Source organism: Schistocerca piceifrons, chromosome 6 (genome assembly GCF_021461385.2).
Source record: "Schistocerca piceifrons isolate TAMUIC-IGC-003096 chromosome 6, iqSchPice1.1, whole genome shotgun sequence".
In the NCBI taxonomy this organism is placed as follows: Eukaryota; Metazoa; Arthropoda; class Insecta; order Orthoptera; family Acrididae; genus Schistocerca; species Schistocerca piceifrons.
In genome coordinates this window covers 378614775-378858567 of record NC_060143.1, presented here as the reverse complement: position 1 = coordinate 378858567, position 243793 = coordinate 378614775, and the positions used below count along the sequence as shown (strand labels likewise).

Sequence of the window (243793 nt, the reverse complement as noted above, 5' to 3'; positions counted from 1 at the left end):
TTCTGTCAGATCTTGTTATGATTTCAACGCAGTGCAGAGTCTGGCAACTTGCTTTAAATGTTCAGAAATGTAAAATATTTCAAGGAAAAAACTAAAATCTATCAACAAAGTTTCAAGGACTGGCTTTATATGATTACTCTAGGAATACATTACAACCGCCTACGTATGCACCCTAATAACTGGTACAGTGGGACGTACCCTCTGCTATCCAAGTCACAGTGGTTTGCCGAGTACGGTACAGATGTAGATGAAACGCTATCCAGGAGAACAATATGTTTGCGTTACTCCTAAGTTCACAATTGGCCAAATACAAAAGTTTTCTGGCACTCAATCGCGGTTCATACCTGGAATAACAAATAAGTTACAGCAGCACGAAAATACCACACACCGTACATTGACACACAACCACAATTTTACATCCGACTCCATTTGTGTGCGAATGAATGAACTTGCCATTGTACATTATATACTACGACACAAATACCTAGCTTTGTAACGCCTGCACGCTTATCACTTGTATCAATTGCATGACATCAGACGATTAAAAAAAAAATTGTTTCGTACGCACTACTTTTTCAAAATACCGCGCCCGCTCCACCTCGTACATCAGCAATGATAATACGTAAACTCAGCAGTGATCTTTGGCTTTGTTTTGCTTAAAATGTAACTGTCTCTTGTAAGTAAGATGAAACTCTTGTGTTTAATATTGTTCGATAAAATCAGAAAGATTATAAAACCGAGATAAGCTGTAAAATATGTACGAAGGATGTGGAAGGAGCTGAAGACTTGCGCTCGTATCGTTGACATTGGTGGGATATCGCTGGCTTGTGTGGATTACTGTTAACCAGAGAGTTTCATCAGTTGCGGTCTAGCGCTGGTTAGGGGAAGTTGTGTGTGATCGAATGTAGTTAAATCTAAACTGTCAAGTATACAACGGACAATTTATTAAAGATGGTGGCAACTATGTGGACAGTCGTATCGTTCTCTTTTTCTCTTCTTATAACACCATTTCTGATGGTTCTATTAGGAATAATATTTCTGGCCTCAATCGGAAAATCTCTTGGAGTTAGAAGACTTTACGTCAATCTGTTGTTGAAGATTTTCGAGGTAAGTCGTCGTCTGTGTTTCTGCTTCTTTTCTTTACTAAACTTGTCTAATCTCTTGTGTTTCTTTTACTGGTACCATATAATTTAGTGGTAGACTTAACCTAAAACTTGCGGTCATTCTGTGCCACAAAGATTTGTAGGCAATATTTTATTCTGATAACATTTATCCTGTCGCAACCATGAAAAAACAAACAGAATTACTTGAAAGACTAGTCCATGCGGTGTTGAAAGTTCGTTTAAAATGTACCATGTGGATGTGCAGGCCAATGGACAAAGTTGCTCTCGTGGTCCTTATAAGTCTGTAGTTTAACTGAATTATGAAATTAAGTGGGTTTAGTTATAAGTAAACCAGATGCCATTTCAGTATCTGTATTTGCATATTTCCATGTTATGACGGTAGATGGGTATTCATAGTTTTCAGTTTTACCTTTAGTAACCAGCACGTTGTATTCCTTTTATTAAGTGGCATATTGACGAGTTTCTGTAGTGACAATTAACACCCATCAGTTGTTACCCAACTTTTTGGCGACAAGTCGTGGCCTTACATTCACCGGAAATACAATGTTTTGCGTTCGTGGAGAAATGAAATTAGGCACTAGACATATGTGACGAAAGTTTGTAATTTTTTGGGCATTGTACAGGCCGTATCTTTCCACAGATTGCACTCTGTTATTAGTGGTAAGCGATCTTTGATCTCATTTGCCCTTCTGGAGAATGAGACAAGATTTTCCAAACCTTTACAAGATATAACTGTTCAAAATCGAAAGCACTGACACTGTTGTTGCTAAATGGTTACATTCACAGCACTGCACGCAGTATTAAAAACGGTTTTTAAATTCTAGCCACATCAGTTTCCTTTTCGTAAAAAACAGCTCAAAAGCCTGTGAATGTTTACACATGTCATAAACAGGTAGCATTAGTTACTGACACAGACAGGAAGTCTCCGTCACTCGTGTGCACCAAATACGTATTCGAATGATAAGTACAAAGCTCCACAGGACGAATGCATTGAGCAGATATTGGCGTCCAGAAAATTAACGATTTTGTGAGGGAAGTAAGTCCTGTTACCGGTGTACTGAGATTAATATGTTTTACGTGTTTGAAACATATAGGATACTGTCGTAAACATTAGACTCTTAACATATTCATTTCGTAAGAAAGCAAAGAATCTGTTGTAGCTAGAGTGTTATTAGTAGTTGTCGCTCCGGTCAGAGATAGTGTTTCTGTAGTCTTCGAAAGTAGTTCTCGTTTAAGAATTGGTGTATTTTATAACTGAACAAAACTCGTAAGGATATGAGAGTTTAACACTGTGCAATCCAACAAGCTTTGCAGACCATGATAACGCTGTCTTGATAGCTGTACTTAACGTTTTGCGCTACCGTTGTTATAGTTGCGGATCTGCAAGGAGCGACTAGAATTGCTGCCTTCGTTGTAGAAAAGTTAAGCTACCTCCTAACTGCTTCGCCAAGAATTGGCCCGATGTTGATATATATATATATATATATATATATATATATATATATATATATATATATATATTAGCAGAGCCCTCATTAAATATAGTTTACGAGAATGGAGGAAGTAAGTCCAAAAAAAAGTTTAAATTTTTCCTCTGCCCATCTACTTTACAAGCCCAAAATTACATCAGCTGAATGCCGAAATGGTTAATTAAAAAAGACAGTCTTCTTTGTTCAGTTGGTGGTTGTACCTAGTTTAAGACATCTGTAAATATTATTTGCATTGTTTGATACTAGTTTGCATGAAAACAGTCCATGAGCATGTATTTCATATTACTGTCAGCTGAAACCACAAGGCTAAGTTTCTACATGCCGCTTGATTTACGACGGAAAACATTGTGCGACTGACAGCTAAAATAGAAACTTAGTACAGGGTGTATGCGCCCCGGGAAATCCGGAAAAACCCGAGAATTTTTTCATCCGGGACAAAAACCAGCAAATAGCACGGAATTTTGTAGGTTTCTGAATGTTTCATTATTTTTGTGTTCAGATAAATTTCTATACAAGAATTTGACTTTAGCCCGCTACTGCAGATTAATACAGCAGCAATAAATCATAAACGAGAGAATAACATCAAAATAAAACTTCAGTCGCAAAGAAAATGCGCTGTTTACAACAACAAAACACGGTGCACATACAGTCGTCTGCCGACAGCAAAATGTGTCAAAGCCTATAAGACGAAGACAATGCGATACTTCGTACAGCAAAATGCTTTAGATGAGCGCGACGTCACGACTGTTTACGTTCCTAAGAGGGCGCGGAAAAATATTGGGAATTGTGGCTTGAGAAGCGTTGTTACTTAGTAAATTTCCTTTTACGCAAGACGAATTTTTTTACGTGTGAGAATGTGCGATGAATTTCTTAAACTATGTAGCGTCTGACTGTTTCGGAATTTAACGCTTTTAGGACCAGTCACTTAGGAAAATTTCAGGCCCAGAACACTAGCCAATCATGCCATCATGTAAAATTTTACTGGCACATTCGTGTTTGATGTATGTTAAAGGGTAACACGAAAAAAAGATCAATCTTCGAGGTTAGTTTTGATAATTATTCCAGTTCTTTCGTAGATCACAAATTATGCAATAACGATGGCGAAACTGTAATTATCCTTTTAAAAAGTGGTAGGTGAGTTCTTGAGCAATTTGACACCAACTCGGCTTTTTATGGAATAGTTGAAGTGCTCGGCGGAATATATATTCAGCCAGGTAACCCATGAAGTGATTGGTGCACAGTAGTGAAATTTACAATCGTGCCTGTCAGAAGTACTCAGCTTCTGCAAATAAAGCTGTGCTCTTGGGATCCTGCCTAAGCACACGCTCGGAAAAAAAACAGCAAAAAATTTTTGTCGGCTAATGTTGTGTGTGAAACGTAGCCTTTCGTGGTGAAAAATGTCATCTAGTAGTCGTATTTCGCAAAGCAAGAAGACATTATTGCGCCATATTTTTCCGAATTCAAAGTTCACTGCCAGGCCACTCGGAGCGCTAATTTGACCGTTTCAGTATGGTAGCATGGGCATCACATTTACTATACTTCGGTGTTCTGTGTACGGAAGCTACCGTGCTATATTTGGTGAATTCGTGCTTATACTGTCATAAACCAGAGTATGCAGCTTACATGTTGCCGCGCATTAAAGGTCGTTGTAAAACGTATTGTTTTTTGCTGGGAGTGCCGGAAAGTTCAACGCTGGTGTATAAAACATTTACCATTCAAAGAATTTATACGTGTTACAGCTCCGAGGGAAAGTATATTGCCACTTACCGCGGAAAAAATCTACTTCCACACGGGGTAGAGTGTATTTTTAACAGGAAAATTTCGGCATATTTTTTCTTGTCGGCGTATGCACTCTGTGGTATCGTAAGCCAATAATGAAAGAAAAAAAAATGTAGCGCTATAGCCATAAGTAGAGCGTCCATAAGCTGCTTTGTCCCACACAATGGCTCTTGTTTTATTCAATACACCGCCCAATGCACTCGTCGGAAAACCTCGATGAAAGTGATTTTACAGCTCTTCCCACGCCTCGGACTTTGACCACAGTAGACTGTGCTTTGACCTAATTATCTATATAGCCGTTCTGTGGGGAAAGCTGCTTCTGTTTCCAGATTTAATGTATATTAGGCTGTGGCAACATTGCTAAAATCGGCTGTCGACACGATTATCGCGCCGCGATCACAGATATTGATTGTACAGAGTAGATATACAGTGTTTATTATCGAAGGTGTCGAGTTGTAAAGACGGAAGAAAGTAAGTAGAAAGTGGACCGATCTTCTCACCAGTCGAAAAAGATTTGTTGCTGGGAATTGTTTTGCGTCAGTATAAAGACAAAAAGCTGATAGTTACTACGGCCAACAAACGCTAGGCGTGGAAGTAGGTTACTGTTGACGTTACCGCAGAACAGAGGGATAAATTGCGGCTGGAAATGTTTGAAAATGTGTAATGGCAATACTAAGAAAAGGATGAAGGAAGCATACGCACATAAGACACATTTACTTTCATTTCGTCTCATCTCTATGCAATTACATGCGCTGTGTAAACTGGTGCAAAAACAGTGAACACTTTTCAAGGCTGACTGCATAAAACTTGAAGCGGTAATTTCGTCAGGTTAATTATACAGAAAGTGAACAGTAGCAAACTGCAGTTCTGAAGCGATAAGTTTTCCTATTTCAAACCTCTATGGTGACAGTGCAGATTTTCATCCCAAAGTTTTTTGCGGTGCTGTGTGTGTGTTCTGATTAAGCTTAGCGCCTGAGATAGCTCGTACGTTTAACGATAATCGCCTGTGAAGATTCCTAAATATCTCTCTACTTTTGTCACCCCGTGGCAGTCCGATGGAGTGTTTTGGGTTTGGCGAGTGCCTGGAGCACATTACCTGCCATCATGTGTAGTATCAACAGTGAGTTTTGTGTTCAGGATGCGGCCCCCTTATTGCGGTGAAGAAGGAAAACGTTGAATGCAGATTGATATGAACACATTTTGCGGAATTGTGTACTGCGTACAGCATAGGATCAGTTCAGAGACGATGGTTCATGTTAGCGTCCTATCATAGGGTAGCGTCAGTTAGGCAGTGTCCGCCTCCGTAGCGTAGCGGTAGCGTTTCCGCATACTACGCAGGGGGCCTGGGTTCGATTCCCGGCAGGGGACGGTGCTGTGTGTCCTCCATCATTTTCATAATCATTGACCCGCAAGTCGCCGAAGTGGCATCCACTAAAAAGGACTTGCAATACGACGGCCGAATTCCCCCTGCATGGGGCCTCCCGGCCAACAATGCCATACGATCATTTCATTTCAGCGAGGCAGTGATTTATGGACATCGTCTTGTAAACGGACTGGCTTGCCCAGAGTCTCGACCTGATCGCAGTGGAAAGGCTAGCTGTATTATTTATCGGTGACGAGCACTCTTCTAGGACCGACACAAACCTCCGTGTCACACACACACACACACACACACACACACACGAGCGCGCAATGTGTTTCCGCCAGTGAGAGACATGTGATGTCATCGTAGTTTTAACATATGCAATGAGTTAGAACAACATATACTTCGTTCCAAACCGCACTGTCAGACACGAGTACCTTCTCTGGTTTCGGCCCTCAATGAAGAATGGGCTTCCATTCCTTCACTTCAGATAATCTTTCAGACTGTCCCCTGCAGAATTCAAGCCATCATAAAGGTGAACGATGGATACACCCTATATTAATGTCCACTAACAGATGTCCGGATACTTTTGGACCCCCCCCCCCTGCGGGTGCCGCTTCATGTACTATCATCTACGCATCAAATCTGTAACATTCTTCTATAGCATCCTCCCCCTCCCTCCACCCCGTGGGTCCGGGGGTTACAATAGGCCCAAGGTATCCCTGCCTGTCGTAAGAGGCGACTAAAAGGAGTCTCCCACTTTTCGGCCTTGTAAGTTCAGATCCCATTTTATGGTTTGACCTGCCACTTTCCAAATTCTACAGAAGTGCAGGCCATATGGGGAAGGACGCCTTACGTGGTGCAGGAGTTATCCATAGCGCCCTTAGATTCAATCTCCTGAACCTCTTGTCATGGCTTTGCATCTTCACTTGCAATTCAACTATTTGGGTGAGGACACTTTCATCTTCTTCCATTGTCTCCTGTCCTCTTTCGTCCCCAGGACAGTATTGGATTTTTCTGCACCCAATATCAAGCACGGTAGCCAGTCCGTCGTGTGTGTGTGTGTGTGTGTGTGTGTGTGTGTGTGGGGGGGGGGGGGGGTGTGTCATGTACCCATTTATTTTATTGTTATTTTACCCATGTACACTTACAACACAGGGATCGCACTGCTGATACCTGAGCTGTAAACTCCCCACGTATGCCAAGGAGTAGATGCCCATCTTCCTGGGGCATCAGGACTACCAGCAACGGCCATCATGCCAAGTGGCCTTTGCTGTGGCATCAGGGAGGATGACCCAAAATGAAGCGGACTAAGTTGTCCCTTGCTGGTGACCGTATGGCGCCATCAGTCTCTAAGAAGGGCAAGATCGAGTACAATGCTGACAGATATGACCCTAAATCGTTTCCCTCGCTCGCTACACCATGGGAGGAACGTAGGGCTACAGAAAGAAGAGCCATATTCACCTCGGTATTTAGTCTGTAGAAGAATGGACGGGGACTCCTTTCTACCTATGAAGCCTCAATTTTTTGTTGAACATCTTGAGGATAAGGGTTGGGAAGTGAGTGCTGCCCAAGATGAGAATCAGTGCAATCACGATTCAGACAGAATTCCTAGCCCAGTCCCGGGCGTTACTAGTTTGTGACCAGCTGGGTGATATTCCTGTTTTCGTCACTCCCCATAAAAGCCTCAACATGGTCCAGGGGATTATTTCCCATTGCGACCTCCTCTTGCAGTCTGACGACGAGCTCGGCGCCAATCTAGAACAGTGGGGTGTTCATTTCATCCGGCGCGTTTACAGGGGACCCAAAGACAACAGGGTTGCTACTGGTGCCCATCTTGCCCTCTGAGGGTGATTCATTTCCTGAACATGTCAAGGTGATGGTTTACCGCTGTGACATTAAACCATGTGTCCCTCCCCCTATGTGGTGCTTTAAGTGCTGGAAATTACTCCCTGTATGCTTCCTCCCACTTGAATCAGTTGCGGAGAGCAGCACTCCCCCCTGTTCGCCAGACTGCTCAGTACTCCAAAAGAAGCAATCAATCATGGAGTACAATACCCTGGACTGGTTGACTTACCAAGAGGCTAAACGTAAATTTGAACAATCACACCTCGCTCGGTTGACATCCATATATGCTGCAGATATACTACCATCGCCATCACAAGTACCAGTCGTACCACACTCTATGCCACGAACAGTGGGCCCTCGAGGCCTCCAGAATACATCTGCCTCTTGGTGGTAAGGGAAAAATCTCCTTCTGTTGCTCCCAAAGTACCTACTTCAGGAGCAAGCCCCCCCCACCCAGCCTGATAAGCAAGTCTCCTCTGGCTCCTCTCGCGCAGAAGGTGTTCCTTGGGGCCCTCTCTCCCAGGATCTCCACTAATGCCACAGCAGACACTCTCCAGTGGCTAACGGAGCTAAAAGCTGCAGGACGAAGAGCTTCAGTCTTTCTCCGTGCCTAAAGCTACTTTATAGGAGTCCTCCCAGCAAGCCCCTAAAGAGAAGCGAGATGGCAAGCAAAAAAAGAAGCCTGCTAAGAAAAAGCGCCCTCTGGTGGCCCCAACACCACCACTCCCTACCAATTCTTCACCTGCGGATGAGATGGAGATCTCAGCATCCCCTGAGGATCTGGATCTCACTGATGCCTCATCCACAATAGGAATTGATACAAATATTCAATCGGTGGCAGCAAGTGACCCTGAGGCATAGCCTGTCTCCTTGCATGCTTCATGCCTTCCCAGCCTCACGATAACGTCATCCTCCAGTGAAATTGCTGCGGTTTTTTTCCGCCACCTGGCTGAGCTATGACAACTGTTAAGCTTTACACCTGCTTTCTGCATTGCCCTCCAGGAAACCTGCTTCCCAGCAATGCGGATCCCTGCCCTTCGCGGCTATATGGGGTATTACAAGAACCGTAGCGACTGTAATAGTGTCAGGTGGAGTTTGTGTCTATGTCCTGAACTCAGTATTAAGTGAACCTGTGCCCCTTCAAACCCCTCTTGAAGCTGTGGCTGTCAGGATAAGGACGACACAGGAAATAGCTTTCTGCAATGTATATCTTCCTCCAGATGGTGCAGCGCCCCTGAATACATTGGGTGCACTGATTCGTCAACTCCCTAAACCTTTCCTACTTTTGGGAGATTTTAACGCCCATAACCCCTTGTGGGATGACACTGTGCTTACTGGCTGACGTAGAGATGTCGAAACTTCCTTGTCTCAACTCGACCTCTGCCGCCTAAATACAGGTGTCCCCACACATTTCAGTGTGGCTCATATCACTTACTCGGCCACTGATTTATCTCTCTGCAGCCCAGGACTTTCCCCATCTGTCCACTGGGTAGCCCACGATGACTTGTGTGGTAGTGACCACTTTCCCATCTTCGTGTCACTCCCCCAGCACCATTCCCCCTGATGTCTGCCAAGATGGGCTTTAAACAAGGCAGACTGGGAAGCTTTCACCTCTACTGTCACCACTGAATCACCTCTACATGGTACCATTGATGTGGTAGTTGAGCAGGTCACTGGAACGATCGTTTCTGCGGCGGAAAACACGATCCCTTGTTCTTTAGGGTGCCTCTGGCGAAAGTCAGTACCTTGGTGGTCGCCGGAAATCTGAGGCAATTAAGGAGCGTGGGCGAGCTCTATAGCGGCACCCTTCCCTAGCGCACCTAATAGCTTTTAAGCGGCTCCGTGCCCGCGTTCGCCAGTATATAAAAAGACGGAAACAGGCGTGTTGGGAGAGGTACGTCTCGACCATTGGGTGCCATACGTCATCTTCCCAAGTCTGGACGAAGATCAGACGTGTTTGTGGGTACCAGACCCTGACAGGTGTTACTGGCATTAACATCAATGGCGTGTTATCTACCGGCGCAAACGCAATTGCCGAGCACTTTGCTGAGCATTATGTTCGAGCCTCTGCGTCAGAGAATTATCCTCCGGCATTTCGCACCCTCAAACGCCGTATGGAAAGGAAAGCCCTATCGTTCACTGAACGTCACAGTGAGCCCTATAATGCTCCGTTTACAGATTGGGAGCTCCTCAGCGTCCTTGCAGATTGCCCCGACACAGCTCCTGGGCCAGATAGGATCCACAGTCATATGATCAAACATCTCTCGTCCGACTGCAAGCGACATCTCCTCTTTTCCAACTGGATATGGTGCGATGGCGTCTTTCCATCACAATGGCGGAAGAGCGCCATCATTCCAGTGCTCAAACCCGGTAAAAACCCGCTTGATGTGGACAGCTATTGGCCCATCAGCTTCACCAGCGTTCTTTGTAAGCTGTTAGAACGTATGGTAAGTCGACGGTTGTTGGGTCCTGGAGTCACGTGGCCTACTGGCTCCTTGCCAGTGCGGTTTCCGCCGGATGCCTCTACCATTGATAATCTAGTTTCCCTAGAGTCTGCCATCCGAACAGTCTTTTCCAGACGCCAACACCTGGTTACCGTCATTTTTGATTTACGAAAAGTTTAAGACACCACCTGGCGACATATCCTTGCCACATTACATGAGTGGGGTATCTGGGGCCCGCTCCCGATTTTTATCCAAAATTTCCTATCGCTCCGTACTTTCCGTGTCAAAGTTGGTGCCTCCCATAGTTTCCCCATGTCCAGGAGAATTAGGTCCCACAGGGTTCTGTAGTGAGTGTGTCTGTATTTTTAGTGGTCATTAACGGTCTAGCAGCAGCTGTCGGGCCGTCGGTCTCACCTTCTCTATATGCAGACGACTTCTGCATTTCGTACTGCTCCTCCAGTACTGGTGTTACTGAGCGGTGCATACAGGGAGCCAACCACAAGGCGCAGTCATGGGCTGTAGTCTATGGCTTCCAGTTTTCAGCCTCGAAGCCCTGTATCATGTACTTCTGTCGGCGTCGTACCGCCCATCCAGAACCAGAACTTTAACGTAATGACGATCCACTCACTGAAGTGGAGACATATCAATTCTTAGAACAGGTTTTCGACGCCCGATTGGCGTGGCTTTCTTATCTTCGTCACTGAAGTGGAAGTGCTGGCAGCACCTCAATGCCCTCTGCTGCCTGAGCAACACCAACTGGGGTGCAGATCTCTCTACGCTGCTGCAGCTCTACAGAGCCGTTGTTCAATCCCCCCTTGACTGGGAGTCTGGTTTATGGTTCGGCGGCGCCTACAGCGTAGCGTTTACTCGACCCAGTGCACCACTGTGGCGTTCGACTGGCAGCAGGAGCTTTTAGAAAGAGTCCAGTGACCAGCGTCCTGGTGGAGGCTGGAGTCCCTACATTGAAGGTTATACGTGCACAACTGCTCGCCAGTTACGTTGCACACATTCATAGTTCTCCTGAGGATCCAAATTACCGTCTCCTTTTCCCATCCATGGTGGTTCATGTCTCGCATCGGAGGCCCAAGTCAGGGCTTAAGATTGCGGTTCGCGTCCAATCTCTTGTCAGAAGTGGAGATCCATTAACGTAAACCTCCATGGTGTACACCTAGGCTGCAGATTCTTCTGGACATTTCGCATGGCCCTAAGGACTCTGTTAACCCCGTGGCTCTCCACAAGCACTTCCTCTCGACTTTCGACATGTACTGGTGCCATGAAGTAGTTTACACCGACGGTTCGATGGCTGATAGTCATGTAGGGTTTGCGCATGTTCATGGAGGACGTATTGAGCATCACTTCTTGCCAGATGGCTGCAGTGTTTTCACTGTAGAGCTGGCGGCCATATCTTGTGTTCTTGAGCACAACTGCTCATGCCTTGGCGAGTCATTTCTCCTACGTATTGGCTCCTTGAACAGCCTCCAAGCTATCGACCAGTACTACTTTATCATCCTTTGGTAGTGTCCACTCAAGAGACCATCTATGCCCTGGAACGGTCCCCTTCGTTCAGTGGTGTTTGTGTGGACCCCAGGACACGTCGGAATCCCAGGCAATAAACTTGCCGACAGCCTGGCCAAAGAGGCGACATGGAAACCGCTTCTGGAGATGGGCATCTCCGAAACTGACCTGCGTTTTGTCTTACGCCACAGGTTTTTCGGCTTTGGGAGACGGAATGGCATAAGAGTACGCACATCAAACTGCATGTCATTAAGGAGACTACGAATGTGTGGAAGTCTTCCATGCGGTCCTCTCGCAGGGAGTCAGTTGTTCTCTTCCGGCTCCGCTTTGGCCACACGTGGCTAACGCATGGTTACCTCCTCCGTCGCGAGGACCCACCTCGATGTCGCTGTGGCTCACAAATGACGGTCGTCCACCTCTTGCTGGACTGCCCACTTCCCGCCGCCCTGCGGCGGACTTTTAACTTTCCCAGCACCCTACCTTCGGTCTTTGGCGACAATGCCTCAACAGCAGCTTTAGTTTTACGTTTTATTCGTGAGGATGGGTTTTATCATTTGATCTAAGTTTGAGATCATGTCCTTTGTCCCTGTGTCGTCGACCCTAGCGCTTTTAGGGTGTAGGTTTTAATGTGTTGCAGAGTGGCTGGCTTCTCCTTCTTATTCTCATGGTCAGCCAACCATGTATGTCTTGATTATTTTGCTCTCACCCTTGTGGAATTATTTTAATCGGAACGAGGGTCCGATGACGTAGCAGTTTGGTCCCTCCCCCCCCCCCCCCCCTCTCTTTTAAACCAACCAACCATCCACCCAACCAAGTTTTGAACAGATTATGTAGTTCATTCCAACAACAGAGAAAATTACATTGGCGTTGACGGCCTAAGTCGGTAATTAGTGTGATAACGCCGAAAGGAAAATCATTTTGCACACAGTTCATTGAACAGTCAGTGATGTCGCCAGCAGTGCCGAAATGGCTGCCCTTATAAATGTTTTTACTTTTTTTATTTTCGAGGCCTCTCTGAGGCAGTCGCAGCTTTGCAAGTAGTGAGGGAGTTATTTCGTGTTTCACGGCTACAAGACGTCTTATTTGGACCAAAAGCGCCTCGCTGTATTTGAAGTACCTTGAGTGATTACGATAACAACTTTGACTTCGTTTACAATTATCTCGTTAATTCTATTTGTAAATTAAGTAACCACTGAAGATTCTTTAAATAAAGCGAAACGGGTCCAAATGACTTTGTACTCGTAAAGACGGAATAACTCCTATATTGTAAAAACTTTTTGTATGATTAAATTTTTACATTACAGTCGCGGGGACGCTTGTACCTTACACATGCTGTATTTATGATGGCTACACGCGTTTGGAGCGGTAGGAAAGGAAACTCCTTTGTTAGGGACTGTGGACTTGTCAGGTCCTGGGCGTTGGACTGTGAGCAGAGCGTCATAGTCCGAAGGCCGGGCTGCTGCGGCCCTGCTTTGAGCGGCGGTCAGAAGAGGCGGCTGTGATATTTCCGGAATCCGGACGTAACCGGTGTCGCCGACTGCCCCCCGAGAGTACACGGGTATTGCATTGACCTCGCTCGTCCCGTCGCTGCCTTACCTCTGCCTGTTAGACGATCCTGTTCGTCACCGGGGGGGTTAATATTGCTGATAGCTTTACAGTGATTGCACGAGGGTATCTCGAACTGAAGATCTCCACCGTGCCAACCATCATGGATTCCGAAAACTTTGGTTGTGCCAAACCAGCTCCCGATTTTCTCACATGACATCTCGAAACCCGTGGATCAATGAGATCAGTGTATGCAGCATTTCTTGACTTCTGAACAGCTTTTGACTCGTTACCAAACTAACGCTTATCATCAAAACTACCGTCATATAGGGGATCAAACAAAATTTGCCGCTGGGTCGAGCAGTATTGGGTAGGGGCGACGCAGCATGTTACTGTTTATGGAGAGTCGTCGACTGATATGTGAGCAACTTCAGGCGTGTTCCAGGGAAGTGTTAGGTCCCTTGCTCTTGTTTTTTGATAACCCAGCAGACGCTAAACAATCACTTTTCACATATGCAGTTGTCTATAACGAAGTATTACCTCAACAAATGTTCCGAAATGGAAAATTTTGTATTCCATAATTAGGATCTTTCAACTCCTACAGTCACTCTGGTATAACTGTTTTTAGGGACATGATGCGGAATGATCATATAGGTTCAGTCGTAGGTAAAGCAGGTGACACACTTTCGTCAGTGTGCTGGAAGCTGGGAAACTGCAGTCAGTCCGCAAAGCAAATTGCTTACAGAACACACGTGCGACCTAGCGTAGAACATTACTCGAGTATGTGTGAGCTATACCAAAGAGGATGTTGAACGTGTACAAAAAAAGGCAGCGCGAATGATAGGTTTGTTCCACCTACAGACGAGGGTCTCGGAAATGCTGGAAAACCTGAACCAGCATACGCTTAAAAAACTTCAGTTATACCGTAAAAGCCTACTTAGAAAGCTCAAGGAACCAGCTTTGCGTAATCTGTGAATATACTGAAACCCTCTCCGCATCGTCCAGATAAGGACCGCAATAACAGGATTAGACTAACTTCTTCGTTCCGTAGGTCCACACATGTGGAGCTTATTTATTATTTCTTTTTTTCTCCGTAAACAGTTCCGAGAATGTGAACGTTCTAGTTCGTAATTTTAAAACCAGGGTGCAGAACCTTGCAAGGAACCATCCGTGCGTTAGTTCACTAATTTCAATTACGTATTCGGTACTGGAATACTAAAATGCCAGTTGATTCTGTACTGTGTAGTACTCCATGATATATGAACTGCTGAGCAATTAGCTTTTCTTAAAGACAGTGCTGAATTTGATTGGGAAGATGACGAATTCTCGTTCTTGACTGAAGATTGTCTTGCTGGTCTTCATGAGACTGACTGGTGAACAATAAAGACATTAAGATGTCGTGCCAGGAGCTAGGAGAAGAGGATGTCCTTGTATAACAGTTTCCTCTGACAGTGAAGATGTAGATGATGTAGAAAATGTGAATAAAAAGCCAAGAAGAGCTGTGCTGCAACCAGTTTCAGAAATTAGGTTCTGCAATGTTGGCAACTGGCCTTACTGAATCATAAAGTCATTTGCATTTGTCATGCTTGTTTGCTGGAAAATGCCGGCCGCGGTGGTCTCGCGGTTGCGGCGCTCAGTCCGGAACCGCGCGACTGCTACGGTCGCAGGTTCGAATCCTGCCTCGGGCATGGATGTGTATGATGTCCTTAGGTTAGTTAGGTTTAAGTAGTTCTAAGTTCTAGGGGACTGATGACCTCAGAAGTGAAGTCCCATAGTGCTCAGAGCCATTTTTTTGCTGGAAAATTTGAAATGAAAAATTCCTACAATTTTTTTATCTTAGTAGTGAAGAGACTAATCACAGTACGCGCACAGAAGGATTTAAGTTATTCTTTTCCCACTCCATGCACGATTGGTACGGTAAGAAATCACAGTAAGTGGTATAGTTTGCGTAGTAGAGATTTCTGTGTTCCGACAATTTCGTTACGCAGTTTGCTGTGTGCAGCCTTTCCTCCGTCGATATGAGTTATACTCACTAATATTCAATTCTGCCTACGAAATGTTATTCACATTTTTGCCTTCGTCATACTCACGTTTGAATACACAGTATTGAAGCGAAATGTGAGCGATAAACAGGTCACACAAGAGAATAAAATGTTTTGAAATTTGGTGCACCAGAAGAATGCCGAATATTAGAGGATAGATTGGATAGTTAATGAGGAGGTACTTCGAATCGGTCAGAAAATAAATTTATGGCAAAAGTTAAAAAGGAGTAAGTTGATAGTACACATCTTGAGACATAAAGTATAGCTGTTTTGATAGTGGAGGGAAGTGGCAGGGGGTAAACTTGTACTGTTATGAAGGCCTGACCACAATAACATGTTGAAGTGGATGTTGGTTGCATTATTTAAGTACACATTTGCATAGGATAGACTAGCGTGGACGGATGCATGAAACGAACCGACGACGACATAGTCTGAGGTACGATGATTCATTGCTTGACATAGGCCTTTCTAGATTGCAGAGATTTATGTAGCCAGTCATCGAAATATAAAGTTTCGACACGGAAACTTATTTGCTTTGCTAGCAGCGAGTATTCTCTGCGAATTCTGCAGTGGAATCCGTTGAATATTAATATCGAAAACATGCTACATGCAAATTACGAAAACCATATTGTGATGCTATTTGTCTAAAGTCCTCTGTGGCATATTGCAGTCGCAAGCAAAGAGGCTAGTGTGCCGGTACCGGATGACGACATAGTCCACGTCACGCTGCGAGGTCAGGGTAACATATTAGCCGCCTTTGTGACCCACTCTACATGCGGTCATCGATTTCATTAATATATAGATAACGTACAGTTTTCTTTCGGGTTTAAAAAAAGCACATGCGCGAGCCGCCGCGTGTGTTATCGCATTAGTGCGCATAGGTCGCTGGCGTAGGAGAGCCCCACGTGATTGAAAAAAGATCTTTGTAAAGAAAGGTCACAGTACAGATATGCAGTACTACAATCTCGCTGACGTCTAATTGTTATAGAATTATGGAACACATTTTTAACTCGCATACTCGTTGGAGACCCAACAGCTCAGTAGGAATCAACAATTATTACCCAAGCTGCGATCGTCTAAAATACGGGTTCCTCTGTCGGTTCACGATATCCAGAAGACTTCGGAAAACTCAGATTGATATATATACACTAGTCGACGATGCGGAACTGTGTCGAAGCGTACCGGTAGTTACGAAACCCTTCATCAATCTCATATATATATATATATATATATATATATATATATATATATATATATAGGAACAGGAATGCTCCTGGACTGAAGACTCCAGAAAACGAACAACCAGAATTCAGTATGCCGATCTTAAGAGACATCGCTCGAAACAGAGTAGCGTCTGGCAAACATAGAAGAAGTAAAACATCTGTATTACTGACAGTTTAAAGCCCTCAAATGACACGCTTCTGTACAAGTTGGTCACATAGTTAGAAAATGTCTTGGAAGGTCAAGTAGGAAAATTGCAGATGAGAAGCGTTTGGTACAAAGGTAGTTAACTTGCGATTTGGAAAATGTAATGCACTGCGCTTAAATACACGAAAAAAGTGTGGACCACACAGTTGTTGCCCTGTCACGGGAATTAAAGCATTTGTGGTATATCTATCCTGGGTGATTTATAGCCCCATTGGGCAAGGGGGCGGGAGGAGGGATGTAAACGCGGGTTCGTTTAGTCACCTGAGAGCATCACAAAAATGCTCCCGACTCCAGCTGGACACTACAGAAAAAGTGTAGAGCATCTCATAGCTTTACTCTGAATATTCCGGGAACACATGTTTCTATTTGAAACAAATATTTTGCTCCTTCCTGCATAAATGTCTCGAAATGACTAAATTTATAGACACTAGGGATTATGTCAGTTCGTGTTTTGTTTTTATTCCCGCGTACCGTGCCCCAATCGAACAGGAAAGAAGAAAATAATCCTTCTGAGCAATAGCAGATTTTTACAAACTTTACGGTTGATTGCGGGTGCAGATGTTACAGTCAAGTATGGTACTTCTGTATCTTCCAGTCAGGAAGCTAATAAAGATGGTAAACAAAACATGATCATCCATGTAATATGGGACCGGCATTAACGTCCGAAACAGGAACAGTGGAAACGATGCATGTACATCCTGAATACTAGTCCGCACTGTACACCATACCACGCGAAGATACTGTTCCAGTTATTTTAGTGATGGCGAACAGTGTTAGGTCCACAACCGTATTTTTCCATTGAAGTCCACGAAGTCTCATTAATATTGAAAGTCAGCTGTTGTGACCAGGGAGAGTTATTTTCGAGAGCATAGATTCTAAATAGCATTGTGTATTTTCTTCGCGAATGGGGACATTATTTTGTCACCTAAAATATTTTTTGAAGCATTACCACTTATCACCCCAGTGTTACGGTAGTGTCGCTAAATGGTCGCCCAGAGTTGGGCCTGTCTACGCGTTGTCATTAATCAGGAGTCCAGGTTTTCATCACTATGCATATTTTTTCATTCACCCAAATTAAAAATTATTTGACAGTGTCAACTATAAAATGTAAATTTTAGATTATGCCATTACCATCGGACTGACTTCGTTAGTTTCTGCCGTTTTGCAGATTAAAACAAACCAAAAACCAGAGGTTACTTTCGTGCCAAATGTTTACTTGTTAAATGTAACAATCCTAGTTTAAGCACTGCTGTCTTCTACAGTTTTTCTTGAGTTACTGTGTTCAATGATCTTTTTCTAAGTCAGTTTGTAGATACCACTAATAGATATGGGACTTGTAACTGATACAGTGATAAAGTGACCTCCGACAGTTTCGGAGGTATTTTTGTCTATCGCATAAACAGTCAAATAGAATTGTCGTGAGAGTTATGTAACGTTTGCTAGTGAGCTGTGCTAAATTTATTTTATAATCGTTGTGACTACACCTTGTAGATTAGATTCAATAATAAAGGTTGCTTCCTCTTACTTTAGACATATTAATTGGGTTTGAAGTGGCTGCTGAATTTAAGCGCTATCGTGCATCTGAAGCAGTTCCGTATTAGGTGGTTGCAACTTGAAGATAATCGAATCCGCTGACGTTACAAAAAATCTCCAGGTTCAGTTTCCCATTCGACTGAACTAGGCGCAAGATTATTTGGGCATGTTTAAATTTCTAAGATGTTAAAGGTGGTGAAACGTTCACTCATTATTACACGCTAAAAACGAAGTAGTTGTCTTACCTGGATGGAAAAAAAATCCAGTAATGTCATGATTGGCGTTATTTGGGTTTCTTGTGGTGTGGTGCTCAGGCTACCTCCGCAAATTCAACATCCCCAAGAGAACTGCACTAATGAGCAAATTGAAAGATACTGTTCAGGCGAAACGTTCGTCTTGTAAGGAAGAAAGTTATCGCCCATCGTGATAGTGCGACCTTCTCCGCCTCGTCACAACGAATCAGCAGGACACTTCGCGTACGTGCTTACTTTCTTTCCACACTTGGTTTTCACCTTTTTTGTTCATAAACTCGAATTAGTCTTTGAGTGGACGAAGATTGACCGTAAATTGTGTCGAAACTGCGACTGACGCTTATTTCGCACGGTTGGACAAATCATATTTTACTGAAGAAAAATCGCTGGACTAACTGCTACAATTTTCTCATAAATCGTGTTCTTCGTTAGAACGAGAACTATTTGTTCCTTCCCCATAAATGAGTTTGATTTGCTCAACTTATGACTTTTCTTCGCGAAATTCTACCTGATACCCCCAATCTTTTTCCCCGTGACATTAAATATTACAACAGATGTGATTTTATAAATGTGCTGGGCATGCGTTGCAGTGCCTCTTTAGTATTTTTATACGAACACTGAATCACGAATGTACAAAATTTGAATTAAATGCCTGAGTTAAGCTTACATGACACAGCATTTTGCCTTCAACCTTATGAATGGTGGCGGATTCTTTCCCCCACGAAAACATTCAGAGGGTTCGTGCTCAACGGCTCACGAAAGTTTCATCGCCATCAGATGGATGGCATCCGAACGTATAAAAGACGAACAAAGAAATATTCCCTTTTATTATTCACTTTAAGACAAAAAATGACGCACCAAAAAGGAATTATATGAATGGGGCGCAAATCGGTAGGTGTAATGTACACGTACAGACAAACAAATGATCGCGATTTCAGAAAAAAATAGATGAATTATTCGAGACAAAGATCTTGCAAATTGAGCAAGTCAGTAATGCGTGGGCCCACCTCTGACACTTATGCAAGCATTTATATGGCTTGGCGTTGATTGATGGTTGTTGGATGTCATCCTGACGGGTATCGGGCCAAATTGTATCCAACTGGCGTGTTAGATCTTCAAAATCCCGAGCTGGTTGAAGGACCCTGCGTGTAATGCTACAAACGTTCTCAAAAGAGAAGCGATTCGGCGACCTTGCTGGCTAAAGATAGGGTTTACAAAGCACGAAGACAAGCAGTGGAAACTCTCGCCGGATGCGGGCGGGCGTTATCTTGCTGAAATGTAAGCCCAAGATGCCTTGCCATGGAGGGCGACAAGAAGAGGCGTAGTATACGGCTGTGTTGCAAGGGTGCCGTAGGTGACAACAAAGAGATCATGCTATGAAATGAAATGGTACCACAGGCCATACCTCCTGGTTGTCGAACAGTTTGATGGGCGACAGTCAGGTTGTTATTCCACCGCTGTCGGTGGCATCTTCCAGGCACTTCTTCGATGGCCATCGGGGCTCATTTCGAAGCGGGACGCATCACTGAAGACAATTGTGCCACACTCAACGAGACATTGTCCATTTTCTATTTTGGATATCGCAGAGGGTCGTATATTATAGCTTGTACTAGTCACTCGTGGCTCTACATAAAGTGCTGCAACAGATTTAGTGCTGTTGCTCCTAGCAGCGGTACTTGCCAGTAATCAGAGCGTGATACCCGACCGTAACGTGACGTCACGTTGGCGAGTCGTCCCACTCCCACCTGGTCGCGTGCGCGTCGTAAGACGTCGCCGGCGCCCGGTGGAGGACACTGCTCACTTCCCATACAGCTCGCGCCTCCGCCAACTGCTTGTTGACCTCTACACCAGAGCTTTTCACTGTCCTTGATCTCATTTCTGAAACACGTGGCCACAGTTCCTGCACGTCGTCTATGAATGGCTGCATTGACGTTTGTCTGGGAACAAATGCATATTAGCTTACAAACAGGTGTTAAAGGAAGTATACCCGTAATCCCGTTATTTTCGTTTAAACTACAAATCTGCAAAATACGCTGTACATATTATGTTATTCAATATACTTTTTGGCGTTCTCTTCACGTATTATGGAACGGGATTTTATTACTCAACTTTTCTCCTGACAGAGATATAAATTTTTCCCTGGGCGCACGAGTTCCTCGAGCTTATCACACATTCTGCAGAACTACAGGGTAGCGCACGATAAGTCACCTGATAGAATTTTGATCCTGAAAATGTACTATTGGGGCAATAAATTTCAAATTGTACGCTCAACTTCGTGCAGTTCATGGAAAATACGCCAGATGTCGACGGTAGTTCATCGCTTCCGTTGTGAGCCCGCCATTTCAATTCACCGTTGCACAAAAGACGTAGATTGTGTTACTGTCTGTGGCGACGAACAGCGGTACATTGACACAGAGAAGGTTTCGTGCTCATTTCGGCACACAGTGGGCTCCCAGCCCACACACAGTACGCAGATTACATAAAAAATTTGAAGGTATTTGGATCTGTTTTGGAGTGTCAGCGGCCACATGCACGTACCGTGGTTTTGCCGCAAAACATTGAAGCAGTTTGAGTGGCTTTGACTCGTAGTCAGAGTAAATCAACAAGAAGAGCCAATGCCGAGTCGGGAATTTCACGCCGGCCGCTGTGACCGCGCGGTTCTAGGGCTTCAGTCTGGAACCACGCCACCGCTACGGTCGCAGGTACTAATTCTGTTTCGGGCATGGATGTGTGTGATGTCCTTAGGTTAGTTAGGTTTAAGTAGTTCTAAGTCCTGGGGGACTGATGACCTCAGAACTTAAGTCCCATAGTGCTCACAGCCATTTTTGGGAATTTCACGCCGATCTGTACAAATAATTATTCAATCCGACCTTCGCTTGTATCCATACAAGATGACCGTAGCGCATAAGCTTACTGCGAGGGATAAGGATCGAAGACAGCATTTTGCAAAGTGGGCAATCGAGCAATACCAAGATGCGGTGCTACACAACACATGGTTTTCTGATGAAGCTTATTTTTGCGTGAACAGTACTACGAACAAACAGAACATTCGATTCTGGGCACGTGAACCTCCGCAAATAATCCACACGAGACACCTACGGGGAGAAAGTGTGTGTGTGTGTGTGTGTGTGTGTGTGTGTGTGTGTGTGTGTGTGTGTGTGTGTGTGTGGGGGGGGGGGGGGGGGGGGGGGGGGGAGGGTCGCGATGTCAAGCCATGGAATCATCGGTCCGTTCTTCTTCGATGCTACTGTAACCGGTGAACGCTATTTACACATGCTGCGAAACCAGTTGTTTCCTCAACTCATGGCCTCTTGTCTTCCACTGCAGACACAATGGTTCATGCTGGATGGAGCACGCCCCCCGTACTGCCAACGTTTTGCTTGATTTCTGACACGAAAGACTTGACTGTAGGGTATTGTCCAACAGATTTCCAGAACGGTATGCAGGAGGGGAGATGTGGCCGCCCCACAGCCCCTACATTAACCCATGTGACTTCCTTTGGGGGTTCCTTAAAGAAGTGTACTAACACAAAAAACCCGAAAATGCAATGCAACTTACGACCATCATTGTGGAGTTACGACGCGCCATTCCAGAAGATTTGTGTCGGAGAGTCGTCAAAAATGCACGTGTGCGACCTGAAGTCGTAAACCAAAACGGCAGTCATATTAAACATGTGATTCATTAGGCTATATTTCCAAACTGTAGTCTTTACTTCATCAATAAATTACGAATCTTGTCAAAAACAAATGTTATTTATGGAACAAATCAGGTGACTTACCTTGCACCACCCTGTATTTATATTACAGAATTGAATTGAGTGCATATAACTTGGAAGAAAAAGTAGTTGTAGTAATAATAACAATAAAATTATAAATGAAGAACAAAAAGGCTGTTGCAAAGGAGCACGAGGATGTAAAGAGCAACTGATAATAGATGCAGAGGTGACATATCAAGCTAAAATTAAACAAAGGTCGCTACACTATGCATACATTGGTTACCAAAAAGCTTTTGATAGTGTACTCCATTCATGGTTACTACAAATATTGGAAATATACAAAGTAGATCCTAAATTGATACAGTTCCTACACATAGTAATGAAAAATTGGAAAACCACACTTAATATCCAAAAAAATTTAAATATCACGTCACAGCCAAGCGTGGAATATACCAAGGAGACTCATTAAGTCCTTTCTGGATACAATGGATACAATATTACTGGAACATACCCACACAAAATCACACATTTGCTATACAAGGATGATCTAAAACTACTGGCATCAACAACTCAACCAATTACTAAAGATAACAGAAGTATTCAGCAATGATATAAATATGGCTTTTGGAACAGATAAATGTAAGAAAAATAGCACAGTCAAGGGAAAACACACTAAACAAGATGATTACATATTGGATAACCACAGCGACTGCATAGAAGCGATGGAAAAAACAGATGCCTATAAATATCTAGGATACAGACAAAAAATAGGAATAGATAATGCAAATATTAAAAAAGAAATAAAAGAAAAAATATAGACAAAGACTAACAAAAATACTGAAAACAGAATTGACAGCAAGAAACAAGACAAAAGCTATAAATACTTATGCTATTCCAATATTGAGCTACTCATTTGGAGTAGTGAAATTAGTAACACAGACCTAGAAGCACTCAATACACTTACACGATCACAATGCCACAAATATAGAATACATCACATACATTCAGCAACAGAAAGATTCACATTAAGCAGGAAGGAAGGAGGAAGGGGATTTATCGACATAAAAACCTACATTATGGACAGGTAGACAATTTAAGAAAACTCTTTCTAGAACGAGCAGAAACTAGCAAAATACACAAAGCAATCACTCATATAAATACATCGGCTACACCACTGCAATTTCATAACCACTTCTACAACCCTTTGGATCACATAACATCAACAGATACGAAGAAAGTAAATTGGAAAAACACTACATGGCAAGCACCCGTATCATCTAACACAGCCACACATCGATCAAGACGCATCCAACACATGGTTAAGAAAAGGCAATATATACAGTGAGACGGAAGGATTCATGATTGCAATACAGGATCAAACAATAAACACCAGATATTACAGCAAGCATATTATTAAAGATCCCAATACTACAACAGATAAATGTAGACTTTGCAAACAACAAATAGAAACAGATCACATCACAAGCGGATGTACAATACTAGCAAATACAGAATACCCCAGAAGACATGACAATGTAGCAAAAATAATACATCAACAACTTGCCATACAACATAAACTAATAAAACAACACGTTCCCACATACAAGTATGCACCACAAAATGTACTGGAGAATGATGAATACAAATTATACTGGAACAGAACCATAATAGCAGATAAAACAACACCACATAACAAACCTGACATCATACTCACCAATAAAAAGAAGATATTAACACAACTAATCGAAATATCCATACCCAATACAACAAATATACAGAAGAAAACAGGAGAAAGAATTGAAAAATACATCCAACTGGCTGAGGAAGTCAAGGACATGTGGCATCAGGATAAAGTTGACATACCAATTATATTATCAACTACAGGAGTCATACCACACAATATCCACCAATACATCAACACGATACAGCTACATCCAAACGTATATATACAACTACAGAAATCTGTAATTATTGATACATGTTCAGTTACACGAAAGTTCCTAAAGGCAATGTAACATATACCGTACAGTTAAAAGGAAGTCACGCTTGATCAAGGTCCGCGTCACTTTCCATTTTTAACCAGACATAACGTCTGAGAAAGGAAAGAAATGTAATAATAATAATAATAATAATAATACTACGAAGCCCGTGCAATATGTCATAAACTTCGTCTGTTGGCTCTATCTGTAACATGTGGAATGCCATCGGCTCGCTTATGACGATAGTTTCTGTTTATGCACCTTCCTAACTGTTTGTTTTCGAATTGCACTCACAAACACATGGTAGCGAGAAGTCCAAAGGTTGAAACTTGTTTCAAAAGGTGCTTGTTACGTGAATATTATTTCTATTTCATTTTCTGTGATGCTTCTTACTTTTAACTGCACTTTTTAGACCTATATTCAATTAGGAGGAACATGTAAGTGTTGGATGGTCTCTAGACTTCCATGCATGTAGTCAGGGGCACATTAGTCCGCTAATTGTTTCTTGAAAGCACTGCTTTGTTACCTACCAACCAACTGTCTTCTGATGAGTTCATTGGTCTTCAGGATTAGCAATTGTATATCATTCTCGTATTTGTCACTAGAATGAAATACAAAGTGACGTGTGGAGAATGCAGTAATTAATTCTGTACTAGCTTTCGAGAATTAAGTTGCGACTCGTGGTTCTGTACAGGAGATAACAAAAGGGTATGGTCAAACTTTCGGGACACATTCACCATAGAAAGAAAAACAAAAATTACATGAGCATACGTCCGGAAACGCTTTAGTTCCTTGTTACTCATTTTCTTCAACTGTTTGAAACTTCTTAATCCTCGGAAAAACAAAGGAACAGAACACACCAGCATCTGAATTAAAATATTTCGTTTATTAAATATTCAGTAGGTCCCCGGGATACATCCGGTTACATTGCACATCTTAGGTTCAGCGGCAATTTGATTCGGTGATGAACGCATAGGAAGAAGTCGACCAATTAAATTGCCTACAGTTGAGGTGTTAGTAGCTCTTGTGTGTCGAGACCCACTTGAAGATGCAGTGTCTTTGTGCCCCTAATGTGAAGGTTTTCGTGCTCGTCATATGAAGGTTGAGAGATGGCGTACAGATCTCTAGGGATACATTAATGTATGCGGAATTCAGTGCGGCGGCTAGTGACGCACATATCAGTGCTAACGAGGTCATTTTGATCCTTATAATTTTATTCCAAAGAATTGTTGAAAATAAATTCTGTCGTGGAAATAGGTTTCTGGACCCATGTCCATATAAAATGCTTAGTTTTGTCTGAGGAGCGTCCTCAATGTTTAGCCGTACTTTTTTGTTATAACCTGTATATTCCAATGTATTGCGGTAGAGCAATCCACCATTCGTATGGATAATGCGGATGGAAGACGACTGCCGTAGATAAGAGCACACGTACACCTCAAAAAATTCAGCTGACGTTTGAACCCTAGACCACAGCTCAAGGCTTCGCTGATAGATACCTAGCAGCGAAAATACAATGTCGCAACCAGACGTCTGCCATGTAGGCAGCTCTTTCGCATGATCCCCAACTTACAAACAGGCGTGCTCTGGAAGTTAGAGGGGAAAGTCCAGCAAAACTTTTTTGTACGAGTCATGACGTTGGTGCAGCGGACAGAGGTTACAGTTTCACCGGCAAAGTTCTAGCTAGCGCCCTGTCGCGATAAGTCTCCTCGCCGGTAGCATGGCGTCAGTCACATACGTAAACACCACCTTGCCGATAAAAGCGCCTCCTGGAGAACAAGAGCAAACAGAAGGAAGAAACCGGACGTACTGTGTGCAACTGTAGATTAAAACAACTTTTTCCTCTCGAGAGCCACTGACTGAATACTAGCACCAGTTTTCTGAATATAAACATATTCATACAGAAAATTTTTTTTTTAGTTTTGGGAGTAAGTAGTTATTGTTTTCCGTAAAAACCCTATTAAAAGTTGCTTATCCTTCTGAAAAAGGGCGTTTGATACACTGACATTAGTACGTATTATTAGAAAGATGCACCAGAATAGATGCTTTTAATACTTACAACAGACAGTTTCAGCATTTATCGCCATTGTCAAGTACCTGCGAATACAATTTTGGTGAGATTGTGTATAGATGTTAATGTCATTTTTATTAAAGTGACTATATTTTACTTAGGTCTGGAATGAAGTGATGTCCATATTACGCCATTAGTGAACTGTTTCTTTTGATTAGATGGTAAATGACGCGAATATATTGAAAATAATGCGTTAATTATGGTTCGACAGTTCTACTCTTACGACGTGATATGTTTTCGAAGATCATACAAGTGAACAGCGATGGTTATTTTATTAACATATGTCGTGAGAGTAGAACTGTGAGACTAATGTCAAATCATAATTAACGTATTACGAGGGTCATTCGGAAAGAGAAGAACGTTTTGATACGTGACCGCGTTTCCCCACCGCAGACCGATCACTGACCTTGGTATCCGTGAGTTTGTTTGGCTGCAGTCACGATCATATACGGTTGCTTACTGCTTAGCTCTAAGACTTCAAGATTTATGACAAAATTGGCGATTCCGCCATGAAATGCGCCGCGTTATCCGCTTTTTAAAAGCTCAAAAAGTCACTCATCGAAATTTGTAGGCAGATAACTGAGGTTTACGTTGATGTGGTGAACGAAGCGTCGGTTCTGAATTGGTGTATCGTGTTTCATGGCAGACGGAAAAATGTCCACGAAGAAGATCGCTCGGGCCGTCACTTAGCTGTGACTGATGGCCTCAAAGCAAGGATTGAAACAAAAACTCAAAAACGTAGGCGTTTCGTAAATGCAGCGGCCTACAATCGGGCGCTTCAACGACGTCGCCGCGCCATTAAAAACAAACTGTGCGGAATGCTAACCAATGGGGTCATCCTCCTTCACGATGATGCATGTCTGCATGCAGCGGGAGTGAAACAGGAGTTGCTTGAGCGGTTTCAGTGGGAAATCTTTCAACATTCTCCATACAGTACGTACTTAGTCCCCAACTTATCACTGATTCCCCAAATTCAAAGACTTTTTTTGAATGGGCGACGCTACGGAAGTGACGATGAACTTAAAGTAGCCGTTAATCAGTGATTCAACAACTTCGCAGCCACTGAGTACGCAGAGGGAATAGAAAAGCTGGTAAAACGGTACAAGTGCCTAAATTTGAACGGTGACTTGCGTAGAAAAGTTGCTTGGATATCAAATTGTATGTAAAATACAGTTTCGTTTAATTATATTAAATAAAAATTTCTGTAGAAAAATACGCTCTTTACTTTTCGAATCACTCTTGTATTTTCAGCTTATTTAGTAATTTACCATCTAATTCAAACATTGACAGCTACGGCATTTCTTTAACGACGTAATATGGACGTCACATCATTCTAGACATGAGTAAAATATAGTCCCATCAATATGACATTCACATTTATTCAAGGTCTCACCAAAAGCGTGTTTGTAGGTACCAAATTATTGGTGTGTATGTACTTTCTGGTGCGTAATCTGTAAGCTTGCCGTATTGTAGGTAACGTTTTCGTTTGCCGAACCGAGGCAGTCGGCGCAGTGTTAAGCATACTAGATTCGCGGCGGCAGGACGGCACTCGACTTCCCGTCCGGACATCCTATTTTGAGAACTCCGTGGTTTCAGTAAATCGCTTAAGATAAATTTCAGGATGGCTTCTTTGGAAAGGAAACTTCAAATTTCCTTCCCGTCTTGATTACCTCCTGACTGGACGCGGAGTGGGAGGAGTTGCTGCTTCTGGCGGGCGCACTTCCCCAATCCGAGTGCATTTTATATGGAAAATGTGTCCAGTGAAATTCACGGTTGTACAAAAATCTTTGAAATCTGCGCCCAGTATTCAAGGAAACTATCGGTTCACTACGTTACAGGCTATCTGCACCCTTAGTCCTCGTCTTTCACACTGGATGACAGTAAGATCCCAACTTTCGCAGTGTTCAGATCGTGCGTCTTGCTTGTTTTGAGTGCTTATAGGGTCGAGTCATGTGGCCACTATCGAGGTTACGGGGATATCATAAGAAAACTAAAGGAGGCGAGACTGATTTTACTCTGTTCAAAACAGAAATCAGCGAACTGCCGAGGAATACTTAATATCAAAAATTGTAAGCAGCTTAGTTCAAACGAGCCTCATTGTGGAGCCACGGAAGACGCTGACTTAACAATAGATAAAAAATGTGACTCAGGCTAAGAAGAAAGCACGAGTGGAAGGGACTTCACATGAAAGCGCACTTGGACGAGGAGCTGCGGGCGTTATAGCATGGAATTCCACGTTCCAGTTCAATGCGGAGAGTGAAATGAAGAATCTGGCATGTCAGATTTTTGTCTCGTGGAGAGAAGCGTGGCCAAGGAGATGAGATGCGAAATAGTTTCAACGTCACGAGCAGAGCTTATCGAGCTGTCATATTGGGTAGCGTTAGCCTTCGTGTTTGGTGGGTTTTATCTATCATAGAGTACGTGGTATAAATAAAAGCTGTTTCCAAGCATTATCAGATTGAGGATCTCTTGAAATCGTGTCGTTTTAGCTACGATTTGTTATAATAAAATGACGTGAAATTATGTATTAGCAGATAGCGGTTTCATGTATTTGATGTGTTATAACTAGGGTGCTTTGAAAGTATACAGGTTCAATGCTAAGGCATAGTGATGATTTATCAAACGCACGTTGTTTTGATACAGTTTGTCATAGTTAATATCAGATATTGTAATGACATTTCTCGATTGTCTTTGGACAATGTATACCATACAAGGAAGTGTGGCAGCCACAATGTAGTAGTAGCGCCGTTGATAGCGTCGTGAGGAGTGAAGAGAAAGGTGGTAGGTTCGCGTCCGCCTACTCGCAAATTTTTTCAGCTTTTGTCTTCTAAAGGATTATGGAGTGCTCTTACTAATTTAATAGAAGTATTACCTGCGGTAGTTGGTGTTATTTATTATAAATGTGTTCCAGCCATTATTGTTGCAAAGTCCAATGTCTGGAATGTTTTCCAAGGCAGAAACAAGGCAACTGTCAGTCTGTTACACTCTGGAAGTTTTGCTGTTATGAAACTTTGTTTAAAATACAGGGTTATTACAAATGATTGAAGCGATTTCACAGCTCTACAATAACTTTATTATTTGAGATATTTTCACAATGCTTTGCACACACATACAAAAACTCAAAAAGTTTTTTTAGGCATTCACAAATGTTCGATATGTGCCCCTTTAGTGATTCGGCAGACATCAAGCCGATAATCAAGTTCCTCCCACACTCGGCGCAGCATACCCCATCAATGAGTTCTGAAGCATTGTTGATGCGAGCTCGCAGTTCTGGCACGTTTCTTGGTAGAGGAGGTTTAAACACTGAATCTTTCACATCACTATGCGTGAAACTTGCCCGCACGCGTTCAACGGTTTCTTCGCTCACTGCAGGCCGACCCGTTGATTTCCCCTTGCAGAGGCATCCAGAAGCTTTAAACTGCGCATACCATCGCCGAATGGAGTTAGCAGTTGGTGGATCTTTGTTGAACTTCGTCCTGAAGTGTCGTTGCACTGTTATGACTGACTGATGTGAGTGCATTTCAAGCACGACATACGCTTTCTCGGCTCCTGTCGCCATTTTGTCTCACTGCGCTCTCGAGCGCTCTGGCGGCAGAAACCTGAAGTGCGGCTTCAGCCGAACAAAACTTTATTAGTTTTTCTACGTATCTGTAGTGTGTCGTGACCATATGTCAATGAATGGAGCTACAGTGAATTTATGAAATCGCTTCAATCATTTGTAATAGCCCTGTATATATAACTATCACTTCGTTTTATAAACTTTATTTTTGTATCATGGTGGTACATATATTTATCAGTGATACTGAGCAGCTTCGAAACAAATCTCTTCAGTTCAAACGAAATTACTAAACGAATCTGTTTTGAAATCTATGATGAACTACGTGACTTCAGAGTGACGGCGGACAATTCAGCATCGAGAATATGTATATTATACATGCGCAAACTGATATTAGACGCTGTACTTTAACTATGTTCAATTTAAAAGCGAGAATGGAATGAAGATTCAATTGCGTGAACTAACAACTTATACATATCACATCCTTGTACAGCATTATTCGCTGCTCAAGCCATCGACGAGCCCAGAATCATCTTCGCTATTTCCTCCGCTTTTCCTCGACAGTCACCAACAGAGGTATTTTCGTCGCGTCCGTTTTCGTAAAGAAATTGTGCGGTTTACGCCCCAGATGCAGCTGGAGAGCGCTGAGATCGTCCCAGGAGTTCAGTCGTTTCAGAGAGTGCGGCAACCACGACAGACACCTCGTATGACTTGCTTCGCGATGACAAACGTGGCCTATGTGAGGATGGCTTAAGCAAAAATTTTGGCATTGCAGTTCTTGTTAGAGTACCTTCAGTCGTTTCCATCCTTTGTGACCGGAAAGTAAAACCGTACGTCATAGGAATGGGGGCAAGAGGGATGTTTCCAGCTGCTTTAGGCCAGCTCACGTCTTACTTCATTGTTGCATGTGAAAGTTTTTTTCTCCTCTCATCTGCTTTTTACCTGCCTCAGACGGTGCCGCAAAGATTAAATGGGTAGTCCATCCTTTTCTTGTAAATCTTAAACAAAAAAGGGACTAATCACATTAATTTTTAGTAACTTTCAACCCCCTGAAAACTCATTCATTCATTCATTCATTCATTCTAATGACTTTCTAATCGACATAATTTTAAACCCACTGAGTCATTGTTACAAACGGTTCTGAGTGCAGTATGGACAAATTCCTGATAAGAACGGTTGTTAGCTGACTGTCCATACTGGGCGTAGTCATAAAATTTTTGTCTGCAGCATGTTTCCATTACTAATCATATATTGATACAGAGTTAAAACAAAGGAGTATGAACCCGATCTTGTCGCGAGCAGAAGACACACTGTATCATCGTCCGTGGGACAGTCCTATTTCATGGTTGGTTTCACCGTGTGATTTATGGCCTTGTTATTAAACCGTACAATGTTGAAGCACCCGTACTCATTTAATGTCTTCAGGTGTCAGTAAACGTGATAGATGCATGCTTCTTTACTCGTAATGGAGCTTGTGTCGTAGGAATTTTGATAAGATACACAGCGCCCTTCCGATCGCGTCTTCGTGGCGTTTGAGCATTTCGGTGGTTTCGCGCTGACAGGCTACGCTAAATATAAAAGTCATGGGACATCGATATGCACATGTACAGATGACAGTAGTATCGCGAACGCAAGGTATAAAAGGGCAGTACATTGGCGGAGCTATTTGGTAAGAGCTGATGGTAGGTTCAGAGTATGACGCAGACTCCAAGACGCTATGCAGTCAAGTTGTCGACAAGGCTCTGTGGACGCCGGTGTTCGCTCCATAATGATGTGGGATGTGTTTAAATGGAATGGACTGAGTCCTCTGGTCCAACTAGACCGATCATTGACTGGAAATGGTTATGTTCGGCTACTTGGAGAGCATTTACAGCCATTCATGTACTTCATTCCCAAGCAACGAAGCAAATTTTATAGATAATGCACCATGTCACTGGGCCACAGTTGCTCGCTACTCGTCTGAAGAACTTTCTGGACAGTAGGAGCGAATGATTTTGCGCCGATATCATCCGACATGAATCTCATCGAACATTTTGGGATATAGAGACGTCACTTCGTGCACAACATCCCGCACCGGCAACACGTTCGCAACTATCGACGGGTAAGGAGGCAGTAGGGCGAGCGCAGTTAGACGTACGACGTGTACTGTTAGATCGCAGTGTCTACAGCAGTTCAAAGATGATTACTTCAGACATCTACCGGCCAGATACATGACTGCCGTGTGCCGACGAAGGGCAATGGAAGCAGTTTCCGCCGTCGCGGGCAGTACTAATACATTTTTATTTGTACCGGCCATCTGCCGTGGTAGATATTGCACACGTAAGTAAAAACATTTCGTGAAAGCCCGTTACACAGACGTTAGTGTACAAATGTGGTTCTTATTTGTTGCAATGCATATACCAAATGAAACCTTTTATAACAGAATTAAGATAGCAAACATTGGCAGTAATTGCGATTCACATGAAGATTTGCAACCTCTACTGACTTGTACTGATCATAACTACGGTGAAAAGCGTTTATCACAATCGTACTGAATAACGCAGAATTTCCTTGTATTTCTGTAAATTAATTTCATATACATCTCTAAATGTCAAGTTTCACAGTTGTAACTGAAGTAAGCGTAAGATAACAGGCCAGCGCTTCCGACGGCCGGTTATAATAACGAGGCTTTGGGGGTTAAATGTGTAGGGTGGGCGGCAATGTTAAGAACAGGGTAGACCAATGAGAGAAAAGTATCATGTGGCGGGACTTTCAAATTGAAAATATCCAGTTTATCCTAACTTTATATGTACGTTGTTTTTTTTTTTTTTTTTACCGAGTGTGTGATGCTAACCTCTTGGTCCGCAGTGGTACTTGCTTTTGGCCCCACGCAGGCCGCGAGTTGGTTATCCCTGCTCTACGCTATCAACATGGAAAATACATGTGTAAATAGTAAAGGACTGCAGCCGTGCAGACTGAACCTAGGATTTTAGTAGACTTTATGGAGGCTAATTCACATAATTATCTCCCTTTTTTTTTTTTTTTTTTTTTTTTTTTGCAATAACAAACTTCGTCTTCCGTGGCTGTTCTCGTGTCTATTATTTTTTACTTGAAACCACCCCTTTCCCCTCGTCACGCTTAAGAATTGTCGGCGATAGCCACGTCTCAATGGCGTCGACATTTTTGGAAACGTGTTCGTCTGTAGGCTACATCAAGGAAGCGGCTACTCTGGTTATTTCAATGTATGATGCACTTCGCGCCCATAGGGCTCATCTTCAGGTGCTTCGACAGTCTACATCGATTATTTTTCTCGTATTTAGGTTAATTCTGGTCCTAGTGAGAGTACAATGGTATACTACAAAGCTGGCACTTTGTGAATTAACTTTAAATAACTAATACAAATGGAAAAATGACTTACTGTTTCTAGTGGTAGATACATGATTTTGAAGCACAGTATGAGTAAACACATCCAAATAGATGACGATTGTGACTGAAAGCGGTTGTTCTTTATTTTACGAAAGCAGTAAAGATTCGTGCGTCTGTAAAAGATCGGCGCACGAAGCATATAGAAACTACCTCCATCATCCCTTAACTAAAGATCTTTCGCGATTTGTGGTTGATACGCTGAAAAATTCTTCAAAGTTCGTCAGATTTGTTGAATTACTGGAAGGTAATAGCTGCCCATTTCCACATTTGTACAGTTTCCGGTATTTTTAGCATGGACGGAAATACAAAACTGCTAAATTCCGTGTCGTTAGTCGACCGTATCAGTCGGACAGCTCCGGTATGCGGTCTTAAGATGGCTGCAATAACCCGTTTTATATAGGCTGAATTCGCACAAGATCAGCTGTTTTAAATGATGTAAGTTCAGTGCATTACGGATCATTTTAATGTTTCGGATTTCAATTTTTTGTTGAAATGGGTCTTCACTTGTAGTGAAATATTTGCTATTTTTAGTAATGGCATTTCACATTAGCTTACCAGCGATCATACTCGCATAAGTTCCACAGGCTCTCATTTTTATCCCTTCTGATCTTAACGTGTACTTCCAATGTATCGTCTGTGTTTTGTTATCCGGTAGTACAGAGATTTAGATTTTTAATTACCTGAGCACTCGTTACGCACTCTTTAATTTACTGTGGCTTTGTGCGCAAATGGTACTCAGAACGTGTACGGTTCTCGCTGTAAGGGTCGTGCACGGATGGTCCATGGAGAAAAGGTCAAAGTTCAGATGTTAAAACAACGTAGTCATGTAATCGGCTATTTTGATGGAGCTGCCTAAATCTTTGTACGAAGTCTGAAAGCTTCGATAATGCTTGCTGTACGTGACATGTATTGCAGTTTACGCTTTTTTAGCACGTTATGTGTTTATGGTATTTAGTTGTGAACTTGGGTGCAGTTCTGATTAAAATGCTCCGTTAATGCTTATGTTGGTATACATCATATAATTATTGAAAGTTTGTCAAGTATGAAAAAGAATAAATTAGTCACAGCGTATATCTCTCGTAGTCTTTAGTAAAAGCATCAGCGTGATAACTCGTGTGCTGCCGAAGTAACAGGTTAGTAGTTCAGGTAAATTGCTCATTTTCAAAACTAAACTAGCACATAATAACTTCACAATTTACAGGAAGAGTTGTTCTGAACACATTTGCCTGAAACTCACGCAACTCACTCTTGAAATATTCGGCGAACCACCTTTTACGGAACTATTAAATTTGTCTTAGATGGTATATTCCACTTTGTTTCTGAAATCGGTGTCTAAATGGTAGTTTGTGTTTTTCGTCATTGGTAAGTAATTTGTTAAAATATTGCGCCGAAATAAGTTTATCTCGCTTAGTTTTGCTTCCATTTTCATCGGTAAAATACCGACTGGGGACATGTTAACCTTTCGGGCTGAACTTAAGGCTGATAAAAATTCCAGACGTTTTTCGGGGTGCTCTGGGCAGTCCGTTCTAGCTGTTCCTTGTCCGAATTCTGAAACTGCTATCTTTGATCTGGAAAAGGTCTTCCTGTTTCTGTTCGGTTCTGTGTTTATGCGTCTCCTACGTGCCACGATTCTCTTCGTGTGAAAACTTCTAAGGAGCTCCTTGATTCGGATATAAAGTTAAAATTTAACTTTATGCTTTAGCTTGAGAAGAATGAGGTTTACTAGACGGGGGAAGAAAAGGGCCGTACTACTTTGAATGCGCCTGTGGTGTGCAAACGAGCCCGTGGGCTGATGACACCTTTCATCTTGAAATGTGAAAGGACAGAACTCATCGTTTCAGCATTTAATTGCTCAGTCTGATTTTTTTTTTTTTAAATCCGCGAGTTAAGCCAATTCAGATCCCCAGAATTTGTAACAGCTTTAATCTTCGTTGAAGACTGCATGGCTGAAAGGTACGATCTATATTCCTGAGCGACTATCGTGGAAACATGTCCCAGTTGCTGGTTGGGTATCTAACGGCTTCTAAGGCAACAAAAAATTAATTTGCAATATTTTTGTAATTATTGACTGAAGTTAAACAATTTAAAATGTTATAATATACTCATTGAGATGTATAAAGTTACGTTAAAAGTTTAACATAATAAGTACTGCAACTTGGAAGTGTCTATACTGAGGCAACGTAATAACTGACGGCGCACAAATACCTAAACTTTATTCTTTCAGTATTTGACGGTGAGAGCACTCAGCGACTTCCAACAAAATTTACAGAATTTAGAGTCTCAGCGAAAATTTCCTCGCTGGCACCTCCCACAAAAAGATGAACGGAAAAAGTTTCACTTACTACATTTTCACTACTCACGCAGTAAAACTTCAGCATCAGACATGAAGTTTTAATTTTTTACTTGCTTACTACCGACTATATTCGCTACATATACACTCCTGGAAATGGAAAAGAGAACACATTGACACCGGTGTGTCAGACCCACCATACTTGCTCCGGACACTGCGAGAGGGCTGTACAAGCAATGATCACACGCACGGCACAGCGGACACACCAGGAACCGCGGTGTTGGCCGTCGAATGGCGCTAGCTGCGCAGCATTTGTGCACCGCCGCCGTCAGTGTCAGCCAGTTTGCCGTGGCATACGGAGCTCCATCGCAGTCTTTAACACTGGTAGCATGCCGCGACAGCGTGGACGTGAACCGTATGTGCAGTTGACGGACTTTGAGCGAGGGCGTATAGTGGACATGCGGGAGGCCGGGTGGACGTACCGCCGAATTGCTCAACACGTGGGGCGTGAGGTCTCCACAGTACATCGATGTTGTCGCCAGTGGTCGGCGGAAGGTGCACGTGCCCGTCGACCTGGGACCGGATCGCAGCGACGCACGGATGCACGCCAAGACCGTAGGATCCTACGCAGTGCCGTAGGGGACCGCACCGCCACTTCCCAGCAAATTAGGGACACTGTTGCTCCTGGGGTATCGGCGAGGACCATTCGCAACCGTCTCCATGAAGCTGGGCTACGGTCCCGCACACCGTTAGGCCGTCTTCCGCTCACGCCCCAACATCGTGCAGCCCGCCTCCAGTGGTGTCGCGACAGGCGTGAATGGAGGGACGAATGGAGACGTGTCGTCTTCAGCGATGAGAGTCGCTTCTGCCTTGGTGCCAATGATGGTCATATGCGTGTTTGGCGCCGTGCAGGTGAGCGCCACAATCAGGACTGCATACGACCGAGGCACACAGGGCCAACACCCGGCATCATGGTGTGGGGAGCGATCTCCTACACTGGCCGTACACCACTGGTGATCGTCGAGGGGACACTGAATAGTGCACGGTACATCCAAACCGTCATCGAACCCATCGTTCTACCATTCCTAGACCGGCAAGGGAACTTGCTGTTCCAACAGGACAAAGCACGTCCGCATGTATCCCGGATCTGTCCCCCATTGAGCATGTTTGGGACTGGATGAAGCGTCGTCTCACGCGATCTGCACGTCCAGCACGAACGCTGGTCCAACTGAGGCGCCAGGTGGAAATGGCATGGCAAGCCGTTCCACAGGACTACATCCAGCATCTCTACGATCGTCTCCATGGGAGAATAGCAGCCTGCATTGCTGCGAAAGGTGGATATACACTGTACTAGTGCCGACATTGTGCATGCTCTGTTGCCTGTGTCTATGTGCCTGTGGTTCTGTCAGTGTGATCATGTGATGTATCTGACCCCAGGAATGTGTCAATAAAGTTTCCCCTTCCTGGGACAATGAATTCACGGTGTTCTTATTTCAATTTCCAGGAGTGTATCTACACATATCTACATATACCACTGAATGAACCTGCAAAATTGTAGCATTGTATGAAACATAAATGAAATGATCGTATGGCACTGTTGGCCGGGAGGCCCCGTGTGGGGGAAGTAAACATAGTGCAGGAGATATGACGTCATCGATATTTAGATACGTGGAAATCTTGCTTTTGCTCAAAGTTGAGCGCAAATTACCCAGTCCATTCGTCTAGTGTTTCATAATGAGAGCATTTAACGACTTTCATCCAACTTAAACATAATATCGAACCTTTTTCTCGCTTACATGCCTAACATCACATATTTAGCACTAACTCATTTGTAAAGTTATTAGACGTTTGAAGCTGTTTTATACGTGGAGTTAGATTCCTTAAGAACTGGGAATTTACTGGTACGTTTCCATTCAAGCTAAAACCGCGGCCATGCCAGACCGGGTGCTATGGATTAGTTTCACAGTAGACTGTTCCACGGCTATTGACTTTTCTCTCGTATACCAGTAGCAGTGTTCGTTATAAAGCTGCATTGTAAATAGTAATGTTCTGTAAAAAGGACTCAGTATTTACTGAGGTAGCTAAATATTTGTTGAAAAATGGCACTGTAATAAAGTAGTATTATGCTACCAGCAGTTAGTATTCTGCAGCTTTGTATTATAATTGTGGAGGCGGCAGCTTTGTTTCAAAGTAAGAGCTTTCTGTCTAATTAGTTCGATTGAAATGGCCTGACATGGTGCTGAACAGCGTTAGGCAGCCTAGTGGAAGTCTAGCGTAGTATAAAAATTTTCTATAATTTTCTCGTCTTTAGTTAAGGTATGCCTTGACTCGTTCTATATCCCTGAATGTTCTCCTTCATGGAATGACAGGAACCCGATAGATGAATGAATGAGTTGTAAAAGACTCCATATGCTGCGTAGCAATATCGCTGCTTTTTGAACAAGTGGCAAATAACGTCCCGCCCGTAGCGTGGTCTGGGCTTAGAAATATAGACCTACCGCATTCTAAGAGAAAAAGAAGCTAGACGAGATGTTACACAGTGGTCTCAATGAATTTTGTCTCCCGGACCCAGTTTACAGAGTAATTTTTCTCGGAAAGTTCTAAACTTTCTTACCGAACGGCTCCCAACGTGCTCTCCATACGTCAGTCGAGATGGTTCACGTGCTGGTGTCGCATGTGTTAATTTGCGTATTTAATGACCAAGCTGTGTTTTTTGTAGCTAATGACCTGTCGACTTAAGTTTTTTAGTCTGCTGTAAATGTGACGCAAGGTGTGCCCAGAGGGCATGTTGCAAGGTCGGAAAGACACGAACGGCTTTTCTTGCGTTATTGATAACTGACGTACACAAGGACACACTAGACGATATGATTTCGTAACTTCAGCTCACACTTGAGTTAACCATGTTGATAGTAAAAGGGAGTAATTATTTGAAAGGAGGGGTGACATTTACTCAAAACAGCCAAAGTTAAAATAATAGTTCCGCAGTAGCACGAAACAAATAACCCCCTTCCTCGCGTCCGATTCCTTAAAGATTCGAACTCTAGTGTATTAAACAGTTTAAAACGTCTGATTACTTCTCAAATGAGTTATTGTTAAATTTTTTATGTTAAGCTCGAAAGAAAAGGAAGCCTGGAATTATGTTAAAAGTTTGGAGCTCGCTAAGTGTTCTCATTCTCAAATACTGGATGAATAGTGTCTGGGTGATTTGCGCGCCGATGTGTTGCTGTGTCTCAAGACACATAGCACATTGTTTCTAACTGGAATACTTATTTTACATATTAAACCTTTAATATGTACCGCTTAGTGAGTAGAGTATGAAACTGTCTTAAATTTTTAAATTCGGTCAGTAATTATATGAAATACTGAAAATCATTTTTTTTTGGCCCTGGAAGCCAATAGATAGGCAACTTGCAATTGGAATCGTGCACCATGAAGCTAGTAAGCCATTAACTGATACAGATAATCACAGTACGTGACAGAACATTAAACAGTTTTGTGATGAATGTAGTATCACGGTTAGTAACAAATTTGAACCTGCGAAGAAATACCTGAAAGTAAAGGATTGAAAGTAACAGAGAGAGAGAGAGAGAGAGAGAGAGAGAGAGAGAGAGAGAGAGAGAGAGAGAGAGCGATATTGGGGGGGGGGGGGGGGAGACTTTTCAAGAAGGGAAGTTACACGCTAAAATTAGGTCTCTGTAAATAGAAGCAGTGGCAGAATATGTTTTGGGATCTGGGTTGTGGGTTTCATTGCCATAACTTACATCAGAAAGTGTAATGACAAAATACCAGTGTATTAGCTCACTTTTTATTAGCGTGAAATTAATTTGGTAAAAATGTCGCGGTGGAAAACTCTGGCCTAAACAATGAATGATACCTACGGACTAAAAAGTATGAAGACATTGTCAGAATAATATTTGGTATGGTCAGAACCTAACGTTAAAATCAATTTAGATAATCTTTTACACACACATAAACTTGTGGAACATCTGATTTGGTCTAAAGGTCGGTAGCAATGTCGATGTGACTTTTCGTGGAAACTAAGATTACTCATGCTTCAAAGGATATTATTTTGTGTAATATGTAGTTTACAATTTCTTCCTGTCTTCCATCACCAAGACTCGGTTGTTCTTCCATCTTAAATCACTCCAGTCAGCTGCCAACATGAGTAACGTAGAAGTAAATATCCTCAGAGTAGTGAAGCAACTTAAATCACTTAATAAAAGCAAGTCTTCTGGTCAAGACTGTACACCAATTAGGTTCCTTTCGGAGTATGCTGACGCATTAGCTCCATACTTTACAATCATATACAACCGTTCGCTCGAAGAAAGATCCGTACCCAAAGACTCGAAAGTTGCACAGGTCACACCAATATTCAAGAAACGTAGTAGGAGTAATCCACTAAATTACAGGCTCATATAGTTAACGTCGATATGCAGCAGAATTTTAGAATATATATTGTGTTCGAACATAATGAATTACCTCGAAGAAAACTGTCTATTGATACACAGTCAACATGGGTTTAGAAAACATCGTTCTTGTGTAACACAACTAGCCCTTTATTCACATGAAGTGCTTAGTGCTATTGACAAGGGATTTCAGATCGATTCTGTATTCCTCGATTTCCGGAAGGCTTTTGACACTGCCTCACAAGAGGCTCGTAGTGAAATTGCGTGCTTAGGGAATATCGTTTCAGCTATGTGACTGGATCTGTGATTTCCTGTCGGAGAGGTCACAGTTCGTTGTAATTGACGGAAAGTCATCGAGTAAAACAGAAGTGACTTCTGGCGTTCCCCAAGGTAGTGTTATAGGCCCTTTGCTATTCCTTACCTATATAAACGATTTGGGAGACAATCCGAGCAGCCGTCTTCGGTTGTTTGCAGATGACGCTGTCGTTTATCGACTAATAAACTCATCAGAAGAGCAAAACAAACTGCAAAACGATTTAGAAAAAAATATCTGAATGGTGCGAAAAGTGGCAGTTGACCCTACATAACGAAAAGTGTGAGGTCATCCACATGAGTGCTAAAAGGAACGCGTTAAACTACGGTTACACTATAAATCAGTCTAATCTAAAAGCCGTAAATTCAACTAAATACCAAGGTATTGCAATTACGAACAACTTAAATTGGAAGGAACACACAGAAAATGTTGTGGGGAAGGCTAACTAAAGACTGCGTTTTATTGGCAGGACACTTAAAAAATGTAACAGATCTACGCGTGTCCATCCTCTTTTAGAATACTGTTGCGCGGTGTGGGATCCTTACCAGATAAGACTGACGGAGTACATCGGAAAAGTTCAAAGAAAGGCAGCACGTTTTGTATTAGCGCGAAATATGGTAGTGTGTGTCGCAGAAATGATACAGGATTTGGGATGGACATCATTCAAAGATAGGCGGATTTCGTTGCGACGGAATCTTCTCACGAAATTCCAATCACCAACTTTCTCCTCCGATGCGAAAATATTTTGTTGACACCGACCTACATAGGGCGGAACGATCACCCTGATAAAATAAGGGAAATCAGAGCTCTTACGGAAAGATATAGGTGTTCATTCTTTCCGCGCGATACGAGATTGGAATAATAGAGAATTGTGAAGGTGGTTCGATGAACCCTCTGCCAGGCACTTAAATCTGATTTGCAGAGTATCCATGTAGATGTACTCAGATGCTTGAAGCTGTGACTGACAGTCGAACACCATCTGATCTTATTGTCTGTACGCTTTACGATACGTCAGCCAGTCTCAATATAAATTACTCATCTTTGGTTAGTATGTATGCGTTTTATACCAGATTTCCAAAAATCGCGATATGAGCACCAGGGATACACCTATTTTATCTGTTAACGGCCTAGCAGACCTAATTGCTGTTTGGTCGTCTTGATTTAGAGTTCCTGAAATTGCCAGGGACAAATGCCACGATGGTTCCATTAACGAAGACGAAGCCAATTTCCTTGTCGATCGCTTTGTTTTTACGTTCTTTTATTATCAGATCTTCGTGACGCTGAGTTCAGTGAAATCCGCGTTGGCGGCGGTGGAAGGGTAAACTGAACTGTGCTTGCTACTATCAAGCTGTCGGTAGTGTTGAGTCATTAAACGGAGCCTTACGATAACTACCGGAACAGTCCCTTTAAAAAAGCTGTCTAATTTGAGAAGCCATAAAATAATGTCGACTTGACAGAGTATGTATAATCACCAGACGCAAGAGCAGCGGTCTGGCACGACGCACGAAGTCCGCTTGCCAGAGGTATACGGATGCCGTTGGTGGCAGCCACACAACCCACACCCACATACGCACGCGCACAGCCTCGCAATGTCGTGACGACAGCGCAACGGAACGGTGTGACGCGTGGTATGTGGGTCGCGACAACAGCCGCAAGCGTTGAGTGTAGCCGTGGCCTACGCTGTATTTTACCTGAGATGTCCTTCAGCTGAAGCGCCCGCACCGCGCATGCGCTACAGACACCTTTGCGCCTCCTCCGTGCGACTATCCGGGGACACGCTCGTACTCAGTAGCGACGGAGGACCATCTCGAATAGGACGATGTTGGAGAACGAACTTACCCGTGCGCATTGTAAAGGACTCCTCTCGGCGTTCGTATTAAATGACCCAGGTCACCGAGAAAACCTAAATTTGGGCGGATCTTAAAATCGCAGTGCCTTACCCAATGCGATACCTCGAATGGTGGCGAGTGTAGATTTGTCCAGAGAACTTTGCCATAAGATTAACTCCTGTTTCAGTCGAAACGTTTGACATGAACGGATTATGTTATTAAATCTTTTCTGTGTTGTCCGCAGCTCGTGGTCTCCCGGTCACGTTCTCGCTTCCCGAGCACGGGGACCCGGGTTCGATTCCCGGCGGAGTCAGGGATTTTCACCTGCCTCGAGATGACTAGGCGTTTGTGTTGTCCCCATTATTTCATCATCATTCATGAAAGTGGCTTGAGTGGACTGAGCAACGGTTGGGAATTTGTACCGGCGCCGATAACCGCGCAGTTGAGCGCCCCACAAACCAAACCACCATCATTATCACCTTTTCTGTGTTGTTTGAATAGAGAGGAACATTACAAAGAACACTTAAAAATAAATGGAAGATTTCCAGTTTTTGCTAGTTTGGACGTTTGTAATTTGGCTTTGTAAATCGATATATATTGCACAGAATTAAACACTGCTGTAAGTCATCAATAGTATTTGGTTTATACTATTCAGCCCTGCATGTGTCTCTTTAGGTGTAATTTGCTTTACATTATTTGTTAGTCACTTGGATTCATGGAAAAGTGAGTTCAGTTGTGAACGAAATTTTGGAAAACGTGAATAGGAGAAAACGAAAGAGGGGAAAGGGGCAATTAACGATGCTTGAGAATTTAACAAAAAATGAGTATTCCTGAGCTTTATACGAGCAACGAACTGTGTTGAACACTGGACTTCACTGCTACTCTATGCATAGGGTGTGTACCAGGTAACGTTTTTAGGTGTAATCAATTAGTACGTAGTAAGAAGCTATATGGAAATAACGTGCCAATATATTTTCAGTGCAACAAGTATGAAATATAGTGGCCGAAAGGTTTTACAGAGATGACATATTTGTACTCTGCAATTCACTGTCAAATTGCTTCATAGTGTGCAATCTTTCAAAATCTTAAGTTTTCGTTGTCTTGCAACTAAAGGCACTTGTCTGGGTTCCAGGGCCTAACAACGGTTTAACTTTCCGCAGCCGCTGTGTTATACAGTCGTAAAGAACATTTTCTCTCTCTCTCTCTCTCTCTCTCTCTCTCTCTCTCTCTCTCTCTCTCTCTCTCTCTCTCTCTCCCCCCCCCCCCCCCCCCAAAGTGTTGCCCAGGCGGTCAGAAATGTGCGTCTGTATTTCTCCTCCTATCCTCGTCACATATCTACTCATTCAGCTCAGCACATTATTTCGAACATAATTGGGTTCAAAAATGTTAGACCAGTTCTTTTGTGTGCAGTCACACAAAGTATTCCGGAAAAGGAAAGGAATACGTGAGGCAGTACTGGCTAAGACTTAGAAGATAGACTGAAGAAAGGAAAGCCAACATTTATGGTGTTTGTAGATTTAAAAAAAAAAAAGGCATTTGACAGTGGTGACACAAATATAGTCTTTGAAATTCTGGAGATAGCAGGAGTGAAGTACGGTGAGCGAAAGAGTATTCGTAACTTGTGCGACAACCAGACTGCACTGATATTCGAAGGACTTGAAAGGGGGTGTAGTGGTTGAGAAGAGTGTGAGGCAGGCTTGTTGCCTCTTCCCGTTGTTCAGTTTGTACATTGAGCGAACAGTAAAGGAAACCAAGGACATTTTTTAAGAGGAAATTACAGTTCATGGAGGAGAAATAAAAGCTTTCAGACTTGCCTGTTACATAATAATTCAGGCACATAGCTAAGGTCACGGAGGAGCAATTCAATGTATTGGAATAATGTGTTGAAAAGATGTTACATGCTGAACATTAACAAAAGTAAAGCAAGGGTAATGGAGTATAGTCGAATTAAAGCGGATGTTGCTGGAAGGAATTTCGTTCGGAAATAAGGTTCTAAACGTAGTATAGACGAGAGACAAGAATAACTGCTGGCCAAAGAGAATGGCAGTAACAAGAAAAGCATTTGTGAAAGAGAAATTTAACATCACACACAAATTTAAGTGTTAGGACGTTTTTTCTGCAGATATGTCTGCACTGTAGTCTTCTACGGGAGTGAAATGTGGACAGTAAGCAGTTCAGACAAGAGGATAGAAGCTTTCGAAATGTGGTGGTATAAAAGTGCTGAAGATTAGATGGGTAGATAGCGTAACTAATGAGGTACTAAATGGAGTTGGGGGGGGGGGGGGGGAACGAGTATATATGACTACTTGACTAAAAAAAATCTGTTAACAGAACAAGTCTTGGGGCACAAAGGAGTAGTCAATTTGGACAAAAGTTGTTTAAGAAGACTAAGGGACGAATTTAGTAAGTAGGTTCAAATGGTTGTTTCAAGTTGTTAAGAGAAGAGTACTTCACGCGATAGACTGTCGTGGAGAGCTCATGAGACAAGTCTTCGGACAGAAGAAAACATATGTGTACCAAATGGTTTATAGGGTGTCACAAACCAGACGGACGAGGACCCTAAACGCTTTTAAAGTACGGTGCTGCAAGATGTAAATCCGAACAAGTGTACAGAAGCGTCACTATATTTGGAAGAATTTATCGCCCAAATAGAAAGTGAGTGGTCGAGCCACATGAGTTGGCACAGGTTCTACAAACAAATTTGTAATGTAGAATTTGAGAAGTTTCGACAGGTAGCATCCTTCAGTTTGCCGCGAATTCTTCGACAAATACAGTCCGGAGAGTACTACTGGAGTAACAGTTACACCCATTTACTTAACAAGCGTGCGAGCAGTGCGGCCAAATGATTCTGAACCCGCAATTTGTCTCGAAATTTCTGTAGTAGTTGACAGAAGGCGGCTTTTTCAACAATACCTGTGTTTCCAGTGATGAAAATCCTTACGCTACATTAGTCTTAAATCACCAGCAACGATTTCATGTCAGCGTCAGAGCTGGAACTGTCAACGATAAACTAATGTTTTTGCAATTATCTCATTGGATTAGTGCTCGCTAACTGGTTTGCGTTCGAAATATGCTGCCTCAGTTGTTGAACACCTCTTGTCCATTAGAGGGTGTGGATTGTAGACTGCAGTGCACCATCCCACTTAGAGATTGTCAGTTAGTGCCTGAAAAGCAAGTACCCTGTTCGCTAGAGTCGTATGGGAGGTCCTGTCCGTTTTCCAGTGCGTATTTCATATCCAGGACTGTATAAACTTGTTGGCATAAGACACTCCGGTTGAAAATGAATTGTAGATATGGTCATAGCCGCGTGTCTCCTTGTACAAAAGACGATAGTGTTATTTAGAGCATACGGCAGAAATTCAAGCGCCATTCATTGTGTACTTTTTACAGTTTCCATGAGCTTAAGTTGCTAGCTGTAAGTAATTGGATAAAGAACAGTTGCATATTGTTTCCGACCGTTAGTTTCTTATTTAGAAGTGCTATGATTAGTAGCCTTTACCATTTATGTAATTTTGATCCTAAAGTTTTGGGATAGCGTGTGGATAAATTACAGACACAAGTCGCGATAGACTCCACACCCGTGATCGAGGCGGGTGTCATACCCACTATATCGCTTCCGCAGTTTCGTAACGCTATCCCGAGACCATGTAAGCTGGTAGCAGAAATTCTTTCCTTTTGCTGTTGTTTTGCCCTAATTTCCTGTAGGTCTAGCCGTGAGCGTGCAGGACTTTCACTTCATTGAGAGACTATTGCTGAGCATGACTCATCCAGAGCCTTAAGTGAACTCTTCCGCGGAGCGGCTGTCGGTGCACTGATATCAGCTCTTAGGCAAAGATAACGATTGTTCTGCCCCTGGAACTGGAAATGAACTCATGGCTTTAGTCTTGTGGAACCGCTATCTGGACGGTAAAAATCTGGTGTAATCTTTATTTTTGTACCAGAGTAACTCAGATGGTGGCAGATCAGTTAACAAATATCAATGACACACACAAATCAGTGCCATGAGAAGGCGTAGTTGTAGAAAGCTCGAAAGCGCACTCAAATATACGTAAGAATTACCATGTATGACCGTCAAATGTGTTGTCTACGGAAAAGTAACGTCGCACGACGAGTGTACCGAGAGACGCGAAGCCATGGTCAGACTCTGACCTCGCATTAGGGAGAACTACGGCTGAAATCCCTCTCTGGTCACCCAGAGTTAGGTTTTCTCTATTTTGCAAAATGGCTGAGTATAAATGGGGAGACGTTTGCTTTTGAAAGAAAAAACACGGCTAGTTTCATTCCTTATGTCACCAGGTTTGTGCTCTGTATCAAATGACCACGTCGTCGACGGAACATCAATGATTAATCTTTCCCCCTTGTAGCTTATGCGAAAATGTAACACAGATATTCAGGGAAATTAATACATAATTGTTGGAAGAATGGTATCATTTTGATATTGCCTAAAACCGTTAATAAATTTTGTAAACGAGCTTACATTGCATCAGTCATCCGTGCTACATGCTGAGCCCACTAATCTGAATGATTTCACTATTCTTCTGGTAGCTGGCTCTTTATAAGTGTACAACTCGTGTTTGTATCTTCTCCCACATACTCCTCTGTTACAAACTGGACCTATGATTCTTCGAATAATCTTTCTCTCGTGAGGGACCTGAAAGCCAGGACCCAAAAGGCACTGAATATCTTAGTGTCTTAGCCACAGGTCTTAGGAGAGCCAGGGCGCTTGTGCTCCATTTTTAAAGGACTTTCGTGCGACCGCGGCTTGAGAATGGGTGCATATTGTACGGATCAGAGAGGGCGCCTTATCTGAATATCATTGATGCTATCCACCATGAAGGGATTAGGCTGGCCACAGATGCTTAAAGGACCAGATCCGTACCCAGTCTCTGTGGTGAGGCTGGTGAACCACCACTGATCATCTGACCGCTGCTCCTCACGGTGCTTGAGGCACCGCAAATTCACCTGCGTATGATACTGTTGCCCGTCCGTCTCTAGAATGCCCGTTCTCCCATCGTCCACGAGTAACAAAACCGTTTGGGATCCGTGTGCAGCGTATGCTGGAGTCACTTTGTGTGGAGAAAGTTCAACCCAATATCGAGGGTTTTAACAGCCTGCTACCTTGGTTACTGCAGAGGCCCTGCGTAATTATAGACTTAATGCAGTAAAGAAGTGTTTTGACATTTTAACTTAGCACTGCAATTCTGTAGCTCTGTCCGGATGATTATAAACAGGGGCACTCCGTTGGTTGCACTGCTCTTTTCCCTGCTCGTGTACGAAAGATCCCACTGTCTTAAGACATTACCGTCTTCGACGCGGAATTGTACCGATCTTGTGGGCACTGGAGATGATACGTGATTATAGTGCTAACTCCCTTGTCTGTTCAGATTCCGTGAGTGCCCCTTAACTCCCTACTACGCTTGTGCCCAGCGGATAAAATAGTCCATAGCATCCACGGCTCCGTCCTCCAACTAGAAAAGCTTCGGAAGGAGGCGTCTTTCTGTTGGTTGCTAGGGTGCGTGAGTATTAAAGGAGAACGAAAGGGCGGATGTAGCAGCAAAGGAGACGTGTCCCTCTTGCTATCGCCTTCGGTGTTGAGGTTCAGAGTCATGCGTCAATGGGACGAAGAATGACTGTAAGTGACAGACAAAAAGCTGCTCCTAGTAACGTCCACTACGCAGCCGTGGCGTACCTCCTTCCAGCCACGCAGGCGGGATGAGACCCTCGTTTACTCGTCTTTGCACAGGCCGTAACCCAAAGATCCATGGCTTCTTGCGCCGGCGGGAAAATCCTCTGTGTGGTGCTTGTGGCGTACAGTTCGCAGTGTTATATTTTACTAGACTCTTTTTATTTTCAAACCATTTGCCGCCTATTTTGCTGGCAATCTAACGAATTTGATAAGACATTGGAACTTCCGTGAATTGGCCAGTTTGTTCCCTGGTATTTTAGTACGACGTTTGTAACGTGTTATCAGTGTGGCTGTTTCATATTTGTTTTTTAAAGTGATAAGGCAGCCCCATAATCCTGTTCATCTATTTTAGCGTCTTGTTGTAGCGTCTCACTCTAGTTTTACTTAAGTTTTAGAACATCTGAACAATTTTAATGGTATCTTCCGTTATTTGAGCTAGTGCGATGGCGCACGTGATCATTTGTGAGATTGGGTAAAAGTGAGTGCGATTTTATCTGATTGCTTCACACATGCAGTTTCTATAACCCATTTTCTGGAAATTCTCAATGATTCTATCCTCCCTTCTGTTATCGGCCGACCACACCCTCTGCCCTCTTGGATTTCGTTGTAATATCTTTTTGGATACTTCCGCATCACTCGTCCGTGCTACATGGCCAACATATCTCAATCTAAATGATTTAACTATTCTTCTGATAGATGAGTCTTTATAAATATACAAATAATGATTTTGTCTTCTCCTACATATTCCTCTTTTCACTAAGCGGTCCCACGATTCTTCGAGGAATGTTCCTGTTGAATGCCTCCAGCATTTTGATGTCTTTTGCTCTTAGGGTCCAATCGGAGACGTACGTGAGTACTGGTATTCTAAGTGTTTTATGGATGAGTAACTTCGTGGTGCGGGTCAGGACCCTTGATAAGTCTAGTTAGAGCAAAATAGGCTCTGTTGGGTGCTATTAGTTTCCCTCTGTTATTGAGGACAGCACGTTCTCCTTGCATGCCTTTCCGGCAGTCATTTATTTTGTTTTCTGTTGGTTGGTGTTTAATCCCCAGTTCCTTTTGGTCTGTTCAAGGGTGATGTCTCTTCCATTGTCTTTCGGGTTCTTGCCACTATATCTGTCATGCACTTCTTTTAGCTATCGCGGCCAGTACATCCTGTGCAAGCCTATCGTCTCATAACTACGGCTACCTACTTGTGCTTGCTGTAGTCAAGTTTTTCGACTCCCTCTACAGGTTTCAATCTCACGCTATAGCTCAGTACAAATTTTTTTTGATGCGTCAGGATGTGTCCTCTCAAACTTACAAGCTGTGGCATAACGCTCTTGCCTGCCCACATCCATTCTGTGCTTCATTAATTACTCAAGCAACCTGTCGAATTGTCTGCATTCTTCTAACTCCGGACTTCAAAACCAACCGGTTTCTTCTTGTTCGAAGTGTTTATTGTCCACATTTCAGTCGTGTACAAACTTACCTATCGTACAAATATTTTCAGGAAATACTTCATAACATCTAATTTATATTGGGTGTTAGCAAAATTCTTGTTCAGGAATGCTTTCCTTGTCTACGTTTTATATTCACTTCACCCGTGTTGTCATCAGTTATTTTACTGCCCAAAAAGCAAAATTCGTTTACTATTTTAAGAGTTCGTCAGCACACTCCATTACGCTTGTTTCCATTACGCTCTTCATTTGTATTCATCGTATAACTTCTTTTTTATGCCACTATCCGTTCCGTTCAATTGATCTTCAAAGTGCTTTGCCTTCTGTGAGGAATCACAATGGCATTAGCAAACAGTAAAGTTCTTATTTCTCTTCCTTGAACTAAAATTCCGTTTTCCAAATTCATGGGTGTTTGTACTGCATGCTCGATGTATAGACTGAATAACACTCGCCTCTCAATCACTCCGTTTCATGTCCTTAGACTCTTGTAACTCTGGTCTGGTTTCTGTAAAAGTCATCCTTTCACTCTGCCTTACTTCTGATAATCCCAGAATTCTAGAGATTAGAGAGGTGTAAAATCACGTACACCATTTGAAGGCAAGATGGTGCGCAAATTGTTTTGAAAGATTCTTTTGCCACTGTTGAAAGCAGGCATATATAATGAGTCACGAACTCGGGGAAATCTATGCGAAACTCCACCGAAGATATTTGTGAGCCATAGGGGGCTAGGACCTGTAACATTATTTTCAGTTGTCAGGACAAACGTTTGCACGGAGTAAAATATTGCTGCTAATTATCATTGCCAACGATGTTTACTAACGTTTTATTACTGCGTGTAGTCTCTTCAAGGCGTTGAATTCGTTTGAACACGCACATTCGATTAAACAAACATCTGTCATTAGCAGTCGAAAATAAACATATCCGTCTACTCTCTAGTTCTGAAAGTGGCTCGAGTTTTCTCTCTGGTAGCGGTACAAAAGGGAATGGCGTACTGGCTCCAGGTTATAATGAAATGACGAAACTGTAGGAGAAGGAAATAGGTTATGTGAATACGCAGGTTATGCACACTTTAAGCAGAAATTTTTCTATTCCGATTCGTTAGTTTTTCGTGGATAACATTCGAGCAATAGACTGTGTTACGGGATAGGGATGCCTTGAGTGCGAACAATCTGTTAGTGAGGTGTTTGTGTCTGTATTACTTTTTGCCACAACAGCAACATAAGTTTCGCATGGTGTTCACAACATACAGATATGGCAAGCTTGTGCTGTCCTTCGTAGCCTCAGTGGAAACGCATGACCCCTGTCTGTAACCACTTTCCATTTGACTTGGGATAAACACCATTATTACTTACGTTAAGTCGTAAAATCTAGAAAATGGGCATTTGAGCTATAATAGTGGCACCAACATCTGTCAGTGTCACATTCTCCTTTCAGGGTTCTGTATGTAAAATGCGGCCTAGGACATAAAAGGTCCGGGCATCAATCCCCGGTTGCTCGGAATTTCCGTGACAACTTATAAGACTTTCGCTTCTGGCCATTCTTTGTGGGAATATGTTGGGTAGCCATTAAGGTTCCACGTGCAGCTACAGTCCATGTAGTAATTATGTGCGTTAGTTCCTTCTCAAATCGATGGCATTCTGCAGTTAATAGGAAACACGTCTTCTGTAAGGACGCCGTCGTCGACAGAACGTAAAACTCTTCTTTCCTGTGGTAGCCATTCGTCTGGTTTACAGGTTTAACTCCCTCGGCACAGTGAGGTTTTTCTTTCTTGAATTACTGAAGTACAATGCTTTACAGCTTTAATATTTTAGTTCATAGTGAGGCGCTGTGATGAAAAGTCTTCAAAAAAAGACACTTTGTTGAATTTCATTCAACACGACTGGATGCTTATGTGCAGAACATATGTTGTGCTCCTAATGTGATATTACACTCACAGAACCACCTTAGTGAAAGGGGACAGCAGGAAAACTATCAAATAGCTTTAGTTTTTCTCGCAAATTGTTTGAGGGTGGCATTTACCTCGCTCACAATCGGACAAGAAATGGCAATGAGATATGAGCAATGGAATGCACAAGGAAGCTTTCGTGAAACCCCAGTAACTATAAACGCTTAAACAACCTGTACGACAAAATATAAGATAAGAACGCGTGCTCAAAAATATTGCCTCCTAATTTCTTATGTGAAAACACTTAAAGCTTTTTAGATAAAACTACCGTTGTTAACGTTCTACATCTTATCCTGCCGCTGGAGGGCTCCGAATTGTACCGTGTAACATGGTGGTATGTAACCTAAATATGTCGGCGCGTGTGAAACAGCGTGCTGTAATCGAAGAGTTCGTCCATTCTTGGAGCATCTTCTCCTTAAGCATGATAATGCCAGACTACACACAAAGCGCTGCGACAACTGCAACAATCCGACGCCTTGTGTTTGTCATCGATCATTCTCCATTCAGTCCAGACTTGGCCCCATCAGATTTTCATCAGTTTCCAAAACTTCAAGAACTTCGCGTTAATAGTAATGAACAAGTGCAAGCGAGATCACAGGCCAAACATTCCACAGCGATGGTATCAACAAACTGGCCTCTTGTCAGGAGAAATTGTGAAATGAATATGTAGACACGGAGAATAAGGATGTAGAATGTAAAAACCTTTTGATTTATTTAAAAGATTTATCGCATCAAAAAATTGGATGGCATTAATTTTCTGCACGCCCTCGTATTAATGAGCTCAGCACCAGTTAAACTCTTAAGCCATTTTACTTACTGTCGTAAGGGAGAAAGACAAGAGACTCTGTATCTGGCGAATAGCGTGGCTGGCTGAGTTGCGGTATAGTGTGCTGCGCTTCGCAAGAAACGCCTGCGCAAGTTATGCGGGCAAGGCGCCATTTCGCGGAATGCCTCTCGTCACTCTTACCAAACACAGAATGGTACTAATGTGAAGTTTGATGGGAGTGACGAAGCGCCTTGGTGCCCTGTTCTCAATGATTGCGCCACCTTCCAGATTTGCGAACTGCTCACAAAATTATCAAGTGACTCAAACGTACGTACATCACATGCAGTCAGAGATTCGACTGAGTCAGTGTACAATACCAAAGGATGACACATGTATCCCTTGAGATTTCACGTAATTTATTTCGTGTAAGATAAGATTTTTAGCCAATAATTGTTATGAAGCTCAAGAGAAAATCGTTAGATATGGCATATCCACTTTCTCGGATTTTGCCGTAATTTGTTTTAAAGCGGAAACATTGTCTAAACGTGGTCTCATCCAAGAATACTCTGCTGCTGCTGGTAGGAGAGAACAGTTCACCATTCCCTGTCGCAAGCTAAAAGGTAAGGCCCTCCTGAACCCGAAGGTTGGTTCGATTGACGTTGTTCTATTACGATACGTGTGCCTTCCATCGATCTTTGAATTGGCTCACCCACCGTATTATGAAGGGAGAAGGTCAAAGAGTTTAACATGGACCCCGAACAGCGATGAAACTTGTCACCTGTACCCCGTAACTTCTTATCCATTCGCATGCAACCACTTAAAAACGATTAGAGTTCTCCCTCCTTTCTCCCCCTCCCCATGCCGCCTCCCTTGTCTGATATTCAAAGCTGATATACGATGTATTCACATAAACCCAACAAAATGTTTGTTGGAGATTTCTGTTTTTGAGTCATCAGTCTTCACATTGGTTTGATGCGACCTGCTGCAAATTTGCCTTGTGCGAACCTTTTCATCTCGGAGTGCCATTTACAACCTATGTACTCATTTATCGATTGTTTTCCAGCCAATGTCGTCCCTACAGTTTTACCCTCTGTAGCACACTCTATTGCGAGGAATTCTTATAGAACAAATGAAGAGTTTCGATTTCTCGTACATAACGCTGTAGTGCATAAGCCCTCAAGACTATAAGAATGTCATCGGGATGGCTTGATTGTGATAGTACTTGGTTTATGTATTGCGTCGTAGAAAGGACTGTTTTTCCCTGCAAAAGTAACTAGTTAATACAAATTTCATAAGTGATACGGATCACGCTAGTCTCGTCCATTTTTACAAAGATTCACATACGGAGACGGGTGATTTTTGTTGAGGAGCCTATAATATCTGCTCTAGGTTTTCTGTTTATCAGATCTCTTGCTGTAACAGTTTGCACTCTTGTAATCATGTTTCGCGCCAAGAAACATCAGTTTCAGCGTGTGCTGGAGTCTGCCTTGTACGCTCAAAAGGGCGCCAGATCGGGGAGGTGCCTCCAGTGCCCTATTAATAGAAATGTCTTCGTGCCTGGCGAGTCTGAGACGTGCGACAGTTCCAGCGGTAAGGGATGTAGTTTTCGTTGAAGGCGAGATTTTTCTTCTAATACGAATCTGAACAGGAACGTCTAGGCAGTCCAGTTCACGTAGGAGCGACTCGGTTTTGCAACTCTTGGACCAGAACAGTTTGGAGCAAATTAAGCATTTAATAAAGTGAGAATGACATTAATTTCCTTTAAACAATTTATCACTACAAAACGCTTTGAAGTCACAGAATTCTTAAATATTTATTTCTGTTTAACCTTTCTATTCAGCTGAGGAGGAAAGAATTGTGTGCTTGTATATTCTGAATGCCGGACACTTGCGTGTATTGCCTATGCATCGTTACGATCTTCTGGAACCTGGCTTTGCAGAGATCAAACCATGGTCCATTAGAAATATGGCGCTATAAAATAGTAAAGTTGTTAAATATTTGTGATGAATTAGGATGACTTTAGAACTTTGAGGGATTAATGAAACATTTCACTATTTTCGAGGAATTAGGATGTCTGCAGTACTTAGTGACTAACAGTGTATATGGTAGTGACTAACATAAAACGAGTAGAAAAATTGACAGAAATGCAAATGCGCGCGCGCGCGCGCGCGCACACACACACACACACACACACACACACACACACACACACACACACACACACACACACTACAAAGAGTTCTAACAGCGTCAATGAGTACTGTTCATTGCCAGAATTTTTTCTCGGGTCAATGGAGTGAAACGGGCTGTTACAGATCCGGCCCATTAAAGAGTCGCAGATCTGTTCAGCCGATTATCGGACAATGTGATAGTGCATCAGATGGGGATCCCAATTCGTAATAAAGGAGAGAGGCGAATTCGCCTTACAACCGAGGGAAACCCTACGAAAACCTTGGTCTGAACCGGGATATGGAATCTTAGAAATTTATTTCTGGGACATCGTCCTTCGTTGAGGACGTTGTCACAGCCAAAGATTAAAATGTTGTTTATGTGTAAAGTGTATATACTGTGTGTTGTATTGTGTGAATGTGTTACTGAATGGAGTGAAGTTTTAATAAATGTATGCGAGATTAAACTGCATTTTGATTAAATGGACAACTCGACAGCGGGTTTGATGGTGAGATGCAGCCGTCCTTTCCAGGCTATAATGTTGATATAATTCTAAATTCCATTTGACGGATGCGAATCTCTCTACCTTAACAGTAGACAAATGTTAGTAAACACACAGCTTTTTGTACCCGGCAAAACGAGTTGTCTACGTGAAAGAGCAATGGTAAAAGTTGCAACTTCTGGATGTGGAGCATGCTTAGAAACTGCCTTAATTTTGATGTTCCTTTTCTGGGATGACAATAACACAAACTGCAAAATCATATTTTTGCTGTTACATTTGTATCTTGTCATCTTCCATGGGACTGTCTGGGCCAAAACTAGTCAGTCGACAGAACCATTCCCTGCAGCCAAGATTCGCAGAATTTTTTTTAAAAAAAAGCGCAAGAGATTTACGACCATATTTAAAAATTACACCTTACTGTGAAATGCCCAGCTACCACCACGAACTGTTTTGCAAAATAAATCAAGGAAGCCTTTGAACTTAACATTTGAAAGTATGTGGTATATCGCCAACAGTTTTCATGTCTGCTGCTAGCCTAATAGAAGAAAGCCATGCAGAATAGTTCACACCGTACAGAGCAGTCATTAAGGAAATTAATGAAATGGTATCGAAGTGAAAAAACCGAGGAAGACATGGTCAAGACAGGGGGCTCACATTCGTGAGGACGACGGCTCAAACCCCATCCTGCCATCCAAATTTTTGTGTTTTCTGTGATTTCCTTAATCCCAGGATGCTTTCTTTCAGAAGGACATTGCCGTTTTTTCCTCGTTCTTACTCAGACCCGAACTTCTAAAAATACCTCGTCGTCGACAGGGCGCCGAAGCCTGATCTCGGTACCTTCAAAGTATATCAAAAGTAGGAAGTAACAAAATCAGATATAAACTATAGATTTCTTAGCAAGTTGCCAAATTATAGTCTGCAGGTGGCTAAAATTTGTCTATATTCCGCACTTCAGATAGGTATGTTCACACTGTTACTTCTAAGTTCTGTCACTTTATGGAGCTACATTCATTCATTCATTCAGTTATTCAGTTTTTTCTATTTACTTTTGACGCAAAGCTGTAGTTCGTAGTGCTACATAAAAATTGAGAAGCTTTCCTAGTTTTATAACGCTCATGGTTATACAAAATTATAGAAAGACCGGCGCAACCGAATGCCTTTATAAAATCAGTGAGTACCGTCTGTCTGCTGTCTTAAATGCCTCGCATTAAAAAAAGTAGGTTCCGAAAACATTGGCAATGCGAAGCGCCTCTTGCGCTTTTCTCGCGTATCGCGGAAGCCATGGGTCAAGACTAGCAGGTAGCTGCATTTTTTCTTGGCTTCCGGTAAGTATTTGACTCAATATGATACCTAGGCTTATTATCGAAAATACTGTTCGTTGGCATCAAGCGAAATTTGTGACTGGATTCGGGCCTTTTTGGTAGGGAGAGCGCAGCATATTTTAGGCGACATCCAGAGATGTATAAGTAACTTCTGGCGTGCCCCAGGGAAGTGTATTGGGCCCCTTAGTGTTCGTGCTGTAAATTAGACCTTTATATGGTATTAACAGTAACCTCAAACTTCTCGGTGATGTGCAGTTATTTGCAAGGAAGTGCTGTCTAATGGATGCAACACAAATATGTAGTAAAATATTAATATTTGAAGGTGGTCGAAGGATTCATTCAAATGATCAGAAATATAAAATTGCGCACATCGCAAAACGAGAAAGAATGTAGTATGGTATCGTATTACTGCAATATCAGTGAGTCAGAGATGGAGTGAGTCAGCTCATACAGGTACTTGGGTGTAAGATTTTGTAAGGATGTGAAATAGAATGACCAGATAGACTCATGTCGTAGGTGGAGTGAGTAGGTACCGAGATCAGGCTTCGGCGCCCTGTCGACGACGGGGTATTTTAGAAGTTCGGGTCTGAGTAAAAACGAGGATATTAAAAAAATGCAATCAGTCTGCAAAGGAGTTTATTTAGACCCACGTGACCTACCTTGAAATATTGCTCGATTTTGTGGAACCTATGCAAATACTAATGAAAATGGTTTTTGAACGTGTGAGGACAGCACGAATGGTTGAAAGTTCGTTTCACACATGAGGAATCACGTAGTTTGTCAGACGCTTGAAGATGGGCACGGACTATCCCGTGAAAGCACATTTATAAAGTTATAAAAACTGCAGTTAAGTAGGAATGTAGTTCTCTTTTTTTGCATGCAGAAGGTACTTCTGGATTGGAAGAATCAGCCCAATAATCCTTACGGTGCTCTATACGTTAATGGAACGGGAAGGAACCGTAATAAGTGATACAAGGGGAAGCACACTCTCTCACGCATTTCAGTGGTTTGCTTGAGTACAGATGTATAGAAACCTTTTCTGTATTTCGTGTCGATCGTTTCCCGTCTTCTGTACACGACTTGACCTACTTATCTCCGAAGCACAACGCAGTACTGCGCTCGTGTACAGGCTCACAGTTGTATTGTCCGTCCTGTGCTTAAGCAATATGTATCGCTATTGATCCAGGCAATCCTTGTTCCCTGCCGGCTGTCGAGAAACGCTGTCGCAGCGCTGTGGCCATGTTGTGCCCTCGCGGCGGTCGGGAGGCCGTGACTGCGTGATGCGTCAGCCCGGTCCTTTCCGCGTCGCCCTGCCACCTTCACGCCGTCGGATAGCTTTCGCATTCGCGGCCTCTGATGCGCTACTTAAAGTGGGACTGATAATTGATCACTCTTCACGTACCCGCAACGACGCCGTTGGATGCAAGGCGTTCGGAAAAGCACCACATTGGAGCCAAATGGAAAGTTGAAAACAAGTTAGAAGTAGATTTAGTAAGCGCTTTGGACCTATTTTTAGCGATTCGTATAGAAGAACCTTTAGCGTAGGGTTTGGAAGTACGTTTAGCATAGGGTCTGTGGAAGTATCATGTACCCTGTTCACCCGTGAGATCCATAGCACCTTAGACGGAGGCGCTCTGGCTGATGTAGTTTACCTTGACCTTCGGAACGCATTAGAGACAGTTTCATTACGTTTCGGGTGTGCAGCCGCAAGAAATCTCCTAATATTTCGGCTGTATACCGTCCAGCCATCTTCAGAGTGAGTCGCAAGACTGCCGCTCCAGTTTTTTTTTCTTCCTTTATTGTTATTTTGAAACCTGTATTACAGGCAGGCCTGCAGCAGCATACTACGCCGCTCTTTGGCCGCAGAGAAACACAAATATACAAATGAAGACATTTAGAGAAAAAACATGGTGGACATAGAAACGGAGACACATTGTTTAAAATACAGGGTGCCGTTCACGGGCGTAGAGTCCAAGATAAAATTGTTCAGACACTTGGACACAGACAGACGAAAATTGTCACACGTGAACGTAGGTGCACAAAACGAATAACACTTAAGCACTTAAGCACAAAACGACTGCACACACAGAACACGAGGCGTTGATCTCCGGCGCACGAATGTTCACTAACTGGGTACGAGTCCGGGGACCTGCCAAGAGAGGAGGAGGGGGGGGGGGGGTGGGAGAGTGAGAGGGGAGAGCAGATGCCATGGGCAGGGGAGATTGCCGCTCCAGTGCTCGCTTCGTCCCTTTATACTCGTGTACCGCGCGACTGCGCATGCGGCCACAGATGCAAATGCGCCAGAGACGTTCGTCGGCGGCAGAGACGTGCAAAATGCGCGAGTTGTATCTATGACTCCGCAGTTGATGTGTGTTGGCATATCGATGTATCATTGTGAGCTGCACTGTGACGACACCTCCGGTGTTCTGTACACACGATTTTTACAACCTAACAAGTCGGCAGTGGCAGAGCACTGTATTGATAATGGTCACAGTATGTTGTATGACAACGTCGAAATTTTGGCAACTACATCATCCTTTTGGGACTCGATAGTGAAGGAGGGAATTGAAATTCGCTTGACGACGAATTTAATTGAGATAGTGGTTTCAATCTTGATAAATCATGGAATGCGGCACTTGCTGTAATAAACTCACAAAGACGTCGTCACAGTGCAGCTCACAATGATACATCGATATGCCAACACAGATCGACTGCGGAGTCATAGATACAACTCGCGCATTATGCACGTCTCTGCCGCCGATCAACGTCTGTGGCGCATTTGCATCTGTGGCCGCATGCGCAGTCGCGCGTTACACGAGTATAAAGGGACGAAGCGAGCACTGGAGCGGCAGTCCTGCGACTCGGTCTGAAGCTGGCTGGACGGTATACAGCCGAAATATTAGGAGGAGGAGATTTCTTGCGGCTGCATACCCAAAACCTGAAGATTCGCATTAGAGACAGTTCCGCACTGTCATTTAGTGAATGAAATACGGACTTAACAAGTATCGGACCAGGCTCGTGACTGGATACAGGTCTTCCTTGCAGACGAAACTCGACAAGTCGTTCGTAACGGAAAAGAATCGATGAATGTACCTCCGGGAGTATCCCAAAGGAGTGTTACAAGGCTGCTACTATAAGCACGTTATATTAATGATTTAATCGATAGCGTTGGAGACTCCGTGATTCGTGGACAGTAGTGCCGTCTGTGGGAAGGTTGCAACACCGCGAGACTGTAGCGAAATGCAGGAAGACCTGCAGAGGATAGACGATCGATACGTGAACTGGAAGTTAACTCAGAACGGAAACGTGTATAACATGTTCCGCATGAGCACCTACATTTCACTATTTGTCCCAGTCATTGGCAACAGCAATTTCCTTAGAAAATACCTGAGAATAACACAAGTGGAGAGAATTAAAGTGGGATGACGACAAAAACAAATAGTGGAAAATCAAATGCCAACTGACATTCATTGAGAGAATGTTAGTGCAAATGTGGATTTATCCATAAAAGAAGTGGCTCACAAAACATTCGTTGGACCGATTCTTGAGTTTTGTTCAGCAGGCTGGGAGTCTTTCCAACATGCCAGCTCTTACGAAGTTTACCTTTGTACTACAATTTTTCAAAAATAGATTCTGTTTTGCTGTGTCATGATAGGTGCGAGTTAACATTGTTGTGATATTAACTTTACCTAATGCGCTTAGATCCAGATTATTGTTTATATGCTCATGGTTTCCGCTATGTTTTATTAATGCAGTATTATATCCTAGATCTTTCACTCCTTTTGTACCTCACACATCACTGTTTCCGAATAACAAACATGGAGAGCAAGGAAGAGCATTGCGAACAACAGACCACAAGATCCAAGTATCTTTCATGCACTTTTATATTAAATTTCGTCGTATACTAGCTTTTACTGCCACCTGTACCCCTTTGACTTAAGAGGATAGTAATCCTAACTAAATTGAATACATTAGTTTTACGTATATAAATAGAAGTGTTAAATACATTTAAATTTTATAGTGAATAGTTTGACATTGCGAGGAATAAAATTAATTAAAAAAAATGGTGTGAATAGAATCAGTCAACGAACTACCATTCCATGCACTAGACCTCTCAGACACGGCGCCGTTACAAGAAGTCCTCAAAAATTCCTCGTGCTCTACGCTTGCACAGTACTTTAAACGCACTTTCAAAGAAAAAAGCCCGACCTGGTGCTGTGAACAACGAAGCACCATCGGTGCTGGAAGGGATGACGCCACATCAGAGCATGCACAGTCGCAAACACAGCTGTGTCCTCTGAGTTGTTCGTAACGCGGCTGACTATTTCAGCGCTCGACACTACTCTCCATTTATCGCGGAGAGAGCACTACAAAACATGTTTACGTTCGTTTTATTTTCATACCAGTAAGCATTCGAAAAGAGATGGTCTAATTTTAGTGCGATCTCTGACTCGGTGTGTGTACTGTAGCACATTAGCATGTGGTAACCGGCCGCCACTGCTTAACAAGCATGGTAATAGATAGAGAAGATCTAACGAAAAGCGACGCATTTCGTGACGATATCGTTAACTCTGCGAGAGAACGTTGCGGAAATGCACAATAAACTCAGTGGCAGACGCTGTAGAAGTGGCGGTGTGTATGGAGGAGAGGATTTCTGTTGAAATTTTGGAGTGTTTACGTTCCATGAAGTCAGGCAACATATTTCCTACCACATACATCTCGTGGGGCGATCACGACGACAGTCATACTGCCTGCGGTCCATTCGTGAATGGAACAAGAAAGGGATGAAAAGTTAGTGGTACCTGAAGTACCCTCTGCCACACCTGTGGACTACAGATGTAAATGTAACCCGTGTAGGTCTTTAGCAAAGGGTTCAGAGGTACGTCTTGCAAAGGATTAAAAGTGGTTTTAGGAATGTTGTTACATATTAAAGAAAACTGGTTCCTAAATATTATGGTACATTCTTAGACAATATTTAATATTGCTTTCAATTAAATTAAAATACATGAAAGGAGAAAGGAAAGGTGCACTACACTCGCCAACTATTTCACTACAATCCTCGTTGGTATAGGTCGTAACATTTTCTGTGCGGCATCTTGCATAATATTATCTACGTGGTAGACAAGTAAATTATCAACATTATCAAAGAACAGAAACTGATAGGCAGTAAAGCTCAATGGGACGTTGAGGTATTCCTGTTGTCCATCTGAGAAGTGTAAGAAAATGTACGGATATATCAAAAATGGGTCAAATGGCTCAGCACTATGAGACTTAATTTGAGGTCATCGGTCCCCTAGAACTTAGAACTACTTAAACCTAGATAACCTAAGGACATCACACACATCCAAGCCCAAGACAGGATTCGAAACTGCGACGCCGGACTGAAGCGCCTAGAACCGCTCTGTCACAGCGGCCGGCCACGGATATATCACAAATATTATTTCCTATTTTGTTCTGTATTTGTTAATATTAGTTGCAGAGTTTGTAAGGCTACTGCGTCTGATAGCGTTGCAAGTTAGGGAGGTAAAAAGGAGAGAGTTTAACGGCCGTCGGCGTTAACGTTACAGTGGTCGCTGGATCATCAGTTGGACGCAGATTCGTGAAATATTTTTGATATTTTCCTCAGATTAATTAGAAAAGCCGAAAAATGTAGATCAGGATATCCGGACACTTTGAACACCGTTCATTCCGAGTGAGTACATTGTTTCCACCTTTGCGTCATCTCTCGTTTTGTAAAAGGCATTGAGGTTGTTGCTGTTGCTGTCTCCAATTTTATAACGCAGTCAAAAATTTTCATGTTATGACGTAATAAATTTTCTAAAAATGATTCAAATGGCTCTGAGAACTATGGAACTTAACATCTGAGGTCATCAGGCCCCTAGAACTTAGAACTACTTAAACCTAACTAACCGAAGGACACCACACACATCCATGCCAGAGGCAGAATTCGAACCTGCAACCGTAGCAGTCCGCGTTTCCGGACTGAAGCGCCTAGAACCGCTCGGCCACTGTGGCCGGCTACTAAATTTTCTCTAGTAATATTTGCAAAATGAACGTAGCGATTTCGTTGTTACGCTGTGTTCGTTAGTGTACCTTGTTTCCGAGGGGAGGAGAATATCTCCATGCGCATTATATGGAGAATGTTTACCACAATTTTCTCCTTCGTCTTCAGGAGAACAACCAGTGGATGCGATAAGGATCAGTAATTGTTTGGAGTAGAAGTTTTGGTTTGTAGAAAAAGAAAAATGTTTAGATTCCAATTCTCGTATTATGTAGATCTTGGGACGTTAAGTTATGGAATATAAACGACCAAGGACTAGGATTGTTAGCATGTGGAATATTTACATTGCTAATTTGAATAATACTATACAGTCTAAACTTTCCTAGCTGCATTTGCATGAGGTGTGGGTTGCCTCAGAGATTGACGCGGCAAGATACACGTTCTGATGACGGCCTTTAAGACGCGGCTACCTGCTGCTTGCTATTAGAGTGTGAACAGCTGAACAAATATTGAACTGTACGGCGCGTCTGCCGCCGTCTCCACACCTCACTGTTTACGTGGCACGCCGACCTTCCGATGTAATAACATACATCTCGGCAAGCTGCATCGGCTTAGGAATTTGCTGCGGCGCCTCGTTTCACGACAGAAGCATAAATTTGTGGAAGAGGTAGGAAGAAATCAGCCTAACATTTGGTACGTGTTACTAATGAACACACAACCACTCACTTCAATATTCGGCCATTGTCGAATTTCTTTTGAATAAAACTGAAAATAAATGCACGATATTGGAAGTACATAACGTCATGGTGAATGTTTCCAGATATGCAAGGTGGTTCAGGAGGAATATCACATAATTTATCAGGCAGTTCTACATCTGAAAATAAACCGAGGAAGTTCTACGAACGTGTCCGATTTTCGGTCGTTACGGAACTGGAGCAGGTTGAAGATTACACACGTCCATAAAGTATTATGAAGTGTGGATATTAATTACCGAAATGCTGTGTAGGCGCTGTGGTGGACAGAATAATGGTGGGGCAGATGACCGATGTTCCCCATAAAAGGTGTTCAAAAAGTCTCCCGACGTCCCATCTCAGTGCATTTGTCAACGCCTTGGAGGATGTGTTTTGTGTCGCACATCGAACATCTTGGCGGACATTAAAGCGGACGACAGCGGCGGTGATTTGAGCGACAAGTTCCTCACTGGTATCCCCTTCGTAGCGTCCACTCCCCGTTTAACCAGCCCATAAACAGAAGTCTGACTGGGTTATGTCGGGTGATCTGGCAGGCCAACTAATAGTTCCGCCATGGCCAATCTGCCGTCGAGGAAATGTCATTCAGATACTGGGATACTTGTCTGGCACAGTGAATTAGTGATACATCACGTTGCAGATACATTTGCCGTCGTTATAATGTCGCGTTTTCCAAAAATGCGGGTAGGTCTTCTATCAGGAAATGTGTGTTGCTATGACTGTCATGTGATTTGGCAGGAACGCAGGCCTTATCACCAGATTATCAATCATACCACACCAGACGTTCACTGAGAACCTAATGTGTAATCTTGTTTCCCTAGTCTCAGGTGGGTTCTCCATCGCCCATGCATAATTATGAGTGTTTGTGATACCGTTGCGTGTAAATATAACCTCATCTATAAAGTGTATTGCATTACGTCCCCGCGTACAGCCGGCCATTCACGAAATTATTGCCTGCTTACTTAGTCACCTGGATGTAGATGCATAGACTGCACATGGAATGGGCACAAGCTCTCGGAATGTAACGTATGCACAGTCGCGTTTCTGGAATAACTAGCTGACAGCTATTGTGCCGTGTACTGGTGGTGGAACTCCGGTGTAATATTGCAATGATGTTTTCCCTTTCCTCAACTGACTGGACAGCCTCGCGTTCTGATGCTACATGTACTCTGGGTAGTGTTCCGGATTCTTGTAATATCGGAAAAACCCTGGGAAACACCATGGCCGCACAGTTTGTCGATCAGGGAAAAGTCTTGGTATTCCATCACAGCTGTACGGGTACTGCCATTAAACACCCATACACAAAAACCATGTCTGCGTATTCGGCTTGTATGAAGATATGCTGTGTCATGGGATTCATGAACAAAATGGACTTTGTCGGTTAAACAAAACTCGAGCACGATTCATGTACTGCCTCACGACTGCTCACTGGTCCAAACCAGGATTGCACTGTGAGTACGCTTGCAGCTGTTGCCTCGATGCACGTCACAGTGCTGCCATCTCTTGGGACACCCCCGCACCTCTTGTGGATGGATGAGTTGTCTCTCCTACCATTATTCTGTCCATCACAGCGCGTACACAGCATTTCGGTGAGTAATACACCTGATTTCATATTCATACGTGGATGTGTATAGTCTTCAGTACACTCCAGCTCTGTAACAACGGAAAATCGGACACACGTTCAAAGGACATTTTCTGTTTTTTCACATGTAGAATCACCTCACAAATTATGTAACATTCCTCCTGAATCACTCTGTATAATTTCAGGTTTGCAGTGTTCCTGACGTAAAACTACAGATCAGTTAAAAAGTTACGGACGTTAAAGGCGCTAGCAAGTTCTTGTTCAGAATACAAGCATTTAAAACGTTTATTTCTTCCCGGTAAAGCGGCGCGGCACTCGAAGTGAGGGCGCAAGGACAGAAAATACCTCCGATCATCGCACCCCGTTCTAGCGTTGGTGATATTCGAAAGTTAATGTAGAGTACACTCCAGTCACCAATGGACCTGCCACGCAAACTAGGCGGTAAAGAAGTCCCGTTGTACTTAAAGGAACTGGAAAATTCTTGTTCCGGGATTATAAAAGCTATTCTTTTTGAGGAAGGCTGAAAGTCAATCCTTGAGACAGGGAAGAGCGCTGTACAATGAAGCGTATAACGGACAAGTAGCGAGGAAAAGTCGCTCGTTTGTGAAATCAACCGTCGGGAAAAGCTGTACATGGCTAAAAGCTACATTAGTAAAGGCTATGAGTGGCGGGGATGTTTTGTGTTGTAATGCATGGTTCTTGTGTGTCGCAGTGAATGCATTCCTGTGGTGTTTTATACACTATACAGATGAGTAATAGAGATAAATTTCGTCGCGAGAAGACCTGAAGAGAAGACTGGAGACAGAATGACTGTTAAGCCAGAATAAAGCAGAAAAATTGCTGGAACCTCTAAGAACCAGTAGCAACAAAAATAAGAAAACAATGCCAAAGTGGTGTTTCGTTGCCCAGAGATATTTGACTCTCTTTTGATGCATCTTTATTTTAGTCTTATAATTCCCGAATGGCCTATGTGGGATGGACATGGGGTGTTATAAAATAATTGAAATGCTTTAATTTTAGCCACAAGTTTATGATCAGTTATAAAATATCTGCCAGCTTGTGGCTGCCAAACATCAAAACACAGTGCATATCTTCGTTTCGTAGGGGTTAAAAACAACTGAACTGAAAATGTGATGAGCCAGATTGTTTATAGACAAGACTTCCTTGCGGAACTGCACTTCTGTTCTGAACAGCACAACGTCGCAGTGGCTGAAAACCGTATTTGTGTAGACTATTAGGTATGTTTTAATGTATGTTCAGCTTTGACATACAAAATATGCAAAATTCTCTGTTTATCATCTTACTGAAGACCTGATTCTGGTTTTAGAAGAAAAACAAAAGTGATCAGAATAATAAAAAAAACCTACGTGATCCAGACTGTGAAAAAGCTAATAATCATCATCATCATCACTTATCTGCTATATTAGCAGGTCCTTTGCGCCTCCATTTTCTGCGATGCATTGCTTCCATCTTAAGGCTGCTGTATGTTGTACCGTCCATCATGTCATCCAGTATCTGGAATCTCTTCCTTCCTCGCTTCCTTTTCCATGCTACATAACCTTCTAAAACTTTTTTTATCATTCCGTCATTATTTCTTAATATATGCCCAATCCAATTTCTTTTTCTTCTCTTTATTACATCTAGTAACAGTCTTTTCTCTCCCACTCTTCTCAGCACCTCTTCATTTTTTACTCTGTCCATCCAACTTATTCTTTCCATCCGCCGCGCCGGCCGGTGTGGCCGAGCGGTTCTAGGCACTTCGGTCTGGAACTGCGTGACCGCAACAGTCGCAGGTTCGAATCCTGCCTCGGGCATGGATGTGTGTGATTTCCTTAGATTGGTTAGGTTTAAGTAGTTCTAAGTTCTAGGGGACTGATGACCATAGATGTTAAGTCCCATAGTGCTCAGAGCCATTTTTTTCTGTCTTTTTTCCTCATAGTCCGTTTCAGCGCCATATAGAACAACACTCCATACAAGACATTTTATGAGTCTCCTGAGTTCTCTGTCCAGACCGCTGACGAAATATCCTTCTCTTATAAAACGCCTCTTTCGCCATTGTTATCCTTGTTTTAATTTCTGTGGTGCACTTCCAGTCGGTGTCTGTCCTGCTTCCAAGATACTTAAAAATTTGCACCTGTTCTAGTATTTCTCCATTCAGCATAATTTTTATTTCCTTATTTCCTCCTAGTGCCAATACGTTTGTTTTATTTGTGTTAATTTTCATTCAATATTTTTTTCCGTTCTTTGCAATGGTGTCCACCAAATCCTGTAATTCTTTTTCCCCTGTGGCTGGAAGGACCATGTCATCAGCAAACCTCACACCCTACTTTTACCTCTATAAATAAAAATGTTTCGTATGTTCGTCCTAAACCATTCGCCCGTTGCGATGAAACTTGGTTGAGTTGTTTTTCGTACGCTCGTGGAGCGACACACAGAGTGATACGTCAAAAACATTGCCTGAGAAACTGCCGCATCAGGTGTGTGGTTTTCTTCTATTACTGCTTTATTGCTAAAGTTATTCGTAACACATTTCGCAAGCGCGTCAAAGAAAAAAACTTGTAAAACAACGGCTATATTCGAATGCAACATCGCGTCTAAAATTTCATATCAATCGCTCAAAAACTCTGAGATTTGCATTACGAACATTTATAATTTCTATTCGTTTGTTCTTAATAGCAAATCTCGGAAATCTCTTGACCAGTTGATTTGAAATTTTGACACAGCGTTGCATTCTAATACGGGTGTTTTTTTTATGCACCTGTTTTTGTAGCAGTTCCCCCGCGTATTCAAGGATATGTGAAGGGACTTCAATAAAATACTGTAAACAGTACTATTGTAAATTATCAGACAGAATTATTGAATTCACTTGTTTTGCTGGGCGTGCTGAAGCTGTTAATATTTAAAATTGGCGTACCTATCATTATCCTCGGAAATATCCGTCCACCAAGGCTTTGCAACGGTACAAGACTTTCAGTGAAAGGATGAGCAATATCATCGAAGCTACAATATTAACATGAAATTTCCCAATGCTTCTAACAGATGTGCCATTGGAGCTCAAACGCGTGCAGTTTCCGGTGCGACTCGCATTTGCAGTGACCATCAAGAAGGCACAGAGACAATCACAAGTGTCCGGACTAAATTTGGAAAAATCTATGCTTCTCGCACGTGGCTTGTCCACGCGTCGGGAAACCGTCTGACGTACTCGTTTACATGCTTGTCGTGCCGTTGCAGTACATGCCGGATAGAGCTAGTTTATTATAGATTTTAAAACTCGCTGATCCCAGGACATTGTCACAATTTAAAAAAATAAATATTTTTTGAATTTTGCAGACTTTCCAAGGCCCGTGTAACTTTTCTTAAAAGGTCCCAAGGAATGTATAAAACAGCATCGATCTCTGCATTACGTTATTGTTCCAACTGTCACACTATGAAGAGAAAATGGCTGACTGCTCTTGAGTTAAAATCAGAACCAAAATCCCTCTTATAATTTGTGAAGTAGGTCTTTTATATCTAATCCTGCCACTCAGTAGTATACGTATTTTCGTTATATGCACTAGTCCTTTTCGGAGATAAAATAAATGACTTTGTGAAGTTAGCTAGGCTCGTACTTCGATAATGAAGTCAGTTCTCCTTAAAGATAGTTTTCAGTTTTTCACACACAGCAACCTACTTCATATGAGTTTAGACCCTTGTTAAAGGGTTAGTTTCTCATGTAGCGCCTTGATGTCCAATTTTTTCATTAATTTTACTTCTTTTTTCTATTTCGGCTGTTATCTATTCAGTACCTATTTTATGTTTAGGATTTGGTTCTTAAATGTCTATCGATACATTAATTACCTGTCTTACAGTGATTTTATATTGCCACTTGCTTGTGCACTGCCGCGCCTAAAGGCATGAGCGGACTGGCCGACCGCAACCACCTAACGATGGGTGCCATACATCAATGGCGAGGCGCCTTAGCGGCCATTCATTTGTCCGCTGAGCGGTCGCGCGTCTTGAGATTGCCCTTCACTTACAGACAGAAAAACACTGCAGGGGACCGTAATTCATCCTAGTTTAGCCCGTTTGCACCAAATATTTATAAAGTATACACAGAAATCTTCGTCGTGAATCAATGTATTTACGAGGGCAGGCTGAAAGTTAATTTCTCGGAATTTTATGTGAAAACTCTTAAATCTCTTTTAAATGAAACACTGTTTTAAGGTTCTACATCTTTATTCTTCATGTGTACTTACGGTATTTACTTCTTAATTTAGTCAAGCTGGCACCAACTCCTTTGTCTCAACAAAGGAAGAGCGTATTGATGCCGTCATTGGAGAATGTTGCTTTTTTTTTTTTTAATTGATGGAGCCACAACCTCCCAGAACATTTTGAGCATAACATTTTGAGCATAACATTGCCTGCTGACAGCATGTTCTTGAGTTTTTGTGGCGTTGGTGATCCTTCGTGGCGGAACTCCATTGATCCTCTTGTTTTCGGGGTCAAAATGGCAAACTCATATTTTGTTAATTGTCGTAATGTTGTTGAGGAATCCTTCACCGTCATTCTCAAAACGCAATAGAGATTAGATTGTTAACATATGTCCAGTCTCCTCTGTTTCATGTGCAGTGTGAGCATTCGAGGCACCCACCGTGCACACAGTGGTCCGTATCGCAGGTCTGCAATGATGGTGTATACACGCTCTCGTGATATGCTACAGTTACCTGTGAGCGGTGTTAAGCGACGATTTTTTTTCTGATGTGTTCATCAACCCGATTCCGACGAGCTTTATCGGTTTCTGTACGCGGTCGTCCACTGCGAGCTCTTATCACCACGTCGAGGTTAGCATTACTGTTTGATTCGTTATGAGCACAAACAACACATTGTCGCCCTTTACTGATGTCGATATAATCATGCTACACAGCTACCATTCTTCTATGGATTTCAATTGGAGGCACGTTTTCTGCGGTTAGAAACTCGGTTACAGCACGCTGTTTCTCACGTAACGACATGGTTACGTGTAACACCGCCATGTTAACACGCTGCAATTCGGAACCCTCTAACGGCAGAGATTGCAACTTGCGTCTGCGAAGCTGGCAAGTCGACCGAGTGATATGCATGACATGTAATGCGTAAACCATTGTTGAGAGCAGAATAAGAAATTCGGAGGCATTACTTTTCAGCAGGGCCCCATATCAGTGAAAATCTTATCAAAATCCATACAGTAGTTCCTGGGATTAGGCTTCATATGTAGACAGATAAGGGCGACGGATACTTAAATTTATAAAATATATAGAATGAGAATATAAATTTAGGTTCTGGCAATAGTAATTTCGTACGGCTCAGTTTTGTGGTATAAGTCTTTCAATTAGACGTCACTTGGGTGACATGCGTATGCCTAGTCAGTTATCCAATGAGGAAAAGACGACTACGGGTTAACGTGGAATCCGAAACACGATTATTTTTGGCCAATCTACACGTCATTCAGAGATGACTGGCAGGTTTAAAAACATAAAAATCTATGATCCGGCCGCGATTTGACCGTGAAACTTTTACTGACGAAACCCGCTTTACCGCAAGACTACGCCTGGAAAAATGAGACGTGTAGTCTAACACGGAGTCCGAACCACCATTCGCTTCTGGCGAATGTACACGTCATTCAATGCTGAATGCTAGGTTAAGACAGTGAGAAATCCGTATCCCACTGTGGTTTGATACCGCATCCTTCCGGTTTTCAGACACACGCTTTACTACAGACTTAGTAATAAGTACGCCTTCACACGCCTTCGTCCACTGAGAAGTTAAATCATTTGCTTTTTTCCATAGAGATTTGCAATTGTCCTTCAATTGACGTGAGTAGCCAGGCCTAGCAGATGTGTCGTGCAGATTTCTAATTGCACTGAGGAGCCGACAGCTATTTCAATTTTGGCAAGCACTGAGGCGGAGCCACAGTTTCAAGACGTGGTTGTCAGTGTGCAGCTATGTGGCGTCCTGAAGTGTGTGTTTACCGCCCGGCGCCACCGGCTGTCAGCTTTATCAGGTTCCATGGGAACCTATCGCATCTGAAACAGTTCGTTGTACGGTGTGTACGTCTGCAGGAAGTTCGTGCGTTGGCTGGCGCACTCAGCGGTTCTGCTCCATTTCTGTATATTTATTGTTGTTAATTCACTAACAAATACGTCGAAAGTGAAAATCAAACTCGCGCGGAACGGACGAGAACCAACAGAAAATAGGTATTGGTCTCCTATAAAATATAATGGTGGCCAAGGATAACGGAAGAACTATTCTTTGCGAGCACAGGAGATGAATCTCATGGATTGCAAGGTATTGCTGTACACGCAGTACTCAATAGGTGCTGTTTTTGCACGTCTTATAGAGAAACGGAGTGATTTAGGAATTCTTCTTTATTCTTACTTTCGTATATTCTCTTCGGTAAATGTATAATTATACACTGAAGAGCCAAAGAAACTGGTACACTTGCTTAATGTAATGTAGAGCCCCCGCCAGAACGCAAAAGTGCCGCAATACGACGTGGCATGGACTCGATTAATGTCTGAAGTAGTGCTGGAGAGAAATGACACAATGAATCTTGCAAGGCCGCCCATAAATCCGTAAGAGTACAAGGGGGTGGAGATTTCTTCTGAACAGCACGTCGCAAGGAATCCCAGATATGCTCAATAATGTTCATGTCTGGGGGGTTTAGTGGCCAGCAGAAGTGTTTAAACTCAGAAGAGTGTTTCTGGAGCCACTCTTTAGCAATTCTGGACGTGTGAGGTGTCGCATTGTCCTGCCAGAGACGTATCTAGACGTATCAGTGGTCCCATACCATTCCAACTGCACACGCTCCGTACCAATTCAGAGCGTCCACCAGCTTGAACAGTACCTTGCTGACATGCAGGGTCCATGGATTCATGAGGTTGTCTCCATATCCGTACACGTCAGACCGCTGGATACAATTTTAAACGAGACTCGTCCGACCAGGGAACATGTTTCCAGTCATCAACAGTCCAATGTCGGTGTTGACGGGCCCAGGCGAGGCGTAAAGCTTTGTGTTGTGCAGTCATAAAGGGTACAAGAGTGAGCCTTCGGCTCAGAAAGTTCATATTGATGGTGTTTCGTTGATGGCCCAGCATTGAAATCTACAGCAATTTGCTGGAGGGTTGCCCTTCTGTCACGTTAAAATTCACTTAAATCTTGATAACCTACCACTGCAGCAGCAACTGTGCCAGATATGTGTTGTCTTATATAGGCGTTGCCGACCGCAGCGCCGTATTCTGCCTGTTTGCACATCTCTGTATTTGAATACGCATGCGTATACCAGTTTCTTTGGCGCTTCAGTGTATATACTCAGAATGAAAGAATTACTTGACCAATTAAGACAGCACTGACAGTACTCTTAAAACAGCTGACACTTCATTCGCATTCTGGGAAAGCTCAAAGCGAATCTTTAGTGTATAGATGAATGTGCGAACAGATGAAGGACGTTGTCAGAAAGCACCAAGCGAACGGAAGTTTCGGAATCGTGATAAGTTAGTGAGAGATTACGTCATAGGTACATGGGTCTAACTTAGTAGAGGAAAGTTATTTTAAAATCGGAAATGTGTCACTTATGTGAAAGAAAAAAAACTTGGTTAAATATGAGAAGTAACAACTGAGAATATTTTCATCCTAAAATTTATTGTAAATTACCTTCAACAATACAACTTGTAGGCAGTGAAATGAGACACAGGTTAAGCTGTGTGTGGAATAAATAGGCTGAAATGAGGAGGAAAGAATCACTAACGTAATATTTATTTCCTCTGTAAGAACTGTTAAATAATCATGTTTAATTTTGCCTTCGTGGAAAACACATTGGGACAATTTTGTTCGGACACGTATTACGATGCGTTTTTTTCTACCTCTGTACCAAAAAAGCAGAAATTTTACCTATATTTACACTTTTGTTTTCACGAGAAACTTGGTCAAAACACATTAACAATAATTCTGACAAACTTGGTGCAGAATGCCTTAAATATTTAAGCAGAAGACAGTCGTCCTTCAAAATTTTTCGAAAATTGTTTTGTGAGGCAGATATTTCACGAGACTAACAAGAACAAACCAACAGATACTAATTATTCCATGCGACCTTCACAATGCTTCAAACAAGCAATATATATGTACCATTCGATGGTGAATCGCCAGCCGTTTCCAAACCGATAATGGAAAATAAAAATTGAAGGATAAAACAAGACGACTTACTCTTTGCGTTTTAGCTACTGGTTATAATGTGTCGCTTTAACGCTGCGACAGATGCGAAATAAATATTTAATCTAAATAATTGTTGGTGTACAGCAACCAGCCACAAATTGGGTTTTGGGTTTCTTTAGTTAAAAAGTACCCTTACCGGTTTCGAATTTTTCAAAATTCGTCATCAGAAGGTTTTTCTGTACATCAAAACACAGTGAGTTGGCCTAGGATAAGCAGTAATTCACAGTTACAAACATGTAACCAAAATGGTTGCGGTACAGGTTTGTGTTGGGATGCATCTTACGTGAAATGTCCATCAGGCGTATATGTTTTTTCAGTTTCCTTGCAAAGAATGTATTTCATTTCTTCAACAATGCCTTTATTTGACAAATTTGCACCATTTAATCTTATAATGGGACATGCGAGAAGTGTGAAACGCGCGGTCCGTTAGTGGTGGTGCAAGCTGTGAAGCGCCACACTCGCCTCCACTGGGTCAAGCCGAGGAGCGGCTAGCGATGGGCTCGTTAAATATTAATCGTGACAGCGCCACGGAGCTGGAGGCGTACGCGACTCTTGCGCCACCGCAGCTGCGCAGGTGAATTCGCTGGACTCCGCCGACACAATTCTGCTCCACTGTGCTCAGTTACCTCCAGTAAACCCACCTTCAGCGATATAGTTCGGGATGACAGACTCAGCTAGACGTAACAGCTTGTGGCTTAATGACAAAATATAGGTCTTTCAGTTGGACGACACTTCTGGATCATGCATTGGGCCTAGCCTACCGAATTTGCCCAACTGACGAAAAGGTTCCTATAGTTAACATGCAATCCGAACCACGTGTCTGTCCTGGAAACTACTCACATCGTGGAGGGGTGGAGGATAGATTAGTTACAGACTGAAAATTTCCGTAGTTCAACCTGGATTCGATCCTGTGACCTCTATTTCCGAGAACTCACTTCACCGCTAGACTATAAGGCTCGACAGGACGCAATTTAACAGTGGAGACGTGTTTGTGGCCTTAAGTCCACTCTGGTTGGTGCAGCTCTCCTTGTCACTCTATCCTGTGCAAGCTTCTTCGTATCCGAATAACTGCTACAACATATATCCTTTTGAACTTGATTACTGTATTTGTCTCTAGGTCTCCCCCCTATGACTATTATCCGCAACCCTTGTTTCCAACCCTCCAGGGGCTCACCACCGTTGGATGAGTTTGTGCTTGACTACCGTGGGGCTCCAGCCTTTGCAGCACCTCTTCCCTTTCCATGCTGCATGTCTATCCCCCTGCCATTTTCCCCTCTCTTGGGGAAGATGATTGAGTTATTTTTGGGAATGTGTTCTGAAATTTAGATAGCCTGTTATCAGAACAGTACACCTGTTTTTTCCCTTTCTTTCTTCGTTCTCCATCACCTTCCTCTGCTTTGGCGTCTTGAGGGTTCTGCTTTCTGTGTGCTCATAAAGGCTGGCCCATGCATTTGACACATGACAAGTGACTGTGTAATGCATATTTTCCAGCCCCAGGTCGACACGTGGGGTTTGCACGTACCCCTGGTGCAAGCCAGGCCCAGGGAGGGTGATTGCCTGAGCTGTTACCTCCCAAAACTGCAAATTGGTCCCCCTGTCAGGAGTTCGGGAGATATGCCTTGAGGTGTGAACAGTCGCCTAAGGCAGGTGAATGCCTCTCTTTGGTGGCCTGCAGTTGGAAGGAGCGCGCCACCGGAGACGCTGGCAATCATGGTTTTTTCACACTGAGCCAGTCACCTTAATCTCAGTCTACGTTTACTAAACGTAAGTGGAATGAGGCGAAAGATTCAGACTCCCAGCTGCACTGGGTGCCTCGTAGTACCACATACTGAAGGTCAGTCCTTTTGCTACAGTTAATCCATTAACTGTTAGGAAAGTGTTGATTCAGTTGCAGGCCCTGTTAAATCCTACTCTCGTTTACGTAATGGGACTCTGCTTCCTATTACCAGTTGTGATTTTCAAACCCAGCAACTGCTTATTCTCCTCTGCTGTCCTGTTTTTATTGAGGCCCACTGAACACTGAATTCTTCATATGGTGTTATTTACACTTGTCTGCTTGGTCTGCCTGAGGGAGAAATCCAAACATACAGCTCTGACCAGGGCATCGCATCAGTCCATTGGATAATGAAAAAGGTTAATGCAACCTTAGTGCCCACACGCACTCTTTCTCACGTTTGATCGAGTAGTACTTCATCGAATATCAAAGCAGGCTATGAAGTCATAATGGTCCAACCGTATATTTCAAACCCAATGCGTTTCTACCATTGTCAGTGTTAAAACCACACATTCCTGTCAGAACATGGCTAAATGTGTGTTACTTGTGGTAGGGATGCTGATGAGGGCAATAGCCTGCCGCCTCCTCCTCCTCCTCTTCCACCATGTCACATCATCTCGAGAATGTCCGATGTGTCTCAACGACTGGGCCATCCAAAATACCCTGGTGAATGAAAAAGTATCTTACCTTGTTGCTCGCAAGTTGTTGCTAGTCGAAAGCCCTGCATTTTACCTTCTGGCCCTTAAAGTACCGTTCTTGCTACGCCTTGCTACACGAATGACATGGCCATGCAGAATTACGACCTCCAATTTAGCACAGCAGTTGTAAAATAGCCCAGTATCATGGTAGCGTCCTCATCTTATCCTAACTCTGTACAACAAACCACCAAATTTTCGCCCCTGGCAGTGAAATCATCTGCTACACAACCAGCAGAGCAGAAAGGACAGAAGGAATACTCCCGCCAAGACACTCTACGTGCCCCCAGCCGACAAACATCCAAGTCTTCATCAAAGACAAATGGTGTTCTCCTTCCCTGACTCGGAGATCCTCTTGAACAGTGTCGCCATGCAATAACCTCACCTGGCCGACCTCAAGTTTGCTGGTGCTCACTGCCTACATTTTTTGCTTTTGATCCACAGGCTGACCCAGGAAGAACACTGACGCCTCAGTAGATCTCGTGGAACAAGATGCTCCAGCCTCTGTGCCCTGTTGCAGTGACTCTTTGAAGGCTGACACTTCCCAGCCACAAAGGTGACTACCCTTCATTTGTTCTCCCCTTCCCATTCCCCATTATGACTCTTCTCCAATGGAACATTTGCGGCATTAGATCCAACAAGGAGGAATTACGGCTGCTCTTGGAAGCAGTGTCCACTTGTTTTCTGCCTCCAAGAAACAAAATTGCGTCCTTGCGACTGCTTTGACCTCCTGCATTTACCCCCCCCCCCTCCCCCCGCTGCCAAGGTCAGCAATCCATCTTGTGGGTGAAGGGGGGGGAGGTCGTGCTGCTAATCTGGGATGACATTCATAGCCAAACCACCTCACTGAACACTCAGCTGCAAGCTATCGCAGCCTGTGTTATCCTTTCTCGCTACACCTTTCCTCTTCCCAGTGTCTACATACCTTCATTATTCGGTGTCACCAAGGCAGACTTCCACCAGCTTATTGGTCAACTGCCTCACCCCTTTTTGCTGCTCATTGACTTTAATGCACACCATCCCCTTTGCGGCTCTTCCAAAACCAGTCAGAGGTGTTCCTCTTGGCTGATCTCAATGAACTCAACCTTATCTGCCTTAACACTGGAGCACCCATATTGCATTAACACTCCATGCACACCTATTCCCATTCGGACCTCTTGTTCTAAACTGCCCAGCTTGCCTGTTGTCTACAGTGGTACGTTCGGACGCTTACTAAAGTGACGATTTCCCGTTTGCTATCCGTTTGTTGATTCATACCCCACCTACACGTAAACCCAGTCGTCAGCTTTCTAAGGTTGACTGAAGGCATTACTGTTCCCCAGCGACCTATTATGAACATCATTTCTCCAGTTGTGACCAGGTAAAATACCTTATAAACATTATCCTTACTGTCACAGAACATTACATATCTCGCACTTCATCTTTATCTCACTGTCCCAGTCCTCTTGTGGACTGAGGCATGCCACGACGCGATTCGCACATGGAGTCGTTCTCTCTGCGTTTTTAACCGTCGTCCTACGGTGACGAACTATATTTGTTATGAACAGTTGTGTGCACAATGTCGTCCCATTCCTCAGGGTAGCGAAAGAGCTAGCTGGATTTCATGTACTAGTTCTTTTAACAGTCTCAGTCCCTCTTCTGTCGTGTGGAGCATCTTTCGTCGGCTCTCTCAGACCAACGTCCATTCCCTGATTTCTGGTCTGACCATAGCAGATGGTCATTGTGCACCGTACTGCTGTCTCTAACACCCTTGGGCCTCTACTTTTGCAGATATTTCGAGCTCCACTCACTATCACCCCGCCTCCCTCCTTCAGGAGCGAGTGAAGAAGGCTCAGGCGACACCCTTCTCCTCTCAGAACCGTGAATACTACTACGCCGCCTCTACTGTGAGGAGCTAGATCACGCTCTCACTTCATCCCGATCTTCCGCCCTAGGGCCAGACAATGTTAACATTCAGATGTTGCAGGACCTCTTTCTTGCGGGCAAGCATATTCTCCTCATACCTACAATCGCATTTGGGCAGGTGGGACGTTTCCCAGACACTGGCGTGAACCCACTGTCATACTCATACATAAGCTTGGTAAGGATAAACACTGCGCAATGTAGATTTCGAGCGCGCCGTTCTGCAGCTGACCATCTCGTCGCTTTGTCAACCATGTATGTTTTGTGCAGAAATACCAGTTTGTGACCGTGTTTGTGATTTGGAGAAAGCTTCACACACCTGCTGGAGGACTGATATCCTCCGTACTCTATACACATGGGTCTTCAGAGGCTGCCTGCCCCATTTCCTTCAGGATATTGTAAAAGGCAGAGTGTCCAAGGTACGTGTGTGTTCGGCCTTGTAGGACACCTTTATCCAGGAAAACGGGGTGCCTCAAGGCTCTGTCCTGAGCATCGTCCTCTTTCCTATAGCTATTAACCCAATTATGACCTGTCTCCCGCCAGGCATCTGTGCTTCCCTTTTCGTTGACTGTACAATCTATTGCAATTCTCCGCAGACTTGTTCCCGTGAGCGGCTTCTTCAGCGATGTATTGACCATCTTTACTCGCGGAGAATCGACAGTGTCTTTCATTTTTCCATTGACAAAACCGTTCGCATGAATTTCTAGCAGTATAGTGGGCTTCTTCCAACGTCTTTACATCTTGGTTCTGTTGCTCTTCTGTTCGCTGAAACTACGAAATTCTTGATAGAAAACGTTCTTGGTCCTCCCACGTGCCTTACCTGGCCGCACATTGTACCCAGTCCCTAAGTGTCCTACGTGTTCTAAGCGGTACTTCCTGCGGAACGGATGTGATCACCCGCCTCCGCTTGTACTGATCCCTTGTCCGTTGGAAATTACTGTGGAGTTTAGTTTATTCACTTGCACGTCCGTCCATCTTACGCCATTTTAATTCCATCATCGGGAATTACGTTTGGCCACTGGCGCCTTTTACACTGGCCTGCTAGAGTCTGTGCAGAAGCTGCTTAACTACCACTGACATACCGGCATGATGTTCTTCTGAGTGGATACGAACGCCATTTCTGCCATGCCCGGCCACCCATCCTATGCCACATTTTTAGAGGACTCCCTTGACCGCCAGATTGGGGCACGCGCTTTTTCTGTGTTACCCTCCGGAATCTGCTTTCGCTTGCTGCTGCGGCAGCTTAATTGCACGCTACCTGCCGTGTTCCCGACGGTTGTGAATCCTTCACCACATTGGCTTTGTGCAACCGCCCATGTCCATCTTGGACTTCATTCGCTTCCTAAGGAAACTATTCCGTTTCCGATCTGTCACTGTAAGTTTGTCGACATTCGCACGCGTCTTAATGATAGCATTTTCAAGTACTCTAATGGTTGTAAGACTGGCGTCGGGTGTGCCTTCGTCATTGGCATCGACCATTTTCGGTATCGGCTTCCAGAACACTGCTCAATTTTTACAGCAGAGATCTTTGCTCTCTCCCAGGCCATCCAGTACACCCGGCGACTTAGGCTTTGCAATCATCATATTTTCCGATTCTCTCAGTGCCCTTCGGAGCCTCTGTGTGCTGTTCAGCCCACCCGTTAGTGCAACGGGTCTAAGGAAGCTTCCACTGACGCTGCTGCCAAGGCTGCAGTCTTCGTACCTCGGCCCGCTAGTTGTTCCATTCCCCCCCATGGTCTCTGTGTTGCCGTCTGTCAGCAGGTGGTGTCACTTTGGGGAACAAGCTCCGTGGAAGTAAACCTCTCCCAGCGTCTTGGACAACCTTTGGGCTCTCACTAGGTTGCGTATTGGGCACTGTCTTTTTAGCCATCGCCATTTGTTAAATTGTGCCCGTTGTCAACAGCATTTAACGGTTCGTCATTTCTTGATCTAATGCCCCTTTTTTAAACGCTTACGTTCGAGTTTGTTTGCCGTCTGCGTTATCCGCCGTTTCAGCGAATGACATGAGGGCTGTTGACCGCGTTTTACTTTTTATCCGTCGTAACAGTATGGCGAAGGACATTTAATCTTTGGTTCGGGTTCTCCGCTGTCTCTACGGGGTATTTCCCGTACCTTTCTCAAAGAGCAGGTCCTTATTCTTAGCTCTCTTTCCTTCCGTTGATTGGGCTTAACGTCTAATCGCCTTTAAATTCTTTTTCGTATTAGTGGTCTAATGTTACGACATAGGCACTTATGACCTCAGTTGTTTTTCCACCCGAAAACAAAAAAAAACTTACTTCCTGTGCTAAGTTGATGATTCTTGATATCTCAGAATGTGTCCTGTCAGTCGATTCCTTCTTTGAGTCAATTACGCCACAAATTTCTTTTCTCCCCAATTTTCTAGGTACCTCCTCATTAGCTACGCTATCTACCCATCTAATTTTCAGCATTATTTTGTCGCACTGCGTTTCAAAAGCTTTATTCTCTTCTTGTCCAAACTATTTATCGTCCACGTTTCACTTCCATACGATGCTACACTCCATACAAATACTTAAAAAGGGGGGGGGGGAGGGGGTAGACCAGGGTGGCGTTAGAGTTTGGAACCGATATTTATGATCTTGTCAAGAAAATAGCAAACAAATTAAAAATCTTTTATTGTTCACCCTTTTTAAGTAAAAAACATGCACTCCGAGGACATTACACGACATAGACGAAAGGCCTTCGCGGGCTAAGAGGGCGGCTGGTGGGAGCTCTGAACGCCACAGTTTTCCGCCTAGAACACAATTTTAAAAAAAGTGTTGAACTGTTTTAACAAACTGGCGGCAGTCTGAAATAAGTAAACTTTTCGACAAAAAAGTTGTTGTAAAAACGTTCACCAAAAACTGAAATTAAAATATATCGCAAAAATCGTACGTACTACAGTGAAAAAACGCCGACTCACAAGTTACGAAAAGGTATAATGTAACTGCATGTGTACTTGATGAGTTGATTGAAAAATGTTTTTCTTTGTCGAATCTAGCTTTTGAAGTTTCGACTTGTGTTTTCTTTAATATTGAAATTGCGCAAACCTGTAATTGGTAATGCCAGCACCGGCCTTGTTTTGGCCGATGCCGAAACACATTCATTTTGATGAATTTATATCCATTAACTGGCTCCCGCTTACCAGTCTAAGCGTTTCTTGCACGATTGCGATTACTTTTCGAACCTTTCCTAGCCATATAAATACGTTTGCTATTTTCAAGCACTCACATTTTACTTCGTATAATAAACAAACGAAATAAGTAGACTTGAGGCATGACAGTGCTTTGACTGTTTACCATAAAAAATCATGTTACGGAAAGAAATCTTCTTGAGAATAGTATTTTACTTGTTTATAACACCCTCTGTGATACTATCAGAAACTGACAGGTCCCGTAGTCCGTAGGTAACTATTATGCTATGACATCGGTTGCGTTCAACCGCTCGGATGCGCCAGACCCCCATGCACTGAAAATTATCGCATCATCAGTTTGAAAGAATCTTAAGAACAGACACTCTAAGGAATATTGTGACCCAATAAAAAGAAATTGGGCTCAAAAGCAAATTTCTGTTCCCTTCACCGCCTTGCAGAGATCGTTAGATTCATTTGGGGGAAACCCCAGTTATTCATGTTGGTCTTGCAACGCAGTTCAAGGTGTAGAAACAGATTTGTTTTCAACTTCCGAAATTTCGCGTTGGAAGTGGCGTAGTTTGTAAACCGTAGTAGTAAAAAATAACTTTCACAAAAACTCTGCCATCTGGAAGGCCGTGACATGGCAACTATCTTGTTGTAAAATAGCATTCACCTAGTATCTGTGCTGAACAATTGTACACATTTGAAGAGAAGCCGTTAAACCTCGACGAACTTGTTGCACTGAACAGGGAGGCGGTTCGTGCAGAGATTTGTCATAAACACGAGCTGCTGTCAGGCCCAGCGTATACAGAAGCGTAGCGGTCTGTCCGACACAGTCGGAATGCAGTGGGATTTACAACCTTGGAACTGTGCAGGCCGCCATCGGCAGCCCATAGCTGAGAATCCAGCTGTCCGTTAGAGCATGTCCCTCCATACAGCAGTCGTCGTCATTGGAACGTGCATTGCCAGCATTTTTGTCAGCTATCTCCAGAATTGTCTTGTCAAATCTCGGCATTACCGTCTGGTGTTTGTCATCAAGAATCTGTTAGAGAAAGAAGTTGATTAGCATACGTTTAACGTTAGAAACACTGAGATTTTGGGAATTCATTTTAGCCCATGAACATTCAGTAAAAGACGTCGACACAGCGACTAATATTGCAGACGTAATTTTTTGTTGAAGTCTTTGTTAAGGGCAGATATGCTTTTTATTCTTTTTTTAATACAGGTCTAAATTTGCTACGACCTTCTCGTACAACGTTAGGAGCGACGTGCTGCCTTGCGAGACAGGGAGATCCATATCGAATCCACGTGGAGCAGTGACAATCGGGGCTCGTACACCGGTCACCCTGTCTGTTTTCAGGCGATTTCCCAAGCTCGTTTAGGCAAATGCTAGGCTGGTCTCAAACTTCCGCATCAGAGAATAAGATTTTAAAAAATTTAAAATACAGTAAAACAGAATAAAGGCTACACTATTCAGACAGATGGCGCACACGAGTTTTCTCCCATGGGTTACACTGAGAACTATGGCCCCAGGAAGTGCAACCGACAACAGAGTTAAACACTAGGAAAAAGTAAGTTCACATTTTCTGGTATTTTTCGAAAGATTCCATCATGCATGCAGCTGTTTATTATTAGTGTTTTTTCGTATTACTGTACAGTTTAGGCCGTGGGCTATTTAAAGTCACCCGTTAGGTTTTTTATAAAACAGTATTAAGTCTTCAATATATCACTTTTAGTTAAAATCAGTGATTGGACAGAATAGAAGTTGCGCTAGATATAATGACTAATATAAATTTGTTAGCTGTTTTATCACAAAATATGCATTTGAAAATTCGCCGGTTCAGCAGGTAGTGGTATTACGGAGAACTTAGGACAATAAGACAGTGCATATTTAGTGATGAACATGTTCATTGTTCCACATGTAATTGCATTCGTATACGATTAAGCCCAGCGGGTAAATTTAATGATATTTAGACTACAGCAGTGTGGAATCTACCAGTTACAATAAACAATAAAATATGGTAACACATCACATAAACATCCGTATCAATACATTTTATAAAAATGGATGTTTGTATGTTCCACATCTCCTCCTAAACCGCTGGACAGATTTCAACTAAACTTGTTTCACGCATCCTTAATGTTAGACAACAATCGCTGTGGGGGCAAGAACCACCTATCTATCGTAGTTCATAAACAGTAATATGCGTAAAAAACTGCCGCGTCATGCCCGATGTTTAAATTTTTTACTTCGTCTTCTTTGCCATTAACTCTATTTGCAACATATTTCACAGACAGTATCCACATATGTCGCTGAATGTACCTACTCAAATATATCGTTGTACGACACACAGCTCAAGAGATATGACGTCATCAACTGTAAGATGCTCATGAAGCTTTAATACATTTATTCTTTACTGCTAAGACGCTCGTGCAATAGACTCAACTTCAAATCCCTGACACCTGGCAGCTCTTTTGACAGCTTTAAACTGCGAAGCGTAAACGCCTACAGGCCAAGAAAAACACCACATAGCCTTTTACTGAAAGCGTGCGCGCCAATTACATTACTACGAAACCTCGATCAGCCAAAACAGGCTGTGCCTGGAAGATGTTGGGCAATGTGCTTGAAGCTATCGTCTTAACAGGAAATTGAGAGAATGAAATTGTGTATATCCCACATATATTCCTTGCTCAGACAGATCTCCCCTTTCAATTCAAGAGAGTGCAGTTTCCAATTAAACTTACACCTGCCATTACAGTTAAGTCACAGGAGCAGTCTATCAGTCTATTAAACACTGCGGAGTGGATTTGACAACTCCGTGTTTTTCTCATGGACAACTTTGTCGCTTGCTCAAGGGTAGGCTCACCCAAGAATTTATACATCCTAACTCCTGGACATGTAATTAGAAATATTGAGTTCTGAGTTAACCAAACATTACAGAGAATTTTTTTTCTTTATATACAATGTTTTCTTAATTTGGATACTGTACTTGCACGTTTGCACATTAAGCGTATTTCCTTCTACCACTGTTCCATAATTTCAAAGGTATTTTCATGAATACATGGAAATGAAATTTTTTCGATATTATACTATTTTCGTTTCTAATAGAAAATTGGCAAAATTAATACCTAGTCATTTAGTGTTTAAATAAGAGGTGTCCATCCGTAAATGTAACGATGTAAAGCGACATAAAGCTGCTTTATCACAGCACGTTCTCAGAGTTGTCGGGCTTACTGTCATTTCTTCCAAAGACAGTCATGTTTACTCGAACTACTATGTTTAAGGTAAACTATGTCAACAAACACTTTGCGACAATTTACTGATGGAACTTTGAGACGTGAGGCTATGTATACGTGCTGCACTTCAAGTATACAATGTGCCAAAATCATAGCCCTGATTTTGAGCAAATTAGTCAACCGGAAAAGGAAAACCGTTAGTTTAACGTTCCTTTCATGAAACCACTAGAGACGGGGACCAAGTTCGGATTGAGGGTGGGTAGGGAAATCGGCTGTGTACTGTTCCAAGGAACCATAGCAGAATTTTCCTTGATAGATTTAGAGAAACAGCAGTAAACATACAGCTGGAGGAATTAACTCCACTCCTTCCAATGCTAGTTCAGTGTCTTACCTCTGCGTCACTTCGCTCTTTAGGAATCAATGGAGAAAAATGGCATTAGTGGGGCGTGGTTAATGTTGATAGTTTTGCGAAGGAAAGCATTCCAATGGAGTTTCAAGCCGGCCGGAGTGGCCGTGCAGTTCTAGGCGCTACATTCTGGAGCCGAGCGACCGCTACGGTCGCAGGTTCGAATCCTTCCTCGGCCGTGGATGTGTGTGATGTCCTTAGGTTAGTTAGGTTTAATTAGTTCTAAGTTCTAGGCGACTGATAACCTCGGAAGTTAAGTCGCATAGTGCTCAGAGCCATTTTTTGGAGTTTCAAAGGAATTGCGTGTGCACGGATTCTCTATTAATGGCGCTATTGTGGAATGGAAGGTTTCCATAAACACCAAACCTGAGTTCTATAAAATTATCTGGTAAGTAGAACCGATCACTGAAATGTTCCGTAAGAACAGATTGTGAAACATCATTGTCAGTTATGTCTAGGATGATACATGAACAGCCGACAAGTCAATTTTCACGGCTTTTACCCACAATACTTCCTACATTAACTGCATTGGTGTAAGGGTTGCATTCAGTACAGAGTTGGTTGCGTCATTCTGTATGCACAGGTGATTGACGGACGGTGACTCAGAACACCGGAAAGCTGTTAGCTGGTTGGAGTTGGTATTGACAGAGGTTTAATTAAAGAGAATAAACCGTATTTGTTACCGTGGAATTGTATTGATTCTGGGCATCTGATGGAAGTGTTCATGAGCCAGACGGGATAAGTGAGCTGTGGCTTTAACCTGTAGGAACTGCCTGTGTACGCGATGATATGAGATTTTCCAGCATTGTGGCAAGTACGCCTCAGTGTACAGGGGCGTACTTAATTGGAGAGGAAACACATTTGGCCCGGTTAACAAGTCACTGACTATGACCTTTCAAAAGTTTACATTAAATATGTGTTGATGGCTTTTCATGACTGTAGCACGGGAATTCTCGGCGCTCCGTACAGGACTATGACTACTGAGAATTCCGGTTCAGGTGACACAGGTTTCATGTGATAAAAGCAGTTGTGCAGAAAAGTGAGGACCGTGCGAACGACACATTTTGACCCATTTGCACAATACCATTTAAGCGTAAGAGCACGAAAAATTAAAACCTGCACGTCTCGTGAATGGTTTGTGAGTGGCTGTTATTAATGTCACTTTCCAATACCGCGCCTTCTCTTTAGTGTAACTACATACATAAAATAATCCATTTGTAATGTCTAACAGACAATAATTCGATGGGTGTAGTATTCCACTGCCAATAACGCGTCTGGCTCCATAACTTTCGAATCAGTCGTTCCCTCTTGCTATTGTGCGCTCACACAAACATATCCATCATCATGATCATCATTATTATCAAGTCCTTCCCAGACCATCGTTCCGTATCTCAAATGGATACGCTTGCCCTTATTTACAGTTCCTAGGAGTTGTGCCTTCATTGAGGAAACATCTTGTAGAAGGTAATCTGGTGTTGTGGTCTTCAGTTCGAAGCGTGGTGAATTGCAGCTACCACACCAGTCTCATCTCTGTTGTGCCTACATTCATTTGAATCTACGTAGTGCTGTCAAGCTTTAATCTACATCTACAATCTTAAACCCCCTCACATCCTTCTCTTACCAAATTTACGATTCCCTGATTCCTCAGAATGGATTCTATCAACCAATCGCATATTTTAATTAACTAACGTCATAAAATTCGCTTCAGTACTGACACGATCTCTCCATCTAATACTCAGCTTTCTTTTGTGGCACCGTATTTCAGAAGCTTCCATTCTCCTCCTGTCTGAACTGCTTATTGCCCGTTTCACTGTCGTACAAGGTTACACTCGACAAATACCTTACTCTTGCTAGTGTGCGTTTTATACCCTCTATATGTCGGCTATTGTCATTCATTTTGCTGCCCGGATGACTAAATTGGTCTAATACTTGTAGTGTCCCATTACCTGATCTGATTCCATCTTCATCACGCGATTTAATTAGACTACATTCAATTACCCTCGTTTTACATTTGTTGTTCATCTTACAGCCTCTCTTAAAGACAGCCATTCCATTCTGAAAGAATGAAAATTTCATTGGGAAAACCTTCTTCTTAGTTTGTTTTACTGGTTACTCAGTGTACATATTGTATATCAGTGACAGGCTACAACCGTGTCTCACTCCCTTCTAGACTACTGGCTCCCATTCATTCCCTTCGACTTTTATAAGCGCAGTCTGTTTTTTGTACAAGTCTTAGATGATCTTTAGCTCCTGTATTTACAGGGTGTTTCAAAAATGACCGGTATATTTGAAACGGCAATAAAAACTAAACGAGCAGCGATAGAAATACACCGTTTGTTGCAATATGCTTGGGGCAACAGTACATTTTCAGGCGGACAAACTTTCGAAATTACAGTAGTTACAATTTTCAACAACAGATGGCGCTGCAAGTGATGTGAAAGATATAGAAGACAACGCAGTCTGTGGGTGCGCCATTCTGTACGTCGTCTTTCTGCTGTAAGCGTGTGCTGTTCACAACGTGCAAGTGTGCTGTAGACAACATGGTTTATTCCTTAGAACAGAGGATTTTTCTGGTGTTGGAATTCCACCGCCTAGAACACAGTGTTGTTGCAACAAGACGAAGTTTTCAACAGAGGTTTAATGTAACCAAATGACCGAAAAGCGATACAATAAAGGATCTGTTTGAAAAATTTCAACGGACTGGGAACGTGACGGATGAACGTGCTGGAAAGGTAGGGCGACCGCGTACGGCAACCACAGAGGGCAACGCGCAGCTAGTGCAGCAGGTGATCCAACAGCGGCCTCGGGTTTCCGTTCGCCGTGTTGCAGCTGCGGTCCAAATGACGCCAACGTCCACGTATCGTCTCATGCGCCAGAGTTTACACCTCTATCCATACAAAATTCAAACGCGGCAACCCCTCAGCGCCGCTACCATTGCTGCACGAGAGACATTCGCTAACGATATAGTGCACACGATTGATGACGGCGATATGCATGTGGGCAGCATTTGGTTTACTGACGAAGCTTATTTTTACCTGGACGGCTTCGTCAATAAACAGAACCGGCGCATACGGGGAACCGAAAAGCCCCGTGTTGCAGTCCCATCGTCCCTGCATCCTCAAAAAGTACTGGTCTGGGCCGCCATTTCTTCCAAAGGAATCATTGGCCCATTTTTCAGATCCGAAACGATTACTGCATCACGCTATCTGGACATTCTTCGTGAATTTGTGGCGGTACAAACTGCCTTAGACGACACTGCGAACACCTCGTGGTTTATGCAAGATGGTGCCCGGCCACATCGCACGGCCGACGTCTTTAATTTCCTGAATGAATATTTCGATGATCGTGTGATTGCTTTGGGCTGTTCGAAACATACAGGAGGCGGCGTGGATTGGCCTCCCTATTCGCCAGACATGAACCCCTGTGACTTCTTTCTGTGGGGATACTTGAAAGACCAGGTGTACCGCCAGAATCCAGAAACAATTGAACAGCTGAAGCAGTACATCTCATCTGCATGCGAAGCCATTCCGCCAGACACGTTGTCAAAGGTTTCGGGTAATTTCATTCAGAGACTACGCCATATTATTGCTACGCATGGTGGATATGTGGAAAATATCGTACTATAGAGTTTCCCAGACCGCAGCGCCATCTGTTGTTGAAAATTGTAACTACTGTAATTTCGAAAGTTTGTCTGCCTGAAAATGTACTGTTGTCCCAAGCATATTGCAACAAACGGTGTATTTCTATCGCTGCTCGTTTAGTTTTTATTGCCGTTTCAAAAAGATTCAACTGGAGATCAATTTGGCGACTTGCGTGTCCCGAATCTACTCCAGTAATCCCACTGGGGAACGGGACATACAGTTCAACGCGGAATCCGAACTGTGTGTTGTTGTTCCGGCGAATCTATAAGACGACGTCAAAGACGGAAATATTCCGGTGGTGCGACGGAGATACAATCTCGCGAGCTTGAGATTTCCAAGCACTCGCCTTACCAGTAGATCACCAGACACGGCTTCCATACAAGAGTACCTCACACGATTAACTAAGACCAGGCACGAAAGGGCGACGTAAAAGATGATGCGCACTAGTTTTGAAAGCAGTCATGAGTTAAGGGCCTGTGAAGCATGTTTATTAATGATTGAAAAATTGTGGGAAAAATTAGATGATCGACTGAAAAGGCCTACGCGGCGACTTCTATTCACTATTGTGTGGGAATGGTTAGGGTAGAAGGTATTTCAAACTTAACGTGATCAGTCCGGTCGCTATGATAAAATTTTCCATGGTTTCCCTAAATCACTTGGGGATTAAAGTTATGGTTACTTCTGTCGTGACCATACGAAACTACTTTCGTCCGGCCATAACTGTGGGTTTTTTTAAAATCGCTCTGGGAGAAGTTTCATCAAAGTAGAACACATGTAATATTAGTTCACTTTATTACATAAATGAATAAAGTTTTACTTAACTTTGACGCACTGCTTTGCCACAGGAGTACTGGATAATTTACAACAGTCATTGACTATGAAAGCATCACTTGATGCACTAAGTAACAGACATTTACAGGAGTAAAAATTCATTTGAAACTTTAACAAATCGTTGGTCGTACACTATGACGTTGACTCCCTCAGAGGTGGTCACGAACTGGACTGAGCTCTTGCATGCTGGAGACAATACTGACCTCAACGTGAGGGCGCTGCTACGCTGAGAGGGAGGGCTTGTACTCTGGAATGTCTTCCACTGGTTGTTGCGGATTGCTTTGGCGTGCCACCACTATCTCTGGACGATACAACTATTTCCGTACGACCAAAGCTGATTGCTTTTCTCGTGCTTTCCAAAGTAAGCAAATAGTCTGTTTTCTTAATTCAGATTAATCTCTTCATTTGAATAATTTTCTCATAATATAATCGGAATTTTATATTAAAACTGTCCAAATATTTATACTTCCTCTTTCTGGTTTTGTTTCTTACCTAGGGTGTTTTAATAGCCTTGTTGAATTACCTGTAGAGTCTTACGGCTATGGACTGAGGTGCAGGTTCGGAAAGATATTTGACGATAAAAGAATTAATACTTAAATATATTTTACACGGCATTGCTACTGTCGAAGCCGCAAGTATGACGGCCCATTATGAAATCCTTACCATCGGCATGTTTGTAGTTCACAAATCTAATTACCAGCAGACGATAGCTTGAAAGGTGTCTTCCTGCAGAAGCAAGGCGGTTGTTCTTCTGATTTTTCTGAAGATTTTGTACTGATTTTTAGTCTTGTGCTGTAACGCTTTGAGTTAGAGCTCAGTCTGTCATCACATAAAGGCAAGTTACTCCAGGGGCTGTTGTTAATATACGGAAAATCATTATCGTTAAACTCTGAGCAAACTTGTTAAAGCATTTACTCTGCCGAAGCATCACAGTATGGATACTCTCATAAAAAGTGAATACAAACATAAACAGTGTGCAGCAACACCGTGACTGTGAATGCCCTGACATCAAAATGGTTCGTCAGTGATGACTGGGTGTTTGTGTTGTCCTCATCATTTCATCATCATCCAGGAAAGTGGCGAAATTGGACTGAGCAAAGATTGGATAATTGTACGGGCGCTGATAACCACGCAGTTGAGCGCCCCACAAACCAATCATCATCATCATCATCATCGGTTCGTCAGCGCTCTCGAGACATTGAAGTCAGTGGGCGTCTGGTTGATCTACACCAAGAGTGCACGTGAACTGACGTACTGCTCTATCACGTCCCCCAACAAAGCTAGATGCACCTCCTTCCGAATGCCTTGTTCAAAAGCGATGCAGGCACTTTCCCAGACAGTAGTATTTTGTTTGGTTGCTACGTAGGTTTAAGAACTTTACAAATGGTTCAGTATTTGAAGATTGAAGCGTAGGGTACAAGTTTAGAAAAATCCATATGATGTATCGAACCAATGATTTGAATGTTTCATTGATTGCTAAGCCGCTACACTTAAGATAAAACAACTGTCGTAGAAAAAAATACTGATATGTGCCTTCTTTGGCAGAACTGAAAGCATAAGCCACATATTTTAATTAGTAATGTGTCATTTGATACCCTTGATTACCTAACCTCTATATTATTGTCTTTTACCACGTTTTTAATGTTTTGTTTTAGACTAGACCCTAGGGGAAAGGAGCCGAGGAATGTTACAGTTGACATGTCAGAACTGTATATATCGTACCGAATTATGTGGTAGTAGGGAGTTGAAACACACATCGTTATGACAAAAACAATTGAGATACGTATTAAATGATAAAACAATAGAGTTCAAAGAGAAATTGAGGCTATAAGTCGTAGGTGCAAGAAGAAAGTCAGTAATTCAGTTTTTCATCACTGATTTGTGTAAGAGTCGTGTGCTTGTAAAACCTGAAACTAGTCGAGTTATCAATCAGTCCTAGAATGTTGACAGTTTTATTACTACTCGAATTTGGCCAAATCACGCACAAGTAAAACAATTGATTTATGAGATCATATTTTCATTTTTTGTGGCTTCCTAATAAGTCTTTATTCTTGCTCTTTTCTTTTCTTTCTTCTGTCCATGTCGCTGTTAGGTGTTTTCTTCCGGAAGCCCTTAAAATTTCTACTTTTACCCTGATTTCATGTCTGTTTTCCTAATTCCTGTACATCTTCAACTTCCACATACCATGAAATTTGTGTTATTGGATGTTTGTCACAGGTGTTAAATATTTTTCTGTCATCCTCCTGTTATCCATTCTAAGTGACCATAAAAAACTGAATGTAACAGGTATGAGAAAGCGGAACATTACATTTTATTACACCTCCTTGTTTCTCAATTTCCAAATTGTATTTTCATATTTGGTACACAATTTCTTTCGAATTCTTCTTTCTTTCTTCTCCAAATTATTAAATAGTTTGACAGTAATATTGACTGTAAAAACTTTGTACGTCAAAAATTGTCGTTCATGCATTTTTAATCACTAAATTTTTTGCGTTATTCCATTGGAAGTCATTTCTCATGCTTGTTTGTTTTCTTTTTCTAGCTTTCAGAGCATCCAGGTTTCACTAGCATAATGTGCAGCAGTCCGAACACGAATTTTAAGAACACTCTTACTTATTTTGAGGTTAGTGTCTAGAAACAAATGCTGACGAAAGCATTTGGAGATTTTTCATGTTTTGTGTGCTAATGGTATTTTGAGTTCCTTAACATTAAAATTTTTCAGTAACAATCTTTTTAGTAGTTTTGCAAATGTGGATTTTGATGGAGTAAATTGTTGCTTTGCGTGAAGACCAAATATTTATTTGCTGACCATATGTAAAAGTGATGATCTACTTTAGGAGGACAGTAGGTGGAAAGTAATGTTTCAATCAGGTGTTATAAAAAGAGGAATTATATATAAATGTGAAGTGAGTGGAGATTCATAACTGTTGCGCTATCAGTATTTATATATCGAATCTCTTACGTTCAGAATTTCCGAACAGTCAGGACGTCATTGGAATCTACAGAGGTTTCTAAGACAGCAGCCTAGAAAGATCTACATAGGCGAGGGTTACGTAAACGCAGCGCCATCCTAGGCAATGAAAATGGTTCACCTCTCCTCATGCGCAAGTTATGAAGTGGTAGCAGCCACAAGTGCACGATTAAGATTCGGTGTAAGAAGAAAGTGTGCTTCTTCCTTCGAACTATATACTGGTTATGAGGGCTAGGAGAAAATTTCTAGACCTCAAGGTGAGGTTATTTTTTTGTTATAAAATGGCCTTATGTTTAGCCTCAGTCCCCTAAAAACTAAGCTTGCGAAGGTTTATAAATCAGTTAACTACTACTGCAAAATCTCATTATTAGATCCAAAATTTTTCCTACCCAAAATTTCTTGATGGGGACAGTGTGGCTCCTCTAGCCATTCGAAATTCAAATCCCTCATACCTTTGCTGCTGTAAATTTTATTTCCGGGCGATAATGTTCTGTTTTGCAGCTTAGACGTCTCAAGTGTTTCCACAGGAAGTGGTCTAGTAGATTTGCGTAATAACAAGCAGTTATTGTTCAGACTTTACAAAGTAATCAGTAATAAAAACCCTTTTTGAATCTCAGTTAACCGTGGCACCAAATCTTTGCCGACAGATGAAATTGATTTAGACTTTTTTTTTTCCTGCTTGGTTACAACTTATAACTACTTACCGGTGCATTGTTTCAGAGCGCAAATGATGGACACAAATTATTCATAGTGCTAAGTCGGGAAACAGAATCATTTGTTTAAATGCAATTTAAGTGTTGTCCCATTAGATTGTGGGCCGAAATCAACAAATGAGCTGCTTACCTGGCAAGAAACAGATATACTTCAAATCGCCAGTCCTCCAGCATCATATTGTGTATTTGGACGCAGTTTTCGTCTGTAGATGGTGTATTACGTGGTCTTTCACAGGGGTCGTTGTACAACGATGTACAGCCACGATTGAATTCAGCTTCTGTTATCGAAGCCAGGGGCAGCTGAGACTACAGCTAGCGAGCCGTGCCTTGTCACTAGTGCCATAGTGCTCAGCGTCACTGCACATTTTCCCCCACCGCCACGCTAATCGCATTGCAAAGGATTTGATTTTATTTCACATTTGTCAACAATATATATCGCAAACAAAACAGATTTTCAGCATTATTCAGTTATTTTTGGCGCACTGAAGACGTAATTTTCAACATGTACAAACTGTGGCATGCAGACAGACGCAGACCATTTGACAGATTTTCGCACTCGAATTGCCATGTAATCTTGACGTATTTTGTTTCATAATCGTAAAAGGGCTCTTATACAGGACTGCTTTGAACAAAAACGACAGTCTCGAAAAACAGCTCGGAACAGGTATAAGATTAGCGAGAAGCTATTCTTATATTCTTTCAAGGTCACAATGAGTTCTTCAAACCTCGCATTTTCTTTAAGGACGGTGAGGGTAGTAACTGGACTGTTGGTCAGAATTTGTCCCTTCTATAACGCGATCTTCTTTTTAAATGCACCTCCATCTTGCAGTACCTTATTTCTCACCTTGCAGTACCTTATTTCTCACCGAGTGACGTGGCGCAGTGGTTAGCACAGTGGACTCGCATTCGGGTGGAGGACGTTCAAACCCGTGTCCGGCCATCATGATTTAGGTTTTCTGTGATTTCCCTAAAATCGCTGCAGGCAAATGCTGGGATGGTTCCTTTGAAATGGCACAGCCGAATTCCTTTCCCATACCTATGGGACCGATGGACTCGCTGTTTGGTCTCCTCCCCCAAATCAATCAATCAACCAGCCAACCAGCCTTACTTCTCACCTTGCAGTACCTTACTGTGGGCAGTGTGCAGTCAATCTACTTAAAATACGAGTTCTGGAATGCATTCCGAATGTTCTAATTTTATTTCCTGTACAGCTTTTACCTTTATAAATTCAGCAATAGCGTATTTTAAGTCGAAAAATTGTTCAAAGCATGCCCATTGGCTTAACCAACGTAATTTGCAGTGATGTACAAAGTCTTCATACTTTCTGTCAAGTACCTTGAAAAACTGTTGCAACTGGACAGTGGAATATTGCGTGCGACTTTAGAAATTTTACGTTTCATACCACCAATTTCTTCATGTGCTGCATGCCTGCAGATTTAGCACGAAGAGCTTCTCGACTTATAGAACGATGACTTCCCGCCTGCAGATCGTTCTAATTTTTTTGCTTTGGCACTGTCAACTGTCTAAATTCTTTCTGCATGATATTGTAATCTCGTTTCATAGCAAATTTGCAGAACCCCTCGCTTATGCGACTGAATAATAGATACTGAGAATTCATTCCTCTGTTGTTATTCTCATTCATTTTTAAAGGCTTCTGACGGCAGACAGACTCATTTTATGCATACGCCCACTGGACATCCGAACAAATAGGGAAGAGTAAACAGTGATGAAACCACGATTTTGCTGAACTGAGGGAGTTGTATCGACTGAAAAATGCCACACCGCAGTACTAAACGGAACGTCGCTCTGCGCCGAGTACGTCGGGAAGGAACGGTCAACGTCTAGGACAGGCCGAACCGTGGCCCACACGCGGCACTTAACACACGGCCTGCGTGAAGTTTGACACGCCATGGCCGGCCCTGATCTTAATAATTTTAAATAAAATATCCTCCTTGCACGTCTTCATCAACGTTCATTGAATTACCATTAGCGATAAGTCAAACAAAAATAAAAATTTTTTTTTGAGGACACCCCACTCCAGTTTATCCATTTTAACGAAATTTAGACGGCTACATAAAAAGGTCGTACAAATACTAAGCTCCAAATCAAAGTAACAGTTTTGCTGAAATTAGACCAACAAACCAAAAACATAAATTTATCATGTCATTTCCATCTCGAGTGAGAATGGTTGACTAGTGTCAAGGTTGAATGCAGATTGCTCAGAATAACTGTAAGACGTCAGTTAACTGAAGTACACAGGGAGAGAGATTTCTTTTGCGAAACATAACAGGGCAAAGTGAAGTGCTGGGATGTATCGTTCGGCGAATGTTGAAAAGTAGCTTCCGTATTGGTATTTTTGTTGTTGGAATCGTTGACTGGCAGCGGCTGAAATGGAAATTATTAATATCTTTTCCTTTCTCTTGTTATAAAAAGTAAGCCTGTGTTTTCACTGAATCCCTTTCGCTTTATTTCGCAGTATCATTGAAGGTCATTAACAATTAGGTATCACATATAGATTAGGCATCTAAAGATTAACAGTAGGGTAACTATATTAGCGCTCATCTCTCTTCAAAACACGGACATCGTATTTGATCAAATACACCTGTGAAAGCAATAAATTCATTTAAAGCTTCCTGACACGTTAAAATCGTGACGGAACCTGGCACTTTGTTAAAATTCATGATGCAACCTTCAGCTGTTCTTATTTTATACAAAACGAGACAGCTGAAGGTTTCACCATGAATTTTAACAATTAATTGGTGGCTGAATATCCACACCTGCAAAAAAACATGTCTTTCAATTTCTCTGACAAGTTCTCTACCGACTGAACTATCCAAGCACGACTCAAGACCCATCTTCACAGCTTTACGTCCGCCGGTAACTCAACACGTACATTCCAAACTTCACAGAAGTTCTCCTGCGAAACTTGTGCAAGTGAAAAAGGAAGAGGGGAGACAGGAGTATCCAGAGAGATAGTGGGATGAAGATGGACAGAGATAGGGAGACGGTGGACCGCATTTGGGGAAGGTGGGGGGGGGGGGGGGCCTGATGTGAGCAATATATGTGCCATACGTGTATGTGGGGGAAGCCACAGATAAAACGCTATTTTTGTGTGTGTGTGTGTGTGTGTGTGTGTGTGTGTGTGTGTGTGTGTGTGTGTGTGTGTGTGTGTTATTTTCTATCACATTAATTATAAAATACAGCCTCCTGGAATAATCTTCGTGTTTAAAATTTTAGACACGTTAGCACATCCAATCGTGTCTGTCGGCACTGATCTAGGATTCCGTTTTGGCGCGGTTGCAGTTTGATACTCCACTTCCCTCGAGATTGTCACCCGCATTTTTAACATATGATGATGATGATATATGATTCCTTCCCACCCAGACCCGCCGGTATCTGCATTGAAAACTTGGTTACAAGCCTTAGTATTGCATCTGTAAATTTTGAGTGTCCGAATTTTTTGACAATGTATAAAACCGTTTAGACGTAAGCATAGACAGCTGCTTCGATAGTTCTGGCATCATTGCAAAACTCTAGCACGCGCTCAGTGACGACCACATCTTGTCGCCCGTATTGTTAAGTCCACCAATCGGAGACTGTTTACGCGTATGTACCATTGCTAATTACGTTGATTACTGCGAATTAAACAAATTTCATTCTTACAGCTTCTGCTGATATCCTTAACGTTTCCGCTCATAATATCGACTAGTTGTTTATTTAACTTTTTACCGAGTGAAACGCTGCATTGTTTAGCACACTGGCCGCGCTTTCGGGAAGACAACGGATATTCCTCATCCTACTATCTAGATTTAAATTTTAACCGATCGATGAGGGGAAAATATCAGGGTGATTCATTTGAATAGGACCGGTCGATTACCTTCCCCATCCTTCCCACTATCCGAGCCTCCGATAATGATCTCGGCATCGCCGGGATGTTAAACATTTTTCCTTTTGTTAAAAAATTTTAATGTGGATATTCTTCTATGTACATATATAATCGTAATAACATTCTACGGAAGGTCGACACATTAACGAAAATACAATACGTAGCATTCTTCCGTTTTTTGTTAACCATTATTCGCCATGGAATAGTAGTGTTACTGAAAGGTAGATTGAAAAGTACATGCAGCCTGAACTGGTGCAGCTACCACAAGCGTGTACTTGAATTTTTCTGTGACATAGAGGTGGAACTGATTTCCTGTTCTTCTCGGTGTTTCGTAAGCGCTAGCAGCAACATGTTGACGACTAGGTTGTAATATTTTTATTTTATTGGCAGTTAATCCAGCTATACTGTATGCTGATTGAGTGAAAACTTAACAGCATCTTAAATGGATTTATTCTATCCAGCCAGCTTTTCTGCCTCTGTATCCGTCTATATACAGTGTTTGATATGAACAATTCGTGATCACTGTTGGAGAAAATTGAACTACTATCTTCTTTCTCAAATTTATTATACATTCTGCATTTCACTACTTCGTTGGTCGTCTCGTTATAACGTAATACGTTGTTTCTAGAACTAAACTCGTATTAAAGTGTGTCGCTAGTTACAACGCCCTTAAGCTTTTTCAGTTCACATTATCATTAGGTTATGTGCAGGAAGATAGTGATTAATGTAAGCTGTAATAAAATTTTAGTGGTGAGAGCTATTACACTAATAATTACAAATTCTCGTATCGAAGTCTTAAGACATGCAGGTAATTCTGGGTAAATAATGAACTTTGAACACTAAATCATATATGGTTTTATCGTTATTTATACAAATGGATCCCAGCAGGGGAAAGCTCTCGGTTGTTCTGTGGTTTTCCGAGATAGGGTTCTTAAAATGTCTTCCAGAACAATTTACAAATTATGATGCGGAGTTATATGGCATTCTAGGGTTCACAGACATCACCGTACGAGTTTTCTTGTCTGTTCCGACTCTCTTAGTGCACTGGAAGCGCTTCACCAAATGTATCCGGTAGACCCGCTGATTCAGCTCATCCGTGACTCCTTCAGCGGCTCTAACGCCGTGGCAAGGTGGTGGTCTTTCGCTGGGTACCTGGCCACGTTGGGATATAGGGTAACGACATGGCTGACAAATCTGCCAAGGAAGCATGTTGGGATGGTGCTGCTCATCAGTGTCCCATCCCGTTGCGCGCCATTCTGACTTCGTGTCAACCTCGCCGCTGGAAAGTGGTTTTGCTTACCAGACTGCGCATCGGGTATAGCCCTTTCACACATGGCTTCCTCCTCCGGCGGGAGGATCCATCTTTCTGTGAAGTTTGTGGCGTGCCGCTTTCAGTTCAGCATATTGCGGCTACATGTGTCCTGTATACTGATAATAGGGCATTCCTTGGTCTCGCTGGAGATCTGCCCACCGTCCTCGCAGATACCGATACCAGTATTAACAGAGCGGTGAAATTTTGTGAACTATCAGGCCTCATCCCTAAACTGGTGGGGAAGGGCGGCAGACTTCAGTACGGTATAAACTGCTCTGCGTGTGGGGCAGCCTTCGTCCCCACCCATGAGATTTCATGTTGACATTTCGTCAGGGCGCTGATGACAGTGATTTCGAGTGCCCCCTCAACCCAACTCATCATCATCATCATCATCACATATGGTAACTATTTACCGTTTCGATGCCACAGGAACAAACGTTTAAAGCAATATACCAATCGTACTGGTTCAAAGGGTAATCGGAATTTGTCGGTAATTAATTAAATTTGAATACGTTTGATGTAGTAATTCCTGATAATTGCTGCTGCTGATGCTATAGTGAAGCGGTGCGCATACCGTACGTAGGTGCACAAAGGATGTATAGTGGAAATCCTGATAATTATTACCACGATGATTATTCCGTGTCACTGTAGTACCAGGTAACGAAGTCATCCTTTGACTCAACAGACGCAAGGGAGTGGAAAACGTTGTCTTTGTCTTGTTTGTTCCTATAGTAATTGGTACCCACCCAGCACCTTCTACACGTCCTGAAACATAGCACGGAAAATTTAGGAGTACTGGGTTGTGGGTTCATTTTACATTTATAATTGCAGTTAACGAAGTATATTTAGCGTATCGTGTAAGCAAGCATAACCCAACACTTTTCCATCTGCTGGGCCAGGCTTTATTAGGTTGTACAATGCGGAGCGTGAGTGCGTGACGTGATGCGATGCCAGACCACTTCCACTGTTCCTTTATTCTTTTTTATTTATATGGTTCTGTTGCGTGTTGTTGGTGACTCCGCCCATCGTGAATTGTTCCTTTACTTTCCTTCCAGCGTGCGCACTTCCAACGTCAAGCAGCTTCTGATCTTGAAAGATAAAGCTATACGCTACTCTAAGACTGGTTTTAACATCACATTACTTTGCTAGGTGTCAGTCTTGGTAGTATGGTGTTACTTACCGATGTTTAACGTAAATCATAAATTTACACTGCACGATTTATTGAATGAGAGTTCTTACAGTGAATAATTCTTAAACAGCCTTTTGAACTGATGAATATTTTACGAGAACATGGTGAATATTGCCTATTATGTAGGTGGAAACGCACTTCATGACAGTCTCATTTTATTTCAGTGCAGTTTGCCCAATATTGTTGCAGTAAGTAGAAAGCAACTTCCAAGTGCTGTTCTGGGAGGTCTGCAAAACACCAATCAACAACTGCCGTACCTCTTTGTTGTTGTGGAAGTTAGGTGTTGAAGTTCATTGTTTAATGCCCTCGGTGTTGATAGCGCCAAAGCACCCGCCCATAAGACTAGAAACTTTCTCACGATAGAATCGAATGACATAATACCCTCGTGGTGCCGGTGTTGTCTTAACCGTATCTGTTGAGTGAACGGAGGGATCTATGTTAAGCTGTTTTTTTTTAATTTATTTATTTTTTTAATCGGGCCCCCAATCACTTATTTCTCAATTTCACAATTAGAGTAGATTTCAGAATAAAATTCAATCTTCAGTTGAGAAATTTTTCACTTTACAGGTTTCAACAAATTAGTTTGTCATGTGTAGAAAGGTATAAAATTTGAGGTATTATAAATCATTAGGACTTGGCTATACTTGTACGTAAAGTGTGAGAAGTTTGTTACAACGGCTTATTAAATTCTGGCTTAGCATACAGCAATATCTTCTTCACAGAAGCATAACGCATGACATGTCGGAAACTGTACGTATTCTATGTGTGAATTATAAACACGGATTGAAAACTTATAGTAGGTGAATCACATTTATGTGGATAGTACTACAGTCTGTTATGCTAGCAGCAAGAACATTTATAAAAGCATATAACCAGCATAACTAAGATATATATGTAAAATAAATGAAAAACATGTCACATAGTTACACGTCAGCTATTGCCGACATTAATATCTAAAAGAATAATACACTGATCAGCCAGAACATTATGACTACCTACCTAATAGCCGGTATGTTCACCTTCTGCACGTATAGCAGCGGCGACGCATCGTGGCATGGAAGCGGTGAGTCCTTGGTAGGTCGCTGGAGGGAATTGGCACCATATCTGCACACAGAAGTCAACTAATTCTCATAAATTCCGGGGAGAGAGCGATACGCTCTGACGCTACGTTCAGTCAAATCCCAGATGTGTTCGATCGGGTTCAGATCTGGAGAGTTGGGGGGGGGGGGGGGGGGCAGCAGCACATCAACTAGGACTCGCCACTGTGTTCCTCGAACCACTCCAGGCCTTATGACACGACGCATTATCTCACTGAGGCCGGCCGGAGTGGCCGTGCGGTTCCAGGCGCTACAGTCTGGAATGCTGCCTCGGGCATGGATGTGTGTGATGTCCTTAGGTTAGTTAGGTTTAAGTAGTTCTCAGTTCTAGGGGACTGATGACCACAGCAGTTAAGTCCCATAGTGCTCAGAGCCATTATCTCGCTGAAAAATGCCACTGCCATCGGTAAACATGATCGTCATGAAGCGGTGTACGTGAATGTTCCCCAGTGCATAATAGGGACGCAGCCAGATTGTCTTTGTTCCTCAGTGCAGGTGTCAAGGAGCAGTTCCCATAGAAGAAAATGGATTCGCGCTCTCCCATCGGCCAGAAGAGGAAGAAGATATCAGGATTCATCAGACCATGCAACGCTCTGCCTCCGCGCCAACGTCCAGTGCCGATGCTTATATGCCCATTTCAGTCGTAGTTGCCGATGTCGTGCTGTTAACATTGACACATGCGTGGGCCGTCGGTTGCGGAGGCCCATCGTTAGGAGTGTTCGGTGCACTGTGTGTTCACACATACTTGTATTCTGCCCAGCATTGCCGGCCGGTGTGGCAGAGCGGTTCTAGGCGCTTCAGTCTGGAACCGCGCGACTGCTACGGTTGCAGGTTTGAATCCTGCCTCGGGCATGGGTGTGTATGATGTCCTTGGGTTAGTTAGGTTTAAGTAGTTATGAATTCTAGGGGACTGATGACCTCAGATGTTAAGTCCCATAGTGCTCGGAGCCATTTGAACCATCTGCCCAGCATTAAAGTCTGATGTTAGTTCCGCCACAGTTTGCCGCTTGTCCTGTTTTACCAGTCTGCCCAGCCTAAGACTTCTGACATCTGTAGTGAGGGGTGGCCGTCCAACCCCACGATGTCTGGCCATCGTACCACCTTGGTTTGGCTACATTTTGAAGAGACCACAGCACTCCTCGAAGGCCCGACAAGTCGCAGTTTCCGAAATTGTCTTGGCGAGCCTCTGGGCCATAACAATCAACCCTCGGCCAAATTCAGGTAGATCGTGCGGCTTCCCCATTCTACACACGGACAGCACGCTCACTGACACCACATGCACCGTGGGTGCCTGACGAGCAGTCATTCCTCGCCAGGTGACACTATCACCTGGATGTGTTTATGTTGATACTTCTGGCTGATCAGGGTAAATGTCAAACTCATCTAAGAGGTTTTTGTAGTCCTTGTCATCTATATGGAAAGGTGCCATATTAAGCATATATGCAGGAGGAACAGTGTTTTTCTCGATTTCTGATCTGCGATGATATGAATTTTCACTATATTCGTTGGGCTGTTGTTCACGAAAGCGGGCCTTAAATGCTCTCCGTCTGCCCTCATAAAATCATAATGAAAACCCTACAGCTGACAAATTTCTCCAATCTAAGGTATGTAAAACTGTTTATGTGCGGGGGGGGGGGGGGGGGGAGGAATGGGGGAATAGTAATTTTCCTTTTCTTTTGAAATCAAGGTCTCTTATCAGATTGTTTTAATTCAGTTGACCCGGATGAAACGTATAGTATTCGCCAGTTACTATTTTAACCGTTGGTAGGCGATCATTAAAAGGAATGCCATAGTATCCCGGGAAATGCTGGCCACAACCCTCGCGGTAAATGACTTAGCCTTCTATGGTGCGTACACAGCGGATTCACCCATAGCTTCGGTTGTATTTTCGTCTCTGTCGTAATGTGGCGGTCGCACGTCTCGCCCACAATGATAAATTCACGAGCAAAATGAGATTCATTTCAGATCGGTCAAAAATTGGGGAGGAATTACATTATTTCTTCACGGACTGCGTTGAACAGATGTGACGCCTTTCATGCACAAAGCTTTCAGTTTATTGCTTATCCAAGAAGTACCCTGATTTTTCATCTAACACCATTATAGTGTATGTCGTACATCTTCAATCGCCTGTTTCCATTTCTGGTTGTAGTTTTCGTACATCCTTACGTCGATCGTCTTGAAGAGCAGTACCGTAACATTTAAATTTGGTTAAAACAGTTCTTAACTGTTGGAATCCCTTAGAATATTCTGCAACTTTGAATTTCCGTTGCTTATTAACCGGCCGAAACAGTTTTCATGGCGAACGTTTCACTTGCTTATCCATTGGAAATAACTAGTAACACCAGCACTTAAACGTAAGCACAAAACTGTCCCTATGCCAAGCCGAGAAATGTTCTATTGGTTCTCGTCTACGACAGTTGTGTCAAACATTTTAAATGACACTGATCAATGTGAGTGTACAAGGATACCATGAATGCTACATGCCGTTATAAATTAAGCACTCGTGTATTTCTAGAAGGTGGCATCACATAAACGATACAGAGCGGATTGCAGCCAGAGCAAGATGTCAGGTGTGACTAAAGGAGTGTATCTGACTAAACAGCCCGCAGTTGTGCAAACTTTGTGGGCCAAAGGACTTTCCACAAGGCATATTATTCGTCGAACATATTCCGTACGTAATACCCATATTGTACCGGAAGCTGTCTCCATGTGGCTACTTGAATTCTACGTAGGCGAGAAAGTATAACAAACAAGAATCCCTCTGGTTGTCTTGTGAAGATTTCGAGTGATGTAACGTATGGAAGAAATTATGAAGATCTTCGGGTGACAGTCGACACTGTGGTATTTGCCGTTGGTTGTTTTCACGGAGCCACACTCACCCTAGATAAGACGTTCAATTTTCGCAAAGGTTGTTGGCGTCGGGTATCCCGTCTGTTGACTCCACATCACAAACTGAACAGAATGGACCTATCTATGTATCACATCACCAGTTACAGTGAAGATGACGATTTCTTGATGCAGATCATTATAGGGGAGGACTCGAGGGATTCTGAGCGATTCTCCAAGGAATGGAAGCTGCCGTCCTCCCCAGTAAAAATAAGTTAAAGGCGGTTCCAAGGTTGGAACTCGCAGGGTGTATATTGCTGAAATTACAGCCCCTCTGTGAGACTGTTGATGCTGGATCCTACTGTACAATTACTAAGTAACTGCTAGTTTCAACGCTGCACACGACCTGTACTCCTGACAGGGGTGTGATACATCCCGACAGTGCCTCTCCCAAGCCACCTCCCAGTGATTATTCTTGTTTTGGGCCCCTTACACACCATCTAGGCGCACAGCAAGTTCGAGAAAATGAAGCAAGAGCGTGAGGGTCACTCATTCGATGCCACAGATGCAACAAGAATTCCTCGTTGCAAGCTCTCACGACCTGCTTAAACGATGGGTTAAGCGCTTAAATTTACAGGGGAGTGTGTTGAAAAGTACTTGGCTGATAGTATCACCCGTTATCCTACTTATTGACTCTCTCGTACTTACTCCACAACATTGCTGATACGATACATTGTCTGCACCATTCGTACGTAGTAAGAATGCCGCTTTAATATTGTAGAAGTAACAACACAACAAATATTGCTTCTTTAGCACTAATAACGTCAACATAACTCCGACAATATTTGCAGAGCTGTTAAGGTCGGGCATAGCAAGAGGACGTAAGCTATAGATGCCTTATGTTGATAACATGCATTTCACGGAAGACATGAAAAATTAACGAGAAACACTAAGGAGAAACGAGTATGTCGCAGACGACAGTTAGTACGTGATTTGACCATAACTTTCCATGGAGATGCATTAGTTATCCGGCACATGGCATAATATTCGTAGTACAGGGCAGTTGCATAAGTTTTTCGTCTAGAATGTCAGGACTCGAAAACGAAGTCGAGAAGTTAATCTTAATTCGTTTTAGAGAGGAGATTCTTATTTCAAGAAAATTCGGAACGAGGAACTACTCTTCAAAACAGAGCCTATGACTTCTGATTCCATAATTGATTTGGAATGCAGGTTTCGAACACGTGGCGTCTGGTTGGGAACTGTGGTGGTAGTTTATTCGGGTCTGAAGGCCTTCGATATTTGATCCATTAAAGCGTTGCTCGTTGTGGTTGTCCTTGTTTTGAAAGTTACGTAGTTAAAACATAGCATCAGGAGTGAGTGTCCTTGATTAACATACTGTCCTTTTTTGTAGATATGGCGAAACGACACTTGTATAAACATTCCATTGAAAGATGCAACGACGAAGACAAGGTTATAATGGTTTTAATAGATCTAGTACGTCGGAGACACACAAATCTTAAACAGCAAAGAAGTGGCGTAGGCATTGACGGGAAACTGAACGATTGGAGATAACTCCAAGTATTGGTTGGGACAAAGAGCAACGCAGGTTTTTTTTTTTTAGTTAAAGCGTGGCAGGAAGTCCAGTAATATTCCTCGCTAAGCGCCACTTCAAGACATTCTTCAGCAACACAAAATATACACACTACATACATACATACATACTGTACTTAATGCCAGCCAGGAATAGATACATGTAATAGTGGCTAGTTGACATTTAGGGCCTAATGCTTGGAAAAGTCACCTATGTCTTTATCCAGCAGTGGACGTCAAATAACGTTGTTGTTGTTGTTGCTGTTGTTGTTAATCGTCTTTAATTCCCCCATAAGGAGAGCGCTAAAGAATAATCAGTATTCACGTCATCTTTTTTTTCCCAGAAAACCTTCCATATATGCACTGTTTCTTCTTCCTCTCTTTCCTCTTCCCTCATGTTCTCTTCTCTTTGGCCGGTGACTGAAGTTTCTGTTTCGTGATTTTTACTCTATATTTTTCCTGTCTTGGCTTCTGTGGAGAATTTTTGTTTCTTGAGATCTTCCAGGATTTCTTTTACGCGGTTGGTTCTCGCTGTATTATACGTAACTATGTTAAAATTCTTCTAGGCTAGATTGTCGTTGGCCTAACTTTTCCTGGTAGTGTCAGTAATCATCTGTTTGTCCGTACAATTCTTTTGTCGGTATCTTTATCCAGATACCTTCTCTCTGAACCGGCCAGTAGATCTTTCTCCGTATTTGTCTCTCTTTTTCCTTCTCCTTTATTTTCATCCTTCCCCTATTTCCTTTTATTTCGAAGGCCTTTGGTAAGGATGTTGTGCTATTCTTTGTTACTTTGGCATTGATGGAAGTACTCTTGTTGTAATGGTTTCTTGTAAGTCTGTATGATTTTCGTACATATGTGAGTAGATGTCGGTGGATTTTGGTCTTTCGTGCCAAATAGCTATTATATATAAGATTAGTCACGTTTTCATGTGCCTCTGCATGTCAACTAGACATGAGACGTTAGACTTATGTAGAGAAGTTTTAATCGCACCTCCATGGATCGTCACAAACTACAATGCGTTACCATTGCAAGAAATAAATTCGCATTTTTTAAGAAGTGACAGTTGCAATGAAATTCAAAGATCGTCGGTAGCGGATCTCAAAAGGGAAGTTGTTCAGCGGGAATTACTTTGCGCGTTGTTCGTGACATACATAAAATGCGATATCTAGAAGCAAATTCCTATTTCACGAAGCAGGTAGCAGCGATAATGTGTGCAGACAACGTTAAAATTCTTTAGGTTTCTAATTATCAAGCAACAAGACTAGTCGCTGCTTGGCGCAAAACAAGGATGGACGGTCGTAGACTGAAAAGCGCCGAGCTTGAATTGTTTGGAGAGCGCAGAAATGTCTTCGAGCAGCGTCATATTGTCGAACGGCATTTAAGAGTTTTGTAATGAAAGACCCCAGAAAAGGAAGACTGCAGAACGGTGGGACGATTCAGTTTGCGTATCCGCAGTTTCTGCAACGAATGAGCTTTACGACTCTGTGTGGATATCGTTAAATGAGAAGTTAAAAGAGAAGACTTTTCCAAGTCACTCTCGTCGACACATTCCGTTGGCAGCAGTTATCTGAGAGAAGGCAGATGTGTTTGAATGGCAACGTGTGGAACCTGCTTCACGCAAAGGTTCAGAACCCTCTCATAGCCACGCCCCTAGTATTGCACTCACTCCTCTCGCTCGTTGCTCCCCTTATTGTCTCACTTGCCCTGCTGCGTTTTTGACGGTCGTTGACCCACTGGCTCTTTGTTGCCTATTGTCTCATTGTATACAGCAGTTGGTCTCAGTTTTTGATGGTTGTTTCGGTTGCGTGTCGATCTAGCTAGTTTCAGCACAGTACTGCTTCTGTTAATGTAATTCTTTACAATCTCATATAAATAAATAAATAAATGTTCGGACGCCTAGCCTGATTCGAGCCTTTAGATTCGACATCGGTTTAGCAGCTGGCGTGTCAATTTCGGTACTTACTTAATCAAGCAACTTTTCACTCTTCCTCACAAACCTGAGTGTTGCGCGTTCCTCGCCTTATCTTCCCAGGAAAATCTTAATTGTTAACCGAAAATCAAACCAGCGTTCTCTGCGATAGCAGTCGTTAACTCTACCCCTCCAGACACCATCTTTTCATACTGGTGTCCAGTACAGTCACACAGTAGTGTATATAATAGCGGAAAACTATTGCACTGTACATATATTCCTCTACTGCCGCGTATCAGTTTCATCAGAATTTTGGTGCTTTGAATGCCAATGTCAAACCATGTAAATTGATATCGAGCATTCATTCTTCCCCTAGAGCTGTGTGCAGTGTCGTTTAAGCTACATGCATTTGGTAAGGTGCTCAGCCATATTTTCAGTCTGTGGATCTACCAAGAAGTGTGGATTTGGCCATGAGGGCAGTACTGTTGTGTGCATTGCAGTGAGTAGTTGTACCTCCAATAAAAATGAAAATAGAACACTTAAGTCTTCTGGTGCTTATTCTTGTGTGTGGCAAAGGAATACACCAGAGTAAGAAACATTCACATAGGCCCTACTGCTTAAACTGCCCACAAATATTTCGAAAATTCCCTGTTGCGTTTCCAGTTTAAGTTTGATAATGCTGCTATTAGTTGCAAGAGTGATGTCAGGCGGATTAGCTGAAGTACATGCTATTAGTATCATTAGCCCCGTATAACATTCGCTTCACATTTTTAGGCTTGTCTGAGAATGTGGTTTGTAGAATGGTTTTGTATAAAAAGGCATTGAACGGTCTGTATTGCAGCTAATCAGAGGCCTGTCTAACGGCCTGCAGGAGGAACAATAATTTGATTCTTATATTTCATAATATTATTGGCAGAATTAAAAAAAAATAAATCGTCACAATCTACTTATTGACAGGTACAATCTGTTACAGGTTTGACACGTATTATAGTTTTAAACTGTGTGTGTGTGTGTGTGTTTTCAAAAATGTTCAAAGGTGTGTGAAATCTTATGGGACCTAACTGCTAAGGTCATCAGTCCCTAAGCTTACACACTACTTAACCTAAATTATCCTAAGGACAAACATACACACACCCATGACCGAGGGAGGACTCGAACCTCCGCCGGGATCAGCCGCACAGTCCGACTGCAGCGCCCTAGACCGCTCTGCTAATCCCGCGCGGTTGTGTGGTGTGTGGTGTGTGTGGGTGTGGTGTGTGTGTGTGTGTGTGTGTGTGTGGTGTGTGTGTGTGTGTGTGTGTGTGTGTGTGTGTGTGTGAGAGAGAGAGGGGGAGGGGGAGAGGGGTGTAATGTTACTTCATCGTAATTGTTACTGTACTATATATTAAAGAGAATAAGCATATCTGATGCTAGAAATATTTGTGTCACAAGCAGTATGTCTTCAACATTAACGGATGTACGCGTAATGGTATCTAGATAAGCAATTTTGTGTCCAATTATAAAGAGTATTTCTTCCATCTCCATCGCTGTCATTGTCGTAAAATTTCGATGGAGTTTCCACTACAAGCTTTACAGTGAGGATCTTTGCATGCTCCAAAATCGTCCCACCTAATTCGTTCTATTCAACACGAACACGGTCGTTTACGTTTTCTTGTTTGCCACTAAATGTATTAAAAGTGCAGCTGCAGCCCGATCCTCTGTCATCGTAACGTATTCCTTCGCCCACAGAACGAAGACAGAAAAGTTTATAGTAGAGTGACACTCTGCTGTGTATAAATGCATCTGACATCTGCACTCGCAAGACTCTCACTTTCAGAAAGTACTCACAAGGAACTAAAACACAGTAATTTTCAGCGAAAATTTACCTCTAGTGTACACAAGTCTGCGAGTAATAGGAGAGTACTAACCTGTCGGAGAGCAAAGAACTCACATGTATCGCAGCCGTTATGGAGACATGCAGTCGATTTTGCTGTGCTTCATTTGCAAGTAGAACAGTAAAGGGAATGACCAGGCACAGTCCCTCTCTCCCTCCCTCCCTCCCTCCCTCCCTCCCCACCCCCTACTGCCATGCACTGTATGATGGGGGTTTGCAGACTGACGATTAAAGTTCCTCGACGACATTGTTTTCTATTGTCTGTTGGCGCTCTTCCCGTCTGAACGGCTCCGTATTCGGTCACTCATATAAGCTGCCGCTGTGTGAAATCGACCAAGCTTTCGCTGTGAGACGAGTAGGACTGATGTCAGTACGTGCAACCCTTGCTAGCAATGGAAACCAGCTACTACGATGAACAGAGCTGTCACCGCGCGTCATAAATGAGGCTTGCGGCGTTGAACGGTGTTATGTCCTGCCTTGCGGCAGATGGTCGGTTTGGGCTCGCGGGTTTGTCTGCAGGTGCCGCCAGCTGTGCCTTGTGGCCGCGGGTCGATATTGGCATGTAGACGCCGCCGCCACGCGAGGACCCCTCCCCTGTACCCCACCTTGCTGCCGCACAGCTGTTCGCCTCGCAACGAAGTATTTCCTGTCGAAATTAAACGCGGTCTCCTGCCTCGTTGGGGGGGCGATCGCTGCTTTGTGTTCGTGCGACCTAGGGAGGGGGAAATTTGATTTCAGCGTGAGTCATCAGTCACCGTGGTGCCCAACATATACCCGTAACAATGTCTCTTACTCGAATCGGACGAAGCAGTGTTGTTTCCGGGGTTTGATGCAGCTCTTCATGCAAGCCTGTTACCAATTAAAACATCTCCCCTGTATAGGAATATACACTACGGCCATTAAAATTGCTACACCACGAAGATGACGTGCTACAGACGCGAAATTTAACCGACAGGAAGAAGATGCTGTCATATGCAAATGATTAGCTTTTCAGAGCATTCACATAAGGTTGGCGCCGGTGGCGACACCTACAACGTGCTGACATGAGGAAAGTTTCCAACCGATTTTTCTTACGCAAACAGCAGTTGACCGGCGTTGCCCGGTGAATTGTTTTTGTGATGCCTCGTGTAAGGAGGAGAAATACGTACCATCACGTTTCCGACTTTGATTAAGGTCGGATTGTAGCCTATCGCGATTGCGGTTTCTCGTATCGCGACATTGCTGCTCGCGTTGGTCGAGATCCGATGACTGTTAGCAGACTATGGAACCGGTAGGTTCAGGAGGGTAATAGGGAACGCCGTGCTGAATCCCAACGGCCTCGTATCACTAGCAGTCGAGATGACAGTCATCTTATACGCATGGCTCTAACGGTTCGTGCAGCCACGTCTCGATCCCTGAGTCAACAGATGGGGACGTTTGCAAGGCAACAACCATCAGCACGAACAGTTCGACGTCGTTTGCACTAGCATGGACTATCAGCTCGGAGACCATGGATGCGGTTACCCTTGACGCTGCATCACAGACAGGAGCGCCTGCGATGGTGTACTCAACGACGAACCTGTGTGCACGAATGGCAAAACGTCATTTTTTCGGATGAGTCCAGGTTCTGTTTACAGCATGATGATGGTCGCATCCGTGTTTGGCGACATCGCGGTGAACGCACATCGGAAGCGTGTATTCGTCATTGCCATGCTGGCAATGGTATGGGGTGCCATTGGTTACACGTCTCGGTCACCTCTTGTTCGCATTGACGGCACTTTGAACGGTGGACGTTACATTTCACATGTGTTACGACCAGTGGCTCTACCCTTCATTCGGTCCCTGCGAAGCCCTACATTTCAGCAGGATAATGCACGACCGCTTGTTGCAGGTCCTGTACGGGCCTTTCTGGATACAGAAAATGTTCGACTGCTGCCCTGGCCAGCACATTCTCCAGATCTCACACAAATTGAAAACGTCTGGTCAATGGTGGCCGAGCAACTGGCTCGTCACAATACGCGAGTCACTATTCTTGATGAACTGTGGTATCGTATTGAAACTGCATGGGCAGCTGTACCTGGACACGCCATCCAAGCTCTGTTTGATTCAATGCCCAGGCGTATCAACGCCGTTATTACGGCCAGAGGTGGTTGTTCTGTGTACTGATTTATCAGGATCTATGCACCCAAATTGAGTGAAAATGTAATCACATGTCAGTTCTAGTATAATATATTTGTCCAATGAATACCCGTTTATCATCTGCATTTCTTCTTGGTGTAGCAATTTTAATGGCCAGTAGTGTACATAATGAATGTACGACTGCAAGTTGCGGACACATACTGACGGAAGTTTGGGTGTGGCCGTGACTCGTGCTCGGATAGCGTAATGGTAGGGCCACCGTTCGCTGTGAACGGGAAATTCGGGTTCGAGTACTGGTCCGGTACAAATTTTAGTTATTCCATTATACAGTTGATGGTTTTCCGTACTTGTAACTGCGAATACATTTCATGTGTTCATCTGACTTGCCCATTTTTCTGGCGCGCATCCGGGACAACAATATTTTCTGTTTAGATATTTCGGCTGTTAATCGTACAGCCTTCGTCAAGGCGCATCGATAGATAAATTAAAAGCACTTGACACAATGATACACCGGGAAGCAAAGATGAAAACCGAAATATGGAAAGAACAAATATTGCTGTCCCATCTGCACACCCGAAAGATTATGGCTTAATCTGTCGTCCGGGAAAACTACAACAAACTCATCTCTGCATAACTATGCGACCTACACCCGTTGGGACAAGTTTGTAGTAGTCTGCGCATGGTCCATACGAGTGCATTGACCGGACATGGTCTCTCCCATGTTTAAAGCTTGTAAGGCACGGTTCTCGCTATAGCGATACGATATGCGATACGATTCGACAAGCGATACGACGCAGAAGCAACATACCTTGGTGGCGTGCGTAGAAACGTAGTTGAAACGACTGGTTCACACTGGGACGCAAGCGATATGACGACGAAACGATTCTCTGTCGTATCGCCCGGCGCAAGACGGAGTGCTGCTTGCTCCACGAACTCTGCAGTGCGATACACGGGTAGGAAATTTAGTCATTTACTGTACCTTTTATGTAGGTGAAACAATACTACAGTCTTCTCTGTAGTTATTCAGTAAAACATTTTTCGTGAAAAAATTTAAAAATTTTAGAATTTTCATATTCTCTGCTATGTCTTTCTTATTCGATCTTCAGGAAACTATTCAGTGAAGAAAACTGATTTTATTTCCCCATCTTATTGTCTGGCATAACAGCCTGATAATGGAGTGGTTTCCTTTTCGTCATTGCCCATAGTTATTGTGGTATTTCGAAGTCAAAACACCGCACTTATTTTAAATAGATTGCGCCGAAAATGTAGTCGCTGGCCAGTTTACGTTCGGTGCATTGTATGGCCTACACAGCTGTGAACGAAATATAGCTAAACTTTTGAAATTGTTTTCAACGGTGTTAGGAGAGCCTTGCCTCTTCGTTTTCGAGAAAATACTTGAGATGAATTAGAGGTTGTTCACGACGAGGTTGACAATTGGGCACTAAACGCGAGGCTATTGCCGCCTGCTGATGTATGAGAAGTGTGCAGCTGCTTCGTGTTTCTCTTCTTCGTATGCTGTCCATACAAGTGTAAGCTAGAAATGAAAAAAAATTACTGAAATGAAAGGACATCGGGACTGATAATGCGGACTCGATGTTTGTTTGTTTGTTTTGTGTGTGTGTTTTTTTTTTCTTCCGGCTACGATCGTTGATTTCAGGAAACTTTGTGACAGGTGTAAAAGAGACCTGACAGCTGAACTCCTGTTACTTCTGAATGAGCATCTGGACGAAACCGATAAGAACACGTCGGGATTTTACTTATCGTGTGCTTCTGCTATTTCTTCAAACATATTGTCTACTTCTACACAGTGTTCATCACCACTGCTGCACCATCGATGGGAACTGATCTCTCTTCAAATATAGCAACTACAGAATCACACTGGGTGGTCTTAATAAAAACAAGCGTCATTCATACACTTTCACCAACATATTGTAGAGAGTAGCATCTCAGCAGGAGAAGCTTAAGTCGAAAATTTGTGTCCAGTTACTACAAAACGTGCGAATTGTGTGGGCTCATTCTGTAGAATTCTTGGAATTTGTGATCTTGTTGGGAGAGGTCACGAGGAAACATTGCTGAACTGTTATTTGAGCTTTAAATAATAAGCCACAATAAAGTTCTCCTCAGAAGAGTTCACGACTGCATCTGAAAGTGAAACAGATGCGTGATTCGTGCTGTCGTTATGCTTGTCGTAAGGCGAGTCGCACTTCGTGGCGTATGGCACATCATGACAGTGGGAACACCAGTGTCGCACCGATAACCGTCGTATCGCATATCGTATTGTGTCACTGCGAAGCGCGCCTTATTATCGATAAAGAGTATAACTGTATTTGGAGGGGTGAGATGGATCGGATCCCCTGGCCACACAGTACTACACTCCATACTATGTGGACAAGCAGGGTCTCAGCACAGTGCATACATTACATTAATCCAACAAATGCAGCCTCAAGTATACTTTATAAGGAGTACAGGGAGGTTCGGCTTTGTAGACAACGAAACTAAATGGCTCGCATGAATGCTCTCTGACATACAAAACGGCCGAGCGATGGACTTTCACCTTTCATTCAACTATTTCTCGTCTCTGGCATCAGTATTGCTTTCAGTGCCTTGATTTTACCACACCTACTGTCACAATTATATCCCTCCCCCCCCCCCCTCCCTCCCCAAATCAGTCAACCAATAAATCAATCATGTCTAACTCTAGCTTCGATTCGGAAATATTTCTCATCACATGTTACCATAAACAATACGATTGAGCTATAATATCTCCACAAGTGATAAAGTTCACATACCTGTATTCGCTATTCCATAATGTTTGGGTTGAACTTATAGTTCAGATGCTGTGTATTTCGTTTTGATTCAGATCCTGTGAACTGCTAGAGTTCTTTCACGATTCCATCGCAAATCTTTCGTTTATTCCGTGGAGAAATGAACCAGTTGCGAGCTGTCGCCTCTTATGATCTCTCAATTGATTGTAAATTAAAGATTCCAGGAAGAGTCTGAGCGAAACAGTGGATCTAGCTAGTGATCGTCAAGCACAGAAGCACGTGGCTACTTTCTTCTCTAATGAACAGTTTGTGAAGAGCGAACAGTTGGTAGCCTACCATTTTGTTACATACGAAAATTTCAGTGTTGCCATTTCACTGCCGGTGAAACGCAGCAACGTGTCGGGCTGCGCAGACGCTGATAAACACGTGTGCGCTTTGTTGTTCGCATCGTGCGCGTTACTGCTGCTTGTTTTGACAGCCCACGGCCGATCTGTGGCCTATGGCTATTAACGTGGGACCTGTGAACTGAACCTTGTCGCTGCGAATGCGCTTCCGTTGTTAATTGGCTGGCGGCGCCCCTGGGAGATAACGCTGCGTTGGCCACCGCATGGAGGCTTTTCATAAAGCCCTGTGACGCAGAGCGCGGCCAGCCTTTCATGAATTATTCGGGATAGTAGTTTCCCCTCTTCCCTACGTCACGTACGGAGCGCTGAAGTTTGTCATTACGAGGGATCTTTTTTCTCCCACCATCACTGTTTTGTGCAGTATGCCATCAGTACTGTACCACAAACCACAGCACATACGAAAAAGTATCAAAATTGTAAAGCCAAAAGAGATACCAAACAGTCCCACCTATTGTCAAAACCGAATTGTGGCACCATCGAGATGCCAACGAGAAAGTACGCTCTGGTACTGTGCAGTACTTGCAGAAAGTTTAGGGATAGGTCTGTTTTGCTCAATCCGCATGTGTCCCTAAGTAACGTTATTGTAGTCAGTGCTTTAAATGATATTAGACATCTTAATTACGGGTTTTCAGATAAATTTGCCCGTTCTAGCTGTTGTAATTTTGGGGAAGAAATGTTCTCCGTTCTTAGACAGGGCTAAAAAAATCCCTTTCCCCTACTACAATATTTTCTTCAAGTTAGCTAAAGAAGCCACCCGCAAACTGCCGTTGGAGATCGGCCTCCCGGCAACTGATTTCCGATCGGTGTTCCGCCGTCGGGTCTTTGGGATGTGGGTAGACGAATGGCGCACCCTGTCTGTACCCAACAAGCTGCGGCGTGTAAAGGAGGCCCCGACCGTGTGGCGTTCCTCCTTGCGGGCCTCTCGCAGGGATTCTGTGGTTCTCTGTAGGCTCCGCATTGGTCACTCTTGGCTGACGCATGGTCATCTGCTGCGTCGAGAGGACCCCCCTCATTGTCGCTGTGGTGCGAATATGACGGTGGCCCATATATTGTTGGACTGTCCTCTTTTAACAGCCCTCAGGCGAACTTTTAATCTCCAGGGTGCTTTATCATCTCTTTTAGGTGACAATGTCTCTATGGCAGATCGGGTTTTAAGTTTTATTCGCGCAAGTGGCTTTTATAGGTCCATTTAACTTCTGTAACATCACCCTCTTTTGAGCTGTCTCTTTTAATTAGTTCTGTGTAGTACTTCGACTCCACCCTCCACTGTTAGGCTGGAGGTTTTAACGTGTTGCAGTGTGGCTGGCTCATCCTATTATTTTCGTGATCAGCCAGCCACAGTCCTCTGCTGTGCAGCTTTCGTTCCTTCTGCCTTTGTTCTCTATGTTGTTTTTGTTGCTGTGCTCTGTTTTCCGTGTTGTCTTACAATGGACCATGGGGCTTATCTTCCCCTGGAGTTTTTCTTTTAGTGCTTCGCCTGCCTGGTGGATAGTTTCCCTGTGCTCTGTGTTTTTATGAAACAAGGGACCGATGACCTTTGTAGTTTGGTCCCTTTAATCTTTAACCCAACCAACCAACCAACCATCTTCAACGAAAACGACTTGTGTTGCAGCTACGAAATTTTTATTGCTGTTTTATTACAGCAAAGCAATCATAAAAATAGTAAAAGCTGGGATGGGGAGGGGGGAAATTTCCTACTCATGTAGTCGTTTCTCAAACAGCGTTTTTCCGCGGTTAATTCGGTGGAAAAATTGCTTAATTACGTTCAACTTCGACCTATTCTAACCGCTGAACCATCACAAAGAAGACAGCGAGAAAATTGAGCAGTCAGTATTAATCTAGCACCTAACTGTTGCCAGTTGGGAGTTATCACGGAACGAGACTGACCAGAAATATTTGTCGGAAAAACAGGATTTGGTAATGGTTTTACAAAATGAAGAATCATTCAGTTTCCGAAAATTTTAGAGATATAGCTGTGAAATTTTAACTGAAAACCCATAATAACGATATCTATTATCATGTAAAATATTGACTGAAATGCCCTTACTGTAGGGACACAAACGGTTTAAACAAAATTTAGATCTGCCCATAAACTTTCTGCAAGCATTGTAAAAAGTGGAAAGCTGTCACTCACTACTAGAGTAAATAATAACTGAAGTGACAACCAAATTTGGCCGCGCGGTGTAGCCACATGGTCTAGGTCTCCTTGTCATGGTTCGCGCGGCTCCCCCCGTCTGGGGTCGGAATCCTCCTTCGGGCATGGGTGTTTGTGTTGTACTTAACGTAAGTTAAAGTTAGATTAAGTAGTGTATTGGCTTAGGAATTTGGTCCCGTGGAATTCACACACATTTGAACGCTTGGTAGCCAAATTTGAGGAAGAAATGCTAACAGATTCTCTTGTGGATATATAATTTTTTTTCTTCGTAAAATTGGCAGATTTTTCTGGTTGATGTAGGGCTGACTTTCACGAGCAGCTGTTGCGCTGATTGTCAGGCGGAGCTGGCTCCACAGCAATAAATGGAACTAAGGTACAAGACAAGTCCCGTAGCTGCGCGCGGTCCGATGTTCCTCATCGCTATATAACAGTGTTTTCTTTTTTTGCTTCGCACTCAGTTTTCATGGTTTCTTTCCTGCAAATAGTTGCAAATTCTTCGCTTTGAATTCTGAAAATACACCGAATGTATTTCAGATTCGGGCGGGGCACTGTTGTATTTTCATCACAAAGAATATTGTAACAGTGTAAGATACTGTAATAGTTACCCATTTCAAAGATTTAAATAGGTTTATACGAGTGGTTCAAAGTTTCATTGAAGGACGGTAATTAGAAACATACTTTTGTTGTTTTGAGACTTCTGTTCTCACAAACCATCCACACACTTACTGCTACCATAACAACTTTTGTCTTTAGCAATGACAACGTCATGCTCGGAAAAACAGCGACAAAATGTCATCACAGTAATTTACAATTAGACTATTCTTGTGTAACTCTTACTGTACGCTTTATAGCATCCTTACTTTCTCTTTGGAGATAAGCATTCGCTGGAATGAATATACCGGGTGATCAAAAAGTCAGTATAAATGTGAAAACTTAATAAACCACGGAATAATGTAGATAGAGAGGTAAAAATTGACATACACATGCTTGGAATGACAAGGGGTTTTATTAGAACCAAAAAAACACCCCATATTGCTAGACGCGTGAAAGATCTCTTGCGCGCCTCGTTTGGTGGTGATCGTGTGCTCAGCCGCCACTTTCGTCATGCTTAGCCTCCCAGGTCCCCAGACCTCAGTCCGTGCAATTATTGGCTTTGGGGTTACCTGAAGTCGCAAGTGTATCGTGATCGACCGACATCTCTAGGGATGCTGAAAGACAACATCCGACGCCAATGCCTCACCATAACTCCGGACATGCTTTACAGTGCTGTTCACAACATTATTCCTCGACTACAGCTATTGTTGAGGATTTCCTGTAAAGAACATTATCTTCGCTTTGTCTTAGTTTGTTATGCTAATTAATGCTATTCTGTTCAGATGAAGCGCCATCTGTCAGACATTTTTTGAACGTTTGTATTTTTTTGGTTATAATAAAACCCCATGTCATTCCAAGCATGTGTGTCAGTTTGTACCTCTCTATCTACATTATTCCGTAATTTATTCAGTTTTCAAATTTATACTGACTTTTTGATCACCCAGTACATACCCAGATTAGTACAAACTCCGAAATTCTATGCTGACCTAGAAACAGTTTGGCCTGCTAGGGTTTTTCATTTTTTTAATGTACAGCTGACAGCTCGTTACATTGGTTTATTTCATGTTATTTAGGAAAAAACAAAGCATCCACTAGTAGCAACATGATTTGCTAAACCATCTGTTTCAGTTAACCATCGTCATGATCTCAACTGCGAACAATTCACATTAAATGAAAGGACACTGTGATTATGATACTAGAGGGGTAGGGCTTACACTGAGACCTGCCATCCTGATTTAAATTTGCGCGACGTTGTGCCGATGTCCCCGACCATTTCGAATTGTTTTCGTCTCCCCTGACTGGTGTACATCGGACTTTGTCCTTTCCAGTCTAAACGTGACTCTTAAGTAGGTGCGAAATACTTAGACGTTCGTATGCACCGACACTGGAGAGGTGCCAGTACTGTCAAGGCTCTTTGAATGGCGTGCCTTCCATAGTTCTGTCTATTGTAGGTTAGGCCACTACGCGCTGTGGCAACATCGAATTATTCTGTTTTTAACATGCGTTAAACAAATTTTTCCCATAGATAGCCGGGGAATTTCACTAGCAATGCTTTTCAAAACTCTCAGCTTTCTAAGTGTTTCTTGCTTACTGAGGGTTTAGTCCTGTTCGTGGTATTTAAAGTTCTTCGCACTTGCCGAATGTAAGGAACGTGAAATCACCTAACAGACAAGTAGTTCAAGCCCCTCTTTTTATTACAACTCTCAAGAAGCTGTTGACGAAATTTATGTAAGTAGGTTGAGAAATGTAGAGCATCGCTAAGAACACAGCTTCCCAATCCAGGATAGCTTGTTTTTATCATTTTTATGCTTTAGCAGCGTTTACAGTCAGCAGTCCGAAGCAAGTATTGCATTCTACACCTTAGGAACGTATTTTACATAATTATACGTTAGTCCGTGGACACTACTTAATGAACGGAGAAGTTCCGAAAGTAGTAGACAGGAGGATATGTCCAGAGGAGACTGTTTAGACGCACATTCGCAAAGTTGTAGTTAAAAAACGCTGATGCTGATGTCCCAAAGGGCTTCAAATAATTGCAGTTGATTTTCAAAATTGTTAGAAATATTAGTTTATATTTGATCAATCCTTGCATAACCAACATAGTATATGGTAATTTGCCGGCCGGAGTGGCCGAGCGGTTCTAGGCGCTTCAGTCTGGAACCGCACGACCGCTACGGTCGCAGGTTCGAATCCTGCCTCAGGCATGGATGTGTGTGATGTCCTTAGGTTTGTTAGTTTTAAGTATTTCTTAGTTCTTGGGGACTGATGACCTCAGATGTTAAGTCCCATAGGACTTAGAGCCATTTTATATGGTAATTTTAAAAACTGGTCCGTTCACAGAGTTCAAAAATTGCCATATAATACGCTGATTTGCCAAGTATTGCTCACATACAAACTAGCCTTTCAAATAATCGGTTCTGCACTAATCTCGTGACGGAACGTGGTACTAATTTTTCTAACGTTCTATTACCTCTGTGTTCTGAGCGAGGATTTGTTATTTTTGGGTGCTGTCCGTGCATTATGTCCAAGAGTGTTTATGGAGTAAGTCAATTTTTACATATCTGTTGAATTTCTGTTATAAAATAAAAGGGGAAGAAAGGAAAGGTACTCTCTTAAAAGTATCCTCATTAAGAGCCCTGCATTCGGAACACGTGTTGAACTTAGTGTAGAAATACTAAAGGTCTTTTTCCAAAGCTGTTTCACAGAGGAAGACTGCACTGTAATTCCTTCTCTAGATTGTCGCACAGGTGACAAAATGGTAGATATCGAAATAGACGACAGAGGGATAGAGAAACAATTATAATCGCTCAAAAGAGGAAAGGCCGCTGGACCTGATGGGATACCAGTTCGATTTTACGCAGAGTACGCGAAGGAACTTGCCCCCCTTCTTGCAGCGGTGTACCGTAGGTCTCTAGAAGAGCTTAGCGTTCCAAAGGATTGGAAAAGGGCACAGGTCATCCCCGTTTTCAAGAAGGGACATCGAAACGATGTGCAGAACTATAGACCTATATCTCTAAAGTCGATCAGTTGTAGAATTTTGGAACACGTATTATGTTCGAGTATAATGACTTTTCTGGAGACTAGAAATCTAGTCTGTAGGAATCAGCATGGGTTTCGAAAAAGACGGTCATGTGAAACCCAGCTCGCGCTATTCGTCCACAAGACTCAGAGGGCCATAGACACGGGTTCACAGGTAGATGCCGTGTTCCTTGACTTCCGCAATGCATTCGATACAGTTCCCCACAGTCGTTTAATGAACAAAGTAAGAGCATATGGACTATCAGACCAATTGTGTGATTGGATTGAGGAGTTCCTAGATACCAGAACGCAGCATGTCATTCTCAATGGAGAGAAGTCTTCCGAAGTAAGAGTGATTTCAGGTGTGCCGCAGGGGAGTGTCATAGGACCGTTGCTATTCACAATATACATAAATGACCTGGTGGATGACATCGGAAGTTCACTGAGGCTTTTTGCAGATGATGCTGTGGTGTATCGAGAGGTTGTAACAATGAAAAATTGCACTGAAATGCAGGAGGATCTGCAGCGAATTGACGCATGGTGCAGGGAATGGCAATTGATTCTCAATGTAGACAAGTGTAATGTGTTGCGAATACATAGAAAGATAGATCCCTTATCATTTAGCTACAATATAGCAGGTCAGTAACTGTAAGCAGTTAATGCCAAAAATTATCTGGGAGTACGCATTAGGAGTGATTTAAAATGAAATGATCATATAGAGTTGATCGTCGGTAAAGCAGATGCCAGACTGAGATTCATTGGCAGAATCCTAAGGAAATGCTAACCGAAAACAAAGGAAGTAGGTTACAGTACGCTTGTTCGCCCACTGCTTGAATACTGCTCAGCAGTGTGGGATCCGTACCAGATAGGGTTGATAGAAGAGATAGAGAAGATCCAACGGAGAGCAGCGCGCTTCGTTACAGGATCATTTAGGAATCGCGAAAGCGTTACGGAGATGATAGATAAACTCCAGTGGAAGACTCTGCAGGAGAGACGCTCAGTAGCTCGGTACGGGCTTTTGTTAAAGTTTCGAGAACATACCTTCACCGAAGAGTCAAGCAGTATATTGCTCTCTCCTACGTATATCTCGCTAAGAGACCATGAGGATAAAATCAGAGAGATTAGAGCCCACACAGAGGCATACCGACAATCCTTCTTTCCACGAGACTGGAATAGAAGTGAGAACCGATAGAGGTACTCAGGGTACCCTCCGGCACACACCGTCAGGTGTCTTGCGGAGTATGGATGTAGATGTAGAAGTGATGCAGAGTGCTCACTAGTCTGTAATGTATCATCGTGACATCTGCGAAGATCCTGAGGTTTTTATGTTTTTGAAAACGTAATGAGACCGTCAGATCACCGCTTGCAGTATGTGAATTTGGTCTGGAGATCTCCACTGGCCGGTTGAAACGGTTACTCTTACGGTGGTGTTAAATGCTCATGTGATCGCATCGTATAAATTACAGAAGTGAAGGAAAATGATCAAGTCACTTTATATTCAAGGACAGTACGTCTTTTGTCCATAGACTCAGTAAGGTAAGTCCCTATTCATTCACGAGATTACGTGGGGAGGTGGGTATAAATTGCATTCCTAGGAAACAGGTAGGGCTGTGTACGTTCCATTTCGGCTACTTTGACTGCGAATGTCTGAAAATATTAGTCCCTCGCGTAATAATAGCGGAAAAACTGCGGCGCGGGAAATCTGATAACCGCGGTGGCAGGGCGCTTTGGTCCTGGCCGACCGCCAGCCGATTTGGCTGCCAGGAGGTCAGTGACGCGTCGTCCGTGTGGGGTGATGTCTCGTGACGTGGCACGGCCTCAGCGCTCTAGGCACAGGTGACCCTCACGAGGGTCGCCTGTACCGGCCGCTTTGCTTTGAAGAAAGCTGGAGCGGTTCGTTTGTGAGCAATGCCATATAATGAAACGGAATCTAGTTTGGGGGGGGGGGGGGATAAATACTTGAAGCTATGCTGACGACGTTGATTCTCACAGAATGAAAGAATTTAGATGAATTAAACGGAATGAATAATGTCTTGAAAAGCGGTTATAAGTGGGCCATCAACACAGTACATTGAGGATGATGGGATGAAGTCGAATCAAATCAGGCGATGCTTAGGAAATTAGGTTAAAACATCAGACTGAAAGTAGTGACTTTTGTTGCATTTTCTGCAGAAGAGAATTATTTTAACATGCATTATAAAGTTTTTAAAGTCTTTTCTCACATCATCCGATTTAATTTGACGACATTCCATTACCTTGTTTTGCTTTTGTTAACGTTCATTCCACAACCTTTTTTCAAGACACTACCCATAACGCACTTACGCATTTTAGGGGTACATTCGCTGATCACGAGAAAAGTGCCTATTTTCGAAGGAAACGCGTATTTCTGAAGATATAAGCATATATATGCACGGAATACCAAAAAAGTACTTTGCCACGACCTGATGCTACCCATGTGCTGTCCAGATTTGCAACATTATGTTTTGCCTGGAACCACAGTAGTTTCCGATTTGTGGCAAGCTTACAACACCATATGTAACTTGGGCTACAATCATCAGACTGTTAATCATTCGCTTTATTTGTCGATCCCTTTACAAACGCAACCACAAATCACGTGGAGTCAGTCTGGTAAAAAGCTAAAGAAAAAAATAAAGGCGTTTCGGAACACCGTACTATGCTGAATAACTACCTGGCGGAATTTCTCTGGCGTCATCGTTTTGGGGAAAATCCATTCCACAATTTCATTGAGCATGTTCGAAAAATGTATCCTAAAGCTGCAAATTAACGTGAGGTAGCTGTTTTTATCTAATCTGTGATTCGAGCTTTAATGTATATCTGTGCAAAATAAAGAAAAATATATTTTTTTGGGAAAATTTTGTTATTAATACCAAGTTTTATTGCAAAAAAAGTTTTTGAGATTCCGTGCATACATATGCAATAATCATTTTTGATAAAAGAAATTTTTGGGACAGTTAATTGATCTTTTTTTGCATCCATATGAAAATAGTACTTTTTCGGTGACCAGCTCATCAGATATGACTGTAACACACAATTTTTGAAATAAAAAATTTTTTAGTATTCCGTGCATATATATGCTTATATCTTCAGAAATAAGCGTTTCCTTCAAAAATAGGTACTTTTCTCGTGATCAGCGCATGTACCCCCTAAACTACATAAGTGCCACCCATTCTGTTCAACTGACCTCCCAACCATTTGCTTCTGTGGCAGAATTACTATGCCATCGGCAAACATTGCTTCTTTTTCTACATCTAAACTACGCAAGCCACTGTACAGCGCATGGTGGAGGGCACTTAGTACCAATACTATAGAGTCTCTTTCCTGTTCCATTCGCATGTAGTCTTATGCGAGAGAAAAACGTTGACGATATACTGTTCAGACAACAAGAAAATAGGTTTTGAAATGTGGTGCTACAGAGGAATGCTGAAAAGATCTTTGGAGGACTTAAGATCAAATAAGGCAGAAGGGATGTATAACATTCCGTCAGAATTTCTAAAATCATTTGGGAAGTGGCAACAAAATGACGATTCCCGTTGGTGTTTAGAATGTATGAGTCTGGCGACATACCATCTGACTTTCGGAGAGATATCATCACACAGTTCCGAAGACAGCAAGAGCTGACAAGTGCAAGAATTATCGCACAATCAGCTGAACAGCTCGTGCATTCAAGATGCTGTCAAAAATAATATACAGGAGAATGGGAAAGAAAATTGAGGATGCGCTAGATGACGATCAGAATGGAAGCAAGACTAAAGAAAATTTAAGACCCCTTTATAGGATTTGTCGACCTGGAAAAAGCGTTCGACAGTGTAAAATGGTGCAAGATGTTCGGAATGTTGAAAAAAACAGGGGTAAGCTATAGGGAGAGACGGGTAATATACAATATGTACTAGAGCCAAGAGGGAATAATAAGAGTGGACGACCAAGAACGAAGTGTTCGGATTAAAATGTATCTAAGACAGGGATTAGTCTTTCTCCCCTGCTGTTCAATCTGTACATGAACAGTGATGGAAGGTTCAGGCGTGGAATTAAAATTAAAGGTGAAAGCATATCACTGATATGGTTTACTGATGATATTGCTATCCTGAGTGAAAGTGAAGAAGTAGTATGTGATGTGCTGAATGGAATGAACAGTCTAATGAGTACAGAATATGGACTTGAGAGTAAATCGAAGAAAGACGAAAGTAATGAGAAGTAGCAGAAATACGAACAGCGAGAATCTTATCAGGATTGATGCTCACGTAGCAGATAAAGTTAAGGAATTCTACTACCTAGGCAGGTTGGCACTGGAGAGGAATTCGTGGCGTACCGCATCAAACCAGTCGCAAGACTGTTGACTCAAAAGCTCAAAATGAAATTAAAGGCTCTGCATATACAAACTTGGATTTTCACGTGTTGCTCCGTGCCTTCCCCATTTTTGTAAAAGCACGTAAATAACACCTTCCTTGCTTAATTTCATTTATAGTTCCAATCGTAGCTCCTATTTGTAAGAAAAATGTAAATCTAACAGCAATGCCTGATAGTCTCCTCAGGTATATTGTCTGATCCTAAAACAGGGTGTATACGACCCGGGAGAAAACCGGGAAAAACCCGGAAATTATTCATTGTTTTAGTTTTCAGTTAATTTTTTTAAATTTTGACTGGTTAGAACCGATAGTCTAACAAAGGATATTACTGTAACCCGCTACTGCTGAATAATACTTCAACAATAAAACATAAACGAGAGAGAAAAAACGAAAATTACTGAAATTGCAAAGGAAACGCGCCATATGCAACGCCGACACACAGTGCTCATACGAAAGTCTGCCAACAACATAATGTGTCGAAGGCTTTAGGAAGACTATGGAATGCTTCATTAAAACAAATTGCTTCCGATGAGCGTGAAGTCACAACTGTTTACATTAGATTCGTTTTAGCAGGTGCGAGCGGGCTCATGCGCATGCGCAATTGTCGCGTTTGAGTAGTAGATTCTCCCGCTTCTGGCTACAGGAATGTGGCTGTTGGCTTTACAAGCAGTTGCAGCAAGCAGCTAGATGCTACCGAGAAAAAAAGGGGCGCCAAATTCATATTCTTGACGAAAAAAAACTTGTTTCACAAAGCGCCTAGCATACAGCGCACTTTGGTCTATTGATTATTCATATGATTTTGAAACGCATCCCTGTTGGTTTTTGATCACATTTTAAGTTTATTTCTGAAAGAATCATATGTTGATTTTTTAATGCGTGTATAGTGTACGTGATGTCTGTCAGGAGAATCCTCGTCGCATCTAGAAATAAACTTTACGCAGACAAAAGGGGACGGGGCTATACGAGCTGAGCGGAGTAAAGCCGAACGGATGGATGCCAATCGCTGTCTGATTATGTGGTTGATTGGGTTTGCGAATGATCAGCGTTGTTATAATTACTAGCGAAACCCATCGATTCGTAGTACCAGAGTGGAAATAAACAGCTAACAGGAATAACAGGTGAGAAAGATTACATATTTATCTTCTCGATGTATCCAAGAAAATGAATTTTGACAAAGTTTTTGACGAGATCGCTACGCTAGTAAGGACCAGTTGTACAGTCCCGGAGTAGCAGCCGCTTACATTCTATTCTGGGAGTAACGCGAAAAACGTGTTGTACGAACATGTAACAACGCCTAACCGGAGAATAATCGCGGGATAACTAAACTGGTGATTCTGGCAGGGTTAGTGAAGTTAAGCCGCAAACCCATTTTGACAAGTGCAGGAATAGCTACAGAATTGATGACAAGATTGTTAGAACGAGGAAGGAGAAGAAACGGAGCCATCGCAGAAATTATGGAAGAATAAGACGATTCCAAATTTATATAAAAATTTTGTAATATTACTTTTCGATCGCATGCTTGAGAAACTAGTGCGTGTGAATGAAATGTGAAACTAGTTCCTAACGTAAAGCTTTTTGCTTGTAATAGGCCTAATAGGCATATGATATTGGTACTTCGTAATCATATTCTGTCGTATTATAAAAATGACCATTGTACTAAGGCCTGTGTTTTATCTAGCAGACAGTGACACAATAGACGTAATCAGATCGAGAAACCACGCCAGTCTTGAGTGTTACTTGTATTAACAGCTTTTTCAGTGTCGGATAACATTTCGATTTTTCATGTAGCAAAACGTTAATTGCGAGATTTTTTTAAGTGGGGCAGGCTGTAAAACCGGCCGACTGGGAGCAGGAGAGGCACCACAGGACATTTCAATTTCCACTGACCTGGATGTAGTTTGATAACATCCATTGCAAAATATACACGTTTCAATTCCACAGAGCGAAGTACAGTGACGTGCGATAGAAGAATACTGTATGAAGAGGCGTGGCACTGCACTTTGGCACACTTAAGACCAAATAATATGTCCTAAATTTCCTGGAATACTTATGTTTCATGTTTCAGACTTTTCAGAAAGCTGTGCGCTACAAGATGAACGTATTTTTCAAAATTCGATTTTTTAATATTGACCCTGTTCGCAAATACCGTAGATCCGGGGCTGAAGCGCAGAGCAGTCTGAGTTACAGTGGGTAGGTAGTCTCCATGTGACCCGTGTTTACATTTAGTGATTTTGCTGCTTCCCCTTCGTTTACTCTCACGTCAAATGAAAACAAAACGGATATCTGTGGCCGGGAGCTATCAAGTGAATTAAAATACATTCACATAATTACGGAAGGCTAAAATATGTTGTTAGTTTCAGATTTTATTTTATTTCCACCTTTCTGACAGTCAAGCATTAATCGCCTTGCAGAACAATGAAGTTATTTTTGTCTGTTAAAGAAATTTATCTTTTAACTTTTTCCGCAGAGCAGTCAATGTATTTGAAACGAAATGTTTAATTCCACAGTACTGGCTAGTTTCAACTGTTCGCTGCATTTAAAGTGCACGTTTGCATCTTCTAGCGCGTATGGCATTATGCCATAATAAAGAACCAAATATGATATAATACAATAATGGTGCTCCAAGGAAATTTACATCCCGAAAACCACACTGAAAAGCTTAACATCAGGTCGAGGTCTACTTCATTGGGAATCTGGACATACGAATGTGCACTTTAAGTTTTCATTTTAAATGTCCACTTTTTGTATGGTTCACGAAATTACGATGCTCTTGGAGTATCTTCTGATGTCTTGTTTCTTTTATGACATAATGTATGACCTTTCAACGTTTTACACGCTCGTACATACGGGCTTTGTGCGACATCGTAGCTGCGCAAGCACGGTGTCGCTTGTTATCTGCGCCCTCTGGCAACTGCTGAAACGAACCTGTTTCTAACAGGTCGCGGGAAAATAATGCGAATGGTGGTTTGAAAAGCGTTACTTTCATAGTAAGTATCCATTTACGTAAGTTGAACTGTGTGCGAGAATGTACCATGAATTTATTAAATCACAGAGCGTTTGACTCTCATTTAAAAATCAACTCTTGATGACAATCCATTCAGAATAATTTTGAACCCCGAAGATCAGACATTTATGTCATTATTAAAAATTTTACTGGCACATTGGTGTGATATATCTCAAAGTGTAACACGCGCAAAAAATATAAAGATTATATGCGAAACCTTGCAGCTTATTAACCTTAGAGACCAATTTTACAAGTGAAAGCTTTGCTTTTTTTTTGTAACAACACTGTGTATATTAATTTAAACCATTAAATTTCCTGTTTGTGTGTTCATGCAACTTAAGTGATGTTGTTGGCTGACTACATTATATCCGCTGTCATCGGCTGGCGAGATCACGTGACACGAGCTATGACTGGCTTACTAAAGCGCATCGCAATCTCGATTTCAATGTTTGGGAAAGTAACGTGCCGTGTTTGGTGGATTTCGAATGTATACTTTTGTAATACGAAAATACGCAGCGTACATGTTGCTGCAGATCAAAGATATTTCCAAAACCTGTATTTTCCCCTGAGTTTCGTTTTTTGAAGTGCCGGGAAATTCTACGCCCATGTATAAAACCATAACCATTCAACGGATTGATAATTTTTGCAGTTCCGAGGGAAAATATACTGTCACTTAACACGGAAAAGGTGTGTTTTCACCCGGGAGAAAGTGTATTTTTAACCAGGAAAAAGCCGGGAATTTTTTTCCTTGTCCGCGTATACACCCTGTAAAATGAACACGATTCGTTATTTCGGCGATCCATCTGTACGCCATCTTCAGGAGATCGCCGCTGCTGTGGAGTCCCGCTGAAAGTGAATTAAAGGGTACAACTCCTACTGAACAGGCCTCCGTACCGTATGCGGAGCATGCGCCGTTCTCCACAACTGCCCTCAGAGAGCATACTGGTGGCATCGTCTTTAGAGCAGGACCGGGCTCGATATATGAATTATTGTACTCAGACTCTTCACTTAACCCTTTGTCTGCTGGAGGCGCGCCATCTGCTTGGCGCGCTGGGGTGCCGAGCCTGCGGCGTAATCCAGCTACCTGCGCTGCGAGCCTGTCCCTCGGAGCCACTGTCGGCACCGGATAGGCCCGCGCTGCGAAACCCGCTTGTGCTGAATGTTTCTCGGCTGATTACGACTCGCGCAGAGCCAGCGTGAATTTTTGACAACTTTGAGCTGTAATATCTCGAGCAATAGTTTTTGTAAAGAAATAAAATTTGGCCATCTTGTACAACTTTATGCGTTCTCTTAAGAATAATAATGAAAAGAATTTTACGAGCCAATTTGAGCCAGAAAATTGTAGGTAAATCGGCTAAGAAAGTAGGCGCCCGAAAAAATTTCGAAGTTTGGCTTCTTGCATCTCCTGAACTAATGCTATAAGGAATGTGAAACTTGGCATGAAGTTGCATTTCCATAGCACTTTTCAGTACTGAATGAATTAAGCGCAAAATTGAAGATTTTGAAAAAAAGATTATGCTAAAAAACTATGCTCTGTAAAACATACCAAGCTGTACAACTGGAATGAAAGTTGGTCACGAAAATCAGGCCCAAAAACAATGTAAACACTTCGGATTCGCATTTCTAGTAGAGTGAACGCATGATGAAAATGTAGAGTGCAATAGATTGACAGAACAACGATAAGGAATAAAAGTTTTTATTCCCCTACTATTTTCCAGTAATCTACAAATTAGTCGAAAAGATGTTGATTTTTATGAAAAGATGAGAGCAGGGTATATTCGATACTTCTTTTACTAATGCCGTTTTCTATTAATGCTTCAAAGCCAGTTTTATTCGAACAACAAATTTTAAGCCCCCAACCCTCTCCAGAACAATGAGTTTAATTTACAATATTGGCTAACAACAGAGGCAAAGTAGCAAGAAAAATCGGACTTAGAACAGAGTTTTAAATTCGGCATGTTGTTTCTCGTTGATCAAAGGCTTTTAAATCGGTTATGGAAAACAGGTTTTGTTAAAGTAGATTGAATGTGATCTATATTTATGCTACTAAGGATAAAAGAACATAACTGTCCATGTTACGAATTAATAATTTAAATGTATCGTACGCAGATTAATATACGGGTTTTGTTATACTGGCACAATGTACTCGGCGTAATTACATTTGCCACAGTACGGATATTGTGCCATCTCAGTCGCCGAGTCCGTTCATTTGCCAGTAAACTGCTATATATAAAGAAGTCAGGCTTCGTTTGAATAATTTTACACCTGTTGCATCTGTTGCGTACCGGAATTCTAAGGACGCTATTGGCCATTGCATTGCATTGGTACAGTAGATGGAAAGTGTTAACATGCAGGCACCGATCATTGTGTGTGTGTGTGTGTGTGTGTGTGTGTGTGTGTGTGTGTGTGTCGGCTTTCGCTGGACACTGTCCCAGAGTGCCATCTTGTTTTTTTGTAAACCATGATGTCCAAAAAGGAAAGCCTGCCATCACTTTGGACCTCCGTGGTAAAAATTTAATGGGATGAAGAAAATTGAAGTGCTCCAAAAATCTGTTGAGCACCACGTCCATGAAGCCAGACAAACATCGTACCTTCTGCGTATCTCTAGCAGCACGTTAGTTGCAAAGCTTAAGTCCTCTGTGCTCTATCCTCTAAGTTTTCCACAAATAAACTTGGCGATAAAGGACTCCCCACACTCCGTCATTCTGTTCAAAAATGTTGCAATAAAATAAAAAATATGCGGATGTCAGCACATGACGACAAAACTATGAAATGAATGACATTTACAATTCAGCAAACCAGAATTACAATAGCATTAAAAATTTAAGTTACAAAGTTCAATGTGATGGAGGACCGTGCTTTTGAGAAGAAAGTTTCTCAAGGCGTGGTGTAATAGCAGAAACAGCACTCGATATTCTTTGCTTGCATTTAACTTTGAACGGTAGTTAGAGAGCTGAAATGCCAGTATCACAGAAGTTGTTGCAAAAGGAATTTGGATCTTCATTACATTTTGGCTCAGCGTTGGGAATTCCTTGCTAATATGTATAGAAAACTGCTAACAAAACATTTAAATTTACTCTTCAGTGAAGTATCAAAAGTGGGATCAATAAGCTGTTCTTGCCCTTTTATATTTGGACTTGGTGGTCCAGGAACATTTTTGAATGGATTTTTAATCCAATTACATTTATCAAAATTGTCATTGAAGTGCTTTTCGAAGTGAGGTTAGTGAGAGGTGAGCCATTTTCAAGAGAAAATCTCCGTTGCTGAAATAGAATACCTCATTTCTCATTTAGAGTACCGTAGTTGTGTGTTTCTATAACCGTTTGCAGCACACTATGAAGGGATGAGCTAAGGTCTTTAGTGACCAGAGCATTCCGATATGGCATGCACTGAGTCCATACTGCATCGAGAGCTACAGCTTTAACTTTCACTTGCAATCCACGCTGAATTCCAAACGTGGAGGGAGCCCCCATATGTGCATATTTCAAAGCACCTATTCCATGATACCCTGTTTTGATTTAATAAAGTATTGATCATGTAGCGTCAACTGATGGGCACGATGCAAATTCGGTGAGTTACGGTTTTGTTCGTGTGTCCGTCATTTTGTACACGTAATACTTAGGAAAATATATAACTTTGAAAACGAATGAATCATTTATAGCAGCACTGTGTATTAAACCTTCTGAAGGCTGCAGTGCACTAGTACTTCCTAAATAATGTCGGTAAAATTCTGTTTGTTTACATGGTATCAGTCACTGCTTTATCATTAAGTCACTAATACTTTTATTGTGTACGCAGCTACTGAAATATTTTTTCGTTATACACATGTTGCGGTTTGTTCAGTTAAAACATTGCCAACGGTAGTTTTTTCTCGTCTGTTTCCTGCCTTTTGTGTGGATGTGATGTCTTAATTCACGTTTTCACTTCAATTTTTCTCTCTGCAAGTGGAGCTGTAAATAAAAAATTGAAAAACGTGGGACCATAACCGGCTAATAATGACACGAAAGGCTGTCAATCAAGACTCCTGGTGAGGCAATATTTTTCGAACGGCCAGATGACAGTTCATTGACGATGCAGGCGGAAGAAAGCAAGGCGGACGATTGTTGCTGTCTCATTCCATGCAGGCATTCTTCTCGGTTACGTATTGTGCAAGGCAGAAATCCTGTGTTCTTACCGACACCCTCATACGATTGAAAATTTTCAATTTAAACGGCATATGCTTATTGTATGGTCGAGGTGTTAATAAGTCCTCCGAGTAACGCAAGGTGATACCGATACAAGACCAAGCCATATCTGCAGTTGAGGCAACCCACAGCTCACCTGTTGCAGTACTCCAATTGGCAGCTTTGTTTATTCAGCGTGACAGGCTGAAGCAGAATATTAGGATGCGTGAAAACAATGTAATCTTTTGACTAAGCAATATTGTGGCACTCAATGGAAATGGCAGCATAGCGTGAAATCATTGGTAATGCATGTGTTTAAATTTACCTGTGCCCCTCACGGACTTGACGATGTGGAGGTCACACTACTTACACCAATATAACGTTGTGACAAGCTGCTCACTTTACGCGTTAGTTCTAGCTCAGTAAAGTGTTAAGCACGTCAGCCTATAATGGAACTTCAGTCGTGAAAGGTTTCCTTACATAGCGGCGTATATAGCGACAGATGGTTTCTAAAACGCTTCACTTCGTGTACATGAAGTTTGAGAAGCAATCGAAACTTCAGCGTAATGTTACCACTGTCTTAGTCACAACATATACACGAATTAAGTTGATTGTTGAGCGAGTAGGTTGTGCCGGGTCGCAGTGTGACTGTTGATATATAATCTTACTATTAAAATTTTGCTTGCACAATTCGCAGCGTGGTCGGGGAATATTTAAGATTTTCTTCTGCAGTCATAGTTGTTGATAAATTCCTTCCTCACCTTACTCTGACCATTTAAGTTATCGAAAATGATGTAACAATATATTTAACAAAATACTGTGTGCACACATAATTTAGATGGAAATTAGCATTGCGTGGCAGTACTGAGATACGTATTGGTGGGATAATATTACGTCCCGAGCGAGAAATAACTTCCGTGTTTTAGTTGTCATTAGCTTCTTAAACAAATCAATCGTCAGTAGTGAAGGTTATCTGAAATCAGCAATTTCCTGATTATAGTCAAACCTTCTGCACTGGCCGGCCGGAGTGGCCGAGCGGTTCTAGGCGCTACAGTCTGGAACTGCGCGACTGCTGCGGTCGCAGGTTCGAATCCTGCCTCGGGCATGGATGTGTGTGATGTCCTTAGGTTAGTTAGGTTTAAGTAGTTCTAAGTTCTAGGGGACTGATGACCTTAGAAGTTAAGTCCCATAGTGCTCAGAGCCATTTGAACCTTCTGCACTGCAGTAAATTCATTTCGATGTCACTGTGCACACTGCTGTTAGAACTGTAACGCACTGATGAATCTGTAATACCTTTAGTACAGCGTTTTGTTATCGCTGCTCACCTATTATCGAAGTTGATTAGGAGAGGCACGGAAGTCTAAATGAAGAATCTCTTCTGTCTGCTGAACGCAACGAGATGAAATTCTTGCTGATAAAATCTGGGCGCTTATCACAGTTTTCATCATATTTTTACAAAGATTCGTACTTTTATCTGTACAAATGCACACTGATTTAAGGATAAATTTCTTTGTCATGTTACTTCACTGGGCGGAATTTTAACAGTAGAATTTACAATATTGCTCAGCAATTCCTCCGTGAACTAGGGCTTGTACATCTCTCGACATGTTCTGTATACTAGCCTTAATATTGCGTTTCCACGTCAGCACCTTAGAAACTTTGATGCCTGACCAGTTACAACCTACTGCTCATTCAAAATGATACTAGCTATGGCGTACCATGTACGACTGGTTAACTGTTACTGTAAAATGGGCTACGTGTGTGCGCTGCTCAGTCAAACGCCAAATCCAATATTTATTAAGGAAGTAGTTATCATACTTTATAACCTAATGTAAATCTCTCAAAATAAAATTTTCCCATACCCACGCCAGTTTTTATATCTATTCCGCGGATTTGTAAAGTTTGCTAGCATTGCAAAATGAGATCGTGTGGTTCTCTCAAAGTCTTCGTTCTCTTAGACGGTACAGAAATTATGTGAACGTTGAGTAAAATATTTTAACATTGTAGCCAGAGGAACAGAGCGCAGGACATTGCACACAACGCAATCAGCCAACTTGTTACTCTGTCTGAAAGTGGATGTTTTGCTAAGATTGTCTGTAAAAATTCATACGTACTTCTTAGTCTAATAGTGCCGTTTCTACGTAATAAATTAATATTTATCGGTGCTTCGTGTCTAGTTTCTTTTAAATGCCATGGATGTTGACTATTACGATCGATTTTTGTAGACTGACTGTCGTTGGGAGGGGGGGGGGGGGAAGAGAGAGAGAGAGAGAGAGAGAGAGAGAGAGAGAGGAGAGAGAGAGAGAGAGAGGGGGGGGGGGCGTCTGGAAGTGCTGCAAATTGACGTGCTTAGCTAAAATGTTCAGTTAGTAGTGGTTGCCTTCAAAATCAGACCCATTTGAGTCCATACAAATATGCTTTTGATACTTCCCACTACCCTGAACATTTATGCATGTAGTTTCCCGGAAGGTTGCGCTGATTAACCGATGGTTTTGTCATCTGACGGAACGCAAAAATGTCTGTAGTAAAGTTTTTCATACATGGGTGCCTTTGTGGTGCCACTTTTTTAAATTTACTGTTGCCGGTTTCTTATCGCCTAGCAACCCATCATCAGATGATATACATTTTTTAGTTATTGTTTACATCAACGTGGGGATCGCTGTTTAGTTATTTGAATCCACGGTATTAATCCTGGTTCACAAAGATTTTGTGTAAATCGTGTAAAGCACGTGAGAACCATTGCTTCTGGCAAAGTTTATTTGATGCTGTGTAGTTAACATAATTGGCGACGAAAAACCGGTGATGGAAAAATGTTTTTAGCGTCTCGAGAGCCGATGGGATGCAATGATGAAAGTTGCTTTCTTTTTGTGTGTACAGTAAATCGCTCGTTTAGTCTCTCGGAGTTATTGGAATTTGATGAAACTTGCCACAGTATACCAGCACAGTTACAAACTGGAAAAACAGTCGTGTAATAATCTTAAAAGTGTGGTCTTCATATTTTTGCAGCGTATTGACTGATCCATTGGATTTCTGGCGAACAATAGATATTTCGGCCGTATACTTTTTGGCCATGTGCCGTGTGAGATGACAGACTGAAACTAACAATCTTGTCCATTTTATCTGCATATCTAGTTACTGCAAATGTCACGATGATTTGGGGGGATCCTTATCAACTTTCCCTTTCAAGAGAAACCAATTCCCCCAAAACCAGCGTGAAACGACGACGATGAAACAGGGCAAAACCCGAATCACGTAGGTGAAATTAAATACAGTCTTGCATTTTGTGCACATTAGCAAATGTCCAATTCGCAGTAAATGACACAGGCTGGTTTCGCGTAGTGATTGCGGAAGTACATTGAGGAAGCTGCATACAGTAGAACGTCAGCTAGCCATAGTCCGAAACTTTTCTGCCTGCCTTCCTGGTAATGGTAAGTCTGAGGCACAACACGAAGACCATTACAGGCTGATACAGTCGTCGTTCTCTCTACAGTTGCGACTTCCAACGCAACTTCCTTGTCGAGAATTTCGTGAGTTAGTTAAAAAATTACAGCAGCGTCAACTATTAGAAGAAACGTTTAGTACACCACCTTTGCATTTACAGGACAGACCAGAAGGTTTGTGCACTGGCTAGATCTAGAACATACATACCAGACGTCCTATTTCTCCATCAGTCGATAAACGAGATACACAGACACAGTGAGTGAGAGTGAGAGAGAGAGAGAGAGAGAGAGAGAGAGAGAGAGAAGGGTTGTTGCGAAATGTTAAATTTACAGCATGTAAAACGTAATTTTCCACTAATCCCGTCATTTGCAAGTGATAAGTAAACGTACATTTCAGCAAAGGGCAGAAAGTTTAGTGACACCGTAACTGTCTGTGTTCTAACCAGTGTCATAATCGTTGCATTATACACGAAAAGCTGACTTAGATTAGTACCTGTACTAGTTATGGTTAATCACTCACGTCTTCTAAATGTTGGTTTGCATCTGAAGACGGCGGCTTCGTCGTAGCACAGCATCGTGTCTGCGTGTAAGATTTCCACGCTGACGCGCTGCTAGAACGGTGCGACCTAAATGCAGAGACAAATGGCGACCTTCAAACATCACGCGTTCTCGTGCTCGCTTACTTTAGTTACGTCATAAAAATCTCTTCCTGTCTCAGTTTTCTTCATTAGTTTGCTAGGGTGATGGAGGAAATAATATTGCGTGCGGCTGATTCATTGTTGAATAGTCTGATTCGGCTGAATGGTGATCATAATTTATAAGCAAGGGAAGGACCTCGGAAGATGTTAGCGTGGTGACTGTGATTTAATCATGAAGTATTACAGAAGTACTAGCTTTTCCCCGCGGCTTCGCCAGAGTAAAAGTTCAACACTTAAATTGCACACACATCCACACATCGTCCTTCTCTCTCTCGCTCTCTCTCTCTCTCTCTCTCTCTCTCTCAAAAATTTTTTGCCCATATCTCTGTTCCCATGGGAGCTAGGAGATTCTGATCCCCCTCAATGCTGATTTTCGTGTAGCAAGCAGTGCATGTACCAAATTTGGCTGTAATAGATCCCGTGGTTTAGGATATCTAGAAGCTGTGGGGGCACCATTTGCACAAAATACATCCTAATGTATTCCCCAACCTTCAGTTTGAGATAAGTGATTGGCCTCATTTCTGAGCTAAAGTTCAGTGTTCGAATACTGGCTTGGTTATTTTATATTTGATTGCACGCTAGTTAATAGTGTTAGTACAGTGACTAAATGCTGGTATTGAATCTTTGAAACATTTAAAATGCAGTACTTCTCTCTCACTCCATGCGAGTAGAATACTACATGTGGTAACAAACACTGATACAATGTGCTCTCTGCCATGTAAAAGTTGGTGCTTGAAAGATCTTTGATACTTCCGGGAGGGGCAGCATATCACAGCTCCAGTGTTAATGTTCCCCATTTCCCTAATAAGGAAAACGCAGCTCATTTAGGATTATTGCGAATTAGAGAAGGGAGAGAGTAACAAATTTGATACACAAACTTGGGTGGCAATCCTTACAACTTAGGCGTTTTTCCTTGTGCCGAAATCTGTTGAATTTCAACCGCCAAGTTTCTCCACCGAAAGCGACAATATTTTTGTGACACTTAACTACACAGAGAAAAATTACTATCATAATAAAATCTGAGCTCGCACGGAAAAATTTAGGTATTCGTTTTTCCTACGTGCTGTCCGAGAAAATAACGGTCGAAAAGTAGTCTGCAAGTAGTTCTGCGAACACTGTCCAGCACTTACTTTGAATTTTAGAGTAGTGAGGCAGATGTGGAACAACAGTTTAGTCACAGCCGGCAATTACTTGAGTTTAGGAGAACCAGGTCAATCCTAATACAAGAAACACTCGTCGGAATTTCTCGCAGTCTCCATTTTTTACCTTTTGCTGTGCAGTACAGATTTGTAGAAACACTTTTGGTGTCTTGTGAGAGTTCTTCAATTACAGAAAGCCATCGGGGATGCTGTGCTTTGCTTCGTTGCATCATTCCTGCCAATGACTGTGTTTTCAAATGCCGAGAACAGGTCTGGGTTTACGTAATCTGTTTATCTTCTTTAATCAGCTATGTAATTAGGACTCAAGGTACGGAAGCAGCTGATCAGCCCCACAAAAGTTCGTTGTTTCAGATGCTCCTGTTTCTTGCTTGATCTCTCTCGTGAACTCACTCACCATAGCATTAGTTTTCCTTTTATTCTCGCGAAATAGCGTGGGTTTGTGCGGAGAAAGTAGCAGCTGTAGGATAGAATCATCTCTGATAGCTGTAAAAGTGTTAGCTAACTCAATAGGAGTAACGCCAAATTGCCTTTTTCTCAAACTTGTTTTATCGTTTTTTTTCCGTACGATAGACGTGCGAAAATATTGAAAAATATTACACCTTTCTTTTCTCAGATCTTTTCTGCCGCTTTTGTACATCTCTGAAGGTGCTATCCGATTTTTTCGCGATAGCTAATTTTCTTGAGGTGTGCGAAGCGGTGTTCTACAGTAACGGCCCTTCACCACATGCCTCCCCGTGGCTAAGTAGGTTTAGGGCCTTTAGGGGTTTCCGTAGTTTACGTACATAGGTTGAATACGGAGGTGGTTTATGTAAGGCAGTGCTCTATTCCTTGCCCCATTCTAACCCAATCTGAAATAGCGCTCCGTAAATAAAGACCAGGTTGTCGTGACATTAAACGCATTCATCCTTCACTTATGCACACATCTTCGAAAGTATCTACCCAGATTTTGCGCAAAGCCGGTATCCTTCCTTCCATATTCTAACAGCAATTTCCTTCGTACAGGTTGGTTTACGCGTCAGGTTAGTGTCACGTTAACCACATTACGAGATTTTTTGCTTGGCCTGTGGAGCGTTTAAAGTGAAAATTTCTTATCACTGGCCCATTTCCTTCATATTTAACTTAAGTTCGCAACCGTAACATCTTATGTCTGCCAACGAACTGCTTTACATTAGTCTGGATTGCTGTACCCTTGTGGTCTCATCAGAGACAAAAGGTATTTCACTCTTGTACCACAAGCATCCATATTGCAACGGGAGCTAGGGAATCTCACGGTGCGTTTATAGTAGTCACCATTTTACCACCTTGCTCCTCAGATAAGGCAAGATGTGGTATCTAATATAAAAATAATAGAATGTTAATTTACGCAGTTTTGTGGTACGTAGTAATAAGCTAATAGTTCCCGAACGTCTACATTAGAAATCGCTGTGTAGACGTTAAAATTTAGGTGTATTCCTTACTAATCAGTGATCAGGTTTTATGCCTTTCAATAGCTCCCCTGTTACTTAATTCATTGTCTGCAAATCGTAGACAGATATCGCGATCAAACTTCGGAAACGTTAATCATTGACAGACTTTCCATTGCAGGTATTAAGCAAATCGTTGCATACTAACATGGTTTTTGGTTCAAAAAAATTGTTCAAATGGCTCTGAGCACTATGGGATTTAACTTATGTGGTCATGAGTCCCCTAAAACTTAAACCTAACTAACCTAAGGACATCACACACATCCATGCCCGAGGCAGGATTCGAACCTGCGACCGCAGCGGTCGGTTTTTGGTTCGTCCAGAAGTTGTTCGATAACCATATCTCCAGCATCCAGTCTAAAATTTCGCACCACCTTTAAAGATGTAAGTGGGATATGAAGGTCTCTGAAGCGTTACTATTCCCAGTCAACAGGTCACGAACGTCAGTAAGCCAGGTACTTCGTTTTCAGTCTGGAAACTACGACTGATGTCATTTAAACATGCTGCTGAGCGTGCTATTTTAGCAAAATAGTTAGCCGTGTCATTAAGTAATTTGGTCTTCATGTGGTGATTAAACGTTTACTCCACCGTGGCACATACCCGACTTAGCACGAAAGCAAGCGCACATGCAGAGTGGAAAGACGGCGTAAAACTAATTGGAAGAAAGACAGATGCAAGACAGAGGTGTATTGATGGAAAGCTAAATAAAGCACTTCACTCAGGAAAGAGAGGCATCTAACAAAACCATGTTTCGATGGATTCTTGACTATTGCTCGACAGTCCGGGACCCTTCCAAGAGTAGATTAATAAAGACGATTAAGCAGACACAAGTAGTAGTTTTGTTGATGGTTCATTTAGTAAACGTGAGAGGACCGCAGAGAAGCGTACGCAGCTCAGCGCGGACGCTGCAACAGAGCGTTGTGTCATAGATGCTTATCGTTTAAATTCAAGAGTGTGTCTTCAAGACGAGTAAGAGAATCCTTCTCCCACGTCTATCTTCTGAAATGACCATAGTAGTAAAATCAGACATAATTGAGCTTATACTGAGGTTTCATTTCTTTCCTGCACAGCGTTAAGGAATGGGACAGGACAGGAAGGAAGGAAAAAAAAGCCTTTGCATCAAACGTCCAGGGCAGGCAACAGATATTTGGGGACCAGGAGTGTTATTCATATACTTAAGTTCGCATGCCGGCCCTTTACTTGACGCTACAGCAGCGCTAGTAATGCGTAAAGTCAAAACTATAGCGCCCATGACGTTCATGTTTATGGGATAACGCATCGGTGTGAATGGCATCCATTTCTCGTCACCCATTACGACAAATTATGCCTCAAAACTCGCGTTTTTGAGAGCATATTCATTGTGTTCACCCCCATCTTCAGATTTTTTCTTTTATTTACGTGTCGTGAACATTTTTTCTATACTTACGACGTTACACAGTAGCTATCTTAAAACCGTCCATTTGCAGAAGTCTGCGACGCTATTAGTAAATAACCAACGTTCTCTACACGTAAATAAACGTAAACATCTGAAGCTGGAGTGTCCAGCATCTTGAAATGTCTTCATGGAAAAATAAACGCCAGTAAAAGCAACTGGTTGCAGCTAATTCATTGTAAATGACGTGTTTTCTACAGTTGCAATGTACTGATACGTCCAGAGATGAAAAAGAATTATTTAGTAATGTTAGTACGAGAAACAACAGAAAAACAAAATACGCCAATGAGACATACAGGCCTAGACGGCAAACAGTTACAAGTAAATTCGCGTTTTGTGGCCACAGATAGTTCTAAAAGTGTGTGTGAAATTTTTTGTCTTCAGCCCGAAGACTGGTCTGATGCAGCTCTCCGTGCTGCTCTGTCCTGTGAAAGCTTCGTCATCTCCGAAAAACTTCTACACAGTGCATCCTTCTGAATCTGCTCACCGTAGTCATCTTAGTCTCTCTCTCTTCCATCTGCGATTTCTCTCTCTCTCTCTCTCTCTCTCTCTCTCTCTCTCTCTCTCTCTCTCTCTCACACACACACACACACACACACACACACACACACACACACACACACACACACACACACTACTACTACTACTAAATCAGTGATCTCTGATGTATCAGAATGTGTCCAATCAACCGATCCCTTCTTTTAGTCAAGGTGTGCCACAAATTTCGTGTCTCTCCACTTCTATTCAGTACGTCCTCACTAATTACGTGATCTACCAACCTGATCTTCCACATTCTTCTATAGCACCACATTTAGAAAGCTTCTTTTCTCTTTTTGTGCGAACTGTTTATCTTCCGTGTTTCACTTTCAGACGTGGCCATTACCAATCTACTTTTTGTATCCTCTCTACTTCAGCCATCATCAGTTATTTTGCTGCCCAAATAGCAAAACTCATTCACTACTTTAAGTGCCTCGTTTCCTCATCTAATTCCCTCAGCATCGTCTGATTTAATTAGACTACTGTCCATTATCTTCGTTTTGTTTTTGTTGATGTTCATCTTATATTGTCCTCTCAAAGCACTGCACATTCCGTTCAAGTGCTCTTCAAACTCCTTTGCTGTCTGAGGTTTGCCGATTACATTGAGAGAATTAAAAAATTTTTATTTGGACTTTTAATTCCTACTCCAGATTTTTCTTTTGTTTCCTTTACTGTTTGCTAAATGTACAGATTGAATAATAGTGGGTGACAGGCTACAACTGTGTCTCACTCCCTTCTCAACCACCGCTTCCTCTTCGTGCCCCTTGGCTCTTATAAATGCCTTTAGTGTTTGAAATTTAGTCTAAATATCCACAAACAATATTAGGAAGCATTTTAAGTATTTGTCCAAAAATACCTTCGATGACTGAGCCCCTAGGCGTGGGCTGTTACTGTTACACTAAGTAAATGCAGCCTCATTTCTTTGTTCATTTTAAAAGTTTAAAAATCGCTTGAATTTCACACATATTGGTAGATGTATATCGTCCGTATTACACAGAAAACAAACTGAAAAAATGCGAACGAGAGAATGGGGAATATCTGAAAATGCATAACGGCCGTAATCCAACGCGAGCATCACACTCTCCCCCGAATTTATTCCGCTGGCCGGATTGAAACCAAGCGGGGGTCTGATCAGGCCCGTGGGGACCGGTTGCCCACACAAAGCCTGAGAGACAGATCATGCCATGGGAAACAACTTTTTTTTACAGGCAAAGTGTTCGGTGACACAACTCAGCTTCACAAGGAGTCGTTCGGTATTCGCCAACCGTGGGGCGACAGGATTTCACCGAACTAGCAGGGTCTGCTAACCAGCAGTGCTGGATACTACCTATCCCAGTAAACTGATAATGTGATTTTGCACAAGAAGACCTTAATGAGTGTCTCTCAGTGGAGAAGGATATTTGAGAAGCGAATCAGGAACTTTAATTTTGCAGGCGCTACCTCGTTTCGTACAAAGCAAATGACTGCATTATAAGCAACACACAAGGCACAAAGTGCCTACATCTTGATGCGTCTCAGGAGCATAACTAATACAAAACGACACTTATCGTCTTCGGGAAGTGTCAAGTAACATTTTTCTTTACAAAAGTTGTTCTCCACGACATGATCTCAAACTCCTAAAAATTTGATGCAAAGGCTTTGAAACACCATATACAGTATATCAACAGAGGTGCCCTCTACCATAAGGTGGTCTGTGCAATGTAGATGTTATCGTGGATTAATGTTTCAACAACCACCGTAAAGCTATTTTTGCAAATCAGCATTTCACGACTGTATATCAAACAGCTGAATGGATTTTTCTATCTGTTATAAAGAACTCTTCTATTAAAAGGAGGAGGATTAGGGTCCACGACGTCGTCAGTAGACGTTTGGGACTCATTACATGTGGGGATGGAGCAGCATTTTAAAGACATTATGTTGACTGTGTCCATTAACCTGTAAGTCATGTCCTGTGTATAAGAAAAGTGGTTTGTTGGCTTTGTATAAATGGTATTACAAGGCTCAGATAAAACGGTCACATGTGGAGTTTGACATGTGCTGAAGCACAGTTCTCTGCTATATACCACCTGAGAATGCTACCGTCAGTGTCGACTGTTAAGTTATTTAAAAAGTTTTACATGACTATGAACCACAACCATCAGAAGTTAACAAATTCAAGTGTTAGGAAGTCTTTTCTGAAGGGATTTGTGTGGAATGTACCCTTGCACAGTAGTGAAACCAGTAACATGTAGTTCAAACGAGAGAATATGTGACCTATAGCAGATTCATAAATTTAGACAACATTGTCAATGGAGTACAGCGACCTAGTGCTATATTTAGATTAAAACCAATAATAGAGGTAGCAATAATATTAACGTCAGGACGCCGTTATGAATTGATTGGTAGTAGGCGGCGATGTCACTGTATCTGACTTTTTAAATCCCAACAACCACATGTATACCTTGCTGTAAGCTGTCGTATCTGCAGTTAGATCTGTAACTACAAGTTTTTACATCTGCACGTTCATCTTCAGGTACTCCGTAAAGCACGTTACGATGTCAAATGGGAGGTGCTTTGTGTATCACCGTCATGCAACCAACCTTACTTTCATGAATATTGCGCGGAAAAAAAACTCTTGGTACGCCTCCACAAAAATTCGTAGTAGTATGTTGGCTGATCCTTCTTGGAACGTATGCTCAAGCAATTTTAACAGTAAACGTTCCCTCCGTGGACATCGCATTTCCTATAGTGTGTGCCACCGTCGTTGAGTAAGCATCCCTGTGACGTTTTCGCTTTTGCTAAACGAAACCGTGATTGTAATTTGCTGCTCTTCTTTACATGTTCTCTATTTCCTCTATTAATCCTACATGAAGAGTCCCAGACGGACAAGCAATACTAAATAATCGCTCTAACTATAATTAAGAGAACTTGCATACATCAGAGTTCTTTAAAGGAATATGTCTGGCATCAGCGTAACCTATAACCTACACCCAGTTTTATGTTGAATGTTAATTAACGTCTTTTGCAACTGTAATGAAAGTCCTATTAAGACCAGACGCGTTTCGTTTATAATAAAGTATCTTCAGTGGTGAACTGTTTCTGATCGTTACATTGACATACTTAGGTTAAAGGTTATTAAATTTACAATCACATGATGAAACTTCAGATGGATATTTTGGTACTTCAGGTGAAGGCCTCCAGGAAATACCTGACTGGGCGTACAACATGTCTGTTTTTCGGCCGCTTTTTTTCCACAGTTGCAAATATAAAAGTTGTACAGGTTAATTCGGGTCTTTTGCAACCTTTTCCCTAAGTATGTCAACGTAAGGATCAGAAACAATTCTCCACTGAAGATGCTTTAGAATAAAGCGAAACGCGTCTGCTGTTAATAAGGCTTTCATTGCAGTTGCAAAAGACGGTAATTACCCTACAGGGTGGTCCATTGATAGTGACCAGGCCAAATATCTCACGAAATAAGCTTCAAACGAAAAAACTACAAAGAACAAAACTCCTCTAGCTTGAAGGGGGAAACCAGATGGCGCTATGGTTGGCCCGCTAGATGGCGCTGCCATAGGTCAAACGGACATAAACTGTGTTTTTTAAAAGGGGACCCCTATTTTTTATTACGTATTCGTGTAGTACGTAAAGAAATATGAATGTTTTAGTTGGCGCTGTAATAATCACAAACGTATAAGTACGTGGTATCACGTAACGTTCCGCAAGTGCAGACGGTATTTGCTTTGTGATACATTACCCGTGTTAAAATGGACCGTTTACCAATTGCGGAAAAGGTCGATATCGTGTTGCTGTATGGCTATTGTGATCAAAATGCCCAACGGGCGTGCGCTATGTATGCTGCTCGGTATACTGGACGACATCATCCTAGCGTTCGGAACGTTTGCCGGATAGTTACGTTATTTAAGGAAACAGGAAGTGTTCAGCCACATGTGAAACGTCAACCACGACCTGCAACAAATGATGCCCAAGTAGGTGTTTTAGCTGCTGTCGCGGCTAATCCGCACATCAGTAGCAGACAAATTGCGCAAGAATCAGGAATCTCAAAAACGTCGGTGTTGAGAATGCTACATCAACATCGATTGCACCCGTACCAAATTTCTATGCGCCAGGAATTGCATGGCGACGGCATTGAACGTAGTGTGCAGTTCTGCCACTGGGCATAAGAGAAATTACGGGACAATGACAGATTTTTTGCACGCGTTCTATTTAGCGACGAAGCGTCATTCACCAACAGCGGTAACGTAAACCGGCATAATATGCACTATTGGGCAACGGAAAATCCACGATGGCTGCAACAAGTGGAACATCAGCGACCTTGGCGGGTTAATGTATGGTGCGGCATTAGGGGAGAAAGGATAATTGGCCCCCATTTTATCGATGGCAATCTAAATGGTGCAATGTATGCTGACGAGGGCTAGTAGAAATCGTTGGGTAACAGAAGAAATATCGAATTTAATTGATGAAAGGAGAAAATACAAAAATGCAGTAAATGAAGCAGGCAAAAAGGAATACAAACGTCTCAAAAATGAGATCGACAGGAAGTGCAAAATGGCTAAGCAGGGATGGCTAGAGGACAAATGTAAGGATGTAGAGGCTTATCTCAGTAGGGGTAAGATAGATACTGCCTACAGGAAAATTAAAGAGACCTTTGGAGAAAAGAGAACCAGTTGTATGAATGTCAAGGGCTCAGATGGAAACCCAGTTCTAAGCAAAGAAGGGAAAGCAGAAATGTAGTAGTAGTATATAGAGGGTCTATACAAGGGCGATGTACTTGAGGACAATGTTATGGAAATGGAAGAGGATGTAGATGAAGATGAAATGGGAGATACGATACTGCGTGAAGAGTTTGACAGAGCACTGAAAGACCTGAGTCGAGTTCGCCCCGGTAGCTGAGTGGTCAGCGTGACAGACTGTCAATCCTAAGGGCCCGGGTTCGATTCCCGGCTGGGTCGGAAATTTTCTCCGCTCAGGGACTGGGTGTTGTGTTGACCTAATCATCATCATTTCATCCCCATCGACGCGCAGGTCGCCGAAGTGGCGTCAAATCGAAAGACCTGCACCAGGCGAACGGTCTACCCGACGGGAGGCCCTAGCCACACGACATTTCCATTTTTACCTGAGTCGAAACAAGGCGCCCGGAGTAGACAACATTCCATTGGAAATACTGACGGCCTTGGGAGAGCCAGTCCTGACAAAACTCTACCATCTGGTGAGCAAGGTATATGAAACAGGCGAAATACCCTCAGACTTCAACAAGAATATAATAATTCCAATCCCAAAGAAAGCAGGTGTTGACAGAGGTGAAAATTACCGAACAGTCAGTTTAATAAGCCACAGCTGCAAAATACTAACACGAATTCTTTACAGACGAATGGAAAAACTAGTAGAAGCCGACCTCGGGGAAGATCAGTTTCGATTCCGTAGAAATACTGGAACACGTGGGGCAATACTGACCTTACGACTTATCTTAGAAGAAATATTAAGGAAAGGCAAACCTACGTTTCTAGCATTTGTAGACTTAGAAAAAGCTTTTGACAATGTTGACTGGAATACTCTCTTTTAGATTCTGAAGGTGGTAGGGGTAAAATACAGGGAGCGAAAGGCTATTTACAATTTGTACAGAAACCAGATGGCAGTTATAAGAGTCGAGGGACATGAAAGGGAAGCAGTTGTTGGGAAGGGAGTAAGACAGGGTTGTAGCCTCTCCCCGATGTTATTCAATCTGTATATTGAGCAAGCAGTAAAGGAAACAAAAGACAAATTCGGAGTAGGTATTAAAATCCACGGAGAAGAAATAAAAACTTTGAGTTTCGCCGATGACATTGTAATTCTGTCAGAGACAGCAAAGGACTTGGAAGAGGAGTTGAAGGGAATGGATAGCGTCTTAAAAGGAGTATATAAGATGAACATCAACAAAAGCAAAACGAGGATAATGGAATGTAGTCGAATTAAATCGAGTGATGCTGCTGGTATTAGAGTAGTGAGTTTTGCTATTTGGGGAGCAAAATAACGGATGATGGTCGAAGTAGAGAGGATATAAAATGTAGGCTGGCAATGGCAAGGAAAGCGTTTCTGAAGAAGAGAAATTTGTTAACATCGAGTATAGATTTAAGTGTCAGGAAGTCGTTTCTGAAAGTATTTGTATGGAGAGTAGCCATGTATGGAAGTGAAACGTGGATGATAAATAGTTTAGACAAGAAGAGAATAGAAGCTTTCGAAATGTGGTGCTACAGAAGAATGCTGAACATTAGATGGGTAGATCAAATAACTAATGAGGAGGTATTGAATAGAATTGGGGAGAAGAGACGTTTGTGACTCAACTTGACCAGAAGAAGGGATCGGTTGGTAGGACATGTTCTGAGGCATCAAGGGATCACCAATTTAGTATCGGAGGGCAGCTTGGAGGGTAAAAATCGTAGAGGGAGACCAAGAGATGAATACACTAAGCAGATTCAGAAGGATGTAGGTTGCAGTAGGTAGTGGGAGATGAAGAAGCTTGCACAGGATAGAGTAGCATGGAGAGCTGCATCAAACCAGTCTCAGGGCTGCAGACAACAACAACAACAACATGCTGATTTCCTACGTAATGTTCTACCGATGTTACTAAAAGATGTTTCACTGCATGACAGAATGACGATGTACTTCCAACATAACGGGTGCCCGGCACATAGCTCGCGTGCGGTTGAAGTGATATTGAATAGCATATTTCATGACAGGTGGATTGGTCGTCGAAGCACGTTGACCGGATCTGACGTCCCCGGATTTCTGTGGGGAAAGTTGAAGGATATTTCCTGTCGTGATCCACCGACAACGCCTGACATGTGTCAGCGCATTGTCAATGCATGTGCGAACATTACGGAAGGCGAATTACTCGCTGTTGAGAGGAATATCTTTACGCGTATTGCCAAATGCATTGAGGTTGACGGACATCATTTTGAGCATTTATTGCATTAATGTGGTATTTACAGGTAATCACGCTGTAACAGCATGCGTTCTCAGAAATAAGTTCACAAAGGTACATATATCACATTGGAACAACCGAAATAAAATGTTCAAACGTACCTACGTTCTGTATTTTAATTTAAAAAAACCTACCTGTTACCAACTGTTAGCCTAAAATTGTGAGCCATATGTTGGTGACTACAACAGCGCCATCTATCACAAAGCGAAAAAAGTGGTCCAACTAAAATATTCATATTTCTTTACGTACTACATGAATATGTAATAAAAAATGGGTGTTCCTATTTTAAAAAAACGCAGTTGATATCCGTTTGACCTATGGCAGCGCCATCTGGTTTCCCCCTTCAAGCTAGAAAAGTTTCATTCTTTGTAGTTTTTTCGTTTGACGCTTATTTCATGAGATATTTGGTCTGGTCACGATCAATGGACCACCCTGTATACAACTTGTACATCTGTAACTGCGGAAAAAGGAGGCCTAGAGACAAAGAAGACAACATGGTTGTATGTGGTCGTTCCGAAAGGGTAGTGCTAAATGTTAACGGTAACGATTATTTCCAGTGATTGATAACCAATCTCGCAATTAAACGATAAATAGGTCTTAACGTTTATACACGCTCGATACTACGTTTCCTCATATCCGTCTCCTTCTTGGACTGATGCTGTTCACGTCGTTATAATAAACCTGCAGACTGTATACTGATATTTAATCATTGATACACTAGGTTTTTTTTAAAAGATTCAGCTAACGTCGATAGGCCTGTTTGGTACACATTGACTGCGCTATATTACTACTGACATCGTGCAAAGAATCGGCGACGAATAAAACATTGACAGCTAGAACATTAACAGTATTGGTGGTTCGAAAACTTAAGTTTGCTGTACTGAAGAGCATGTGTTCTCGTTCCCAGCGGGGTATCGTAATTGATAGTTGTGTTTTGGAAAAGATTGGTGGTCATTAACAGTTACTTTCGGAGTTTGAACGGGAGGTTAAAATCTAGTAATGAGATAAGACTGACATTACAGTTGTTATTTTCTAGAACATTACGATATAATGTAGTTATCTTGTAGAGCGTATGCAGTGTTTTTGTATGGATTTACCAGCAGATAATATTTATCGCAGTACCTTCGTTGGTTTATGATAAGGTTCACAGATGGTGACCGAACATCAGCTGATATGATTATCTATTTCCTCTGATAATCGTACATATTTTTTAATCTTTCCCCGTTTCATCAAATGCTGCGGAGGTATTACATGAGAGATACTACATATGCTTAATCAAATCAGTTCTCCTGCAGTATCGTCTAGGCACCGTAATGAAACACTAAACCAAGGTACAGAACATTTGATACTGAAAACGTCTTCGCTACACTTCCAATTCCAGATAATTCCTATTAAATTCTTGTTAATAGTTTGCCTTCAGTAGCATATTTTTATGTAATTTAATTGCAGTGCTGTGATAAGTCAGTTCACATCATTGACAATAACGCTAAACGGTATGACTATGTCGTGGCTTCTACCTGTTTATTTTTCCTTACTACACTGTCGTTTTAATTATACAGGGCTATTGAGAAAGAAGAAACAGATTTCAAACATTTATTACTTGCAAAATACAAGGGATAGAAACACAATTCCAACGTTCCAGGAAACAGAAAAGTTCAAATTTTCATGCGTTCAACTTGAGCACCATGTGTTACACGACAGATATCAAAATGGTGGATCTTTTCCTGCCACACACGAAGCAGCTGCTCTCTCGTTATTGAATTCACGTCTTCAACACTGCGATGTCGCATACTTTGAAGTGCGGTAGGTATAGAGGGGATAAAAACGCGGTCTTTTGAGTAATTCTCTAAGCACGTCCGACGTTACCTGAAAGACCATTCCCTCACACCTTGTGACTTTTACGTAAAAGACCGCGTTTTTATTCCCACTATGTCTGACACTCTTGAAAGTCTGTGACATTGCATTGTTAAAGCTGTGAATTCGATAATGAGAGACCAGCTGCTCCGTGTATGGCAGAAAATGAGCCACCGGTTTGATATGTCGTGTAACAAATAGTGCTCACATTAAATGCATAAAAATTTGAACTTTTCTCTTTCCAGGAATATTTGAATTGTTTCGTCTTTCGTAGTTTTGAAACATTAAATGTTTGAATTTGTTCCTTCTGTTTGAACTGCTCTGTATTTTGTACAGTTTGAGCTCTGACTTTGCTCTGTGAAGTTATAAAAGTGGAAAACTGCGTGATGGACAAATTGCGATCTGCTGACGTAATAGATATTTGGACAACCTGCGGTTTGGGTTCGGGAGCTACCAATGCATTTAAGGCTCTCAAGGGGCGCGACTTTACCGACTTGATTTTCTTGATACCTACAGGATATCAAGGTCAGCACCGGGACATAAATTTCCTAAAGTAGAAAGCGGCTAAAAATCTTCTTTGATAATTAAAAGATTTGTCAGTTGTTAACTGCAAAACATTTCCTGCTTACTAGTGTAGTTGCCCGTAGCAGTGTGTTCAGCGTAAAAGTCTAGTAATCGTAAAGTCGATGGATCGAATGCTACTAGTAGTAACTATGTTTTTTTCCTTTCTTTTGTTTAAGTTCCTTATCGAGTAACAAAGGAACATTAGTTGACAGTTGAATCTTTGCATTTTTTGAATTATTAATAGCATGAGAATGCGAGTATTCTCAGTAAATTAAAATTTGACTAAAAAATACGAAACATCAAATAGAAAATAAAATTTTCTCATTCGTCTCAAATTTCAATTTACTTCCATGTGACTAGCAAGTTAAATACTGAATCATAATTTTAATAACATTTGCATTTATTAATAAATATGAAAATTAAATAAAAGTGAAAGTTGCTACGAGTGATATTCGAACCAATGACCTTACAACATTTCCGCTAATCATGCACCGACCGCCACGCACGTTAAAGAGCACGAAATATTTTGTAATTAACGGATTTCAGTAAATCTTGCCATTTATAATTAAAATGTCAGCTGAATGTCGTTCTGTAATTTTTACAAATAAACTAACGACTTGCCTCTGCTTCGCACGGATAGCACCAATAAATATATACCGCCGGTGACTTGTCTGGAGTAGCCGTAATTTTGTTTACGGGCCAATGCTTAAACTTACGATTAAAATCCAGAGACCTTAAGGTAACTGAATATTAACTGCAAATGCTAGTAAAACGTAAGTTATTTAAGCAGTGCACGGCAGGAAAATTCTCAGGAGGCGTGACGTCATAGACAGTCATTATAGTTTAGTCAGTTTTTATGTAGTGTTTATAAATCATGTACACGAATTTCCTCGTAAATCAGTCTAACCATTAGTGAAAGTAGTGTCATAATCCCAACAGTGGTTTCTGAGCGTGGTCTTGACACACAGATAGAAAAACGTGGCAGAGGACTTTGATATTTAGTAATAGCAAATAAATCGTAAAATCATGCTGTGTTTTGTGTAATGGAATCACGCAGGTCATAAAACTTGCTGAAACTGCGACTTTTGAAAATTCGATATCATTTTACACAGATGGTTGAATGAGTGTGATAAGTTTTGAAATGAGCTGTGGTTGGTGATGCCGGACTCTATAATCATGAATAAGAGAAGAAGATGAATATACACAGGGTGTCTCAAAAGAAAGTTTGTATTTGAAGAGCTCTTTGCGCATGTGCAAAAAATCTGAGGAGAGTGGGTGGCCACGTTCATCGCTTGCTTGGCCTCAAGGAATTCAGTCGGTATGGAGCGTTTTTCAGGAACGGACCGCGCGTTCTGTGGGCGAGAATTTTACAAAAACGGTGATTCGGCGACTGCGGATAATTTTGAAGTGATGTGGATTGCATAATATAAACGGTGCTCCAAGTGTTCCTTTTATGCGGAACTGGATCAAAACGTTCGAAGAGACGGGTTCAACATTGGACGAACTAAAATCCAGGCGACCAAGGTTATAGAGAACGGTTTAACCCGCGGGGAGTGTAAATCGGTCCTTCGTGACGATCCACCTCTCCATTCGTAAGCGTGCAAGTTCTTTAAATGTGCATAGAGCATCACTGCACCGAATTCTGTACAACGACCTTAAAATGCACCCTTACGAAATCAAATTGGCGCAAGAATTAAAGCCTCAAGATGCCAGACATTGGCTGCAGTTCGTTAATAATGTGAATGAGTGCCCTTCATTTATCACATTTTCTGACGACTCGTTTTCACCTGAGCGGTCACGTCAAAAAGCAAAATTGTTGCTACTGGAGTGTAACGAATCCTAAATAAAGACGTGAAAAATCCTGCTTTTGCCAAAAGCTACTGCTTGGATTGCAATGTCGGCTCGAGGAGTAACTGGCACGTACTTTCTCGAGGACGAGAGCAGTCGTGCTGTAACATCGAATTCGGATCACTGTGTGACGATATTAAATGACTTTTTGGTGCCGGAATTGCAAAACTTTCCTGGTTACGACCAAAGAACATGGCTTCAGCGTCTAGCCAATTTACTTGCGTCATTCTTTCAATAAATTTGCTGCCAGTGGCCTAGATTATCCCTGCGGTGTAAGTTACCCAATTCTATGGTCTGGCCGCATCTTAGTCAATACTGTTAGTCACCTTATAGTGTGCAGCACTGCACTTTCTTACTTTCGTTCTTTAGATAGATAGAGATAGAGAGAGAGAGAGAGAGAGAGAGAGAGAGAGAGAGAGAGAGGGGGGGGGGGTAAAATTATTCTTCACAACACGCTTCTGTTATTTATAGTCAATAGCACACAATTCATTGTGTAGTCGTGACCGAGATTCCAGGTCGGTCTCTTGGAGCTGTTGCTGTTGTTCCAAGATAGACCTAATCGGTTTAGTTATATACGAAGACGAAGATTTCCCAAGCTTCCCACTAAGTAAATGCGTTTATGGGTTATTGCATTTCGATGAAATTACTCATTCAATCGTGGGGCAGTCCCTTAATTGAAAATACGAGAACTGTCGGTGTATTTACTGTAGTTAGGATTCATAGGTTTCATCCTGCATGTGAAAAGTCTTTATTCTGCAGGTGATGTAGAGGGGATAGGCAAAATAATGTGAACAATGGTAGTAATGGGATGGTTGTGTTTGATGGTCGGCAACGCAGGTAAGGCATGGTTGCAGCTGGCCTGTGCGTGTTCAGTATGGACTATGCATAAGTGCGATTGTTTACGAGTGCTGCACACTTCTTATTTGCGTTCAGGGGCCGAGGTCAACGTGCAATTAAAGACCTAACACAGTTACAAAGAGGACAGATTGTGGGGCCCGATTACTAGAGCATCAGTAACAGAGCGCCAACTTATTGGATGTCTCAAGAGCAACTGCTTCAACAATCATGACAACCTACACACAACATGGGAAGATATCGTAAACGTAATTGTGGACGCAAATCAAAACTAAATGACAGAGATAGGCGTACGATAACACGAATTGTGTAAAAACTACGGCAGTTAAAGTGACTGCAAAACTCAATAGCCATCTTCGAGACCCCCTATCTGTCGACACTCTCCGCTGAGAACACGATAAAACGAATATTCATGGGCCAGCCATTAGTGGCGACAACCATCGCAAAAAGATGTAAACATGGTGTCAGGAACATTAATCCTGGACGGCTGATCAGTGGAAACACGTCATATGGTTCGACGAGTCAAGGGTTTCGTTTTTTCCAACATCGGGGCGGATTTGTCTGGAGAACGCCTAAAGAAGCCTGCAATCCTGACTGCCTGATTCCAACGGTTAAGCATGGAGGTGGAAGTGTGATGGTGTGGGTAGCCATATCATGGTATTCTGTTGGTTCCAGCATAACTCTCAAAGGCCGCGTTACGGCTAACGATTATGTGAACATTTTAGGCGATCAGGTGCACCCCACGATTCAAATGTTGCTCCCCAACAATGATGCCATATTTCAGGACTATAATGCACCTATTCACACAGCAGGGACAGTACAATCGTGGTATGAGGAGCATACAACTAAACTGCAGCGTCTTCACTGGCCAGCACAGTCCCCGACCTTGAACATTATCGAACCCTTTTGGGCGGTATTGGAGCGCAGACTCCGGAGCAGATTTTTGCCTCTCTCGTCACTACAGAAGTTAGAAGAGGTTCTGATCGAAGAGTGGTATAACATTCCGGTGGAGACTATACAATCATTATATGCCAGTATTCCAAGAAGAATCGCAGGTGTATTACGGGCAAATGGGAATACAGCCCCTCATTAATAAACCATTCCCAAGCAAGTAGAAGTGTTCACATTATTTTGCCTATCCCCTGTATGTAATGCGTGGTAAGTTAACGTGTTTACCTATTACGGGCACGCTTTCCGTTGAACACTTATCTTTGTTACGGAAACCACTGACATTACATGTAGCTTTGTACAAAATTTATTTAGATTATACAACAACCAAATGTAATACTTTTATTATATCTAACCCCAATAACAAGTTTTATCTACACAATGACGATATTGATCTGCATCTACACACATGTTCAGATTCAGAAGTAAAATAAGCAAAACCAAAATCTAGATCTTCAATAACATAATCGAAGAAAAAGATTATAACTGTCAAACCAGCGTTACACCAAAAGAAGCCTCGTAAAACATTGGTGAAAGCTTTGTAATGCTGCTCAACATAAGGTGTAAAAGAACTTGTCTGCAGACACATACGAGAATGGTACGTGACAAACAACGCGACTAGCGTTAAAGCTATTAGTTACATGTTAATTATTAGTATGTGTATATTTTATTAAAATTTAAAAAAGTATATCACCATAAATACAAATCAGTTGTTGCGTCCGAAAAAAGTGCAAATAGAATGCCACCAACAAGCGAGGGGCCAGTAAACACCAGATTCTTTAAGGAATTCAACCCCCGCGTATGTTTAAGGTGCAAACGTCCTCTTACTTCACAAATGAGTTAATGTGTTAAATATTTGACGCTAAGCATGTAAGCGAGAAAAAGTTTGAAATTATGTTTAAAGTTTGTTGGTAGTCTTTAAATGCTCTCTTTACAAATCACTGGATGAGTGTAGTCTGAGCAAACTGATCTCCGTTTTAAGAAAAGCTAGATTTTTCACACATCTCAATGTTTGACATCACCTCTCCTGCACTGTGTGTCGTACAATGATATGATGGCAGCGATGCATTCAGTGATGTACATGGGTACTGTCTGCAAAACGTGTTGAGTATATAGTTAGTAGTAAAGATTCAGTAAGCAACGAACTTTTTCCTTTCATCATTTTATGGGGGCGGTATCAGGGAGGAAAATATTCGTAAAGATTTGAAATTGTTTATAAACGTTGTTGGAAGTGTGTAAGTGCTCTCAATTGCTGGATGGATATAATCTGTAATTGGCGCGCGGTGGGTTTATGCAGCCTCAATTCGTATACGTAGTTTCTAATTTTAATATTTGCTTTACTGTTTTAAACCCTTAATATATCTTATGCATCTTGAGTGGATTATGACACCAATACAGATTTTTAAATTCCGTCAGTAAGTGTAAGACATACTGCAAATGATATTTTTTTTTTGCTTCTAGAAATTTTTAGACGTGCAACATGTAACAGGAAATGTACACTGTGAACCGGGGTAGCCATCTAATAATAACGATGCTAGAGGCAATAAGGTAACATTGCGTGGAGAAACATGTAGAGCAAACAAATAATGAGAAGCAGTCGATCAGCATACTGTAGTTTTGCAGTGTTAATGGAGTACAGAGGAATAAACGTTCATTTTAATAATTATCCAAGTCGACACATTTCTAGTTTTTCTTATTTTTAATTTGAAGATGACTTTAGTTTCATTTTTACAAAGAGCGATTTCAACTAATCTGGTGTCTGTCGTCAGGTGAAATAAAAGAAAAAATACTAATTTTCAATCACGATTTTCACAGGAAAATGATAGTGTGAGTGTTATTTTCTTGTGTATAGTCTGATACTCTTTGCCCCTTTTCCATGTCTGATATTGCCAAACTGTCTTGGCTGGCGGCGATGTTGATCCGTTCATAAGCTAGCACGTGATCGAGGCGTGAGCGGGCGCGTGTTCTATGGCCACAGGTCTTCGGTCTAGACTGGCGCTAATCTCTTTCGAGATTGCCCGTCAGCTGGTCGCCAGGGTCAGGGACGCACAGACACCAGCTAGCGTCTGCCACCTTATCGCACCGCACCGCTGCACTGCCATGAAAGTCTCTTACAGGTGACCACCTACCTCAGTAAGCCGTACCGGTTAATGTGGATTGCTCCAAAAGAATAGGCATTTTTTCCTATAGCGTGTATCAAACATAAATTTACAGGATGACATGCGTCTTTCCAGCTTGTATTAAGTTTCATAAATCCCTTTTTTCGCGAAGCTATTGTTCAGTAGTCTGTCTGAATGGTTGCTACACTCGATGTAATTTTATGTTGAGACAATCCAATCGTGACAAGGTGACCTGATCATCTAGTCTAGCCGATCATAGATTGAATCTGGAACCTGGTTCCTAAACTAAATTATGAGGGAGTTAATTATTATGTGGTACCAGAGCGCTCGTGTGTGTGTGTGTGTGTGTGTGTGTGTGTGTGTGTGTGTGTGTATGTGTGTGTGTGTTTCCTGCAGTATCACTTCCCTCGGCGTTTATGAAGGTTAGAAGTCCAGTGATTTGCCTCGCGAAATAAACAGAACTACAGAATCAGTAGACATAAACTGTCTGTGCGCTGTTACACTAGGCAGATATGTTCCTTGCAACGTTCGCCTTGTTTCCTTGCAACGTTCGCCTTGTTTCCTTGCAACGTTCGCCTTGTTTCCTTGCAACGTTCGCTTTGTTTCCTTGCAACGTTCGCCTTGTTGTTTCCCTACATTGACAAAAACAAAAGTTTATGTTTCAGTGTCTCTCTTTTACTTGTAGGTATTTTTCAGTTCATTCTGAATGATTATTACTCTGCCATTGGCTTAGTAATCTGTACTTAAACGGTTCAGACAATTATGTTTTTGCTACCCTACAGTCTCTCAAAACGCTTAAAATATGCAATAGCAACACCCGCAAAACTGAGGAGGATGTAACGAAAAGAGGAAAGACAGAGAAATAGCAGAAAAAATACGGATCGCTCGTCTTAGCGGACCCAGGCCGTTGGTCTCCGATCGGGTGTTATTCCGGATGGGGGCTTTCGAAAGAGAACTGGAGTAAGACGAGGTCCGTAGCCTGGCCAACGAGCATTTCCACAGCCAGAATTGTACTTGCTTGTATTTTTCTTAATTCAATTGTATATGTGCTCCTAATTCAATAAATTTTGCCCTGTTGCTCAGACATTGTCAAACCATCTATGTTCTGATCGCACATGACGTCCTCAGGAGCAGCAATATGTTGCTTGTTTTTGTAATCAGCATCACTGAAATCCCACAAACACCTAAGCAAAGCATAGATATCCAAAAAGTGAACGTTATTCTCCGTTCCCCACTTCAAATTTCAGTTTGTCCACATGCTGTGAATACACTAGTGTGCCAAAGTTGGAACACGCCGAAAGTGTTTAGTTTCACCAACGAGTTGGGCAAACGCGCATGCGTAGTGGCCGGTAGCGCAACTGTCTACGACCTAGTGTCGTCGTGTAAAGTAGCCCCCCTAGGCCTGCTATCAGCTATCAAATGAATACCGAGGACCTTCCCGGATGTAAAAGGCGGCGAAGGTGATGGGCTTGTCCCCCTCCTAGCGCCACGGCGAAGGAAGATCGTACTCTGCCTACATTCGTGACAGTAGCCTGCCACATACTTCACTTGTACAATTTATTAAATAATAAATGCCACAATAATAAATTCTATGACAAAATTTTATAGAATTAAATAACGAACTTCAAACATCCTTACCGGTTTCTGTTTTCTGGGCATTAGGCCATGGGATGTTTTCATTGCCTAATTGCCTAACGGCGTGACTCCTTGCTTAGTTTCTTTGTTTCAGAATCGACGTTGTTACAGCGTCTTTTTCTTACATTTTAATACCCATAACAACAGGAAATTCAGGAATTACATACCAGTAATGACCATCTGTATTGTGTAGGGTATGATTTAGTAGGTGGAAGGCAAACTCCGTGGGTCCTTTTTTCTGCCGGCAAATTAGTTTGGAAGGTCGCCGATAGAGCTTCCACCTACTTTAGTTTCTAAAAATGGCGGCGAACCAAACAGAGGAAGCATTTCATGTAATGCAATTTGCCCGGTGCCAACAAAAATGTTTTGATCATTTTCCCAATGCCATATATGTTGAAACCTTGTCATTTTACTATATTGCACTTAAATAGAATGTGTATTTTTGGTTCCTTCCCGCATTCCAGAGAGCACTGTCCTTGGCATCCGTGGAATAAGACTAACGTAATGTAAATGTAATGTAGAAATAACACCTTATAGTCATATTAACGCCGATATTCTTCTTTTAGTAACAATTATTTCATTTTTTTAACTTTAATGCTTCTTCGTTTGTACCATCGTCACGTGACAGATCTAATATAGTTGCAAGATTTTGTTTCATTTCACAGCCTAAACAAGGTAGCGGAATTGACATGGGGCTACTTCGGTATTCATGTCGATAGCCTCTTGAAGTGGCACTTGGAATTGATACCATTTGGTTCAGTTTCTTCTTTAGCAATCTGTGTAGTAAGGAAAACCTTTCAGCTTTTAAAACAGCTCATAAATCATTAGATGTAATCTGACATAGTTAGGAATGTAAAAATTTTAAAAAATACTGACCACTTTCGTTGAAGTATCATATTGTTGTCAGACAGTGAAGTGAGGTCCTTAGACAGAAGATACTCTTGAAATAGGAGAACATAACGGGATAAGTTACGCATCTGTGTGTGTCGTTTTCGTAATAATATGATGATGAACGACGAAATATTACATACAAAAATTCACGCGCTCTTAAGGGGAGCCGGAGGTGCCTAGGCTGCCCATGTTAAAATCACTAAGTTTGAGGAGCATTTATGAATAAACTACCAAATAAAAAATTTGAGTTTTTTTTACATATAGAGTGGTTTAGTATTGCAGTTATGACAGAGGGATTTTGGAGTATCTTTTCTAGTTTCCTTCCAATTATTTTTTATTAATGACCCAAATTTTTTTTACAAATAATTGCTTTATAATTAAACCGAAATGAAACTACAGAACATATTGCCAAATGGCTGTGTTACAATGTAAGTTTGACCACTAGGAGTGCTGTATAAAAATTTCATCTCTCTAGCTTGAGTGGATTTTAAGAAAATGTTCCTTATATTCGAAAAATTCTAATTTACGGGAAATAGCTGTCAAAGTTTCCAATACATTCCTGCACTATAGGATGGATTATCAGGGTCTTCTCCTTCATCCTCCAAAAGCTTCCACTTCTGTCTTCTTTTCTGGCCTGTTGTTCCATCATACTTCATATGCCTTTCTCTTCTTTCTGCTCCTCTTATCCTTTCTCTGTCAATATTTCTTAGTGCTCGTACAGTGTTCATCCCAGCTGTAAATCCTAATGCCTTCAGAACTTCACACTTCACACTGTTCCCTTGGTTGTAGGTTGCTATTGCATTATAAATGCCAAAGTGCAGTGTTTTTATGCTGACAAACACTCTTTTAGGAAGAACTTTCCAAATCAAATTGTTTACACTCTCATTAGGATTCTGCCTCTTTCCGTGTAGACATTTGTGTAACAATTCTGGCTGTGCTGAGTCATGAAAAATTGGTTTTATTGCATTTATCACAGCTGCTGGCAAACCATGTTTGTGATCATAGTCCTTTTTTGCATTATATTTGCACCAGGAATATTTTGGGCACAGGCTGTGTTGAGGGTATTCATTGGAAGAGGCAGTATGAAGGAACAATGCCCACACTACTTTTCGCATGTCACTAACATTACTAGTATTTTGCCTTATAGCATACCCATAGTATCTCTGTAGACGTTGAATCACCTCATCAGTAAGCCTGCCTCTCCTTCCTATTGTCTTTCCATCACTGTGCTTACTTGAACCCAAAGTTTGTTTCAGCCTTTGAAGCCGTGCACCCATACGCTTTTGCACATGCCCAATGCATTCCAACTTTTCAACTTCAAATTCATTTCCATATGGTTTCAGTTCCTCTATAGTCTTGAAACCTTTGGAGTCACCATTCCCAAGGTAGTATTTGTACCTAACGTTGTATATGGGAACTGAACGTTCAAAAATTTGTTTCAGTCCATCCACTTCCATTGCTCCACTTGATCCACTAAAATTTGCCTCACAGATTGCACTGTGCTCTCCTTTGATTTTATTTTTGCACCTACAATGTTTTGATAATATTGCAACATCTATCACTTTTGCACCATCACCACAAGTAGCAGTTACAACCCCATTCAGGGATTTATGACCCCTCTTTTGCCAGGAACCATCTAATGCCACTACCAAATCCCTAGAACCACTGTTCATTTCTACAGATTCCTCCACTGCTTCCTTCATGGTTTTCAAAGCCACATCTTCAACAGAGGATCCTACCAGTTCACAGTAGTACCCAAATTTGCTTGGAGGCGATGGAAAGTTCATAATACCACAAAACAGTTTACCAGCAGCAGACCCTTTTCCAATGGATCGAAGACCATACACAAGTCGAACATTCACATCAAACACTCTAGATCGTCCATTTTCACCAAAGAGACTGGCATGTGAATTGTAGAAAGTCATTTGATACTTGCAACATGCACAGATTATCTTCATCTCACAAACTAAATCAAAATGCTTTGTTATCTCTAGTCCCACTCCTACACTTAACACATTTTGCACAGAACACTTTCTTTCAGCACAGAAGATAATAATCCAATATTCAGTACTAAGTTAATATCATCACTGTCAATAACATATTCACGAAATCTGTCACTTCCACCAGTCAGCTTCTTGCTAGAAGATGTCACAGGGCTATGGCTGGCCATGTGTTGCTTAGCAGAAGAACGCACTGTTTCAGTAATTGTAGTATCGCAACTTGGTATTAGTGTTAATTTTCTTTTCCCTACGTTTTTCCTCTTATATACACGGTTACTAAAACGTGACATCGTAACCAGAACAACGCTTTACACAAGAAGTATAATACTACCAACAACAGGCGCAACACTGAACTAATTCGAAACGGTAAAGAGCAAAGAGACGATGTTCCGCGCTCTTAGCGCTTCATTTGTCACAGAAAACAATGTAGCCAACCCTTGCACACTCGCTGTATGCGTAACATAAGGCGCTGTATGCGTAACAGGCCGAGAAAATCCCAAGCAGTTCGCCAGGAAGTCACGAGAGGGTGTTAGATGCATTCAGCGGCCGCCCCTTTCCTCTGCAGGCGTGGGGGAAAAATGGTAATAACTCCACTTCTAGGGCGAGTAGAACAATAATTCAAAGTTTACATTAAAGAGGAATGTTCCAATTAATTTTAGGTAGCAAAAAAATAGTATTTTTTTTGGATTTAACCACCTCCGGCTCCCCTTAACACCACAGCACGATTCCTTCCATGCTAACAGTACAAACATATCTCTAACAAAACTGTGCCCTTTGCGTGTTTTCGGTACAAAATTGACGTCGAAGGAAAGCAGTTTGGCAACACTGTAACACGTATACGGCAAATAACTTGATTCAGTACTGTGTAGCCCAGGTATTGCAGCGAGTATGTTTCTTATATTTTGTAATTTTAGACTGCGTGATATGGCGTCTGTTTCCTTAACCGTTTGGCAGCAATTAAATTTGCTGTTATATAAAACACGAGCAATTGTTTAATATCAAGACAGAAATGAGTACAGTCATTTTTATTATTCCTTATTTAAAGACTATTTTTGCCTTTATACATTTCTCTATTCTCTTCCAAGTGCTCTCTTTTTGTTAAGTTACACCTCTTCCCACAAAGTAAAAATAGAGAAATCCACCCTCTCCTTTTTCGTCTCCGTACTTTTGTCTTATGTAGTTCTGCTGCAACCATGCAAATCGTAGACACATCGTCCAAGTGTGTTGTCTTGCACTTCAACTACATTCGAATCCAGTTCCCAGTATACCCTCCTGCCATTGGTTCTGTCGATTAGTACCAACTACCAAGCTTAGCATTTTCATGTGCGTTCCATTTCTTTAGGACATGATGTCCCCATTAGATCTAGCAGCCCGCTTCACAAGTAATTTACCAAACTCTATTATGTTATTCTACGCCGGCAGTGAATGTGGATGGATTAGTAGATTGCCTCTGTGTTGCTGTTACAGCTTTCGATGCAGCTGTGCTACGAACAATTCTGAGAAACAAGAGCCAGTGAGTCGATAATTGTTTGAAGTTGGAGTGGGATGTTTACAGCATCTGCTCTGAACACTATGTATGTTTTGTGAAGGACATACTGTCATGGCCACTGTTAGTGAACGTATATATGCTTAACATACCCTCATCATTAATTTTGTAATTATTTCTAATTCTATAACAGGTAATTTTTAACCGATTATTGCTCTTGATGAATATTTGACATAACAAAGTACTATCTACTCCGATTATATTCTCTATCCTAGTGTTACTTGCACGCCTGGCTAGCCGCGCGGTCCAACGCGCTGCGGTCCCCGGCACGAATCCGCCCGGCGGATCAGTGTCGAGGTCCGGTGTGCCGGCCAGCCTCTGGATGGTTTTTAAGGCGGTTTTCCATCTACCGCGGCGAATGCGGGTTCGTTCCCCTTATTCTGCCTCAGTTACACTGTGTCGGCGATTGCTGCGCAAACACAGTTTCCACGTACACGTACACCATCATTACTCACCACACAAACATTTGGGGCACACTCGTCCGCTATGAGACGAAGGGGGAGGGGGTCCACTGGGGGCCTAACCGCACAATAACCCAGGGTTCGGTGTGGGGCGGCGGTGGGGTGGGTGGACTGCTGTGGCCTGTTGTGGGGCTGTAAACCACTGAGGACTAAGGCGGGACGAAGCCTCTCCATTGTTTCTAGGTCCCCGGCTTAATAAATACATACATACATAATGTAACTTCGTAATACAGTTTCATTTTGTGCAGCTTTGTTCGTGAAATAGTAAGAGTCAAAGTAACAAATGTAGAAGTGTGGCATATTTTCTCGGACTGGCTTGTATACTTCGGGTGTGCAGGGATGTAAATCGTCACGTGAGGATTTCGAAGTGCGTGTCACACTATCGAAAGCTTTTTGATGTTGGTTTTATTAGTGAAAGTAGGCTAACTATGATGGATTCAGAAGTTATCAACAGCGAGTTTCTGTGTTGTTGACGTCAATAGACCGTTTCACAAGAGTCGTCACGGTGACCTCTCATTCCTAGTTCATTTGCTTACTTGACACCGGATTGGACCACTACAGAGTTCAATTTGTAGTGTGCAAGACGAAGATTCCTTGTGGTCGGAGAGTTTCTAAATTACATACTGTTACCGTTTTGTGCCGTTTCATATCGAGCAGACAACGCTGAGTGGGCTGAATAATGACCAAGTTAAAACAACTGCACATAAAATACAGAAGAATGGTACTTCGCAGTGCTCTCCCTGAATAGCAGTGTGAAGTCCACCCTCGTTCTGAAAAGATATTATGTCCTATGTCCGATGACTTGCGGTTATCAGCTTGCGAGTCATTAGCACGTGTGTAGCATGTGCTCGCCCCGGTGACAGTGCCCCTTATCAGCCTGTCGCGGACTACTTTGCCCTCCCGCAAGTGTTCGTAGGCGGTAATAATAAATCGCAACTTTCCTTTATCTCTCTTTTTCTCACGATATGGAATTTCTGTTACCGAGGGCTAGGAGGCGGGTCACACGAGCGTGAACTCTGAATCTGTTTGAGAAATTTGTTACAGATAAAGGTGTCTTGCAAATCCTACTGTTGCGCTGTGCTTACTCCCATTCGCTACCACAGTTTCATGTCTATAAGTCTGTGGAAGTGTTTCATTTGAAAATTTACGCATAGAGCTGAACAGTCGACCCTTGGGCCTCGTGAAGTTTTAGCTATTTGAACATGTTCTTAAACATGTCGGACAGTAAACTTTGTACCACCCACTTTTGCAGTGGGAGCAGTATACTCCGATTTTTGTGGAGGAAATCTGGGGGAAAAAATCGGCATGTCTTCTTTCATTTTACTGTTGTCTGATTCCAAACCCGGATCATTAAGTATCTGGCCTTCAGTTTTTGTGTCAATGGTAGCCATGACATACTATCATGAGGACCAGTGTTTCTCTCCATATTTAATATGGGACACTCTTCTGTCCAAACACAGGCCCAGCGAGGTGGCGTAGAAGACAATAGAAACACATTCGAGAGGACGGGGGTTTGAAGTTCCCATGCGGCAATCTGGATCGTTTTCCATAGTTTCTAAGAAGGTGAAGGTGAATAGGGATATGGCTCCGTTCAAAATGACGCTGCCTCCTTCCTAACCATTCCTTCCATAATCAGAGCTTCTGTTCAGTCAGTAACGAGCTAGCCATTGGCAAGATTCCTAAACATTAATCATCGTAGTGTGTGGCACGTAATTGATTGGAGGGATTTCTCCAACGATAAAAAATAAAAATAAATCACTAAAATAACAATGTAGTGCCACATACACACCTTGTAGAGATCAGAAAGGAGCAACAGTCCTAATGTTGCGGGTTGCATATTTATAAATCTTGGCGCCGCTGTTACATCGGTGCTTAACGGGCTACCTTCGTTCCCGCTGTAATTCCGCAAGTATGACGAGTTTGAGAAATGCGACGGTGCATTCGCTTCGTTATTGTCGACTCGTTCTCCGTTACTGAAGCATGCAGGAGTGTAAGGCTATTGCCGCCGTGGTGGCCGAGCGGTTCTAGGCCCTTCAGTCCGGAACGGCGCTGCTGCTACGGTCGCAGGTTCGAATCCTGCCTCCGGCATGAATGTGTGTGATGTCCTTAGGTTAGTTAGGTTTAAGTAGTTCTAAGTTCTAGGGGACTGATGGCCTCAGATGTTAAGTCCCATAGTGCTCAGAGCCATTTGAACCATTTGTAAGGCTATTCGTGACTTGGTGTTAGTACGTAGGGGAGGAGGGGGGGGGGGGGGGGAGTTGAGGAAGCTTCGCCCTCCGAGACGGTTTCAGCTGGGCACGAAAATCATTTCGAAATGTCTACTGTACTAACAAGTACTGTAGTTATAGGTCGCAAAAGTTGGCACCGACCGGGCTCAAAACAATCTTGGCCTGAAGTCGACAGATCTCTACCGGCTAAAGCCGATCCAGGTCTAGGGAGCTCTCGCTCCGAACATCGTGATACTCAACTACTTCAGTAGCTGTTTTCAGTGTGTAGTGTACGCCTGATCTATTGAAGGCGACCTACAGTTCTCCACAGGATACCAATGGTATACGAAGTCGTCGCATAATCGGCTCATTTAACGTGCACACTAGGTTCCAAACCAGAAGACTGCGATCCTTTCAGCGAACGATGCTGCAAATCGCGAGCCATGCATTCACCCCACAGAGACACTAAAAGTCTTCGCTAATTCAGCCAGTCGTCCAGAGAGGCGCAGAGTTTGGCTTCTAAACTCTGATGATATTTGTGCCTACGCCTGAGCTGCTCTTCGAATCCGGCTGCACTCAGTGCGTTCAGTAGCCGCCGACAGCGTTTTGTCCACTCCTCGGACGAGATTCCACGGCAAACTTGCAGAATACACACTGATCTTCCTCCCTGACTGCTAGGTACAATATGTCATCAAAAGTATCTGGACACCCCGAAAACATACGGTTTTTCAGATAAGGTGCATTGTGCTGCCAGGTACTCCACATCAGCGACCACAGTAGTCGTTAGACATCGTGAAAGAGCAGGTCGGGGCGCTCTGCGGCATTCAGACTTAGAACGTGGTCAGGTGATTGGGTGTCACCCGTGTCATACGTCTGTACGCGAGATTTCCACACTCGTAAACATCCCTAGGTCCACTGTTTCCGATGTGGTAGTGAAGTGGAAACGTGAAGGGACACGTACAACACAAAAGCGTTCAGGCCGACCTCGTCTGTTGTCTGAGAGAGACCGCCGACAGTTCAAGAGGGTCGTAATGTGTAATAGGCAGACATCTATCCAGATCATCACACAGGAATTCCAAACTGCATCAGGATCCACAGCAAGTACTATGACAGTTAGTGGGGAGGTGAGAAAACTTGGATTTGATGGTCGAGCGGCAGCTCAAAGCCACACATCACGCCTATAAATGCCAAACGACGCCTCGCTTGGTGTAAGGAGCGTAAACATTGCACGATTGAACAGTGGAAAAACGTTGTGTGGAGTGACGAATCACGGTACACAATGTGGCGATCCGATGGCAGAGTGTGGGTATGGCGAATGCCCGGTAAACGTCATCTGCCTGCGTGTGTAGTGCCAACAGTAACATTTGGAGGCGGTGGTGTTATGGTGTGGTCGTGTTTTTCATGGAGGGGGCTTGCACCCGTTGTTGTTTTACGTAGCACTATCACAACACAGGCCTACATTTATGTTTTAAGTACCTTCTGCTCCCCACTGTTAAAGAGCAATTCGGAGATGGCGATTGCATCTTTCATCACGATCGAGCACCTGTTCATAATGCACGGCTTGTAGCGGAGTGGTTATACGACAATAACATCCCTGTAATGGACTGGCCTGCACAGAGTCCTGACCCGAATCCTATAGAACGCCGACTTCATGCCAGGCCTCACCGACCGACATCGATACCTGTCCTCAGTGCAGCACTCTGTGAAGAATGAGCTACCATTCCCCAAGAAACCTTCCAGCACCTGATTGAACTTATGCCTGCGAGAGTGGAAGCTGTCATCAAGGCTAAGTGTGTGTCAACACCATATTGAATTCCCACATTACCGATGGAGGCCGCCACGAACTTGTAAGTCATTTTCAGCCAAGTGTCCGGATACTTTTGATCGCATTGTGTGTTTCTTTGGAAGGTACTTCCGCCCTCGTACATTTGAAGGTGTCATTGACAAGCATACCAACTTCCCTGTGCTTGTCCAAACCATATCATCGGAATTCATTCCCCCTTTCACTTTTCTCTTCCAAAGTTTCTTTAATTCCTTTCATAATTGCTTTGACGTCAGTGTTGAACGACAGTTGTTAGCTACAACACTGGCTCACATCCTCCTTGAAACGAAATTTTGCTTCTACACCTTTCATTTTCATTATTTTGTAGATGCATATTATTTGTATGTCTGTATTTTAACCACAATCTCCTAAGAATTGTGGACATCTTTTCCCGCGCTACTCTATCGACGGCTTTCTCTGGGGTCACAAATACTAGAAAGGCAATCCTGTTTCTTCTTCACTCTGATTTTCATTACCAGTCGGAATGTCAGAATTCCTTCTGATATCTTTCTTTCCTTAAACCTTACTTTCCTTTCAGTTACATAAAATTTTCTTTGTATTGTCCTAGTCATCAAGTTATAAGCTTGGTTACTCTGGTCGTCCCATAGTTTTCACATTACTTCGCTCGTGCCTACTTTAGTAAATTTAATTATTGCTCAAATACTGACTACATCTGTTGCTTATAACCCGAACCATTTCATTCAGTAACTTCTGACAAATATTTCCGACTACCTCGAAAGTGTTTACTAATAGCTGTTGAGTGCTACCAGTTGGCTCGCTGATGAGTTTCGCTGTTTGTCTCTCAATATGGGTAGTAGTTTTGGTAATATAACGTACTTCAGAGGTTAAGCAGGCAGAGCTTGGTATCTAGTAGTGTAATCCACAGTTAATTTCCAGTTGTCTTTGCAGTAACTCTGCAGATAATAATGTCTTCGGAGTGCCTTTTGCGGCATTTGTCTTTAACTGGATGTTCAAACGAGATAAGCTATCAGTATTTGTGTACTTGATATATCGTCGTGTTTGTTCGATAGAGACTCAATTGTAATCTGTCATCGTAACTGCTGGACAAAGACTACATTTGGTCACATAGAAAACAAAGTTCATCGATGAATCTATTTTGAACTCCGCCAGTTAACCTACAACGTGGGTTCGGACACGAAGCTGATCCCTTATTACAGTAACTGCAGAAATGTCCATGTGAATGTGTCTGAAATGTGTTGAGAGTTATGACTTCAGGTCATAAAGGGGTGGCGTGACCCCTGTTCTACACCGGACCTCATAGTTTTGCATATGGATCGTGTTATCCTGTATGTAATTACTGTTACTTGTTCGATGGGCTTACTTTAACATGTTGTGAACGTTTAGATAATTGTCAGATTGCAAACCATTGTATACAATTAGCAACTTTATGGAAGATCTTTCAGCCGTTGAAAGTAACAAACTTTTGTTTGGTGGCTATGTAAAATATTAGTCATAAACAGTTTATAGAGTATGTGTGGGATTAGTGCGTGCCATTCACAGTTACGTTATGTGATCAAAAGTATCCGGACATGCGATTAATTTTCACGCAATTTGGGTGCATAGATCCTGAGAAATCAGTACCCAGAACAACCACCTCTGGACGTAATAACGGACTTGATACAACTGGGCATTGAGTCAAACAGAGCTTGTATGGCGTGTACAGGTACAGCTGCCCATGCAGCTTCAACACGATACCACAGTTCATCAAGAGTAGTGACTGGCGTATTGTGACGAGCCAGTTGCTCGGCCACCATTGACCAGACGTTTTCAATTGGTGAGAGATCTGGAGAATGTGCTGGCCAGGCCAGCAGTCGAACATTTTCTGTATCCAGAAAGGCCCGTACAGGACCTCAACATGCGGTCGTGCATTATCCTGCTGAAATGTAGGGTTTCGCAGGGATCGAATCAAGGATAGAGCCACGGGTCGTAACACATCTGAAATGAAATGTAACGTCCACTGTTCAAAGTGCCGTCAATGCGAACAAGAGGTGACAGACGTGTAACCAATGGCACCTCATACCATCACGCCGGGTGATATGCCAGTATAGCGATGAAGAATACACGCTTCTAATGTGCGTTCACCGCGATGTCGCCAAACACGGATGCGACCATCATGGTGCTGTAAACAGAACCTGGATTCATCCGAAAAAATGACGTTTTGCCATTCGTCCACCCAGGTTCGTCGTTGAGTACATCACCGCAGGCGCTCCTGTCTGTGACGCAGCGTCAAGGGTAACCGCAACCATGGACACGGAACCGATAGTCCATGTTGGTGCAAACGTCGTCGAACTGTTCGTGCAGATGGTTGTTGTCTTGTAAACGCCCCCATCTGTTGACTCAGGGAGCAAGACGTGGCTGCATGATCCGTTACAGCCATGCGGATAAGATGCCTGTCATCTCGACTGCTAGTGATACGAGGCCGTTGGGATCCAGCACGGCGTTCCGTATTACCTTCCTGAACCCACTGATTCCATATTCTGCTAACAGTCATTGGATCTCGACGAGCGCGAACAGCAATGTCGCGATACGATAAACCTCAATTGCGATAGGCTACAATCCGACCTTTATCAAAGTCGCAAACGTGATGGTACGCATTTTTCCTCCTTACACGAGGCATCACAACAACGTTTCACCAGGCAACGCTGGTCAACTGCTGTTTGTGTATGAGAAATCGGTTGGAAACTTTCCTCATGTCAGCACGTTGTAGGTGTCGCCACCGGCGCCAACCTTGTGTGAATGCTCTGAAAAGCTAATCATTTGCATATGACAGCATCTTCTTCCTGTCGGTTAAATTTCGCGTCTGTAGCACGTCATCTTCGTGGTGTAGCAATTTTAATGTAATAGGGAAAGCTCTATCCTGCCAGGGAAAATGCTTTGTTGGAGAGACAGTCTCTCACATATTTGATGAAAGTTTTTTCCCGCAGTTATATTTCAAGTTACAGAGTATTAACAAAAGAAGAGGCGGAATCAGAAGTGTAAGATGGATTCGCTTATTTACGTAAGAGAAAAAAATACCTTGCAACATGGCAGAACCGGCATTACGGAGGAGACGGGAAAGAGAAGTGTTCAGTATTTGGAATACAGCTACAGTTAGTGGGATAATATCAACTAGAGTGAATTATCAATAAGAATACTTAGATCATTGATTGTGTCGTTCAATGGAATTCATTACATACTAGTCCTTTCAATGAAGTGATCGTAGTTGGTTAAAATTGTGCTCACTCTCCCATTATCTTTTTGCGTGTAGATTTTATGGTCGTTTCCGCGAGCAGCCTTTGAGCAGCATACGTTATTTACAGGATGCTATGTAACATTTATATTCAATCAGTGTGGTATCCCCGTGGTAAAATTACTTGATGAAACTGGTCAAATGGAAATAGGATAGCATGATGTTTCATTTAGTTCTACAACAACGTCTTGAAACTATTTTAACTGAAGTCTTTTCCAATAGGTATTGCCAGGGATGTTTTTTACGGGATAACGCCAATGTACACACACGTTTCACGTGAACACGTATCAACGATTGCCTTAATCTCTCTTATCGTTGCAGGCAGATAACTTTCTTTCCAGCGTCAGCAGTGAAAGGTATAAGGTGCAAAAATGACTGGCAGAATCTGCTCGCGAACAGAAAATGAATCCGCATGGACTGCGAGCCTTCGGTTCCAGAAATACAGGCACTAACAAAGAGAAGTGATTTGTCGGTTGTATCAAAAGCCGTAACAGCTGCTGTACACTGAGCATCTCCATAGGTGCCGCAAGCGGGGAACTAATCAGACGGAAACAGACTACTCCAAGAGAAAGAAACAATTTAGCCTCTCCTCGTACTCAAGCGTAAACAGGAGTCGTCCCAGATGCGGAGCGGGTGCGTCTGGACGCCATGAAGATCTCAGTGTACAGCCAGATGCAGATAGTGGCTCTTGTCGATACTAAGGATGTGTGTCGCTTTGGACCGGAAGAGATTCTTCCTGTTTCTGGCGCCTATTGACGTGGTAAAGACTGCCAGTCTTCCATGTGAGATGAAGGCAGAGCTCGCAACCTGTAGCATCGTCGATTGCTCCGACTGAGGAACTCTGGTGCAGAGCCGAGTAGAGGGGCTAAATCAGAGGCTACGACGGTTCTGAGTCCGTGTAGAATGCAGCTTCCGCGGATAGCGAAATAGGCTAGTGTGCTTTTGGGGTCTGCTGGATAGATCGTGAGTCTATTACACACAGGGTGGCTGCACGGGTAGTTTTTTAGGTTGGAGGGTCTTGGGAAAAGTAGATAAAGGTTTTCTGTCTCAAAGAGTGCAGGGCAAACAAAGGATGACGGTAGATATTGCAACAACCGATATTGTAGTTGTAAATCGTCGTAGCTGTGTTGGGAAGGAACCGGAGCTCCAATCGCTAATAGAAAGCATTGAAGCTAATATCGTTACAGCTGGCTGAAGCCGGAGGTAAGTTCAGCCGAAGCTTTTATTCAGGACCTAAGGAGTTCGGACAGGATAGGTTAAATACTATTGATGTCAGAGTGTTTATTGCTGTTAATAGTAGTTTGTCTTGTAGTGAAATTTATGGGGAGAGTTCCTGTAATTTAGTATGGAAAGAGGTTATACTTGGCAACCTGAATAAATTAATAATTCGCTTCTTTTACCGACCCGTCCCCACCCCCGACACAGATTTACTGAACGGTTCAAAGGACACTAGAGTGTCGTTCGAACGCTACCCCACTCATACAATGATAGTTGGTGTTGACTTAAATCTACCCTCAATATCCTGGCGAAAATACATGTTTAAAATCGATGGTATGCGTAAAACGACGTCCGAAATCATACTAAATGCTTTCTACGGAAATTGTTTTGAACAGTTGTTCCATCATTCAACTCGAAGTGTAAATGGTTGCTCATGATTATTGGATGCAAGAAGGGTAAGTAAGGGTTCGCAAATAGGGAGCATCATGACAGATACTGGTTTTAGTGACTGCAAGGTCATTGTAGCGCGTCTGTATAACATAACATCCAAAGCGAGTCTGAATAAATCCAAATCCACCAAAAATAATCGCAAATTATAGTTAATATAAAAATTCTCTTGACGTCTCCTGAAGAGACAGTATCCACTTCTTCCAAATTAGCTGTGTAAGCATAAACCAGGTGGGGCTGGAAATAGTATAAACAGCTCTTGAGATTTTGGTACTGATTCGTAATGGTACACAAAGCAGATAGCAACACTGCTGCAGAAGCAACGAAAAAGAGCATGCCAAATTTAAAAGATCGCAAAAACTCAGAGATAGGCGATATTTTATCGAACCTCGAAATTTAGCCGGAATTCAGTGCGAGATGCTTTTAATAGTTTCCACAACGAAACCCTGTCTCGAAATCTGGTAGAAAATCCAGAGATCTTCTGATCGTATGTAAATCACACCGGAAGCAGGACACATTAAATACCTTCACTGCACTATAGCAATGGTAACATTACCGACGCCAGTACAACTAAAGCGGAGTTATTAAACACGGTTAACCGTAATTTCTTGACCAAAGACCTCGAAGTAAATTTTCCAAAAATCGAATCAAGAACTGCTGCCAGTATTAGTAACTTATAAGGAGATATCCTCAGGATAACAAAGCAGCGAAACTCTCGTAATAAAGGCAAGCCCTCTCGTCCAAACTGTATTCCAGTTAGATTTCTTTCACAGTATGCTAATATAATAGCTCCATAATTAGCAGTTATAAACAGCTGCTTGCTCGATGAAAGATCCATACCTATAGGCTGGAAAGTTGTACAGGCCTCACCAATACTAAAGAAAGGAAATAGGAGTAATCCACTAAATTACAGGCCAGTAACGCTGACGTCGATTTTTAGTCATTTTGGAACAATAAATTACAACAGTACGAATTACCTCAAAGAAAAAAAATCTATTGACATATAACACGGATTCAGAAAATATCGTTCTTGTGAAGCATAACTATCTCTTCCTTCACTCGAAGTAATGATTGCTATTGACAGGGTATGTCGAATTGATTCCATAGTTCTAGAATTCTATTTGACACACTTGTAGTAAAGTTTTATGTGTGAGGAATATCGTCCCAGTTGTGCGACTGGATTCGTAATTTACTGTCAGAGCCGGCCGCGGTGGTCTAGCGGTTCTAGGCGCGCAGTCCGGAACCGCGCGACTGCTACGGTCGCAGGTTCGAATCCTGCCTCGGGCATGGATGTGTGTGATGTCCTTAGGTTAGTTAGGTTTAAGTAGTTCTAAGTTCTAGGGGACTGATGACCTAAGATGTTAAGTCCCATAGTGCTCAGAGCCATTTTTTAGTGTCAGAAATGTCACAGTTCGTAGTAATTGACAGAAAGAGTTCTAGTAAATTCGAAGAATATATGGCGTTGTCCAAGGGAGTGTTACACGCCCTCTGCTGTACCTAATCTGCGGGGTGGTTATAATTAAACTGTGGCTACTTGAAAAGGCCCGCCACGAAAAACAAGTTATCGTAGGACAATGAAGCACTTGTAAGGACATGCGGAAGAGAGGGAAAGAATAAGCCATGGAAAGAAACACATTTCAATTTCCACGTGGGAGGGTAACCTTGGTTAATTGCGTACCATGTTTACGTTTCGGATTCCAAGCGATGCTCAGTGTGACGACAATCTGCATCCACGACAGCCTGGAACCGCACTAGAGATCGCCGGACAATTCGCAGCCGTTTTCCGAATGGTGATATATCGAATGGTGATATATCGAATGGTGATATATCGAATGGTGATATATCGAATGGTGATATATCGAATGGTGATATATCGAATGGTGATATATCGAATGGTGATATATCGAATGTTTATATATCGAATGGTGATATATCGAATGTTTATATATCGAATGTTTATATAACTGTCGTGATACAGTTCGTCCATTGTTCGAAGGTCACACGTTGCGTCCAGCATTCTCAGCCATGGCCATAGTAACTTCAACAATTTATGGCAGAATTAGCCCTCGGCCTCTCCCAGGAGCAGTCCGCAAATTGCCAGTTAATTCCAACTTCTGAATTATGCTCTTCAAACCCCCTGCGGAAGGAGAACCTCACCGTATTCCTTTGACGCATCAGTACTCGCGAAGAGTAGCACTATTGCTGTTGTTTTCATAATACAGCTTTACGAGTAAAGCTCTGCTTACCTTGTCCGGATCCATGTTGAAGTCTGCAACTGCAATGCACACTGATTTTTGGTTCAACCGTGCGTCGCCGAAACTGTACTGACGCTCACGGATGCTAGTATCCGTACGGGAGAAAGAGGGCAAGTCGTGACACTAAACACTGCGATACTAACAACACAAATCTTGCACTCCTATGAAGTTGGGTACACACAAGGTAAATAGTTTTCTCTCTACACTGGCTCAAGCAGCGGAGGTTATGAATAAACCACCCTGGAAATGAAGGATTTAGGATACCATCTGACCAGCCCTTTTAGAGTGCTTACAGATGATGCTATGATTTGCGCTCTATTAAAGTCTTCAGAAGATAAAAAAATAATTGCAAAATGATGTAGACAAGATATCTGTACGGTGCGAAAAACAATTGGATCTAAATATCTACATCGAAATGGATACTCTGCAAATCACATTTAAGTGCCTGGCAGAGGGCTCATCGAACCACCTTCACAATTCTCTATTATTCCAATCTCTTATAGCGCGCGGAAAGAATGAACACCTACGTACCGTACGAGCTCTGATTTCCCTTATTTTATCGTGGTGATCGTTCCGCCCTATGTAGGTCGGTGTCAACAAAATATTTTCGCATTCGGAGGAGAAAGTTGGTGATTGGAATTACGTGAGAAGATTCCGTCGCAACGAAAACGCCGTTCTTTTAATGATTTCCAGCCCAAATCCTGTATCATTTCTGTGACACTCTCTCCCATATTTCGCGATAATGCAAAACGTGCTGCCTTTCCTTGAACTTTTCCGATGTACTCCGTCAGTTCTACCTGGTAAGGATCCCACACTGCGCAGCAGTATTCTAAAAGAAGATGGACAAGCGTAGTGTAGGCAGTCTCCTTAGTAGGTCTGTTACATATTCTAAGTGTCCTGACAATAAAACGCAGCCTTTGGTTAGCCTTCCCAACAACATTTTCTGTGTGTTCTTTCCAATTTAAGTTGTTCGTAATTGTAATACCTAGGTATTTAGTTGAATTTACGGCTTTTAGATTAGACTTTATCGTGTAACCGAAGTTTGAGTTCCTTTTAGCGCTAATGTGGATGACCTCACACTTTTCGTTAAGTAGGGTCAACTGCCACTTTTCGCACCATTTTTTTCTAAATCGTTTTGCAGTTTGTTTTGATCTTCTGATGACTTTATTAATCGATAAACGACAGCGTCATCTGCAAACAACCTAAGACGGCTGTTCAGATTGTCTCCCAAATCGTTTATACAGATAAGGAACAGTAAAGGGCCTATAACACTACCTTGGGGAACGCCAGAAATTACTTCTGTTTTACTCGATGACTTTCCGTCGATTACCTCTCTGACAAGAATTCGCAAATCCAAATAACTGAGACGATATTCCATAAGCGCGCAATTTTACTACGAGCCGCTTCTGTGGTACAGTGTCAAAAGCCTTCCGCAAATCCAGGAATGCGGAATCGATCTGAAATCTCTTGTCAATAGCACTCAGCACTTCATGTGAATAAAGAGATAGTTGTGTTTCACAGGAACGGTGTTTTCTAAACCCATGTTGACTGTGTGTCATTAGACCGTTTCCTTCGAGGTAATTCATAATGTTGGAACACAATATATGTTCTAAAATCCTGCTGCATATAGACGTTGTAATTAAGTGGATTACTTCTACTACCTTTCTTGAATTTTGGTGTGACCTGTGCAACTTTCCAGTCTTTGGCTACGGATATTTCGTCGAGGGAACGGTTGCATATGATTGTTAAGTATGGAGCTAATGCATCAGCATACTCGGAAAGGAACGTAATTGGTATACAGTCTTGATCAGAAGGCTTGCTTTTATTAAGTGATTTGAGTTGCTTCACTACTCCGAGGATATTTACTTCGTCTTCTTTTTTTAAGGTATTTCAGAAGGCTGTTTTCAGTGAATCTGCTTTGGCAGCACTGTCTTCGATAGTATCTCCATTGCTATCGCGCAGAGAAGGCGTTGACTGTTTCTTGCTGCTAACATACTTCACATACGACCAGAATCTCTTCGGATTAAGGCTTCATACCCTTTTAATTTACCGATTAAATATTTCAGGAGAAAATCAGCTGTTCAGCCCAAATATTAATTCTCGAGATAGTAATGAACTAAGACAGCTACCGTAATTAGACGTATGTGGATCCGATTGTGATTAACAGTTGTTTCTCGGCTACGTTGTCGCGTAGTATTGAAGTTCGACGCTTCAGTATCTTCTATTAGCCGCACCGCTGGGCAGCTGTGTCTTGGGGCACGAACGGCCTTCAACTCGCTACGTGGCCATGACCAACGAGGCCACGTCGTGTCTTCTAGTAACGATACAGTTCGCGTCTGAGACGTGATCACCTCGCCCGGTGCTCATGTCGAGGCCCCCCCCCCCCCCCCCTCCATTGGACTCGCATTCGGGAGGACGACGGTTCAATCCCGCGTCCGGTCATCCTGATTTAGGTTTTCCGTGATTTCCCTAAATCGCTCCAGGCAAATGCCGGGATGGTTCCTTTCAAAGGGCACGGCCGACTTCCTTCCCCGTCCTTCCCTAATCCGATGAGACCGATGACCTCGCTGTCTGGTCTCCTTCCCCAAAACAATCCAATCCCTCCCCCCCCCCCCCCCCTCCCTCCCTCCCTCCCTCCCTCGCAATCCCTGATTAAACTGTTTGCTTGTGAAGACTTTTTCGGCAGAGATTCCTTTAACGGATTTTCAACGTTTTTTGAAGGAAAGTCATAGCCACATTGTTGTTACTGCAAATAAACCAGCTGAAACTGTAATGCAAGAGTCTTTGCACCCAGCAATGTTAAGTAGGTGCAGACAGCAACAGGGGACATCTTTTCAGTAGAAGCAGTCCATCAGTGGCACCCAGCAATATTGAGTAGGTGCCGACAGCAAAAAATCACATCTCTCAGCAGAAGCAGTTCGATAAAATTCACTAGCACTAATCACACAGTTCATCAGCAGAAATTAAACACGACCAAATATCACACATCATATTGAAAAGTGCAGATAACAGTTCAGAATATTTATCTTCACTAATCAGACAGTTCAGGCATGAACAATAGTTTGAATACACATACAAATGCTTTTACACTAAACATACAAATCATAACAAACACATAAATGATATCAGATAATTATCCTATTAACTATTACAATACACAAATACCAGTAAACCTATAATATTCATGGGTGTCAGTGCAAGCCACTACAAACAAATAAAATAGTATTCAGGAGATAGGTGGTTAGGATTAGTAAAGGAAAACACACAAAACACACTCACTCATCCTTCATCCACATTAAGTACTACTGTGTAACTGAATAGTGTTAATTGTGTAAATGAAATTCTGTCTAAATCTGATGTTCATCATGTGTATCAAGTAGTACTGGCAGCAATGTATAACAGTCAATAATAGTTAGGTCAACGTCATAGTCATCATGTCAAGACCAATGTTTGCCAAGCCAGATCAAAATGTACTGTTGCTGAACAACTGTCAGTGAGCCAAGATATGCAATTACTTCCTCTCTCCAAAAAAAAGTATATACTGCTTAGTGATTTAACAAAGTGTGTGTATAGACTATCTTCCTTCTATTTTAGTGTTCTAGTCTGCTATCTTCATCCTCCTTGTTCCATAAGACCAACAAAAAAAAATATGCTCCTCACTTACTTTACCTCTTATACACCAAAACTCCAATAATCATTAACTTAATCTCAATACGTCACTAATACTTCTTCAATACGTCGATACATATAAACCTCATCATTAATATCACCTTACCTCTTGTCCACAAACAACTTCATATACTCTCAATACCTATAATAATACGTCGATAAATATAAACCTCAGCACCAATATCATTTCACTTCCATAACAACTCTTTCCTCTAGTCAGTCTCCTCGAACAAGTACAGATAAAATCCTAATGCAAACCTCAATTCAGCATCCCATACAATTCGAAGACACAGTGTCCACACACAACCTCTGTGTAATCCATCTGACCCAATCTTCTACTCATTATAAATTATAAGATACATTTTGGTTCCTTGTCCATCATTAAATAAAAGAAATGCATACCTGACCTCTAACAGACTTAGTTCGAATAACTCTCAGTAATTAAGTACGATTACGGAGTGTGAATGATCATAATGTTTCACAGTGTGTACACCACTTCAAGAATCATAGCAGACAGAAGCAAACATGTGGAGTATTTCTTGTGTCAAGTGTCACTTCCTATTTCAATTGCTCACGAAAAATGCAGTGTAATAACTGTTAATGGTCTAAACCTAGTATTGGTATGTCATGTCGTTAGCTTCCTTCCTATTAGCATAAATTTATACAGCTTCCATAAAACCTCAGCTCATGTGACTTCTATGACTTTCTTGTACTAATGTCGTTCGTCGAATTATAGCAGTTAATTTTTTTATCTTAAAACTATAAGGCACTGAGTGTAAGCAAAACTTGCAATAGCGAGTAAATATACCAGTAGAGAACAGAATGTCAACTAGTGGATGCAGCACAATTCCTACAACGAGGCTTTGCCAAGCGAACAATCTATAATTAATACCACAGTGTAACCTAAACTCTATGTTTGTACACCTTATATCAGCATTTCTATATACCAAATTAAAGAGCAGTTATGGCAACAAAACAGAAACGTGTAAATATGCAATCCACGCGCATAGCAGTAAACATATACCTTACGTAATAAACAAGTCATTAGCATCATATCAGCATAAGCAAATAAATGTTCATATGTCATTTTAATAAGTAAACATGAAGGCGCAAGCAGATAAATGACAAAGTATAACTTACATACATAATCACAGTCAGCACAATTAATCAGGTTACAATTATAATTTAAATAAATAAGCACAGCAGGCACATAATTAAAAATATGACATCAGTGAAATAGCAGTGCATCCAAGCGATGCATAATATATACAAGTCACAACCCAGTTCATTAATAATCATTGTCAAAATCAGTTAACGTACGCAAGCACGTCGCTTCACACGTAAATTCATAGAACATGAAATTTAGCACAAAGTATGAATCACGTAATCGCGAGCAGCAAATTACGTCTAAAGTACGTACCTAAGTGGAAATTTGTTACCTGAAAATAAACTCAATTAATAGTTACCTTTTTTAATTAATTAGTTTCTTCTTCGAAATTACCTTCGTTCTGAAATTTTCTCGATAGCAAGTCGTCTTAACGTCGGACACGCACAGAATTTACCTGAAGTTCTTAAATACTTTATACAACCGTATCCTGCAAAATACTGAATGTTAATAACACAATTCAACAAGTCCTTATAGCTTTATACAGAATTTAATCGGAGAAATTAAACTGTGTATTTGTTTACGGCTGTCAGTGCATTCGCACTGAGCGCTCGATCAGCTGTAGGCGCGTGACGTAGGAAGCAATTGTTTGCGGTCAACGACTGCCTTGTGCGGCGCGCAGACTTGACTGTTGCTTTGAGTATGTGCCGCCGCCAAAACACAGCGCGGTATCCTTGTACTCTCCGCGTGTTTACATGTAGCTGTTAGTTTCTCACAAGTATGTCATTCCACAAAAATTTTAACGTTTGATATATGATGTATTCCTTTAGAGCGTCGAGATTTAAGAGTTTCTACTTCAACAGTGTTATCATGTATAATTTTGCGAATTCTGTATGGACCGTTATAAAGCAGAAAAAATTTGCGACATAAGCCTTTTCCTTTGTGAGACAAACGGTGAGACTTAATTAACACTTTTTGACCAACTGACAAGATTTTTGAACGACCAGGACGCTTAGCTGATTTCTCTCTTCTAGCAGCCGCAGATGCAATATTTCGTAGAGCCAGGTTGACAACTTCAGAATGCCGCAGTTTCCGTGAAGGCGGAAAAGGAACTATTTCAGAAATGCGATTTGTTGGTACTTTATTTTTTAATGTCAGTATAGGCGGTAAAGAAGTTGAGTCATTAGGAAGTTCATTCAGAATGTTTTGAAAAATATGAAGATACTGATCCCAAGTTCTGTGATTCTGATGACAATAAAGACGGCACAATTTATTGATTTCCTTCATCCATCTCTCTGAAGCGTTAGATTGAGGGTGAAAAAGTGAAATGAAAATTGGTTTAATTTTACGACGCTGTAGAGTACGAAGCCAAATTTTAGAACGAAACTGTGATCCATTATCTGATATAACCTTATCAACATGACCAACTTCTTTAAGAAAATGTTTGATAAAAGCGTTAGATACTGAACGAGCTGTTGCTTTGCGTAAAGGTGTAAAACACACATATTTTGACGTCAACTCCACTGCTACGAAAATGTACGCAAAACCATTAGTAGAACGAACCACTGGACCGAACAAATCAACTGCAGCCATCTCCTTTAATTTCGCTGGAATGATGGGAAACAACGGTGCTCTGTGAGAAATCGTTGGAGGCTTAGCCATTTGACATAATTTGCATTTGGCAAGAACAGATCGAATACGTTTTTCCATATTACTGAAATAGCAATTTTCTCGTAATTTATGAAAGCATTTTCGGGGACCAAAGTGTGCATAACTGAAATGCGTATACCAAATCAATTTATTGGCCCACTCATCAGGAATACAAACTAACCAAACAGAGTTGTCGACCGATTTTCATTTAAAAAGAATGTCATTCCAACTGAATAGCATCTAGTTTCTCTGGATCAGGAAGAATACCTTCTGTAGAAATAATGTGACCGAGAAATTTCACCTGAGAACGACCAAATTCAGATTTTTCCAAGTTCACAGTAATGCCAACTCTCACAAAGATACGTAATAATGAATCCAAAATTTTGTTGTGCTCACTCCAAGAACGTTTAGCAACAAGAATATCGTCAACATATGAAATAATATTGTCACGAATATAAAAAGGTAAAATTTCGTTTAGGCTACGAATGAATGCTGCTGAAGGTACAATAAGTCCAAATGGTAATTTACGAAATCACTTTTTAGGTACAATTAGTCAAATCCGGTTATTGTTTACTTACTCACTAGATAGATTGATAGTCGAAGAGCTGGTTTGACAGATGCAAAGAATAGTAAAAGAGTAGGCAGCGGTACAGAAAACTAAAAGAGAAATAGCACCACTACAGCTCGGGGCCCTATGCTCGCTACGGCACATATTCACTTAGAGTAGTGAATCCCCTGAGGACCTTAATAGCTGCACATAATTTCCAGTTTGTGACTTTGTGGCACATCTGGCGGAAGTGCGTACGTAAATTGATCTAACCATGCACATGGATGTATGTCGTTCTTAGAGTTGCGGAAGATCTTAAATTTCCGAACAGTCAAAAAGTGTTTATAGTCAAAGTTTTCGCCTCGTGGCGACAAAGACCTACCGCGTCTGTCCCAGTCCGAATGTCGATTATTGTAAAGTTCGCGCGCCTGGCGCTCTCTTGTTGCATCCCGTAAATGAAACAAATTATTTTCTTCACACCCTACTGCTAAACTAACACTTGTCAGTTTATTTGAGATCATCTCAACTCTTTCCGATGAGTCACTTAATTGTTCTTTCTGTTTATTTACGTCTTCTGTAAATGTCGCGACTCGGGTTTCGGTGTTGACACATTTAGTAGTTAACTGTTCACACTGTTGCGTTAAGTTATTTATTCTGTCATTTGGTACGAATTCCTCGATTCTTTCAATTATCTCTGCCTTATAGTGTGCACGTTGTAAATTTAACTCTGAAAATTTCTGTCCTATCACGCGATCTTTTTCTTCCTGTTCTCTGTCCTGTTCCTCTTGTCTGATTTCTGTTGAAATTAAACTATTATTGTGAGAATTCAAAATCGGTTGTACTTCTTCTCTGATTTCTTTCTTTGATTCATCATTCGTATTTTTGAAACCTGTCCCTCTTCGTGAGCGTAACCATGTTGTCATTGCTTCTATCTGTGATCCCAAATTTAATATTGCACTCATCAACTGCTCCATAGTAACCGGTTCGCAATTCTTTTCGCGCCTAACATTTCCCGCAAAACCAGTTTCCTTCGTCATAGCTGTAAGGCTATCTGTGTTCGATACTACTTCAGAATCTTCTATCGTTGATCTCGGATTCTGTGGATTTTCTGATTGAGAAAAATTTTGAAATGGTTCCGGACTATTTTCCCGACTTATTACATTGTTTTTCACTTCATTATCCACCATACTGTTTTCCTCTGTTGGCGAGTTCGCCATGTCAACAATTTCGTTATTCTCACTATTCATCATTTTCGCTTTTTTTTCATTGATCGCGTAATCATTTACAAAATATACGAAAGATTCGTCACTGTACGAAAATTACACACAATGCCTCCTTATCTCCAACAATACTATTCACATGAAATGTCTCCCTCAGACACGATCAATCGAACAATTGAAATAATTGCACTAATTTGTCAAACGCGTGTACAAGGCAATAAAAATTAAATTTTGAAAAATACCATTAGAAGAATGCCAATTACCAAATCTACACATGCAAAATAGACTACAATTAATAAACTACAAATCACTACAACAATACTACAGTCTACAATTTTCACAATCAGAAGAATCCAAGGGACGATCCTGGCAGGGTCGCCACGTGCATGGGGGCTTAATTAAATAAATAATGAAAATACTTATGTCCGATTACGCAGTGTCTCGTAATCGGTTGGCCCTGACTAGTATTATTACGCTATCTGACTGCAACAAACAATGTAAGAAAATTTCCGTAAACACAGTTAATTAATTAAGTCCCCAGCAACTATAAAATCTACAAATCCTAGCACAAATGTAACTGTTCTGTATGTGCGAGTGTGACTCAACGTCCACATCTGGCACGGTTCTTTTCCAACAAGACAAGAATTTTTAAATACCAACTATACTGGCGTGACAAAAAAAATTTAGAAAAACTATAATTACGCAAGAAAATCACAATTACACTCTAATCCAAGAACACAAGCCAGATGCTTTGTTGACTGAACCTGTAGTGACACATTATTTCAGATACACAACCAATAAATAAAAAAAAACATTGTAATTTTTACCTTCATATATATTGACGAAATGCACTCATTACAATAACATCTGCTATCTCTCCCATCAAATAACTGCATAAGACATGGAACTACACTCTTTACTACAACATCTTGCTCCAACTTCACAACAACCACGAGCTCTGCCCACGAACTCTTAACACGCACTGTCCTCTACGAGCTCTCTGGTAGCACTGACTGCCATGAACTCTAAACACACACTGTGGAGGCGGCTTAATAGTACTCTTTGGCGCACTCTCTGGCGCAGTGGCACAGTGTAGCCACCTTTCAACAGACTACTCCAAGAGAAAGAAACAATTTAGCCTCTCCTCGTACTCAAGCGTAAACAGGAGTCGTCCCAGATGCGGAGCGGGTGCGTCTGGACGCCATGAAGATCTCAGTGTACAGCCAGATGCAGATAGTGGCTCTTGTCGATACTAAGGATGTGTGTCGCTTTGGACCGGAAGAGATTCTTCCTGTTTCTGGCGCCTTTTGACATGGTAAAGACTGCCAGTCTTCCATGTGAGATGAAGGCAGAGCTCGCAACCTGTAGCATCGTCGATTGCTCCGACTGAGGAACTCTGGTGCAGAGCCGAGTAGAGGGGCTAAATCAGAGGCTACGACGGTTCTGAGTCCGTGTAGACTGCAGCTTCCGCGGATAGCGAAATAGGCTAGTGTGCTTTTGGGGTCTGCTGGATAGATCGTGAGTCTATTACACACAGAGGGTGGCTGCACGGGTAGTTTTTTAGGTTGGAGGGTCTTGGGAAAAGTAGATAAAGGTTTTCTGTCTCAAAGAGTGCAGGGCAAACAAAGGATGACGGTAGATATTGCAACAACCGATATTGTAGTTGTAAATCGTCGTAGCTGTGTTGGGAAAGAACCGGAGCTCCAATCGCTAATAGAAAGCATTGAAGCTAATATCGTTACAGCTGGCTGAAGCCGGAGGTAAGTTCAGCCGAAGCTTTTATTCAGGACCTAAGGAGTTCGGACAGGATAGGTTAAATACTATTGATGTCAGAGTGTTTATTGCTGTTAATAGTAGTTTGTCTTGTAGTGAAATTTATGGGGAGAGTTCCTGTAATTTAGTATGGAAAGAGGTTATACTTGGCAACCTGAATAAATTAATAATTCGCTTCTTTTACCGACCCGTCCCCACCCCCGACACAGATTTACTGAACGGTTCAAAGGACACTAGAGTGTCGTTTCGAACGCTACCCCACTCATACAATGATAGTTGGTGTTGACTTAAATCTGCCCTCAATATCCTGGCGAAAATACGTGTTTAAAATCGATGGTATGCGTAAAACGACGTCCGAAATCATACTAAATGCTTTCTACGGAAATTGTTTTGAACAGTTGTTCCATCATTCAACTCAAAGTGTAAATGGTTGCTCATGATTATTGGATGCAAGAAGGGTAAGTAAGGGTTCGCAAATAGGGAGCATCATGACAGATACTGGTTTTAGTGACTGCAAGGTCATTGTAGCGCGTCTGTATAACATAACATCCAAAGCGAGTCTGAATAAATCCAAATCCACCAAAAATAATCGCAAATTATAGTTAATATAAAAATTCTCTTGACGTCTCCTGAAGAGACAGTATCCACTTCTTCCAAATTAGCTGTGTAAGCATAAACCAGGTGGGGCTGGAAATAGTATAAACAGCTCTTGAGATTTTGGTACTGATTCGTAATGGTACACAAAGCAGATAGCAACACTGCTGCAGAAGCAACGAAAAAGAGCATGCCAAATTTAAAAGATCGCAAAAACTCAGAGATAGGCGATATTTTATTGAACCTCGAAATTTAGCCGGAATTCAGTGCGAGATGCTTTTAATAGTTTCCACAACGAAACCCTGTCTCGAAATCTGGTAGAAAATCCAGAGATCTTCTGATCGTATGTAAATCACACCGGAAGCAGGACACATTAAATACCTTCACTGCACTATAGCAATGGTAACATTACCGACGCCAGTACAACTAAAGCGGAGTTATTAAACACGGTTAACCGTAATTTCTTGACCAAAGACCTCGAAGTAAATTTTCCAAAAATCGAATCAAGAACTGCTGCCAGTATTAGTAACCTATAAGGAGATATCCTCAGGATAACAAAGCAGCGAAACTCTCGTAATAAAGGCAAGCCCTCTCGTCCAAACTGTATACCAGTTAGATTTCTTTCACAGTATGCTAATATAATAGCTCCATAATTAGCAGTTATAAACAGCTGCGTGCTCGATGAAAGATCCATACCTATAGGTTGGAAAGTTGTACAGGCCTCACCAATACTAAAGAAAGGAAATAGGAGTAATCCACTAAATTACAGGCCAGTAACGCTGACGTCGATTTTTAGTAATTTTGGAACAATAAATTACAACAGTACGAATTACCTCAAAGAAAAAAAATCTATTGACACATAACACGGATTCAGAAAATATCGTTCTTGTGAAGCATAACTATCTCTTCCTTCACTCGAAGTAATGATTGCTATTGACAGGGTATGTCGAATTGATTCCATAGTTCTAGAATTCTATTTGACACACTTGTAGTAAAGTTTTATGTGTGAGGAATATCGTCCCAGTTGTGCGACTGGATTCGTAATTTACTGTCAGAAATGTCACAGTTCGTAGTAATTGACAGAAAGAGTTCTAGTAAATTGGAAGAATATATGGCGTTGTCCAAGGGAGTGTTACACGCCCTCTGCTGTACCTAATCTGCGGGGTGGTTATAATTAAACTGTGGCTACTTGAAAAGGCCCGCCACGAAAAACAAGTTATCGTAGGACAATGAAGCACTTGTAAGGACATGCGGAAGAGAGGGAAAGAATAAGCCATGGAAAGAAACACATTTCAATTTCCACGTGGGAGGGTAACCTTGTTTAATTGCGTACCATGTTTACGTTTCGGATTCCAAGCGATGCTCAGTGTGACAATCTGCATCCACGACAGCCTGGAACCGCACTAGAGATCGCCGGACAATTCGCAGCCGTTTTCCGAATGGTGATATATCGAATGGTGATATATCGAATGGTGATATATCGAATGGTGATATATCGAATGGTGATATATCGAATGGTGATATATCGAATGGTGATATATCGAATGGTGATATATCGAATGGTGATATATCGAATGGTGATATATCGAATGGTGATATATCGAATGGTGATATATCGAATGGTCATATATCGAATGGTCATTTATCGAATGGTCATATATCGAATGGTCATGTATCGAATGGTCATGTATCGAATGGTCATGTATCGAATGGTCATGTATCGAATGGTCATGTATCGAATGGTCATGTATCGAATGGTCATGTATCGAATGGTCATGTATCGAATGGTCATGTATCGAATGGTCATGTATCGAATGGTCATGTATCGAATGGTCATGTATCGAATGGTCATGTATCGAATGGTCATGTATCGAATGGTCATGTATCGAATGGTCATGTATCGAATGGTCATGTATCGAATGGTCATGTATCGAATGGTCATGTATCGAATGGTCATGTATCGAATGGTCATGTATCGAATGGTCATGTATCGAATGGTCATGTATCGAATGGTCATGTATCGAATGGTCATGTATCGAATGGTCATGTATCGAATGGTCATGTATCGAATGGTCATGTATCGAATGGTCATGTATCGAATGGTCATGTATCGAATGGTCATGTATCGAATGGTCATGTATCGAATGGTCATGTATCGAATGGTCATGTATCGAATGGTCATGTATCGAATGGTCATGTATCGAATGGTCATGTATCGAATGGTCATGTATCGAATGGTCATGTATCGAATGGTCATGTATCGAATGGTCATGTATCGAATGGTCATGTATCGAATGGTCATGTATCGAATGGTCATGTATCGAATGGTCATGTATCGAATGGTCATGTATCGAATGGTCATGTATCGAATGGTCATGTATCGAATGGTCATGTATCGAATGGTCATGTATCGAATGGTCATGTATCGAATGGTCATGTATCGAATGGTCATGTATCGAATGGTCATGTATCGAATGGTCATGTATCGAATGGTCATGTATCGAATGGTCATGTATCGAATGGTCATGTATCGAATGGTCATGTATCGAATGGTCATGTATCGAATGGTCATGTATCGAATGGTCATGTATCGAATGGTCATGTATCGAATGGTCATGTATCGAATGGTCATGTATCGAATGGTCATGTATCGAATGGTCATGTATCGAATGGTCATGTATCGAATGGTCATGTATCGAATGGTCATGTATCGAATGGTCATGTATCGAATGGTCATGTATCGAATGGTCATGTATCGAATGGTCATGTATCGAATGGTCATGTATCGAATGGTCATGTATCGAATGGTCATGTATCGAATGGTCATGTATCGAATGGTCATGTATCGAATGGTCATGTATCGAATGGTCATGTATCGAATGGTCATGTATCGAATGGTCATGTATCGAATGGTCATGTATCGAATGGTCATGTATCGAATGGTCATGTATCGAATGGTCATGTATCGAATGGTCATGTATCGAATGGTCATGTATCGAATGGTCATGTATCGAATGGTCATGTATCGAATGGTCATGTATCGAATGGTCATGTATCGAATGGTCATGTATCGAATGGTCATGTATCGAATGGTCATGTATCGAATGGTCATGTATCGAATGGTCATGTATCGAATGGTCATGTATCGAATGGTCATGTATCGAATGGTCATGTATCGAATGGTCATGTATCGAATGGTCATGTATCGAATGGTCATGTATCGAATGGTCATGTATCGAATGGTCATGTATCGAATGGTCATGTATCGAATGGTCATGTATCGAATGGTCATGTATCGAATGGTCATGTATCGAATGGTCATGTATCGAATGGTCATGTATCGAATGGTCATGTATCGAATGGTCATGTATCGAATGGTCATGTATCGAATGGTCATGTATCGAATGGTCATGTATCGAATGGTCATGTATCGAATGGTCATGTATCGAATGGTCATGTATCGAATGGTCATGTATCGAATGGTCATGTATCGAATGGTCATGTATCGAATGGTCATGTATCGAATGGTCATGTATCGAATGGTCATGTATCGAATGGTCATGTATCGAATGGTCATGTATCGAATGGTCATGTATCGAATGGTCATGTATCGAATGGTCATGTATCGAATGGTCATGTATCGAATGGTCATGTATCGAATGGTCATGTATCGAATGGTCATGTATCGAATGGTCATGTATCGAATGGTCATGTATCGAATGGTCATGTATCGAATGGTCATGTATCGAATGGTCATGTATCGAATGGTCATGTATCGAATGGTCATGTATCGAATGGTCATGTATCGAATGGTCATGTATCGAATGGTCATGTATCGAATGGTCATGTATCGAATGGTCATGTATCGAATGGTCATGTATCGAATGGTCATGTATCGAATGGTCATGTATCGAATGGTCATGTATCGAATGGTCATGTATCGAATGGTCATGTATCGAATGGTCATGTATCGAATGGTCATGTATCGAATGGTCATGTATCGAATGGTCATGTATCGAATGGTCATGTATCGAATGGTCATGTATCGAATGGTCATGTATCGAATGGTCATGTATCGAATGGTCATGTATCGAATGGTCATGTATCGAATGGTCATGTATCGAATGGTCATGTATCGAATGGTCATGTATCGAATGGTCATGTATCGAATGGTCATGTATCGAATGGTCATGTATCGAATGGTCATGTATCGAATGGTCATGTATCGAATGGTCATGTATCGAATGGTCATGTATCGAATGGTCATGTATCGAATGGTCATGTATCGAATGGTCATGTATCGAATGGTCATGTATCGAATGGTCATGTATCGAATGGTCATGTATCGAATGGTCATGTATCGAATGGTCATGTATCGAATGGTCATGTATCGAATGGTCATGTATCGAATGGTCATGTATCGAATGGTCATGTATCGAATGGTCATGTATCGAATGGTCATGTATCGAATGGTCATGTATCGAATGGTCATGTATCGAATGGTCATGTATCGAATGGTCATGTATCGAATGGTCATGTATCGAATGGTCATGTATCGAATGGTCATGTATCGAATGGTCATGTATCGAATGGTCATGTATCGAATGGTCATGTATCGAATGGTCATGTATCGAATGGTCATGTATCGAATGGTCATGTATCGAATGGTCATGTATCGAATGGTCATGTATCGAATGGTCATGTATCGAATGGTCATGTATCGAATGGTCATGTATCGAATGGTCATGTATCGAATGGTCATGTATCGAATGGTCATGTATCGAATGGTCATGTATCGAATGGTCATGTATCGAATGGTCATGTATCGAATGGTCATGTATCGAATGGTCATGTATCGAATGGTCATGTATCGAATGGTCATGTATCGAATGGTCATGTATCGAATGGTCATGTATCGAATGGTCATGTATCGAATGGTCATGTATCGAATGGTCATGTATCGAATGGTCATGTATCGAATGGTCATGTATCGAATGGTCATGTATCGAATGGTCATGTATCGAATGGTCATGTATCGAATGGTCATGTATCGAATGGTCATGTATCGAATGGTCATGTATCGAATGGTCATGTATCGAATGGTCATGTATCGAATGGTCATGTATCGAATGGTCATGTATCGAATGGTCATGTATCGAATGGTCATGTATCGAATGGTCATGTATCGAATGGTCATGTATCGAATGGTCATGTATCGAATGGTCATGTATCGAATGGTCATGTATCGAATGGTCATGTATCGAATGGTCATGTATCGAATGGTCATGTATCGAATGGTCATGTATCGAACGGTCATGTATCGAACGGTCATGTATCGAACGGTCATGTATCGAACGGTCATGTATCGAACGGTCATGTATCGAACGGTCATGTATCGAACGGTCATGTATCGAACGGTCATGTATCGAACGGTCATGTATCGAATGGTGATATAACTGTCGTGATACAGTTCGTCCATTGTTCGAAGGTCACACGTTGCGTCCAGCATTCTCAGCCATGGCCATAGTAACTTCAACAATTTATGGCAGAATTAGCCCTCGGCCTCTCCCAGGAGCAGTCCGCAAATCGCCAGTTAATTCCAACTTCTGAATTATGCTCTTCAAACCCCCTGCGGAAGGAGAACCTCACCGTATTCCTTTGACGCATCAGTACTCGCGAAGAGTAGCACTATTGCTGTTGTTTTCATAATACAGCTTTACGAGTAAAGCTCTGCTTACCTTGTGCGGATCCATGTTGAAGTCTGCAACTGCAATGCACACTGATTTTTGGTTCAACCGTGCGTCGCCGAAACTGTGCTGACGCTCACGGATGCTAGTATCCGTACGGGAGAAAGAGGGCAAGTCGTGACACTAAACACTGCGATACTAACAACACAAATCTTGCACTCCTATGAAGTTGGGTACACACAAGGTAAATAGTTTTCTCTCTACACTGGCTCAAGCAGCGGAGGTTATGAATAAACCACCCTGGAAATGAAGGATTTAGGATACCATCTGACCAGCCCTTTTAGAGTGCTTACAGATGATGCTATGATTTGCGCTCTATTAAAGTCTTCAGAAGATAAAAAAATAATTGCAAAATGATGTAGACAAGATATCTGTACGGTGCGAAAAACAATTGGATCTAAATATCTACATCGAAATGGATACTCTGCAAATCACATTTAAGTGCCTGGCAGAGGGCTCATCGAACCACCTTCACAATTCTCTATTATTCCAATCTCTTATAGCGCGCGGAAAGAATGAACACCTACGTACCGTACGAGCTCTGATTTCCCTTATTTTATCGTGGTGATCGTTCCGCCCTATGTAGGTCGGTGTCAACAAAATATTTTCGCATTCGGAGGAGAAAGTTGGTGATTGGAATTACGTGAGAAGATTCCGTCGCAACGAAAACGCCGTTCTTTTAATGATTTCCAGCCCAAATCCTGTATCATTTCTGTGACACTCTCTCCCATATTTCGCGATAATGCAAAACGTGCTGCCTTTCCTTGAACTTTTCCGATGTACTCCGTCAGTTCTACCTGGTAAGGATCCCACACTGCGCAGCAGTATTCTAAAAGAAGATGGACAAGCGTAGTGTAGGCAGTCTCCTTAGTAGGTCTGTTACATATTCTAAGTGTCCTGACAATAAAACGCAGCCTTTGGTTAGCCTTCCCAACAACATTTTCTGTGTGTTCTTTCCAATTTAAGTTGTTCGTAATTGTAATACCTAGGTATTTAGTTGAATTTACGGCTTTTAGATTAGACTTTATCGTGTAACCGAAGTTTGAGTTCCTTTTAGCGCTAATGTGGATGACCTCACACTTTTCGTTAAGTAGGGTCAACTGCCACTTTTCGCACCATTTTTTTCTAAATCGTTTTGCAGTTTGTTTTGATCTTCTGATGACTTTATTAATCGATAAACGACAGCGTCATCTGCAAACAACCTAAGACGGCTGTTCAGATTGTCTCCCAAATCGTTTATACAGATAAGGAACAGTAAAGGGCCTATAACACTACCTTGGGGAACGCCAGAAATTACTTCTGTTTTACTCGATGACTTTCCGTCGATTACCTCTCTGACAAGAATTCGCAAATCCAAATAACTGAGACGATATTCCATAAGCGCGCAATTTTACTACGAGCCGCTTCTGTGGTACAGTGTCAAAAGCCTTCCGCAAATCCAGGAATGCGGAATCGATCTGAAATCTCTTGTCAATAGCACTCAGCACTTCATGTGAATAAAGAGATAGTTGTGTTTCACAGGAACGGTGTTTTCTAAACCCATGTTGACTGTGTGTCATTAGACCGTTTCCTTCGAGGTAATTCATAATGTTGGAACACAATATATGTTCTAAAATCCTGCTGCATATAGACGTTGTAATTAAGTGGATTACTTCTACTACCTTTCTTGAATTTTGGTGTGACCTGTGCAACTTTCCAGTCTTTGGCTACGGATATTTCGTCGAGGGAACGGTTGCATATGATTGTTAAGTATGGAGCTAATGCATCAGCATACTCCGAAAGGAACCTAATTGGTATACAGTCTTGATCAGAAGGCTTGCTTTTATTAAGTGATTTGAGTTGCTTCACTACTCCGAGGATATTTACTTCGTCTTCTTTTTTTAAGGTATTTCAGAAGGCTGTTTTCAGTGAATCTGCTTTGGCAGCACTGTCTTCGATAGTATCTCCATTGCTATCGCGCAGAGAAGGCGTTGACTGTTTCTTGCTGCTAACATACTTTACATACGACCAGAATCTCTTCGGATTAAGGCTTCATACCCTTTTAATTTACCGATTAAATATTTCAGGAGAAAATCAGCTGTTCAGCCCAAATATTAATTCTCGAGATAGTAATGAACTAAGACAGCTACCGTAATTAGACGTATGTGGATCCGATTGTGATTAACAGTTGTTTCTCGGCTACGTTGTCGCGTAGTATTGAAGTTCGACGCTTCAGTATCTTCTATTAGCCGCACCGCTGGGCAGCTGTGTCTTGGGGCACGAACGGCCTTCAACTCGCTACGTGGCCATGACCAACGAGGCCACGTCGTGTCTTCTAGTAACGATACAGTTCGCGTCTGAGACGTGATCACCTCGCCCGGTGCTCATGTCGAGGCCCCCCCCCCCCCCCCTCCATTGGACTCGCATTCGGGAGGACGACGGTTCAATCCCGCGTCCGGTCATCCTGATTTAGGTTTTCCGTGATTTCCCTAAATCGCTCCAGGCAAATGCCGGGATGGTTCCTTTCAAAGGGCACGGCCGACTTCCTTCCCCGTCCTTCCCTAATCCGATGAGACCGATGACCTCGCTGTCTGGTCTCCTTCCCCAAAACAATCCAATCCCTCCCCCCCCCCCTCCCTCCCTCGCAATCCCTGATTAAACTGTTTGCTTGTGAAGACTTTTTCGGCAGAGATTCCTTTAACGGATTTTCAACGTTTTTTGAAGGAAAGTCATAGCCACATTGTTGTTACTGCAAATAAACCAGCTGAAACTGTAATGCAAGAGTCTTATAGAAAAGAGTACATGAGTAATCTACATATATCACATTTACAGCTTACGTTAAAAGATAATAAATTATGTTACTACACTTCTGTATTACTATAAATTTTTGTAACTGAATGATTATCATATATTTCATAAATTCATGACTAACAGCAGGTGCGGAAGAGATCAAAACTTGTGTTAGTAGCTCCTAGGTGATGATTTATGAGAGTCTTAATAACTCAAAGTATGTTCTGAGAGATCTAATATGTGCAGATTTTTTTCAGTTTAAAAAGCTATTTCGTGTCATGAGCCCTTAGTCAGAAATAAAACTTCCTTTTGCTGTCACTGTCAAAAAAATTGCCCCATTAGCCTTGTCACTGGATATTAAAGACTTTAATGAATTGACTGTTACTTTTTTAGAAAATAAATTTGTTCTTTTCTTTCACAGTATGGACGTCAACATATAGAAATAGCACAGAAAGACCGCCAGGTGAGCAGAGATAACTCAGATGATGAAGAAGAGGAGGAAGAAAAAGAACAAAAAGATGTTTTAGAGGTTAAAGAAAACTGCAATAATGTGTGCAATAAAACACCAGAAAAGAAAATGAATGGGGTGATAAGCAATAATTTGATCAGCAGAGAAGATCTCATCCTCGCGCCAGATCCTGTACAGAACTACAAAGGCAATAACAAACAGGAAGAGACATCCACTGCTCCTCCTGTGAGTAGAAACAAATCTTACTGACTGTTTTTCAAATCAGATTGCTGTGCAACATTAAAAAATAATTACTGTCTTTACCACAAGAAAATAAATAATTTTTAAAAATAAACTTTTTCTTTGTGCCACAGTTTTTCAGCATTACATAAGTGATGTAAGACCTTGTGAATTGGACTAACAGTGCAACAATTACAATTTCAGGATCTCATTCGAAGGAGATCATTTGAGACGCTGAAGAGGGAATTTCAGCTTTCAGATCTCCTTGACTATGTCAAGGCTGGAGTTGAAGCAATAATAGAAGATGAAGTTACACACAGATTTGAAGCAGAAGAACTCAAGGTGTGTTATTGAACTCTTAATGACTATACTTTTTTGTCAGATATTTTATCTTAGTAGCAATGATGATGTCCAAATGAGAATTGGTGATATTGGGAGGGAGGAGGGGGAATTGTAAAGAGTACTAGATAAGTATTATAATGCTGCTGTAAGTATCTTTTGCCACACAGCATAATGTGTTCTGTTGAGTGTAGATATAAGTTTAAAGCTGAAGACAACTGCCCAGCATTAGTAGTTTTCTACATACTGATGTTAGGATCTACATAAGCATGTATACTGTACTATGAACCAAAGCATTTCCTTAAACAGATATTTACCCCTACGGCATATGAATATCTAAACCATATTCAGAGACAAATTTTGTATGCTTATTAACTATACCTGTACTGTATTATTGTTTCATTATATAAATTGTTTTGTTTGCTGTGGAATTAATGTATACAGACATTGAACTGTGGTTCAAAACTGCCAGCTCAATGAGGGTGGTGCTATAGGACCTAAAATTTCATACTACATAAGTGACTGAAATTTTTATGTTCAAAGTTCATTTCCATACTCAGATTGATGCAGGGTTATGATAGTCACAGATAGATAGTGAACTGAATCAAGCTGTTATTCTTATGAAGTGTTTTTGTGCTCTTTCTCAGTTACTTTGTGAGTGCTGTCAAACATCTAATTTTGAAGTGTGTGAAATCAATTACCGTTGTTGATATTTAGACTTGCTCACGATTAGATAAGTTAATTAGATAGTTGATTTCACTTGTGAATAACCTAAATCATTCATAAAATAATATGTGCTCATGTTGAGTAGAGCAGTATATGTATTGGTATAGAAGAAAGTGTGGATACAGGCAAGGCATGGTGATGAGCACTGGATTACAGTTGTAAAAAAACATTTAAAGGGGGAGAGGTGCTGGAGAATGGAGAAAAGGATGCCTGCTGTTGCGATGGAGTGTCTGACCAAGAGATGAGAATTAGTCAGTCATCAGGGGAACTATGTAATGGAAAAATATCTTTATTTCAGATACAAAAGTGGAATGCAGTATCAGTATGCCAAAAAACTTGTTTAATAGTAATTCAGTCAAAAAGTGGAGGAAAACCAGACAAATGGAACAGGAGAGGATGAAAATAGTAGCATTCCTATCATTGCAGTAATCTGATTTTTAACATGTCATGTCATGTAATTAAATCATATCATTTATGTGCGCCTCAACAGAAAGGTTTCTTGTGCTATTGTGGAAGACAGTTGCATGAAGAACATGAAGTTGAAATACTTCTTGTCATTAATTACAGTAAGTGCATAGGTATTATACCAGAATAATGAAAAAAAGCACTGTTTGTGCCCTGCACATCTTCGTTTTGATTTGTACTATTATTATTTCATTAGCCTGTACTCTAATTGACATAAGATGTACTTGTGTTTCAGTCCTGGAATCTTTTGACACGTACAAATCAATACTATGAATTCATCAGCTGGAGACTTACTGTTATTTGGATGGCAGGATTCTTTGTCCGCTACTTCTTTCTGCTGCCTCTACGTGTAATGATTTGTTTCATAGGGGTAAGTCATTTGGAACAGTGAATAAAATAAATTATAAAGAAAATAACTTTCCTTACTTTCACCCATGTAGTAAGAAGGCTAAATTTTCATGTAATTTCAGTTCTATTGTTTACTGACATTTATGCATAAGAACATTTAAATTAGAAAAGTACAGCATTTTAGTAAGCTGTTTGCTTCACTATTTTGGGAGATAGTTTCTTTTAATGTGTGTGGTTTCATAATATTAATATGCAAAGAAAGATGTTCAGTTACACTGAACTGCTTTGTATAATTTTTAATTATTCATTCTAATATTCCATGCAGCATTTGATGTTCAAATTCACAAAACTGATCATTTGGATAAACAAAGTCCTAACAGTAGCTGTGGAAGGGTTACATATTGCCATAATTTAATAGAATTTTTTTCTTTTGTGGTAGGGCTGTTATATTCCCCCACAATTCTATTTCTTAAATTGTGTGGTTTCTGTCTGCTGGAGTATACTCAGCCTTTTGCATGTACTCACTGTTGTTATGCAAAAGTTTGACTTAAATTAGTTTGTGCTCAATGAAGTTCTTATGCGGTGTGGACCAGATTAGACCAGCTTTGTTAAATACAGTACACAAACATGAATTCATGAATTACCAGTGATCTATTCCACTTGTGACACTATTTAATCTTTTGCAGTATATTTCCATTTTGTAATACCATTAATTTTAAGTATTCTAGAAGTATTTTACTCTGTTTGCAAGCTCAACGAGATTAATTCTGCTTCAGGTTGAATTATTTATTTTTACTAAATTGCTGAGCCCAGACTTGTTATCAGAGACTTCGTTGTGCAGTTTCAGTTGAGATGCTGTTTGATGTTGTCAGTCAAAAGCAAACATGAGCTGTAGTTAAGAGTGTGTAAGATGTTAACAAATGATTTGTTGAAGAATTCTTTCATAAGTAATTATACTTCAGAGCTTTTTCTGTTGCCTGTTTTCTCTTTTTTTTGTTTTTTCCTTTATATGGTGTGGAAGCTTCCATAAATTTCTAGGTGGATCACAATTTGAACAAAATATTACAGTGGAGTTGGAGTCTCTAAATTATCACTTAATTATGGTATATTTCAGTAAAATTGCTAGATATTGTCATTATCAGCAACTGGGGGTAATTTATTGCTATCAGGAACTTAGTCTTGTGCATACAAAATATTGCCAAAAATTATCCTGAACATTTAAAGAAACTGTAGACAAATGACTGGGAGAATATTGGGGAGAGGGGAGATCCTACACAAAACAGATTTTTAACCTAAAATCAATAATTCATTGCAGAATATTAACCAGCAATTATTTGATTTCAAGGAAGCATTTGATTCAGTAGACACAGAAATGACAGATAAAATCATTAGAGAATTTGGTGTTAAAACAAAATTACCAAATGTAATTTATGAAACTCTAAAATTTATATCCAAAGTTAAATTTATGGGAGAAGTATCTCAGGTATTTGAAATAATATTAATATTATTTTTTTTTTAGACATGGTGCAGTTTGTCACATTTACTGTTCAACATTGTTTTAGAAAAAAAGCCTGTGAGGATCTGGAATTTGGAGCTCAAAATCACAAAATTGATCTAATAAGCCTGGATAGGAAAACAAGTGGTATTTAGGTAAATTGCTTGGCATTTGGATGTGTTACTGCAATACTTTAAGAAAATGTGACAGAAAATTTATTGAAATAAATCTTCTGCAAAAAATAGCGAATAGATCTGGTTCCAAAATTTAAGGTGAAAAAACAAAATTCATGACAAATATAAAAAAATGTGTCAAAATAAATATGTAAAATAGAGCAGTTTAGTAAATTTAAATACCTTAAAGAACTATACAGCAGAATGGACTAGAAAAATTTACAATGGATGTAAGAGTTGATAAAATGAAAAAAATGCATGATTTGACAATACAAATTTATAAGAAATGCATGTCTAGAAAAACAAAACTATAACACTAACAAAGTGGTAAGACCAACATGTTTATATGCATGTAAATGCTTAATGATGAAAAGTGAGCTGGAGCAATAGAGGCACTAGATACTCAGATTATTAGATAAAAATGGGGGTAATAAAAACTACAGCTGATTGGAAAATGAGAAGTAGTGAGATCTATGAAAGTATAGAGAAAATATCAGATGTAATAGTAAAGCAAAGATTAATCTCCTTTGGAGCCCTCCATGGACTCAATGAGAACAAGCTAATGAAACAAATAGTCCTGCATTTCTGGAAAAAGAAATCAATAATAGCATGGATTACAAAAATGAGAAAAGAACTAAATAGAAAAACATCAAAGAATCAGAAATAACAGAAAGTAAGTTTTTTGATACTAAAATACTATGGTTTTCTAGGCAGAAGAAATAATAAATTGGTAACAATGTGGACAGAAGAAAGGAATAGGTAACATTGGTAGAAGATGGAGGACTGGAGAAAAAGAAAGAGGAGGAACTGAATTGAGAGATCCTAGTTGGTCGTAATAATAATAATAATAATAATAATAATAATAATAATAATAATAATAATAATAATAGAAAAAGGAAAAAGAAAACACTTCATGGCAAGCACCCGTATCATCTAACACAGCCACACATCGATCAAGACGCATCCAACACATGGCTAAGAAAAGGCAATATATATACAGTGAGACAGAAGGATTCATGATTTGCAATACAGGATCAAACAATAAACACCAGGTATTACAGCAAGCATATTATTAAAGATCCCAACACCACAACAGATAAATGCAGACTTTGTAAACAACAAATAGAAACAGTAGATCACATCACAAGCGGATGTACAATACTAGCAAATACAGAATACCCCAGAAGACATGACAATGTCGCAAAAATAATACATCGACAGCTTGCCTTACAACCTAAACTTTTAAAACAACACGTTCCTACATACAAGTATACACCACAAAATGTACTGGAGAATGATGAATACAAATTATACTGGAACAGAACCATTATAACAGATAAAACAACGCCACATAACAAACCTGACATCATACTCACCAATAAAAAGAAGAAATTAACACAACTAATCGAAATATCCATACCCAATACAACAAATATACAGAAGAAAACTGGAGAAAAAAATTGAAAAATACATCCAACTGGCTGAGGAAGACAAGAACCTGTGGCATCAGGATAAAGTTGACATTATACAAATTATACTATGAACTACAAGAGTCATACCACACAGTATCCACCAGTACATCAACACAATACAGCTACATCCAAACTTGTATATACAACTACAGAAATCTGTAATTATTGATATATGTTCAATTACCCAAAAGTTCCTAAATGCAATGTAACATATACCGTACAGTTAAAAGGAAGTCACGCTTGATCAAGGTCCCCGTCACTTTCCATTTTTAACCAGACATAATGTCTGAGAAAGGAAAGAGTAATAATAATAATAATAATAATAATAATAATAATAGAAAACCTAGTGTCTTTATAACATGGAGAACCATTAAATATGAAGGGTCTGGGAAAGGAATGAGCTAATTCCAGTTTTGTAAATTTTATGGAAAATTAATATTTCTATTTAAATATCTCACAAATCTATAACATTTGTACTTATTTTGCTATGTTAAAAACTGTAAATGTATAACAACGTTATTGCTTATTTATTGAAACTTGATGCTACGTGTTAAGAAACCAAGTAAGAGTAACTTATTCAATGAAAGAAGGGACTGATTCCATGAATCAAAGTAGCATAAACATCGCTTTCTCCTTTGTTACTGGAAATAAGAATCAAACTATATTTAAAAAATAGTACAAGATTGCATACCCTGAGAACTTCAAGCAATAGGAAGACTGTCATAGTATTCTTGTGCTTCTGAACCACAAAAAAAATCAAAAATTGCAGATCCTGGCATTTCTTGTAGTCTTACTGGTAAAAGAAAACTGTCAAATCACTGTAATCCATTGGATTCTACAGCTGTATGAGCCTATTTGAAAATGTGCTGCTTATAATGGTATTAACTGTTGCATCACATAGCTTCCAGGGCCTGTTCCTGTGTTTGCCTCCTAGTATCAATAGGAACATTCCTGGTAGTTTGAAGACCAGGTGCTAAATACTGAATCTTACTTTTGATATGCCTTGCATTGTAATAAATGCCTAACAACAACTGAAAACTTCTTTCACTCTATCGCCTATTTGTTCTCTAACTCACATTTGTCTTTACTACGCCTTATATTGTTGTATTGGAAATACAGGAGTGAGACCACATAATAAGCACCTGAAAATCTACGGATTCCATTAAGTTTAATTCTTTTCAAAATACTTTGCTTTGTATCTTCAGGCATGTCAAAATGTTGTAACTTACAGTAGCAGTTGTTTCACATCTCATGAGACATTAAGTTAATGATTTTTTAAAATGTATATACCAGAGACATACAGCTATGCTTTTCTTTTCTTTTCTTAATTATTTCATGACCTCCTTCCAAACTTTCACTACAGGCAACACCCATATCAGTATTTTCACAAAATTGCAGAAACTCTAGTACATTATATAAAGACCTGTACACAGAAGCTTAATGTGCCAACAGCACACAGAATCACAATAATATTAGACATCTGTTTGTCTGGGCTGTAACCTAAATTATTATTTACTTTAAATACCTGGCTTTTCCCACAATTTCAAATGGACTAAGCTCTTTCTACCCCTGTACAGCTTCTTTGTAACACTGATTTTCAGTATGAGAGAGATTATTTTTGGTCATTTATTGTAGTAGGAAATATTTCATACCTTCCATATTTTCATATACTAGTGACAACTCAAAAAAATAGAGAAATGAACTTGGCTTTCTTCATGGGACCTTTGTATTTTCTGATCAGTTTGCATTTTTCTGGGCGTAAGAATGTGAGCTGGGAATGAGATACTTGATGTGAAGTAAGTCGATTGGGATTTCAGTAGGTAGTAGAATCATAAGAAAGTCAGTTCAGTGAGATGATGATCATTTAATTTTTGCTTTAATTTTCACCTTTCCTGTTTGCCTTAATGATTAACCTCCCAATGTTTAAAAAATGAAGTTGATATATTAAATCAAAGCTATAACCATTGAATGAAAATAGATATGCTTATCTTCCATGACCTCTGAATTAAGTGCATAAAAATACTTTGCTAGAGTTGTCTTTAGAATAAAACATTGATATTCATTAGAACAATTCTGAGCAGTTTTAGAGGAATATAAAATGTTAGTATTTTTATGATATTCATTGTTATCAGAAAGGACTCTGATTATTATTAACCTGCAATAACCTTTTTTCTCTAGATATGTTGGATGCTGTCATCAACTGGGGTGCTAAGTTTTGTACCAAAGTGCTGGCTGAAAAACTGGCTTGTTAACCATGCATACCGTATAGCATTTCGTATCTTAGCATGTTCTTTAACTGTCGTCTTAACATCTCATAACATTCAGTACCGACCTAGAGCAGGGGGTGTCTGTGTTGCAAACCACACGTCACCAATAGATGTTGGCATACTTTCCACAGAGACAACATATGCTTTGGTGAGTTATAAAAAATGTTCTGCAGAGATTTGTGGGCCATTTTTGGGTATCATCAGTTGTTTCTCAGTTGCTTCCTCGCTTCTTTGGCCAGGCTGTTGCCTATCATGAGATGTCGTCTTCTGTCCATACTCTTCATGTTTGTGTGTGTGTGTATGTTAAGGCCTGCAGCAGGTGTTTGTTAGCTTCTGGTAGCAGACCCAAAAATCTCGTAGTAGCTGTAGCAATTCTTCATAATTCTTCCCCCCCCCCCCTCCCCCCCCCAGCAGCCCCCCCTTTCCAATTATGACTTGGGGCCTGTACTGAGATTTGACTATAGTGTAACTCACTTTCTGTGAATTTAGTTTAATGACTCTCCTAAATTGCTGCTGAAGAGATATTTGAAACTCCATTCTATCCCTTTCAGAAGTAGTCAAAGCATTTTTTGTCTTAGTTGTTTGTTTCCTTAACATTAGAACTTTTAATTATAAATTCACTATTCCAAGAAATATTTTTAAAAAATGTATATAATTTACTTCGAGGATTTATAGAAATTTGTGTTACTTCTAAGAAGTGTGTAATTTTCCTTCTGTGACACTGTTGTGTGGTGTGCAAGATGTGTTGTGTGTTGAGTTGTAGCAGGATATTGCTTCCTTTATTTCAGGTTATGTGGTTGACAGCTTGTACAGCTGTTGTGGGCTATGTTCCTGAGGGTCCATTCAAGCGTTGGCTCAACCATCGTGTTTCCATAATGTGCTTTGGTGTTTTGTCCAGTGCTCTGTCATCTGTGATTACCTACCACAATCCAGAAAACAGACCTAAGAGTGGAATATGTGTAGCAAATCACACGTCTCCAATTGATGTCCTCGTCCTAGCTTGTGATAACTGCTATGCCTTGGTATGTCATTGTGGAAATATTACCTTTACTGGTTTCTTATTGTGACTTTATTTTTAAGTTTAAATTGCCTTTTGCTTTGTTTAGTCATATACTTCATAAATAAAAGTAGTTGAAAATATTTTAAGGAACTTACTTTTAAATAAATGGGCTGAGAAGGCACAGTCGATGTATCAGCAGTGGCTCCTCAACCCAAAGTTTTATCAGAAGTAAGCACGAGCCATGAAAACCTTCAGTGCCTTGCTAATGGAAACCTGTGTTACTATGAATTAACTTACATTATAAACTGCAGAACAGGAATAAATAAATCTGGTTATAAAAGTGTAGTGTGTCAGTATAACAACTGATGCTGTACTTGATGAGGTTCTCTTGCTATAACAAAATAGTTTGTGTGCTGTATGACTGTCACAGACTCATTCTGCTGAAGGATGAGTTCTATGTTATATGCATTATGTGCAAATTACTGCCTTGGTAGTAACTGTAGACTGACAGACAAGAAGTTCTTAATCAGATTAGTGTTGGAATTAATATTGCTGTACTGTCACCAATATCTGTGCAAGGCAAAGCGGGGAAGCCTGGAGTCGTGGGGAAAGGGAAGGTATTTGACAGACTACCTTTGTTGGTTGGCTAAATAATACATTACGATGTTGTGCACTTTATAGCCCATTTAGAAATGGTTTTGCGTGTGCAACAAAAGTAAAAAAAAATTGTAAATAATTCAGGAGTAAAGACAGCTGACCAAATAGTAGAACCATAGTTGTCGGCGTGCACGTGCACCACTGTTCTGAATACAGTTGATATTTGTGGCCACTTTCCTTGGTTGCTAACAACTACTTCAATTATGTTTTATGATAAAACATAACTGAAGTCCTTGTTCTGAAGCTCAGTAAACTGTATAAACTGAACATGACTGTGCGGTAATTATTTCTCCTAGAAAAAATTAAAACTAATCAATTGCCACAAAAATATTACACACGCCTGCTGCTTGGGCAGTTAATTGTGCCAGCTGAACACAAGATACTGGGTTTTACAGCTCAGCAGGTGGACTGGGGTGAGAGCTTGTCTGTTGAGGTGGCTGGAGGGAGAAAGTGGTGGAAGCAGAGGTTGAGGAGGCAGTAGGTGTGTGGAATTAGGAATGTGACATGAGGATACCAGAGTTGGAAAGTTATTTGCTGCTCACAAAGTGTGCACTCTGACTCCTTAAAGGATTCATCCGAAAGCTAGCAGAGTTTCAATTTTTGCCTGTAGAACTCAATTTTTCTATTATTCAGTGAGTAGTGTCCTTTACTCTTAATATTATTTATGTTCTGCCAGAACTTTCTTACCACAAGTAAAAAATTAATGTGCTCTTAACTTCTCATCCTAGTGATAGCTTCATAAAATGCCATGTAATGAACAGTAAGCATCAGTAGTCTCTTAATGAAATCACACCCTCGCATATAGACACTTATTGCATTCCTTAAAAGGATATAACCTGTAGCCAGATTGATATATCTTTTTAGTCAGAGATTTCCACTACATTTTGAGTAAGCCTGTCATTGTCTGTATAACAGAAAAATGTAGCTATTTTATTCAGTCATTTGTTGCTAAAGTTAGTTTCTTTGTTGTGAATACTTTGCATAACAGAAGTATGTTGATGTAACTGCTAAAGCATGAGTGGGAAAACTACACATTGCAGGAAGTGTGTTTTTCCGACATACAATGGAACAATGTAGGGAGTAAATGAAACAGCTCACCATATACTTGAGGCATCGATTGTTTGATAGGCACATATGCAAGATTTAAACATAAACAATATTTCAGAACTTAGTTACGTATCTAATGGTCTTTGTGTGCATGTTGATCACTTGATGCCTCAGCTGTGTGGTGAGTGGTTACCTTTATTCATTGTGTTATTTGAATTCCATCCAGCATTTTCCAGTATCAAATTGCCAGAAAAAGTATATACTAACTTTGCAACCATCCAAAGACAGACACACAGAGTGAGTAGTGACAAACCTATTATTCAGGAATAGATTGTGAATCACATTCTTTGAAAGTAGCAGTTTTGTCATACTGGTACACAGGGAAAGTGGAGCTATAAAATCGCATGATGTTTTACCAAGGTGTATTGTCATCTGTTAATTTTTTCCTAATTTGTTTCTTTCTTCTGATTTACTCAAAATATAGTAGCATTCTTACAGTTTTGTCAGTCTGCTTGTAAATGACAGTGTAAAACTTTGTATAAACAGTGGAAAAGCATATCAGCAGTAATTTTCTAATTAACTGAACCAAGCTACCACAGTTCACAAGAATTTGAGACCTGATGGGGAATAGAATATGGAAATTAAAATTTAATTTTTAGCAGTATTTAGCTTTTCTATGAGTGTGTACCTTCAAAATGCATTTTGAATTTAAAGAATGGTAATCTTAACAATGCCAACAACAAGGAGTGAGAAGATTCCTAAATACCAATACTCCATGTTAATACTATAACAAAAATCCATGGCGTGACTTGGCTTGGTATGGGTAAATAACTTCACACCTGGTAGAATTAAACAAAGTGTTTGCAGCTTTAGTTTTAAGATGAGGGTCTACACTTACAACTTCAAATAAAAACTTTACTTCATAGTTAGAAAGATGATCTGTGCACATTATTTTAAAATAACTCTCTCTCTCTCTCTCTCTCTCTCTCTCTCTCTCTCTCTCTCTCTCTGTGTGTGTGTGTGTGTGTGTGTGTGTGTGTGTGTGTGTGTGTGTGTGTGTGTGTGTGTGTGTGTGTGTGTGTGTGTCAGACTTTGTGGTCAAAATTTAGTAAATGATAATGAGTTTACTTTAGTTCTGTGTGAAGTGAAATCCTTACAATACTTGTACTCACTGTATGTCGGAAGTAATCATGTAGATATACAATGTACCAGATAATGGTAATTTTTGGAGTGCAGTGATGTGGATATGAGGAATGTCTACTAACTTTCCTTTACTTTTGTATAATGTACTGTCATTGCAGATTGGTCAGAGGCATGGTGGTTTCTTAGGACTCCTCCAGCGAGCTTTAGCGAGAGCGTCCCCTCACATATGGTTTGAACGTTCTGAAGTAAAGGACAGAGAAGCAGTTGCAAGAAGGTATACCACACCATTAACAGCACCTGTGACAAAAATTTATTTACAGATGTTGCCTTAATTACCAATTTTGCTCGTAGCAGAAGTTTGCCGCATATGTATTTTGGAACAGATTTAAAAGTTTCTGGAAAAGTACACTCAACATTTCGCAACCTATTAAATTCATGGAATTAATTAGGTTCAGAGAGGACATTACATGCAGGTATCAAATAGTCAATCAAATTAAAATCTTTGCTGGCCACTGTGGCCGAGCGGTTCTAGGCATTTGTCTGGAACTGCGCTGCTGCTACGGTCGCAGGTTTGAATCCTGCCTCGGGCATGGCTGTGTGTGATGTGCTTAGGTTAGAACTACTTATAGTTCTAAGGTGTAGGAGACTGATGACCTCAGATGTTAAGTCCCATAGTGCTTAGAGGCATTTGAACCATTATTAAAGTCTTTAGTATTGCGACACGAAATATTTATTTCTCTTCACACGAATGTCAGTTTGATTACATGCTTGCTTGCTTTTATCCGCATTACTATACTATTGTGTTAAATATATCCAGTTAAGAATGGTTTATAATTTGAAAAACAACTTGTTCCAATTACACACATTAGACACATACCTTACGTAAAGTTCTTATAAAAATGAAACTAAAAGCTTTAGCTTATATTGACTTTGACCAAATTCATGAATAAGTGAAACATACTGAGGAAAGGATACATCGTCAGCATGTGTTCGAGCCAGTGCCTCAATTAGTAAAAGAGGCAACATCAAGGGACTTGCTGGCGTAAGTTTGAAACTTGTTTCTAAAAACTGAAGCATGTGTGTAATACAGGACATAGAGCAAACATTGTTAAATTCAAGGTGAATAAATTTCTATAAAAATTTCCAATTTTATTATTATATATACAGGGTGAGCAATGTAAAACAAAATGCAAAATGTAACTGCTGCAGAATCAGTAAATTATGTTGGAATGAAATTTTAGGTTGGTACACAAATGTTGCATTTAATAATATTATTGTTAGTAAAGATGTTCAAAATGATTATCCTAGGCATTGGCACACTTTTGTGCCAGACTGAATATATTGAGTCGTCTGATGCAAAATGTAAATTGCGTTGATTTCTCATTGAATGTTCATCTTCAGTTCATCAAAATTGTGGGGGTTAGAAGCATACACACTCCCCTTTAAGGAACGAAAGGAAGTGATCTCAAGTAGCCAGCTCTTGAGAACATGGAGGTCACTGGGCACTGCTGGCAACGCGTTCATTTGTGAAACTTTCATGAATGTGATTCAGTGAAACATTGCTCCATCTTGGTGGAAGATAATGTTTTCTTTTTCATTATCAATCAGTTGTGCATAAAAGTCCTAAAAAATTGTGGAGTAAACATGTGGATTGACAGTTCAGTCAAAAAATATTTTTCCTACTTTATGGTTATTGGAAAGGCACACTAATACCAATACCTGGGGTTCTCAATCTTAACATGGCTGGATAAATGAAACTATGCCTTGTCTGGCATGAAATAAGTCATTAGATCTATTTGTCCACCATCAATGTTTTCAAGAAGCCAGTTGCAATAATCATTTATTGTCCTTTCTTCTTCAATTGTTGCACAGCTGTAATGTGGTAAGATTTAAATTTTAATTCATGAAAAATTTTAACAGCAGATTGTTGGGATAACTTGCTTAATGTTGTTTTTTGGACTGACAGTAATTCTTTAAATATTGACAATACCTGTGGAGTCCTTATAAAGGAAATTTGAAACCAAAGCTGTTGTATGACCTCCATTGTGTGTCCTACTATCTTCTGGGATCACAACATTTGGAAATTTTTCTACGATCACTTGATGTGCTTCTTCAAGCTATTGAGAAAAAATGTAGTCTTCAGCTCTATAGTTATTCTCTCCTGGACTGTATAGGCATTTTAGACACACACATTTGTAGCCACAACACTCCACTGCAATGAAATATATACGGTATACTCCTAATTTTGGCTCAGTTGTCTTCCATTGCCGATGTGGGTTAGCACCAGCTGCTGCCCGCCAGCGCCTCTCTCTCTCTCTCTCTCTCTCTCTCTCTCTCTCTCTCTCTCTCTCTCTCTCTCTCTCTCTGTGTGTGTGTGTGTGTGTGTGTGTGTGTGTGTGTGTGTGTGTGTGTGTGTGTGTGTGTGTCCGTCCACAAATAGTGTTGTGTTCAGTTTTACGTTGCTCTCACTGTATATTGTAACACTAGATATTAAAAAAATATACAGTTTTTACCAGTATAATTTCAGTGATGATTTGCACCTGATGTTAAGAAAAAGTCTTCTCTGTAATTTTTCAGGCTTCGTGAGCATGTGTCTGATCCTAACAACCCTCCAATTCTCATTTTCCCTGAAGGAACTTGCATTAACAATACATCAGTTATGCAGTTCAAGAAAGGAAGCTTTGAAGTTGGAGGTGTCATTTATCCTGTAGCCATAAAGGTAATATTGCTTTCAGTACTTCTGTTTCATTGTTTGCTTACTTTGGGGTAGATTAGTGGCATGCATGCTGCCAAAGTAGTGTCAAATTGAGACATGCTATATTAGACTTACATGGCCTGTAGTTTAGTAGCAACCTGAAATAGGAACTGTCAAATGCTGTAAAGATAATCAAACTTAATTGTTTTGGCATCAGAAGCTGTTGCTTTGTTGTCAGCAAATACAATACAGGGTATTGAAAGAGAGTGAAATATTTTGAGAGATGGTAGTACTAGTTCTAACATAAGAAGATCTAACAAAGATGTATCCTGAAAAATCTACTGTGATGTTTGAAGACATGTTTGTAGGAAGAGCTTAGTTTGATATCCAATCTACATGTGCATCTGCACCGAATATGTGGCAGAAAGTAGTTTTCATTGTACCAAATGTCAGGATTTCTCCCTGTTTCATTAGGAAATGGAGCATGTAAAGAATGTTTGTGTAAATGCCTCTGTGCATGCTGTCGTCCAATCTTGTCTTCGTAATATCTTCAGGAATGATATTTAGGTGGCTGCAGTTTAGTCAGAATTTTAAAGGCTTTTTTGGGATAATTGGTATCTGTCGTCAAACATTGGGTTGTTCACGTTTTTCAGCATGCAACATCTTTCTCCCGTGGACCAAATGAACCTATTTTTGGTGCCCTTTTTCTGTGTACAAACACAGGCTGTATACGACCCAGAACAACTGGGAAATCTGGCAAAAACTTGAGAATTTCTTCATCTGGGAAAAACCTTGAATTTTTCATAGTTTTAGTTTTTAGTTAAATTTTTGTAATTCTGACTGATGGGAACTGATATTTTAACAAATAATTTTACTTTAGTCTCTTGCTGCAGCAATAAAACAAACAAGAGAATGACACCAAAATAAATTTTGGTTGCAAATAAAATGCACCACTTACAACACACACACACACACCACACACACACACACACACACACACACACACACACAGAGAAGAACCTGCCAACTGCAGCAAAATGTGTCAAAGGCTTTAGGATGTAGATTACTAAGCACAAACCTGCGTTTAGTGGATGTGACGTCACAACTGTTTGTTGCTGAAGGGTTGCACACATGAGCGACGCCGGCCGAAGTGGCCGCGCGGTTCTGGCGCTGCAGTCTGGAACCGCGGGACCGCTACGGTCGCAGGTTCGAATCCTGCCTCGGGCATGGATGTGTGTGATGTCCTTAGGTTGGTTAGGTTTAACTAGTTCTAAGTTCTAGGGGACTGATGACCTCAGCAGTTGAGTCCCATAGTGCTCAGAGCCAGCCATTTGAACATGAGCGACAGATCACAGTGATCAGTCACATGGGTGAGAATTGCACATATGCATGAGCAAATTGTAGCAATTGGTCGCTGGTCATGTGGAAATCCCAGGCAGTCTGATGGATAGCATTCATTTTGTGCACGCAATATGGCTGCCTGGCTGGTTAGCAGAGACTCGTTTCTCTATTTATTAAGCATGGTTGTGCAGCGTCATTTAGCTTTGCCCATGTTTAGTAAGGAATTAACACTAGAATTTAAAATTACCCAGGGACCCCGAACTACTCTGAAAAGTGAAGTGGAAGAGGGAGTTGCCACTTATATTAAGAAGCAATACAAAATACACTCACCGTTTTGCAGTGATTAGCATTTTGAAGCTTGTGCTATAGAAGTAGGAATGACTGAGCCCACTGTATCATGACTATGAACTTAACTTCTTATGATTTTGAGTTATTTATGAAATTAATACACGCATTATTAAAGTTTTTAACTTATAAACAGAATGACATAGATACCTACTGTAATGCTAAGACGACATTTAAATTTAAATGTTCAGCACAAACGTATTATACAGCTATGCTCAAATCCCTTGTCATTTCATGTAAACTAGTGCTCCTTCATTCAATTTATAAGGGTTACAATAATCAGTGCAGCTGCTATTGACATCTCAGTAGAAACATTGAGTAAATTGTGTAAATATTTGCAGTTAAATTATAAGACCAATGAGTGGAAAGGAATAGAGGACCAATAAAATTGAAAATAATTGTACTGGCGCACTGGAAAGGTGTGCACAGCCCATTTGGCATCAGTGTGAAAACTGTAATATATTGTGCAAAGTACTGTACAATGCCAAGAAAGGCATTTCAAAACAAATTCAATAAATTTATTATAAATTTGTTTTGCAGGTGTTCTTGGGAACAGGGAAATCAGCTGTAACTGCTACTAAACATAGCAGTTCATTTTCCATAGCAGAACTTCCCATAACAGTGATATTCATAATACTGATTGAAATTGCTTGTCAAATCGCTCTTGTATGGGCTGCCAAGGCGAGCGACTGGTTACAGGCAGTAATTGCATTTGACGGATCACTGTGATCCTCACACATGTGTGGGGCCCTTAACAGGTTACAGGAAAATATTGTGAAGGGTGTTTTGAAAAGCGTTAATTTCCACTTATGCAAGAGGAATTGTGTTATGTGTGACAATGTACAATGAATTTCTTAAATCGTAGAGTGTTTCACTCCCATTCAAATCGTAACACTCTGAGGACCAGCCACATAGAACTGTTTTGGATCTAGAAGACCACATTTGACTGGCATTTGATATATCTTAAAGGGTAACACACTTAAAAAGGCCCCCCCTGCGGGTTCGGGGGTAAGAATAGGCCCGCGGTATTCCTGCCTGTCGTAAGAGGCGACTAAAAGGAGTCTCAAATGTTTTGGCCTTAATGTGATGGTCCCCCTTGGGGTTTGACCTCCATTTTTCAAAATTCTACAGAAGTACGAGCCTTTTGGGGAAGGACACCTTACATGGTGTACCACTGGTCCTAAGTGCACTAAGACCTTGGCACTCAGCATTGCACCGGCGTTGTCACCATACCCATTATTCCTCAAATTGGGCCTAAATGCCTGATGGGTTGTCCAAGTTACGCCCATAGTGCATCTCCATCTGCACCAGCGATCATGATGGACTTTCCATGGCACCAGAAATCCAGCACGGTAGCCAGCCCGTTGTGGTGGGGTCGTCATGTACCCTCTAGGTTGTAGCCCCCTGACAACACAGGGATCGTACTGCCGATACCTGAGCTGCACCCTCCCCACGTTGGCCAAGGAGTAGATGCCCGTCTCCTTGGGGCATCAGGACTCCCGGCAATGGTCATCCTGCCAGGTGGCCCTTGCTGCGGCTGGGTGGTGCCCGTGGGGAGAGCCCCTGGTCGGAGTGGGTGGTATCGGGGCGGACGTTTCGCACATGAAACGTCAACACGTATCAGGTCGCTCTGCGGCTGAGTCTTCCAAAAGAAAAGGTACCGTTTCTAGTTCTGGTTCTCCTGCCCTTTCCCCCTTGGCCACTCCATGGGAGGAGGGACAGGCCCGCCGGCTTGGGGCGAAGTACTTCCCCCGCTATTTGGTCTGTTCTCGAACAGATGGGGGGACGTTCGCCACCTCCAAGCCCATGTTCTTTGTTCAGCACATTGAGGACGTCTTCGGGGAAATCGAGGCTCTCAGCAAGATGCGATCAGGGTCCGTTCTTATCAAGACCACCTCTGCCACACAATCGGCGGCACTCCAGGCGTGCGACCGCCTAGGGGACATCCCAGTCTCCATTGTCCCACATCTGGCACTAAATAGGACGCAGGGGGTTATTTTTCATCGTGACCTCCTGCTACAATCTGATGAGGAGCTCAGGGCCAACCTGGAGCGCCGCGGCGTGCATTTCGTCCGGCGAGTCCAGCGCGGCCCCAAAGACCGTCGCATCGACACCAGGGCCTTTATCCTCGCCTTCGAGGGGGACGTTCTCCCGGAGAAGGTAAAGGTGATGTGCTACCGGTGCGATGTGCGACCTTACGTCCCGCCTCCTATGCGCTGTTTTAGGTGTTTGCGCTTTGGGCACATGTCGTCCCGGTGTGAGGCTGAGCCCCTTTGTGGCGACTGTGGACGTCCTCTTCGTGAGGAACATACTTGCACCCCACCACCTCGGTGCCCTAATTGTCCTGGCGTCCACTCGCCTAGGTCCCCAGACTGCCCCGCCTATCAGAAGGAGAAAAAGATACAAGAAATCAAAACTTTGGATCGGCTCTCTTATTCTGAGGCCAGGAAGAAGTATGACCGCCTTCATCCCGTGTCACTGGCCACTTCGTTTGCCTCAGTTGTGTCCACTCCTTCCGCTGTATCCTCACCTCTATCCTGTCCCCCCTCCGCCTCCTCTGCCCATCAGGGGGCTCTGCCTCCGCCTCCCAAATCCCTCCCTTCCAACTCCTCCTCCCCCGCGGCCCCCACCCCCCCTGCCCCAGGGGCCACCCTTCCTCCTTCCTCCTCCTCCTCCTCCCCCCACGCCACCTGAGAAGCGATCCTCTTCTCAGGCGTCCATCGGGGAAACGTTCCGGACCCCAGCTTCCGAGGTCCGGCGTTCCAAAACGGACCCCGCGCGTGAGGACCTTCTTCGGGTCCAGCCCACCATCACTGTGCCTCCTCGGCCTTCCAAGAAGGCCTCCAAGAAGTAGTCTCTATCCCCCTCTCCACCCCGGCGCGTTTCATCTGACGCTTCATCCGTGAGTCACTGCTCCCGGCCGTCCTCAGTTTCGCCGGGACGCTCTGCTGCCAGGCGTTCCACCGGCCTTTTGTCGGAAAATGATGCGGCCCCTCCTACACAATCAGGGACAGCGGCCGCAGCTGGCGACGAGTCGATGGAACCGGATCCGCCTGCCGTCAGTTGTAGCGTTGTTGCCTCGCAACCTGGCCCTCCGCGGCCATCAAGGTGACCAGCTCTTCCCCGTCTCGTTCCCCCAACTTTTTGACTAGCAATGGCGTTGTTTCATTGGAACATAAGAGGTATTCGATCTAATCGGGAGGAATTACAACTGCTCCTCCGCCTGCACTGTCCGCTCGTCCTTGGTCTCCAGGAAACCAAGTTGCGCCCGACTGACCGTATTGCCTTTTCCCACTATACCTCGGAGCGGTATGACCTCGCCCCTGTGGACGGTATCCCAGCTCATGGTGGTGTCATGTTGCTCGTTCAGGACGATGTCTATTACCATCCCATCCCATTGACCACCCCACTCCAAGCAATAGCTATCCGCATTACTCTTTCTGCTTTTACTTTTTCAGTTTGTACCGTCTACACTCCACCGTCATCTGCTGTTAGTCGGGCTGACACGATGCACCTGATCGATCAGCTTCCCCCGCCGTTCTTATTGTTTGGCGACTTCAATGCCCATCACCCCCTTTGGGGCTCTCCTGCATCCTGTCAAAGAGGCTCACTCTTGGCGGATGTCTTCAACCATCTCAATCTTGTCTGCCTCAATACCGGCGCCCCGACTTTCCTCTCGGACTCTACTCATACCTACTCCCACTTGGACACCTCGATCTGTTCTACCACTCTTGCCCGTCGGTTCGAGTGGTATGTCCTTTCTGACACCTATTCGAGCGACCACTTCCCCTGTGTCGTTCGTCTCCTGCACCACACCCCATCCCCACGTCCTTCGCGCTGGAACATACTGAAAGCTGGCTGGGGACTTTACTCCTCCCTGGCGACCTTTCCGGACCACGATTTTTCCAGTTGTGACAGTCAGGTCGAATACCTCACGGCTGTTATTATCCATGCTGCCGAACGTTCCATACCTCGTACTACTTCTTCTTCACGTCGCGTTTCCGTCCCCTGGTGGAACGAGGCTTGTAGGGATGCTATCCATGCTCGACGACGTGCTTTACGCACCTTTCGCCGCCATCCTACGTTGGCGAATTGTATTGAATACAAACAACTCCGAGCGCAATGCCGTAGAGTCATCAAAGACAGCAAAAAAGCTTGCTGGGCCTCTTTCACGAGCTCCTTTACCAGTTTTACTCCCTCTTCCGTTGTTTGGGGTAGCCTGCGCCGGCTGTTGGGCATTAAGGCCCACTCCTCAGTACCTGGCCTGACCTCAGGTAATGAGGTCCTTGTTGATCCTGTGGCTGTCTCCAATGCCTTTGGCCGCTTTTTCGCGGAGGTTTCAAGCTCCGCCCATTACCATCCTGCCTTCCTTCCCAGGAAAGAGGCAGACGAGGCTCGGCGACCTTCCTTCCACTCACTGAATCTGGAAACTTACAATGCCCCCTTTACTATGCGGGAACTCGAACGTGCGCTTGCACTGTCCCGGTCCTCTGCTCCGGGGCCAGATGCCATTCACGTTCAGATGCTGGCACACCTTTCTCCGGCGGGCAAAAGCTTCCTTCTTCGTACCTACAATCGCGTCTGGACCGAAGGTCAGGTCCCCATGCGTTGGCGTGACGCCGTTGTTGTTCCTATACCCAAACCCGGGAAGGATAGACACCTTCCTTCTAGTTACCGCCCCATTTCTCTTACAAGCTGTGTCTGTAAGGTGATGGAGCGCATGGTTAATGCTCGGTTAGTTTGGATTCTTGAATCTCGACGACTACTTACTAATGTCCAATGCGGCTTTCGTCGCCGCCGCTCCGCTGTTGACCACCTTGTGACCTTGTCGACATTCATCATGAACAACTTTTTGCGAAGGCGCCAAACGGTAGCCGTGTTCTTCGACTTGGAGAAGGCTTATGATACCTGTTGGAGAGGAGGTATCCTCCGCACTATGCACAAGTGGGGCCTACGCGGTCGTCTGCCCCTTTTTATTGATTCCTTTTTAACGGATCGAAAGTTTAGGGTACGTGTGGGTTCCGTATTGTCCGACGTCTTCCTCCAGGAGAACGGAGTGCCTCAGGGCTCCGTCTTGAGCGTAGCCCTTTTTGCCATCGCGATCAATCCAATTATGGATTGCATTCCACCTAATGTCTCAGGCTCTCTCTTTGTCGATGACTTCGCGATCTACTGCAGTGCCCAGAGAACATGCCTCCTGGAGCGCTGCCTCCAGCGTTGTCTAGACAGCCTCTACTCATGGAGCGTGGCAAATGGCTTCCGGTTCTCTGAAGAGAAGACGGTTTGTATCAACTTTTGGCGATATAAAGCGTTCCTTCCACCATCCTTACATCTCGGTCCCGTTGTTCTCCCATTCGTGGACACAACTAAGTTTCTAGGGCTCACGTTGGACCGGAAACTGTGTTGGTCTCCACATGTCTCTTATTTGGCGGCCCGTTGTACACGTTCCCTTAATGTCCTCAGAGTTCTTAGCGGTTCATCTTGGGGAGCGGATCGCACTGTCCTGCTTCGCTTGTATCGGTCCATAGTCCGATCGAAGCTGGATTATGGGAGCTTCGTCTACTCGTCCGCTCGGCCATCCCTCTTACGCCGGCTCAACTCCATCCACCATCGGGGGATACGTCTTGCGACCGGAGCCTTCTACACTAGTCCTGTCGAGAGTCTTTACGCTGAAGCTGCCGAGTTACCATTGACCTACCGGCGCGACATACTGCTGTGTCGGTATGCCTGCCGGCTGTTGTCTATGCCCGAACACCCCTCTTACAAGTCCTTCTTCGCCGATTCTCTCGACCGTCAGTACGGGTTGTATGTGTCTGCCCTGCTGCCCCCCGGAGTCCGCTTCCGTCGCCTGCTTCGACAATTGGATTTTGCCCTCCCTACCACCTTCAGAGAGGGTGAGAGCCCGACACCACCTTGGCTCCAGGCTCCGGTTCGTATTTATCTCGACCTCAGCTCACTCCCGAAGGAGGGTACTCCGGCTGCAGTGTATTGCTCACGGTTTGTCGAACTTCGTGCTCGACTTGCTGGTCACACCTTTATTTACACCGATGGCTCCAAAACTGACGATGGTGTCGGCTGTGCCTTTGTCGTCGGGACCGCCACCTTTAAATACCAGCTCCTTGACCAATGTTCCAGCTTTACGGCCGAGCTTTTTGCTCTCCATCAGGCCATTCAGTATGCCCGCCGCCACCGCCATTCATCGTATGTACTCTGCACTGACTCACTCAGTGCTCTTCAGAGCCTTGGGGCTCCCTATCCGGTCCATCCCTTGATTCAACGAATACAGCAGTCCCTCCATTGTTTCGCTGATAATGGCGGTTCTGTCAGCTTTCTGTGGGTCCCCGGACATGTAGGAGTGCCTGGGAATGAGGCTGCGGATGCTGCAGCCAAGGCTGCAGTCCTCCAGCCTCGGCCAGCCTCCCATTGTGTCCCGTCATCTGACGTTTGTGGGGATGTATGTAAGAGGCTTGTGTCCTTGTGGTGGGATGCTTGGTCATCCCTCCAAGGAAACAAGCTCCAGGCAGTAAAACCGCTCCCAACTGCTTGGACAACTTCCTCCCGACCATCTCGGCGCGAGGAGGTCCTTCTGACCAGGTTGCGGATTGGGCATTGCCGGTTTAGCCACCGCTACCTGCTCTCTGGTGACCCAGCCCCGCAGTGCCCTTGTGGTCAGGGATTAACGGTGCGCCATGTTTTATTGTCGTGTCCCCGTTTTAGTCAATTTCGTGTTGTCCTGTCCCTGCCATCTACCTTACCGGATGTTTTAGCTGATGACGCTCGAGCAGCTGCTCGTCTTCTGCGTTTTATAACTTTAACTGGCTTGACCAAAGACATTTAACCTTTTTACTTATTTCATCTGCATCTTTGTCAGGTCCTTTTGATGTCCCCCCATCCCCTTGAGTTTTAGCAGGTTCCTTGTGCTCTAACACCAGTGACTGGGCGCTAATGACCTCAGCAGTTGAGCGCCCTTAAACCCTACCAAAAAAAAAAACTTAAAAAGGCAAATATTATATTTGAAAGCTTAGTTTTTCTTGAAGATCTACTGTACATATATAAATTTAAACTCTTTAACTTTTCCTATTTGTGTGTTCGCACTACTTAATAGTGATGTTGCTAGTGGCTGACTAAATCACGTGACATGAGCTGCAATTGGCTAATGTAAGTGCATCTCAATCTTGATTTCAAAGCATCGGAAAGTATCATGCTGTATTTGGTGGAATTTACACTTTAGTAATGTGAAAATATGCAGTGTACATGTTGCCATGCATCAAAGATCTTTCCAAAATGCTTTTTTTTTGTGCTGGCTTTTGTTTCCTAAAGTGCTGGGAAGTTATACACTCGTATGTGAAACCTTTACCACTAAAAGAATTGAAAAGTTATACAGCTATGAGGCTAAGTATATTGTCACTTAACACAAAAAGTGTGTTTTCACCTGGGAAATAGTATTTTTAACCTAGATATCCAGGAAAAATATGGAAATATTTTTTGTGTGTGGATACATCGTGATTCATCTCCCTCTATTACTCATATTTGGTATGAGCGCCACACTTCGGCAATATTAAAGGATGACCTGTGTGTTACTTCCACATGCAATTTACTTTGTAGACTGAATGAAATTTTCTGCGCTATCATACTAATGAACCAAAGTCTGTCATCTGCTTTACCTATGACTTGACCTAATGATTATTACATTTAGTATCCCTACAAAATGCTACACAGAGTTATTTGGAAGAGTTGAATGTTTCCAGTATTGATTCACTAGTATTGTGCTCACAGGGTACTAAGTTTTTGAGGCTTATAAAGTGCACAGTTACACGTTTCTAACCGTTTAAGGTATGTTGCCAATTTTGCACCACTTTGAAATCTTATCAAGAGCTGGTTGAATATTTGTGTGGATGTTTAAGACATCGCTTCATTATAGATAACTGCTGCATCCTCTCCAAAAAGTCTGAGGTTACTGTTAATGTTGTCTGCCATGTTATTAATGTAGAGCATAAATAGCAGTGGTCCCAGAACACTTCTCTGGGACACACCTGCAGTTACTCTTCATCCAAGATAACATGCTACATGCTCTCTGCCAAGAAATCCTTACTTCGGTTGCAAATTTCATTTGATACCCCATTTGATAGTACTTTTGTTGATATTATTGGTGTTGTACAGAGTCAAATGCTCTTCTGAAGTCAAGAAATACTGCAGTTACCTGATTGCCTTAATCATTGGGTATGTCAGCAGTTCAAATTTTTTGGTTGGTGTATGATTGTAGTACTTTTTGTGGTCCCAGGTCACTGACTCCTCTGTACAGGGTCTGTAGGCTTACCACTGACTCAGAACCCAGTTATGTTTGCAAGTATATTCTGATTAAAATTACTTGATCGTTGACACTTCACACACTTGAGCTTTCTTCCTGCAGAGCACTCAATGCCACACCAGAATTGTTTGGAATTTCCAAATTGGCACAACAAATGGTTAGTTTACTTCTAATTCCTTGGCTTGGTTTTTCCTTGATGTGTTTGGATCCCGAATCATGGATCTAGTCCTTTTCACATTTCATCACACACAAACCCCCATCTTTGCCACATCATATTCTTCCATGGTGCAGAAACCTATTCCCAAGGCAGATGCTTCGACACAGACGACTCCTAGTGTGCCTATATCCACCACAAGCACCAGTACTTGCACATGTACATGTCAAGGAAGAAGAGTAAGAACAAAGCAATCCAGGCAGCTGCACCAGGAAAGACCAACAGTTCTACAGCAAGCATCCAGAAGGTACAAGAAAAACAGAGTGCCTCTCAACGCCCCCTTTCCCCCTCACCCTTGAAGGGATAGGGTACAGGGAAAGGCTCACGACGTTCAGATCAAAAACTGTCCCGAGTGCCATCAGACGTCATTCTTTCCCATCTGACTGCTGAGGAGGATATCGTGGAGTTAGATGCCTTGGATCCAGGCAGCCCCTCCACTCCTCCTCGCTCTTAAAGTGCTTCACCTCCCCAGTACAAAATAGGGCTAAATTAAAACTGCACTGATGACATGGCTTCCATACTACAGTGGAACGTGATGGGTTCAGGACTCATGTGGAGGAACTGAAATTCCTAGCACAGGCATGCCCCTTGTGCTTTTGTTTACAAGAAATGCATTTTAAAGATACAGGGATATATGTTATACCACAAGGATGACCTATTGAGGGAAAGGGCCAAGGGAGGTGTTGCAGCGTTTGTCACTAACATGCACCACTCCTCTGCCCTCCCCTTGGCTACTGACCTGCAAACAGTTGCAGATCAAATTTGCATGTGTCGAAGGATCACTGTTTGCTCACTGTATTTACCTTTGCAAGATGCACTAGACTCTGAGGCTCTCATAGATCTTAACACACAACTCCCGCGACCATTCCTCCTCCTGGGAGACGTCAGTGCCCATCATGTCCTGCGGGACTCGACCAATACTTGCCCTTGAGGTCAGGTTTTGGAGGACCTCATGACGCCTTACGAGCTGTGCATCCTCAACACGGGTACTCACACACATTCCTCGACTGCTGCTGGGTCATTCTCAGCCCCCGACCTGTGTCAGTTCTCACACCCTCGCCAACTCTGTTCAGTGGCATGTCGGTTATGTGACAGGATTTGTGATTTCCTGTCAGAGAGATCAGTTTCTAGTAACTGACAGAAAGTCATTGAGTAAAACAGAAGTGATTTCTGGCCTTCTCAATTATAGTGTTACAGACCTTCTGCCGTTCTTTACCTACATAAACAATTTAGGAGGCAATATGAGCAGCTGCCTTAGGTTGTTTGCAGATGATCCTGTCATTTATCATCTAGTAAAGTCATCGGTAGATCAAAACATATTGCAAAATGATTTAGAAAAGATATCTGTATGGTGTGAAAATTGGCAGTTGAGACTAAATAATGAAAAGTGTGAGGTCACCCACTAGTGCTAAAAGGAATCCATTACTCTTCAGTTACACAATAAATCAATCAAATCTAAAGGCCATAAATTCAACTAAATACCCAGAAATCTGAAGTGCCTTTAACAAAGGAATCACCTTCAGAGGTGATAAGGTATCCAAGTAGAGAAGGCATTAGCATATTTCATCAAAATATAAGAGGTATTAGAGACAAAATTGGTTAACCGCTTATTGATATATATCGGAGCACCATGTAAATAATTTGACAATTCAGAGGCTACCTTTCTGAGGATACAGACCAGCTGGCGGTTTTTCAACGAGTTCTTTACGGAGTGGAGAAGTGGCCGTGTACGTAACACAAAAAAAAAAGCAGTGTTCCTTTTGAGTCTGTAAACAAATCATGGCACTGCACTGAACAGGCATTTGAATGCTGTGCAGGGGCAGTTGAATTTAGTGAAGCATAACTCCTAATTGTTTTTGTTTATAGATCCCTTAACTCTGACTTCAGAGCATTTTTGCTGAAGCTAGAGAGGGTTCTTGGTTCACTTTGTAGGAAGTACCAAAAATTAGTTGTGACTAAAACATTAATTTTGTATGTGCTTGTGCAAGAAAAGAATGTTGGAAGATCTCCTAAATTCATATGATCTGATGCAGAATGTGTTTTTTTCCCAACCAGGGTGCGTTGGAACAGTGGCACAGGCATAGACAATATTTTTATTCATACTTCGTTACTAAATGGGCATTCTGTTAGTATAAGGGTGAATGACCTTTCAGACAATGCTGCCCAATTTTAACACTAAAAAGTTTTTGTACTCGAACAAATGTTATATATAATTACAAACTACATAGAAAAGCTAATCCAGTAGTAATAGAGTGTTTTTTAAACCTCGTTAAGGAACAAGTGTGGCAGGATATTTATAGTGCCAATATCATAAATGACAAATATGATGTTTCCCTCAACACATTTCTCATGCTCTTTGAAAGTTGCTTTCTGTTGGAACATTGTAAATGGGGTACTAGCAGTAAAAGGCAGCCTGGGTGGCTGATGAGTGGGATAAGGATATCAAGTAGAACAAAGTGGAAATATACCAAAATGTTAGAAGTAGCCAATCTTGGAAAGTCATTTTCCAAGAGAGTTATATGATTCTCCATGTACAGTTTCTCATTACAAACAGTATTGTAATGTGCCTAAAAATGTTATTAGCAAGGTAAAGTGTATGTGGTATGCAAATAGAGTAGCCAATTCACAGCATAAAATTAAAACCATATGGTCAGTCATGAAGAAAGTGGTCAGCAGCACAAGGTCGATGATATAAAGTCAATTCGTAATAAACCTATTTCTGTTACTGATAAGTCAGATATATGTACGATATTTAACAATCTTTTCTAAACATTGACAGTGAATTAAATAAAAACTTAATTTCTACAGAGAATCATATAACTCTCTTGGAAAATGACTTTCCAAGACTGATATCTGAAATACTCTTCTGTGATACTGACAAGGGGGAGATTGAGTCAATATTTAAATCACTTAAGACTGAGGACTGCCATGGGTATTACTTGGCCATATTAGTAATTTTTCCTTTAAGAACAGTCAGTTTCCTGAATGATTAAAGTACTCAGTAATAAAACTGCTTTATAAAAAGGGAGAAAGGGGATAAGCTAGACAATTTTAGACCTATTTCTATGCCATCAGTGTTTGCTAAAGTTATTGAAAATGCTGTGTATGTAAGGATAATTGACCATTTTATTTCACATAATTTGCTATAAAATGTACAGTTCTGTTTTAGAAATGGTTTAACAACTGAAAATGCTATATTCTCTTTTCTCTGTGAGGTACTGGATTCAGGGTGGCATACGAAATGTGTTACCAATTGTTTCTTTCACAATTTATGACGCACATTAGATATCCCGCTGGGATCTCTACAGCAGTACTAGCAGAGCTTGGAAAAACAAATGAGTTACGAAATGACGTTTAATTCACAATACTGCTGTTAGGAGACTAGTAAGCAGCAATGGCTGACAATTGAAGACTGACGACACAGCAACGATCAGCAATTGTTACTTTTTCATGAAACGAAAAGCCTTGTTGTGACTCAGAGACATTTACAACAGTTTACATCTACATCTACATTGATACTCCGCAAGCCACCCAACGGTGTGTTAACACACAATGGGTCCCTTGCAAGAAGACCATCCACAGGTTGTATGATAAATTTGTACAGGAAGAAACAGTATTGGAAGCGAAGCGACCTCGGCCTAAGCCTGTTTGTTCGCCGAAGAATATTGAAGTGGTACGAGTTGCTGTACAGAGAAGTCCCAGGAAATCGTGTAGAAAGGCAGCAGTGCAACTGGGAATATCCAGATGCTCTGTTCAATGCATTCTTAAAAGTGACCTCTGTATGTACGCATACAAGATGACCTGTGCACAGAAGCTCACGGAAGAACACAAGCAGCAGACTACTGTTTGCTCAGTGGGCGTAGTACAGGGAAGAAACTCTCAACAACGTTTGGTTTTCAGTCGAGGTGCATTTTCATTTAGACGGTGTGGTTAACAAACAAAATGTATGCTTTTTGGCCACTGAAAACCAACAAGTGCTTCATGAACGACAACATTATGCTCCAAGGATTACAGCGTGGGCAGCAATTTAGAGTCACAGCCTTATTGGACCCTTTTTCTTTGAAGAAACTGTGAACAGCAAGCGTTGTTTGAACATGCTTCACAATAGCTTCATTCCACAGCTTCTTCTTACTGCCTTGCCCTTCAACACGCGGTGGTCCATGCAAGGTGGAGCAAGGCCACATACTGCAAACACTGTGTTGGAGTTTTTACACGAGCATTTTGACATGTGGATTATTTCACTCAGGTGTCCAGGTCGCTTCAATGATGGACAAAATTGCCCCCCCCCCCCCCCCCCCCCCCCAATAGTCCAGGCCTCAATCCATGTGACATTTTTCTTTGGGGGTACCTAAAGGAAAAAATTTTCCTGAAACGTCCATGTGATTTAATGGAGCTCAGAAGACTTATTCTTCAAGCTTGCTACGGAAGACATGTGCCATAGGGTAATCACTAATTTCAGTGTTCATTTGAAGGAAGTTAGGAAACGAAGTGGTGGACATATTGAGCATGTGCTGAGTTAGAACAAATCTCCATGGACGGCTCTTCATTGTAATATATATATTCCTTTCAGATTGTATTGACAATAAAGTTTATATTCAAAAACAAAATGGTAACACATTTCATGCGCCACCCTGTATATTAAACAAAAGGTTTCAAATGTTAGACATCATTTTTGATTTAATTAAGGCATTTGATTGTGTTGATTACAAAATATTGCTCCAGAAGTTGGGCCGCTATGGAAATGGGGAGTAGTTCACAATTGGCTCACCTCTTACTTTAATGAAGGCAGCAAAGGTTTGTATCCACAGTGTTGAGAATGGGGCATGGTTGAATGGGGAGGGGGGGGGGGGGGGCAATCCTCCTCCTTATTTATACAAATGATATGCCCTTTAGTATTATAGGTGATTCTAAAATATTTCTGTTTGCTGATGACACTAGTTCGGTAATAAAGGATGTTGTGTGCAACTTTGGCACTGTTTCGAATACTGCAGTTCTTGACATAAGTTCATTGCTTGTATAAAATAAACTAATGCTAAATCACAGTAAGACTCAGTTTTTACAGTTTCTAACACACACAATTCAACAGAACCTGACATTTTAATTTCACAGAATGGGCACATGATTAGTGAAACTGAACAGTTCAAATTTTTAGGTGTTCAGATAGATAATAAACTATCATGGAAAGCTGACATTCAGGATCTTATTCAAAGACTTCATGCTGCCAGTTTTACTATTCGAGCAGTATCTGAAGTAATTGATAGTTTGATGCGAAAAGTAGTCTACTTTGCTTATTTTCATTCACATATGATATATGGTATTATATTTTTGGGTAACTCTTCCCATTCTCAAAGGATATATTTGGCTCAGAAATGGGCAGTTCGGACAATAAGCGGTTAAATTTCGCAAACCTCTTGTCGACCCATATTCACGAGTCTGGGTATTCCGACATTGGCATCTCAATATATATGTTCTTTACTGTAATTTCTTGTTAACAATATTGGCTACCACAAAAATTTAAAAACCTTAGCAGTAACCCATGTGCTTTCAAATGAGTCACCCCTTCTATTCTGTCAAGGAGTTCCTTGAAAAATTAAGCTGATTCCTGTTATATTGTTCAATGTGTTTATATTAACCTATGGCTTGTCTTTTTTTGGGTTAATAAACATATTTATTTAAAGAAAGTTTCACAATAGCAAAAACTGTGTGTGTAACTCATTTACTTTCTTACACGGACTGGCAGTCACATTACGATTTCTGACCACAGAGGAACTGTCCCAGGTGAAGGCCTTTGCAACAAGATTTGTGGCAAATACATTATTTGTAATAAATAACATCGAATATTGCAGATAATACTTCTGTTGAATTATAAGACAGTTCCAGAATCTTTTAGAAAGTAAAAGGAGAGAGGAAGAATGAAAAAACTGAGAGGCAGTGGATGTGAACCTGCTGCTTTTCTCTTCACAGCTCAAGATACTATCAGTTGTGCTACGGCTTCAACATGCAAAATCTAGAGACTATATCTGCAAATGTCATTATTTGATATTTAATTTACAAATTGTACCAGAATGATGCGCATTTGATAGATCATTAGTGTGCCCTAGCACTGAAACTATACCATTTCATACCACACAATTTGTAATACTGGAAACATAACATACAGGAAGTCTTTAACTGCTGATTGTGGTTTCCTGTCATTTTATTATAACAAATTGTAGCTAAATTTATTAATTTTTAAGAGATCCTAAATTTGCCAATGCTTTGAAACAGCTTGTATTCAGACAATACGCTATATGATGAAGAAAACCCACCAAATATGAAGATTAACACTATGCAATAGAGCAGCTTGTGACGAAAAAACAATGCCGCATCTCATTGGTTACGGACCTCTGTACCAGGCAAAAATCTGACATGCCAAATTCTTGATTTCACACTACACATTGTAGTGGAATATGGAATTCCACACTGTGACGTCACCAGCCTCTCATCCGCGTGCATTTTCTTGCCCCTTGAGAGGATGGCTGTAATACTTACAATGTAGGTTGTACTTAATGGTCAAAACATATAGTATTTAATGACACATGCACAAGTTTCAATACAATCGGTAGAAGATAATGAGGATATGACACAATCAGCATGTTTAGAAAGTATGTAATTGGTTATAATTTAGATTTTCAAACTCCCTTACCTACATAAAGGAAAACTCCAAAGTTGGCTTATATGTGTAAATAAGCATTTGGATAGTACAGATATTCCTCAGAGAATTTGTATACTAGCATATCAAAGATGAGTGTTGCAGTGTTAGTCTATTTCACTAGAACAGCAAAAGTCATGGAGCTTAATAAAGAAGTCTTAGTCATAGGTGGTGTGCAACATGATGCTTATCCATGGCAATGCATCCGTCTACTCTTAAGCATAAGGAATAGTGCAATATGGATATTATTGTTATTGCATGTGCTGACATGCAATCCTGTACTTCCTGAACATAACTGACAGGAGTGATATTAACCGATTCCTTGAAGTGTCCTCATAACTTAAGAGATTGAGGTCTGGAGAATGAGACAGCCAGGGTACGGGATCTCCCCTACCAATCCAGTGGTCAAGAAATGTGAGCATCAGATGTTCATGCAAATTTCTGCAAAAATGTTCTGGTGCATCATCATGCGTGTAACACATCCATAGTCCTAGATAATGGGGCACATCCTCCAGTAGAGGTAGGCAGTGTGCTTATGATGTACTTTATAATACATACTAGTTAATCTCTATGATAACATGTACAGTTGTCCACGAGTTTACAGAGAAACTGTGCCGCTGCCATCTTTTGACATTGTGTATGGATTTTCATCGGAATTTTCACCGTCTTTCACATGCTCATAATGTAAACACCTGGATCGATTTCAAACAAATTTGGCATTTAGACAGCAAACTTCATGAGTATCAGCACTGAGCTTTTTCAGAATGCGACATAGTACATAGTCTGTCCGTCAAGACAGGCATGTTGTGTGGGGATAGTATCAGCCTGTCTTATTGATCTGCTTTGGATGGCAGCATACACATCAGGTGCAAGAAATTTATTTCCAGGCACACATCCCTCTATGCGTAGGCAGCCCTGCATGACAGGCATGTTAGCATAATATTGGAATGCTTTATCAATCTGTTTTGCAGGGGCTACACATGCAGATGGTTGTGGGTGTGGGAGGTGGTGATGTGTGCAATATATGTGGTGAACGTAAATGTGAACAAAGCTGTGAGGAAAGAGTTAGTTAGCAAATAATGCAAGAGTGATGGAAGAAGTGTAGTCCTTGTGTCTGAGTGTGCTGATGGTGGTGCAGATACAATTATTATTCATAAAGTAATGCTCAGACATGCGTATGACTCGTGCTTTCAGCTACTTTTCATTGTCACACTCTGACTGCAGACTGCCTAACGCTCAGACTAATGTTACTTAGTGTTCTGTGATATGGAAAGATAGCAAAACACTGTTGGAGTGTCAATATAATGGCTGTGCTCAAAACTGCAACCAAATGTTTCTCCCTCCAATGAACAAATGTTCATATCTTGGAAGTGTGTTTTTCAGGACTCGTGTTTACTGGTCTTACTTTTCTTGTTTTGGTGAGTTCTGCCATCTCTCAACATATTCAATGTGACATCATTTTTACTATTTTGTATATTTACATTTCATCTTACCTCAGAGCTGTATGTCTCTAGTGCTTTTGGAGCAAATAATGACAAATATGAATTAGAATATTGCCTGATTTCTAAATTAAAATGGATATTCTATTGTGGAGTGTTGTGTACTCTCCCTTACAAACTGTAAGCAGTATCTGATAATTGCTAGAGCTTTGCTTCGAAAGTAAATTTGAAGCTAAGTGGATCTCCAATGAGGAGCTGTGAAAGAAAACTTTATTTCATTTTCAGTATGATCCAAAATTTGGTGATGCATTTTGGAACAGCAGTCGTTATTCAATGATGCAATACTTGTACATGATGATGACAAGTTGGGCCATTGTTTGTGATGTATGGTATCTGCCACCTATGTACCAGCAAGAAGGAGAGACAGCTATAGACTTTGCAAACAGGGTGAAAGGCGTTATTGCCAGGCAAGGTGGACTGGTAGATCTGATGTGGTAAGTCATTTATGAATTATATATTTACAGCAACAACATGTATTAAGAGAGATTGAGGACAGAACACCTGTGATGATGATACTTGCATTGCATTTTCTGTATTGTAAGCAATGGTTAACTGTAGTCCTAACTCCTTCTATTTTACTGTGTTGACTGATGTGCTGCTCTAGCATACTTGGCAAGTTGTTGATCTTGTGCTGTGTATTCACAGCTGTTATGTGTTTTGTGTTTAAATTTGAATTGCTTGTCACCAGATTTCTTTCAATGCAATATAATTATTAGAAGATGATTTAAACTTCTCATTAAAAGTACTTGGAGTAACTTTAGTAATAAGGCTATTTTGCAAAGGGGCTGAGACTTCCTAGTTATATTCCTATCAAAATACGGAGATAAATGTTATTTTTTTCCATACTGCCTAAAACTTACCATGTGTGTTTTCTAGTGGTATGTGGGTGGTAGCAATGAAACTTTATGTAACACTTCAGAATGTTACTGCTTGTAAATAAATGGTAGGCAGTAAGAGTAGCTATACATGAGAATTTTAAGACAAGTATTAATTTATAATAATTTACACACAGATAGAATTCTAAGTGTCAAGTGTGAACTTTGTTAATTTGGAAGATGCAATCCTTATATCATGTTTTGATACACTTTATAGTGACAAGAAGCCAAATATGTTGTCATATTTGTCCAGTTATTAAGTAACAATTTCAATTTCTTTTTTTCAAGGGATGGGCAACTGAAGCGCATGAAACCAAAGAAAGAGTGGAAAGAGAACCAGCAAAAAGAATTTAGCAAGAGACTGAAACTGGAATGAGGTTTAACTACAGTGAAACATTTCCATCATTTTATTGTTTTGAAAAAGTGGTCCCTGTGATTTGCAGTCTTTTAATTCTGGATTATTTTATATGGTTATTGTTGTCTTTATCTTTGATAACAAGAATGGCTGTGCAAACTAATTTTGGTAGTACAGCTCTGTTTACAGAAATGCTTTTTATGCAAGTATTTCTTATGTTTACATCCAGAATTCAGTGGACTGACTATTTTGTATGGTGATTACACATTTTATGTCAATTTGTGTTTGACAAGACAGGATGAGAGTTATAAAGTATGAGCAATTACATATGTTCCTGACATGATGAGTTGTGTTGTGTCTGCATTATCATTTCTGGGGATATTCATCCAGAAACTGGACATGCATATCATCTGAATGCATGTAGCCATCCTCACCAAAGAATTCACTGTATAAAATTCATTGATCATTTTTTTTAGTTTCATTGATAGTTGTGTATTTGTAATTAAACGTGTTTGTGTCAACTGTAGCCATTATAGCATCATAATTTGTGGCACACATTCCATGTATGCATTTTCATTTTGTTCTGTTTACATCACAGTTTGTATGACTTGTAAATTGTGTAAATGTTAAGCAGTAAAACTTGTGCTGGTGTGATAGAACCTATTTTGTATAGACCGTACCAACATTTTTAATGTGCTTTTTAATTAATAAACTCACTGTGATAACTGAAAAGCAACAAAATTACTCCTGTGGAATCTTGCAGAAGTGCCATGGTAGAAGTAAGGTATCATTGAGCTTCAGATATATCAAAATTGAGTGGAAACAACCAAGTGAGTTAACTCAGATGGCATTCATTTTCATTTATACAGTTTTGATTATTCAGGACCCAGAAATTCATTCTTAAACAATTCCAAGAACTTGCTATCATGTTCAGATAAGACTGCTGGATGGCGTGACTGAGACAAGGAAATATGAGGCTGTGTAGAGTTTTTATGATATTAAAGGAGGGAATAAGTGAAGATGCCTAGTAAAATGGGTGTGAACACACTTTGTAACTTGTATATAGGCACTAGGTAATTTTATAACTTGTTTTGATGCAATAATGTCTTGAATACATTTCACTTAATGTTTTTTTTTATATTTATTGTGGCAAGGAAAATAAGAGGGTTAAGCAAGATTATGGCACAAAGTATTCCATTACATATTTTGAATAACTTTATCTAAGAAATGTTGTGTTCAACTGTGACTTTCCTGATAGCTTACTGTGAAGTTTTTTTTTTTTTTTAAGGTAATAGCAAAGGCAAACTTCCCTAATGATCTTTCAATATTTTTGTACATTGCACTTCATAAGATGAAGTAAAATGACAGTAAATTATACATGAAGACTGAACAATAGGTGTAAAAGAAATGAGAGTATTGTTATTCTTATCTTAGATTTTCATTGTATATAGAAATGGACTTTCTATTGTAAGTAGTCATACCAGTCACTGCACTAAATCTGTGAAGAAAAACTTTTGTAATTTATTTGTTTGTGTACTTCACATTTTTAGAAAATGTGTGTTAAAATGGTGAGTCAAGCTGTTTTGTTGCATTTTGTATTGTTATGTACTAGCAAAGCTTGTAAATAAACTGGCAATCATTAATGCTGTTTTAGGAATCTGTGTTCCATATAAATTTTTCTTTAGTACAACCGAATTTCTTGTTGAGTAATTCATATAATTAACATTATACCAGAATACGTGCGTTTTTGTCTTGAGCAGTATAACTTGAATAAAATCCTTCTGTGGGTTAGGCTGCAGTATTCTATAAAATAAATACCCATTAGGGTTTTAATCATATTGACGCTGGAGACATAAGCCTAAGAATTTCTATCATGAGAATTTTATTTTACATGTTGACTGCTGCACTGATGTTTCACTCCAGACTAGGTTATGGCCTGAGGCATTAAAGGCTCTGCTGTGACTGCCAGCAGCCTCATGGCAGTCAATGTGTCAAACATGCTAGCAGAAATTTGTTTGAAATGGTGCCTGGCTTGCCTATTTTCAAAAGATTCCAAAACTGTGTACAGCTGTTAACACTATAAAAACATAATTTTAAATGGTGTTTCTTTAAAAACAGTATATACAAATTATCCAATGATTTGTGTTATCAAACAAAAGCGCTGGCAGGTCGATAGACACACAAACAAACACAAACATACACACAAAATTCAACATGTGATGTGTGATGTGTGGATGGATATGTGCGTGTGTGCGAGTGTATACCTGTCCTTTTTTCCCCCTAAGGTAAGTCTTTCCGCTCCCGGGATTGGAATGACTCCTTACCCTCTCCTTTAAAACCCACTTCCTTTTGTCTTCCCCTCTCCTTCCCTCTTTCCTGATGAGGCAACAGTTTGTTGCGAAAGCTTGAATTTTGTGTGTATGTTTGTGTTTGTTTGTGTGTCTATCGACCTGCCAGCGCTTTTGTTCGGTAAGTCACCTCATCTTTGTTTTTATATATAATTTTTCCCGCGTGGAATGTTTCATTCCATTATATTGATTTGTGTTATCAGTAACACTATTACCCTAAATCTTTGTACACACTTCTCAACCTCTCGTCAATCTGTTGAACAACTATAAAATTTGAAGACCATGTACCATAGGTAAGAGGGTAAATCCTCTTTAAAAAGAAATAGTAGGAGTAGTGAAGTAGTCAGAAAAAGATAAGAAATACATGCAAACAATTTAGTCACCCACAGATCATCTTACAGTATTAAGCACATCCGCTTCAAAATCAGTATGACAAAATTTAACAGTGCAAGTATATATTTACTTGCATGTCTAACTTCCCAAGCATTTACACATGATGTACAATGCTGTGTTGTAGATAATGTAAATTGCAAACAAGCAATCTGATAATGACAAAATAGAAGTCAATTATTTATTCATATCCCAATCACTAACTGAAATATCTCTCTCACTTGACACTGACAGTTTGTAAAACCTGCTCTTTGTATATATACTCAACAGAAAAAGTGCTATTCTACTTGAGGATTCCTTAAGTTAGAGGGTGCTCCAGATCTTCTGATGGCTATGGCACAGAGTACGGACCTGGCTGAAAGTCTGAATTGCAGTGACGGTACATGGACACCAACAAATATGTAGTGCAGAAGCTAGAAAACTTTTAAGAATGCACTTGTAAGAGTTCAGCATCAACCATTCAGACTTAGCTAATGGGAGATAACTATGAATGGAAGAAAAGTTTTCCCTTCAATGTGGTTTCGAAAAATCACGTATATTTGTCTTTTATTACAATGACTGCCACATGAGCCAATGTTGGCTCACAGTTACACAGGTTGTGATGCCATGTGAGCTATATTTGGTCCACGTATACATTGTATGTGGGCCTCGTGAGCCATAACTGGCTCACATGCAGTGTCATATTTGGAGGCCTTGTGAGCCTCATAGGGCTCACAGATAAAGCGTTTCAACTATGGGTTTAAAAGTGGTTGCTCCACTGAACACTCTAGTGTTTGTAGAACTCAATATTTTTGTAGCTGGTAGCCATGGTGATTCCTAATTGGGACCATCAGATACATACTTAACAATGACTCAGCTATAGTAGCCTCTTGTTAGTTTTGCTGATTTGTCATGTATGCTAGTTGAGGTTACATTTGTGTATTTGATTAGTTTCCTAGTTTATTATTATGGCCAAAAGAAGACAAATTTTGAAGAACTTGAACAGCTAGTGAATGAGGCTATGCAAGATAGCTTATCAAGTAGTGAAAGTGATATTTTTGATAAGAGACTACAAGCCTGATAATGAACGTTGTTAGAGACCATACAAAGCAACAGAAGTTTATTGAAAGTGATGACAAAGAGAGTGACTTTGAGGAATTGAATATCTGTGATACGACTAATCCAGGTAATACTTTCCTTATCAGGTCTAGCACTTCACAAGATATATTAGGCCCACAAGACCCTTCCTGCTCTACAGACCATAACTATTTAAAACATCTGTTGTTGTAAAATGATGATATAATTCCAAAATGATGCCGATGAAACACCAGACGGGAATATTACCAATGTCACAGATCTAACATGGGCAGGTGCTACTGAGGAGCCAAAGATTTTTCCCTTTTGTTTTCCCCCTGCTTATCAAATGATGTTTCGGATGTGTTGAACAATTGTTCACCAGAGGAAGTGTGTTTTCATTTCATTGATAATGTACGAGGGCCGTTCAGAAAGTAACCTCCGGTTGATTTAAAAAAATACACCAAGTTAAATTAAAATATTTTAATATATACATCTTACAACTACATCTTTGCACTATTTTTCTACATAGTCTCCATAGCGATTAAGGCACTTATCGTATCTCTTCACAAGCTTTGAAATTCCTCCTGCATAAAAATCACCCGCTTGTGCCTGGAGCCAGCCTGTGACCGCATCTTTGAGCTCTTCGTCGTCATCAAACCGCTGTGACCCGAGCCATTTCTTCAAATGCATGAAGAGGTGATAATCACTTGGCGCCAGGTCTGGGCTGTAAGGTGGATGGTTGATAACGTCCCACTTGAAGGACTCAAGAAGGGCCGTTGTTCTGCGAGCAGAGTGAGGACGGGCGTTATCGTGCAAAAAAACGATACCGGAAGTCAGCATACCACGGCATTTGTTCTGTATAGCTCGTCGTAACTTTTTTATTGTTTCACAGTACATGTCTTGATTAATGGTCGTACCACGTTCCATGAATTCAACCAACAACACCCCTTTGGCATCCCAAAACACCGTTGCCATCACTTTTCTGGCAGAAAAATCTTGCGAGGCTTTTCTTAGTTTGGTAGGCGAATTTGAATGTGCCCACATCTTTGAGTGTTCTTTTGTCTCAGGGTTCACATACTTAATCCAGGTTTCGTCACCGGTCACGATTCTGTTTGACAATGGTTCTCCTTCGTCCTCATAACGTGACAGAAAGTCTAATGCAGAGGCCATTCTTTGAGTTTTGTGGTGGTCGGTAAGAATTTTGGGCACCCATCGTGCACAGAACTTACGGTAACCCAATCTTGCTGTCACTATCTCGTACAAGAGAGTCTTAGAAATCTGTGGAAAACCAGTAGACAACTCCGACATTGAGAAACGTCGATTTTCACAAACTTTTTGCATCAACTGTCTGAACGAGTTCGTCAGTCACCAATGATGGTCTACCACTCCTCTCTTCATCATGAACGTTTTCTCGTCCACTTTTAAATAAACGTACCCATTCACAGACAACTCCTTCACTCATAACTCTTGGTCCGTACACGGCACAAAGCTCACGATGAATAGCTGCTGCAGAATATCCTTTGGCTGTAAAAAAACCTTATGACTGCACGCACTTCACATTTGGCGGGGTTTTCTATTGCAGCACACATTTCAAACTGCCACAAAAACTAAACTAGCGCAGGTACGACGTTCACTCGACCACAGCTTGATGCCGACTGACCTGTTGAGTGCGTGAACGCACAGATGGCGTCGCTACTCCCCCCACAACCCGCACTGTGACCAGTCGGAGGTTACTTTCTGAACCGCCCTCGTATTTGAGTTTCTTGTGGCTGAAACAAATTGATATGCAAAACAAAAAATTGATTCTCAACATCTGTCACAATTTCAGACAAACTAAATGGAAATAAACAAATATAGCAGAGATGAAATGTTTCCGTAGCATTATTATGTGGATAAAAATGCCAAATTTAGCTTGCTGTTGGAGCAAGTCCATGCTTTACTCTAACATGGTTAGCTCCGTTATGTCATGTAATTGGTTTGAAATACTCCTCAGATTATTTCCTGCTTCTAATGATGAAACTAGACTTGAAGAGGATAGACTCCACAAACTCAACCTCTCTTAGACCTGATAGTACCAAAATTAAAGGACATGATTTGTCCTTAAGAGGAAATTTGTATTGATGAGACTATCATCCCATTTAGAGGACAACTGTCATTTTGGCAAAACCCAACAAAAGGCATAGGTATGGGGTAAAAGTCTTCAAACTTTGCTTACCATCTGGCTATACATGGACCCTCAAAGTCTACACAGGTAAGGAAGCAACTACAGGTGTTTGTGTTCCACAAAAATTAGTTATGGAATTATTTGACCACTTGGTCCACAATGGGAGGACACTGTATTGTGACAATTGGTACAGTACAGTACAGTACAGTACAGTACTGAAAATCTCATTCTGGACATTCACAATGCTGTGTCGAAGAAGTAGAATATTCTAAGATCTTTATTCATGAACATTATTGTCACACCAGGTAAAAAAAATTGTAAATATTATATGTAGCTAATGTAATCAAATAAACTAAGTGTTTGAATCATTCCTTGAAAAATGATCTTTTTATACCTATTGTGGTTTTAAATCACATGAGCCACTTGTACATGTTCAAAAAAAAGACACCTGATGCAAGAAATCAATTTGGCTTCAGAAGTAATATTCATGATTTCAATGTGGCATAGCAATGCATTGCCCAAATTTCATCATGGTAGTCAATGTGTTATGACTTGGAAATATAAATTGGCATGTTTTGGAATGGAGATGAAAGCCACAAAATTACCTTTCATGTTTGTATGGTCTCACACATGAGGAGCCTGTTCGTATGTCTTTCTAGTGGCATAATAGAAGTGCAGAATGGTAATCTGAAGGAGCAGAATTCAAATCTGTATGCTTCCTTCCCCCACCCCCCCACCCCTTTCCCCCCTCCATCGTTTCAACAAATGGTTGACTAGAAAGAAAAAGACTGAAATTTCAGACAATGTTTACCCAGATTATGAAACTGAGAGAGAGTGGCAAAGTAGCTGAACTTTCAGCATATTGGCTTCACTGTAATTCAGATATTTTTCTTCAAGTGGCTGAAGTTGCAAAAGATATGGTGCTTTATATCAGAGTAAACATCCAACCAAATTAAGCAATTTTTGGAGAGCCAGTCTTAAAAGAACAGAACATGAAACCTTTACCAGTTCAGCATATGAACTGATATAAATTTCCGAAGGCAAAGGTTCCGAATTTGAGTCTGTCTGGCACACAGTTTTAATCTGTCAGGAATCAGGAAGTTTGACATAAATTTGTACAGCTACACCTAAAAGTTATTGTTCCTATGTGTTTGGAAGCAGTGAGAACATTTTCCCAGTAAATTAATGATAGAATACTTTGACTAACAGTGAACAAGTAAGGATGTAATGAGAACTGCCATTAAATGTCTTGTGAATGGGCAGTATTATCAAATTAGTAGCACAATGTTACAGGATCATCTATTTGTCAAAAAATATTAACTTTAATACACGGTCTATTGTGGTCTTCTGAACATAAATTATGCTCACAACTCAAAGCTTTACAGAGGGGTTTGGGCTCAGATGTTCACATCTTGAGTAACGAGGCTAATGCAATTAATGGGTATTTAGTTTAGTTTAGTATAGTTTGTTAAACACCGACCAAACATCATGATGAAAACACAAAAACAGTTAAATGCAAGCTTCGCTGTACCTTCATGTCATTGGTGTACTTAAGCAAAATGTTGCTCCACAATGCGCTATTATATACTCACAAATCACACAGTCACATGTGGCGAATTACTACACTTTCCATTCCCATGAGTAAAATGCTTATGTAGGATCCAGTGCAATGTCAGTGCTGTGAAATACAGTTCCAATAATCCTTCTATGGCGATAGTCTCGTGTTTCTTTATAGGGTTTATAAAATTATTCCGGTGTTTCTAATGCTGTTCATGTCCTGGGTGTAATTCTGGGACACCATATATTGTGTGCATGTGCCTGTGATTATTTACAAAAAAATTAATAATAAACTACCCCAAAAGCAAAAACAAGGAGAAGATGAGCATGATGATGAGATGAGCTGCAGTCGTGTAATGGACCACCATAGTAACAGCAGTATGGAGCACAGAGTGGAAAAAGTCAGGAGAGGCCTTTGAACAATATTGGGACACTAAAACATAACAAATTAACCAGACAAATAAATGAATACACCACTTGCTGTCATTAATCATGCCCCGAGTTCAACATTAACTATTGACCTCCAGTTAACTGTAATATGCTCATGCTGATTGTGGATGGATGACTGTAACCGAGCCGTTGTCAAAGGGGTTTATGACTTATATGAGACCAAGTGAGGTGGCACAGTGGTTAGCACACTGGACTCGCATTCGGGAAGACAATGGTTCAAACCCACATCCAGCCATCCTGATTTAGGTTCTGTGACTTCCTTAAACTGCTTCAGGCAAATGGCGGGATGGTTCCATTCAAATGGCATGGCCAACTTCCTTCCCTAACACAATGGGACCAATGACCTCGTTGTTTGGTCCCCTCCCCCAAATCAACCAATTTATGTCAGATACAGCATACTGATTTACCTCTCGTGTCGACTGATGATGTCAAAGGCATTTAAAACAAATTTTCTTTGACCATAATCATCTTGTGGTGCAGTTCTTCTTGTTGTCTCTGTGCTTGCTAAGAAAATGGGATGAGGAGTTCCGCCTTATGCAAGACACCTTTTTTCTTTTGTTTCACCCATACATGTTTCAGCACTTTTGTGCTATCATCAGTGGGTTCTATTTTTATTTTTAACTGTAAATTTGTTGCTAACATATTAACATTTTCGTCATTTACAACATTATGTAAAAGTTGCATTTATAACTTAATTGGCGAAAAGTAACATACCTTACATTATATTATTGTCCTCTTGTTTTGGTAGCTGTTATGCTACACAATATACAACATGTCATCTGCAAACAGCAAAACATAATTTATTTTCTATTTGTTATGTATTTACGAATAGAAATAAGACTATATTACGTTTTCTTTCTGTAACTTACAGTTTTGAAGTTTTGGTACGTTTTCCTGTTTTGTTGGCGAAGTAAATGGGCTGACTTCTTTGCCTGTGTTCGTGTGGTAATGCAGTTTTTCGATTACTCAAAATGTAGGCGGAGTTTTCGCTGCCATTACGTGTTGTTGTGGCTGTGTGGCGTTCATTTGTTTCGTAGCATGTTCTGCTGGCTGAGGCGCGCGAGTTTGAATTGTATTTGGTGTTAGTTGTGTGTGGTTTATGTGTGATGAGTACTGGGGCAGAGAGAGAGAGAGAGAGAGAGTGTGTGTGTGTGTTTTTTACTTGTATAGTTCTTCTATTGTGGCGAAGAGAGTTTTGTTGCACAGTGATGTGTATTCATTGAGTACTTTCTTTCCTTGGGCTATTTATTTTTGGATATGGTAGTTTTCTTCTATAGTTAATTTTTGGTATAGGCTGCTGCTAGTTTTTAGGATGTGAAGGTCAGTTTCAATGTTTGTTGGGTGGTGGTTGCGTGCTACCAGGTGGTCTGCAAATGTTGAGTGTGTGCTATTGCTTTTCAGTGCTCCGAGGTGTTCATTATATCTGGTTCTGAAGGTCCTGCATGTTTGGCCCACATATACAGATCGACAGCAGTTGCAAGTAAGTTGGTAGATGCCAGACTGGCTGTATTTGTCAGTGTTGGTGGTAATTCTTCCAAGTCTGCTCTGTATTGGGTTGTTGGTTCTGTATGCTATGTTGAGTCCTTGTTTCTTTAGTATATTACCCACCCTGTGTGTGACTTTGTTGTTGTAAGTCATTATGTGCCATTTGTTGCTTACAGTCTGCCGATTTGTTGTGTGATGAGTTGTGTTTGTATGTGTGTGTGTTTCATGGTCATGTGCTGTTTGTTTTTGTATTTTGTGGTTTATTTTGTCTACTCTCTTTGCATCATATCCATTCTCCTGTGCAATTTGTTTTATTGTGTTCAGTTCTTGTGTGTAGTCATGCTTATTCATGGGTATTTTGTTCAGCCTGTGAAGTAAATATCTGAAGCTGGCTTCTTTGTGGGTTATGGGGTGATTGAATTGGTTATGAATAATGGTGCTGGTGAGTGTCGGTTTTCTGTAGATTGTGAATTCATGTTTGTTGTTTCTCTTGTGTATAGCGAGATCTAAGAAATTAAGTTTTTCATCTGTTTGTGTTTCTATGGTGAATTGTATTTGTGGGTGGATGGAGTTTATGTTATCATGAAGTTCTTTTATGCGGGACAGTGGTTCATCTATTAAGCAAATTATGTCATCTACGTATCTGTACCAATATATTATTTTGTACTGTTTTGGTATTACTATTTTGTCAAATATTTGTTGAGGAAAATGTCAGCTAGGAGGCCACTGATTGGGGATCCCATGGGTAGTCCATCTTGTTGAGAGTAAAATCTGTTGTTGAATGTGAAGTAGTTCTGTTCTGTGATGAGCCTGAGTATGGCTAATATTTCTTGTATGTTTGTTGTGGGTATGTTTCCTTGCAGTTGGAGGTTTCTTTCTATTATGTTGATTGTTTCTTCTGTTGGGATGTGTGTGTACATTGAAATTATATCAAATGAAACCAATGTTGCTGTGTTTGGTATGTTTTCATTTTTTATTTTTTCTATTAAGTCACTTGAGTTCTTTAGACTTCTGTTGTCAGTGTATTTGTATATTGTCTGTAGCAGAGTGTGTGTGTGTTTGGCTAAGTGGTATGTTGGTGCTTTGGTGAAGTTAATTAATGGACGTATGAGTATTCCGGGTTTGTGAACTTTAGGCAATGATTTTAGGGTGGGGGCCTTGGGATTTTTCTGTATCATTTTTTAATCTGTGTTTCTGTGAAAATTGTATCTATGTTTCTCAGGGTTTTCTGTAACTTACTTTGGTATCGGTTTGTTGGGTCACTTGTTAATTCTGTGATGTTGTTGCTTTGGATGAATTCTAATGTTTTGTGAATGTATTCCTGTTTGTTTATGACTACTATTGAATTACCTTTGTCAGATTTTGTGATGATGGCATTTTCTTGTGTTAATTTATTTTGTAGTTTTATGTAGGTTTTTTCTTCAGGAGTCCTAGTGTTTTCTTTTATGGTGGTTTTGTTCTCTTTGATTATATTTCTTATTTCCTCAGCAACTAGTTCTCTTGTTAGGTTTGCATTAAATTCAGGTGTGTTTAGTGTTTCTTGTTGCTTTATGATGTTTTCAGTTTCTGTTATGATATTTTCTACTGTCCTATGTGACACCATTGTGTTAATGTTATGTTTGGGACCCTTTTCAAGTAGGCTGCTTTCTTGTTCAGATAATTTTATGTCTGTTAGATTAATCACTCTTTTGTGAAAGGTGTGTTGGTTGTATTGGTGGTGGGATTGGTGGGTGTTTGTGTGATTTAACATTTTTGTGAGTTTCTTTTGTTGGATTGTCTGTTTTCTGCCTATTTTGGTTTCAGTGTATGTTCTAACCCTGTGTATTAGTTCGTCAAAAAATGGTGGGTATGTTATGTGATTAGCTAATTCTAAATGCAATCTGTATAATTCAATATTCAGAGTCTGTTTTTTGGAATACAAAGACCGGATTTCTTGCTTTTTCCACATGATTTCTGCCTTACGTTTTGTCTGCTGTGCTGCTGGTGACATGTTGTTTACAGTTATTGTTACATAGTTAGGTACAATTTTATATGCCAAACATAGTTTATTGAACTTAATGTTGAGTATGGTTTTATGAAGTCTGATGGTTGTGTTCTGATACTTGTTGAAGAGCTGCGATGGGAATACCTGGCTTGGTGTAGAAATAATCATCTTGTGGTGCAGTTCTTCTTGTTGTCTTCGTGCTTGCTAAGAAAATGGGATGAGGAGTTCCGCCTTATGCAAGACAAACACACACACACACACAAATCCTCAATTTTTTTCTTTCTTTATTTATTTTTTTTTCTTTCAGTCTCTCTCTCTCTCACACACGTACACTCTCTATCTGCCCCAGTACTCATCACACACAGGCAAACCCACACAAACCACACACAACTAACACCAAATACAATTCAAACTCGCGCGCCTCAGCCAGCAGAACATGCTACGAAACAAATGAACTCCACACACCCACAACAACACATAATGGCAGCGAAAACTCCGCCTATGTTTTGAGTAATCGAAAAACTGCATTACCACACGAACACAGGCAAAGAAGTAAGCCCATTTACTTCGCCAACAAAACAGGAAAACGTACCAAAACTTCAAAACTGTAAGTTACAGACAGAAAATGTGATACAGTCTTATTTCCGTTCGTAAATACATAACAAATAGAAAATAAATTACGTTTTGCTGTTTGCAGATGACATGTTGTATATTGTGTAGCATAACAGCTACCAAAACAAGAGGACAATAATATAATGTAAGGTATGTTACTTTTCGCCAATTAAGTTATAAATGCAACTTTTACATAATGTTATTAATGACGAAAATGTTAATATGTTGACAACAAATTTACAGTTAAAAATAGAAATAGAACCCACTGATGATAGCACAAAAGTGCTGAAACATGTATGGGTGAAACAAAAGAAAAAAGGTTTCTTGCATAAGGCGGAACTCCTCATCCCATTTTCTTTGACCACTACACCTGTCCTCCCACGTGAGTCTAGTTGCAGCTGCATGAGCTTTGGTAAACACACACAGTATGGAGGTAAATTGACTTGCCACACATCTCATAACTGGCACATTTATGCAAGTTCAGGAATCCTGTATCAACACAACAATGAATAAGTGGCAGTAACATTTATTGTTAGCTATATCAGTTCTCCTCAAGGATGACTATGCACATGGAAGATGCCTGTTTGTTGGGAACTGTGGATTAAATATCATCCCATGTTATGGTTCGAAATTCAGAATGCCAAATGGGCTGCTTCTAGAGTTGAGTTCCTCAGCCAGTAAATGCATGGTATTCAGGGCAAACCAATAACCTCCTTCCATATATAACATATATATCTGGTGTAGATATTTCTGATGCGCATGATTCTTTTTTCTTTTCTTTAAGTATTTGGCATTGGACACATACCTGTTACAATGATTCATTCTCAAAATTGTCATTCAACAGTTAGACCAAACAGCAATTCACTGTATTTTATCTTCTTCATTATTACTCATGAAGTACATAAAAAGACAGCATGAACACTACAAAATCCATTTACCTTGTACCGTACCAAATTCGAACTGGCGACCTCACTCATATTGCCTTAGTACCATTTGCAACAGGAGTTTGGCCAGACAGACAGACTTTTTCTCTTTATCAAAATGATATACTATAACCACTAACTACTCGCATTCTGCAACTTTTCAATTCAGCTGTCAATTATTTGTTCAAATTCAACAAAGTTCACAAAATTTTATTCAGGGGCACACACAAGGATGCATAGATATACACAAAGTCAAACTCAAGCCACAATTTCTACCGTTTTGAGGACTAAGAGTGTGTGAAGTTTATGTCCAAAATTCCCACTTCTATTATACGAGTCGACTTACGCAACTGATCTTCTCTGGATAGCCGGCTTCTGGAATCTCTATAAACTTCTTCTCCGAAGAATGATGCTAGTTACAGGAACCGTAAAGACTCTCTCTCTACTTGCGAAATAATTAGGTACTCGAAGAATACTTTTCAACAACTATCGGTATATTTGAGCTTCATAAAGAACAAAATTCACACTTCCCACATAAACATTAGACTTCTTGTAAGTCACTCGTGCCATTTCACATTAGAAACAGATTTACAATCATTTAGCAAAGAGTTGGTTTAACAACCATAACTCTATTACAAACGAATCGTAAAATACATCTTGCCTCCAGCAAGTCCAAGATAAGAGTTGTTTTTTTTTTTTTTTTTTTTTTTTTTTTTTTTTTTTTTTTTTTTTTTTTTCAGACTACAGAATCTCAATTGTTCTTGTTATTTATAACAATGGTCACTGATAAGATTAGCACAGAATAATCTAGGAGTTCCACAGTTCTTCCATATACTTTCACTAGAACTTCCATGGATCGCCCAACAGGTACTTGCTGGTGCCATTTGTCCACCACATTTACCTTCTACTCGCGACCAATTTCACACAAACATGGTATGTGCAGTAGCTAGGATTCTGGCATCCCACTCTCCCATCCAAAATATCATGTGTTCGAGATGGTAGAAGGCTGAGTGGTTCTAGAATTTACACAGAAATTCTCGAAACACTACAAATTGTCCACCTCATGGATGGAATTCAAATTCACAACCTCTGAAAAAGCATCATTAACACAGCTGTTCCCATTTCAGTACCCAAACTTGTTTTGGAGAAGTTTCTCCATCTTCCTTGTGTTCATTTATTTGCCATTAAATGACATAACAACAATTTATGCATTATAATACATACGTTTCTGTGGCTATAGTATTTATACTAATAAAAGTACTGCAGAAATATAACAGGAAAAATAATAAATGTAAAGGAATGGATAAAAAATCTACTCGCCAAGCGGCAGCAGGAAAACATACACACGCAAAAAGGTTTAACTTTTACAAGCTTTTGGAACCAGTAGCTCCTTCTTCGGGCAGAAGAGTTGAAGGAGAGGCATACAGTTCAGAAAAGTCACCCAGAACCCCAGGTCAGGGGAGACTTTCAGGACGGGAACAGGATGAGAAGGGAAGACTGATTGTGGTGGACTGTGCCAGATGAGATTTGAAAACCTGAGAGCTTAAAGATGGAAGACAGGGTAATATACAAGACAGAGATTACTATTAAAACACATGTAACAGCGGTGGGAGAGGGGACAGCGAAAAATAGAAAGATCAGGAAATGACAGATGTAGAAAACTAAAGTGGAGTGAAGAAGGGAGTAGTTACTGTGAAGAAATGCCCAGATAGAAGGAATTAATGTAAATTCAGGGCAGGAGGGTGGTGAGAAACAAGGACATGTTGTAGTGCATACCCTGCAACAGAATATTGTGTGTTGCTGGTATAGGCCCTCTGCCTATGCCCATTCATCCTGAGTGATAATTGGATAGTAGTCATGCCAATGTAAAAGGCCGTACAGTGTCTAAATAACAGCTGCTGTATGATGTGTCATTTCACATGTTGCTCTCCATTTGATAGTATACAATTTTGCCAGTTACAGAGCTGGAAAAGGTGGTGGTAGGAGGGTGCATACGACAAGTCTTGCAGCAGGGACAGTCACAGTGGTAGGAGCCATAGGGTAGGGAGATGGTTGCAGAAGGAGCATAGGGTCTGACAAGGATATTGTGGAGAGTGGAAGGATGACAAAAAGATATTCTAGGTGTGATGGGAAAAATTTCAGACAGAATGGATCTCATTTCAGCATATGATTTTAGGAAGTAATGGCCTTGTCAAAGTAGCTGAGTAATACATTCAAGGCCAGGAAAAAAAAATTAGTATCACTTGTTAGTGTTCACATGGCTGTTTGGTATTTGCGGCACACCTGCAGTTGTCACCTTCCAGTATCTCATCTACAATTAACAAGTATTTATCAGTGTTTTGTTATGTAATTTGCCATATTTTGACCCTAGTATGGAATTATATATAGTGCTACTGTCATTATATTAGATTGTGTAGCAAACAAACATTCATAATTTTACTCTTTGACTAGAATGTTTTTAAGTTACAGTATGAGTTTTTGAAAACTATGTTGAAGTGTGTGCTGATTGTGAATAGGCTTTGTGAAATGGTGAGGGGGGGGGACTATGTATGTAAATGTGTGTACTTTTTGTACGTCGCACTTTCACGCTTCTACAGGGTGGCTGAGTAGAACTACCGACCAATCAGTTTCATTGTTTGTGTGATGTTCATCCTATGTGTTCTGGGCAGCAGTTTTGAATTTTAGAGCAACCATTGGTCTTTGGGGACGTGTGTGTGTGTGTGTGTGTGTGTGTGTGTGTTTTCTGATAGTTCTTTTAGACCTCAGAACAGGGTTCTGCAGCATATTGCTGTACATTCATTCATTACTTCTTTTCCTTTCACTTGGCTTTTTGTGTATGGTAATTTTCTTCTATTATAAGTTTTTGTGGAAGGCTATTGCTGCATTAAAGAATTTTTATACCTGTGTTTGTCTGTGTTTCCTGTCCATGAGATGATCAGCAAATGTGTTATGACTGCAGTTACTCTTAACTGCCCTTCTGTGTTCAGTAACTTTACCTTCACACTTTCCACAGGCTGGAGCTACATAAGCTTATGGACAGACTTAAAGTGGCAAGATGTTTTGAGTATGTCATCCTTCAGTCTGTCACTCCTTTTGATGGCAATATATTTGCCTACTCCCCAGGTGCAAGCATAAGAATGGCAAGCAGAAATTATATTGTGGGCATTCAGTCACAGTGGCTCTTTGGGAGCATTGAGTTTGAGACGGAGTTGTCGATCTTACTGAAGAAGGCAAGTTTTCACTTAAAGATGCGGGTAAGAGGTATGGTGTGTCTCTTACCAGCATCTCTAAGTGAAAATTGAATGGTGGAGGAATTACGCTGAAAGAAGGGCTACCACCAGCATTCCTGGCTAAGGCAGGAAGACAATGACAATGGATGCATCCACCAGGAGAACAGAGAGCTTGCGGGTAAGAGCCAACATCTTCTCTTCCTAAATGCGAAGCAGTTGCAGTGAGAGACCAGCTTCCCCAGTTCTAGAGACACAATCGAAGGCTGAGTGTAGCTGGAATGAATACTCAAAGATCCACTGTGAAACAGGAACTTGATGAGGAAAATATTTTATACCAGACACCATTTGTGGAGCTTCATCTGAATAAGATGTGAGAAAACATAATTTTCAGTGATAAGATGATGTTTCCCATGCGCAAAGATGGTCAAAGAGCAGATTAAGGCCATGATATAAAAGTCATTGGGAAGAACATGTGGCAGCAACAAGAAAAAGGGACAGCTATCAGTTTCTTGCTGTAGTTGAATTTCTGCAAGAGGAGCAGGAGTGCTTCACACAACTGAGGGAACTTCTGAAAGCAGACAGTACATTTACATATGAAGAATGTCATGCTTCTTCAGCGTGAATGCTACAAAGCGTAGGAGAATTCTCATTACAGGTAGATCATTCTCCTGTGCTTAAGTCCATTTTCTTTCAACAGGAGTTGTCCACTATGTACATCTACATTATGAACTTGCTGCCACTGGCTGCTGATATGAATCAGATGGTGAACATGTGGGCTGAGGTAGCAGGACCACCACCAGATGACATTTGATGCCCGTTAGAACTGCATTCTTGAAGTCTGGGAGGAAGTTGCCTCTTCTGGCAAATACATCTGACACCTCATGGACTCTATACCAGGAAGTATGACTGAAGTTTGGAATACTGGAGGATTCTGGACAAAATATTAGATCACTTGTTTAGCTCAGTTTTCTGTCAGGGAGAGCCAGTGAAAGACGACTTACCAATGGAAAAATATTGAACCTGAGATAATAAAATATGAGCTAGTTTTAGTTCTGCTTTGTTATCTTTTTAACTTAAATAAGTTTCTTATAAAAATATTTTTTGAATATTGCATTTCTTTTTAATTTTCTCTCTGCCTACGTACTAAAAAATCAATGAATTATGAGGGACCTCCTTTGGGATGTTTTCTTCCCTCTCTTTCTTTTCAAATTAATCTTTCTCTTCCTCTTTATTGCCACCCCCTGTATCCTAGTCATTATAGCTAGCCAGCAATTTTTTAGTTTTAAGCAGAGATGTGGAAATTGGAGTCGTAGAAGAAGCTGGTGTTGTTAATCAGAAGTGGCTCATCTTGAAAAACCGTTGAATCTTTTTTGCTTTGAGCAATGGTCTAGAGCAGGGCTCCCAAAACTGTGTTCCACGGAATGCTGGTGGTCTGTGGTAAGTGAAAAAGTGCTTTGTGAAAAACTGTTAATAGCATTGTGATTTTTTTCTTTGACATTTTGATAATATTAATTAATTTTGTAAATTTTATTATGTTTTCTGTGTCATTAGTTATGATTTAAAATTGAAGTAATCACTGAAGAAAAAATGTTTTCCTCATTTTTTAAAATTTTTATTAACCTTCAGAATAAAAAAGGAGTTCAGTCAGAGCACCAGGATTCTGTATCCTATCAGACAAAATATTTGGGGAGCCATGGTCTAGATGAGTGGTTTTTGGCCATTTGAGTGTGGCTCTTTCACTAAATACCATGTGCAGTTGTGAACTTACAGTGCTACAACTCTTAATCATCACCAATTAAAATAGTTTTTGGTTGTAATGGAGAGTGAATATGCAGATCTTCTGCTGCATAAAAAGGTATGTTAGTTGCCAAAAGGAAATTTTTTGAAACATTTCGATTCCTAAGCATAAATTAAGAAGCATTTCTGCTTGAGAAGGGTGCCTCTACCCAGAATTAATGAACAATTAGTGGACCCAAAAATTTTATTTTATAGTAGGTGTTACGTCTCATCTAATTCAGCTTCATTGTAAACAACAGAGAAAAGCAGTAGTTATTTCATTAAAAAACAAATTATCTCTTTTTGCTCAAGATTTTGAAACAGAAACTGTGCTTTACTTTACAAAGCTGTTGGAACACTGCCAAGAAAATAATTCTGATATTGATATTTAATATTAAAAAAACACTTTTAGTTGCGAGGGGAAGTAGTTTTTCTCAGCAGATTGCAGGAATCCAGAAACAGCAAAGTGACATTAACTTTTCTTTCCTTTTTTTAATCTTACTCCAACAGAATCAAATTTTTCTCCATTCAATAATGACGGTGACAACTTTGAAATGCAATTGCAGGATCTAAAAACCAAAGGATTGCAGATCTCAAAATTTTAATACCTTTGTGCTGATATAGAAGCAATACACAAAAACAAATGTGGAGTTGGATCACAGCACAAGTGGTCTGCTTTCAAAGACCTGGAGGAAGACTATACATTTATTTTCAACACGTGGAATAGCATTACCAATTCCTATAGTCAGCCGCAAAAAACTATTGCTATTCTTCCCTCATTTGAATCTACATACTCGTGTGCACAATCATTTTCAGGATAAATCTTACGAAGAGTAAATTAAAAGTTGATGAGAACCTGGAGTCAGGCATAAGATTAAAAATGGCAACATACAAACTTGACAAACTTTCCAAGGAGATTCAAGACCATTGTTCACATTAGTGTTTGTCAGTCACTATCATAATTTAATTTTATGATATTTACAATTTAATTTTACCAATAAATTTCATTATTCAATGTACCTTTAGTCTAATTAAGACTTAAAACTTTACTTAGAGTTTATTATGTTGGTTTTAGAGAACACTGTAAAGTGAAAGATGATGTAGTGTTGAGTACT

At 41.5% G+C, this 243793-nt stretch overlaps 1 protein-coding gene across 2 annotated transcripts; it reads left to right on the top strand.

The window, feature by feature from the left end:
• The first annotated feature begins 854 nt into the window (after positions 1-854).
• LOC124802485 (glycerol-3-phosphate acyltransferase 3-like) lies at positions 855-226346 on the top strand. 2 transcript variants are annotated; one of them, XM_047263295.1, is made up of 10 exons: positions 855-1107; positions 90466-90546; positions 190982-191254; positions 191453-191590; positions 193014-193148; positions 199322-199555; positions 202539-202654; positions 204958-205099; positions 223699-223907; positions 224637-226346. In XM_047263295.1, exons 1-10 carry the CDS (start codon positions 952-954, stop codon positions 224722-224724), a joined length of 1572 nt encoding a protein of 523 aa, XP_047119251.1. In that variant the 5' UTR covers positions 855-951; the 3' UTR covers positions 224725-226346. The 2 variants fall into 2 exon arrangements, with proteins under 2 accessions (XP_047119251.1, XP_047119252.1); XM_047263296.1 differs by lacking the exon at positions 90466-90546.
• Positions 226347-243793: the final 17447 nt, after the last annotated feature.

Coding starts and splice junctions, on each gene's coding strand:
- LOC124802485 (XM_047263295.1), top strand. CDS start 952: ATGGTGGCAACTATGTGGACAGTCGTATCGTTCTCTTTTTCTCTTCTT. Junction 90,547..190,981: donor ACACTCTTACTTATTTTGAG/GTTAGTGTCTAG, acceptor TTTCTTTCACAG/TATGGACGTCAACATATAGA. Junction 223,908..224,636: donor GGACTGGTAGATCTGATGTG/GTAAGTCATTTA, acceptor CTTTTTTTCAAG/GGATGGGCAACTGAAGCGCA.